Raw genomic sequence first — 202,925 nt, 5'->3', positions numbered from 1 at the left:
GAACAAACATTAATAAATGTTGTAAAGGTTTGTTAATATTTATTAAATACAACCTTATTGTAAAGTGTTACCCAAAAAATAAATGTAACTGAATAATTAATAGGTCCTCTTACAAATTCTTCCCAAAATCTAATGTCTATGTAGTTCAATTAATGATATTTGTGTATATCACACAGCGGGAAGCTCTCTAATGTGACTTTCCCTCAGAGTTTAATACTGAGTAAATATGTAAACACATACACAAAAGTAAAGCAATCTTCTAAAGAGCATAATTATGTGTGAATCTTGTAATTAGGCCCACATTATTTATGTAAACTGAACCAAGCTTGTGTTATGTTTGTTTTCTTTTGTCTGGATTTATTATCTATCTTCTATTTGTAGACAAAATAAAAAATCACCTGCAAAAAAAGGAAAATACAAGGCAATTTCCTTTCAAATGACAACATATTAGAGAAGATTGCAACAACATACAAGTTGTGGATGCTGTGGATGTTTTCCTTAATGATTTTGCTATTTTGCAGACTTTATGGATGTTTTATTACAGCTAAAATTCGTAAAATACTTTTAAGTTAAAAGTACTTATAAAAACTACTTAGTAAAAAAATACTTATTTTGATATTTTGTTTTAACTGCCCAGAATCAATTACTGGATGCCTCCTGTAAACCCCAGAAGGAATAAGTGTAAGAACATTATAATTCAAGCTTTTTAAAGCTAACCTGTTATGTTTAATGTACCTGAAATTTTATTCTTATTTAAATTGACCTTACATTTAGTTGTGTAATGATGCCTAGAATAGAACCAGTGTAGCAATTAAAAATATATATTTGCTTTATACAACTATTAGTTTCTCACAAAGAAAGTTGTCCTCTATCTTGAACAGACAATAGTACACAGTGGCAGCATTAGTTTGTTTATATCAGTCCGCTTGTCTTGTTTTTCTGCTATTCCAAGGTTACAACATGTACAGTAAATGGTATTGTGAATAAGACGGGGTTACCGTAAGATTTTTGTCTGGAGTGAGGAACAGGAAACCTGGAGTGATTACATGGGTTGACAATTGCCCCTTTACTAACATCAGCTGACTTGCTTTCAGTCCGTGCATTCCTTTGTGACAAGACATTTGGTTCTTTACACTGATAAAATGGTTTGATCAATAAGTCATATCAACATATTCTTTAACATAGCAAAATAAGCTATTTCAACTTCTTATATTTTCCAGTTTGTTGTTGCTTATATGTCTATGTGTTGTTTTTAATATGCTTTAAAACAAACCATGCGCAATGTCATTATTCAACACCACTGCTGAGTTTTTTATCCATAAAACTGGAGTTTTCCAAACACAGTCTCATGACCAGTTCCCTACATCACAAACATGCAAGCAATCACAAAGTTGAATGAGTGGATCAGTTCGAGTCATAGATATTATGTATGGATGCCACATAGTCTAGGAACTGAAATGACTGCATTACATCTGCTTCAGTTCTACTTCTGTGATGCTTGCATGAGCAGTGTAAGTGCTCTAACCTGTTAACATCAGTCCTTAAAGATTAGTCCTGCAAATGCACAGTTCACGTATGCATTTTGTGGAACCAGACTTAGCAGTTATGTGTCTGAAAGTGCTGAATGTAGCATCTATTTACACATATGTCTATGGTTTGAGGTGGTGATAAAGCAGACTGATCTCACGGAAAGTCATGTTATAGTCATGAAAAATTTGATTAATTTGTTAGTGTCCATGGCATGAAAATTTGCTTTATTCTTGCCTTGAGCACAAATGTCTTTTTCGTGTAACTCTCACAAATTTCTTTAAATAGTTTTTCATGTACGTTGCACGACTTTCTTTTTTGTGGCATTTTACTGTTTTTTCCTATTGTCGCTTGAGGTTGGTGTTGGAATCACTTTCTGTTAAATTTTTAGACATCCTATAACCCAAACCCAACTCTAATCCCAACCCCAGGTGAGAATAGTTTTAAAAACAGAAGAAAAACATGTAGAAACCAATACATAAAAGTACATCCTAACTCAAACCCCAAATCTAACCCCAACCCCAAGCGACAATGATTTAAAAATAGAAAAAAAAGATAAAACAATACATAAAATGACACCAAAAAGAAAGTTGCGCCACGGACACGAAAAACCATTCATAGAAATTCGCGCTGAGTGGCATGAAACAGACATTCGTGCTTAAAGGTGCAGTGTGTACATTTTAGCGGCATCTAGTGGTGAGGTTGCGAATTGCAACCAAAGGCTCAGTCCACTGCTCACCTCCCGCTTTTAAAACACATAGAAAGCTAAGGTAGCCACCACCGGACAAACATGTCATCGCCGGAGACAACTTAGTAAAAAAGTTTGTCCGTTAAGAGCTTCTGTAAAAACATAGCGGCACAAAATGGCGACTTCCATGTAAGGGGACCCTCGGTGTATGTAGATAAAAACATCTCATTCTAAAGTAATAAACACATAACAGTTCATTATGTATGGTCTTTATACACCCCTGACAATATAGTTTTGTATATTATTTTGCATTTCTGACAAGAGATCCTTCTAAAAATTACACTGCACCTTTAAAGCACGAAAAAAAGCTGAACCTCTTTGCCATGGACACGAAATGAATCAAATTTTTCGTGACTATAACACGACTTTCCGTGAGATCATGTTGCGATAAATAGTGGAGGTGGGGGCTAATTAGTTTATTTATATCAATGGTCCAAGCTGTGTGAATTAGTAAAGGTGGGACTAATTTGCATATTCATAGATCTGCATATCCTTAATGAGGCAAGGGTGTAAAGTTACATTCCAGCTGCATTTAAGCATGAACAATTACTGTCACAGGAAAACTTTTATATACTGTATGTTATAATGAGTATGAAGTGATTTTTTAAATGTTTTAAAGTTGGCAGAGACTATGAACTAATGGACCAATGACACTAAACTTGGTATAAAATGCTACCAATGGAATATACTATCACATAGCTGTGCTTATGTGTAGCGTAAGTTTGACTGAAGCACAACCACCCATACGTTTTGTGTGGTCATGCTATTGTACAATAACAAGGAAAGGTTCAACCAAGTTTGAACTAAGTTTACAAAGCTTTCTAATCAGAAGCGGAAGCCTTTCGGGAAGTAAGAAACATGTTGTCAAACTAGTTTGTATGTATGTGTGTGTGAATAAAGGTAAAACATAATTTGAATTCCACGAATGCTTACAATTTTTTACTATGACATTTGTATGTGCATACATTGTTGGACATGACGGTAAATTTCATATTGTACCATACATTTATTAATGCATTCAACTAAATACACAATTAGGTATCAAAAACACACAATTTGTGGTAGACACGATTTTTCTCTTTAAACGTTTTACTGCACTTTCAAAAAAGGTACAAAAGCTATCACTGCGCATGGGGCGGTACCTGTACAAAGTTTCACATGTGTACTTAAGAAGAGTATTTTAGTACCTCAAATGTACATATTGATACCAAATGTGTAAATATCTGTTTCTAAATAATACATACAGCTAGTGTAGGAAAACAGTCGAATTGGTTTCATTCATAACACTTCTGAGAACACACCTGAGCTCTGTGCTACCAAGTCGTTAAATTCTTAGAATTTAAATCAAGAAAAGCATTGACTGTGTTTATAAGAACAGGCTTTGCAGAGGAAGGAAATCGATAGCAGAAATCAATGCTGCTGCTCTCTCTCTCTCTAATGGCCGAGTTATCTGTCACCAAACACAGCTCGCTCTTAACCCGTGTGCTAGCTGTCCAGTAACAGTACTGCTTCGGTGTTGTTGCACCTTTGGGCCAAGGTTAAGGCAGTGCATCCTTTCGAGTCCAGCATCCACTGCTGTGCATTATTCATTAGTAGTGCTTTGATAATGGGAATGTTGCTGTGCTGGACGGCTAAATGTAACGGTGTCGACTGGCTGTTATTCTGGGCGTTCACGTTAGCTTGATGGGATATCAGCTGCAGCACGGCTGGGAAGCAGCTAGTGTTACAGGCTAAATGAAGAGGTGTCCAGTTGTTATCCTCAGCTAGGTTAGGGTCAGCACCTGCTGCCAGCAACACGTTGACCACCTCCTCCTGCCCATGATGGCATGCCAGATGAAGCGGTGTCCAGCCGTCCTTCCCTTGGGCGTTGACAGAAGCGTGGTACTCCTCCAACACAAGCATCGTCTCGTGGTGGCCCTTCAGGGCTGCCAGGTGCATGGCCGTCCAGTTCTGGTGGGTTCTGATATCGGGGTTGGCTCCTTTATTCAACAGGAGCCTGCAGATTCCCGTGTAACCTTTCAGAGCAGCAAAATGAAGGGGACTGTAGCTTCGCTCATCAACTGTATTGACATCGGCCTCGCTCTTCACCAGCAAATGCACCACCCTGAAGTGACCCTCATCTGCCGCCAGGCGCAGAGGAGTTGATTGCGTGTAATCTGTTTTGTTTATGTCAGCCCCGTTGGCGAGCAGAAGCTTGGCGATATTTACGTAGCCATACAGGCAGGCTATGTGAAGCGCCGTCCGCCCGCACTTACCCTCCTGCTCGTCCACACCATCGAGGCGTCGAAGCAGGAGCCTTACTATGTTCTCGCGGCCGTTCTGAGCAGCTAAGTGCAAAGGCGTCCAGTCGTCCTTCTCTTTGGCATCGGCTTTCGCCTTATTGTTTAACATCAGGCGAGTGACTCTCTCATCTCCTGCCTGGGTGGCATAATGCAGTGCGGTCCACAAGTCAGCGTCGCACAGGTTGACATCAGCCCCGCGGTCGGTCAGCAGGCTGCAGATCTCGTAAAACTTGTGCAGAACAGCAACGATCAGAGGGGTGTAGCCTTTCACGCTCTGGCAGTTCACCGAAGCGCCCAGATCCAGGACCATCTGCACACTTTCTCTGTCACCACTAGCCACAGCATGGTGCAGGAGCGAATTGTTGTCCTTGAAGAGCATCGACACATGCTCTTTTTTCAGAACTTTCTTAAACGTCTCAAAGTCTTTATTAATGAGGAGAGAGTGAACGCACGGGGAAACGTCTGGAAGCGAAAATTAAGAAAAACAAGAAACAGAAGACAACTGTTAGTTCACACTGCCAGAGCAAACTCTGTAACTTAGAAAGCCAAAAATGTCAAGTTCACACAACCCCAACAAAGTGTTGCACCAAAAGTTTTATTTGCGTGTTATGGTTTGCCTATGAATTTAAATGCTTTTGTTACTTAATACTGATTTGGCGTTATCATAATGCAATATGCAGATTGTATGAGCATCACATGATACACTGTCATCTAAACGATTTTGGAATTAGAATTTTGCAAAGATGTGCAGCAAGACGATTCTGGCGGAGAGAAAATGCTCTTAGGTGCGCCTACCATGGCACGCTGAAAGTCTCCAGGTCACACCATGTCTTAATTCGCAATGGCTAGCAAATGTAACAGTCATAATACTTTTTCCATTATACAGCTGACTAGGGAGCCCATTTACCTCAAAAAGGCACAGTGCTTTCTGCAATTGGGTCGGATTGGAGTCGGGCCATATTCACACCTTAAACAAACCATACCAGAGCTCATTTGGAACCAGACTGAGACCACATCTTCCATTAGGTCTTGGTACGGTTGTTTGGTTCACACCCTAGTGCCCAAAAGATTCACACCAATGGGGGAAACTGCAGGGGTCTCCATTTGTACTTGCACATGGACGCAGACGACGATGCAGAAGTATGAATTAAATCCGACAGGTAGTCGAGGCTGAGCCGTAGGTCTTATGCACAACTATAATAAGGGCTTAAGTCAAAAAATTATGGTGCATGTGGGTCGATATATATTTGAAGCAGTGGATTCGTGTGTGCCACTTGAGCTGATCCGCGCATCTCTAATGTACATACATAGATACCTCATTCGACCACTCCATAGATGTGAGCCATTAGGAGGGCATCTTTGTGTGTATATACTGTATAGCTGTCGTTTAAAGCACATTCGTCTGCTTGCTTCAGTTCGGAGACTTTTTGAGCACAAAAAAGTATTCTCTTGTCGCTTCATGAAATGAAGATTGAACCACTGTAGCCACAAGGACTATTTTAATTATGTCTTTGCTGCCTTTCTAAGCCTTGAAAGTTGAGAATTGCGTTTCTATCTATGGAGGTCAATTGCTGACTAAAAATATCTTTTATCATTTATGTTCCGAAGGTGAACAAAAGTCTTACCGTAAAACAACATGAGGGTGAGTATAATTAATGATAAAATATTCATTCTGGGGTGAACTTACGCTTTATGTGTCTATACACAATCATACAGTACATGTACATATACTGTATTTTGCTATCTGCAAAAATGGTCTTCTAAAAATGTTTTCTACACTGTAAAAAAAAATGTCTTGTTCCAACTAAAAAATAAAAAAGTAATTTTTAAACAACTTGACTTAAACAAGTAATTTCAACTTTCTTGACTAGTGAGGAGTTGGTATAAATAAATAAAAAATTAAGTTTAAATAGATGTAAGTTATTAATTTAGTTTTATAATTTATAGCAGCTTTTAACTGGGCTGGGTATCGATTCAGATGTTCCAGATCGATTAAATTTCGATTCACAAGCTATCAAACCGATTCGATTTCGATTCTCAGATAGATTTTTATACTCAATTCAACTCAATGAATATAGATTTAATACAAATAGATTGAATACAAATACTATATTTATAAAAAAGAACATTGAACATAAGTTTACAAGGGTAATCAATAAAAAGAAATGAAGAGCCACAAACCTGTATATTAACCTTATTTTAGGTACACTTGAGTACATTAAAACATAACCCATCTCTAATTTTCAAATTCATACAATTATGTTAAATACAATACAATTTTGATGCAAGATGAAAAATGTATGCGGAAAAAAGTCAGAACAGTCGAGTGGAGAAGACTAGTAGTTAGATTAACGTTAAAGTCGCCATGAAACGGAAGTAGCGATTGCCTTATTTTCCCCGTGGTGACGTATATTCGAATGAAACGGCTTTTGAGATGAAATAATTTTGGATTTGAATTTGTCCATCGAGATCTGATTGGATCGTTTGAAGTTGGGTCGTGTTGCTAATTGCTAATCACTGCGATCCTCTCCCGGACCCCGCCCACCTGCCATACTCTTGACTGGAAGTGAAGAAAGATCGTTTTGAGGAGGGGAGGAGATTTACATTTTTGATTAAAGATTATGAGCACACACAAATTTTTAAAAAATAATGAAGCTCACAGATAAGTCATTTGTTAATAATCCCACAATATTAAAAATATATATATAGTTTTTCATTTCATTGCGACTTTAATCTTACGTTCAATGTTTGCGGAAATACATATGGAAAAAATTGATTCGTGGCCTTTGAGAATCAATTTTGAATCGACTACATAAATAAAAACGATTAATCGAAAAATCTTTTTTTTTTGCCCAGCCCTACTTTTAACTAGTCAAAAGTTGAAATGACTTAGTAATTAAAGTTGTTTAAACTTAAACATATAAGTTGCAACAAAGAATTTTGCAAAAAAAGTATGCAGCAAACAGTTGTGATTAGTCCCTTTCACACATACAGTCTTTACTGGTAATTTACTGGTAAATTGCAGTTAACAGGTCATGTGTGAACAGAACCTTTCTGGTAAATCAGTGCTGCCAATTTACCAGTAAGAGAGGTTGTAAGATTACCAGTCATTTATCAGCAAACGCTATGTGTGAACAAAAAATATAGATTACTGGCATTCAGAACGGAACGATGTCAGACCGCGCTGACAGCTTCGGGCCAATCATACTGTTTTGATACAGATGACGCATTTACCCTGTTTACGGACGTTTCCACACACATGCTGCTTAAAAGTCGAGCACACCTGAAGTTAACATCCACATTTCATTCACCAAAGTTGGTTAAAACAGCTTACCATCTATTTGCGCATGTTTTCAATTGTTTCCAATGGAAGCTCTGCGTTTTTCAAATGGCGTTCAGTGCTGAGCGCCAAAAATATTCAACTTTGAGTAAAAAGCTCCACTCGTCAATGTCAGTTCTGACACGGCCGTCCAATCACAGTGGAGGAGGTGCGGGACAAGTATCACAGCAACCAACCATCTCACAGCTGACGTATCAGAGCTACCAAAGCGCTAAGCTGAAGAAAGCTGGCACTCAACTGAACTGTTGTTTAGGACAGTACAGTACTGTTGTTTAGGACAGTACTGTTGTTTAGGACGCAGGTTCTGTTTGACGTTGCCAAATGCAATGTTGTTTGCTCACGAGCAACTTCGTGACCGTCAGGATACAAAGTCATAACCTGCCATTGTTTGCAAATACAACACTGAGTTTGCCATGCGCCACTGGTAACTGATGTCTAAATGATGTCTTACTGGTAAAAAGACTTCACTGCGTGTGTGTGAACAGCACATTTTTGTATTTACTGGTAAATTCATTCTGTGTGAAAGAGGCTATTGACAGCACAACTACCTGTCTGTTGTCATACGCTAGCATTTGTTTGGGAAGTGTGAACTAATCCACGTACAGAAACCATGTAAAGACATTGACAAAAAAGTTTAAACACTTACCCGACGAGTCATCTTTATTTATTGGAATCTTATGAAAAAAAAACAATGATGAATTAATGTTATTTTTAATCCATCAAACAACTTTCGCATTGATCTCAGAATTGGCTCTAAAAGTTATGTAGTAGCTGTCATGGGTTTCAATTTGTGCATTATTACTCTTGCCAATACTATGTGCTGACTGTGGATTCACCTACATTCAGCTTGACTTGTTGAGAAATGCTGCACCTCCTCTCATTCCTCAGAATATCGTCTGAGATTCGAAGGATTTCACTGAGGTCTTCAGTCACCCGAACCATATCTGCAAAGAGATGAAGATGCCGCTGAATGTCGAGCATTGCTCTTTATTCATGCCACTTTCATGTATCATTTTGGATAAAAAATTTGCAAAAGGCAGGCAACTGACAGCATTTTAGCTTTTATGGTGGAGCATTTTAATACGCAAGTGCATAATGTGAGAGATAAAATTCTTGGCATTAAGTATACGACCACGCTAATCACATCACATTTTCGTAAGTCTAATTGTATTCAGTTCATTATGCAATACTGCAACAAAATTAGCTGAAGTTTAATAAACTGCTTAAATGCATACAATGTTCAGGATGTTGTAATTGAATTAGATCTTTTATTAAAGGTTACCTAATGGATAAAAGATTTAAGAGTTGTTGGTTCATCTCTAATTGTATTTTCAGAAGAGCTTACAAAGCAAAGCATCAGAGGAAACGTCTGCTGAGACTCCTGCAGCATTATTACATTCTTCATTATCCGAAACAAAAATTTGATTTGGTACCAGAGAAAGCAGGTCGCTGGATGCAGTCTTGGTGCCAGCATTGCTGCATGAGTTCAATCATCTCCTCGCATTCAGGTGGCTTGTCTTCTGGGATCTTGTCTACGCTAGGCCTTTTGCCAGATGACACTCTGATTAATATTTCTGTCAAGTTTAACCCTGTGAGAAAGAGAACAGAACAAATTGCTTTTAGTGTTATCACAGTACAAAACAATTTCCAAATCATTTACTTCAGAGCTCCATCATGATGTTTTTCTTAAATCACCCTCGTGTGTAAAATGAGAAACAAGACATACCTTGATATGAGCGCTGCTGTGTGAGAATTTCCCACATGATTATAGAAATGCTGTAAGGTTGGAATAAATAGTTTAAAAGTTTCTCAAGGTTTAACTTTATATGCACACGTGTAACGCAAGTCATGACCTCTCACCTGAATACATCAAACTTGGTTCCAGGCTGTTCTTGATTCTGGGTAAAGGTCTCCGGAGGAACGTAGTTTATGTTCCCTCGAGCTGTCAGGTGTTCAGCGAATTCCATCTTATTGGAGAAGTCCTCCCATTTAACCATGCCAAAATCTGAAATCTTTTAAGGGTAAATAAAACCTATCACTTTATTTTCTCTTTGCCTTTAATGGAAATGAATTTGGAGGCATTGGAAAAGTATAAGACTAAGACTTACTTTTACATGCAGATGATTATCAAAAAGGATGTTGGCTGGTTTTAGGTTCAGGTGAAGAATGGGAGGTTTCATACTATGCAGAAAATTCATTCCCATGGTTACTTCATGGATCATTTGAAACTTCTTGGGCCACATTAACACATGACTGTTAATGAGATTATCCAGAGACCCTTTGCTCATATATTCCATAACTAAAGCAGGTGGATCGATGCTTATTCCATAAATGGAAATTAAATAATGAAATTTCACTCTGCCAATTCTGGACATCTTTCTCATGTTCCTAGGAGAGAATTTAAAGAATAATTCAGACATACAGTATATAACATCTCATATAATGGTAAGATTTGTGACCCTGTCTGTAAAGCTCATAATCTAATTATAATATAAGAAGCATCAAAGTTTGATTTCACTCAATGGGCTTTGATATGACCTTACACAGTCAATACTAAAGATATCAAGGTTATATTGTATTTACATTATATAGGATGGTTTTATTTATAAAAAGTACTGTAAATCACAAATGACTAGTTGTGTTTTCACAGGCAGATATCTGAACCTGACTTGGCTCGGGACAACTTGCAGTGCAAAACATTAATGCTACTTATGCTGACATACAATATGACTACAAACTTTGTGACTCATTTTAGTTAAGTAACAGTATATGTGATATACCTGTAGTCAGCTGTCGTTGTCTTTAATGCGCATGTTTCCCGCCAGAGTTTGAGCTTCACCTTGTAGACTTGACCAAACTTGCTCTCCGCCACTTTTTCCCAGTCATTTTCGAATTCATCTTTTTGAAAATGCGTAAATTTCTCCAGACTGCCTTCTCTCGAAGAATTTATTCCAGTGGAATTTGTTGTCATTTTGTTTTTAGTCTTAGGAAACAGAGAAACCTTCCTTCAACATTTCCTCCTGGTGCATAGAAACCAGGGAACCACAAACTAAACAAAAATCTTGGTTTTGGTGGGAGGAGTCGAAGCGAAGAGATCTTGAATAGAAATGTAGCACAGCCAGTTTTGAATGAGCGATGCAGGTGAGGCCCAAGAGATTTGTGCTAGACACCTGACAACCGGATATACCAGCTTCACGTTTGTTGCATAACATTAAGTATTACTTTATAAGGCATGCGTGGACGCTTTGTTTTAGAATGATTTGATTTTGAATAATTAAAAGGTAATAGCGACTCAATTGCAAAATAATGAAAGGGTCCAAAAAAGTATTTATTTATATATATATATATATATATATATATATATATATATATATATATATATATATATATATATATATATATATATATATATATATATATATATAAATATAATCCAGCACCAAACTGTGTAAACTAGATTTGTTTGGACTCACTGGTAAAGCAGAAAGGACACGCTTCAAACACAACTGAAGTGACCAATACATTGTAAAGTAAAGTGTAAATAAACTCATTATTTATTCCTTTCTCACATGCTATTTAAAGGGATAGTTCGCCCAAAAACAATATCAAACCCATGATCCACTCACCCCCAAGCCGTCCGTGTTGCATATGTCCATCGTTTTTCAGATAAACACAGTTTCGGATATTTTAGAAAATATTTTAGATCTTTCAGTTGATTAAATGTAATGTTAAGGGGTCCAGCCATAGTCCACGACCTTCAAGTCCAAAAAAAGTGCGTCCATCCTTCACAAATTAAATCCAAACGGCTCCAGGATGATAAACAAAGGTCTTCTGAGGGTAATCCGTGCGGTGTTGTTGTAGAAATATCCATATTTAAAATTTTATTAACGAAATTAACTACCTTCCGGTAGCGTCGCCATCTTAGACTCAGGAGAGAGTATTAGCGTAGTGTACGCACTTTTCTTAGTGACGTATGACAAATTCGGAGGGCGGCGGGACAGAGCAGCAGCGGAGAAACCTCCGTACGCTGCGTAAGCTCTTATCCTGAATGCGGATGAGACTAAGATGGCGGCGCTACCGGAGGGTAGTTGATTACGTTAATAAAATTTTAAATATGGATATTTCTACAGCGGCGCCGCGCGGATTGCCCTCAGAGGACCTTTGTTTGTCATCCTGGAGCCGTTTGGATTTGATTTGTCAAGGATGGATGCACTTTTTTTGGACTTGAAGGTCGTGGACTATGGCTGGACCCCGTAACATTACATTTAATAACTGAAAGATCTAAAATATCCGAGGATGTGTTTGTCTGGGGGGCGATGGACATGTGCAACTTGGACGGCTTGGGGGTGAGTGAATCATGGGTTTGGTGTCGTTTTTGGCCGAACTATCCCTTTAATTTCCTAACACATTAGCAAACGTGATGTGCTTAACAGGCACAGCATGGCACCAGTTAACCGAAATTGAAAGGCTGTCAAAAACATACAGTAACACTAATAACTATAATTACCAAATAAAACGCACTGCTTTACATGTGAGAGAGGAGCAACTTGACATGCATCGGCTGTGATTTAGGCTTAGCCGAAAAGCCACTTTACACTTTGAGTTTTGCACAAAGATTCAGACACCATCATAAATTAAGATCTGTTAATTTACTGCTTGGGAATATATTGATGTAAGAGCCATGTTCACAGTCAGGCATATTATAAGGATTTACATTTGATTGATGGTTAACTGTGCACAATAAAACGTGAAAATTTGTCTTTTACCACTTAAGATTAGATTATCAATAAGCTAATTATCTTAATCGGTAAAGGAGTCATTATGCAATAGGCAATATTTATAACACTGTCACTTCTATATTCAGATAGTTTTCTTCTCTGAGATGTTGGTCTCTAGTTTAACGATTTAAGCGTATTGTCTGACTCTGAAGTGCATGGCGCAAGTGCACTTAGGACGTTTCCGAATCCACTCTTGATAGTTTAACGGCGAAAAAACGATCGATGCACCAAGCACTTGGTCTAAAAGGCTTATACCTATTCTCTTAATGAGTCATGGGTGTGTTTTATGTGATGCAATGAGCCAATCAGAGTCTCATCTCTCATTCCCTTTAAAAGCCAGTTGGGCTTACACCATGCCGAATTCGCTATTTACATGGCAGAATTTGCAAGAGCAAAGACTGAAAGCTTCCCAGGCACATGTTATGTGCACTTTACACAAATAAAAAATATATAATGTACTGCGGCATTGACTTTAGATCAGGTTTAAGTGGGACAATGGTGCAATCGTTTTCAGTTGCCTCAAAATAGCAACACTGCAAAAAGAATCTGTAGAAATTACAGTATTTCTGGCAGCTGTAGATGTAAATTTATATTATTTACTGGGAACAGTTTGTTTAAAGATAAATGAATATTAAACATTAACAAGTCTTTATCTTTACAGAATAAAACTATAAAATAACAGCCTCATGCAAAGCATTGTGGGAAGCAAAATCTGAAGGAAAAAAACTGAAAAAGGTTTTCTAAATGACACAGGATTTCTGGTTCCCAGAATGCTTTGCATGAGGCTGTTTTTTATAGTTTTACTCTGTAAAAACAAAGACCTGTCAATGTCCAATGATCATTTAACTTTAAACAAACTGTTGCCAGTAAATAACATACATTTAAATTTACAGTAAGTTACTGGCAAACAGCTGCATAACTATAGCATTTTTTTACAGTGAACAATGCGCCAAAAACAATGTTTTCTGACCGGTACGTCCGTGGGCGAAAAAGATGGGCTCAAGTGCATTTTCTATTTACACAACGTGGCGCCGGATGTAAAATTATGAAAACATGAAAATAAACATGCGTCGGGCTAGAAACACTTTGCCTGACGTCGCATTGCGTAAGATAGGATTGTAAGGGTGTAAGATAGAAGTGGATTTTGTAAGATGGGGCCTTTAATGTTGAAACTTCTTTCAGTGCTCGTTCTTTTCAGTACTCTTATATATTCGCTTCATTTGCTGTTGGGTCCGATTTGTTTACACTTTCAATTACAAAAAACCATTATGAGTTTTATTTGGTGATGTTTAACACAATTCGCCTCTGGTGCGGTGATTTACATACAGATGCATCTAAAAGCTATGGATGCTTGTTATAACTTAATTGCTGTTGTACTTTTCATCTAATAGTAAGTGTTTTAAAGGGAAATCCATAATGTGTAAAAATGTGCAGTAGAACAGAGCCTGATGCACACATCCAATGTCTGTGTGAGTGAATGTCTTGATAGACAAGCATTTATGGATTTTGCTAATTTAGTTAAAACTGTCAGATTATTTTTTTGACGGTTGAGAAATGTTTCACTGGTGTTGATAGTTTTTTCTGTAAAACACACACCTAACCTGTCAAAATGTCATAATATAACCACCAGAGCAATGTTTGTGGTAACCGTGGTATAAGCAGAATAATTGACTCGGTTCTTTTGGATTATTTGAAAATAAGGCACCCCCACGGTGTAACGGCACTCCTCTTCACGTCGTGTACAGTACATTATTTTCGAATAATTCAATGGCATGTCATCAATTATTCCTTAAGTATTGTATTACAGTACACTTTCCATTTCTATACTCATTAATTCTATGTCATTGTGCAGTGGCGGCCGGTGACTTCTTTTTTCGAGGGCGCTGGATGCGAAGTTCGTCACAACATGTACAGTATGTAGCCCGTCATGTGTGTGGTTCTTAATTTCAAAAATATGTGTTTGGCGCGTTGAGTGATCCTGTGTGCATCATGTGTTTTGTCAAAATAAGTGCCTGCTGCAGACGCGTCTAAAGGGTTTATGATAAAAGAGACGCTCGCATTTGCCAGATTCTCACATTATCTCATGCGTAATCAGAGTTTACTGTAATGTCTTGCGTGTATTTTGTAAACATGAGCGTCTCTTTAATCATAAACGGTTTTGACGCGTGTGCAGCAGGCACTTATTTTGACAAGACTCGTGATGCACACAGGATCACTCGACGCGCCAAACACATATTTTGAAATTAAGAACCACACACATGACGGGCTACATACATGTTGTGATGAACTTGACGTGATGCACATGGTTCACATGATGCAACAAACACATATTTTGAAAACACAAGCAACACACATGACACTCCGAACACTTATTTTAAATTTGCATCCCTCTGATGAACAGTAACGAGCCGCACCTGCTATTGTGCTCATTATAAATAATAATGTAATTGTAATTGTATTTTGCACTGTAATGTGTATTTCTTAATATGTTAATGTGACCCTGCCTGTAAAATTGTATTTATTAGGAGCATCAAAGTTTTATTTCAATCACTGATTTCAGTTTAATTTCAATCTTTGGCATTAGTCAATAAATTAATTAATAAATTTAAAAAATAATCAAGGTTATATATTTTCAAACAATGTTATGTAGGACCATTTTATGTAGAAAAAAGTGAATTACCTAAAACTGGTCACATACAGCATTATCTCCTATTTACTGTTAATATATTTTTGTTGCATTTTTAGCATTATGTCCAATGTAACCGTGATAAATAAGAGTACATAAGCTGGTGAAATACAAGCGCTTCAAACAGTTTGAAGTGACTGGCTTTTCATAGTGTTTACCTGGCACTATCATAAAGACTAAAAGTGTATTCAAGAGCATTTTGTTTTACTTTAAACAATGCTAATTGTCTCATTAGTTTTCCAGTGCGACAACTAAACGCAACGATGAGCGACTCAGGATTCAGATTATGATTGAGTGCTCGAAGCCGATTTTATCCGGATGAAGAGTTTGTTGTGATCTCTTTCTCTGTTAGAATTCACAAAGGGCCCCGGATCAGCAGCAGACAAACTATTCCAGGAAACGTCTGTTCATCATCCAGACAAGCAACAGAGCCAAACACGGCAAGTAAACAGCTGGCCACCGAGCTCATAATCACCACAGATGCCTCTGTGCCGGTGGCACCACAAAAATAAACATCAAATCAGGCAGTCAAGAACATTTTGCTAAAATGTGTTTCCGTAAGTTTGTTTTATGACCACACCAGAGATATTTACTCATAAGTTACCTGCTGCTTCACAGAATGATGAATTATCCAAACCCTTCCAAAGTTATGCGCTGGTGTCCGCTTCTTCAACAGAAGGTGAATTTCGACGCTCAACACATTTCTGGAATAAAAATGGATAAATAATAATGTCACCATTTTGAAATCAAGCCATCAGACGCTTTTCATACTTTTCATTTGTTTACAGGCTTTAAAAGTTATTCTGTCAGCAGAGGAAATGCCTTCTTCACTTTCTGTCTGGTACTGACAGAGAAACAAGCTCACGGAAGATCATTTATTTAGGCAAGGCAAGACCTTGTCATCAGAACAGGGAGAGTAATGAAAAGTAGAAAATGTTTCAGGAGAAATATTGAGACTTCTTCCATTGTGATAAATGATGTGTGAGGTGTGTTTGAGTCGCACGGTACAGGCTCACCCTCTCGAGCTCCGAATGGTTCCTCAAGCGCACGCTCGGGTCACTGTGCAGGTAAGCGGTGAAGTAACTGATCATCTGGAAGAGACGGATGGGGAAGGAGGCCCTTTTTGACAGGAAGCTGGGAAGCAATCTGATGCCACGAGGGTCTATGGGTAGCCTGAGGGAGTTCACATCAGAAAAACGCATTAGCCCTCAGTGAGGAAAAGGAACTTCGACAGCATGCACATAACTGAAATAATGAACCTGTCGAGTGGTACAAACAGCGGCATAATGTCTTGCACTGAAAAGCATGAAAGTCTTGTCTTGTAGGGTGCTTCTGAATGCTCTGAGGATTGACTGCTGAAAACCACAAAAAATTGACTGACGACAAAAACTTAAGGCAGTAACTAATAAATGTTTGTTTAAAGAAAAAGTCAGTCCAAAAATAAAATAGAGTCATTATTTAAAGGGCTCATATGATGCGATTTCCTGATTTGTTTTCCTTTGTCTTCAGAGTGTTAAAAGCTGAATATAAAAGATATGTAAAGTTGCAAAACCAAAGAGATATTCTTCCTAAAAGTGAAGGCTCTTATATGCCTTCCTAAACAGTGTTGGGAGTAACGCATTACAAGTAACGCGCATTACGTAATAATATTACTTTTTTTGAAGTAACGAGTAAAGTAACGGATTCCTTTATAAATGTACACATTAATATTTTAGTTACTTTTTTTAAAAAGTAATGCGAGTTAATTTTCAGTTTAATTAATTTGAAAAAAAAAATAATAACGTACTGAATTAAACTAAACGTAGTCACATAAAATGACACACTCTGAGCGGGAACAGTTTGAGTCAGAAATCGAGATGGCAGGCCAGAGCTCGACATTTTTGCGATGGAAATATGCGATTTCTGAATGCAGAACTTCTCAGTCATAAAAACACCTGCAAGGCCTGAAAGAGATCAAGCCTCAGCCAAGTAAGAAAAAGTAACTTAAAAGTAACTTAAAACTAACGTAAGCATTACTTTCCATGAAAAGTAACTAAGTAATGCAATTAGTTACTTTTTTGGGAAGTAACTTAATATTTTAATGCATTACTTTTAAAAGTTACTTTCCCCATGTTCCTAAAACACCTTATTTAAACACAGCCCGCATATCTACATCACTGTGTGAGAACATTTGCAAGTCACTGCCCAAATGTATACGCAAACAAAGATAGCAAAACTTTTATTCTCACTGTAGTATTGCCCCCATCACAGCTGTGTTCACAGTCGTAACATTTGCTTTGCTTCAGTTATTAGGAAAATCACCAGGCACTGGATAGCTGGCCAATTTGAGCACACTGCGCTTTTCAGAACGATGAGCTTTGTAAAATCTATACGTTTTAGAAAGCTGGGGCATAGAGGGACAAAAATAATGTACGGTATGTGGGAAATAATGTTTTTTTTATCTTAAAGGTACAGTATGTTTTAGGGGCATCTAGGGGTGAGATTGCGAATTGCAACCAACCTCAATTTCGAAACGCAATGAAATGCTACGTTAGCTCCCACGAGACGAACATGTTGTCGTCTCAGACTACGTTGGGATGAAACGTGCTCAGTTTGTCCGTTTAGGGCTACTGTAGAAACATGACAGCAACCACAAGTACCACTTTTAGCATAGCTTAGCATAACTCATTGAATCTGATTAGACCATTAGCATCGCGTTCAAAAATGACCAAAGTGTTTCGATATTTTTCCTATTTAAAACATGACTCTTTTGTATTAACATTGTGTACTAAGACCAACAGAAAATTTAAAATTGCGATTTTCTAGGCCGATAAAGGTGCTTTGATATTACGCATCGCCTGAAAACAGTCCCCAGCTAGGTAACTTTCAATGTGACCGGCACTAAGTTTGTGTAGTTGCAGATCTGGGGACTATTTTCGGTCACTGCGTAATATCATTGCGCCTGCTGCACCCATGGTACGGCAGCAAAGTCCTTGATTATTACGCCAGAATGAGAGTATAGTTCCTAGACATATTGGCCTTATCGGTCTTAGTACACGATGTAACTACAGAAGTTTTAAATAGGAAAAATATTGAAATTCTTTGGTCATTTTTGAGCGCGATGCTAATGGTCTAATAAGATTCAATGAATTATGCTAAGCTATGCTAAAAATGGTACCGCCAGACCCGGAGATTAGCTGAATAGATTCCAAAACGGTAAAAATCAAATGTTTAACTGTAGGGGAGCTGAAAAGGTTATTTTTGAAAGCATACACTCCGACAAAGAAGACTGTAGGACAACTTATATATATTTTTTATCCTTTTTCGGAGCATGATCGACGTAGCTTTCTTGTGTGAAACATTAAAAATGTTAAATATTTTATGCATTCTATTCATTTTGAGCTTTAGTACACAAATCTACACAAAAACTACATATTATCCTGTCTCTGGATACTATACAGTGTATTATTGGCTACAAAGCCATGTTCAGCTGTAAGTAAATGCTTCTCATGTCAGCAGTTTGCTGGATTTAACACTACTAACAGCTCCATTTAAGAAACATGCTTCGCTCAGGATCCTGTCTCTGGATACTATACAGTTTGTTTTTGGCTACAAAGCCATGCTCGGCTGAAAGTAAATGCTTCTCACATCAGCAGTTTACTGAATTTAACACGACTTACAGCTCCATATAGAAGCATGCTTCTTCTAGGATATTTATACCTGTATCTTTCTCAGCTTAAACAGTTTGAGGGAATGTTTCACAGCTATCATTACAGTGCTGCTCCCATGTGATAAGGTGACTATCTATCTATAGCACACGTGAGATGTGTTAAATCTGCAAATAAACTACAGTAGATGGGATTTATATAATCCGTCCATGCTTAGACCATGTGGCTTATTTAATAGCATGGCATAAAATGTGACCAGATTCAAGGGCAAAGCCATATTTAAGGATACCCCCAAAGACCCAAGAGGATGTTATTACTTGAAAAAAAGAAGAGAAGCAGAAGGTGGTGTGAAATTCAACAAGTCTGACGATAGGCGAGAAGCAGCAGGATTTTATCTCTCAAGTCCACATGGCTGTTATTTGTTTTTGGGTTGATGATGACACAGGTTTCCTAAGGCAGGAATGAGATATCAAGGCATATCTCACTCCAAGTTCAGACTCATCTCTGCCGTTTAGTTGCCTGTGCAACAGATATCGTCTAAGATTTATGCTAAGCTGGAAAAGGACAATCAGACGGTCAAAATTCAATTGCATGCAGTGAAAATGAATCATGCTGACATTTATCATCTGCTAAGATTGCATCTGTACCTGTTGAGCTGAAGTTTAATCGGTACGGAACGGAAGATTTTTAACAACAACAACTGCTTTACAAACACGTGCAAAGCAGCTGTTTATGCTGTCTATTAAAGCTGCTTGTTTACAGTACATACTGTACAGTACCAACATTCAAAGCTTACTTTTCCTTGCTTTGGTGTTCTGGGGAAATCCAAGCACACTATTCCTATAAAACTCTAAAGACGCATGTGAAAAAACATTTTTTTTTTATTTACTGTCCATTTAACCTCTCAGGAGAAGATACACTCACCTAAAGGATTATTAGGAACACCTGGTCAATTTCTCATTAATGCAATTATCTAATCAACCAATCACATGGCAGCTTCAATGCATTTAGGGGTGTGCTCCTGTCAAGACAATCTCCTGAACTCCAAACCGAATGTCAGAATGGGAAAGAAAGGTGATATAAGCAATTTTGAGCGTGGCATGGTTGTTGGTGCCAGACGGGCTGGTCTGAGTTTTCACAATCTGCTCAGTTACTGGGATTTTTACGCACAACCATTTCTAGGGTTTACAAAGAATGGTGTGAAAAGGGAAAAACATTCAGTATGCGGCAGTCCTGTGTGCGAAAATGTCTTGTTGATGCTAGAGGTCAGAGGAGAATGAGCCGACTGATTCAAGCTGATAGAAGAGCAACTTTGACTGAAATAACCACTCGTTACAACTGAGGTATGCAGCAAAGCATTTGTGAAGCCACAACACGCACAACAGCAGAAGACCCCACCTGGTACCACTAATCTTCACTATAAATAGGAAAGAGCCTACAGTTTGGACAAGCTCAGCAAAATTGGACATTTGAAGACTGAAAAAATGTTGCCTGGTCTGATGAGTCTTGATTTCTGTTGAGACATTCAGATGGTAGAGTGAGAATTTGGCATAAACAGAATGAGAAAATGGATCCATCATGCCTTGTTACCACTGTGCAGGCTGGTGGTGGTGGTGTAATGGTGTCGGGGATGTTTTCTTTTCTTGGCACACTTTAGGCCCCTTAGTGCCAATTGGGCATTGTTTAAATGGTTTCTGACCATGTCCATCCCTTTATGACCACCATGTACCCATCCTCTGATGGCTACTTCCAGCAGGATAATGCACCATGTCACAAAGCATGAATCTTTTCAAATTGGTTTCTTGACAATGCGTTCACTGTACTAAAATGGCCCCCACAGCTATTCTATCAATATGGGACACCTTGTTGAATCAATGCCACGTAGAATTAATGCAGTTCTGAAGGGAAAGGGGGTGAAACACAGTATTAGTAAGGTGTTCCTAATAATCCTTTAGGTGAGTGTAGAAATGAGATAGAAAAGAGATGTCTGTATTCCCTATAGGCCACTACTCTTTTTTCACAACATTGAAGAGATTTAAGAATCGTATTACATTACCCACTGAGAAAATCCATTGAGATAATATTCTTGGTCTTCTTTATCACTGGCATGTCTAAAACAAACTCAGAAGATCCTTTTGAGCCAGTGTCAGCATATGGAGTGACCATATCACACATATTCGTTTCCTCCACTAGACTGTAATTAACTTTTTGTGTAGTTGAGGAATCTGTGGGGTAAATGTGAAAAAACATTCCCCATAACAGCAGACAGTGTAGTCTACCCATCTTCTGTTGTTCCTGAACTAGACATTTCAAGAAGGAATGTTAGCTTGTATCATTTGGAAATGACCATTCACTGTATGCCCTGTTCACACCCGCCAAGGACTTTATCACTATTTATCGCCTGTCTTTCTATTATGTCGTTAAGAGGCGTTCCTCTAGTTGTCATAGTAACAGTTGTAAACTGACAAGAGACACTCACCTTACTCCTGAAAGTCACTTTTCCAAACTTTCTCAAATCGCTGGACACGCCCAATTCTTGTCACCAAATGACACTGGTGCTTGTGCGCCAGTTGTTGCCAAGCTTCCACTGAAATGAAAGTGACATGATTGTATGGTAGCCCATATTCGAAATGAGACCTCTGCTTTTAACATATACACAAACACACACACACATACCTGGAGCAGTGGGGAGCTATTACTGCAGTGCCTGGGGAGGATCTTGGCAAAGGGTGCTTTGCTCAAGGGCACCTCAGTAGCAACCTGCTAGCAATGAGACTCAAACCAGCGACCTTTGGGTTAAAAACTCCACTATCTAACCATTAGCCTACAATTGCCCTGAAACGGCATCACGAGATCAGGTCGCTCTGCCGTAGCTGGTTGAGCAACTCTGTGATGCCAGAAGCAAAGTTTGGCTTGATGCCAATTTATGAGGATGCTCCTGTACATCTGAGAATTTTTTTGAGACCACAGATGTAACTGGTATAGTAATCTGTGGAAGACTTGGTTGCGTCATTACCTGTTCACCAGATGCTGAAGTGTCTGGAAAAGCAGATAAGGTTAAATGTTGTTTAAACTCATGAGTTGAGTACAGCTGGTGGAAACAGATGTAATGTTTATTGGTATTAAACTCTGAAAAAATAAATCACTGCATAACTGACATCAATTCGTTTTTTATTTTGTTGTGTTGCAGAGTTGTTGGTTTACCTGTGCTACATCTCTTCTTTAAGTATGACTCAATTAAACTTTCGACTGTGACTGCAGTGTTGCTGTGAGGGATGTTGCTCAACAAGCTGTCGGACTGATGGGGTGTGTGCTGGTTGACAAAAAGCATTTTGGTCGCTTAGGGGTTTTTAGAATCTTGTTGTTAGTCGCCTACCAGCAAGCCGATATTTTCAGTCAACGAGTGATTTAAAAATGTTTTTGCTATTGCTGTTCTTTGACATACCTGAAAGCTAGAATTGAACTGTGCTATTAGTTTTCACAATATTTGTGACTTACTGAAAGGTGCTGAGATCAGTAAGGGTCTTCATTCGTATAACGGCATGGGAGGAAAGCAATCTGTCAGCAACAGACTCCTGGGGTGCTAAAGACAAAGGTGTAATCAAGGTCTCTGCTGTCCTGGCAAAAGCAGTAGATGTTGTTCTGGAAAAACTGCTGTTGGGGAAAAAAGTGCAACAGTAAAAAGTAAAGTTAAAAAGTGTCGAGTTGAGCTTATACCGTTACGTGTGCTGTGAATATCTTAGCTCTTAATATTTGGCATCTCAGAGACCTTTCGTCAAACACTGTGTGTACAGTAAAATTTGGTAAACGTTTGATGAATCTTTTCACATTAGCAGATGTAAAATCAGATGGAGTCAATGCACGTTAACTGGGTTCACGAGCCGGTCTGCGATCAAGAGTGATGCAAAGGGCCTTAATGTCTCCAAGGGGAAATGAGTGGATTGTTCACTTTGGAGATAAGCAGCGCATGAGGCTTTGTCCGAGGAGAGGCTGCAAGTAATTTTTCAAACTGATCATGAAGTTTTAAAGTATCTAATTGTGATGAAAGAGCTTTGAGTATTCTAGGTTTCTCTTATCGCCTGACATACATGCTCTCTCAGCAGAATTAAATGAGGATGTATTTTAAGCAAATAATTTGCTGGAGAATGATTGTGTTCTATTGTGTTATGTTTCTGTATCGCAGAGACATCAGATGTTCTGGCTTCAAAAATCACTTTGCTACAAAGAGCTAGTGTTTGAAGTAGGTAGCCATCCGAAGATGAAGAGTTCTGAAAATCGCAAGAAAATGTCACTAGCTATGTTTAAATGCACAAACTTTTTAATTTAATCCGATTGCAGGTTATGGCAGTACTGTACCCTAAACATTGCAATCTGATTAAAATGTTTAACATGTACATTCTATATATTCCAAACCAAACATCTGCGCAAGCGCACAGCCATGGTTGCCAGATTGGTGTATCAAACCCAGCTCAATGGACATTCAAAATGACTATTCACAGCTCAAATACCAATAATTTGAATTCCTTTAATCTGTAATCCGCAGAAAAAAATCTACTCATTGGAAACTGTTTATAGGTCAAATCTGAACTCCAAAAAGCAGAGGACATGGCAACGCTACAAAGCATCTCTCGTCGAGTACACGCTTTATCTATGCATGTAAAAAAGTAAATGGGTGATCTCACGAAATCCAGATTTAGAAGGTGTCCAGCATCAGAATTAAAAAAAAGCCCTTGAAGCCAATTTTTTTCGCACACATAAGATTAAGGTCTGAACTTACTATAACCATTATTTTTAGAGGATTTAAAAATATATCAAAATTATAAAAAAAATTTAGATTATCATTATCAAAAATTATCATCAACGCAACATGATAATACATTAAATATATGCATCTCATGTTTCGGTAATGAGAACTAAAAAGAACTAAAGAGTTGTCTAGGTACTATGACAAACAAAATTTTAACTTTTATCTGGAGAGAAAAAATAAAAACTGCTTACCTGGTAGCCATCTTGAGTGTCACAGTCAATTATGTCCCTGCCAACTATTTGTTTTTTAATTTTAGTTTCTTGAGGGCTTAAACAATGATTGAAAATTGTTGCGGAGGATGAGAAAATTGGTCTTGGACACATATATATATTTTCTTATTATTGTCTACATTTACCAATGATCATCAAATATCACATGTTTCTTTACTTTAAATGTTTAAAGTATAACATGCACTGAAGTTTTTTTATTTTTTAGATTTTTTAAATTATAACTTTTTCATGTCAAAGAACCCAAATACAGTCATGGACACGTTGCGGTAATGAAAATTTTCCCCTTAAATGTGGAAAAACAACAAAATTGGTTTGTATGATGTCATTTGAAATCATGTGCAAAATAGTACATGAAGAGATGTTTGTAACTGTATGCTTCTTATTTTGATAGCATTTACTTTTTTTAATGAAAATGTTTCATGACACCTCATAAGTCTAATTTCGCGAGAATCACCCAAATGTAAAAAAGTCAAAGTTGAGTTGGAGAAGTTTTCAGATATAGGCAACAAAAACACGATTTTCGATTTTTTATTCCTTTATGTTACCTAATGTTATGAAAGTACACATAAACCCTGCAGAATGTGCAGCACATGACCCCATTACCTGAATGACGTGTGCTGCCATGACCTTGCTCTTGCATGTTTCTGTGACGAGAATTGTGTAATACATAAATATGAGGTAAACATAAGGCGTGAACTTGAGCACAATTCTTCTGCGCATGTGCACAAGGTATTTTTGCATCCGATTAAGAAAATAACACCCACCACACCATCCCATTCAATATGACCGAAATTTGTATCCGATCGACCGCAATCATATTGATTAAAGTGTTTACATGAAGGCTTTTCAATCCAAATGAGCCATCAATCTGACTACAAATGGATTATTTGGTAAACGTGACTACTGTGACATTGAAAATCATTATAATTCAGACGATGAAGTAAAGTGTTTGTTGAGGTCTGGAAGGGAAGAGTTTGTTTAATGTGATGCGTTTTACTTGATTTGGTATGAAAAATCAATTTACTTTCTATTCCATCTGTTGCAGAGACAATTTTAGGTAAGTAGTCAGATATCAACTCTGAGGCCACAAATTGTTTTGTCACATGCATTTTGCCAGCAGCTGTTATTATGTTCATGTAATAATTCAGAATTGGTGAATCTGCAGTCTTTGTAGGGGTCAGCTTTGAAGTGAAAAATAAAAACATTAAGTCTCACTGCTTCTCATCTGGACCATTTAGTGAAGCTCCCAAAATGGTTTTTTGTCCATTGGTGCTGGGATTTCTGCTACTTTTGATCAGTTTATTAACTACTGAGCCGGTTGATTTCACATGTAATGGCGTATTAAGAATCGCTAAACTTCGAGAAGATTCTTCTGCTCTTTCAGTTCCTGCTCAAATCTCTTCTTTGATCGTGACCATTTTTTAAATCAGATGTACTTGCTGCTCTTAAAAGTGCTTTATCCTGCAAGACTATGAACTGCATAATAGCAATATGGGTTTTATTCCAAAAAATTCCATTTGGTTGAATGCGTTCAAGTCATTTCTGACGGCCGTCTGTTGGAAACTCCAGAATCCGATTTTCATTCCTGCGTTCGCCGAGGCTTTCCGCACTCACATTTGACTCCCCGAGGTTATCAATTACTACAGGATCTAAGGCAGATACCATGGGAACGCCATTCGCGAGTAAAAAAGTAATGGAGTCCAAGACTGTTTGATTCTTGCTTTTCAGTGAAGCGTGAAGAAAAGCAGAGTTCCCTTTCCCTGCTTCTGGACACACGATCGTGGTGTCATTCATCATCGCCTCAAATTCAGCCACAGCCGAGGGCTGAACTCCCCCTCCATCATTACAGATCAATAAGAGATCTCCTCAGATTGAAGCTGCTTCTTTTCAGTGCAGTCCTTTCTCCAGCAGAGTAAATTTGTGCCATAAGCTGAAACAAAGCTTGCACCATTTGGGATAATTGCATCTTTATCAGTATTTGAGCATTTACTCTACTTGGCTGGAGCTTTTCATGTGGTGTATGGAACAAACCTCTCCCTAGAGAACTGATTATGGCTATAGTTAGATGATTTCGGTAGAAGCTTTCCCATCGTTGCGAGTGGAGTTGTTTTGCTCTTCGGTCGGCAAGAGGTCTTTAAAGGCTGTGCTCTCATTTTGCATGGATGAATAGCCTTGCAGGTCCTCCTATTTAGCACTGACTAAAGAAAAGCCAGAGTTGCAAATTTTACTGCAAGCGTACAAGTAAAAAACACATAAATACAGATAATGTAAACGGTTTGAAAAGCAATAACATTTTACGACCGAACACATCAAAAAGCGCACAGTTGCACAATTAGAATTATTGCTTACATAAGGTTTGTTCCAAAACATTGCAAAGACAAGTGAATCAGTGACATCATATATATATATGAATAATGAATAATTAAGGGTTTTATCAGCACAAATATGTAATCTGTTATGAAAAATTTTACAATATGTACATTATTTTGAAAAGCAAATTTAGTACCAAAAGCATTACTCTTTATAACAAATATGTATCATGAGTTATGGGAAATAAATTTCTGGGTAGTGAAGCCATAAATCATGAAATACTTTTACCGTGCTATCTGATGTGGGGTTAAACGTTAATAAACACACCTGAGAGTCCAAAAACACATAAATAAATAAATACATTGTGTCCCCATATTAAAGCTTCGTCCTTGGGCTCTTGTAAAGCTGTAAAACACAGATGTCTGTCCCAACAGGACACCAATTATTTTCAGCAGTCTGTTGGCTTTATCCTTTTCTCTAGCCATTTACAAACAGATTAGATTATTGACATAATAATAAAATGGATTTGTGTGTCAGTAGAATCGATTGTCACTTTCATCATGTTTGACTTGGTGTTATTTTGCATATAGCGGATTGTCTGAGCCGCTATGAAGAGGTTTAAGTCATCCATTATTAAACAGCTTTTTAATGTTTTAATGTTTTTTTTAATATATAAAACAATGCAAAACAAATAAATATTAATATTTACCCCATAAAAGACAGTTACTCCATTCTGCTCCACAAACTAAGTGTTTATATGGTTATATAAAGGTCTCTGATGTGATGGCAACATCTTCAATGTAACTCTACAATATTAAAGGTCGTGTAAGCAATTTTTGCCTAAATATTTGTCATGCATACACTGTCCCTACTACCTGACAGCTATCACTAAAATAGGTGTCTTGGGAAATCACAGCCATCTCTGTTGTAACCTCTAGAGTCTGTAAACAACAATAAAGAGTCAGAGAAACTACCCACACATTTAAAGTCACTCTTTGTCTCTTTGACTTTTGACATCAGCGTGTTTAACTGGACACTTCAGTGCTTAAATGTCATTGATTTAACTTTGTTTGTCGAACCTTTAAAATTGTATGTCAGTATAGTGCATCAAACTATTGATTCCTATATTGCTGTCTATTCTTGAAACTCTGTCCCAAACTCACTGACTCTTTTCGGTTCAGTTGTAATTTGAATTGTAACTTTTTGCATCATCAAACACTTTCAAAAGTCTGCATAGATAAGCAAACTTTAAATATAATTATCTTGAAATGTAGTTTTATTATTCATTTTTATTCATGAATGTGAAAGCTAACGTTAATCCATTTATCAACAAACAGAAATGTTGTAATCAAAGGAGCACACTTCCCAAGTGAGTCATTTGGGATAAAAGGAAATTTAAACGTTTTGAATAGCATCCCAAGGCAACATGTTCTCTACAACGGCGGATAACACAGTCTCATGTCAATGTTAATTTTCTTTAATTGCAGTTAAAACAGGAAACAGCTGCATAGTCTAGATAGGACTTAACACATGATGGTAATTTGTATGCGTGTGTGTGTGTGCGCGCGGGCATGTGTGTGTGTGTGTTTACATGCATGCCCTGAGTTATAAGGTCATTGACCGAAGAACCAAAGGAGGGCTGAGCATCATGTGATTAATCTCGCACAGGCATGAAGGATTTCTAAACCATGAAGCTCCATGAGTTTCACCATGTGCCTGAAAAATCAAAACAAGAGATTTATCAAACCAACAGAATGAGGTTCCTTCTCATTTCAGCCACACAATGAGCACAGACAAGTAAAATATAAATCCACAACTATAAAAATATTTATAGAATATATAAAAAAATTATATAGTAATAAATGCAAACAAGCATGAAGACATCACCCAGCGCTGTGCTCTGCATATAAATATTGCTCATCTGAGATGATTTTGGCAATATTTTTGACTTTTTGAAGTTGAAGGCTCATGAAAGATAAATTGTGTACGATTTTGACTCCTTCAAAAACGGTCTAATTGGCCATGTTGTTTGCTGACTGAGAGAATATAAAGGAATGCTCAGCTAAATTGTGGACCACTACTTTTCTAAGGCTGAATGTTTGGACATGAATAAGAAATTTTCATTAATTAAAAATGAAGATGAAAACTAAATCGTTGGTAAGGTCAATAAAACTTTAAGGGTTGAATTGGTAAATATTTAATCAAAAATCCCTAAAATGTGCTAGTAAGCAGCTATAAAATAAGCAATAACACGACTTTTAAGACTGAAATAAACTCTCTCTGACTCTGCTTTATTGTTATCCACTATTACAAATGGTGTAGATATAGTGTCATATAAAGCAGTGGCGGCTGGTGACTGCTCTTCCGAGGGGTGCAAATTCAAAATATGTGGAGTGTCATGTGTGTTGCTCGTGTTTTGAAAGTGTGTGTTTGTTGCGTCATGTGAACCATGTGCATCACGTGTTTTGTCAAAATAAGTGCCTGCTGCACACGCGTCAAAACCGTTTATGATAAAAGAGATGCTTATGTCACAAGGTGACGATCTTTTTTTTCTTTGGGGCGGAACCAAAATTATGGAAGTTTGGTTCCGCCCGGAAGTGTTTCCGCCCGGACCGGAAAAGACAAACACCGGACTTCCGGTAAGTGCCGCGAGCGGGAAAATCAGCGAATTGAGCGCAGCTGTGCGTAGTTAAGAGGAGCGGCCGATGATTGGAGGATACGCTGAACAGGGCAGTATTTAGAAGCAGCAAAAATCACAGTTAGGAGCGATTGACACGAGAGGGATCGACACGGGGAAAGCTCCTTCTGCCTACGGCAGAAAGATGATCCGCACCTTTTGAAGAGCCCGCAGGCTCTGTTGATCCGGGGATTGCTAGAAGCAGGCGGAAAGAGGACAGAGCCACAGGAGGCGAAAGAAAGGCTAGCTGTGGATCTTTTTAAAGGAGCACCCCGAAGAGAGAGAGCTTTTGGCTGAAATAGTATAATTGTGAAGATATCGCGAACCTTAAAGGTTGAGAAGAGAACGGATTATTTGGCAAATTGAGATAAAGTGAACAAGGGGATTGAAAACGGCATTGCTGTGAGTACCAAGAACAAGTTGAAAGTGTCCTGTGTATTGACCTGGCTTTATGCTAGATTCCTCCAGGAGAAGGAGGGCGACCCTACCCCTATTATAGCGTGGTGGGCGAGCCGAACAGATACTTACCGAAGCAGTCACAACGACGACACCACTAGCTGGGCCGCATATTTCATCGCCAGATCTGAACAAACGAAGTGAAGGAAGACGGGTGTCCTTTTTGTACACTGAGCGTGGTGGGTGAGTCTTTGTGCTGTGAAAACCTTTAATTTTGACGTGGTGCTGTATATTGCTGTGGGTTGCTGTGTATTGCTGTGTGTCCTGTCCGACAAACCCCCGCCTTCACGCACTTCGTCAAGGGAAGACAAAGAGGCTGTTGGCCCTAGCTTAGTCCAATACAGCATATGTTGTGAGCGTGCTTCAGATCTCCGAAAGTGGCACGGTGCCCCGGGACGATCTTTTCCCCGCCTAGACATCGGGCGGGTGTGAAGAGTGGCAGCAAAGAGCTGGAGAAGCAGCAGCGGTGTGAGTACGATTTGGGGCTATTATCATTGACACTTTAAATTGCATGAGTATTGGTGTTGCAGAGAGAGAGGTGAAGCGATTCCATCGTCCCTTGGCCTCTACAAAGGGGGCGCCCCTGTCCAGAGTTCGAATGCCTGACGGCAGCGAGGAAAGGGCAGCGCTCGGCCCGGTGAGACGTTGTGCTATCCCACCCCCCTGCCATCACCCAGCAGTCGAGAGGGTTCGCCTCCGACGCCACGTAGGGACTACTTACCCCAGCGGACGCTTCGCCAATTTGCCACGATACCTGTGGAGAGAAGAGCAGAGAGAGTGAATAACCTGAGAAGAGAGCAAAGAAACCTGTACTTATGGTACGCTGTGTCCAGCCGAGAGGTGAGAGCCATTCAACGCAAAATAACTGTGCTTTTGTGTCCAAGTCGATACCTGTGGAGAGAAGAGCAGAGAGAGTGAATAACCTGAGGAGAGAGCAAAGAGACCTGTACTTACGGTACACTGTGTCCAGCCGAGAGGTGAGAGCCATTCAAAGCAAAATAACTGTGCGTTTGTGTCCAAGTCGATACCTGTGGAGAGAAGAGCAGAGAGAGTGAATGACCTGAGGAGAGAGCAACGAAACCTGTACTTACGGTACGCTGTGTCCAGCCGAGAGGTGAGAGCCATTCAAAGCAATATAACGTCTCGGTTACGTATGTAACCCTCGTTCCCTGAAGGAAGGGAACGGAGACGTCACGTCGTGACTGACGAATTGGGAACCGCTTCGCGGGTGACCTATCTACTTCGAGAACTATCAAAAATGCCAATGAACTTGGCATGCAGGTATTTGCATAATGCCGGCGCCGCCCCGCCAGGTGCGTATATAAGGCGCAGGTGCATAATACCAAATCAGCTATATTATTGCTGAGAAGCCGAGCAACAGTGCCCGGCCTGAAAACAGCAATGGAACAGCAAACTGTGGCGACGGGACGTGACGTCTCCGTTCCCTTCCTTCAGGGAACGAGGGTTACATACGTAACCGAGACGTTCCCTTTCAGTCGGTCACTACGACGTCACGTCGTGACCGACGAATTGGGAATCCCTACCAAAACGCCACTGCAGCTGAACCCTTCCAGTGCCTGCAAAAGCCCTCCGCCCTCCACATAAGGGGCGGAACCTAAGGCGAAATGCAGAAGGCCGGTCACTACCTGATCCTTAACCCACGATAGTGAACAGCGAACTGGGGAAGCGTCTAAACTGAGCGGAGCTAGAACACTGCGGAAGCCATCCCCTAAGAAGGTTAAATGGATGACATAAAATATATGAAACAACTGAGGGCTGCTCAAAGAAGTCTCTGAACAATACATAGTATGTAGAGAGATGCAGAGCAGGCTCTGCTAAAGAAAAACGTGGAGGATTAGAACCCCACGGACTATACACACAAATGAACCCCACGTAGGGGACAAATGTGGACGCCTAGCCTACACAGGTTTACAGAAAATACATCAGTGATAGGTTGACAGCGGATGCTCCGCAACACCAGCTATCAGGGCGGTGGAGGAGAGGCAAAAACAGTTTTTGTGACGTTTTTGCCCCGATGGCCTTCCATATTGGTGCAAATGTACAGCACCAAAATAGAGGCTCCAAGCCGACACACGAGCCGACCCTCGGCATTCTTAACTAGTTAGTAGAAAGAACCCGAGTGGAAACCGTCTCGACACGAACACTATAGAATCTTGTGAACGTATTAGGTGTCGCCCAGCCTGCAGCTCTACAAATATCTGTTAGCGAGGAACCGCGAGCCAGTGCCCAAGATGATGCCACACTGCGTGTAGAGTGAGCACGTAAATTAAATGGACAAGGCACATTCTGCTTTTGATATGCAAGGGCTATAGTATCCACAATCCAATGGGACATCCTCTGCTTGGTGACAGCTTTTCCTTTCTGCTGGCCACCGTAACAAACAAAGAGCTGATCTGAGGTCCTAAAACTTTGCGTCCTGTCTATATACGCACGTAGTGCACGAAAAAGGGCATAACAAAGCCATGGCTGGGTCTGCGTCCTCCAAAGGCAGCGCTTGGAGATTCACCACTTGATCTCTGAAAGGAGTGGTGGGAACTTTGGGCACAAAGCCGGGCCGGGGTCTCAGTGTTACGCTGGATGCAGCCGGCCCGAACTGAAGGCATGAATCATCGACCGAAAATGCATGAATATCCCCTATCCTCTTAACAGAAGCCAAAGCAAGGAGAGTTCATGTTTTCATCGTAAGAAATTTAACACTCACACTATGCAGAGGCTCGAATGGGGCTTCCTGGAGTGATTTCAGCACCAAGGACAGGTCCCAAGGAGGAATAGAGGGAGGACGCGAAGGATTCAGTCTTCGAGCGCCTCTGAGAAATCTAATGACCAGGTCGTGCTGACCCACTGTCCTACCGTTTACGGGTGAATGGTGAGCTGATATCGCAGCGATAATAGTATCGACCTTAATAGTGGATGGTGACAGCCTATTCTCCAAAGACGCTGGAGATATAAAAGCACAACACTAATCGGGCATTCTCGGGGGTTTTCACTTTGGGAAGAACACCAGTCGACAAACAGGTTCCATTTAAGCGCGTAAGCCTGTCTCGTAGACGGCGCTCGCGCAGCAGCAATAGTGTTAGATACCTCTTGCGGTAAATCACTCACATCCTCCGTGCCCCGTCCAGAGACCACACATGGAGGTACCACAGGTCGGGGCGTGGGTGCCATAATGTGCCCTCTTGTTGAGAAAGAAGGTCCTTCCTCAGGGGAATCTTACACGGAGGGGCTGTCGCGAGGAGAGAGAGTTCTGGAAACCAACTCCTGGTTGTCCAATACGGTGCCACCAACAGCACGCTCTCCTCGTCCTCTCGGATTTTGCATAGGGTTTGCGCAATGAGGCTCACCGGAGGGAACGCGTATTTGCGCATGTTTCGCGGCCAGCTGTGTGCCAATGCATCCACGCCGAGCGAGTCGTCGGCTAGTGAATAGAACAGGTGACAATGAGTCGTCTCTGGGGAAGCAAACAGATCTATCTGCGCTTTGCCGAAACGTCTCCAAATCTGCTGAACCGCAATGGGGTGGAGTCGCCATTCGCCGGGACGCGCAGCCCGAGAGAGCGCATCCGCCTCTACATTGAGCGTGCCCGGAATGTAAATGGCACGAAGAGACCTCAAATTCTTCTGACTACAACTGAGGAGGTGACGGGCGAGATGCGACAGGTGACGCGAGCGTAAACCGCCTTGACGATTGATTCACAAAATACACGCAAGACATAGATTACTCCCTTAACAGTAATCTATGATTACGCATAAGATTATACGAGTATCTGGCAAATGCGAGCGTCTCTTTTATCATAAACCCTTTAGACGCGACTGCAGCAGGCACTTATTTTGACAAGACACGTGATGCACATAGGTTCACTCAACACGCCGAACACATATTTTAAAATTATGAACCACACATATGATAGGCTACATATATGCTGTGACGAACTTTGCATTGTGCGCCCCCCCAAAAAAAGTCTCCGGCCGCCACTGACATAAAGTCATTTTTTGATTTACTGTTTTCTTACTAAAAAATCATCCTACATAATGTTAAGAACATTCTGTAAAAATATAACCTTGATATCTATGGCGAGTAAGGCCATTTTAAAGACTGAACTTAAAGTAAAACCGATGACTAATAACAAACTTTGATGCTCTAAATCTCATAATAAGATTATGAGACTTTAGCCTGGATTTCACAGATAGAGCACCATTGGCTGTTTTTGCCGCTGCATTCACACAACAGAACAATCCAGCTTTAGGTTTTATTTTTAGATATTGGTATTTATTTTTTACATTTTCATTAGTTTTAATTATATTTTTTATTTAATATTAAAACGCTTACAAACTTTTATTTTTACATTTTTAGAAAATTAAACAAACTGATAATTTAGTATTTGATGGATGAAGCTGATGAACACTACCGTATGAATAGTACAAATTAAGAGTCACACGTCTTAATACAGTTGTCAATTCCAAACACTGACTGTGTTTATGCAACCTTATGGTGCGTTTACACCAACCGTGTTTCAGGCGTCAAAATTGCGTCTACCGCGCCTAGTTTGCCGCATGAACAGTTTGAATGCATTCGCGCGTGTAGAGCGAAGTAGATGCGCGGAAAAAGCAAGCATTTGATGTGCGTCAAACACAAAATGCACAAAAAGCACCATTCACGCATACCGCCCACAAATCTCAATTTGCACCTTTCACGCGACCTAGACGCGTGAATGAGGCGGAAGCGCGTCTTCCGCACCAAACGCGGTTGGTGTAAACGCAGCATTAGACTTTAATGCAAATGCCTTTTTTATCACTTCAACACCTAAACATGATGTTTATGTTCGTATACTGCAGACCTGAAACCAACAGCAATTTTTGTTCCTCGTGCATTTACAAAGTAGTATAACACATGTTGTGTTGAATTTTGATAAGTCGTTTTTCTTTTAACCTTCACGTTCCCCACAGAACAACTTCAGTGTATACGTACATCAGCATTACTGGTAATCAATATAATACAGATGAACACCTGAAGAAAGGCAAATCTGACTTCATTATACCTGGGCTCTGCTTTGCACAGCTTCCCAAGGGTGATGGCTGCATTCTGCTTGACAGCCACTCTCTTAGCGTCCCCGGCAGCGTGGCGTAGCAGCAGCGATACACAGTCTGTGCCCAGGAGGCCACGGGCAGCTCCTTCTACTTCTAAGCAATGCCCAATACACAGAGCTGCGTTCCCTGCCACCACCTCATCAATACCGCCCAGAAGTTTTCTCAAGGTGTGCAGCCCTGAATGAACAAAAGGTGTGCAGCACGCACAGACGCACACACAAAGCAACAGTAAGGTCACAGAACTTAAGATATCTTATTCAATGCAATCCTTTGCCTCCCCCACACCTCCGAACTCACTCTTGTCAAGCTTAACCAGCTCCTCACAGGCCTGTGGTATAGAAGCAGTGCAGACTGCCAGGGCTTTAATGGAATATCTGGAGCTCATCTCTCCCCCTACCTGGAAGAAAAGACCCACAAGCAAACTTCAGTTAAAATTTCACCTATACTTACAATCCTAAAAGACTGGCATATATTACAGTAGATGAGTTCCTAAAATTTAGTGAAATGCTTTGCTGTCTACTTTTGGATGCTTAGGCAGCCACCCTGAATGTCACACTTGCAAATGATGTTGTATGCTACAATGAAATAGCATAAACACACATAGTGCTGTCTGGAATACTTGATTCTGATTGGTCAATTGAATCATCTATGATCTGATTTTTCTCAATAACCACTGTACATTTGTGCATTCATTTATATCAGAGCCCTTATCCAGGCTACTCTATCAGTACTACCTAGAGTAAATATTTCCGTAATAAAATAACTAAATTAAATATTTAATTTCAAACCAATATTTTGTTTCTCATTACTTATGGGGCAAGAAGTCATATAATAGGCAGGATAATGTACAGTCCCCTATGAAAGCCCCTTTAGGGTGTTATAAACCCTGATCACCCTGTTGATCATACATTATCTCTTACATAAACTTTACCTTTAAAATCTTTAGCAATCTCTTCACTATTCCATTCTGCACAACTTCCTGAGTGGCGGCACGAGATGTCGGGAGGAGGGCACTCAGCAAACCTGCCACTCTCTGAAGCCACAGAAAAAACAAGGTAAGATTTTTTAGGAAAGGATTAGGCTTTGTTTGTATTGTAGCAGTTTGTCCAAACTGCTGAGAAACTTCACCATCAGTTCTACATAAAGTAAAACAATGAAGTCGTTTCACCTTAATTGCACTCTGAGAAACACACATTGACTGGAGCGATATAAGGTGCCAGAGCAGCAAAACCCAAGTAAACAACCTGGGGCCTGATTTACATAGTCTGGGGAAACTGGGCTGAGGCCTGAGACTGCTACAGTAATCATTATGTAAATGTTTCTTTGCATGCATAGTGCTTCTCTTGGGGATGTTAAAACTTCATCTGAGAGCACTTATATATTTACACTGAACATGCATTTTTAATATTATACAATCCATATGTAGGACCCTATCAAATACGTTTTATTATTTACAAAATTCTGTTTAATTTATTCTCAAATTCTGTATTTTCCTTTTCATTTTTCTGGATTTTAGTTTTAATAGTTAAATCAAAAAGTATATCTTATCAACAGACATGTGTGCAAGCAAGGCATACAAGGGTATACTGTGACAAAACCTGTTTGCGATCTGATGAGGCAACACTTGTCATCGTCTATTTCCGAAAACACTAAATTGCTGCCTTCTGAGGCATCAAGGCATGTCCGAATCCAATGTTAGGTTTACTTCCTTACTCCTGAGATACCTTCATCATCTTGTCCCACAACTCTATGCGTATGTGCAGAGGCGTCATGCCCATACAAACTGAGGGGGCACATGACCCCTCGGTTTTTTTAGCCAAATGGATTTTGCATGCAAGCTCAAAATCAAAGAAGCGTCCATTAATCTGTTGGTTGTCTTTAAATCTGATTAATTAAACAATATTATAAATTTTGTGCTGCACCCTTGTCACTTTTCAGAGATTTTTGCCATTTTGATGTTTTGATCGTGGTACATTATTTTATTCCGGTGGCGCTGCAGTCAGCGCAGCCGCAGACGTCATCAGCTTCTGAGCGCGCTCACAAGCTCTTTGCTGTTGCATTTTGCTATCTGAGGAAATAAAACATGTAAGAAACGCTCACAACATTTCCAAACCCCAGTACGGTAATGTGCAGTTAACTTCCTCTGTGTAGAAAATGTATGGTTAAATGTGACCGTCTCCATGTTAAAATAGTAGAGATTTCTAGATTCATCTTCTTGGTACAAGCTAAAGTTCGCCAGAGTTCACAAGGGCGCGTAATCACACATGCTCACATATGAGGTCAAATTTAATGCAAAAATCCGTTCCTCTAATAATTTTATCTAAACATATATATTTTTTTAAATCGAAGATTAAAACACGTGGCTATAGCTTATGTCATTTTCATTGTTTATATTTACATTTAAAATTACATTTTATAGGATGCAATTGTTGTGCAAAATGCATTAATGACACAATTAAAAGACTGATTTCGTTTGATGTCTGTGTATGCACACATTTCTTTGAGCTGTGCACACTGTGTCCCCTTAAAAAAAATTGATGCATGACGCCCCTGCGCATGGGGAATGTGATTGGTCGAGCTCGAAAGAATAAAATGGCGGCCAAGAAAGCATCTGGAGCACAAATTTAGTGTAAATAAATGTATATTTTCACTTTTAACACCTTTTAATTGCATTTCTAGCAAGAAATTAGTATTGAAGTTTTCAAATATGTGATTAGTTATTACAAAGGTGCTCTCTGTTTATATTTCAAACACGCTGCCTATGAAGTGTGTCCGAAAGCGTTTCTCTGAGCTGCCTTCATGCCTCCGAAGTCATTGCCTCATGAGGCAGCTAGGCTGCCTAAGTTTTCGGACAAAGCCATTGTTTGCAATGCATGACGAAAAACAGACAAACCTTTCTTTACATCCAACATTACACAAACGGAAACTGTTTCTCCGCATTTCTGTCATTTTATTTGCTGAATAATGAAACCACGTAAAAAAATAGGATTTGAAAATGAGTTATACTAGGTGTTAAAAATGACTAAATCCAAAATTTGCCAAATTCCCCGACATTCCGCATTGTACAGAAAATACAATTTTTATTCTTGGATTCTGTGATTCCGTCCGCATTTTCCGCATTGCGGAAATCATAGGGCCCTCCATATGTGTGAAGCGTTTTTGTGATTGTAGATGCTCCAGAGATGGAAATAAGCTGGAAATCAAAACAACCTTGCATCCTCTAAGATGAACGTTTAAATAATCCATGAACAGAAATCAACAGTTCAAACGTTAGAGCTCCAGTCATCAGGGGTTGAGGTAAAGCCGCTCTGATCTTTGTAAAATAATTTTAACTTACTGTGATGATGCCTCCATGGGGATCACACAGCAGTTCCAAGCACCTGCTGCTGGTCAGAACAGCAAGTTCCTGTGTGTTGAAAGAAACCCAAAAATGTGATCTCACATATGCCACTGCTGTTTCACACATGACTGGAACATATCCAGTCAACCCTTTACTTTCGGATACTAAAACCGTTAAAGTGCTATCTAAATACAATGTATAAAGCTTCCTGCATTACCTGAGTTATTTGAAAGGGATGTGAGGCTAAGTTGATCATTAAACCCAGAAGTGGATATAGGACACTTTCACATTCACAGCCAATGTGATGCTCCTGCAACAAAAACAGTGCTTTATCTCGACACGCTTAAAATTTAATTTGTGTCCTTTCACAGTTCAGTTTCTGTGGGAAATAGCTGTTTCGCACCAAGATAGCAAAAGGAGCTTAGAAAAAAACCTTTAGAGGCAAATCCACACAGCCAAATGTTATGCATTATTCAGTAACGTTCAAGGACGGGATACTTGTTAGCTTGGTTGTGACATAAAGGGTTATGGTCTGAATCAGGCTTACCATGGCATGGAGAGAACATCTCCAAAATTCTTCACGGTTGGCCATCTTTATACCAATGACATCATCCAGAGCCAAACTTCCTATCACTGAGATTAAGGAAGCCAGCGTCTTGTGGTTAGCCGTCACAATGTTTGACTAAAAATTAAAGATTTCAAATAAAAAAAACAGCATTGGCCAAAAAAAATCTTTTTACATTTTTAAAGCTACTGACACTTTGAGACACAATACATACCAGCAGATGCTCAAAAGGAAGGGCAAAAATTGCAATGAAGTTATCCCTTGACTGAATCTTAAATCTGTAAAAAGACATATGTTGAATAAACATATACTGTAAAGAGCACAGATGCAAAAGTGGGTCTGACATGTCTCCTACTGGATTCTGCCAACAAAGCAGTATTTCTGAATGGCCTGAGGCTGGGATTAAACAGACCTCAGGGGAAAGTATTTGATGACCGTGTAATACGTGACGAGAGCATTTGGTTAATATCATAAACTAATTTTTGATGCAGGTGGCATTTAGAGGCTTTTGCATCTGAGCTTCTCATATGAACAAATAATTATTAATACATTTATTAATGAATAAATGTATTCCTATCCTCACATACCCATCTTGCCTTAGTGCACATCAAGCCTCAGATCTAAAGCGTTTTATAATGAAGTGATCACTTATCCAAGCAGAGCTGTGGTTTCAAATCCCACATTGCTGACTTTGTGCATACAACTTAAGACAAACCAAATTGGCTGCAGCCTTATCTAGAAACTAGGAACCAGTTAAAATCGCTGTACACGTTTTATCGACTATCTATCAAACAGTAACATTCTCATTTTCTGTTGTGCATGAAGTAACTTGATTTTCAATTCCATGTCCTGGTCAGCGCGAGCGCGTCTTTAATGTGGCGAACGACTTAAAACAGTGATGGGCTGATCGCTCTCTCTGAGATAAATAGAGGGACTGTTGAAAGTGATGGATTGTTTGTCTTAAATGTGCTCACTTTGCATCCTCAAGAGGCCCGAGCTGTTGAGCTGAATGAATGGAATGTGCTCTCGATTTAATATGTAAGACTGTGATGTATGGGAATCTAATGGGCTCCTGGGTAGGTTGTGCCCAGGATTTTGTTAAAGGATACTTTTCTCAGTTTTATGCAGATATTCATCAACTGAGGTGGCACGTGAAGGTCAAACGTATTAGTGTACATACTTGTTTTCTGTAGCCAAGCTCTCCAGAACCGCCAATGAAGAAAGTGAGCTGGTATCCCGGCAAATGCTGCCCATCAGGGTCTCTGCCATTCTAAATAAGACAGAATGCATTCATTATGAAGCTTCATTAAATGAACTTGAATAAAACATGCTAACAGTAGGAGATCTTCTACATCATAGCTAATGAGATGGATACCAGATACCAGAAACACATACCCCCACTTGCTTTGTAAACAACAGAGAAAGTTAAGATGAAATTGGCATTTAAATGTTTTTGCAATGTAAATACTGCACAAGAAAGTATTCTGTTAAAGAAAATATATTACCTGGCAGTGAACTTTGAGCTTTATCATTTTGCAGGTATTATGTATGCTATTATAGCAACATTACACACTAACTAAAGTTTGTGAAAAACAGGCGTGTTGATATATCTACAGTCACAGCATCTGACCAGCTGTGACATCCTTTATTTGCCCTTGCAACACACTTCCATACATTCAGTTAGTCATCCAAATACGTACTGATTTACATGAAGGTTGTTGATAAGTAACTCCCTTCCGTACGGGGTCTGGGAGTACATGCTGAGCAAATTCAGGCATTCCCGATATATGTCATCTATGGGTGATGCCAACAGCTGGATAATGTATTGTCGTGCATTGGGACACTCTATTAGCAGCTGCTGGTTCAGCTCTGAAAAGGAGCACAATTATGGAGAAGATTTAATGAAGACAAATGCAGATTTAGTTGTGCAGTTAATGAGAACATACCTGAAGGGCACAATCTACTTGCTAAAGAGACTTGTAATGTTGGTGGCAATAACAATTTCACTGCTAGTGGGCAGGAAGAGGATAAATTAATATCTAAATAAATTTAAAAGGAAAAAAAGTAGTGTGGATACATTTTAAGTTGTCTGAAGTGAAGCTGATTTAAAGAAGGAGTAAACCAGAAGAGATTGCTATTTTTGATGAGCCTCATGTTTATTTCATCTTACCGTTTTCACAACAAACAATCCTCCATAGTTTGAGGACAGACAGGCATAGATCCATCGCATATGGTTCTTTAAAATTCTGGGAAAGACAGCTAAACACAGAGGATGAAAGACTAGTCATGCACTGCATCTCATATGGAGTTACAGTAAATGAACATGTCCATGAATGAGAGACTACATCCATGCAAAATAATTAAACAAACCGCAAATGTCCACAACAACCCAATAAATCATTGTCAGATACAGATAAACTCTTTAAAATTCATTCTGGGATGAAAGGGAAATCCTACAGAAACCATGACCACACAACAGAACCGAGATTACAAATCTGTCCTTCAAATCTATGTAAAAGAGTCGATTTATATTTAATAGCATTTCTGGTTGTAGCAAGACAAATGATAAGTGGAGAGAGACAGCTGTTTGATATGTTTTGAGGATGTAATCAATCATATTTGGACTCAGCATGCACACTTTACAACAATGAATATGCCGGACACACACAAAGAGCTTTTGGCACAGTTTCGAAAGCCTATTACACTACATTACATAAGCCGTTTCCGAATGTTCAAAGAACACACATGAACTGTCAGGTTCGTTTCATTGGCAACCTTACCTCTTTACAATGTTATTGTCATTAATGATGCTGAAGCCATTGTTTAATCTGAATAACGTCTGCCCGGTACCTGTGAGGGACACCAGATAATGTCGGTGTTACTATGTGTAGTGAAAGCCATATTTCATAACAGAACCACTGAAGACTCAGACACACAATACCACTACATTCAAGGGCAAAAGAGCAGGAAGCAAGAATAAACAAAAGCTCACAGGGAAAAAAGTGTTCCCTTATCTACACAAAAGCAGCCATTATTTCTTGGAAATATAAGAAATTAGTTCACAAAGACTTGTACAAAATACTATCTGAAAGCTTTGCATCTTGGAGAGCTTTTAAGATTAAGGGGCAGTTTGCACAGAAAGTTTGTGGTGGATTTACGCCGTACCTGTTAATTACTTTTTACACTTGAAACAACTTTGAATAAATATGTCAGGTTGGCCTTTCTGCTAAATTTGACATATATAAACACAGAGCTATACTGAAATGCTCTATACTATTATGTTTCAGTTAGACTGAAGTTGAAACGAAAAAAATTAAATAAACATTTTGAAAATTAAAACAAAAAAATATAATTGATGGTCTCTTAATTTAAAACTCTTAACTGTAAATGCAAATGAGCTGCTGGTTAATTATGTTCAAACAACATATAAAAGTACATTTCTTACATTAGGTGACTTTAAAGAGAAAAAGTCTTTTCAAAACATTAACTCTTTAATTAAATAATATTTTATAAATATTTATATAGTGGTTCAATCAGAATATTATGAAATGAAGAGAACACTTTTGTGCACAAACAATGGAAACAAAACTAACAACTTAATTCAACAATTTGTTTTCATCCTTGGTGCGTTCACGAGCAGGCTATGAGTTCATGCCAAGCAACTACGTCAGCAAGTCACGCCGTCAACTCGTAGGCTGCTCGTAAATGCGCCAAGAGGGAAAACAAATTGTTGAATAAAGTCGTTAGTTTTGTTTTCTTTGCGGATAAAACTTACTTGTTGCTTTATAATATTCTGATTGAACCACAGATGGCACATGTACATTTTTGGGCTTGAATAGTGGTGGTTGAATAGCAGTCTACGGGACAGTCACAAGCCTCTCTGTTTTCATTAAAAAATATCTAAACTGTATTCTGAAGATGGAATTATGGGTTTGGGACGACAAAGGGTAAGAGATTGGAGATAAAAAATTATTCTGGAGTGAACTATCGATTTAAAGCCAAAAATTCATGTGAAATGCCAGTCCAATGTCATTTGACTTCATACACATAACACATTAAAGTAAGTACACAAACCTTTTTATTTTTTATTACAAAGTGATGGTGATAGAGAAGCAAAAGTTTCGAACTGCAGTGTGTAATATCCAATATTAAATCTGTTCTCAGTTTGTCGCACCACAGAAAAAAATGTGTTATTAATAGGGCTGTCAAAATAAACGTGTTAATAACGCGTTAACGCAAATTCATTTTAACGGCACTAATTTTATGAACGCGCGATTAACGCAACACGCAAAAATGTGCGATTAATTTGTGATTAATTGCGAGTTAACTCATGAAATCATGCGATTAATCGCGATTAAATATTTTAATCTATTGACAGCCCTAGTTATTAACCATCAAGCCTAATTGAAATATGCCAATGAAAAAATGCCAAGATAATAAAAAATGTAAAATCTTGTAAAAATAAGCAGGATTCTTTGCTTTCAAACACTGGGGGCGTGTCCAGGTTCTGGCTAGAGGAAATAAAGCTACGGCCAGATTTGTAGGGTATGGGGCGGTTTCCCGGACAGGGATTAGCTTAAACCAGGACTAGGCCTTAGTTTAATTAGGATATATAACTAGTTTATAGTTCTAGCTAGATATGATACAGCTACAGCCTATATCCCATGAAAAATTGGGTTTAGGGTTAGGTTTGGGGATAGGATTAGGATGAAAGCAACGCTTACCCGACGAGATTTCACAAGATTTTGGCCATAGCTGTATCCCTTCTAGTCACAAGCGCATGTCCTCTGTTGGTACCAAGCGTGCCGCACAAGCCCTGAAAAGTGAAGCCAAAACGTCTCGATCCCCCCCCCAGTGACTGGTCCTAGTATACGTCATAAACCCCGCCTCCCCATGTTATTCAATGGGACTTGATACCAACTAAACAATTTAATTACATTTCAATTATCTTTTTTCCAAAGCTGGTTTCTGTCAATTACTGTATTACAATTTAATGCTAAAATAATAAAAACGGTGGTGTGACGTCATGATTGACAGCCGTAATATGCGCATTCTGCGAGAGCTAGGGTGGGCCCTTGATTTTGCGGCTTTACTTCCTGCTTACTACTGCGCAGGACTGGTCCCCGAATCTCTACTGCGCAGACTAAAGACCCCAAGATGCCGGCGCCGTATCGGGACACTATCGGCTTCACTTTTCACCAATGGAAGAGAGCTAACGGGCGTTATCCATCTTTTTTTAAAGTCTATGGTTGGTGCTGAAACCACGGCCACTCACAGGAAAGCTGCCATCTCAACTTTAAAATACTGCTACAAATATATACCATATTTGGTCATTTTTGTGACATACTTGAAAAAAACATAATGGGGCTGTTTCTCGGACAGGGATTAGACTAGTCCTGGATTAAAAACAATTTAACAGCTGTCCAAACTGAAAACATCTTGCACTGACATATCTTAAAATACATCAGTGCCCTTTGTTTTTAGTAAGGCATGTTTGTTACAACTAGTTATATTTCACAATTAAACTAAGGCCTAGTCTGGTTTAAGCTGATCCCTGTCCATGAAACCACCCCTATACGTTTACACTTTAAGCCCCGACCTGTTCAGTGGTAGTACACGTGATCAGAATAGAACAGAAGATGCACGTAACTAATGGGTAATGCAAACATTCACTAATAGAGTCTAAAAGCTTCGGAGCCAGCGCTCATGTCACGAGCTGTGTCTGTCCTCTGTGGCTGATCATGAGGATTAGTTTCCTTATCATGAACTGCAAATGAACCACAGAGCAGAATCAATGAGCCCTTCGCACAAAATTCCTCAATTCTCTCCCGTCTCTATCGATCCTGAGCGCAAGAAAAATCACTCTAGTCACAAAAACAACACTGAGTTAACAGAAGGAATATTTCACACATAACTGAAGTTCGATGCCATGGCCCGGGCATTTGTTAAATCTACTGTACCGAAAATTGCAGTACGTCAGGGTTCCGTGATAAACAAAGGTACCTGTCCGAAAGTAGATGACTCTGAATTAATAATGTGAACTTACAGTCTTTAATAGCTCGTGAGAGTAGCTCCACTCCACCACAGTAGTAAAGATTGATCTCATTTGGTCGGCTGAGTTTTTTCAGTAGCTCAGGAACTGCAGTGTCCTGCTCGGCCCCCTCTTTAAACTCTTCCCATGCCATCTTTTCCTGCACAGTCACCTTCTCTTCCAAATCCACTTGGGTCAAATAGGCTGTTGAAATGTATGGTGATTATTTCATAACCCTGCTGGAAAAACCAGCAAGACCAGCATATGTTGTGTTTTGGTGCTGGTATGCTGGTGAGTGGTGGCCACCAGGTAAACCAGCATCAAACCAGCATAGCCCAGCATAATTCCCATGCTGGTCTGATGCTGTTTTTTCAGCATGGAAGCGTCTTTCTTTTATGCAAAAATTACTGGAAAATCCAAGAAAATGCATGGGGTATATTGATATAGTTGAAATTGATCCAGCGTTCAAAACCTGCTGATGTAACCATCTGACATTATGTATATTTGTGTAAATCTATGAGAAAGAGAAATGGCTTATTGAAGTGTATTTTTGAAACCACTGAGAGATGCTGGTTAAAACAAATTATATATGCAGAAAGAACACAAACATAAAGCTACTGTATTGCACATAACTCTAATATTACTCCAGTAATGTGTATTTAACAGTGTTTGTTGTAATAAAAACAGTAATATATGAATATTGACCTTGCTTTTTTCCTTAGATCTACATATACTTCTTAGATCTTACCTTTGACCATGGTCTCGCCTTGTGGCTCTATCTCCAAAATCTTTTGATAGCATATCCTGGACTGGGGATGATGCAAAGCAAACACAGTAAAAGCAAAGAGGATGAATGAGGTGAGAAATGTGCATGCAATTCAGATACAGACACTCTTATTATGAACGATACAAACCTCAGAAAAGTTTTTGAGCGCTAGGTGTGATTTTCCCATGTGCACGTATGCTTTGATACACCTCTCATTGCACTGTGAATGAATTAAATATTATTTAGCCAAATGAAAATGGTAAACAGTGAAAAATGCATTACTTATCATAATGGATTTTTCTTCAAACTAAGAAAAACTTTTTTCTAAAGGTCTTTTAAAAGTTTTCCAAAAATCAGATACACTATTTGGCCAGCGCAGGAGAAACTTAAAAAAACAATTGTAATGCAGAACAACTGCACAGTTCAAAGGACGCCGCTTTATTGGAGCCGTATGTTCTCATCAAACAAATAAAGATCGGGATCTCTCTACCTTCCTTGGCTGATACTTTAAAATAAAATGGTATTTCTCTGACCTCTTTCCCACTGTTGTACTCACCCTCAGAGCCCACTCACAGTCACTTATGGCCTCCTTATATCTCTTCAGCTTGATAAATGCCTACATAAAAGGTAAATGTATGAGACATACACAAAGATGTAGCTTATATTTTTGCAAAGGTTGTACTGAAATGAATCTAGTAGTAAGCGTGTGAAGCACCTGAGCTCTGTTCGTGTACAGGGCCTGCATGTCTCGCAACTGGTCCAGCCCTTCAGTGTAAAACCTGACAGCTGTTTCGTAATCACCTCGAGCGAACGCTTTATTCCCATTCTCCCTTAATGCTGCAGGTCATATGGGGATAGAGAAAATCTAGATGTAATGAAAAACGCAACCAGGCAATGCAGAAATTCATTTTCACTGTCAGAAATCATGTCCCCACCATTAGCTTTGTCCTCGTTCATCTTTCTTCTTTGACTTCTTTCCTCTGCATCTTTTTCTAATATTCTTATGAAGTTCTCTGGGAGTGAAAAAAAGTTGTATTCATTTATAACATTTACTATATAGTCATACAGTATATAGTATATTTACTGCAGCCATACAATATTCATAAAGTATTTATAATAAAATAAGTGAGGAAAAAGGTAAGCAAGTTTGTATTTATTTATTATTTAGTTTTATTGGTTTTATATTCAAAACCAAATGTTTAAAAAGTGAAAAAGACCTGTCATCCACTAAAACAAAAAGGATTTATGCAAATCCCACCTGGATTTTGGGCTGATTCACACTGGATATTCTAAACATGAAAAAACAACAATGTGAAATACGTTTAATGGTCTAAACAATGCATGAAAATGTTTGTATATGTGGTTTCCTTGGGATGGTTCAACCAAAAATGTAAAATCTATCATTATTTACTCACCCTCATGTTGTTACAAACCTGTATAAATTACTTTGTTCTGATGAACACAAATTAAGATATATTTTGTGGATTGTTTGTCATCAAACCGATAAAACGCCCCAATGACTTCCATTGTATTCTTTTATTCTACTATGAATGTCAATGGGGCATCAGATCAACTTTGTTAAAAACATTCCTCAAAATGTCTTATTTTGTGTATTGTATTGTATTGCTTAACATAACAAAATATCCACCAAAATGGTGTACACGTAATATTTTACTGTATATATTGTATGTACAGTTAATACTCTACCAGTGGGCTATTTTCAGATGAGGGATTTGTGTTTATAGCTGTCTTATTAATTTTGGTTTTACATGGTTCCATCTCTTCCAGGGAGGCGATGAACTGATCGGCCTTTTTAAACGCAACCTCCTGACAGGACCCATCACTGGAGTTTAACTCCTTCACCAGCTCACCTGTCATCAGAAAATGACTCAAAAGTTACACTCCTGTCTTACTTAAAAGTGCAACAACATTTACATGTTATGGTTTTATGTTATAAATCATTGAAAGCATAGCTTAAGGCGCAAAGCTGACGCAACGGTTTGCAAATATACTCTATTTAAATGCAAGCGTCTCTTGAAGATTTGATGTACAGTACACTAAGTTATAAAAAACAAAGCGAAACTTACTTATCTGGTCAACATTGCTCAGAAATCTTTCGAAGTCGTCACTGTCTTGCAAAGCCATCCTTACAAACGAAAAGATACAGGTATTTACGGAGTTATCCAATGTAATCCGGAAGTCTTGTTTAAGCTTGTGAGTTTGTCACCATAGCAATAGGAGACAAGCGTTTGGAGGAGAAATAGGCGCCCTCTTTCCTCGAAGGCAAGGTACTGCAACTGCACTTACTATCAAATAGTGTATTTTAAAGAAAATTTTGATTTATAAATGTAAAAAGTCTATAAGTTATAGGTAAATGTAGTCTATAAATTAATGTATATAATTCCGAATAATCTTTGAAAAGATGATTAATTGCATCGTTGTTCGGTTAAATATTGATCTTACGTACGTACGTATGACATCAAATTAACGCGAGAACGAGTCGATAACCTAACTGTCGAGTTGCTCTCGCGGTATTTTGATGTTAGACGCTTATTGGTCTGCGCAGGGCCGCGTGAAGTCCATTCAGTGCGTCAAACTTGATTGATTTTGTGCAATAAGATTAAATATTTTGCCACCAATTTAAGTCAGCAATTTGAATATCCAACAACACCATCTGAGATACGTTTAAGCAATGTATGTGAAGTGATGTTTGTTGCAAAAATTAATGCTTAAAAAAAAATTTAAATTATACCAAACTACACAAATCTCTCATGGGTGTATAATACTTCCACCTACCTTAAAGGGATAGTTCACTTTAAAATGAAAATTCTGTCATCATTTACTCATCCTCATGTTGTTCTAAACCTGTATGCATTTCTTTTATCTGATGAACACAAAAGATATTTTGAGAAATGATGGTAAACACAAAGCAGATAGTGACCTTTGACTTCCATAGTATTCTTCATAATTTATCACAATACTTCCAAAATATTTTGTCCTACTGCTGTGTTTACCATCATTTCTCAAAATATCTTCTTTTCATTTTAAAATGAACTATCCCTTTAACATGGGCAAAAACTCTCAATATCTGTGCCTATTTCTCCCTTACTCTGGTACAAAACCACACGTATTCTTTGTTTTCATCATGAAACAAAACTCTGAATAGCCATTTTTTTGGAGAAATGTAAATATCAGTTTATGTTTTAGGGTATAGGAAAGCTGAAGGTACCCTTGTATATTTATGAATGTGCATGAGCAACAACTGAGGAGCAATCTAAAAAGAGACAAAATTAAACATAAAATGTTTTACTGTTCCATAAGTCTTGCATTACAACAGATAAACATACTTTATTTGTCCCAGGGGGGAGATTCACTCACAAATAGCAGCAATATCAAATGTATACTGCACAGAAACACCGCAATGCATCAGCAGTGCAATAAAACAAAACAAACTGTACAGGCAAAACATAAAAGAGGTATATTATAGTGTTTTGGTAAAAAAGTTTCAGAAAATAGCATTGTGAGAGGTGCTGAAGTAGTCTTTTACAATTAAAGCAAAAAGCAGATAATGTTACAATTTCAGCATCATAAATCTGTCCTCTGAATTTTAAGTAATTACCACATTAGACTGAACGGTTACTATAAAAAGGTTGTTGTATCTCTATTAACTTTACATATGTCTTACTTTTTATTGCAGCCATAATAATCCGGATCCAAGGATTATTGTCATCCAAGACTATAAATCAGTAGATAACATGACTTTGCGCATGTCTCACAGTGCATTACTTGACTTTAAAAGGCAAATTCAACACTGACAAGACAGTGTGATATATCGCCTCACGGAGGCGCGGGCTGCGCGGCATCCTGGCTCTCGGTGGTGTCGTTGAGTGACGGGTCAGTGTTGAGGTTGATGATCTCTAGGCTTTTTGAAGACTCCATATCCCTCAGGAGACTCTCAACTTGGCGAAACACTGAAGCCTCCTTGTATTTCTGCAGACGCCCAAGCACCTCCTGACCGGAGAAACCAAGTTTTCGAAGTAATAAGTATTACATCTCCCACATTGACCTGATCTAGTGGCATCTTCTACATTCCTGGAATTACTCTGCAACAACTTCTGAAGAAGTGAGAGGTAAATATGTCAAAATAAATGAAACTTACACCCTCTGAGAAAATCCCTGCGCCTGGCTGTACTCTTTCCAGCAGAAGACCATCAAGAGCTGTGTCAAAGCTCAGACTATCTTCTAGCTTTCCATCTTTCGTACCAGCAGCGTGTCCAAGTCTGGCATGAAACAGTTCACTTAGTGCCACCTGTAGCACCTGAAAGCACACAGTATAACCAAAAGTGAATAATAAATAATAAAGGTATTTATGGGAGAAGTAAACAATACCAATGTAATAAAATTCCGTAGAAATTGCAATGTTACTGCAGCTGGGTTGCCGGTAATTTACCGCAGATTCCAATCCATGCTATCCACTGGCAAGAGTTTGTTCAAAGTTAAATACATTTTAAACATCAACAAGTCTATATCTTTACAGAAAAAAATATACAATAACAGCCTCATGTAAAGCATTCTGGGAACCAGAAATCATCATCAACCTTTTTCTGTTTTTTGCTTCAGATTTTGTTTCCCAGAATGTTTTGCTTTATGCTGTTTTTTTAGTTTTACTCTGTAAAGACAAAGACTTATAAATGTTTAATGTTCATTTAACTTTGAACAAAATGTTGCCAGTAAATAACATAAATTTAAATCTACGGTAAGTTACCGGCAACACAGCTGCAATTTCTACAGAATTTTTTTACAGTGTACGTCAACCCTTTAAATTAATCAATAAATAATTTGTTTATTAATAAAACTCATTAATCCACACACACATTGGGGGAGGTAAAATTTGGCATCTCCACCATGTTTTTGGCCTGTGGGAGGAAACCAGAGTACACAGAGTAAACTCAGCACCAAAAGACCACCTGACCTAGCCGGGGCTCAAACCAAGGACTTTCTTGTTGTGAGGAAACAGTGCTACCCACTGAGCCACTGTGCCCAGCTTATAACATGAACTGCTATTACTATGAATAGGGGACAATGTAACCCTCATATGGCAGCTCTGATGACAAAAGTCCCACCTTCAACACAGTAGCTGAAACCACCTAAAAAAAATGTTTTTAGCCCAATTTGAGCTTGAGAAACAAAAGTTATGGTACAGTTGATGTCAGAAATATGTTGTTTATTTGTGTTTTTAGCAAGTGATTTTAGAGATACCATCTTTCCCCATTCAAGTAGACATGACTTGAGTCTTGCAAGACTCAAATACTGCCCGGAGGTGTTGCAAACGTGGCAGCCTTGTGCCGCGACTTTCCTTAAAAGACTTTGGCTTGGTAAACCTGTGCTGGTGGGCAGTGTTTGCATATCACACCTTGTAGAAGGATCTCTGGAAGGCAGGGGTTGAGTCAGTCCTCATCTCACCAATGGAAATGTGTGCAGCACAATGCATCAGCATCAGAGAAAGGCCGCCCACTGACTGCAACCTCTGTCTACGTACAAAAAGAGTTTTCTCTCCCTCCTGAAGACACAAGGGGTGCTAAGTGAACAGAGCTTTGTATAACGTGTGCTTACCATGAATTAATTACCACTTACATAGCGACTGTCTGACAAATGAGAACACTTAACCTTATCACAACCTTACAAGCTGTGAAGCCAATTAAATCACAGGAAAAGTGGTGCTAAATATTACAAGCACAGTTTATTCCAAAGTTTAGTTTTTAGAATATGTAAGTTATATATTTATATCATGTAGTATATGTATTAGCATATTTTATTAGTGCACCATAATAAACATTTTGAGTCGGAAATCAAAAAAATTATACACTTTTTAATAATACAAAATTGTCTTATTGTATTAATTAGACTATTTAATTGTACTGCTATTTGTAGCAGGAGACTACAATAGGAGATTTAGTTCTGGGGGAAGTAATATATATATATATAAATTTAAAAAAACAATTTTAAATATTGTGTTGATTGAAGCCTTTATAACTAAAAAAAATACAGCTAAGTAGCACAATAATACACAATAAAAACATGATTACATAATAATAAACATGTTCTTGACAAAAATTTTAAAAACGTAATTATCTTGTTTGGGAACCAAACTCTTCATATACAGTGAGAAAAATAAGTATTTGAACACCCTGCTATTATGCAAGTCCCCCCACTTAGAAAATCATTTCTCCCATGACTCCTCTGGATCATCCAAATGGTCATTGGCAAACTTAAGACGGACCTGGACATGTGCTGGTTTAAGCAGGGGAACCTTCCGTGCCATGCATGATTTCAAACCATGATGTCTTAGTGTATTACCAACAGTAACCTTGGAAATGGTGGTCCCAGCTCTTTTCAGGTCATTGACCAGCTCCTCCTGTGTAGTTCTGGGCTGATTTCTCACCTTTCTTAGGATCATTGAGACCCCACGAGGTGATGTCTTGCATGGAACCCCAGTCCGAGGGAGATTGACAGTCATGTTTAGCTTCTTCCATTTTCTATCGATTGCTCCAACAGTGGACCTTCTTTCACCAAGCTGCTTGGTAATTTCTCCGTAGCCCTTTCAGTCTTGTGGAGGTATACAATTTTGTCTCTAGTGCCTTTGGACAGCTCTTTGGTCTTGGCCATGTTAGTAGTTAGATTCTTACTGATTGTATGGGGTGGACAGGTGTCTTTATGTAGCTAACAACCTCAAACAGGTGCATCTAATTTAGGATAATAAATGATGTGGAGGTGGACATTTTTAGGGCAGACTAACAGGTTTTGAGGGTCAGAATTCTAGCTGATAGACTGTCACGGTAGGCAAACACACTGTTTTCTCTGTGTCTTGTGTATGGTGTTTACTCACCTGTGATGTCATGTGCTCGTTATCCCGATTCCCTTCACCTGTGTTGATTGTCTCACTCCAGCTGCTCATCATTACATGCTCTCCATATATACTCACTCTGCTCTCTTCCCTGCCAGATCCTTGCTCATTGTTTGATCTCTGTACCGTTCTGGATTGTTTGTACAGCGTGTGTGGATTGTTATTGTGTCGTCTTCATGTTGGATGTTCCGGTCTTCGCTCTTTGGATTATCTTCACTACAGACCCACTCCACCAACGACCACTACAACCACCATCACCCGCTTACCACCATAGTCCTTCGATCACCATTACCATCATCTGGACATTGTATTGTTTCTGTGTTCCGGTGTTTGTCTGTCTCAAAATAAACCTGTGTAACATTTTTCCTGCATCTGCTTCCAGCGTGTTTCTATCGTCACATAGACAGGTGTTCAAAAATCATAGTTAAATAGTTAATAGTTAAAAAATCATACATTATGATTTCTGAATTTTTTTATAGATTATGTCTCACAGTGGACATGCACCTACGATGACAATTTCAGACCCCTCTATGATTTCGAAGTGGGAGAACTCGCAAAACAGCAGGGTGTTCAAACACCCACCTTCCCCACTGTATATTTAAGGAGGTCTTTAGCAACCCCAATAACAATACCCATAAATGGAAATACTAACTCTATAAATTAATAAATCTATAAATACCTGATAATAGAAGGAATTGCGAAAAGCATTGTTATAGTAATCATTAAAAGGAAGACTGGATGCCAGTTGCAGTTTTATCACTGGTATCTGTAATGCAAAAATCACAGTTGAACAAACTTTAGGTTGTATAAAAACTGCAGTAGTACTGATAATATTCATCCATTAATGACCTATCAGAAGCTAACATAATATGAAGATTCAGACCATTTTATGTGAGTAAAGGTGCTGGAAAAGAAGCTGTCCATGCTGGTAAAGCAGAAGCTCTCGTGGGTTAAGGGTATCAGAGCTCACTTTAGTTAACTCTCCCTCACACCTCCACTGGGCATCCATAAAGTCCATGAATGACCGTCTGGTGCCTGATTAATATACACATACACACATTAACGTACACCAAAAAAAATGTAATACACCGTTTCAGCACATCAACCTGTGATAAGGTGTGATTTAATTATATTTTATATCAAATCAAGCCCCCAAGACTGCCCTTTAAACTCCAAGAAGTCGCCAAAAATAAAGCTGTGCTCATTCCCCACTGACATGTACGTGATAGTTCTCTGGGCTTTAAGTCATCTATCGCTACACTAATGACTTTGCAGTTTTGATGACTTCAGATAGCATGTTTCACTGGTGATAATGAGATCCTGACCCGAGGGCTGGATGTTCGGCAGGCCTCTATCTCCGGCACTATCCCTGAGCTGTTGCTCCACTTCTTTCATCAGCTGGAACAGAGGAGATAACGCTAGCAGTCTGGACCAGTCGTCTTCTAAAAGTAAAACAAATACAGAACCTTAATACAGGACATGCTCATCAAAAGACCTAAACTTTTAACTATTATATTTTTACATTGGCACACACTAATCTAAAGCAAGCTATACATTTTTATTAGTATGTGTGTTCCTGTCATAATTTTGAGTTTTTTAAAAAAAAATGTTTTGGTTGATTTGCTTTGAGTCCAGTAGTTACGAGATGGGGTGTATCAGTGAGAAACAATGCCTGTATTTGACAGTTCTAATGCCCCGTACACATTACAAGCGACTTTGGGTGCATCCCAATTCAAAGGCTGCATCCTCCAAAGGCCGTATTCGAAGGCCAATGACGTCAAATCACCGCGAACAAGGCTGCTCCAATTCGGAGGCTTATTCAAAAGCTTTCAGTTGTGGCCTCCAAATGCGCCCTTTGATTCCTGTGAAATGAAGGATGCATCAGATGGATCCTTCATGGCTATCACAAGATTCAATGGGCGCCTGTGACGTCTGGGTATTTTAAAATAAACATTCACAACTGTAGTTAAATACAAGTGTATATTTAGCAAATTTAAAGTCGTCACTGTTTTATAAATGACGGTTTAATGATATTAATATTGATTTATTGTTTCTTCAATAGATGCATTTCACTTTTGTATATTTTTAAGGTTGTTAAATTTTATATACTGTTCAATGCATCATATTCTCTAAAATATAACGAAAAAATCTGGCTTCATATATATTTTTAAAAGTCTGAAACGTCTCTGCTGTGGTGTCCCGCTGATGTGCGCCGAGGGCGGGAATTCTCTCAGTAGCAACTCTCTCAGTAGACTAGAACGTGTCATTTCAGTTTGCTTTTTGGACTTCAGAGGCTGCAGCCTTCAAAGACAGAAGGTGTTTCTCAATGTCAAGGAAGGATCCTCGGAAGCCAGAATTTCGAGGATGCTGCGTCATCACCTTCAAAATATGCACCTTGAGTCGCTGGCTGTTTCTCAATATCAAGGAAGGATCCTCTAAAGCCAGAATTTCGAGGATGCTACATTATCGACATTCGTCGAAGGACTATTCCAATGTCGAGGATCCTTGGAATTGCAACCAAGGACTGAGTCCTTCGTTCTGAAAATATCCCATATACAGGAAAGGATGCATATGTGTATCCTTTGCGCTCTGAAATCACCCACATTCCTATGCGTGCAAGCACAGAAAGCACACCTTTTTACTGACGTAATGGGACAATGATGTGCACTGCACTTGCTAACCTGTTCCATTTATGTGTTCTCCAAATGCTACAGAGGAACCTCGCCTAGCCTCTGAAGGAAGTGACTTGTAAGGACTAGTCCTGCCAAGGAAGTATCCTTGACATTGATAAACGGCCGCTGTGTGTCGCTTGTCTCTTTCAATAAGGTGGTTAGGAGGCGTTTCTAAATATGGTTGTCATAAACAAATGAGTACCGCCCACTTCAGTAATTGACAAGAGACGATTGACGTGAACTCCACTGCTTTGTTCTCATTGGTAGTTACTCCAGAAAGTCGCTCATCATTTGCACGAAGTTAAACTTTTCTCAACTTTGTTACGATACTGGACACGGCCCATCCGGTCGCCAACTGTTACTGGCACTCGTGCCAAGCTTCCACTACTACTAGTTGCTGGTAGTCTGAATGGCCTATAAGGCTTTATATTCACAGCAAAGTAAGCTGTCTGTTCAAAATATAACAGGATTGTAACATAACAGTTGCATACAGTGGCTTCATAAATTAATTAAAAACATAAAAAAGCTAAACATGCACATGCTTTGCTATTCATGTAAGTAGAGCAATCCTTGCTGTATTTTCACCATCTTGCACCGATGAAAGTGAATTGAATGCACCTGACATCGCAAACACGAACAACCTGGGAGGACTTAAATGCATCAATTGCTTGCAGTGCTAAAAATATTCTTCTCTCGCACTAACTTGACCTTTTAAGGAGAACAAAGTATGATTTTAAACACACACTGGTTCCATTGAAAGCTCTCCAGTTAAAAGCTCTGACCTGACAGTTTCGGGACACTGATGTGCACGGGCAGCCTGGGTTCCTGGAAAGACTGGACATCTGAATGGATGAGAGAGAACATCATGTTGTGATCTCAGATGAGGATGCCAGTAACATCTCAAACTGAAAGCAGCTTTACCTTGGCTGTGGTTCAGTGGAGTTTTCTCCTGCCTTTTCTGTGTATGAGAAGGGTTTGAGGGAGGAAAATAGGTCATTGTGGCATTCTGTTCACTCACAGATGAATTCTTTCCTTGATCTTTGAAAGGCCGAGTCAAGACGTCTGCACAGCAGGAGACAGCAGTGAAATTCTGCAGACTGACACTCTCATCATTTTTTTTATCCCAGCATTTATATACCTTTAACAATAGACACTGATTCAGTCCACTTTCTGGAAACAGTGTCCTGGCTGAATGCTTGCTCTCCTAAGAGATTTATTAAAGATTTGAATCAGAGTTTAAGGTATGATTATCATTTCCATAAGGAAAACATTGAGGACATCGCACCAGAGCTCTGCTGTCGCTGGCTGCTGGTTGATTGAAGAGCAGCTCTATTTTCCTCCAGAAGATGAATGAGTCGTTTCAGTAGAGGAATGATTTTCTGTTGAGTCATGCCTATTACCTTTAGATGATTTTTGACACCTTTGGACCTCAGCATACTAAAATCCCTATACCAGAATGTACCAGACACCAAGGACTAGATGAAAGAAAAGACTCACTGTCAGATAGTAATCAAGATATCCAAGAGTCTATTAATTCCCAAGCTACACAACAATTCTCCTAAATGCAGAAAACACCTCCAAGGCATGACCAATAAAATTATTGGTCAGCAGCTGCTATTCTGTGGGGCAATCCTTTACTGTGTGTTGTATATTGAATGTCTCGCCTGTAGCACATTAATACCTGCGCAGTTTCTGCACGCAGCTGGGAAAGCTGGCGAGCGCAGTGAAGAGACGAAAGAATGACATCCAGCTCGGCTTGTTTCTGCATTAATTGCTCCCACAGTTCCCGTGCTCTCAATTTCATATCCTGAGACAATCATAAGATGCATGTTATTCACTCCCAGCCATCAAATTGAAAAATAATTATTAATGCAAAGCTAGAATACTGCAATCAGTAGCGTGTAAACAGGCACATATTCAAATGTCAATGTATTGATCTATTCATCCAGCTGCTTAACTATTCATTCATGAGCACATTGAATGGTCTCCAGCTCTCTATGTTTCTGTCTGAGGCATGTTTTTTATTAGGAGTCAAGCCCAGAATGGGCGAAGAGCCCTATTGTATCCGTTAGTTTTCTTATTATTCTTCTTCTTCCGATTCTTCTTTTTCTTCTTCTTCCACCATTGCGGTCTATGGCAGCCCATAGCAGCGTACATAGGAAAGTTATGAAATTTGGCACGCTTATAAAGGACTGTCCAAAAAGTGTACACAGGAAATATGGAGTCTCTATCTCTAACCCGCTAGCGCCACCAACAGTCCAAAATGGCACTTATGTTTTTGCTTATAACTTCTGACCCATAAGTCCTAAACACGAATTTTTTTCATCTGATTCCTTGGCTCAAGACGATTCGATTGAACCCTATGACGTCATTTTCCGTCATGAAAAATGTTCCACTATTTTGAATTATTCATAAAACCTACTTTTTTTGAACTCGTCCTAGAGCTTTAGCCCGATTGCCACGAAACCGGTATGTAGCACAGACACTCTAGGCAAAAATGTATTTTACGTATAGTGCTAAAAACGGATTCGAGGCTGTATCTTCGCCAAACTTAAGCCTATTGACAAGACACTTGGAACTTGTGATGCCAGTCAGGAACTGAGGGGGCATGCCCAGTTTCGTTCCAGCGCCACCTAGTGGTAGGACGAATGTTTTACATGCTTAGAACTTAGAGATAGAACTTAGAGCTTAGAGATATGGTTAGGACTATACTCTCATTCTGACGTAAAAATCAGTGACTTTGCTAATGTAACATGGCTGCAGCAGGCGTAGTGATATTACGCACTGCCCAAAAATAGTCCCCTGCCATTGAAAGTAACCAACGGGACTATTTTTGGTCTTTTTTGGCCAACTATTCTGTTGGTCTTAGTACACGATGTAACTACAGAAGAGTGAAGTTTAAAATAGGAAAAATATCCAAACTCTTTGGGTTTTTTTTAGTGCGATGCTAATGGTCTAATCAGATTCAATGGATTATGCTAAGTTATGCTAAAAGTACTATTGCCAGACCCGGAGATCAGCTGAATGGATTTCAAAACGGTAAGAATCAAATGTTTAACTCTAGGGGACTTGGAAAATGAGCATATTTTCAAAAAATGTGGAGTGTCCCTTTAAAACAAAGGATGATCACACTGCAGATAAGACAAAAGGACAGTTTTGATTCATTTTGTATATTATTTTCGTCACATAATGCCCATAGTTATATTTGTGTTATATAATAGTTTTGATGAGTTGACTTTTATTCTAAAATGTGGAAAAATATAAATTAAAAATGAGAAAGTGTGTCTAAACCAGTGTTTCTTAACCGGGGGCCGGGGCCCACATGGGGGCCTTAATAGATTTCCAAGGGGGCCTCAAGATGACTTAATTAAATAAGCTAAAACTATCAAAAATAGATATTTTGTATTGTTTGGTTGTTTTGTAATAAATTTACAATCAGTTCTAGTATATCTAATCTGGTAGAAATTGAAAAAGTTAGGGGCTTAAAATATTGTTGTGGACAATAGGGGATCCCTAAAATGTAAAAGGAAAACTTTAAAAATGAAAACTTTAAAACAGTATACTGTATACTGCCAACTACATTAGAGAATACATTAATACATTTCACAATAGGATCTCATTCAGCTTCACCGCAAAGAAATTCAATTGTAAGCAAACTAAAACCTTTCCCTAGGTCTCACATTTTCTAATGAGAAAAATGAATCTCTGGTTAAAAAAATATTTCAGACAGCTCAGATTTGCCAAGATTCCAAAGTCTGTGATCAAATCTAAAGTCAGAGGCTTTATTTAAACCCCTCTCAAACATTTCTCCCCAAATTCCTCTAACAAATTAACTAAGCCAAGCTTTCCACATTACTCACAGCTCTGTTTTTTTCTGTATGTCAACAATGTCTCATTTGTCCTAAACTGAATAAAAGCTGACCAGACATTGCACTTCCGGTGCTGACAGTCGATCCCGGTCCCTCTGCAATCTCTCCATAGACACACTCACTCGGCTCAGGATGGACTTCAGCTCAGTGTGCCAGAAACACTGCTGTTCCCACTCCTCCTCATCAACTAAATACACACAGACAGACAGTAAATAAGTAATTGTCAATGTTTTAGACATCTTTAAAGCTTTATGCGAGTGGCTAACCTCCGGTTAGAGCGAGTAACACATGGGCTGGTATAAGCAGAGATAACTCAGAGATCTGGAAAGATTTTCTTTGGGCCTCACATTGAGCGGTTTCCTGGATCTCTGCTGCAGTCTCTCCCAGCTGCCTGTCTGTGTCTGTCCAGTCTATCTGTTTCTCAAACACAAACAGAGACTCATTGAGGATGCACAGATGGTGAAAACGCTTCAGCCGTCACGCTGACACTCGGAGAAATAAGAATAGACACTTGGTCAAAAGGCTTGCATGCTAAATAGGACACAGCGTGAGGTGCTACCGCTGCGGAGTCGACTCACACAGTCAGATTCTTGTACGACCGAGGAGATATATCGTTTAACGGCTCTGTCAAAATCCCCCACCATCTCCTCTTCCCTAAGCGACTGCTGACGCCAGTAACTGTCCCGAGCACTGCTTTCCTTCTGGAGCGCTTCCACCTGAGGCAAGCAATCTCACATTTACACACACTGTATAAACACCCTCAAGCCAAGTGAGTTCTTATGCAGCTGTGATTTGGTTTGGCATTTGCTTACCATCAGACTGTCGGGTTTTTCACCTGATGTGAGATACTGAGAAACAGTTACAGGGGTCACGGTCCGTGTCCAAAGATCCAGACTGGCCCCGACAACAGGAGCCAGCACCCCCGTCACGGGGTCCACCGTCTGGGCTCCGAAACGTATTGGAACTAGCCCTGAGAGCAGTAATGTACTCTGGAGTAACAAGCAGAGATTAATCTAATAGGATTTGAACATTCCTGGTCATCTCTATTACCTTTGCCATCTGCATCTTCCATGGTGCCTGCCAGAGGAACCATGCGGCCGGAAATCCAGTCCAGCTGTGCCCCCAGAACCGGGACGTGCAAACCAGAACCCCCAGGGTCAGGGTACTCCAACCCTGGCAGTGCTGGCAAAGACATCTCACTGCCGGCAAGCTTGATTTCTCCTAAGTGCAAACAAACCAACCAGTGAGGTAAAAAAGTGTATTTTGTATAATAAGCAAAAAATCTGTAATAAAAACAAGCCCAAAAATTGTGAATACTTGCATTTGGTTAACAATATTATGACTTTATAAGAGAAAACATTTTAACCCTCAAATGGTCCTTGTTTCCTGTTTACACTACTGGCCCTTGGGGTTTATATATCTATATATTTCAATAATACAAATAATATATAATTTTTTTGTTGTTGTTGTTAACTTCTCATCTATACAATAAAGCTGTGTTTTGAGAGATTTTAAGTACTTTTGTACGCATTTACCACAAACTACGCCATTAGCTTGCATGTGAAATATAGATTTTTTTATTAATCTAAATTTATCTACATTTTATTTAAATTGTTTCTGGATATTGATCTAGCTGTTGTGTATAGAATTCCACCTTTTGCTGGTTAGAAGTCCTAAAGGGATTACCTTTTAAGAAAGAAATTTGACCAGCAGAGAGCCATAGAAAGCCATTCATTTTAATGGATATGGGCAACTGCTCACATCACTACTTTAGTCATACATTTTGTGAATTTATGTATTCATAAACATTAGACAAGACATTCAAAATAAATATTATTTCAAATAGTATAATTTTTGTAGTTTTTGATGCATGTGTATGTTTGTGTGAGCATGTGTTTTCTACATTTTAATTTTTTCAATTGGGGTCATATTGACCTCAAAGACCAGATTAATAAAAACATGTTTTACATATCAGAACAACCGAATCAAGCTCAGTTTTTTGTATATGTATAGATAAACTATTTAGGAAAAGTCACAACATTTTATATCTCTGAGATTAAGGGAACCACTTTTTTTACTAATGAAATGTCGATTGGGGTCATATAGACCCCAAGGACCAATTGAGGGTTAAATGTACATTATCAATAATTTTTCGTCATATCCTGTAGCTAGCAGTACAAAGGTCTTGGGTTCGAGCCCTGGATCACACATACAGATAAAAAGTATAGTTAATGCTTAATAGTTAACGTTAATAGTTCAATGCACTTTAAGTCGTTTTGGATAGAAATGGCAAATGCATGAATGTAAATGTATGTTACTCATTTGGCAGAGCATTGTATTAGCAGTGGGGTTCGATTTTCAGGGGAACACACACACTGATTAAAGGTGCAGTGTGTAAATTTTAACAGCATCTAGTGGTGAGATTGCGAATTGCAACCAACGGCTCAGCCCACTGCTCACCCTTCGCTTTTGAAATGCATAGAGAAGCTACAGTAGCTGCCACTGGAAAAACATGTCATCGTCGGAGATCAAAAATGTTTGTCCATTAAAGGTTCTCTAAGCGAATCTGTGTGTTGATTTTTGAAATGTGTTTTCAAACAAACTGAGCGTAGTTAACTCCTCCCCCTCCCTTACATGCTTTCATGAACGCGCCCAAACCCAACCCCCAAATCCTTCTTGGCGTTTATTGGCTGGAACACTTTGTTATGGTCTCTGGTGTAGGTGTGGCCAGTTTGTTATTATTGCAGTTTGTGGAGGCTGGGCTGTCTACAGAGATCGCGTTTTTTTGATCAGCGGACAGGAAGCAAGCAGATAGTGAGGAGTTGTTGCTGTATGTAACAAAAAATGTTTTATGGTCTAAAATTCGTGAATTCGCTTAGAGAACCTTTAAGGGCTTCTGTAGAAACGTGGTGGCACAAAATGGCAACTTCCACGTAAGGGGACCCTCGTGCATGTAGATAAAAACATCTCATTCTAAGGTAATGAAAACATAACGATTTATTATAAAAAAGTCTTTATACACCCCTGATAATGTAGTTTTGTATATTATATTGCAGCTTTAGATCGGTTTGGTTACAAACATTTCTCAAAATATCTTCCTTCGTGTTCATTAGAACAAAATAATTTATACAAGTGTGTAACAACAAGAGAGAATAATTTAATTTTTGGGTGAACTATTCTTTTAAATGTATATTTAAATAAAAGTGTCTGCTAAATAAAAAAATTATGTGTATGACGGCACCCTGATAGTCAGTGTTTTTTTTTTTTTTATTAAAAGCTTTTAATGCTTCGTTGTTTCACAGAAACTTATTGTAATATGATATTTTGGCAAGAACTATGGTAATCTTTTTGTTGTCAGTATTCTGTAATTGTATCGCAGTACTCACCCACACTACCTCCGTTCTCAGCCACACCCCTTGCCCACTCATGCACTGCTTCCAGACGGCTCAGCAGCTGCAGAGCGCAGCGCTGGCTGCTCTTCCAGGCTTGATCTAGCTCTGATGTTGCCACTGACAGTCTGTCCAAGTCACCTTGCAGATCTGCAGCTGCTGAGCTCCACTCCTCACCACATCCCTGCAGGAGCTCTGCCAGCCGTAGGCAAGCACCCAGAGCCTGGCTGTCCAGAAGAGCCTGAAAACCACCAGCGTGAGGCACCACCTTCCCTCCCCTCATGCTGCCTCCACCAACTCGTACCATCCTTCCGCTTAATGGCTCGATGAAGGACTCACCGAGAAGAAGCCCTCCAACAGGAATTACAGCAGCTGGATAGAGACGGTCATCATGAAAACTTGAGCATGACACTAGCGACGCCACGTAGTGTGTTCAATTCTTGTATGCACTTATTTACATTTATACTAAGTGCATACAGATACAAGATACAGATTGTAAATGTACTAACCTGTCATCGGATCAAGACTGACCCCCGTTATAAGCACCAGGTTGCCTGTACGTGGATCCAGCATGGGAGAGCCAATCTGAACGGGTTCCCGCAAGCGTGAGATGGGGCATGTGTGCACACCACCCAAAGGATAAACCAGTCCTGTTTGAGGGTGGATGGTGACTGCTAGAATAGGGACCAACACTCCTGAATCATAATCGCACATCAGTCCACCAAGTGTCAGTCTTTGGCCCGAACGAAGCCCCCGTAACTTGGAAGCAGCATGGATTTCAGCATGGCGGGATGAAGGAAATGGAATAAAAGGTAAAAGGGCCGTTTCCCATTTCCCCACCTCACCTAAGAGGAGAAAAAGCTTCAAGCACTTCAACTTTTTGGTAAGGCCTTTAACAATAATGACTCACCTACACAAGCATCAGCTGTGCAGACAAGGGTGGAGGTCGCTGGATCGAAGCCCACATTCCCCACCACGGGCAGCAGTCTGCCGGTCTGGGGGTGCAGGAAGAAATCGTGGGGCACGGGCATGCTGTGCCCACTGGCTAGTAGCATATGGGCATTGGAGTTGGGCTGAATGAGGCCTGTGAGGGGGTCGACATGAACAGCATCACAAGCCCTAACAGACCCATCAGGAGCTGTGGAAGGATAAAGTGTAAAATCTCTCTGCATTTCCCCAGACTTTAATCAATCAGTCATGCCACAGAGCTGCAAAGTTGAGCTTTACGAGCTATTTATCAGGATTTTACTAGTATGCAATGTTATTAAATAGCTCCACCTACTGGCTAAGAAGTTATTTTCAAATATTACCACTAAATTCCATTAAAATCCCACAAGGTGGCAAAAGTGCACAGTAAAAGTGGCCAAAGGTGATGTCCAGTGAGGGGGATTTGGACAATATTTGCTTTTAATAAACCCTCAGGTCAGGTGTATGGTACAAAATGAACAAAACAACTTTGAGGTTATTTAATGTACAAAAATTGTTTTTGCAAAAAGGCAAACACATCATATTAGGGAATCTGTGTTTGATTCTTTTTTGTGGTAGTGTGTTGTATTTATTGTCTGGGCTATGTCTTTATAAACTTTGCACATATGTTGCAATTTTTTTGCAAAGCCTCTTAAAATTTGTTCAAAGCTGACCTTCAGTTTATACTCCAAACACACCAATGCAACATGCATACAAAATGCATTAATGTATTTTTTAAAAATATATATTTCATAAAAAAATCAAGATCAGCTGGACATCACTTTTGGCCATTACTTTATATCCTAAGCACTTACTGATCAAAAACAAAATCAATATATGATCAGATGATAAAGTTTTCACTGTTTATATCTTTACACTTTTTAATGGTCTCACCAATTATGTCTTCTCTACTGAGGACTAACCCGGTGGCAGGACACAACAGCTGTGCTCCGGTGCTTTCTTTAAGCACAACCAAGGCTCCCTGCCTCTGGCTCTCTACTGAAACCATTTCAGTCATCTCATCAGCCAGCACCATCACTCGCTCTTGAACACTGCAATGTAAAGCACACAGATTATCTATCATAGTGTGTCACAGACAGTAATTTATTACCAATACTACTATAGTAAACTTGTGACAACTTTGTACTGGCTACAATTGTCATTATGATTTTAATGTAGTCTGTCTGTCTGTCTGTCTGCCTACCTATATCTATTTATCAAACATTTTTTATTATTATTATGTAATGCTAACAAATACATATGTATAAAAAACAAGTTACATTATTTTAATGCCGCCTCTCTCACTCTGGCCGCAGCATACGCCCGTCCCCAGCCCATGTCATAAAGAAGGTGTTAGGTACAGATGGGGCACCGTGCCCAAGGACCAGCCCCCCATCACCCCACAGGATAGTTCCCGCCCCAGGCCACCACTCGTATGCCAAACCTGCCATATTTCCCTTTTGGGTGCTTACGGGCACATGGTGTCAATAGGAAAACAACTAGTTTGTGGTGTATTAAAAAAAAGTGGGACATGCAGTAGAGAACCAGACCAGGGCAAAGACCAGATCAACACACATGCCACACTTACCCTGTGTTATATTTTTTGTTTTTCATGGCAATGATTTTGTTGATGTTGCATAAATATGTCAACTAAAAAATTGACTAGTGTTTAATGCATTAAAAAAAAATGGGACGTGCAGTGCAATGCCAGACCAGGGCAAAGACCATGTCAATACACATGCCACCCATTCTTGTTATTTTCCTGAAGGTGCATCACTAAAGTGTGAAGCATTTTAAAAAATGGTGTCTATCTATCAATCTATTGGTCAATCTATCAGTCTGTCTGTCTATCAATCTTTTAGTCTGTTTGTCTGTCTGTTTTGCTACTGATCTGTCTGTCTTTCTTCCTGCCTCCTATCTGTTTGTCTATTGTTCTATCAGTCTGTCTGTCTATATATTAATATGTCTGTCTGTCTGCCTGTCTGTCTGTTTGCCTTTCAATCTATTGGTCTGACTGTATGTATATTTATTAAAGGTATCTGATTTGATCCAGAAAGATTTTAAGTTATGCTGGTTAAAAGTCTCCTAACATCCTGATAGCAATCACTATGTTACGTTGTTTAAATGTATAAGGCGTAGGACCAAAAAATGTTCAACCAATCATAGATCTCGGTCCGAAAGAAAGTTGCTTTTTTGTCCCTCATACGTAAGCATAATTTGAATGCCACCATGCAGCCTGTTCACGCAGACACCATACGTCATCGGTGCCTTCATGTGCACTCACCTCCTGTCTGTAAACAAAGGGGGAATGGCAAACTTTCCTGAATTGACAACCTGCACAGGAGCCACAAAACGAAAGACATATTTTATAACAACAACAGCAAAAACTGCCTGGATCAGCAAAGAGCAAAAACCCAAATGAACATCGGTAACTTTACTGCTTTACCACAAGATACAAACAGCTGAGGAGGCAAAGGGTCTAAAAGGGTCATTGCACTGTTTATTTTGGTAAGGTAGGTACGCGATATGTTTGTATTGAGATGGATTCAGATATTCTACTTTGATAAAACATTGTGTTGCTTATGAAATTTGTGTTCGTTTACGGATTAGCATAACGATATAGTTACTAGATAGATAACGGTCTACACAACCGAAAGTCTTTAACTTATTCTGATGTAAACCAGTTGTTTATGTTGGATATTTTGGTAATGTTATTCATTTTGTACTGCAAAGTTTTCTCACTGGTGAATAAGAAATGAGATGTGACCGTCTGATCTGTGCGTGTTCATGTGTTTTGAAAGAGACGTGACTTTGGATGGCGATTTGAATGGAGGGTGGGATCATGATTTCATTGCTAGTCGGCTACCGTTAGCATTTTTTAAAATTAGATACCCTACTTTTTATCTGTCTGTCTCTCTACTGATCTGTCTGTCAGTCTGCCTGTATGTATGTATGTATATACACACACAAACACAATGATGTAAAGATTGAACAGGTAGTTTTGAGAATTTCAATTCTGATCTGAGAAATGTACTAAAGCGACTGAGAAAAACTGTAATCTGTCAATCTGTCTAATGATCTGTCTGTCATTCCATCTGTCTGTCCGTCCGCTTTCCTATCTGTCTGCCTTCCTATCTGTCTATATATGAAGAGTTTCATTGCAAAACGAGATAACCACAGTTTTTTTTAATTCTTCAGAAATCTCGTTTTTTGGTTGTGCATTCCAATTAATATCAACTTAAAAAAATACAGCTAAGTAGCACCATAAAACAAAATAATAACATGATAACATAATAATAAACATGTTTTGACAAAAAATGGATTTATCTCGTTTTGCAACGAAACTCTTCATATTGATCTATCTGTCTGTCTGCCTGTCTGTATGTCTTTCAAGCTATTGGTTTGTCTGACTGTATGTATATATATTAATCTGTCTGTCTGTCTACTGATCTGTTTGTCTTTCTGTCAGTTTGTCTGCCTGTCTATCAATCAATCTATCGGTCTGGTAACTGTCTGTTGATCTGTCTGTTTGTTAGTCTGTCCATTGATCTATGGGTCTGTCTGTATGTCTATCTGTCTGTCGGTTTGTCTGTCTGTCTATTGATTTATTGGTATATCTGTCTGTCTCTTTGTCTATCTATCTATCTATGACAAGACAAACAGCAAGGGCAGTGGTCAAGCACTAAACAGACACAGTATCATACTGTTGTTTTATGTGTTCGTCCAAAAGCGATGCCTGGCCTTCAGCGTGTAGTCTCAGAAGTCTTAAGCACTCTCTTAGTCTCGCTCTAAAGGTCTTCTGCATGTCCTGCTGTGCTTTCATCTCCACCCACAAGATCTGAAGCTGGCTGTCTATCAGCTGCACCACCTGATTCCCCAGCGCTCTTCTCCGGACCATCTCCTGCTCCACCTGTCTTTCCAGGCCTTCGCTTTTTCCACCCAACATCCTCCAGCCGGGGTGGAGCTCTCTCAACTTCCCCATCACCCCCTGGTAAAGCAGCTTCACCTACAGACAGCAGCAGTGCATGTTTTTCTCAATGGAGCATTATGACAAAAGAATGCTATCCTTTGTACAAACACACACATCGCCCTAGGGGAGTAACAGTTCTGCTGTACCCTAAAGAGTATCATACTCAACAGGTTAATTAAAACCCGGCTCGCCCGTCTGCATCTCTACAATGCTATTCAATATGTGGAAATATGTTTGTACTTTATGTGTGCGATATTTGAAACTGTGAGAGGCGGTAGCCAGGCTTTTGTTCCAATGGAGTCTCACCTCTCCTCTGAGCTGTCCGAGACGTGCCGTGACTGACACGCTGTGCTTGAGCAGGATGTCATAGAAGGTGCTGGAACTGAAGGCTTCGAGATCCACTTGCTCTTCGTAGTCCCAAAACTCACTTGACACCAGAGCCACTGCTGTGGGCGATGAGAGGACGGCGTTAGGGAATACTAGCTCTGGATAGAGCTAATACAATAGCGGAAAGATGTCATTCCCCATAAATTATCAGACAATCACTGCATTGAAGTGTATGTTCTAAGTGTTTGAGGTCTACCAAAATGTTGGGGATTCCCTAAAATTGTACACCACACGAAGGTTAAATGGTTTAGGTTAGCTGGATTTCGAACAGACAACGTCAGAACGCAACAGCTTCAGGCCACCTGGCACTGTTTACAGTCAATACATGCCATTCTTCACGGGCGCGTCCTGTCCAGGATTTCGGGTGCATCTTCTGGAAGTCGTATTTGTCGACCGCATACATCATAGAGGATTATTATTATTATTACATAAAAACAACCGTTACATTTTAAGGTAAGAATGAAACTACGATTGTATGTCTTATGCTTTTAACTGAATGGGGTATGCGGTCAACAAATACGACTTCCGGAAGACGCACCGAAATCCTGGCCAGGACGCGTCTGGGAAGAATGGCACATATGGACGTTTTCAGACACTTCCACACGCATGCTGCTTAAAGTCAAGCACACCTGGAGTTAATGTCCACATTTCTTCATCAAAGTTGTTTAAAACAACTTAACGTCTATTTACCGAATTGCCGTCCTTAGCACACTCTCTTTGAAGCCTAAAGGGCGATTTATAGTCGTGCGTAGGTCCTACGGCGTAGCAGCGACGGCGTAGGTTCCGCGTCGGTTTTCATTTATACTTGTGCGTCGCCGTCCGCGTCGACGTGCAAACACACGCGAAACCGCTGGTTGGCAGTAATCACGCGTGTAACCACAGTAGCAGCAGAAGTCGTCACAGAAGAAGAAGCTAAGCAAGTAAACCCACAAACGAAGAAGAAATAGCAACTTGTTGTGTATAATTTGAGAAGACCAGCAATGATGGAAGTAAATAAACAGCGACTTATGTTTCAGTTTGAGTTAAATCTTTCCTCAACTTGGCTCATCTTTGTTTTCACCGTCTCAAACGGAAATACCTATGACGCAGTTTTTTTACCTGACGGGAGGGGTTCTGGTGGACCAATCACAGCGCTTACGGTCCGCGTAGAGCCGACGCGCTGTTAGAAAATTTGTGAGGTGCGCGTCAGGCTACGCAGAGCTACGCACAGGCTACGGAATGCCTACGCCGTAGCTACGCCGTAGGACCTACGCACGACTATAAATCGCCCTTAATGTGTTTGAAGTGACCTAATGCAGTGTTGTTTGGTCACGAGCAAACTTCCTTGTGTTTGTATTGTACTGTATGAGGTGTATGTGTTTACCTCTCTCTACACAACCCTCTGTCAAGCCGATTTGTAAGTTTCTATGCATTTTTTTCACAGCCACCACCCGGGACCCCTTAGATGAATAGTCGTCCATGTTGTACCCGAGCTGTAGATGACAGTAGTTGGCCTGAGCTGCCACTTTTTCCGGCCAGCCATATTTTCTGAAAAGGATCTATGTAGACATGGTGTTTAGTTTCAATATTTCAGTAACTGTTGTGCAACCTATAATCTTACTGCAAGTCTTTGTGTCACTTGCCAATATTATAACACACAGGCACAAAACTATCACAGCTCCAACTAGAAGTCCACCAATCATCAGCCAGTCCGGACGAAGCAAAAGTTGGCGCCTCGGGGCGATGCCCATGCGAGTCAAATGATGCGGATCAGAAAGGAAGAAGGGCCCGGAGTCATAGCATTCTCCTCCAGCGGGCACAACCCTTACATACTAAAGAACAAGAATATGTACCATGAACACAATGCTTTTTTTAAAACAGTAAGATTTTTGATACATACAAAGTTAATGATTTCCATGTATTTTCTATGTTTTTCTTGTTCATGTGTGTGAACCAGTCTGTGAAAGTCCAGCTAAAGTCATTTGTAATGATTTACTGTTGGTTTCACACCGCATGCGTGAGCAGCGCGTATGCGTAGCATCAGCAGCGCGTGAGGAGAGCGTTGCTGCGCGTGGCCATTGTGCTTTCATACCGGCTGCGTTTGCAGCGCATACTGTGCAGTTTAATAACAGTATAAAAATCTCAAAATCTCTTCACATTACTTTATTGTACATGCATTAATGAGCAAAACCTCTTCAAGACGTTTTTTGACAGTCATTGTTATTTATAAAACTGTGATTTGTTTAACCCACATTGTTTTCGTGCTGTTCTGGTCCGTGTAATGACAGATATAGACACAATACATAATTATAGACATAAAAAGCCCATGGCACATTATTAAATCTGTTTCTCTGAAGTTTTACAATAAAATAAAAAAATCACTCAGTGATTGACAGCATAAAGCAGTCGATCATGTTTCCCTTCAACAGTTTAAGCATAGATTTATAGATGTATGTCTCTATTTCTCTGAAGATTATAGATGATGAGTCATTTAGTGCTGGGCAGACAGTGAATGACAGCGCAGTCTTCTGGTGTTTTAAAATATTTCATTGCTTTCTTTTAAATTGCTCAAAGTCATGACTGTTTTAAACACACTTGGTGTCACATTTATTATTTTATGGTTAAATTACACTTTTTCGCGTCAATCCACGACCATTTAAAGCATAAACAATGCACTGTCACTTTAATTGAGCGTGAGCAGCGCAGCAAAAATAGACCCGACGCCGAAATGATCACAGCACTGCTGCTTCAGCGACGCTCCTGCCACGCGAGCACGCGCTGCTCACGCGTGCGGTGTACATGCTTTAACTTGTTAATATGGGCACCGAAAAAAAACACGCGCCGCTTACGCGCTGCTCACGCGCTGCTCACGCTTGCGGTGTGAAACGAGATCCTGATGATTGTAATACCATGTGTCTATGGTGGTGACTGCTGAGTTTGAAGACATAAACCCCAGGCTCAGTGAGACTTATGGAAAATAGGGAATGAGCAGATTTTGTCAGTTTCTGGTCATGTGACAGTAATCGTAATGGTCCCCAGTCAAAGGCAGCATTAGTGTTGTATAAGTTGTCTCTGTGAAAAAATAGAAGATTCCTACAGTGACAATCAGGGATAGTAAAGATGAACAGGAATTAAATAAATCTCATAAGAGCAATCACTTACACATCATACTGAGGGTAGTGTTGTTGGGTGACAGTAAAGAGAAGAATGTCTCTTGGATGAAGACATGCTGCTGGGTTCAAGACTCCTCCTGGCTGCCTGTCAGATGAGCTGAATGCTGAAGATTTGATGGACCAGTGAGAGCCCCATTCTTCCTTTTTATCTTTGAGGTTTCCTAAAAAATTAAAAACCCTTGAAGTGTCATACAATCTGTTCACATAGATTTTTGCAGTGGATTTTATTTTGGTGTATGAGTTTAATTTTTAAAAAGACAAAAGGACATGGTATACAATACTATGTACAAATAGTAATCAAATCTTTAAAATGTCACACTGGATTTAATATTTTTTTTATTATTAAAGACATCTATGTTAGATATATACAGTATATGTTAAATATATTTAGAGTGCCTCAGAAATGACATATATGTTTTTAAGCCAACGCAAAAGTCAGAGGGTTGCTGGATCCCTCACAAAAAAGCCCATTTATTTTTTTCATTGACCTTTGGATTATGGCAAAAAATAAGATCTGTGTTTAACAAAACTTTATGACACTTATTAACTCTTTCCCCGCCAGCGTTTTTTAAAAAAAAGTTGCCAGCCAGCGCCAGCATTTTTCATGATTTTCACAAAAGTTTAATGCCTTCCAGAAAATGTTCTTCTTTAAATATATAAACAAACAATATATCAAATGAAAGAACAGACCCTCTGCTTTCAAACAAAAAAACGTTTCATCCTACCTTCATTAGTTCTCTTGTAATCACTTCTCAAACATGGGTAGGTTTCTTCAAAAACACAAAATTTTGAGCAAAAAGCAGAGATAATTCCATTTTTGTGAAGGACTTTTGATAGAGATTAGATGCAGAGCGATCTTTAAAACATACACAGAGTTCTTTCTCTTTCACCTGAGGCGCTACTTCCGGGTTGTATAAGTTGCGGAAGTGCGCCACCTGGTGGATAATAGTGGTATTGCGGAAAGACGGAAAATCTCGTCATTGGCGGGGAAGCATTTTCTCTTAATTGACGAGATATCTCGTCAATTGCGGCGAAAGAGTTATGGTACATTCACAGGGGGCGAAAGCGTTAGCGCTAGACAGAAATTTTTTCTGAAGCGTGGCAACACATGCTCTGGTCTTGCATAAACGTAATTGGCTGGCTTGCACTAGGCTATATGCAAGAGGCGATCTGATTGGCTAAGAAAAGTTGAATAATGTTCAACTTCGGCCGCGAGCAACGGCAGTGACGCGACGTTAATGGATCCACAATTAAATTCGGCAATGCATGACGTCACCTATTAAAAGTAAATGAGAAGCGTTAACTCTTTCGCCTCGTGTGAATGTACCGTTACACGTTTTGTCCAAGTTACGGAACATTCACACGGGGTGAAAGTGTTAACGCTTGATGGAAGGCATGTCTGAAGCGTGGCCAAAAGCAAACCACAGTGGCCGCAACACATGCTCCGGTCTTGCATGAACGTAATTGGCTGGCTTGCAGCAAGTAATTTGCATGAGGCGATCTGATTGGCTGGCGCAAGATGTTCAACTTTTGCCACGAGCAACGGCAGTGATGCGACATTGATGGATCCACAATTCATTTCGGCAACGCATGACGTCACGTCACACATTAAAAGTAAATGAGAAGCATTAACACTTACGCCCCATGTGAATGTACAGTTAAGGGCCGTTCACATTATAACGCTAAAAATAACTATAAAAAATATAGTTTTGAAAATCTTTTATACTTAAGAGAATAGCGGAGTTACAATAAACGATATTGTTGGGATCACTTTCTGAGCTTTTTTTCTCACCTGATGAACAATTAACCATTCACAGCCAATCAAATCTATTTAAACTTCAAGTGCACGCGCATTTGAAATAGCAGTGGAGCTCATTGCTGAGGTCCATAACGTAAAATTACCTCAGGCATCCAGCGCTGATGCAGTTGCTTTGAAATTCACTAAGTAATGCGTTTTTTCTCTCAAACTGAATACGCCAAAAGGTAAGATATTATTACACGAACTACTAGATTCACTGTTTAGAGTTATGCGAAAAGCAGTGTTTTGGACACATCTGGTTACCCACTGTGTAAATGCTATACATATTCACATATTCAGTGACACTTTTGCAACAATTGCGAAAGAAGAATCGCCGAAAACTTTGTCTGGTCCGCAAACTATGTCTCAAAACCAAACGCACATGAGAAGTGATGCGAAAGAAACAACGCAAGGTCACGCAAGCAACACCGCAGTTCTCACGTGAGGCTGGGATTATTATAAAAAATGGTAGTTCACAAGAAGCTTACCATACAAATTGCATGTGCGCTCATTTAGAGCAGAAAGAAGAAGAAATTAAGATTATGAAGGAGGAAACGTTTGGAGAGACTCCTCCCCGAACTTCCAGCTGCCTGTATGTTGCTCTCTCATTGGCTGTAGGTCATTGCCGATGTTATTATCAAAACACATTTCACACAGCATGGTTTTGAATCGCCGACAGGTCCAGATATTTAGCATGCCAATATCTCATGGGTGTCGGCAACCCGTCGACGTTTCTCTCAGAACGCGTCTTTTATAATTCACACTGTGTGATTGTCACTCGTGTGCACGAGCATCGATTTGCCTGTGATTTCGGCCATTTGGGCCATAGGGGCGACAGTGGCTCAGTGGTTCATGTAGGTTGTCTACAAACCGGAAGGTTGGTGGTTCAATCCCCGGCTCCACCGGACCAAGTGTCGAGGTGTCCTTGAGCAAGACACCTAACCCCAGCTGCTCCCGACGAGCTGGATGGCGCCTTGCGTGGCTGACATCGTCGTCGGTGTATGAATGGGTGAATGTGAGGCAAACTTGTAAAGCGCTTTGGATGGCCATAGGTCTGTTAAAAGCGCTATATAAATGCAGTCCATTTACCATTTACCATTTGTCGGCGATTTCTCAAAACCTGTCGGCGAGTCAAAATCAGGGCTAAAATCATGCAGTCTGAACTCGGCATTAGTCTTCACAGATGTAGTCAAAATTTGCCTTTTTATATTTCTAGAAAACACATTTACACTTCAAAATCCTTAACATTTGATAAAGATTAACTTGTTGCACAAAACTTGTGTCATAAAGTTTTGTTAAACACAGAGCTTATTTTTTTGCAATAATCCAAGTCTATGGGGAAAATATATGGGCTTTTTTGTGAGGGAACCAGTGTCCCGCCGCTGACATCTGGGTTGACCTACAAAATATGTCATTCGTGTGGCAAAAGTTACTAATGTGTACTTTTCAGGTACCAATATGCACCTTTTAGGGACAAAAGTGTACTTTTGAAAAGGTACCGCCATAGTGACAACTTGTGTACCATTTTTTCTGAGAGTGTAGTATATAATCAAATTGTGTTATCTTGAACTTGTGAAAGAAAATTACAGCAAGGACATCCACTTCCAAAGATAACATTTGGAAAGCTAATCCGATTCATGGGCAGTGTGAATGAAGCCTTAAACACCACCCCGAGTACAAGTGACAGACTGATGCATTACCTCTGTCCTCTTCAGCAATATTGAGTGCATCTGGGGGCTCAAAGGGGCGGTTGGTCTCTAGACTGGGAGCCAAAATCAACTTTCGGACTTCTGCAGGGACAGCGCTGTGCAGACCAAAGAAGCCCGCCTCTGCACAACGGCAAACAGGGGAAGGCTGTTGATACAGCTCGATTATAAACCTTCCTGTGTTCTGTGTTTCTGACCACTCACCTCCTGTTTGAACTGTGTACACAGGCCTGGAAAAGTTGAGTTGCGTGTTGCATTCCAAGTTCCCATGGGAGTCCCAGCGTTTAAGAACGCTCTCCAGCACGCTTCCTGACATGCTCACCTTTAAAGAAAACACAAGGGTACTTTAGAGACAAATAGGTCAGAGTGATATCTTACCTTTGTTTGTACTCATCTGTCATTTGTGTCTCAATGGGACTGTATTACACTTTTAATATCCTGTGCCCTCACATTGTGTACTTGAAAAGCTGTCTAGCCATACAGTGTGTCCTTTCTTTCACATTATTTAACTGTATTATGATATTTCTTTGATGGATGAGTTAAATAACTAGATCAGTTGCAGGATCATACTGCTAAAGTGAGCAAATGCTATTGATATGATGTGTTATTATGGGTGGTGCTCCCAAAGAATTGGATGGATGGGCAAAGCTGACCTGTTGAGTCGACTCTGTGTACAGCAAGTAAAGGCTTCCAGTGCAAACCATCTGCAGAATTGGACTCTGTATGCACCAGCCCACACAATCAACCCTCTCAGGATCAGGTCCTGACGGCCCTTTGCACACACACAGGCCCAAAGAGCTATCGTAGCCCTCATACAGCTCAGGAGATAGACATACCTGGGGATATACAACAAATGATATGCAATGTATGCGGTCCGTGGCCTGGGATCGATGGTAAGATAAGGTCGAGTGATAAGGTGATAGGAGTTCATAGAAAGAAAGGATTTTATTTTGAAGGTCATCGACTTACAGGGTAAGAAAACATGTATGAGATTGCATCGAACATCCTTTAAAGCAAAACCAGTGAGTTTTGTCACGCACCATTCATAACATTTTGAATGGCTGTGAAACTGTGAATGGTTTCGTCATCACTGTTTTGTGACGCACCATTCATAAAATGTTGTTTTTAAAAAAAATCATAAAAAATGCACGATCTTACTAAATTAAAGTTAAAAAAATCAAGGTTATATTTTTACAGAATGTTATTTATATTATGTAGGATGATTTTATATAGAAAACAGGAAATCACAAAAAAAGACTTGGGTTACATATTTGCTCTTCCGAGTGGCGCAAATTCAAAATAAGTGTTCGGAGTGTCATGTGTGTTGCTTGTGTTTTTAAAATATGTGTTCTGCGCGTCAAGTTCATCACATGTTTTGTCAAACTAAGTGTCTGCTGCAGACGTGTCTAAAGGGTTTATGATAAAAGAGACGCTCACGTTCACAAAATACACGCAAGACACTCCCTTAACAGTAAACTCTGATTACGCAGGAGATTATGCGAGTATCTGGCAAACGCGAGCGTCTCTTTTATCATAAACCCTATTGACGCGTCTGCAGCAGGCACTTATTTTGACTCGAAGACACGAAACCACCCCATTATGTTTTTGGGCTTTGGATGGAGACCCGGAGTAAACCCACGCTGACACATGGAGAACACGCAAACTCCACCTGACCTAGCTGGGGCTCTGGGACGTTCTTGCTGTAAAGCAACAGTGCTACCTGTTGTGCCACTGTGCCACCATGCTACCCAACCCCTATTTACAACACAGGACACTCACCTGTTGGGTACAATACTGCTTCCATTGCTTGTGGTCCAGACACTCCCCATACTGGTTGCGGGCTCTTCCATCTTTGCAAATCTCATACACTTTCGACACACAGGCCTCCCCTCCCTTGGCAGGCTGATATCCCAAAGTGCACGGACACTGCCCATCACTGGCCTACGTTCGGAAAAGATGGCAGACACGAGAGACAAATAAATCCGTGACTCATTTCCCTAGTGAACAGTAACTGATGAAAAGATCTTTCAGCGGTCACAGAGAGCAGAGCAGATCTGGTAACCAGACTTTCACTAGACTGAAACATGAGCGTCTGCTTAGGCAGAGGTCTGCAGATTTAGCTACAGACATACGTAAACAAGTATACAAATGTAAAAAAAAAATGCAACGTTTTCACCTGAAAGACCTGTCCCTCTTGTAGACATATACAGCTGTCCTTTCCAGACAAAGGTTGGTGGGACAACGGACCACAGGGAAGGCAATTGCTCAAACCTTCTTTAGGTCCATAGTGATGTGGTGGACAGCTGATACAGCTGTTTATTGTTGTAGCCCAAAAACTTGGGCCAAATGTTCCTCTGGGACACGGAACTGGACCCTCACCTCCTTCTGGGCAGTAAAAACCTTTTACAGATGACACAAATCCAGATTACTCTTGGTAATAACAAACTTGTATCTGCACTTAATCATGTCTCAAAAATCCAAGTTACCTGGTTTGCAGGAAGATCTTTCACGAGCTCCTTTACCTACATTCGATCCAAAAGCAGCTCCCAATCTTGGGGTGCAAAACCAGTAAAATAGGTACAGCCAGCAGAGGCTAACGCTGAACATGCATGTCATTTTAGTGTGCAGGGCTCAAAGACTGCTATAAGACATTAAGGAAGCTCTTTCACTGCCATGCTAAATGATTCATGAGCATTCTAGATGTGAGGTATCACACGTGCCAATAGGTAGAGAAGTAACCTAAAGCCACCAGTTCAGATTACAGGCTGTTGCAGATCACAAAGAAACCATGAAACTGATTAATGATTTTAGCCCTGGTTTAGACGTCACTCAGCACATCCTCGATTATGACGTACGTTGCAGTTTTATTAGTAAAGTTTGTGGAAATGTTATCACAACTTTGTGGCCTGTGCTTTGGAAGGCAAAGAGAACATGTTAGCCCCTCTTTGTTCAAACAAACATCAGACACTAAAACAACAAGACTTGTTTTTAAATATCAGTTCATTTGGATTCATTCCACGATGGACTCAGCGTGAAGCCCTTGAACAGCCTAGTAAACCTGTGTTGCAAAATCTAGGTGAAAGTTGAATCTAGTGCTCAGTATCACTTTGTATATCACTTAATATAAACAAATGTTATAAATACTTTCATTAGCAAACTTGTTACAATTATTTAACTTATTTTTAAAAAGTATTTAAAAATGCAAAATACATATTTGGAAAAAGTTCAGTTGCATGCAGCTTTTGGTTATAATGGCTATTGAAGTATTTTTGCGCTCCAAAATCAATAAACTTTAAAACTCTGAATTGCTTCCAGCCAAGTGATGTGTGGACCATGACCTTAAAGTAATGTTTTGATTATGTAATAAAATGTTCACAGGAACTCAAATGTGACATGATCTCAAGACATTCAAGTGTCTTCAGAACAACATTAACAGAGGAATTATGTAATAACGCCATTAAATTAATTATGCATGGAGATGTTTTGTAACTGATACCAATGTCTTCAAAAAAAAAAAAAAAAACATGTTGCACAATTTGTTATTTTAAATTTTACCTTAAAACATTGTGCTTCCAAATATGGAGAGTTGTCATGCAAGACCATCACTTTTCTGTGTTTGTTTAGCTTTGTTTGCTTATAAAGCCAAGGACATGAGGGAAACGTATAATTTAAGAATTTCATTCACTAGTAAAACATGTAAAGGTGCAAAACAATTCATTTATGGCAATTGTATTAGTATTATATGTGGCCATGTCTGTGCAATCCAGGCTAAAGTCTCATGATCTGATTATAAGATTTCAAAGTTTGATTTCAATCATTTATTTTACATTGATTTTAATATTGTCAATATGGCCTTACTCTGTTAATATTAACGATATTAAGATTATTTTTCTACAGGATGTTCTTTACATTATGTAATATTTTTAAATTAAATTAAATTAAATTAAATTAAATTAAATTAAATTAAATTAAATTAAATTAAATTAAATTAAATTAAATTAAATTAAATTAAATTAAATTAAATTAAATTAAATTAAAATTCAATTCAATTCAATTATTTATTTTATTCTTTTATTTATTATTTACTATTTTATTTATTATTTACTATTTTATTTTATTTTATTTCGTTTTATTTTATTTTATATGAAAATGCAAAGGCTTTGGGAGTTTCTTGCACTACTATTTTATTTTGTTTTATTTCGTTTTATTTCGTTTTATTTCGTTTTATTTCGTTTTATTTCGTTTTATTTTATTTTATTTTATTTTATTTTATTTTATTTTATTTTATTTTATTTTATTTTATTTTATTTTATTTTATTTTATTTTAGCTGTTTTTAGCTGGAATAATCAAATTCTCAAAGTTAACTGCTATTGGTTTTGTTTATCTCTAGCTAGGACCCTTAAAGGACGCATTAAGGACTGATTACAAACAAACAGCACCTTTGTTCACAGAGCAAAAGATATTGTGGCTCTGGGGTTCAGTACCTGTGTCAATGCGGGAAATGCCAAGTCATTGTGGGAAAGCCAAGTAGGACACAACATAGTTGATAAAACTGAGCCAAATTGCAGGTAATTCACAAAATGGACTTCACACCCAACATTACAGCCAGAATGTATGAAGCTCATGATTCATTGTAGTATTTTTATTGGGATTATTCAGTAGAGTAGCTTTTAATTTGCAATAAACATCGTTCAGTAGCATTGACCTTGCCTGACTTGGAATTGCGTCAATTTCAGCCTTGATGTGACATCACTAGAGATAGTACTCTGAATCTGTATTGTTGGAACGCAAGCCAATCGGCAAAATACCTTCAAGTTCCTGACGCTTATCAAACTGACCCTCCACGTGGTATGTGTTGACACAGGAGACCAGGATAACCTCTGATAAGAAAGGGCTTTAAATAAGGAACTTGGGTGATATTCTTCCATTTTCTCAACAGCGGGTAAGGGTCAATTATTGCCAGATATTCATTGGATGAAAGTCCTCTATAGATTCATTAACTCATAATCTTGGAGTTGTCTTTTTAAACATATTGCATTATATAGATAATATATTTTTTATAAAAAAAGAGTTAAATAATATGTTAGGTCTTTTATTAAATATCTGTTTGTGTTCTTTGTATTTTCAGACAAGAAGGATAACCTATATCCGTAGAAATGATGTATCTTCAGTTTGTAGGACTGGCTTTGACATTTACTACTATAACAGGTTTGTTGCCTTTTGATCATATTGCATTTACTCTCCTTGCATTATCTTTAAATTTCAAACATTGCACTTCAAATCAAGTTAATAAGAAAATAAAAATTCAGTTATCATTTAATCAAGTTGTTACAAATCTGTATGAGTTTATTTTTTCTGCTGAACACAAATGCAGATATTTATAATCAAGCAGAAAACAGAAGTATTATTGACTTATTTACTAGGAAAACCAAATTCTGTAGATATCAGTGGTGTTTAGTTACAAACAATGGCCAAAATTTCAGCATTTGTGCTTTAGCATCATTTTTTCAGTTTTGTAACAACTTTAAGAGTAAATGATAACAGATTTTAAATTTTTGGCTAAACTATCATTTTAATACTTTCCAAACTATTTAGAAAATAGACATTTAATCCAGGTTATATAGAATTAAATTCTAATTTCAGTTAAATTGCAATGTTGAGTTTACTTCAATATACAAGTACACTTAAAATTAACAAGTTAAGTGAACTTTTTTGTTTAAGTACATTAAATAATCTTAAAGTTTGGTGAACTGAACAATTTAAGTCAAGTCTACATAAGCACCAAGTTAAGTAAACTTAAATATGCGCGTTTTGGGAGACCCAATTACTCAATTAAATTGAGGGAACGAGTTTACTCAAATCATTTGAGTTCAATCAACTTATTAAGGTTTTCAGTGTAGGTAGCAGTAAATATCACAAAATTAACCCTTATTGGATAATGCAAACACATCTAATTTGACACATGAGATTTGACTGATCTGTTGCAACCTATACTTGCATTTCAGCATTTCCACTTAACCATGATACAAGCCGAGAAGCATCATGGAGTTTACAAAGCAACAATCAAGCCATTGACAAAAAAGATTTTGCCAAAGATACAAAGTAAGTTCATTGTTATTGACGATTAAAGAATGCTGCAATAACATGAGCAAAAAAGTCACAGAAATTGTTTGAACTTTGATATGGTTGTTTTTCAGTAGTGGAATGTGGAAAAACCATGTGGTAAGCAGTGACCTTTACTCCCAGGACTCCTTCAACCCCATGGCAGCTGAACTCAGGCATAAGCTGAGCATGGAGTCTGAAAGATTAAGAGCCCGTCTAAAGCAAGAGCTCGCTGAGCTGAGAGAGAGGCTTTCTCCATACCCCAGCCACCCGAAACACACATTGGCCAGTGTTAAAGACTTCCTTGCTCCCTTCACCAAGCAGCTCCAGACGTCTCTCCAGTCAAACACCCAGGAACTCTGCGAGAAACTCAGTCTGAACCTTCAGGACCTAAACCCAGATGAAGCTACGCTCTACCAGGAGGCCGTGCAGAAGATCACTCTTGCGCTGGATGAAAGCCACCAAAAAAGGACGGCAGCCTTTGAGAACTTTAAAACGAAAGCCTTTGAAGCTGTGGAGGAGGAAAAAGACAGCAGTGGAAAGGAACTCTGGGAGGAGGTGACCGCCAGACTGGGACAGGAAGTCTGCACCTTCAGTCTGGAGATACAAGGCAAGGTGGCCGCTCTAAAGATAGCTTTGGCTGGTCATCTTGCCTCGACACTTCCACCAAGAAATGTGATGGCTACAAAAGTGGAGCAGTTTTGTCAGAATTCATCAGTTCGGAATGAACAGTTCATTTTAAATTTAGATCAACAAATGATCGCTCTACAAGAAAAGCAGAATAATGGTGAGTCATCAGCTGGTTTTCATCAGATAAACCTAGAATCTATACAGGAGGATTTCTCAACTAGAATTTCAGCCCTATTAGAGGACATCGTACACACCCTAAATTAAAAAAGACTCCTTTCCATTCAGAAATACAATGTAAATAGCATTTTATGCAATGTTTGAATGTTAACTGTAACTTATGTAAAGCACTATCTTTGTTTGCAAGTCTCAAGTGACAATTACGATGCTTTCATTTATTGCAGCAGATTTATTAAAAATGTTTTGTATTATTTTTTTCATGTGTATACTGTATAGAATATAAAGCATTTGAATAAAGATGTATTTCTACATAGCTGAATGAATACATGTTGTCTATTGATCATTGCTTAACAAAGTCAATTCTCTACACAGTTGATGAAGTCACATTACATTACAGAAAAGCAGCAAGTCATTGGCTATACAAGCAGTGTGCATGATAACCTTATAGAAATGATCAAATCACATCATTAAAAGAAGTTATCAAAAATTTACAATAAGATTATTGGTAATTGTGATCATCCACAGTTAGTTCCTCTCATTAATGCAGATTTGTCTACAACATATATAATACATGACTATGCCTTGCATCTTTCTACTGAGCGCACAGCTGCCAAATGTTTACTGGACTACCCAACGCTGTCTGAACAGATTATAATATGCTAAATAGGCATTATGCAAAGCAGCCTTAGTTTGTGATCAGACATCTTTTTTAGTTATATCAAATTAAACTTCATTCAGAAGGTGAGTTCACTTAATGGAAAACCTGCGGCAGACCTCCAGACCAGTAAAACTTCTTCAACACAAACCATCCACCCATAACCAGCAACATGGAACCAGCGGTGGCCAGTATGACCCCAACCACGACTCCAGCCATGTTTACATTGTTTCTGTCCAATGACTCACTGGCACCTGACGCACAAGAGAAAACAAACATTTGCATTTAATGTTACTGTAAATTCTAGCTGAAATGTTTATATTTTAAAGGGGACATTTAACAAGACGTTTTTAAGATGTGAAATAAATCTTCAGTGTCCTCAGAGTACGTATGTGAAATTTTAGCTCAAAATATCATATAAATAATTTATTATAGCATGTTAAAATTGCCGCTTTGTAGGTGTGGGCAAAAATGTGCCGTTTTTAGGTGTCCTTTTAAATGCAAATTAGCTGATATCTGCACTAAATGGCAGTGCCGTGGTTGGATAGTGCAGAATAAGGGGTGGTATTATCCCCTTTTGACATCACAGGGGAGCCAAATTTTAATGAACTAATTTTTCACATGCTTGCAGAGAATGGTTTACCAAAACCGGGTTGATTTTTTCACATCAACTAGGTTGATAGAAGCACTGGGGACCCAATTATAGCACTATAACATGGAAAAAATCAAATTTTAATGATATGTCCCCTTTAATGAATTATTATCAGACAGAATGGTTGCTTGGGATTGTTTTAAATGTTATGATGTTAAAGTGCAATATTATTATTGAAATATAAAGTTCAGAGGATAATCTCATACCATAGGCAGATGGAGAGGGAGAGACACTCTCTGCAGGATCAAAAAATACACAATTATTAGGCATAGCAACATCTTTTTGTCATTACAAATTAAATTAAGCCCCTATTAAGATACCCAAAGCTTATGTGTGCCTAAAATAACTTTACAAAAAATATACCCATTTTGTTCAAGCCCATTTTTGTTTATTTTCTCAAAACAAAACAAAAAGAATTTGCATGTATTTTTCAAGTTGGCTAAATCATATAAATTCATACAAAGTGAATCATACAAAAATGTACAATTAAAAAACTATAACGAAGCTCCAACCCTAACCCCAACGTCACAGAGGCGAAAGCAAATTGTACAAAAATACACAAATGCGACCAAATGAATTAATATGAATTAGAAAACTCTTAAAACATGAATTCCAATAAGATTGATACAACAAAATTAGATGATGAATTTCAAGACCACACCCCAAAAATACCAACAATTCTGCTAAAATATTATCCTTGTCACGTTCAATTTAAATAAAAGTTTGACAACAATGCTGGTGAAAGTCATTGGTTCTCCCAAAAATACTGATCTGACGGAAAGTCGTGTTTTAGTCACGCAAAATTTGATCAATTTACTCGTGTCCATGGCACGAAACTCAGCCCCTTTCCATGCCCTGAGCACAAATGTCTTGTTCGTGACACTCGCAGTTTAGTTTTTCATGTGCACTGCACGACTTTCTTTTTCGTTTAATTTTATGTATTGTTTTCTCATTGTTTTTTTCTTCTTACCATTGTCGCTTGGGGTTGGGGTTTGAATCACCTTCTGTTAAATTTTTAGACATTCTAACCCAAACCCCAACTCCAAGTGGAATAGTTTTAAATGCGGAAGAAAAACATGTAGAAACCAATACATAAAAGTACACCCTAACCCAAACCCAACCGACAAAATAGGGGGTGAAAATTTTGAAAACAAAACATAAAATGACACAAAAAAGAAAGTTGTGCCACGGACACAAAGAAACTATTTATAGAAATTAGTGCGAGTATGTCACAAAAAAAGACATTCGTGCACAAGACACGAAAAAAAGCAGAACTTTGTGCCATGGACACAAATAAACTGATAAAATTTTGTGTGAATAAAAAATGACTTTCCGTGAGATCGTGTTGGGTTCTCATGTATCACGTGACCAATCACAGCACAGTAATATTTGATGGCAGAGAGAAAGATATTCAACAATCTTCATCTTTTGTGTTTTATATAGAAAAGAAAAATATAAGGTTGAAACAGCATAAAGGAAAAATCCGATCAGATAAAATTGCCATTTTGGATGAACTATTGGGTGATAATGCAAGCTTTATCTTCTGTGTATCTTCTGCATACTTACTGAGTGCTTGAGTATACAGAGGACCCAAAGACACTGTAGCAGATTCTTTTGCTTCTGATCCAAAAGGCTCTAGTGCCCTTCGCCTCCTTTTACCCGAGTTGCAAGTCTGCACAAACGTAAGATGTTAATCTTAAGATGGATCATTAGTGTTAATGATTTTTTAAATTTATTTGATATATTTGTAATCAGTTATATTCAACAGTAAAGGCTTATTTACATTAAGTAGCTCTTGACACTTATTTGGCTCACAAAGTCGGAGTATACAGTGCAGGTATATAGTGGACTGTTCTTGATCCCGGTGTTCCACAAAGCGAAAAGCTTCAAAGGAAAATCTGGAATACTTGGAGTGGCCATTATGAATGACTGTTGTCCTGTTCTCTATACCACACCTTAGATTAAATATAAGAGAAAAAGTGTTGCAATCAAATACACAAAATCAACAAGACTTATGGACATCAGAATCCTTAACAGTAAACAAATGAGAGCTAAACTATACTAAGCAGTGGCAGCGTATGACTACTCTTCCAAGGGGTGCAAATTCAAAATAAGTCTTCGGAGTGTCACGTGTGTTGCTCGTGTTTTCAAAATATGTGTTTGTTGCATCATGTGAACCAAGTGCATCACGTGTTTCGTCAAAATAAGTGCCTGCTGCACACGCGTCAAACCCGTTTATGATAAAATAGACGCTCAAGTTCACAAAATACACGCAAGACACTCCCTTAACAGTAAACTCTGATTACGCATGATATTATGCGATTATCTGGCAACGCAAGCGTTTCTTTTATCATAAACCCTTTGCCCTTTGCAGCAGGCACTTATTTTGACAAGACACGTGATGCACACAGGTTCACTCGACGCACCAAACACATATTTTGAAATTACGAACCACACACATGACGGGCTACATACATGTTGTGACGAACTTCGCATTGTACGCCCTAAAAAAAAGAAGTTACCGGCCGCCACTGATACTAGCAATATCATATATAGATTGTAGACAGACTACACATGACATACTGTTGGTGTATAACTTACCCGGTAAAGAAGTTATACTGTCTGTTGTTGGAAAGATTATAAGGTGAAGGGGTGGCAAAGCAGTGGTCCAGCAGAACATTAAAACTAAAGATGGAAAAGCATTGTAAATGGTATTTCAAAAAACTATATGCTAATACTTAAAAAGTAGTGTGATATTCTTACCTTCCAGTGAGATTGATAGCTTTAACTTCAACGTAGACCTTAGTGCGCAATTCTAACCCTGTTGGTGGAACCACTAATGGATACGTAAAATCTGTGCTCTGTCAAAGATATAGACAATGGTATCTATTAAAATAAAAATATTTTGCAGAATGATCGGATGATACCTAAAAAGACAAACTTACATTGTAGACCCTCATTCTGAGAGTATCAATGAAACTTCCATTGTTATCACTTGTGGCCACTGAAACCGATGAGCTGCATGAAGGATTATCAAGAGTCAGACCTTGTGTATTCATGCAAGTATGCAGTGTGAATGGTTGATATCTTGATACTTACGCTACAATTTGAGTGTTGTTGATGAGATATTCCAGCGGGTACCGGCAAGAGAAGTGGTAGTAGAGGTCTGTGGAGTAACTTACAACACCCTCGGCAGAGCTGGGTGTATCTATGAAGCCCGTGATAATGACGGACTGAATGCTGGAGAACATGCTGAACGGACCGGAGGAGCTGGGCACCTCATCTACAATCTATTAACATACAGTACAGAGGTGTAATTTTTTGTAGTTAAAATAACAGAGAACAATACAGCAGTGGTGGCTCGTGACTGCTCATCCGAGGGGCGCTAATTCAAAATATGTGTCTTTTGTGTGGTTCCCTTTTCAAAAGATGTGTTCTGCGCGTCGAGAGATCCTGTGTGCATCACGTGTTTTGTCAAAAAATACGTTTATGATAAAAGAGATGCTCACGTTCACAAAATACACCCAAGACACTCCCTTAACACTAAACTCTGATTACGCATGAGATTATGCGAGGATCTGGCAAACGCGAGCGTCTTTTTTATCATAAACCCTTTAGCATAAGGTGACCAGACGTCCCCGTTTTCCGGGGACAGTCCCGCTTTTTGGTGTTCTGTCCCCGACTGAAGCTGTCCCCGGAAATGTCCCCATTTTACAGCATGTCCAAAACAACCAGCAAATACACTGAAAAACCCGCTCAACATAGCGTTTGTAGTACCAGACCGGAGCAATCATGTAATGATTATTTTCACCAGCAGAGGGGGTCGCGAGCTACTTATTACTTGCGCACGCCACTGATTTAGCGATGAAGAATTTACAACGAGACACATGAGAAAGCATCATTATCATCAATCAAGTTATCATAAGATATGAAAACAGTTAAAGTTATCGGGGCTTAAGGTACTAACTACTCCTGTTAAATGACAAAATGACCTAAGAATATAAGTCTAATTTTTAGACCAACATATCAAATTTGTGCTTAAAACAAGCAAAATATTTTTTGCATGTTTTAAGCACAAATTCACTTAAAAAAATTTTGTCTTAAAGCTACAAAAGCTTTCTTGGGGGATTTGGCTTATCAAGAAGGTGCATCTTGTTTAAAGATTTTTTTGATGTTTGGACTGAAAATAAGACAAAAATACTATTAAGTAAGAAGAAAGTAATTTTTTGCAGGGAACCCACAACAATAAAAAAAGAAAACTTAAAAAAAAAAACATTTTGTCCCCATTTTTTAATTCATGGATAACAAAAAACGAGATTTTAATGATATTTTCACCATTTAACTAGGAAATGTCCCCGGTTTTCATTTTAAAAATCTGGTCACCTTACTTTAGCAGGCACTTATTTTGACAAGACACGTGATGCACACAGGATCTCTCGACGGGCAGAACACATATTTTGAAAAAAGGAACCACACACATGACGGGCTACATACATGTTGTGACGAATTTCGCATCAAGCGCCTTCGAAAAAAGAAGTCAACGGCTGCCACTGCAATGCAGTACAAGGAAATTTACTTGAGAAGCCAAACTGCATAAAAAATAAAGATACTTAATATAAAAAATGCATCACTGATAGAAAATAGTTTTAGTTTTTTAGCATAAATCTAACAAAACGTGTTCCTGTAGCTCAATTGGTATGCATGCATTAGCAGTGCAACAGTTTATAAGTTCGAATCCCAGGGAACACACATAGTGATAAAATGTACACCTTTTGCACACCTGCCAAATGCATAAACGTAAAAGTAGTCAATTCATAAATCATAAATATGTTAGCAAGAAAATCACCCCGTTTAGTTTCACATTTATGTTTTCTCTTGATAGAAAGAAAGAAAAAATGATCTCACACCTGCAGTGATTGTCTACATGGATTCTCCTGAGTGTGATTGATAGGCAGCTGGTAGCGAATGACAGGCGGGTTCACACTGGTGTCAATTGTACCCATGCACTGGGTATTATTGCGTTCCCCATTCAGGGCCAGGCCGCTGGGATCGAAGCCTGCCCACTGAGCTGTGCACAGGTTAACCTCCAGTAAAATTGTACCGGTGCCACACTGTACCTTCAGGTCACTGTTATCTAGATAACAATGCTGGTGTTAGTGCTCGGCAGTTAGCAGAGAATGAAAGGCTGAAGGGCCAGAGACTTACCTGGAACCCGGTTATACTCCACCGAGCAGTTAAAAGACTGAACTGACTGCAGGACAGCGGCCAGCACACAGAGGCAGACACACAGCATCATACTGCAGCACAGAAATACATTCAGAAGATCAGGGTTGCCAAATTAAAAATGAAAATACTGTACTCACTAAAATATATAATTACAATGTTATTATTTCGGATCAGGTTTATTCTAATTTAAAGCAGATGATATTTTTATATTATTATATACCATACCTTACCTGTTTAACTCCTGGAGTGGGACTGCACAAAATATGAGACAGGTGGTTGAATGCTTATTATATATCATTAGACCCCAAAAGAAAGTGAATAGAGCTGGGAGTGTCTCATACTCTGTTTACTCTGTGTAGGATTACTTTAAGTGACAGGTCAACAATGACAGTCGTGCAATAGGTGATAGTATTTTTTACACATACCCAAGGGACACCCGTTGTGTTATTTTCAGCTGATAAGTCATGGTACTGTCATTATAAAGGTAGACTATGAAAAACAGTGATTACTTTGACCAGTCTGGTGATTTCTTGCGTAAACTAGGTGTCCAAAGATCTATATTTAATATAATTAAAATAATATAATTTGTCATTTTCAAAATTATAATTTATTTTATGTGTAATTAAAGCAAAACTTTAATTTTATTAAATTGCAATAATTAAAAAAGAATACCTAAAGTAGCATTTATTTTTCCATAACAATGTTCAATTACAAATCTTTGAAGAGAGAATTATATGTTAATTGCGTATAAATCATTTAAAACATAAAAATGTTGCATGAGAACAGAACAACAATGAAGCACATTATTAATACAAGAAATGTGATAATGTGCCACAAGGTATGAAACACAGGATGCCAAAAATAGTTTTTGTTCACCTGGTTGAATAGTTTTTGAGCAACATCTGCTGAAGGCTTGAGGGTTTTAGTTTTGACTGAGTGATGATGGTATTATCTGACAAAAATCTGTGAATAAAGCACTGTTTGTGCCAAAAGCCCCTTGGTCAGAGAACATATTTCACATAATATACCTAGATGTGCCACACCTTAATGATTTCCTAACATGCTATGCTGAATAAAATAACTGCTTTCAGTTCAGTTCTATAGTAAATGTGGATCCATTATTCCTTAATTTTATTGTTACATTTTATGAATCCATATGACTGAAGGGTCACTCCAAACATTGAAAGGTTTTTATTGTATGATTTTAAAAGACATTTTGAAATGTAAAAATTGTATTTGAAGTATAATAATCTTACATAGTAAAGTTTTACGGGGGCACTTTGTACTTATAAATCATAATTCATAAATTTAGCATCTCTGTAAAATCTGTGTTCCTGGGCCCGTTTTCATAAAGAATCTTAATGCAAAAAGTAGCTCCTAGTGACGCAATTCTAAGAAAATTCTTAGAAATGTGGGCGTTTACTCTTAAAATGAAAGAAAAAATCCTAGTAACGAAAAAAGTAATTCAGAAAGCATCTTAACCCTTAAAAGAGGTCTTAAGGTCAAAATTGTTAGGAGCACGGACGAGAACTTTTAAGAGGCTTAAGAGTTTTTTTTAGCAGTCGGGAAAGTGTACAAAACACAAAGAGGGAGACAAAAAATGTTGCGCACAATGCATGACAGTAAGTTAATAACATGCAACACATTAGATCGTACAGGAATCATGTTTGTGACTGATCTTATTAGAGACATAATAATATAATATAGCTCCAGAAATAAAAGTAATCACTACATTAACTACAGTGACAGATTCGGTTACTAGAAAAAATGCAACTATGCAGCAAAGAGGATTTAGGTCTGTTACAGACGTCTATAAAACAAAGTAATCACGCAAATTTACAGAACCTTGTGTCGCTGTTTATTTCCTAATACGTTAAGTACATTAACAGCATATATATATATATGGTTGGATAGTGCAGATTAAGGGGCGGTATTATCCCCTTCTGACATCACAAGGGGAGCCAAATTGTAATGACCTATTTATTAACATGCTTGAAAAGAATGGTTTACCAAAACTAAAGCCCTATTCGGACGGGATTAGTTTTACAGGGGGACCTCTGAGAAAATCGTGCTTCTCAGAGGTCCTCTGTGTTTTTAATCCCGTCCGAATCGGCCATGTATGTGTTTTTCTCTGACGACCTCCGTAAAAATTCCAGAGCAATTTACCTACTGTTTTTCCGCCGAACTCAGAGGTCCTCTGAGAAATTTAAACCCCGTCCGGATGCAAATGTCTGTGTTTGCCCGCAATATCTTTTAAAAAAGCGGTTCATTTCGTGTTTTGGCCAACGTGATCTGCCGTAAGGTCTTACTAATGCGCGTATTAAAGTAATTAAATCAAGACGAGCTGAATATCATACACTGTTAAGACTAAACACTGTAATATCATTAACATTATAAGAAACTCCGTTCAAAGTTGTTCAACTCCGGAATGGTAATGTTAATTAATAAAGATATAAAATTTTATTAATCATTATTTCTTCATTTCTTTGTGTTTGTTTTAAGCAGACAGTTATATAAAACACGTAGGCTAACGTTACTTTAGTAGGATTTGTATATTTTATTTTGATTTGTTAAAATTAAAATAATACATTACATGTTCTGTCATAATTTTACATTTAAAGCAAAATATTTAACATTACAAACACGCGTATCCAGAGCACGTGCTACTGCAACACCCAAATGCATGAAACAGACACTCCCATCTCTGGAATAGCCTGCATCATTTTAATCCCGTCCGAATCGGTACATAAAATCACAGACGTCCTGAAACTCTGAAACTCAAACGTCGTTTGGAAAACTAATCCCGTCCGAATAGTGCTTAAGTTACTTTGTTTTCACATTTTCTAGGTTGATAGAAGCACTAGGGGCCCAATTATAGCACTTAAAGGGCGTTTTGCAGGTAAAATTTTTCAACGAATTTGTGCAATTTGCTTGTTGATAATAAACATTTAAACTGTTATCCATTGTATTTTATGTTGTTGGGTATCACAAAACCCGAAAAAGTATGAAAAAGTACAGCAATTTGCAATGATTCTCCTTTCCCTCACAACGCACTGTATGACGTCACGCTGGGGAGAGAACTGACCAAAGCCGCCTTGAGAGCATTGAGAATGACTATAGAAAGACGAGTAAAGTACAGTTCTGATAGCGCAGATAATAGATAAATACATACATACATACATACATACATAGATAGATAGATACATAGATAGATAGATAGATAGATAGATAAGATAGATAGACAGATAGATAGACAGACAGACAGATGGATAGGCTAGTATAGAGAGATAGGCAGACAGCCAGATAGCATAAGGTTAGCATATCTTCGTGTAGAAAGTAAACAAACAATTAACATACTCGTGCATGCTGGCTTGAGGGGGTCCATGATCCTGCCTGAAATTGGTGTAACTTTATGCGATCTTCAGCACAAACGGTTTTGGCAGCATGTCTCTAATCCTGGAAGGTGAGTGAAGCACGTCACGTCTGTTCGCGGGGACCAGCGACCCAAACGCACTCACTTTCACAGCCAGTAGCGGAATGGCAATCGAGAGAGTCGGGACTTTCCCGGGCCGATCTGATAATAGTTATACATTTCGAGTTATATTAGCAACACCGTCTGGGGGCGTGATGTGTGCCGGTTCCCGCAGCCCGCTGGTCAAACTGTGCCTCTCTGCTCAATAAAGTATATAAAAGTGCTCAACCTGTTCGGCAGGTCCAAACATGTACAGGATTTATAAAAATACGGTGATCAATGAGCGGTTCCTCCTCAAATGGCTTAGCCTGTCGTGATGTAAAAAGCCGCCGAACGCCTGTTTATTACAGTATGTATGCGGTCGGATCCGAGTGTGCTGCAGCTGCTGACTGCTGCTGCGTATAAAATGATCGTGTGATTCGTTATAATCGCATAAACAATATAACAAAGCATCCTTTTATTTCACAAAACAATATATTTGAGATATTATTTGATAGACTAGTAAGTGTGGATTAAGGATGTTTAAAAATCTCTAGCCTGGTGGTCAGGACATGAATGGATCAAATCAGCAGATTTGCGAAGTTTTATTTATCTCCACATATATCATAAATAATAATTAGCAAGGTAACTTTGCAGTATAACACATTATATATTTCCTACGATGTATATATGATTTCCAAATTATATACGTAAGTATTAAACAGCAATAAATGTCTCATCTATCTCTATGGCTCTGGCTGAGTCTTTCTTCACTTCTACCCAACGTGACGTCATCGCAGAATTGCGTTAAAAAAAACCGTTAATACCAAAAACGTAAAAATAGTGGTCTTTAAGACCATTTTTGAGACATTTTAAAAATTATACACATATCTTGAGTGATTTATGTACCCATTAATCGACAGTGGTGGTTAACCTGCAACATACACTTTAAACATGGAAAAGTCAAATTTTCATGATATGTCCCCTTTAAAATGCTTTCTAATGTGAAATCTATTAGTATTGGTGTCCCTCAAGGTTGCGTTTGCTCTCATATTTTGTTTACTTAATATATAAACGATTGTTCTTGTAGAAGGGTCATTCTATGAAAATGGTGGTTGTTGAACAAACAACTTTTTAAAAATGTAATTCTTTTTTATACCAAAACTTATAGTCAGATAATAGTTAACCTCTTAACATTATAAATCAACTTAAATGACAGCTTAATGTATTTTTATATTTTTACTACATTACATTAAAAAATGCTTGTGCTGCTTTTTCGTCACTGGTGTTACATATATTTTAAAAAAGCTACGTCAGCTGCCACAGGACAAACATGTCATCATCGGAGACAACGTGGTAAAAAAAAATTGTCCATTAAGGGCTTCTGTAGAAAAATGACGGCACGAAATGGCAACTTCCATGTTAGGGGACCCTCTGTGTATGTAGATAAAAAGGTAATAAAAACATAACAGTTCATTATATTAGGTCTTTAAACACCCCTGATAATATATTTTTGTATATTATTTTGCATTTCTGTCAAGAGATCCTTCTAAAAATTACACACTGCACTTTTAACTTCATGAGGCAGAGGCACTGCAAGAACCGACAGTGGATGATATCAAACACAGCGAGAGCGAATCAAGAAATCATATAGAGGAGTCTGCTTATCAGTCGTTCTCTTGATGTCATCCGCCTGCGGTTCCTGCAGCAGAAGCTCCGCATAAAGTCGAACTCACCTTACAACTTTACTTAATGCTGTCAGTAGTGATTGTCCGACTAGCGCACGTGGATTTAGCAGTTAATGGAGGCCCCCCTCCAAGCTTGAGGCCCTAGGCATTTGCCTACTCTGCCTATAGCTAGTGCCGGCCCTGCCAATATTGCAGCAATAATATTAATTTACATCACTAACAACAAAATTTTTTGTAAAATGGTGACAATGACCTTTAATTTGCGAAATATACATTTTTATTTAACTACAGTTCTGAATTTTTATTCAAATACCCAGACGACACAGCCACGCATTGAATCTTTGGATAGCCAAGGCTGTGAAGGATCCATCTATGGATCCTGGGTTTCATTTGGAGGCTGCAGGTTAAGGAGCCTTTGTTGCGGCCAGGTGATGTCATTGGCCTTCAAATACGGCCTTGGACAGTCCCTGAAATGGGATGCACCCATGCAATTAGGTTATTTAACTTTCCCCCCCTAAATAATTCCTAATGTTATTCACTTTAATATATGGGTTGCAATTTCACAATAAAGGTGGAACATGTTTTGACATGATTTATTGTCATGATTCTGCCCTCTTGTCCTTGTTTTAGTCCTAGGCTGTGTTCCACTCCAGTTTTAGACACGCACTTGCGAACTTCCCTAAACACTTCCCCTCGGGGGAATCCCTGTCGCCATTTTGAAGTGCGTTCCACTTTGTTAAGTGGACAAGGAAAGTTTATATGGGGCTGGTTTCCACTCTAGTTTTAGACACGCACTCGCAAACTTCCCTAAACACTTCCCCTCGAGGGAATCCCTGTTGCCATTTTGAAGTGCATTCCACTTCGTCAAGTGGACAAGAGAAGGTTATTTTGACAGACCCTCGCTCCGTCGATTTTGACTAAGGGAGCAAGTCTACCTCATATGTACACTTCAGGTCTGGCTTCAGGCAGTTCCAAATACCACAATGCAACACAATTGTGACGTCACTTCAGCAGCTTGCGCTTGGCACAGTTCAAATGATGAAGGGGAAAGAAGTTCACACCTGTAAGTTAGGGCATTCCATTTGAACTCATTTCAAGTGTTCTGCCAGTAGCAGTAGTGGGCACTCTTAAAATGTAAGCATTGACGTACATCCGAGTGAACAAGACTGAGGGAAGTTAGCGAGGGAAGGTCATAAAAAAACTGGAACGCAGCCCTAGTCTTGAGGCAGAGTCATGACAAGCATATGTTGGCCCTGTCACCAAATGGCACACTCCGGACTTGTGGTCCTCCTCAGAGTCCACACTTTGATGACATCATAGAGTGCATACTTTTGGGATCCTTGATGCGAGTCCACGTGGGTACACCGGAGTCGAATTTTGGGATAGATTTGAGCGTCAAGCCAAAAATAGGAAGAGAAGTTGCCCATCAATGAGTAAATTTACATACACAGAATAGACGGATAACTATCAAAAATCTGCTTATTATAAAAAATGCGTTTTCATGCGTTTACATGCAAATCAATAAATCGGCTATGCAGACAATTGCATTTACATGGGACTTGAAAATTTGTCAGGTTTCTCGCAGGTAGTGACGTCATCACCTATAGTACATAATAGTCGATCAAAAAGCCGACGGCATATCGGTCTTAAGCTATATTGTTTTATCTCTTTTCATGTCTCCAGAACCTGTAAATATAACATCAGTTTTTTATTTTCGCAGTTTCTCTGCCAACTGCTTTAGTAGTGCAGAGACTTTTATGCGTTACTTTGCGCTTACATCTGTCTGACGTTTATCTTTCACACGCGGAAACATGCGCACGTGGACAAAACCGTTAGAAAGACGGTTAAGGTGTTTACATGCCACACGAAATCAGGGTAATGAGCGTAAAACTACCTGTGCCGATCGTTTTATGCTTACGCCGTTTATGGTCTTCCCCGATTAAAGAAAACTGTTTTACGCGTTTACATGACCCCACGTGTTATCAGTTTTTCGAGCATAATCGGCTTAAGACTGTGCATGTAAACGCACTCAGTGTGAACTCCTCCCTTCCGTTGTCTGATTGGTCTGATTGCTCTTTCGCAAGGACCTCTGGGTTGGTAAAGTGGGCGAAGCAAAGGTGGCGCCATTTGGGACAGGGACGTTTTGTGGCAGAAGATGGCTTCATGATTGTCATCTGTTCCCCTCTTGATTTGCTCCTGTATTAAATGCCCTTCTGTTTGCTTGCGGTCTTGTGCTGATTCTATTTTGCCTATTAAAGTACCTGTGCATAGTGTAGCTGTGCCAAGTCTAAGTTTTCCTGTTATCAAGTCTATAGTTTTGTGTTAGTGTAGTCACTTCTTTGTTGTGTTTATCTGTTCCTTGTTATTTGCCCCCTCGTGGGTTGTTATTTTCTGTTTTACTGTTATTAAAAGTCTGTGTTCACTCAAGTCAGCATCTGGGTTCTCTCTCTCTCTCCTTTCTGGAGAAACATGACATCGATCTTGGTTTCATTTTTTTAAATCACAAAAACCTGTATTGTGTGTAGAATATTTATATGCACTGTATTTCATGTCATCGTGGGAGTTTTTAGACCTGACAGAATCTGAAACACTTCCGTTTGAAAGTTAAAACATGACAAGTGACACACTGTATGTCAGAGCATTTTCTGAACATAGTACAATACTGTCATCTGCTGGTAAATTCCAATATTACTATCATACATAGCATTGCAATATATTTGTAAAAAAGAATGTTTACATCATCTTGCATTCACTAGTGCAAATTTGATGGTAGTGCACATTTAAAATTCACAAGCCCTTGGTAATAAGCTTTAATTGTTGTGTTTATTATACTACTATAGTATTATAAATATTCTATTTATCCCTTTTAGTAGTACAAAGACAATATAATAAGGGGCCTTGGGGTGTTTGGTATGAGCTTTACCCTGAAGTTTGATAAGCTCAGCTCTAAATGATACAATCAATTAAAATAATTGTTTAAAAATGATGTACAACATTTAAAACCTTGGCTCAGTGTTGACTATCTCAAATTTATAACAAGTCTTGCCACTAGTCACCTGACTTTGCTCACACATCATGACATCAAGACAAAGTTATTTCATTTCAAACAGCTGACAGCTGAGGTCATTAAAAATAATTGCAGTGGATCTAGTGACTTTTTAAACACATCTTAGTTGGTTGCTCACTATTTTCCAGTTATAATATCTAAATTCGGGTTATAGAAAATGCATTGAATTTAATAAGATAAGCTTTAATTTCCATTCTATATGCATGTGCAATAAATATACATGCTGCAGCACCACCACAAGGTCACACAAGTTTAACATACAAATGACTTGCGCAAAGTTGCAAGTTATGTGAACAGATTATCTGAAATTAGAAAATACAGAAACATTTTATGTGTTTTAAAATGACTTGTACTCTACAAAAAATAAATAAATAAACAAACAGATTAAAAACAGCTATCCAACATTATGGCAAATGGTAAAAAATGTATTTCCACATTGTAGGGTTTTATAGTATAACAGTACTAGCTAACTTATAATGTTATAAATATTTTATACCTTTTAGTTTTAAATTTATCTTAGCACAATTTAAATATTTCAGACTTTATACTCTTTATAAATGCAATGAATAATGACATATGTCTGATTATTCTATTAAACTCAAGGTAACTTTATTGCATTAAATTACTAAAAATATAAAACTCAAAAGTTGTTTATTCCACATGTTATTATAATTAAATCATAAAAGAATTAATGCATCACAACAGAGTTTTCCATAAAAAGGTCAGAAGTTAGGAGTTTCATGACAGACTCTCCATTCAGAAGAGCAATACGTCTGGGCAACCAGCCAGAGATCAGCACAAACAAACTACACATACAACTCCACTGGCCTGAGAGACTCTTTCTTATTTTTTTTAAAACCTCATGACATCTGCAGGAGCTCTTCATAATATCCCACAAAGATTTCATGGCATATACGATTACAAAGCAACGCAGTAGGAGGTTTGCTTCTTCTAGCTTAACCAAAATCCAACCCATGTGGTAATTGGGCTCTGTTATGACAGCAACAGGCACCAGAAAAAAGGTTTTGAAGCTTCCAATTTCTCCGCCTAAAGCCTGTGTAATGAATTTATTTTCTTTGTCAGCTCAAGGGGAAAATGTCTGGAAATGAAAAGGGACAAAAAAACAAACCACAGAAATGAAAAGGAAACGGGCTGTTGAAAAAATGTGTGCTTCCTTTCCCGGCTTCCTATTCCTGGTGATCTGACTGTAAGTTAACAGGGGCAACCGCAGTGACTGAACTCCTTTGACTTACCGAGACCAGTCATCCTCATAAAAACAATCGTGCTTCCTCGGTGGGTAAGCTACAATAGTGTGCCACAGAAAAATGTGTCTCTCTGCCTGAAATGACGTCTTAAATGCATTATATGTATTGTAAAATCATGAATTACATAAATATGATGATGCTTTGTATAAACTTATTTATAAAAATTTAATGTGCAGTTACTGTTTATATTGTGCAGCTCACCAAATTAAAAATACTATAGTATACTTTAATATTTATTATTAAAATTCCTATGCTACACTCTAAAAAATGCTGTTTTTTCATCCCAGTGTTGTTGTGTCAAATAATGCTGGGTTGAAAATAACCAGCATAGAGCGTAGGCCTATAGTTGTAATATTAAATATTAAATTAATACAATTTAGCAATTTACTATCGTTAAAGGGGACATTTCACAATAATATTTTAAGATGTAAAATAAATCTTTTGTGTCTGCAGAGTATGTAAGTTAAGTTTTAGTTCAAAATAAAGATAGATGATTTATTATAACATGTTAAAATTGTCACTTTATGTGTGAGCAAAAATATGCCATTTTGGGTGTGTCCCTTTAAATGCAAATGAGCTCATGAAACGCAAATACTGATCACTACGCTCTCTCTCTCTCTCTCTCTCTCTCTCTCTCTCTCTCTCTCTCTCTCTCTCTCTCTCTCTCTCTCTCTCACACACTCACTCTCTCTCTCTCTCTCTCTCTCTCTCTCTCTCTCTGTGCACTAAATGACAGTGATGTGGTTGGATAGTTGCAGATTAAGGGGCTTTATTATTATAATAAGATCCACTTTCTGACATCACAAAGGGAGTCAATTTTCAATCACCATTTTTTTAAATGCTTGCAGAGAATGGTTTACCAAATCTAAGTTACTGTGTTGTTATTTTTCATATTTTCTAGGCTGATAGAAGCACTCGGGACCCAATCATTGCACTTAAACATGAAAAAGGTCAGATTTTCATGATATGTCCCCTTTAATATAACTGATTACTACAGCATACTTCAGTATACAACTAATTAGTGGTGTAAATACTACAGTATAGTATTTTTCATGGGAGTCATTTTAAAATATGAGTACCAAAGATAGGCTACTGTAATTTCTATGAAGGGAGACTATAATTTGGCAGTAACCAAAATGTTCTCTAAAAAGAGGGGGGGGGGGCTGTGTCATCCTTCTGCGCAGGAGCGCTTTCAGTCGCTCGGCCTGGTCCACTGAATGGAATTTTATGCCAGAGGAGGTTAGACAGCTTAACACTTATATGGCCTTTACAAAACAACTGAAACTCTGGCTTATTAACAATTATGTCTGTCAACATTAAAAGCCGAGCCTACTGAGCTGTATTACATATTTAAAATATTATAGTTTTTTTGAAAATGTGTATGTGTCTTACTACTGTAAAGGAACAGAGTACCTTATGTACTTTATGGTGTTATTGTAATGTATTTCCTTGTTTGTATTTTAATGCTTTTTTACATCTTGGCCAGGGGACTACAGATGAAAAATAGCCTTTTGGCCAATTCTGGCTTTTTTAACAATGTTTGTACATGTGTTTTATGAAATTCCGCTGTCCCCTCTTTAAATAAACCATTAAATCAAATCAAATCAAATCAAAGTACATATAGACTATAGAATTAGTAAGTTAACAACCGTAGCTGATATTTCTGAAATTTGACATATTGTATTTACTTTATCTATTTTTACGATTTTGTACACTGTATGTTCCCACTGTCTTATATTTTGTGGTTTATAAATAAACATATTTTTTTTAAAAATTAAAAATATTGTAGTAGTAGCCTACAGTATTATAGTAAACTCCCTAGTAAAATTCCTAGAACTAAGGTAAAGTATACACTACGCTATTGCTAATATTATGCAATAATATTAACAAAGAGAAGTAAATACTACATATAATACAATATTAAGGTATACAGTATTTTTTCATGTGGTATAAACTGTAAAAATGCCCATGTAAATAAATAAACTGAAAAAGAGAAAAAAATAAACTGGAAAAAACAAAGTATGAGTGGGTAAGAAAATCAAGGCAAATTGCAACAGCGCGAGGCTAAGATGATTTGCTAGCAAGCGCAACTTCACTCGCCTCTTTCTCTCTCTCTCGAGTCGTCTGAAACGTTGCAAACTCTGGCTGTTTGTTTGGTCTGACAGCGGAGGTTTTCTCAGGAACTGGAAACAGTCTAGCAGTCATCTGGACGCGTCCTGTTGTGGCAATCTCACGCCTTTTAAAACTATGTTGTAGAGATGGAGTTCATGAAAGTGATCGGAGCTGTTTTGGCACTTTGTTTCCAGCCGGGCTGCGCGTCGAAGGCGTTCAATGGTGAGTGTCTGCATAACTGTTGTGTAAAATGTCGGATCATGCATAGCGATATTTAGGCGACCACGGTTGTTATGGCTCTTGTATAGTTTGAATAAAATAAACTTGAAACTATAGTATGGAGTCGTTGGACTGCACGCGCATACGCATAGTTTTTGGCTGACAGACAACGGTTTCTTCACAATACCGCGTATTAAAGCTCTTAATGTTTTGAAGAAGATCCTAAAATATTTTCATTTTGGTATGCTTGATCTGACTTTGCAACTTGGTCGAGAAACAAAACGTTTGACTGCAGCTTCGTCAGTTTTTCTTTGTAATCTATAGTAGATTGGTCTTTTTCTCTTTTAAGCTTGCTTGTTTATTCCTTTAAGAGGATTATGTTTGGTCGCAGCACGCTGTTTGTTAGTCAGGGTGGATTTATGACGGCTGTAGCACACATGACTGTACTTGAGACAATTTTCCGCCTGACAGTCCTACTATAGTTTCCTCTTTTCCTTCTTTCATCACAATATTCCCTCGGCCAACTTTCCTCTAACCGTTCCTACAGTATTTCCAGAACTACAGCACCCACTTTTTGCTCAACACTAACATAGTGTTTCTCTGAACTGTCTGTCTGGTTTGCAGATCAGAGGATATGCCGGAGAGGTACAGAAAAGCCCTGCTATAAAATCGCAAGTTTTCAGGACAGCAGGCTCAGGGTGAGCTTTGAGGCCGCCAGACAGAAATGCAGGGATGATGCCGGAGAGCTGCTGAGCATTGAGACTGAAAACGAGCAGCGTCTGGTGGAGAGGTTTGTTCATGAGCTAAAGGCCTCAAATGGAGATTTCTGGATTGGGCTGCGAAGAGAACAGAGACACAAAGACTCTGGTGCAGATTGTTCATCACAATATTACTGGCTGGATAACAGTCGAGCCACATTCAGGTAGGAGATTAGCAGGTATAATACACTGAAAACAGTTTTCTCTAATAGCTTAAACATGTTGTTTGTGTGATAACATCTACAGCAGTGGTTCTCAAACTGGGGCCAGGGGGCCATGAGATTGTGCCAGGGGGAGCCCAGTCTAATGACATTTTATAAAATACATGAATTTATCATAAATTCTGTGTATTTAAACTTCAGAAAAATAAGAATACTAACCAACAGCACTACATTGTATAATTTAAAGTTTTGTTTAAATTCTTTGGGGGAGGGCATGAAGGGAAGCATACTACCAAAGTCCTTTCAAGGAAGTCGAGTCACTCACCCCCTAGTCTCAGCCTCAGACATCACGCCCACAGACTGTTGGCTAAACGTCTGATGTTTTTCGTACACTTTTCTGGAAACCCTGTGAGAATGACAAAGTCGTTTTTGATTGGTTGAAATAAACCGGATTTCCAGAAGACGCGAGTGTCGCGATTAGTTTCGGTCCCTGGAAAACAAAGCTCTGACGTTCCATTGAGGAAGAGAATCAGTCGTGTTCATGTGGATTATAATGAGCAGTTATCATGATCAGCTAAACATTGGATTCTCAAAAATATGCAAAGTTCGCAGCATAAACTCTCTAAAAGACATCCAAGAGTTTTGCTTGAGGCAGTTAGTGGAGTCAAAAAGTTTGGTTCTCCTGAATTGCTTGTATGTGTTAAAAAGTGGAGAAATATGCTTCAAACAGACGTTTAACGGGAGCGTCTCATTGGTGTGGCTGTTGATGAAGTGCACAACGTTGTTCTATGGTGAGTAATGTTGTCTATTTAGATGCTATTCGGTTGCGGCTGGTTATTTCAATAATTGACTTGTTGGCAGCCGGCTCGTTATTGTGGGGAGTCCGAAACGTGACGCTAGACGAAACGAACTGTGATTGGTTGATTGACATGTCGGTCAAACAGCTCGTGGGCGGGCTTTGTCCAGAAAAAGCAGCGAAAAACACCAGACCTTCAGTATTGTACTTCAGTAACTCCAGATCTTGTTAAGAACAAGACAAAACAGACCTGTCGATTCTGCAGTGCATGCGAAAAGTCTATCTCCCAGAGGATTCTGATTGACGATTGGCTATTTTTACTTGGAGGCGGGACTAGAGCGGCCATTCTGACCATTGCGATTTCCTCCATTCATAGCACTCCATATTTATATCATTCATTTGCATCTTCTTAATATTAAATATCTTTGACCATATACGGGGGGCATACAAAAAAGTTTGAGAACCAATGATCTTCAGTAATAAAACCATTTTATACAGGTCAATTATTATTTTAATGACTAAATCACAGTGGTGACTGGTGACTTCTTTTTCGAGGATGCGTGATGCATGGCTTGTCAAAACATGTATTTAGGCCGTCATGTGGCTCATGTCAGTCATGTGTTCGGTGCATCATGTGAACATATGTGCATCACGCATTTAAAAATACACATATTTTGACATGACGAGCCACAAACATGACACTCCAATTCTCCAAACACATATTGTCCGCCACTGCTAAATCAATGTGAAGAGTAAAATCAGATAGATCAGTTATTTAAGATAACTCTGTTATGTACGTATACTTCCTAAAATTTTCTGAAAGAGATTTTCTAGCAACCAGAATGCTTTTCTTGGGTATAAAGTAGTAATACTGTTTATGGCATATCATGGAGGTCACTTTAATAGTGCTTGACCCATCATGGCTGTGAAATAGTATACATGCATGGCCAAGGTATTAACAGAACAGTTCACCCAAAAATAAAAAATAAATTCTCATAATTTAACCCCCGGAGTACAGTCTGTTTTATATGTGTACGTATGTGCCTGACATGTACACAGATGTTTGATACATGCACATTGCGGCACAATGCAACGCATCTCCTGGACTGCATGCATGCACTCTTCTGATGATAAAAATCATCTGCACTGTACGCGGATGCTTGCATACATGTAAAGAGTGGATCATACTTAGGCCTTAACTCACCCCCATGCCATCCCAAATGTATATGACTTCCTTTCTTCAGATTAACGCAAAGGTTTATTTAAAAAAAATTGGTTTTTGAGTGATACAATTTTTGAGCCATATTTGGCGAAAACAAAAGAGACACATCAATATAATTTGGGCTATCGGATCAGATTACATGGAAAATGACATTTTGACTTCATTCGTCTGGTTGTTACATCATGACCGTAAACAGATAAAAGAGGACCCAGCTATAATATTGCATGTGTAGATACTGCGGATTGTGGTAAATTGTTTTGTTGAAGCTTGTTCAGTTGCTTAAAATTGTAAATTTTCATCTAGTTTGCTCCTTCGAATCCGAAGCGTTCTGAATGGCAAACATTGTTGACATCTGGGGAATCACCTGTTGTTAAAACTAAGAAAACCTTGAACAGTAGAGTAAATATCATCAGGGTGTTTTAATTTGGTCAGATATTTTTTTATATGACATTTTTTCTAATATATGATTTTTCTATGTGTTTGATTTTACGCGACACTTCAATTGATGACATTCAACGAGGACAAGTCAAAAGCAAACTCCTTCGTATGATTTCTCAAATCGTTCTCATGCTAATTTGATGTCATCTCCCTGTCGGTTCTTGCTGCGCCGCATGAAGTTGAACACCCCTTCAAACAGAAATGGTGATAGAGAGGCAAACAATACAGATTGCAGCTTTAAAGGTGCAATGTGTAATTTTTAGAAGGATCTCTTGACGGAAATGCTAAATAATATACAAAACTATATTATCAGGGGTGTATAAAGACCTTTTTATAACGAACCGTTATGTTCGTTATTATCTTAGAATGAGACGTTTTATCTACATACACAGAGGGTCCCCTTACGTGGAAGTCGCCATTTTGTGCCACCATGTTTCTACAGAAGCCCTTAACGGACAAACTTTTTTTACTAAGTTGTCAACGTCAATTACATGTTTTTCCGGTGGTGGCTACCGTAGCTTCTCAATGCTTTTCAAAAGCGGGGGTGAGCCGTGGACTGAGCCGTTGGTTGTAATTCACAACCTTACAACTGGATGCCGCTAAAAGTTACACACTGCACCTTTAACATAAAACAATTTGTTTATGTTTAACTGAAGAAAGGATGTCATTTACACAGAGGAAAATCATACAGTCTACACACAGTACATAATGGAATGTGAGTTATGATAATTTTCATATTTTGGCAACTACTCCTTTACCAAAGAAGCAAGGCAGACTTATCTGTGTTGTCTTAAGATAGTGTAGTGTGCAGTTTTTAGTAGGGCGGTTATGTGTGCTTTGTATTTTAGGAACTGGCTGGTGACAGAGCCCTCGTGTGGCCGTGAACAATGTGTGGCGTTATTCTACCGATCCTCCATCTCTGCTGGCCAGAAGGAGCTCAACCTATTCAAGTGGATGGACAATAACTGCAATTTCAAAAATAATTTTATCTGCAAGTACTCAGATGGTAGGCCTTTACTAATGTTAGCTGTCACTTAGACAACAAATCTGAGATATGTTTTAGTTCAAACAAGGATAATGTGATTATGTAAGGACTGAAGTTTTGTTGTCCCTCGTATGTTTAGAGAAACATCTTGTCTCCACTCCGGCAGATAACGTGACAGCACACACAGGTAAACAAATACATTTGGGCTAGTTTTGGCCTTTTTTGATGGTTTATATATTTAAAAAGCACTGCGTGAATATAAGTTTTTAGACGCTATTTAATCTGCAATTAAATAGACTAGTTTATATGGATTCATAAATATAAAAAGTTGGAATATCAAAGTGTACACATGTGCACATTCTATCAATATTTCTCCTACCTTAAATCTATTTATATATTTATAGATTGCACCCATTTTTAATTTTATAATTTAGTTTTATGACCACTTTCACATCTTTTTCTGACCCTTAGAATTAAATTGATCATTTTTTGTTCTTCTCCTATTTAACACTTACTGTATATGTAAATAGCCTCCACATGTGAAATAAGCAAGAGCACTTTGCTACAAACTGGATTTGTTGTTAAAGGAAAACACCACCGTTTTTCAATATTCTGCTGTGTTCTTGCCTCAACTTAGACGAATTAATACATACATGTACTTTTTGTTTTCTACAGCGCATTGTGAAGGTGTTAGCATTTAGCCTAGCCCTATTCATTCCTTAGGATCCAAACAGAGATTAATTTAGAAGCCACCAAACACTTTCATGTTTTCCCTATTTAATGGGACATTCCACTTTTAAAAAAAAATGCTCATTTTCCAGCTCCCCTAGAGTTAAACATTTAATTTTTACCGTTTTGAATCACCATTCAGCTGATCTCTGGGTCTGGCGCTAGCACTTTTAGCAGAGCTTAGCACAATCTATTGAATCTGATTAGACCGCGCTAAAAATAACCAAAGAGTTTGGATATTTTTCCTATTTAAAACTTGACTCTTCTGTAGTTACACCGTGTACTAAGACCGACAGAAAATTAAAAGTTGTGATTTTTTAGGTAGATACGGCTAGGAACTATACTCTCATTCTGGCATAATAATCAAGGACTTTGCTTCCGTAACATGGCTGACCCGGAGATTAGCTGAATGGATTCTAAAATGTTAAACTCTGGAAAATGAGTATATTTTTTGAAAATGTGGAATGTCCCTTTAAAGACTGTTACATGAGTAGTTAGTAGAGTTAGTATGGTGGCACAAAATGTGCTGCAAACTAAGTGCTCTTCCGCCATTCAATAAAGTTCTTTTTTATTATCCGCTTAAAAAATCACCACGTTTCATTTTGTGCCACCATATTTACTTGTGTAACATGGAAGTGTTTGGTGGCTTCTAAATTCATCCCTGTTTGGATCCTAAGGAATGAAAGGGGCTAGGCTAAATGCTAACACATTCATGACGCGCTGTACAAAGATGAGAGCACACATTGAAAAAAGATAGGGATGTATTTATTCGTCTAAGTTGAGGTAAGAACATAGAAAAATATTGAAAATGGTGGTGTTTTCCTTTAAAGGTGCAGTGTGTAGATTTTAGCGGCATCTAGTGGTGAGATTGCGTATTGCACCCCTCCCTTTCGAAGCACACAGAGAAGCTATGGTAGCCGTCACAGGACAAACATGTCATCGTCTGTAACAACGTAGTGACAAACGAGTTTGTCTGTTTAGGGCTATTGTAGAAACATAATGGTGCAAAATGGCGGCTTCCATGTAAGGGGACCCATGGTGTATGGAGATAAAAACTTCTTATTCTGATGTAATAAAATCAATACAGGCCATTTTGCAAGGTCTTTATACACCACTCAAAACAATTATCTATATTATATTGCAAAAGATCCTTTTAAAATGTACACACTGCACCTTTAAGTTTAGTAAAGCTTTTAATGGCTTTTTCTTTCAATAACAGCCTCTTTAAAAATCCAGATTTGCATTGTGATTCTATTGGCCAAAGGTTTTTAAAAATGACACAAATATTCATTTTCACAAAGTCTGCTGCTTCAGTGTTTTTTGATCTTTTTGTCAGATTTGTTATAGTGTACTGAAGAATAATTACAAGCATTTTATGAATGTCAAAGGCTTTTATTGACAACTACATTAAGTTTATGCAAAGAGTCAATATTTGCAGTGTTGACTCTTCTTTATGAAAACCTCTGTAATTCGTCCTGGCATGCTGTCAATCAACTTCTTGACTACATCCTGACTAATGGCAGCCCATTCTTGCATAATCAATGCTTGGAGTTTGTCAGAATTTGTGGGTTTTTGTTTGTCCACCCACCTCTTGAGGATTGAAGTTCTCAATGGGATCAAGCCAAGGTCTAGGAGTTTCATAGCCATGGAGCCAAAAATGTCAATGTTTTGTTCCCAGAGCCACTTAGTTATCAATTTGGTCTTATGGCAAGGTGCTCCATCATGCTGAAAAAGGCATTGTGAAATATGATTGGGAAAAGTTGCTTTCAGAGGAAGTTTTTGCACAATTCTTATTCATGGATGTGCAAAATTGTGAGTTAACCCACTCCCTTGGCTGAGAAGCAACCCCACATGTTAATGGTCTCAGGATGCTTTACTGTTGGCGTAACACTGGACTGATGGGCTCATTCACCTTTTTTTCTCCAGACAAGCTTTTTTCTGGATTATTACACTGACCCTTATGTTTTTTTTTTCTGGAGGGAAGTGGCTTCTTTGCTGCCCTTCTTGAGACCAGGCCATCCTCCAAAAGCCTTCGCCTCGCTGTGCGATGCACTCACACCTACCTGCTGCCATTGCTAAGCAAGATCTGCACTGGTGGTGCCCTGATCCCGCAGCTTAATCAGTTTTAGGGGTCGTCCTGGTGCTTGCTGGACTTTCTTGGGCACCCTGAAGCCTTCTTCACAACAATTGAACCTCTCTCTTTGAAGTTCTTGATGATACGATAAATGGTTGGATAAAAACTGAGGCAGAAGAAAATTAATATTTTTGTCATTCTCAAAACATTTTTGCACGACTGTACAATCCATGCTGAATGAAATTGAATTTGATCAGAACTTTTTTAAGCTGATACATCATTTACTGTGATGCTTAATTTTAGGTCATGATGATTTGACATTAATACCAAAGCATCCACCTATTACTAGGGACAATGACAAGATAAACACAGAACTCTCAGAGTCATCAGGTAATGATGTAATGAACAATGAGTTAAAGGATTAGTCAATTTTCTTAAAAAAAAAAAAAAATTGATAATTCACTCACCACCATGTCATCCAAAATGCCGATGTCCCTCATCGTTCAGTCGAGAAGAAACCATGCTTCTTGAGGAAAACATCCCAGGACTTCTCTCATTTCAATGGACTCTAATGGACACCAACACTCAACAGTTTTAATTTAGTTTAAAATTTCAGTTTCAGCTGAGTTTCAAATGACTCTAAATGATCCCAAATGAGGCATAAGGGTCTTGTCTAGCGAAATTGTCATTTTTGGCAAGAAAAATAAAAAAATGTGCACTTTTGAACCACAACTGTTCGTCTGTCTCTGGTCCTGTGATGCTCCAGCGTGACCTTACGTAGTGTGTAATGCCGTGGAAAGGTCACGTGTTACATATATGAAACGCACATTTGCAGACCATTTTAAACAATAAACTGACACAAAGACTTTAATTGGTATCGTTCCACATACAACAACGTCAGAACGGTCCTCTTTCTCCACAGTAGTTTCAATACGTCATCCGGGACCTCTTGACGTAATGGCATATTGCGTGAGGTCGCGCTGGCGTGTCACAAGACCGGAGATAGACGAGAAGTTGTGGTTTAAAAGTGCATATTTTTTATTTTTATTTTCAAAAATGACAATAATTTTGCTAGATAAGACCCTTGTGCCTCGTTTGGGGTCGTTTGGAGTCCTTTGAAGCTCCGTTGAAACTGCTGTTTTGAGCTGCATTGAAACTGTTACGTGTTGAGGTCCATTGGAGTACATTAAAGTGAGAAAAATGGTAAATCTATCTGGATTTTTTCTTTAAGAAAATTGACTAATCCTTTAAATAACCATGATATCAATATCATTTTTTGATATTGATTTAAAAAAATTCTTAAAGGTGCAATGTGGGATTTTTAGAAGGATCTATTAATAGAAACGCAATGTAATATACATAACTATATTAGCCCTAGACGGACAAACTGTTCTACAGAGCACGTTTCGTCCCAACGTTGTCTCAGACGACGACATGTTTGTCCTGTGGCAGCTACCGTAGCTTCTCATTGTTTCGAAATTGAGATTGGTTGCAATTCGCAATCTCACTGCTAGATGCCGCTAAAAACCCACGTCACACCTGTAATTCAAAATACAGTTTTTTTGTTAACAGCCGTTTAAATATGTCTGTTTTTATTTCTCAGTTTCACTTTCAGATGACACAGTTAATATTTACTACATCCTCCTGGCTACTGTACCTGTAATGCTGCTGTTAATATTAGTGGTGTCAGGGGTGCTCTGTTTTAGAGTAATGACCAAGAGGTGAGTAATGCAGTGCTTACATTCATAACATTTACTTTATTATCTCCATCTGTTATCCAGTGCATACTACTGTACATACTGTAATATTCATAATAACTGTCTTTGCAGGAGAAAAGAGCAAAATATAATATATGCGGTTCCAGGGCAGTGGGTGCGCACGACACCTCCAAAAAGTCAAAACGAATACCAACACACTGACGTGTTGAAGCAGCCCGTAGCTCATCTGGAATACATGAGCTCTGACATTAATAGACCCTTTATCTTTACATCTGCAAGCGGTCAGGACTACGAGAACGTTCAGAGCAGCACCACACAGAGTGGGTTTGTTACCAATGACATTTATGAGAGCTCCTCTGCAACAGAGGCTGGATGGGTGGACAACGACATCTATGGATACTAAATCACTCTATATGTTGACTGTAAGTCTGACCTCTCTCTCTAGCATGGCTGGATCTCCCTCCATTTTTAATCTCATCTCCAGCATGTATGCTTGCTTTGATGTGCACTGTGTCAACTGGTGGGAGGATTGGGAAGCCTGCGAGGGTGTACAATGATTCCCATAACTGTTGGACTTGTACAAAGAAGCGTTAAGGTGTCATCACATTGTGAGAACTTCCTCTGTGGAAGCTGGTATCCTGGAACGTGACCCTCCAGTAAATTCACAAAGCAGTGCGATGACCTCACAGCTCATCACAACAACATCCCTTCTTCTTTAATGCCCACTTTGCTCCTTTGTTTTAAAGTTGAAGTTAAGGTTATCTGCTTGCTTATTCACATGTGCTGGGCAGAAGCAACATATGGGCTTCTTTAGGATGTAGTATAGAAATATATATATTTTTTTTGTTTTAAACAAAAAACGAAATAATGACTTATAGCATAATGATATAAATGTACAGGACGTTGGTTATTGTAACATATTAAATATGAATTTAACTTTTGGGTGTCATATTAAGCAAATGTGAGCAATTTAAGCATGCTTGTAAATTCATTGTAAATGTTATGTTTTTAATAATATCAACAAGTTTGACTTGTACTGTATATAGAAGCTGAAATGGGCCTGTTATAGATTGGTGTGTTTTATGTTTTTTTATATATACATTTTTTATCAATTTTATAATATTTTTACTTACTGTATTTTATAATAAAGAGTTTGAAGCTTATGCTGCTTTTTCATTTACCTCAGGTTTAAATGAGTAACTCAGCCAGCCCGTTTTACATTGTGTTCTTTTATAATGACACGGTTTGTTATATTGTGAGCTGTGAGTGTTAAACTCGAGTTTTCTTTTAAAGTTTTTTCCCTTATTTTTATTTTATTTTTTTATAAAAGGAGTTATAGATAAATATACAACTCACAACAAGTGGAAATCAAATAAACATAACATTAAAAATAATTAAGAAAATAAATAAATAAAAGAAAGAAAAAATGCCAGTGGTAAGTTACAATAATTTAAAGCATTATTTAAATTAGTTACAACAATTTAAAAGCTTCATGGGTCTTTCTTGCCTTTTTGTTCTTGATTTTGTCTAATGTAATACCATATTGTTTAATTTTCTTTTTTTAAATGTTCATAATTTGGCTTAGCTTTCGTCCATCTTTTCACATGAATGTGATATTTTCCAAGTAAAATAAAAAGTTGTATAAGGAAGCACATCTTACTTTTGGAATCAACAAGGTTCTGACGTCAGAGTCTGGCAGTATTGCAACAAGACGAAAGTATTTATGACATCTTGATGACTTCAGCATGTTGCCAGGAGATGTCGCCATTTGACAGGAAACGCATGACACTGTTTACCACACAAGGTATTCGTGAACCATAAATGCATTTATTTATTTATTCAATATAAATATGAAATAAAACTACCGAATTTTGCTCGTGTTGGCATAACTATTAAAATTCACACATTTTACATCAATATTATGAGATTAATGCCTGGAGTTTAAACATCTGTTTTCCAAAAATTATGAAATTTAGTAAAAATGTTGCACACCTGCTTTGAGTTTTGCAATTTCGAAATGAAAACCCTTATAAAGTGAAGTGTTCGTCAAATGCAATGGCCTAAGTTTGAATACACAAGATAGACCTACTTCGTTTACATTTTATTTATTTAGCAGACGCTTATCCAAAGAGACAAATGAAAAAGCATTTAACATTTTGTCCAAGTTTACAGTTTTCAATAAGGTTTCCACTTGTTAACATTAATTAACTACATTAGTTGACAAGAACTAGCAATGCACAACACTTTTAAAGCATTTATTAACCTTAGTACGTTAACATATTTTACTACATGCACAGGCTGCATGCATTTTTTAAGTTAATGCACAATGAACAAAAAAGAATGAACACAAACGAAATAACACAAACAAACATGAATAAATGCTGTACAAAATTAATATGTTGCTTTTTGCATTACTTAATGTTTATGAATGATATAATAATAAACAAACAAACAATAAAATAATTAAAGGAAAATGTCGTAATAAAATTATCAAGCACATAATCGACTGATAACACCGTTTACATAGATAACGCAACGAAAAGCACGTCCCACTCGTTCTCATTCCTCGAGTGAAGCACGCGCAAGACTTTATCAAGTCGCTGTCGACAGGGTTTCACAGGCGGCTATCAACTACAGGCGCTCGAGCAAACAGGCCGACGCTCCTTTAGAATAGCAATTCTGCCGGTTGACGTAAGAGGTGGGTCTCGTCGCCTTGGAAACCAATTGGCACCAGAGTGTGGAACCGCTCCGAAGCCCCGCCCCCTCTACAAATACCCCCATAGGCTCTGACGTCAATGTACGTCAACCAGAGAACATGATGCCTCCTGCGAGTCAACTCGTGTAGTCGAGCAAACAGAACTGAAATATTATAGCACTATTGTATCGAGGGAAGGTGGCGTGACACATCGGCGCGCTCCCGTTCGCTCGCTCTCTGTCTCTCTCTCTTGGTAAGATTGGAGCGGGCCGTCAACAAGCAAACTGGCCGGCAGAGCGGGATTTCTACCGGGTCTATTTTTGATAGACACATTTTAGCCTCGTTATCTCGAGGCTGAAGTGGCAGATCTTTAGCGAGCGTCTCACAAAAAGCATGGTGATGGCTGACTGTCACCAAAAGCCAGTGCTTCGCGCTCCGGTCCGAGTGGGTTTCTACGACATCGAACGGACTCTTGGAAAGGGAAATTTCGCGGTTGTGAAACTGGCGAGACATCGTATAACCAAGACAGAGGTGAGTTGATCTGCGATCCACTTACGCGTGCGTAAAAACACTGCTAGGAAGTTACAGAGTGTAACAAACTTTTACAGTTTTAGCAGAAGTACATTAGTCAGCTGTCACAAACTTGCATGTAGTCTTGAGTGTTTATAGTACCTGCTGTTACTCTTCGATCAACCTGTTGTGTCACAGACTGTAAGCTGAAGCATATGCAACATTGCATGCACTGATAAGCCTAACAGTCTAATCCATCTGACAAGTCAACTTCATTGTAAACACAAAACAAAGAAAGAAAGAAAGAAAGAAAGAGAAATGCACTGGACAATAGCAAGAAGTCATGCTGAGTTAAGTGCCCTTTAATGTGGGCCATCCTGTTGTTGATTTGTGCAATGGTTGCATAGTGTTCTGTACATACACGCACATGTACAGTATACAGTATATACTGTTACTATAAACACTTCTGGTTAGATGCTAACTGCACTTCACTGACCCTGTAACTTACTTGCACACAATGACAAAGTTGAATCTAATCATGTCTAATAAGCAACCGTAGTCATATTTTAATAATAGATTTGCAAAGAAACACTGTTGAGCATTGGCAGGTTGTCACTATAAATATGTTCCTCCTTTTACAGCAAAAAATTTATTTAAGATGGTAAAATGCTGTCGTACGTGCAAGACTCGTTCACGCCTGGTCAGTGGCCTCCTGCGGTCTTTGAGTCTGCAATTGCAGATGTAAAATGTGTTAAGATGGTATTGGATTATGTTGTACACAGCTGATTCATCTTTGCAATGGTTGCTCTGGGGCTGCTTTATTTCTGCAGGGACCACAGTGCATATTTTATCAGCACTTCCCATAAGTCTCTTGTGTTTGGTGATTTCCCTGTACATCCTCTGTGCTTTGTTATACACACTCATTATATTGTGTTTCTTCTGGTACGGCACTACTGTTCGGTAGCCTTATGCATATATGAAGATCGGTTTAACATGCATGTTATAGTTTTAGCATTAAAATTTAGGCAGGTGATGCGTTGGTGCATAATGGCAGATGTATTGTGCTTGTGCCTGTTGCAGTCTGTATTCCTTTACGTATATCAGAAGTTTTTGGTAGTTTTGGTTTTAAATTGACATTTCTTGGTTTGAACAACAAGAAAGCATTATAAAACATAAACATTTGGTGTAATGATAAAGGTCAAAGTCTTTTGAAATCTGTTCTGTTTTTCTGCTACTGTAAATTTGCTTTCCATGAACATTATACTGTTTTACAACCCAAGGAGTGTTATGGCTTGACTTATGAAATTTTAATTGCTTCTGTTCTCCTATTTGTCTGACAAACGATGGAAATCTGTTGCAAGATGATGGGATAATTTGGATCATTAACTTTATTCAGCAGTCAAGACATCAATCAGATGCTCAGGTGTCTTGTTTTTCTTTGCTCATGTGTAATCCACCTTTGATCTAGGCTGGGATTGGCATGGACTGGATAGACTGGCACTGCGTTTCGCAAAAAGACTAATGAATTAAACCGAGAGCGCATTGAAGAGTAGCTCGAGGCTTTAGGCTCAATGCCAATGTACATTTCTCTTTGTGCCTTTGATTCAACAGGTGGCTATAAAGATCATTGACAAGACACAGCTGGATGCCGTAAACCTGGAGAAGATCTATCGTGAAGTACAGATTATGAAAATGCTGGACCATCCGCACATCATTAAACTGTACCAGGTCATGCATTTGCCCAGTTTAGCTAATAAAGTACACTTTTTCAACCCCAAAAGGTTTTGATACACCCAACAAACATCTACCGGATTTCGCATTTAAATTCACACACTGAAATGACCGAGCTGGAAACCGGCCTGGTTTTTAGCTGGAGATCTTTCACACTCTAGAGTTGAAGATGAGATAACTTCCCCCCTGGTGTGACTTCACTCCAGCATTATGTAAGGCTTTAGGTCACATTGGTTTTTGGGAATGCGAATAGCACTTCATTATTATACAACACAGGGGCAGAAGTCCAAGCCTTGCCGTGTAATCATAGTGTATCATTATTTCCAACAGTTACTCCATTCAAACGGCATGGGTCAATTAGTCATTTCCTGTCAGGGCCCATAAACAGAGGGCCGCTCCGCAGGCCCCTGCTGTCTCATCTCTAACCCCCGGTTTCCCTCTGCCCCATCTGCCACGGTTCGGGTCCCTAACACCAGTCAGCCGCTCCACGCATTCACACATACACGTGACGTAACGCAGTAGCAAATGGTCGATTTTTGCTGTGGTGTTCTGCATCCATTCACACATTTGCTGCATTACGAAATCATTTTCTTCTCATACAGACTTCTCTCATTTGCTCTGTTGGAATTCCTAGGCGTTCCTAGTTTTAAGGCGTTGTACTGTATGTGTGTGCTCCCAGCATTTGATATGAACGATCCACTAAGTTAGAAAACTTATTAATTTATATAGTTTTTCCTTGAAATAGCTCAGATGAAAAACCCTCTAAATGCGTTTGTTTTCTTATAAATTAGCAGTTTTTTATCCAGCTATTATGTTTAGTAATTTCACATTAAAGGCGGGGTGCATGATTTTTGAAGAAAAAAAAACGCTTTGGAAAAGGGAGTCGGGCCGACTACCAAAACAAACGTGTAACCAATCAGCAGTAAGGGGAGTGTCTACTAACCGACATAGTTGCCTGGGTTGCATATGTGTGAGGCGGGTCTATCAAAAGATGGTCAAGTTTCTATTGGGGTAGGTGCGTGTTTGTTTAGGTGATTTCAAATGTCAATATGGCTTTCAGAGATCATGCACCCGGCTTTTAATTATTCAATCAAAATGCCTTAATTTCACAAATGTCACTCTCATTTGGTATTTAACAAATTTGGCTGTCTTTTGCTGCAAAACCCTCTAAATACATGCAAAAATCTTCACTTCTCCAGTCACCCTTCACTGTCGTTTTTAAGGTAAAAGGCTCAAAAATACATTTAATACCTCCTTTAACCGGGTATAAAAATTTTACACCTTGATGTACACATGCCGTTCAATTCTTCTTATGTGCACTTAGAGGATTTTGCAGAAAAATTGTTGTGGCGTTTAACGGATTCTGCCACAGGTATTTCTGAATGACCTGAGGCCAGGATTAAGCGGATTTGAAGCGAACGCATTTGTAAACATATAATGCATGCCAAGAGCATTCGGTTAATATCATTATCTCATTTTTGGCGTTGGTGGCATTCAGCGGCTTTTGCATCTAAGCTTTTCATATTGTGATAAACAGTTATACTGTGATACAGTAAGTTTTTTAAGAAAGCGTTATCCCGAAAATCCTTAATGTGGGTCTCCAGGCAGAATATTTTTGCTGGCAGAGACTTTATCCACATTTTTCTCTAGCAAAAGCGTGACCCATCCTTCAGCTTAATGTGACACACCACCAACAGTTTGTCATAAAAACCGACAGCCGGCTAGTGTAGCATCAACTACCCGCTTGAGATCATCTGAGTTATTTCCAGACATTTGCATATTTGGCATCTAATTCGAATAAGAAATCTTTGTGGTCATAGTATTCGGAAAACAGCTCTGAGATCACAGGTCCTGTTTCTGGAAAGAAAAGTACCTAGGAGTTAAAAAAGATGATTCATATTCTGGCCTAGTTGGTGATTTTATTAGTCACCCCTGTAATGCCTTAAAATGGCAAAAACATCAAATTCTCAACGAAAAGCTGAGCTCAGATAAGGCTGATTCATAACAGAATATTAGAAATTGGGCTGATCAGTTAACCTCGGGTATGAAACTAATTGACTATATAAATTAGGGATGTTCATTTCAGTTCATTTTCCTGACCAACAACCGCAGCTTGTTAACCGAACATTAATTGTTAAATGGTAAGATTTTAATATTGAATTGTCATTGAGGAAAAAAGTTGTCTGTGACCCGATAAAAAACAATACAAACATTTTATTTAATTTGAACGTGCAAACAGGGATCAACAGAACCAGAATGTGTAAGGAGGAAAAAAGTTCATAGATTTTATATGTGGAAATAAATCGGATATGAATCGGATACATGTATTCGCATCCGCAATGTAAGCGGACAGACACGGATATTTCCATGTCAAGACATGATGTCATGCGCCATAGAAACTGCGACACTGGCAAATGACGTCAACTCAGGTGGACACCACCCGAGATCACATGACTCTTCTTAGTAGCGCAATGGAGGACAACGGGTCCACTTAGTGGTGTAATGTTAAAATTTTATGTCTTGTTTCAGAAATAAACCTCTATTATCTTGTATAATCATTTTGTATATCTCTAAATTTTACTTCCTCTGTGGTTTAAGCTGTTCTGGGTCAGTATGTCTACCTTGCATTGTTTTTGCCAAGTTTTACCACACTGTCAGGGCAGCAATAGTTCGCATTATTTACCGGCCATTCACAAATAAAGGATAGAAAAGTGGCAAAATTGTTTAAAGGCACGCCTCGTGATTGCACCAAGGAAGGTGTGATCCTGGATCACATACACACTAATCCTAATCCTGCAATCTGATTGGTTAATGAAAATGTTGATCCTGGACCAACAATGGTGTTGATCCAGGATCACATCCTACTTGGTGAAATCACGTTCACCTGTGTGGTCACGCATTTTAATCAATCATAAATTCTTCCTACCCTTGATCAATATGAACATCCTTATTATAAATGTACAGCTGTAGTGTTTATGTTAGAATCAGTGAATGAATCTGAATTACAATATTCTGCATGTCCTCACTACATTTAGGTCTATTCATTTTTTTTTTTTTTTGCTAATTCTGGAATCCTCCTACACATTGTTGGCTCTGACATTGCACTGTGAATAGAGCCTACGATTAAACCAGCATCTCGCTCTGATTCATATGAGTTTCATTATACTATCAAATGAACTGGGATACTTCAGTTGTTGGGTGCCAAGTGTAGCAGTGATTTAATCATAGACTCAACCTACTTTTCAAAAAAGGATTTTGCAGGGGACATAAGGAAAGATTCAATCTATAATATATAGATATGGTCAAAATATTCTTTGTCTTTTTTACCATGCAGGTCATGGAGACCAAGAACATGCTGTACTTAGTGACGGAGTATGCCAAGAATGGGGAAATATTTGGTAAGTAATTATTTTATTATATTGTGACATTTATTGTTATTACTTATTATAGAATAATAATAATTGTAATGTTTGTGTAATAACCTCCGTGCTGAGTTCTTCATACCCTGTTGTTTGATTTCTCTGAAAATTGTAAATGAAGAGACTCTTTGTTTGTTTTTAAAACATTGCGATGTTTAAGCATTGTGATTACTTCAACAAAGAAGCATTAGCTCAACCAGTGGGCGGAGCTAAACTGTTTTTGTTGCCAATGGCAGACAGGGATGGTGTTAGGGACCCTGCTTGAAAACTAATGGCTGAAATGTTTGCGTTTAAATCAGGGTTTTCACGGGTCCTTGAAATCCTTGAAAGTTTGTGAATCTGGGGAAAAAATTCAAGGCCCTGGGAAGTTTTTGAAAATGTACATACATAGATAGGTCATTGAAAGTGCTTGAATCTATTTGTGCAAGAAGTTGTCTGGGAAAAAAATCCAATATTCACTATGTAGTGTAGGATAACAAAATAAATATTCTAAACTTTTTAAGCACACATGCTAAACTGTTAGTTTTAAATGCTTATATCATCTGTATGTGAATGTTGATACATACCAAAATGCTTTTTTGCATAGTTGTGTTTGACACATGAGAACGGGTTACGTATGTAACTGTTGTTCCCTGAGAAGGGAACGAGACGCTGCGTCTCCTTTGCCATACTTCCTGCGTCCCTGTAACGCCTTCTTTGGCAATATTTCAGATAGCTATATACTTCTTGACTCCCGCGTCACCCTGTCTTTGTTGTTAAGCCTCACCATTGGTTGAATTTGATATACACATTCAGACGCACTTACCCCTGGAGGTGTCCTCAAAGTGTTACCGCAGTGACGCAACACAAGTTCCCTCAAAAGGGAACTGTAACAATGTATCTTTAAAGGTAACACGATGTAACCTTGCTCTCACTTGAAATGTGTCCCCACATTTAGTCCTTGAATTTGAGGGAATTGGACCTGGAAAGTCCTTGAAAGGTCATTGAATTTGAAGTTAACTAAGGTGTGGGATCCCTGTTAATGATCAATACCAGAAATTGGTTGCAATACCCAGCCCGACTAATTATGTGAATTGTTTTGTTAAATGAATGTTAAATTAATCAATCTTCAATTAATGGTCGATAAGAATTAAATTGCTAAAACTTAACGATTGTCGAATAAGCAAGAGCGCCGCATATGCAAAACATATACAGCCGGAGAAAAAAATGTTGCGAGCGCACAGAAGTTAAACTAGCCATGATCACAACGATCGTCGATGCCAAGCACACACGTTCTTGAGCCGTGATCCATATGGAAGGTACACATGTGACCCGTGGATTAAATTGATTATCATAAAATGAAAGGCAGTTTAAGCTGCCCTCTTTATTTCTGTTCCTCTTTTGATATGTATAGCGTGAAAGCTAATTCAAAAGAAATGTCATTTACTTTTCACCTGTATCAGAATGTGCATAGTATCATGGCCTTGGTATCGGGATACGTACCGTATTTTGAAGTTGTTGGCCATACTTTCCCATAATTACAATTTATGATATCATATGCCGATGTGCGAGCTTTATTCGTGCCAATTTTGCAGGCTTCATGGAATAAAAACACTGAAAGATATGGGTCAAGGTTTTTGTATAAATGAGATTGTCCTCATGAGACATACTTTTAGTCGGGTTGTTTGTCGTCCCTCTTTTTTGTTGATTCAATATGACGTGCAGCTTTGCTCATCTTATCAGATCGAAATGGTCACCCTCTTATCAATTGCACTGTACTTTTATCCTGATTCCAAATATCACAGAGACGGTAAACGTATGCGTTCAGACTAACCAGCTCGGTTTCGGATGGTAGTGACAAAGGTCAAGCCGAAATTAGCTCGAGCGAGACAAACACAGTCTGTGTGAATAACCATCATAGTCACAAGCAAGAAATGTGTCAGCGATGATCATAGAGGAGCTCAGCTGTCTGTGGAGTTCTGTCCGAAAGGCTGAGATTATTCAGGCCAAACCTTGAGAGTCATGCAGTAAAAATCACATGTTAGATGGGCTTAAAGGTGAATGTGGTGTCAATGTAGACTTTGAGCGTTCCACTGACTGATCCCTTTGACTTTCACATAACAGCTGTTATTCTGCACCTGTGAAAACTCACATAATCATCAGACATTATTCTTACATAATACTATGTCTGTTTCACAGTACACGGCGATGTGGTATGTTACCAAGAAACTGTTCCTACCCTTAGGGGTCGGGTTTTTGTGTGTGTGTGTTTGTTTTTTATGTTTTATGTAAGTACACGTGTCCGTTTCTGTATAGAAAGTGAGAACAATGCCATTTTGAACCATCATGTGTTGCGCAACAATGCAAGTTTATTTTGCTTTACCAGTCGGCAATAAGCATATAGTTATTACAGTTAAAACATAATGCTTTTACCAATTTGTAATTGTGGTGTACAGTATGAATGCCATGACCTTGATGTTCAACATGTTTTGAAAAAGATTTAAAGAGGGGTTCTGTGTGGCTGCAACCGGGTGAGATAACTGATGTCCACAGAGACACTTTGAAATTAGGTTGCCAGGTCAAGCAAATAAGGCCTGTTACTTAAAGTCAGCCAACATAACATGAAACATGCTTTACTGTACATGACAGTCTTTTATCTATATCCCAGTGCTTTATTGTCTGGTAATACATGACGTGTCCACGATGTGCAGTTGCACAAGATGATTATGCAACTTTTGTGTTCCATCACTGCAAGGTCAAAAGTTTGCAGATGATCCCTAACTATGAAAGAAAAAACTACTTGGATCCTTAAAAGGAATATTCTCCTTTCATTAAAAAAATCCTTATAATTTACTTACCCCCATGTCATCCAAGATGTTTATGTCTTGCTTTGTTCAGTCGAGAAGAAATATTTTTTTTTTATGAAAACATTCCAGGATTTGATGATCATCATTTTCGCCAAAAAATAAAAAATATGTACTTTTAAAACACAGCTTCTCATCTTGCACCAGCCGTGTAACGTGCCAGCACAACATTACATATGTGAAACGCACACTTGTGAACCATTTTAAACAATAAACTGACACAAAGACATTAGTATCATTCCACATACAACAATGTTGAGCGGTAGTTTTGCATACATCATGCATGCTGGCGCGCTGCACGGCTGGTGCAAGACAAGAAGTTGTGGTTTAAAAGTACCGTATTTTTCGGACTATAAGCCGCGCTTTTTTTCATAACTTATAGTCAGGTGCGCCTTGTAAGTCAGTATGAATTAATTTTGACATTTATGAGGCAAGAGACATCATTGCCGTCTACAGCTGCAAGAGTCCGCTATATGCTGCTTCTGTATTTATGTAACTCAATGGATTCAGTAATGTCGAGTCTGCGAACTTCACGCTAGTTGGCTTGTTCGGTTAATTTAGCCTATTTTGCTCTGGTTTATCGTTTAAATAACTGATAATATTACTTTAACGTACAGACATCTATTCAGCCTGCTGTTCTGTCTGTTATTGTTTAGTTGAATAACTTACCTTTCCAGATTAAATGTCTGTTCTTCGGCTTGGATTTTGTGAAATAATTTTCTAAGTAAACGCGATGTATAGTCCACTGCGACTTATGTATATGTTATTTCGTCTTAATGCACATTTTTGAATGTTGCAGCTTATACTTCGATGCGGCATATAGTCCGGAAAATACGGTAGCTACTTTTTTGGTGAAAATGACTTTTGCTAAATCAGACCTCATGATCTCACGAGAATTCGTACATTATTTTACAAGTTGGCTAATTTGTATAAATTTATACAAAGTTAATTGTGCAAAAACATACAATTCTCAGGAAAAAAGAACAATGAAATCTAACCCCAATGTCACAGGGGTCAAGGCAAATTGTACAAAAATACGAATTTGGTCGTATGAATTCATACGAATTAGCCATTTTGTAAAAAATGTACAAATTCTCATGAGATGGCGTTGGATAAGACACTTGGCCTCGGTTGGGATTGTTTAGAGCCCTTTGAAGCTGCACTAAAACTGCTGGAATGTTTTCCTCAAAAAAACGTTATTTCTTCTCGACTGAACAAAGACATCAACGTCTTGGATGAGATAGGGGTGAGTAAATTATCAGAAGGTTTTTATGAAAGTGGAATATTCCTTTAAGATCAAGTGATGGGTGGTGCTGACTACCCATAATTCTTCGCATTTTGCCCGCATTGAACTCAAGCACTTGCTTCCATCAGATAATTGTCACAGGGAAAAGGGAGAGACACAGAGCAGCATTTAGTGTCATGATGTGTGCTGAGTTTAGTCCCCAGTGGTGGATCTTAGTGACACATCAACCTGATAACGCCAGCTAAGCAAAGCTTCAGCAGCAACATTAGAGGAACCTGAAAATTGGGTCAACCTCGAATAAGCAGAAGCTGGAGAAGGTACAGGCAAAGCAGGAAAGAGAGGGAAAACTACATGAAAGCCAAGGGACATCGATTTGAATTTTGGAAGTGGTGGGGAGAAATGTAGGCCACGCATATTTTAGAAAATCCAGTACTGGGGGAAAGCTTCTGTTTAGAGTTGGAGGATATGTCAGTCGACACGCATGTCTGCACTCAGATTCTCCATGCCTTTTCTTTTGCCCCGCAGCTGTTTCTTTAGTATGTCAATATTAGATGGAGGTTTTAGCATTAGAGTTTGAACTGTATAAAGATTAAGAAAGGATGACTCGGGTCTGTCTAACGGGAAGAGCATGTAAATGTATGAAGTCCAGACAGTAGAAATTAAGAGCTCAGATGTAAAAGCAAGCGGACAATCTTTCTGTTCTTGACAGGACACATACAAACTAAATGATCTCGAAATACCACAGTATTCGTTTTCTAATAAAAACATTTGTTTAAGTTGTTTGCCAATAAACGACACGGCAGAAATTGTTCATGTCTTAATTCATGTATAATGCTAAAACAAATGTAGGCATGTCAGAATTACAGTAATGTCGCTTACATAATGTACTTTAATTATGGAGACTAATAATTTAAGTTTAATGTCCTAATGATCAGCCTACTTATTTGTATGTCCCACAGCTGACGTATGAACGTTATTAATCGGTTCAGGAACTTTATTTTTTTGTTTTAACCAGTTCAGGAACGTCAATTTTAGGGTTGAACCGAAAACCGGAAACGTTAAAATACTGTTTCTGTTCGGAACGAACCAATTGGGGAAAAAATCTGGTTCAAAGCCCTGGTTTTCAGTAAAAATATCTAAAAATTCTTACATTTTTCTCCTCCTAGGAGTTTTCCCCCTGGACTAGCCAGGTGGGTTTTTCTCCTGTAGTTTTTTTCATCCCCTGGAGAGTCCGCCACCATTGGCTTAACTTAATACTTTACTGTATACGTTACATTATTACTACGCTTGCTTTTCTATGCTTTTTTCTACATCTATTAATGTAAAGCTGCTTTGAAACAATTAACAATTGTGAAAAGCGCTATATAAATAAAATGGATCATCAAGAAAATATTAATTTAATTAATATTAATCTTAATTTAAGAATGTTAAGATATTTTTACCAAAAACAAGTAAAAGTAAAAAAAGTCATTTTTGCAGTGATATTGATTGAATTTTTGAGCCTTTCAATTTTATTCAGCTATTTTAGCATGTACTTAGAGGGTTTTGCAATAAAAGACAGTAACATTTGGAAAATACCAATGAAATGACTAAAGTGACATTTTAATTACCGACTAATAATCTTTTCATTACCATTAAAGTGAAATTACTGAACCCAAACATAAGAGCCTGATAAAAAATATCTCATTTACAAGAAAACATGTCAGGCGCACTAATATGTCCTGTCACGACCGGCTCATAAGACGTAACGATAAGAGAAATCACACTTTGCTATTAAACTCAATTAAAATATTTATTTAATAGAGAAATAGTTAGCCACTCAAAAATCAACAAAAACTATATTACAAAAGAAAACAATGTGTTCTGATTAAGAAGCAGAAAGTAAAGGCTGGGTGAGAAAATATTAAATGCTGTCCTCATTGCTCCACAACAGGTGCACATAACCAACCACCCTTCACACCACCATCACTGATCATCACCTAAAAATAAACACAAAGAAAACATACAACCTACACTGAAAAAAATGACTCATTCAATTTACTAAATTTTTTTAAGGTAAGTGATTGCAATCAATTTATTTAAGCTACATTTAAACAAAAAAAGAATAGTAAAAAACGTTTGTTTAAATGTAGCTTAAATAAATTGATTGCAACCACTTACCTTAAAAAATTGATTAAATTGAATTAATAATTTTTTTTCAGTGTAAGTCTCGTAACCGTACCAGTTAGGTACACAGTTGTACCTTTGAGCTGCATGAATCTTTAAAGTACCAGTATGTACCTCAGAGGTACAAAGGTGCTCACCTTTATTTCTAAGAGTGCAATTTGTTTCTGTATGTTTATGTTTTTGATACCATCTCTGTTTGATACTTCCACAGCACATTTCTTGTAAGTCACACAATGCTTTCAGAAAAAGGTTGAACGGTCCATCATGCTAACAACCTGCAGTACATAAAAACTGATCCTTGCCAGAAACTTTAAGGTTTTCATCTCAAATTATACACCTTTATTTCTTCTTATTCAGGTAGTTATTCAGTCTTGCACAGCTGCTACTTTGATTTGTCAGTGTCAGTGAACAGAAACTCCACTTGCGTGGCTTTTAAAGCAGAAGTGACTTTTATTAGGTCAGCTGGTTCTTCCAGGTCAGTCCCGTTCACACTCACATGGCAATGCAGAAAACCAATGCATGTCGCACGTACACAATGAGCCTATTTCACAGGAGACCCCAATAACCTGCTAGGCTGGCACCAAACCGATATTTTGTTTTGTTGGCCAAAGTCCGCTGTGTTTGCCAGAAGCGAGGGTGAATACAGCTGGATGAGTTGTATAATGTGGAGAGTGTAGCTTATTTCCCAGCGGCCAATTGAGAGGAATACGAGACATTTCATTGTCAGGTGTTTTTTGATTAGCATAACGGTTCTAGAAATGTTCTGTTGAAACGGGGCACAATTTCAAAATCTTCCACTGACCTGGTGTCTAATAAAAACCCTTTAATTTTGCTCAATTACATTTTACATTTATGCATCTGGCAGACGCTTTTATCCAAAGTGACTTACAGTGCTATCAATATGTGTGTTCCCTGGCAATTGAACCTGTGACACCAACACACCTATTAGTATGGTAGGTTCACGTAAAGTGTAAACAGTGTGGCTTTCTCGCATTTTCCTGATTGGGCGTACACACCAGACTCGAATTCAATGATTTATGCGAGTAGATTACATACAAAGTCAGTGCAAAGACGCAAATAGACGTAAACTCGGATGGGGTTTTGAGAATTGGTAAAACGCTCGCTATTTGGCTCAAATACGTCTTCCCGCAAGATAAAAATTCGCATGACACAAAGTTAAATCCTGCTAGTAACGAGGAACGCAATGCATAACGAAACAACTGTTGTACCTATGAATTCCATGATAAAGTCTTATAATCTAATTATTAAAGCATCATAGTTTGTTTTTAATCATTGTTTTTACTGTTATCTTTCACATAGTCTTAGTCAAAATGTAAGATATCAAGGTAATATGAAGAGTTTGGTTCCGAAATGCTATAAATGTAGCCTAGAAATCTAGACGCACCCTAGCGGCCGCAAAATATATTTGCTGCCAGGGTTTAGTCTAGGCACTCACAATACACTTAACAGCTCCAAAAACCAAAATTTGGTCAGGCCAATCACATCGTGTGTAGCGTCTGTGGGGCGGGCTTAACATGATGACGACAGAGCTGCCTGCGACGGTTCCTACTTGAAAACAAAGAATGGCTGCTGCTGCTGGCGAACAGCTTTCTTTTGAAGCGGCTTTGGCCGCGACTCTGGAGGACTTAGACTTATGTTTTTCTTTGAGAGAAGAGCAAATAACCCTACTGAAGTCCATTTTAAGTAAGAAAGATTTGTTTGGAGTTTTGCCGACTGGTTACGGTAAAAGTTTGATATACCAATTAGCTCCACTGGTGGGGAAACGCAGGGGACTCATACGTCACCTTCTTCGTTGCTCTGATTGGTCATAGCGCTATCCTATTGCGTGCAGAGGCATTTTGAGGGACAACCTTATATCCCGCCCCTTGCATTGAGCCGTTTGTGTGAAGAGTTGCCAGACCTTACATCTTGATGTAGGTCTGGCTAACCAGGCTACTATAAATGCCATTTTTAATAAAAATTTGTTAATGCCAAAATCAGTATTGTATCAGGTCAGTATTAAAAAGTAAATTCTTAATTTTACACAAAATCAATACCCGCCCTGTTATTTTGTAATCTTTTTTACCAAAACGTGATAAACAGCAGTCCTCCTTCTCTGCAGAATGCAATAAATCCGCTCCACAAATCACAGCGCACCATTCCACGCATTGTAAACAAAAATGGCGGCGCGTTGAACACACACGAAATCCTAGTTTACCTCATCTACTCTGTACTTTGTGATCAACAAACAAACAAAAACAAAATAATACTTTTGTTGTCATTTGATGTCATTTTCTGTGATGGGGAAGAAATGTAAGCCATCAAAATCGAATAAATTATGCGAGAGGCCCTTCGAGCTTCTGTCATGCTAACACATTGACCCGTGGGGATCTTATTAAAAACTTTCCATTATTTTACGCGAAGTCAATGTAAATTGAGCAGGACCAAAACATTTCACAGCTGATGATCGCTGTCAAAAAAGTTCAGCGACGAGTGACGACGTCCTAAGTTTAACAGCAGCAATGGCAGTGTTCTTGATATGACAAAGTACGTGTTTTGATTAATGCCATTTAATGTTTAATTTTTTTTATAAGTGTATACCACTAGTCAACTAAATGAATATAACATAAGATGAATGCACATTTATATATTGATTCAATAGATTTATAGCAATTTTTCATGGATTTGTTGCATTTTGTGGAAAAAATAATCTTTTTTTAATAGATCTTTGAAAATCAAATTATGGATTTGAATTTTTTATGTTTTTATAACCTTAAGATGCTATGTGAAAGTTTGTTACAGAAAATAGTGGTTTTCATCTCGTCACTTTCTTGGTATGGAAAACACATTTTTACAGAAATTAAATTGCATTTTAAAACCAAACTCTTCATATTTTTACAGAACGAAAATAGGAACTAAAAAGATGAAATACATTCAGTTTGTGTGGTTCAGTATTAGACAGTCTCATTGTAGGTCAATCTTTACACGTGGCACACGCGCAAGCAATGAGATTAGCAGCTAATATGCGTTCAGTTCATGGCGCATTACACATTAACGCATTCTCAGAAAGCACGGCAAGTGTAAACAGTAAACAGACTTAACCTACTTTCTCAGACAATCTGCCATTTTTATAATAACCCGAGTCTCCCAACCCTGAACTAACACAAACACACCTTTCACAACGTTAGGTAAGCCTAGGTTATGCAAGGTAATTCTGCAATCACAAAATGTTTTCTGGTTTGAAAATTGATTTGTTTTTTAGACTGCAAAAAACAACTTATTCAGGAAAGCTTCTTGCATGTACGCACACACACATACAACAACCGTTTGCCAGCTCACCTCAGTGAAATCTCAGGGCGAGTATGAATGTGTGAGGATTTTAGGTTTGGCCAGGGGCCGAGGGCCAGGGGCTGACCCAGCACTCTGGGGTGTGGTGACCACATGATTACACCATCCGGGGGGGATGTTTACCCTTCTCACACACCACAGAGCCTCTTTATTGTGGCACATCAATCTCTGCCACTGGCCACACCACACTGACGGAGTCTTTCCCGGTACAAAGCGTGGTCGTGGTTTTTAAATTATTGCTTTTTTGTCCAGCCACGTTTTATTGTAACCCATATTGGACTTCGGTACCCGACAGTGAATCTTTAAGTTGATTGATTTCAGGTTAAATGTAAACGGATTGAGCTTTTTTATTAGAGAACTTTCATGCTAATAAAATGAATTGCACTGAATAAGAGCCAAATGCGTTCATGTAAAATTTTGGAAAGGTGAATGTCTGTGCTTTGTTTAGTTTGGCTGACTACATCTTCTCTCTTTATATAGATTATCTAGCCAAGCACGGACGGTTGAGCGAACCGGAGGCCCGGCGTAAATTCTGGCAAATCCTGTCCGCTGTTGAGTACTGCCACAACCGAAACATCGTCCACCGGGACCTGAAGGCCGAGAACCTGCTGCTAGATGGACACATGAACATCAAGATTGCTGGTACTTAAGACAGTCACTATTACACTGTCCTTTTCTAAAACACATGTGGCCTACAAAGGAATTATAAGCAAATTTATTATATTTATTAAAGGTCTTTGGAACATACTCGATCGTCTGCACACTTGCAATTAAAGCGAGCAAGAAGAGCAAGTTTTCTGTTGTATTTCAGAAATGTTTCTGCAGCAAGTGTCCTTGTCCATTGCACAGCCTGTTTTATTGCCTTATGAGCTGTAAAAGCCAAAATGAAATAAACCATCAAGGCAAGGATAAACCCACTGGACATATAAACTGCCTATGGCACGGAGCCATGTAGTTTGGTCTGCTTTGCTTTTAGAATAATACTTTGTATAAAATGTTACAGCAAGCATGGTTTTAAAATGAGGACATTGAAGGACTTCTCAGTAAACACATACTGTAACAATGAATCAAGATATATACATGTTAGGTCCACACAATCACATCATTAAAGGCAGAGTAGGCAGGTTTAAAGGAACAGTATGTAGGATTGTGGCCAAAACTGGTACTGCAATCACACAACTGGTGGCCAATACACAACATGACAACATAAACATGCGTTGAGGGCTGCAACTCCACTTTTTAAATGACAATATCCTGACTGGACCACTGTTGTTAGTGATATAAGAATTTGAAATGAAAATGATTTCTTAACGTCTAGTGACATATCTGGGCCATTTAATGATTCATTGATATAAATTTCTTACATAGTGTTCCTTTAAGTCTTAAAAAAGTCTAAAACACGTTTTTCCAAATTTGTTTAAACTGTCTTTATATACCAATACATAAGTAAAATGTAAGTACTCTAAAAAAGAGAGTATAAAAATCGAGTGTCTGTAGACCTCTCACCACTGTTTTAAACACAGCTCATTTTTCCATTCACTCCACCCCCTCCCTTCTGGGTTTCTTCTAAAGCCACGCCCCCAAAACACATGAACACGCGACGCCGACCGGACCTGCATGGAGAAGCATTTACCAGATGAGCAGAAAGGAAGGAGTGCGGTGCATGTAGTAACATCATGTCAGAATCACATGTAATAATACACCTAACTTTATCACTATGAATATAAACAAATAGGATAGCTTTAAGTACTCACTATTAAGCTAGCATATCGATACTGGTAAAGTTTAAAATATATTTTGTTTGATTCAGTAACAAACGAGCTAGTTATATTTATAAGATAAAGCTAAAAACAGGTTGCATTGATACAAGTTTTTTTTATTACCATCAGTTACACTGTGATGAAGGTGAATTTCGTGGAAGATTCATAACGTATACGGTGTTTTGCATGTAAGAGTTTCCATGATGAAAGCATTGTTGACTCTGATGAGGACTATACTCTGGAGACAATACCGCTACCGCATCGTCGACTCGAGGAAAAGCCACGTGATATTTACTCTCGTTTGATTTCTTCATTTATTCCTTTTTTTGCCTTGTTTGCCTTCGCTGACTGCATATGCAGGTACTGTGAGTTCTGAATGCTTTTTTCTCTTCCGTACTTTTGCTCTTCCTAGAGTGCCTCGTACACATCAAATCAATTGGGTGTGCGCATGTATGGTCAGATCCCGTAGCAACAGGGGTGGTGCCATGGTCGCGCGAGAGAGTGATAGTCGCGCAAGCCAATCATTTGTTTCTTCCCGAATGGAAATGATGAGGTGTGTTTAAAACAGTCGTGAAAGGTCTACCGACACTCGAGTTTTATACTCTCTTTTTACATTTTACTTATGTATTGGTATATAAAGACAGTTTAAACAAATTAGTAAAAATGTTTTTTTTAGATAATTCCTGCCTATCCTGCCTTTAAGGTACAGATGCACAACACAATAAGAACCAACTCGCAACGTGTAATGCAACTTTGTATGTGCAGGTTGCACATGCATGTATGGGAGTATATAGTATAAAGGTCAGAAGAGGTATTGCAAATCGTCACAATTTGCGTTCGACTGGGTATGCCTGTGTACATGTGTAAAAAACAAAGTATACTTGGGCCTTAAAGGGATAGTTCACCCAAAAATGAAAATTATTTCATCATTTACTCAGCCTCATGTTTGTACAAATCTTTATAAATTTCGTTGTTTTGATAATCATAAAGTAAGATATTTTGAGAACCGTTTGTGGACCCCAAAACGGTAGGAAAAAAGAATACAATGGAAGTGAATGGGGTCCATGAACAGTTTGCTTGCATACATTTCTTACCATATCTTCTTTTGTGTTCATCAAAAAACAAAATTTGAGAGTGAGATTCAGTAAATGATGACAGAATTTTCATTTGTGGGTGAACTATCCCTTTAAGGAAGTGATTTGCATGATTTATTCAAATCAACTTCTGTTTTGGTTTCATGATCCGAATAAGAAATTTGTAAAAATGCCACATTGTGTCAGAGTCGTTGAGCCTTAAATTTAGTGATGCAATGGTAGGTTATAAAATATAAACCTAAAGTGGTAGTCAGAATGGTTGGGTATTTTCAGGATGGAGTTTCCCTTGCCAAGTTTTTCTGAAACTTCTGAACTCACCATTATAATTATGGGACACTGTGATTCAGTTACTTAATGAAAGCTAAGCTTGAGTTTTGATGACTGTTAATTCAAGTACACAGGTGTATTCTGTAATGACCCGTAGATGAAAACGAAAGTTCATTTCTGTACAAAAGGTTTACTCAAAACACTCTTCAGTATCGCAGCCGTGTTTCCCTGACACCTCAACCTGCTCCCTACCCAAACTCACAGTGCTTGATATTGAGATCTCACACAGTTTTTATTTTAGCTCTTGCACTGATGTGCCGGGAACTGTCCAGAGATGCCGTCCCTCAAGCAAAGGTTATCTGCCTTTTATGTTTCACTTCAAACGATTGTGACCGTGTGAAGATCGAGGGTTGACATTTTGATGAAGCGGCAAACACTGTGAAGTTGTAATCTAATAACCAGGAAATTCTGTAACTTATTGTGATAACAGATCGGTTAAAATTGTTACATCACAAGATAAAGCAAGAGTGTATCTGTTTCTCATAATCATGTTAAATTGTGTCACTCGAATGAGCAAATATAAGTGGGAGACCTCTTGAGGGTGGCTAGGGGTTAGGAAATCATACCAAATTGTCACGAGTTGGATCTCAAGTTTTGCACAACTGACCTCAAGCACAAACCCAATAAATATTCATGGTTTAACAAAATTATGAGAGTCACAGCTATTGACCTCAATCATGGCTTTTATTTAAGGTAATAATACATCAAGCAGATATGGCTGTCTGTAAATCTGGCTCTGTGCTGTAGAAGTTAAACTCCTGTATTGAGTGATTCCTGTATTGAATGGCGAGTCTCACCCCTGCAATGTAGCTGCTGGACTGCCTGAAGCATTGACGTCAATTGCTTGCACTCAGTATTCAGCTGATGAAATGGGTCAGTTAAACTGACACGGACTCATCATACCGGCTCCTTACATCAGAGAGACAGCGTAACCCCCGCTCGGTTTTACATCTGTCTCACAAGCTTTCCATATTCATTTTGTGACATCTCTGAATGTCCTTGTCACAGACTTCTCTTATTGGAAAATAAATAAATAGTTTTTTTACTTTGACCAAATTAATCATTAAATGTATGACTAATATATAAATTAATCTACGAAACTTAAGGGGAATTTTTTACTTCTGTGTAGAATCAGATCTTCTGCAATCAGCCTGTGTAATTGCATGTCGACGCAGACAATGAGACAAAAGTATACATGAAAATTGATGCGCAGCCTACTGCATAGGTCTTCGCAAAACTATACATCACGCTTTAAGGTTTGAATATTCGCATTGTGTTACTCACTCTGACTACTTGAGGGATAACTTGTTTTTCGCGTCACCCACACAAATGTAAACAATGCTCCCCTCGATTTTCTGACACAACCGGATATGTCAATAAGCTCTGATTGGCTTGTGCAACACCTTGCAATTTCCTGCAGACTTGCACAGAATACATGACTAAAGGGCCATTCCGACGAAGTGCGGCAGTCGGGAGTGTCTAGTAGAGGTCTCCTATGGTCCAAAGAAATGTACCCGACCCGAAATGACCCGAAACACTTTTTACCCGAACCCGACTTGATTTTCACAATAAGTGAATGCCTTCTAGAAAATGTTCTTCTTTAAATATATGAACATACAATATATCAAATGAAAGAACAGACCTTCTGCTTTCAAACAAAAAATGTTTCATCCTACGTTCATTAGTTCTCTTTTTATTCCATTTATTCCATTTTTGCGAAGGACTTTTGATAGAGATCAGATGCAGAGCGATCTTTAAAACATACACAGAGTTCTTTCTCTTTCACATGAGGCGTTACTTCTGGGTTGTAAAAGTTGCACACACCTAGTGGATAATAGCGGTATTGTGGAAAGCCGGAAATTCTCATCATTGACAGGGAAGCGTTTTTTCTTAATTGACGAGATAACTCGTCAATGGCGGGGAAAGAGTTAAGAAAGACTTGACCCTAGACAAACAGGACAAACAGAAACCCCGGTGGCCTCGCAACCAATTTGGCTCTCTGCTCCATTTATTTTACTTTCGTATCTAATGATGACACAAAGGTAAATGCTAAAATGTGCATTCAAAATTGATTAACAGGTCTGACTTGACCTACCCCCAGCCACATGAAGTCGCAAGCGCTCTTGGCTAACAGAGGAGGGTTGGAAAAGGACTCGATGCACACACGCAAGATGTTTGGGTCTTCTCAGGTCCGCTAGGTAAAAACACATTCATTTTTAAATTACACGAGACCTACGGCCGCTAATTTTGTACCCGACCCATGTCCAAGGCACACGTGAAACATTTAGACCCGAACCTGCTCGGGTCGGACCTCAGGTTTTTGTGAAGTATAGACCTCTAGTGTCTAGTTAAATTTCAATAGGAGACCTGCAGGCAGTGGTAGTCCAAACGCGGTGCTCGTGCACCCAAAATCTTGCCACTTAGATCCCAGAGCCATATGGCGCATTAAAAATCTCATACAGAAATCTAAGAAATCAAGAGTATTTTAGGCAAATCTTTACAATAACAATGCTAGCCGACTACCGCTAAGCCAAATATCGCACGTTCATAACAATCTGTCTAATTGGCACCTCCACGAATTTGCGTCTATTCACATCTTTGCATTGACTTTGTATGTTATCGACTAATGTATATTTACTCATGCAATATTAAATTCGCTTTTGGTGTGCACACACCATTAGAGATGGCCTGTATAGTTAGGCAAGGTTTGAATGTGTCTGATTCATTCTGGTGTTTTTTCAAGGGACATTTACATAAAATCCACTTTTGCATTAAAGGAATAGTCTACTCATTTTCAATATTAAAATATGTTATTACTTTAACTAAGAACAGTTGATACATCCCTCTATCATCTGTGTGCGTGCATGTAAGCGCTGGAGCGCGCTGCGTCGCTTCGATAGCATTTAGCTTAGCCCCATTCATTCAATAATACCATTTAGAGATAAAGTTAGAAGTGACCAAACACATCAACGTTTTTCCTATTTAAGACGAGTAGTTATACGAGCAAGTTTGGTGGTACAAAATAAAACGTAGCGCTTTTCTAAGCGGATTTAAAAGAGGAACTATATTTTATGCCGTAATAGCACTTTTGGGAGTACTTCGACTCGGCGCAGTAACACCCTCCCTCTCCCATTATGAGAGGGTGAAGGGGAGCGGACTTTTCAGGCGAGTCGAAGTACTCCCAAAAGTGCTATTACGCCATAAAATATAGTTCCTCTTTTAAGTCCGCTTAGAAAAGCGCTACGTTTTATTTTGTAGACATCAGATCTGTAGACATCATTTTAAAAACTATTAATTTAGTAGACACTACAAATGTAGAACATCAGAATTTCATTAAGTTTAATACACTGCTTTTTTATCACGCAAACTAACAATTAAGTATCTCACAATGCATTGTTAGCAAGCAAACAAAGCACTCAAGAGCCTCGCTTATCAGTTAGTTGGTTGTTGAATGAGCCTTATATATCACAGGTGCATCAGTCATGTAGAAGTGTCAGTAATGTCCTCCCACACTAAGAAGAAAACCTGGCTATCACCCCGCAAGGAGTATCATATTTTTCATTTTCTGAAAGCCATATTTGGCCATTTCACTCCACTGTCTTAGAGATTAGATATAAGAGCCACTGCTGCCAGAAGTCTGAGTACTTTGCAAAGCTCGTCCAACGCATTAAAGCCATTGTGAGGTGGTTATGATGATTTCCATCTGCAAGTTTGATCCTCTTACATATGCCTCAGATGTGTCCTTTACTGGCTGTCTTTTACACATATGTCAGCAAGTAATGGAAGGTAGTGTGAATTGCGTAGCACATGCAGTTTGTGGTGTGATCTTTTTCTTGTCATTCACACGTTACAGTTAGTCATGGCATAAATTGCAATAGCATAAAAAAAGTTGCTAAATTGTTGGTAAAAGGTGTCTCGTATGGTGTTAAAAAACGTTCTGCTATACCAGCTTAATGTGTAGAGTCTATGGGGTGGATTCCCGGACAGGGATTATCTTAAAACAGGACTAGGCCTTAGTTTAATTAGGAAATATAACTAGTTTTAACAAACATGCCTTACTAAAAACATTACTTGTGTGCATTTTAAGGCAAAACAGAGAGCACTGATGTATTTTAAGATATGTCAGCACAAGTTGTTTTCAGTTTGGACAGCTCTTACATTTATTTTAGTCTAGGACTAGTCTAATCCCTGTCCGGGAAACCGCCCCTATAAGTAATCCATATGTGCAAAGGTTTATTTCAGCATATTCAACACCAGCAATTTGTTTGTTAGCACCCCGGTCGGCTAACATTGCAACATTGGTTAATCCAGTTGCATCAGTTTAGGGCGGGACTGTTTGTCTGACCAATGGAAGACAGGGAGTGTTATCAAAAGTGTTAGTTTTATTTTTTATTTGATGATGCTAATAGCTAGTCTTTTTTATAGTTTACACTTTAGGGTTAGAGTTATTTTTTTAATAACACAATAAAATGCTTTATATTACTGGTGTGCAACGATTAATTGAGATTAATTGCGATTAATCGCATACAAATAAAAGGGAGTTTTTGCATAATATATGTGTGTGTGCTGTGTAATTATTATGTATATATAAACACACACATTCATGTATGTATTTAAGAAACATTTACGTGTGTGTGTGTGTGTGTGTGTGTATATATATGTACACATTATATATATAATTTGTTTTTTTATATAATTTGTTTTTTTAAGCAATGCTCTACACTGAGCTATACACCATACATGTGTGTGTTTCTGTTTAAATATACATAATAATTACACACAAAACACACACAAATATTATGCAAAATCTCACTTTTATTTTGTATGCGATTAATCCTTACTCTCCACCACTACTTCATATGTATATACTGTATTAAAGTCATCATACTTTACTGCAAGTGAATTACACAATAGCCTCAAATTCCATGTGGTAATAATATTTTTTGGTAGTGACCTCTTAGCGAGAAATGGGCCTTTTGTGAGCTTTTAGGAATGTGTTAGGAAATATGCTTTGTTATTGAAGAAGGATGTTTTAGCAGGGTGTGGACTCGAGTCATTGGTAATGTACAGCACACATCACACCTCTGGTTCAACAGTAAAAGGATCTCACACAGGAATTATTACGGCAAGTGGAAGCATATTTCCCACTTCCTGTCAATTTGATGATTCACACACACCAGGTCCGTTCACTTTTTGCCATAAATTCTAAAAGTGGGCGAAAAGAAAATGTCAAAGACATAAACATTTTATAAAACTGAATTTTATGTTTGTTTAATGAAAAAGTGAAAATATCTATATTATAGGAACTAAGTTATAGTACAGTATAGCTATAGACACTAAAGTCCCCTAAAGCTGAAATACTCAAATCCCCTTAAACACAAACATCCCCCTGAGCCAAGCCTGTCAGTTTCATATCAAAACTGCTCGTCTTTCTTTTGCAGATTTTGGCTTTGGAAACTTCTTCCAGCCAGGAAAGCCCCTGGCCACGTGGTGCGGGAGTCCTCCATATGCAGCTCCGGAGGTGTTCGAGGGCCAGCAGTATGAAGGACCCCAGCTGGACATCTGGGTAAAAACATTTACCCGCACTGGCATTATAAGTGAATCTGTTCATGCTGCAGTGTGTCTGACAGTAAATGGATATTGAGTCAGCTGACGGTTGTTTGTATTACAACCTATTCAACCTTTGAGAACTTGTCTGACGTCAAAGCGTAAACCAAACACCCTGTGAGGGAGATAGAGATCAGATCACGTGAAAGCCCTCAACTTGTATTTGCTGCCGTTAAGTGCATCCACCTGTACATTTACCCAGCGTGACTCTGCAGATCACGGGTTTGAACTGACTTAAACTGTGTTTGTTTCTGCAGAGCATGGGGGTGGTCTTGTATGTGCTGGTGTGCGGCGCCCTGCCCTTCGACGGCCCCTCTCTTCCTGTTCTGCGGCAGCGTGTTCTGGAGGGCCGCTTTCGTATCCCTTACTTCATGACGGAAGACTGTGAGATGTGCTTCCTGCCCACAGTGCCACCAGGAGATGTTTCTTGCGGCGGTCACTGTTTTTGCATGAAACTCAAGCTCGGTCATTTAAAATATTCCTTAAGTGCTTGGCTGCAGTTCACGTGTCTGGACTGTATAAAGCAGAACGGCTCTAGCTGTTTAAAGACCTTGAGCTGGGACATAGGAATGGGTCACTGCAGTATTTTGGGGGGGGGTGTATTTTTATATCTATATTAGTGACAAGACTGTAAAGATTGACAGGAAGGATGGAGAAATGGGAGCTGGTAGGTAGGGATGATTCACTGCCATCAACTGGTTGACTGGTCATTTAGCAACCAACTTGTTGACTAGTTTATCTGACTTTTTTTTTTGGGGGGGGGGAGTTGTTCCTTTTAATATTGACAAGTGAGTAAAGATTAACAGGAATTACAGGATGGAGAAATGGGAACAAGAGCAGCACAGGACGTCAAGCTGAGAAGTAGGGATGATTCACTCCTGTCAACTGGACGACTGGTCAACAACTTGTTGACTAGTTTATCAGATTTTGGGGGGAGGGGCTTTTTGTGCCTTTGTTATTGACAAGTGAGTAACGATTAACAGGAAGTATGAAATGGGAACAGTAGTAGCACAAGACTTTAAAGGGGCCATAGCACAAGACTTTTTTAAGATGTCAAATAAATCTTTGGTGTCCCCAGAGTACATATGTGAAATTTTAGCTCAAAATACCATATAGATAATTAATTATAACATGTTAAAATTCACACTTTGTAGGTGTGTGCAAAAATGATGCGTTTTGGGTGTGTCCTTTAAGATGCAAATGAGCGGATGAAGTGTAAACACTGATCACAATGATGGTGGTTTGTTGCAATTGAAACTCAATTGTGATGTGAATTATTTTCTCTCTTTCTTTCTCTCTCTGCACTAAATGGCAGTGCTGTGATTGGATAGTGCAGATTAAGGGATGGTATTATTATAATAAGAGCTCCTTATGACATCATAAGGAGAGCCACATTTCAATGACCTATTTTTTTCATGTACTTGTAGAGAATGGTTTACCAAAACTAAGTTGCTGGGTGTGATGATGGGTTGTATGTTGTCATCACTATCATTCTACCCATGGTGTAGAATCTCACATTATGTGTATTGATACCTGTCTTTTTAAATAATCATTAATCATTAACATTGGGTTCTGTGGGTTGTGTTTTATGTGCTTGTCTTAAATTCTATCTGAGCACATGCAGTGCACATATGCTATGTGTTGTTCATTAATAGGTGCACATATTATTGAGTAATGCTAAGCTGAGTACCTGCAATAGTTTCCAATAATGTATAATGAAACACACTGAAGCTATTTTGAGTTTAAACACAATTTATTACAAACAGAGTATATTAACAATGGCTATTGTATAGCATGTGGCATACTCACTTCTTCCTGGTTTTGTGACTCCGCCTTAGGGAGGGCGGGACAACTGTCTTGCATATTTATTCATTTGGGTCAAACCATTTTGTTGTGTAGGGGGAAATGAATTTTGCCTTTTGTCTGGGTTTATGGTCAGTGCTTGTTTAATGCTGTTTATAGCAGTACATTTTAATGTTGGGTAGTTAAAGATTGAACTTTAATTTGCTGTCTATTGTGCACTTTATGTTTATGTAGGTAAAATGTTGCAACAGTGATCCCTGAATTTGGTAGGGCTCATCAATTAGTAAGATTGGCCTAGGTTATTTAAGTCAGTCTGGGCAGTACACCTGAGGACAGAGGGTCGTGTGTTAAACGTAAGCTTTTTTGCTGCATAAAGCATTTTTCTTTGTCGAGGTACTGACAAAGTTGGCACTGATTTGAATGCCTTTGTATGAAATGTTTTGCTGTAGATAATTTTCGTGCCTTTTTTTGCACTTTTTTGAATTTGACACTCACGCCATGCTGCGTCTTATCGTTGTAATAAACAACTCTGGGAAATGAATTTTGTGTGATCCAAGCCTTCCTACCACCTCCCCTTGGTCTCACTCGGGGCACACTACGACAAATGGTGGCAGCGTTTTTTTCAGTGCAGTAGGAGGCTTCAGGTATACACAAGGATGCCACCCAAAAAGCAAACGACGCAAAGAACAGTGGGTGAGGTTGAGGAGTGTATCGAACTGGTTCCAGACCAAGGAGGTGCTGTGACTGAGGCAACCTCTTCTTCGATAACCGAGCCAACTGGAGCAAAGATGGAACATCTGAGCAGGATGCTGGAAAGCTTCATGCAGTCTCAAAAGGATAGAGAGACGCGGCTGGAAATGGAAGCACAGCGACAGGAACACAGATGGCGTGCTCTTCAGCATCAGTTCGGGCAATTACAGGCAGAGGTACAGCGAGAACGGCTGGAGCGTCAAGCATTGGGAGGTATGCCAGCGCAAGTCATCTCTTCGTCCTCCTGGCCACAGAACACAGACTTTCCCAATCTCAGAGACCATAGAAGGCAGAGCAGCCTCCAAGGAGATGATGTAGTACAATCACCAGTGCCATCTCAAGCAGCAGAGCCACCACATTGGATGGGCTGGCAAGGCCCAAAGATGTTACCGTTGCAAGAAGATGATGATATAGAGCACTACTTAACTACCTTTGAACGAATTGCTCAAACCTGTAGATGGCCGGTTCAGGACTGGACACTGCACTTGGTGCCACTGTTATCAGGCAAAGCAAGAGCAGCCTACGTGGCGATGGAGCTCACAGATACTTTTATGTATGACAAGGTCAAAAAAGCAATTCTGGACAAGTTTGAAATTAATGCAGAGACCTACAGACGTCGCTTTAGAGCTAACACACTTCAACAAGGCGAGTCCCCCAAAGAGCTGCAGGCAAGACTGAAAGACCTTTATGACAAATGGATTACACCAAAGGACAAGACCAAGGAGGAAATAGGAGAGATGATTGTCTTGGAACAGTTTCTTAGAGTGTTTAACCCTGAAATCAGAACCTGGATTTGTGAACACAACCCTACCTCCTCAAGACAAGCAGCCGAGCTGGCTGAAACTTTCATCGCGGCTAGGCGATCCACTTATCAACTGGGATACAGTCAAGGCAGTACCTATAATATGGCAGGTAAGTCTGGGAAAGTGGTCGGAGGTGGTTTACATTATAACTTCAGCAAAGGCCCAAGCTCCCAAACCCTACAACATAAGTCTTTCAATAACCCCAAAAGTTATCAGGCGGATAGTCAACGCAAAGATAAACAAGTGTTAATTTGTCATGCATGTGGCCAAGCAGGACATAAGAAATCAGAGTGTACAGTACAAAGAGTCAGTGATACACACCTTTGTTATGTTCCTAGACCTTCTCAGGCAGGTAAGGAAGCTTATCAAAATTCTGATACAGTGGTTGATGTGGTAATAGGGGGCAAACAGTTCAAGGCTTTGGTAGATACGGGTGCTAGCCAAACATTAGTAAGAGAGGAGTGTGTGAGACATCTCAACATGGACAGCCATAGCAAGCTAAGGGTACGTTGCATACATGGTGATGAAAGGGAGTATGCTACTGTGGACTTGAACTTGGAAATAGGAGGCCAACCTTACCTTTTGACAGTGGGCGTGGTTAACCAAGCTCCTTATGCAGTTATTTTGGGCAGGGACCTACCAGTACTTGTTGACTTATTGCAAAGTCAGACAAATGTTGCTGAAGTCAGAGCAGTAACCAGGGCGAAGACAAGACAGGCAGAAAGGAATAAACAAGCTCTTAACGTGTTACCTTTTGCTAACCAGCCCAAAACAAAAAAGTCCAGACATGAGAAGAGGCAGGAGAAAGTTAAAGGAACAGTTGTGGTAGAACAACTTCCTCAACCTGACAGTAATGACTTCTTTGATATACCTCACAATATTGCTGAGTTGCAGAAACAGGATGTCACACTCAAGAGTCTATTTGAGAGAGCTACTACCTCTGACATAGGGAAATTTCAGGACAGAGATCACTTTATAGTCAAAAGGGATATGTTGTATCGTAAAACCGATGATGGTGACCAGCTAGTGATCCCCCTGTCATTGAGAGCTAAAGTGTTGCAAATAGGGCACTCCATTCCGTGGGCAGGGCACTTAGGCCAACAAAAAACCTTAGCAAGAATTGCAAGTAGATTTTATTGGCCTCGTTTGTACATGGATGTGATTGATTTTTGTAAGTCCTGTTCAGAATGCCAGTTAACAGCCCCAGTCAAGAAAGGGGATAGAGCACCCCTGGTTAGTTTACCCATAATTGATGTACCATTCACTAGAGTTGCTATGGATATTGTGGGACCTTTAGAGAGGAGTAAATCAGGGAACCGTTATATCTTGGTGGTGTGTGATTATGCTACTAGGTATCCCGAGGCATTCCCCCTCAAAAAGGTAAAGACCAGGCAAATTGTCAATGCTCTAGTGCAGTTGTTTTCTCGGGTGGGGATAACCACTGAGGTTCTTACAGATCAAGGTACAAATTTTACCTCCAGGCAGATCAGGGAAGTCTATTCAATGCTAGGGATTCAAGCCATAAAAACCACCCCGTACCACCCCCAGACTGATGGGATGGTTGAGAGATTCAACCAGACCTTAAAAGCAATGCTTCGGAAGTTTGTCTCAAAGACCGGCTCAGACTGGGATCAATGGTTGCCGTATCTGCTTTTTGCCTATCGAGAGGTTCCACAAGCCTCAACAGGCTATTCCCCCTTTGAATTACTCTATGGCCGCCAGGTACGAGGACCACTGGACATTTTGAAGGAGGCCTGGGAGGGAGACATACCTAAAGAACGGACTAACATGGTCTCTTATGTCCTAAAGATGAGAGAAAAGATGGACACTATGGCAGAGCTTGTTCACACTAACATGGCCAATGCCCAGAAGCGTCAAAAAGCATGGTATGACCAGTCTTCACGGAAGAGAACTCTGAGTGTGGGCCAAAAAGTGCTACTGCTTCTCCCAACTTTGGACATTGGTCTACTTGCCAAGTGGCAGGGCCCCTACGAGATACTGAGGAAAATAAGTCCTACAAATTATGAGATCCATTTGCCAGATCGACGAAAGAAGAAGCAAGTCTTTCATATCAACCTTCTAAGACCCTGGCAGGACAGACCAGAGCCGTTGTCAGACCAGCTGCTTGCACGTAAGGTGGAGGAAGAGGAAGAGTCTATTGAGCAATACTTCCCAACAGTCAAGGATTCCATGGTCCTTCCAGAGCTGGGACATCTAACATCAGAGCAGCAGAAGAACCTACGGTCTTTGATTCCAGAGGGCCTTTTCAACGAGAGGCCAGGCAGAACTGAGGTAATGAAACATGATATCCGGCTCCTATCACCAGGTCCAGTACGACAGACATGTTGCAGGATTCCTGCAAGGCTTATCTCAAACTTGAAGAAGGAAGTTGAGACAATGTTGGAAATGGGTATAATTGAGCCTTCCAGGAGTGAATGGTGCAGTCCTGTGGTCCTGGTGCCGAAAAAGGATGGTACTCTTAGATTCTGCATAGACTTTTCTAAGTTAAATTCCATCTCTGCCTTTGACCCGTATCCCATGCCTAGGGTTGATGAACTAGTGGAACGCCTTGGGAATGCCAAATATCTGAGCACACTAGACTTATGTAAGGGATATTGGCAGATTCCCTTAGCTGACAGTGTTAAGGAGCTAACTGCTTTCAGGGTCCCAAATGGTCTCTTTCATTTTAGGGTCATGCCCTTTGGCCTTCATGGAGCTGCAGCAACTTTTCAGAGGACTATGGACCATGTACTAAGAGGTACAGAGGATTTTGCAGCAGCATATATTGATGATGTTGTTGTTTACAGCTCGTCATGGGAGGACCATTTGAAACACCTGGCTGCTGTGTTCTCCAAAATCCGTGATGCAGGATTGGTGGCTAATGCCACTAAATGCCATCTGGCAAAGCCGGAAGTGACTTACCTGGGGTATGTACTAGGGGGTGGAGTAATAAAACCCCAACTAGACAAAGTTGAGGCAGTGCGGTCATGTCCGCCTCCAACAACCAAGAAGCGAGTGAGGTCCTTTTTGGGTCTAGTAGGTTGGTACAGGCGCTTCATTCCCAATTTCTCTAGCAGAGCCGCTGTACTAACAGACCTCACCCGCAAGAACAGCCCTCAGAAGGTTGTCTGGTCTTCTGAATGTGAAGCAGCTTTTCAGGATCTCAAAGACTGTTTGTGTCAGGACCCAGTGTTACAAAGCCCCAACTTTGAACTTCCCTTTTGTGTGCAAACAGATGCCTCTGGGGTCGGGCTAGGAGCTGTACTGTTACAAGGCGACCGTGGAAACCGTAGGCCTGTGCAGTATATCAGTCGGAAGCTGTTTCCCCGTGAGGTAAACTATTCTACAATAGAGAAAGAAGCTCTAGCTATTAAGTGGGCCTTGGACACCTTGAAGTATTACCTCATTGGCAAAGACTTTATCCTAGAGACTGATCATCGGGCATTACAATGGCTTCATAGAATGAAAGACAGCAATGCCCGCATTACACGCTGGTATCTTTTGCTACAACCTTTTAAATTTCAAGTGAGGTATAATGTTGGAACCCAAAATGTGATTGCGGACTTTCTGTCCCGTCACTGTGATTAGTGACGGGCTTAAGGGGGGGGGGGGTATGTGATGATGGGTTGTATGTTGTCATCACTATCATTCTACCCATGGTGTAGAATCTCACATTATGTGTATTGATACCTGTCTTTTTAAATAATCATTAATCATTAACAATGGGTTCTGTGGGTTGTGTTTTATGTGCTTGTCTTAAATTCTATCTGAGCACATGCAGTGCACATATGCTATGTGTTGTTCATTAACAGGTGCACATATTATTGAGTAATGCTAAGCTGAGTACCTGCAATAGTTTCCAATAATGTATAATGAAACACACTGAAGCTATTTTGAGTTTAAACACAATTTATTACAAACAGAGTATATTAACAATGGCTATTGTATAGCATGTGGCATACTCACTTCTTCCTGGTTTTGTGACTCCGCCTTAGGGAGGGCGGGACAACTGTCTTGCATATTTATTCATTTGGGTCAAACCATTTTGTTGTGTAGGGGGAAATGAATATTGCCTTTTGTCTGGGTTTATGGTCAGTGCTTGTTTGATGCTGTTTATAGCAGTACATTTTAATGTTGGGTAGTTAAAGATTGTACTTTAATTTGCTGTCTATTGTGCATTTTATGTTTATGTAGGTAAAATGTTGCAACAGTGATCCCTGAATTTGGTAGGGCTCATCAATTAGTAAGATTGGCCTAGGTTATTTAAGTCAGTCTGAGCAGTACACCGGAGGACAGAGGGTCGTGTGTTAAACTTAAGCTTTTTTGCTGCATAAAGCATTTTTCTTTGTCAAGGTACTGACAAAGTTGGCACTGATTTGAATGCCTTTGTTTGAAATGTTTTGCTGTACATAATTTTCGTTCCTTTTTTTTTTGCACTTTTTTTGAATTTGTCACTCACGCCATGCTGCATCTTATCGTTGTAATAAACAACTCTTGGAAATGAATTTTGTGTGATCCAAGCCTTCCTACCACCTCCCCTTGGCCTCACTCGGGGCACACTACGACACTGGGTTGATCTTATTTACATTTTTTAGATTGATAGAAGCACTGGGGACCCAATCATAGCACTTAAACATGGAAAAAGACAGATTTTCATGCCATGGCCCCTTTAAGCTGAGAAGTAGGGATGATTTCCTACGGTCAACTGGACGACTGGTCATCTTGCAACCAACTTATTGACTAGTTTATCAGATTATTTTGGTGGGTGGGGTTGTGCCTTTATTATTCACAAGTGAGTAAAAATTGACAGGAAGTACAGGATGGAGAAATGGGTGCTGGTAGGTAGGGATGATTCACTGCGGTCAACTAGACGACTGGTCATCCAATTTGTTGACTAGTTTATCCGATTTTTGGGTGGAAGGGCTTTTTGTGCCTTTATTATTCACAAGTGAATGAAGATTGACAGGAAGTACCTGATGGAGAAATGGGTGCTGGTAGGTATGGATGATTTACTGTGGTCAACTAGACGACTGGTCATCTAGCAACCAACTTGTTGACTAGTTTATCCGATTTTTTGGGGGAAGGGCTTTTTGTGCCTTTATTATTGACAAGTGAGTAAAGATTGACAGGAAGTACAGAATGTAGAAATGGGTGCTGGTAGGTAGGGATGATTCACTGCGGTCAACTAGACGACTGGTCATCCAATTTGTTGACTAGTTTATCCGATTTTTGGGTGGAAGGGCTTTTTGTGCCTTTATTATTGACAAGTGAGTAAAGATTGACAGGAAGTACAGGATGTAGAAATGGGTGCTGGTAGGTATGGATGATTCACTGCGGTCAACTAGACGACTGGTCATCTAGCAACCAACTTGTTGACTAGTTTATCAGATTATTATTTTTGGGGGGGTTGCCTTTATTATTGACAAGTGAGTGAAGATTGACAGGAATTACAGGATGGAGAAATGGGAGCTGGACCAGCACAGGACCTCAAGCTGGTAGGTAGGGATAAGTCACTGCGGTCAAATGGACGACTGGTCATCTAGCAACCAACTTGCTGACTAGTTTATCAAATTTTTTTGGTGGGAGGCTTTTTCTATCTTTACCATTGACAAGTGAGTAAAGATTGACAGGAAGTAAAGAATGCAGAAATGGGAATGGGAGCAGCACAGGACCTCTAGCTGGGAATCCAAACCGGCATGCCGGAAGTTGGAAGTATGAGTGCTGCCCGTGAGGCCATCGGTTTTTGATGGTTATCTAACTTGTGAAATGCCGTAAAAGCCTTTGCGAAAATGTGTGTTGTCAAATTAATCCCATTCAAAGCATCTCCAGTTTAGACATGCAAATTCAATCCCCGGGCGTTGTGTTATGTTTTTTGATGATTTTTAATTTTCACGTGTCAGTGAGTTAAAACGAAATGCAAGAATACACCTTATGTAAACTCCACCTTAAAACATGTCTGATCAGCGACAAGTGAACCTGAAACCAGCATAATTATACAGGGCTTCCTTAAAACCACCAAGTCAACCAGTCATATAGGCAACCCCACAATAATAATTATTTTGTACATCCCTGCTTAGAATTTTTTTTTCCGTGCCAAGTAAAAACACAGCAGTGCACATTTACTTCCCGCTCGATTTGTAAGTCATTAATAGCAGGGTTGTGTTTCAGGGAGACAGAGGAGAAAGAACGCTGAGGTGAGACGGGGCAGAGGGTAAGAAGGAGGGCAGGTTAGACTATCAGGAGGACAGAGAGTCAGTTCGTGAAAGGATCTGAGAGGCAGTGCCGCAGGGCTCTTGACGTAAGACTCTGTCACATTCGTTCATTCCGTGTGAGCTTTGCTCGCTGTGATTTAAGCACGGATCAGGTAACCTACTGCTGCTGCCAGGGTCGCCCCCTGATTGGAAAGGAGGGGCCGGTAGTAAGGGTCACTTGGTTTTTTGAAGACATTTAAACAATTAAGTCATGTTGAAAATGTTAGAGTCTAACTCGAACCCTCACCGGCGGCCTCCGAATAAGGCTGTGCGCCCTTCCACATATGCTTTTCTTTTACATTTCCTCAAAATGCTGTCTCTAATCATTCTGGAGTTTGGCCCTGCAGAGTATGCACCCCACCTTAATGTACACTCAGCCAAGACTCACTACATGCAGCACAGGCTACATGATTCACACTATACAATGTGCAGTTAAGAGTGATTTGCGTAGTGTCGAGGGAGATGTTTTGGAGTAGTGCATTTGGTGTGTTTGATTTATTTTGCTGGAATATAAATAAAGAAGGGAGAAATTTAGATGGACTAAGGAATTTAGGAGGGATTTGCTACAGATTGTGTTATTGTGATTACTGTATTTTTGGTACAGATTGCTAACCGATGACCGTTTGACCGATGGTTGACCGTATCAACGTTAACTGGTCAAAGTTGTCGGTAAAAAAAAGTGATCTCTAAATTAGGCTTTTATAGACAGTGGACTAAACGCTACTTCAGTTAGTCATCTCTTTCAAAGATCTTTTTGTGTGAACACAAATCCCTTACACTCAGTTTTAACTCGCCTGTTTGTACTTAATAAACCAATAAAAAACATTCGGCACAAGTTCACAGCGTTTTGGGTTTGCATGCTCACAAGGTTTGCGAAAAGTAAATGCTACAGGTTATTTTTTGGTAAATTCCTTCATTCGAATAGTAAATAAAATACAGCAATAAAATTATTACAATTAAAGTCTCTCATTATTGTGTTCCAAATAATTCACATTTACGTCTTTTGGGCTAACAGTAAAGTGCAGATTAAGTTTTGTTTTTGTAAATCCCCCATGATTTTTACTACTTAATTAAGTTTTGCTTTGTAGAAAGCATTTCTTTAAAGTGAATTTCGTTTTGTATAAATTGTATCTTCATTTTAATAAGTGTTTCATCAACCAATTACATGTATTTAATAAATAAAAAACAAATATAGCAGAGAATATAATAACAGGTCCGTGCATGAAGGTGGCAGCACTGCGCGTTCAATTGCATTGTATTGTTAACTAGAACGCACCTCATCATAAATGAATAAAACTCAGCGTAGGCCTATATGCCTCATACATCAGCATTAAATATTTTTGATGTATTTGTTCTAGAACAGACAAGGGCTTTCTCGCACACAGTGAGGTGCCTATTTTATCCATTGGTTTTATCGTGTTGCAGTCTATTACTGTGGGTTTACACTGTTAGACACAAAATAAACTTCAGTATTTATAACGTTTTGTCTTTATTTATCCTCCAATAACATCTGCTCCAACACGAGCTCAAAAACAACAACCGGCTTTTCCGCCCGGGCTTCATAATAAAAGTCCCCTTTTAGCTTCGGTAAAAGGTTATGTGAAATAATAAACAATATTTATCATGGAGCTATAATATGCATAAACACATTTTAATGTCTTAAACTTAACATACACCAGATGTGAGTTCGACGATTTGTGCGAGTAGATTACATACATAATCAATGTAAAGACACGGTCAGACGCGTCCTCGCCTGGGGCGATGCGAATGACTCGTTATGGACGGCGCGTTTGCCGCGAAAACACGCGCTATTTGCCTCAAACGTGTCTTCACCCAACTCGAGCGAAAAATTTGCATGACACGAAGTTAAATCCCGCGAGTAATCTAGAGCGAGCAACGTGATGCGATTGCACGCTTTGCGTTTGGTGTAAACCCACAGTTAGGCAGCATTCCGCATAAGATGGGCTTAGATTTGGAAATACATTAGATCTAAATTTCAGTGGTAACAGATATGTTGATGATGATCATCCTCTTTTTTTTAATTATTGTTAGCAATACCTCAAAGTACAGCGTATCTTCGGAGCTGTCCTTTTCTGAAATGAGCCGCGGCAATTTTCAAATGAGCTTCTAACGCTAGACAAACGCCTTTATTTTCAACGTGATCACCTTGTACCTAAAACATTTCGAAACTAAGCAGCCATTTGTCCTCAGATTCGCCGCCGCGTTTGCGGGACTTATGTTCTGCACGGTAGGGGATTTAAAAAAAGTGATGAGTGGAAGGGCAGCGCCGCTCTATATGTGTGTGTGTGAGGCAGAGCGGCAATTTCGAAACTGCAGGTGCGGCTCAAAATGGCTGTTATTTCAAATAGCGTAGCATATTTTAAACTAATAGACCCATCGGTTAACTGGTTTCAACCGGCTAATGAGGCTCGGTGGTCGGTCAAGAAAATTTTTAGTTTTCCCCATCCCTAGTACAGACTTATGTAAACCAATCTGTCATTTACTCTTTTCTACATAAATAGACCATTTCAAATGATGTAAACAACACCGGTCCAGAAACACCTCCTGTTACAGTTTGTGACAGTATTTTTTTATTATTTCACATATCATTATCTTTAAAATGTTTGTTGGTTTATTTTATCCCAACGTTTATCTAGTGTTAAAAAACTGGACCAGTGTTGTTTACATCTTTTGAAATGGTCTATACATAATGTAAAGAACATTCTGTAAAAATATAACTTTGATATATTTAACATTGACTGAGGTACGTTCCACGAAAGCCGTTTGTTTATGTTGTTACTGCTGAAACCGTCTATACCAAGTTTTCACTATTCAGAAACAATACCTTTTGAGAGAGAGAGATAGTCATTTTTATTTCTTTTATAGAAGAGGTACAAGGACGGATTATCTATTGACGGGATTGGGCGAGTGCCCTGGGGCACCAGGCAATTGGGGGCTCCAAGGGCTCATGAATGCAACCAAATACATTTTTTGACAAAAATATGGAATGCGCAATCGTTTTTAATCCTCATTTGCATGATGCGTCAAACGTTTTTTGTCCCCATGCACTCAGTTGAATGTACTGATGGGTCTACGCAGCCCGGGTAAAGTCAACACATCTCACTCAGAACCACAAGAAGACTTTTACTAGACTTTTGACTAGACAATATTAATCACTTGTGAGAAAACTTCTGGATATCAACTTAAATGCTTTGTCAAATGTGATCTGAAGTCATAAATGAGGAGCTCAGATGCCAAAGCTAAACGCCACCTCTGTCAAAAATGAGATAATAATATTAACCGAATGCTCTTGGACCGTATTATACCTTCATCAATACTTTAGCCTCAAATTCGCTTCATCCCGGCCTCAGGCCATTCAGAAATACCGCTTGGTTTGCAGAATCCTTAAACAGTAATTTACAAGAAAACATGTCAGACAAGAATAAGATCCTATAAGATGTTGTTCTCTTAGTCAGTTCAAGTTTAGTTATATCTTCTATAAATTTCCACTAAGGAGGGTTTTATTTTTTTATATAGCACATTTTATATTATTACATCCTTGAGAACAGTTGCTCCATTGCTTTCCTTGTTTCTTATAAGTAGCTTTGCATACGTGTCCGCTAAATGTGACCATAAAATTCAGACCAAAGTCTTATGATATGATTATGAGTTTAGGAGCATCAAAGTTGAATTTTAATCATTTCAACTTTTTACCTGACCTGACTCTTTATGTAGGATGGTTTTATGTAGAAAACAGTAAATCAATAAAAAATGACTAGAGCAGACCGGTTCACAAATGCATAAATGCCTCAATGACTGGGTCAATGTTCTATAGGCAAAAGTTGAACTTTTTGTTAAGTATATATAAAGATATATGTTCAAAGAAAACCAAACAGTACCAAAGCAACACCGTCAAACATGAATGAAAGAATAAAATGGTGTGAAGCTTCTTTGAACAGCGAGGATCAAAAGATTTTACAGCCTGATTCCAGTCAGTGTAGAAGTTGGGTCATGTTTCAGAGATCAAAACACAGGAATCAGCAAGTTACATGAATGCATGAAACAGATGAAAGTAATCATGGTGCTGGCCTAAAACACAATAAAGTGTAAAGTTATGATCTCCCACTGAAGCAAAATATTAATATTTTTTGAACTGAAACATTTATAGAGAAAAGTACACCCTTACCAAACATTAAGGTTCTTATCTTTAAAGTACAGTAGATCACCTCATAAGAGGTTTCTATGAAATCACATCACTGTTGTACTGTAACTAGTGGGTTAATAATCTCTGTTGCCAATGACAGAGTATTGTGTTAACAACGCAAAGGTTGTGAGTTTGATTCCCTTTCCGCGCTTTGAAAAAAAGTGTCTGTCAAATGCATAGATATAAGTTTGCTGTTCTAGTTGAAGAAGTGTATCTGTGGGATTCCCTCCAGTTCCTCTGGTCTCTCCAATGACCGTAAATACGACATATAAACAGGATGAGTGAGTCTCTGTCAGCACTGAGCTTTCTAACACACAGCCCTGTTGTGACCTCAGTTTCATTCAGCCCAGCTGAGTCACACACCATCATTTGTCAAGGACACAGGCGGCAGACAAAAGACCTTGTGCGTTCTGGGATGAGATCATGTGTTTTAAGTTTGTCTTTGTCCAGTCCCTGGTGTTCTCTCTCCTTGGCAGGGAACTATGTATTGGGCTGCTTTTCGCGGGGGTTGTAGACATTGAGTTTCACGAATCTTGTCTCAAACGGTGGACGGCACATGCTGTCACCACTTCGGTGCAGCAGCCCAAACTATATGTCTCAGATGTGGCAAACACATAGTGACCTTTACAGCTTGAGATTTCACAGAACTGTTGTTCTTACTGCTGAGACAAGCACAGATCCCACAATTATGTGTACATTTAACAAAAGCACATGCAAGAGATGTAATTGTGCATTCTGTAGCTAATGCAGTAAAATGTGATGCTAGCAATGCTAAGATTATGGGTTTGAATGAAAGCACCTGAAAAATAACTATATGAAGAGCTTAGATGCAAAAGCCGCTAAACGCCACATCTGTCCCAAAATGCGATAGTGATATTGACCGAATGCAATCGACACATATTATACATCCAGTAAATACTTTGCTTCAAATACACATTATTTTGACCTCAGGCCATTAAGAAATACCAGTTTGTTGGCAAAATCCATTAAACAGCACAACAATTTTTAGCAAAGTTCTCTAAGTGCACGGCTAGAAAATCATCACAATGAGATTTTTTTCCAAAAAAAAGGCTTGCATACGTTTAAAGGGTTTTGCAGCGAAAGAGTCAAATTTGTTAAATACCTAAAAAATTAATAAAGTGACATTTGTAAAAAAAAAAGGTTTTCCCTAAAGGTGCCAAATAATGCATTGATACAATGGTGATACATATGGGGCCCTATTTTAACGATCTAAACGCATTGTCTAAAGCGCACAGTGCAACGTCTAAATGGGCGTGTCCGAATCCACTTTTGCTAATTTAACGACGGGAAAAATGGTTTGTGCACCGAGCGCATGGTCGAAAAGGGTTGGTCCTATTTTTTTAATGATTAATGAGAGTATTTTGGGCGTAACGTGCAATAAGCCAATGAGAGTCTCAGCTCTCATCCCCTTTAAAAGCAAGTTGCGCTGGCGCTATGTCTAATACCTACTTAGAGGACGAACTTTGTTAACTGAAAAACTAAGCAGAGGAAGAAGATCCCCAGTTTAAGATTAATGTTAAATAATTGTGTTGTTTTTTTTACTTGTATTGAAATTGTTATTTTTTTATTAAAACCTTTAAAAACCGTTTTCTTTTACTCATGGAAGTAAAAAAGCAGGCTTTTAATTGCTTTAAATGATATCCAAATATCATCAAAAATTATTTACAAGTATGTAAGAAAAGGTTTGTACTGTAAAAATACTTTATTTGTAACAAACAGGAGATAAAGAATTTACAAACGGCTCTCCGCACATTTCAGCACTTGGACAGCGTCACAAGATTTTTTTAAGCATTACTTAAAAATGTTTCTCATTTCACCATATACAATAAATTCTTTAGGTAGCATTTAAAAAAAAACATTCAAAAACAGATGCATTTGTTCAAAGCAAAGCATTTATTTAGGCTACTTATCAGGCTACAGGTGAAGCAGCTCTTTGTGCCTTCTAACGTCTCATAATTAGTCCTCATTTATGTCCAAGGGACTCAAAAAAAATCTTTTACATTCAATCCTTTAATCTTTCATAATTAAAAGCGTTTTCGTGCTGCTGCGCATTCATGTATGTGATAAGCAAACCCACGTTGTCGTCCCGTTTATAGGCGCATATTACTAATGCGCTCAATAAATAACAAAAAACATATTGCGCCATTTACTTTAGACTTTAGAACAGGTTTTAGTTGGTCAATGACGTAGTCTATTTTAGTTGCCTCAAAATGGCAACGTGACACACCTCGTTTTCAGACCAGAACGCCCATGGGCGCAAATGCATTTGCTATTTAAACAACGTGGCGCTAAACATGAAAATTATAATTGCGCAGGGTGGAAACTAGCAAAAGACACTTGCGTCGCGCATTGCACTGCATTGCTAATCACTAATCAGATTCAATGGATTGTGTTAAGCTATGCTAAAAGTGTTTCCGCCAGACCCGGAGATCGGCTGAAGGGATTCTAAAATGATAAAAATCAAATGTTTAACTTTAGAGGAACTGGAAAATGAGAATATTTTAAAAAAGTGGAATTTCCCTTTAAGAATATATTATTGTTTAAATGAACTCCTCTTCATTTAATACCAAGTGTAAAAAGATGCAAGTAGCTCACTCTTTATTTTTTTGTTTGTTTGTTTTTCATATGTAGACTGTGAGCATCTGATCAGGAGGATGCTGGTATTGGACCCCTGCAAGCGTCTGTCTATAGGACAAATAAAGGAGCACAAGTGGATGGTTTTGGACGTGCCTGTGCAGAGACCGATGTTATATCAACAGACAGCAGATGGAGAGGGCGGGGTGGGAGAATACAGTGAACAGGTGCTCCGGTTAATGCACAGCCTGGGCATCGACCAGCACAAAACTATAGAGGTGAGACCACACCCACAAATGACTACTTAAGCTAGTTATGTGTAATTGACCTGTGACAGCAAATTCTATCAAAATCTACTTTTAAAAAAACAAAACATTTTACTTTTTAAATAATTTGTTGGACCCTGTATGACCATATAAAATGCACTTTTAGAGTGGAAAAATGTATTCAAAATAATAAAAAATAAAGTTTCCCTTATTCACTAAACTATAACTATATTTTTTACTTGTGTTGACATTTATTAACAAAGTAGAATAGACATTTTATGCCTCAACAATCCTCATACTATTGCCTTTTTTGCACTAAATTAAACAGCTCCAAAAGGCCAAAGCTCCCTTCCTAATTCACTCAGACAGTTTATGGAAACTATGCTGTGAAAACAGGTCATCCAGAAATCATCAGTCTTGACGTCACAATCATGAGATCGTTAACATGTTTTTACATATCAATGCCTCTCATCTCATGAGACTAACCAGTCATAACAGGCCATTTATGCATATATTATCAGTCTTAAAGGTACAGTAGCAAAACCAGCCTGTTCTATTCTGCTGAAGTTAAAGATTTGATGGACTGCATGGAAAAACTAAATGCTAGAAATACTAAATATTTTTGTCTATTACTTTTGCAGTCTCTTCAGAATAAGAGTTACAATCATTTTGCTGCTATCTACTACTTGCTGGTCGAGAGGTTAAAGGCACACCGTTGCAGTTTCCCTGTGGAGCCCAGACTCGACGCCCGCCAGAGACGACCCAGTACGATTGCCGAGCAGACCGTCGTCAAGGTAACCGTTTTCGGTTTGCTTCTGAAGATGAAAATATTAACAGCAGTCCAAGCCATTCGTTTCTCATCTTTTCCTCTGTGCTGCAGGCGAGCAGCGCTGCTCCTCAGGTGAGCTGCCTGCCACAGAACGTACGTCTGCTGCGATCCCCGGCGGTGCCGCAAGCCTCCGCGGACTCCTTTACATTCCCACAATCCTCCTGTGCTGCTGATCACGGCCTCATGGAGGAAGAGGTCGGAACTCCAAAAGTAAGTGGCTGACACCTCGCATTAAACATTATACAAAACTTACCCGAACCCAGTTCAACTAGCCAGTTGTTCAGGACTGGTAGCATTATTGTTTCTACATTAAAAGACACGGCAGATGTTATTGCAGACCATCGAATCTGAGTTCAACTCACTTCTTCCCTACATTGCTATTAAGCAATTTCAGTCCATCCAAGGTCAGGCGATAGGTCTGACTGTTTGCTCAAGCCCCTTATCACGCCCGCTCCCCGAGGAGCCTTTTGTTCAGCGTCGTTCCTGACAGGCGGCCAGATCCGATGCCAGCTTGGCATACAGCACCGGAGCCGGCCAGCTCTATCTCTCATAAAAGTCCCAGTTACCCCATCCTGTTTTTTATTTATCTGTCTCTCGGACCGTCACAGCGAAATGAATCTAAGAGACTCCGCTTTGATGTCGCCATCTCTTAATAAAGTCTCCTCTCTCATTCAAACTTGGGATGTGGTTGTTTGCTTTAAAGGTGCTTAGTTTCTTTTAGTCTCTGTCTCTTTCTGATTGTGAGGTGACCACGTGTCCCCTCGAGGCTGTTCACAGCTGCTTGGCTTACATAAGCAAGTGTGACTGCGGTCGTGACACATTGGACGTGACAGCTGTCCATTCGCTCCGGTTAATCCTTCTACTTTCCCTCTCGGAAAATTCCTTTAAAATCTTTCATTTGTACAATCATAATTTTGGTATGTATGTCCCTCCACCTCTCCGCCTGGTTGTTATTGAGAACAGAAAGGGAAATTGTGGCAGTCTTTTTAGTAAAAGATCATCAGATCTGATGCTCGATCTTGGATTGTACAACACGACCCCTGGAGGGGAGGGGGCCGCTGGGATTACATAATTTGTTTGGAGTCAACAGGATCACACTGTTTGTGCGTGACTACGGAAAGGCCAGGCGCAACGATTGGCCTAGGGCAGAACGAAGAAATACGGATCTGTGGCTGTTCTTCTCAGCGTGTTGGGATCACAGCATTCCTGGCACAGCGTGCCACAGGAAACTCGGCCCAGGAATGGTACAACTTCGACGCAGACCACTTCATGACTGTAGTTTCTCCAGGCGCTCATCCAGATGATCCATGTCGGTTAAGTGTGTGTGTGTAAGCATATGCATGTGTGTGTAGTCTGTCTGCGAAAGGCTTTCACTGCCCTTTCAGCCAATACATACTTCCTGTCCCCACATTCCAGACTTCCACACCCCTCCTCTCTGCCTCGCTCATTCGTCGGGGCGAAAAGCAGGAGAGAAGGAGAGACGGGAGAATGAGGCTTCTGTTTAAATGTTCTCAATCCTCGACACATCAGAGGATGTGTTGATGAAGCCCAGACCGTCAGCGTGTACAGCACGTTAAAGTTAGCGTGCGCTGCTGACTGGATTGCGGGTGACTTATGAGGGCAGATAGCAGATTAGAGCTTGTTCTGTGGAAATATAATGCTTAAAGGCATGTGGGTGAAACGTCTTATCTACATTAAGAGCGACAGGCCGTCCAAAACGAATGAGATGCACAATAGTGGCCAGAAGTGATGAAAATTTGCTTTAAATGCCCTCTTTGGTTAGATTAAATTATCAAAATATGAGGTTTATGGTACAAATGGAAACTACAGGTACATTCACATTATAAGCGACTTTGTCGCTGTGTGTCGCTCATCTCTTTCAAAAGAGGCGTTTCTATATCTGGTTGTCATAAACAAATGAGTAACATTCACTCCAGTAACTGACGAGAGATGGATTACTTGAACTCCCCTGCTTCGTTCTCATTGCTAGGCGCTCCCAAACATCGCTCATATTTACTTAAAGTTCAACATTTCTCAACTTTGTCGTGCGACTTGACACGACCATCCACCCACCAACGGTCACTGTCGCCGGATGCCGCCGAGCTTCCATTGAAATCAATGAGATCGCGTCGCTCTGCTACTGCTAGTCGCTTATAATGTGAATGCACCTTAAGGGCCAGATTTACTAAACAGGGGGAAATTAGCGCAAGAGCGCAATTCCAAAAAAGCGCAGATGGTAGTGGTAATATCTGCAGGTTATTAACTAAAAAGGCACAAATTAATTAAAAAAGGCGCAACAGCTGATTTCTCATAATGACCAACGCAATCTACTAAGAGCAGCGCAAATTAGTAATAAGCAGAGCTGCAGACTCACTGATCATGAGTTCAGGACTAAGGACATCGCAGCGGAAAATTTGGGGGTGTAATCTCAGCTAACAAAGCCATAGGACACTGAAAAGAACTGGAGGACAAAAATGAAGGTTTACAAGAAGTTTTGAAACACCTGCTATTGTGTTACATCTCCTAGTCACGTCTATATTATTTACTTTGGAGAAAAAAAACTTGTCTTGGCAAACAAGATTTTTGAATAATATGCATTCCAAATAAATGTTAAAACTATCCTCTCAGTGTATCACGCGTTCTCTGATCTCTCCATTTCAAGCGCAAATTAATTTAAGACATGCTTTTTTCAGCGTTAACTCTTTCCCCGCCAGCGTTTTTTTTTACGTTTCCAGCCAGCGCTAGCATTTTTCATGATTTTCACAAAAGTGTAATGCCTTTCAGAAATTGTTCTTCTTTAAATATATAAACATACAATATATCAAATGAAAGAACAGACCCTGCTTTAAAAAAAAATCATCCTTCCTTCCTTAAGGTAGGTTTCTTCAAAAAACTTCAAAAACACAAAATTTTGAGCAAAAAGCTGAGATAAGCTCATTTTTGTGTAGGGCTTTTGAAAGAGTAAGATTTTTTTTCTTTTTTTTGAGGATCGCTCTGAATCTTATCTTTTTCATGTGAGGCATTTCTTCCGGGTTGTATAACTTGCTAAAGAACCCCACCTGGTGCATAATAGCAGTATTGTGGATTGCTGTAAATACTCGTCATTGGCAGGGAAGCGTTTTCTGTTAATTGACAAGTTAACTAATGGCGAGGAAAGAGTTAAATAATGGCACAAATTCCATAACACGCGCAAACATTAGTAAATTGCATTGCGTGAATCATTTAAATAATCTCCTCCTCAACAATTTTGCGTCTAAAAGGGAAAATCCTAGAAATGCATATGCAATAAGGTCAGTCGCAAAACAAAAAATAACTAGACCACACCTTTTCAGAACTAATGATCCAATGCACGTCTTTAGTAAATCCCCACAGTCGTTATTTAACGACAAAATTATGGTTTGTGCAAGCTATTAGTAAATCTGGCCCTAAATCTTTATTTAAATTATTTTTTTAAAATGCATAGATAAGGTATACACTTATTACAATTTTATCTGTTATAAATGTTGATCCTCTATTATGGAAATATTTTCTAGTCATTGTCCTGGGCTGTCTTTATAAACTTTGTCTTAGTGTTGTAATTTTTTGGCAAGCCTCCTTAAATTCTTCTCAAAGTTGAACTTCAGTTTATTCCCCAGACACACCAATGCAACATACATAAAAAATCAATGCATCTTTAATCAAATTTGGAATAAAGATCACGGATATCAGTTGTTGTAAAGTTGGACATCACGTTTGTCATCATTATGTCATCTTTATATTGATGAACACAGTGGGCAAATTTATTTATGATAAGTAGGTATTATATTGGTTATGTTAGTATTGCATATTATCCAAAACATTTGATATTATTGCATTATATGCAGCATTGTATCCAAAGTGACTTACAGTGTATGCATTTTATCAATATGTGTTTTCTCTTGAGAGCGAAACCATGACCTTTGCGTTGCTTCCACATTACCACCAACTGACCTTTTACATGTATTTTATGTTGGATATCAATGAGAGCCATCAAAGATGTTAAATAGGATTGTTGTTTATGTTTTATTAGGTAGCTGAAATGTACTGTCTAAAGAAACAGAAATCAATTTTGCTCAGAAATAAATTTAGTATGTGTCTTGGCTTTCAGACACACAAAATGTGGTGCTCATTCAAAAAAAAATGCATTTTTAAATTTGTCAACAAAAATAATGATCTGCTCACTGCTTACAGTTAACGGCTGCATGCTGGACCCCCTTCCCCCAGTAGCCGTTCGGAAATCCAGCACCTCATCCCCCAGCAACATGATGGAGACGTCTATTGATGAGGGCATCGAGACGGAGGAGTTGGACACAGAGGATGACCCCGCCCATCTCTTCAATGCCTATCAGATGACCCGCTTTGGTCAGCGTAGACACACGCTGTCAGAGGTCACCAACCAGCCAGCAGTCTTGACCAGTGCAGGTCAGTTCATATAAGAAGTTCACTACATATTATGACAAAGCTGTCCGTGGTTCAATGAGTAAGAAACACTTAAGTGTGTGGTGTTGGGACTATTCATGATGTTCATTTCTTTTTTCAATGCAGGTAAATTGTTCAGCATGGGTCAGAACCCCTCTCTAGGTAGCGTCGATTCGGAGTATGACATGGGCTCCATGCACAGTGACCTCAGTCTGCTGGAGGACACACCCTCTCTTAATGAGGTGGTCTTAGGCAACGCACCCATCAACAGCATTCCTCCGTCCTTCATCAGCGCTCGGCCCGCTAACCCCGCCATGCAGGCGCTGAGCGCCCAGAGGAGAGAGATGCACAACCGCTCTCCCATCAGCTTCCGTGAGGGCCGCAGGGCGTCAGACACCTCACTCACACAAGGTGAGCAGCACCCTGAATTCATCTGATTTATTACACTGTAGCGTTTTTGTAAGCTATGTTGTAAAGACTACTTAAAGTGACACTCCACTTTTTTAAAAATATGCTCATTTTCCAGCTCCCCTAGAGTTAAACATTTGATTTTTACCGTTTTGGAATCCATTCAGTCGATCTCCAGGTCTGGCGCTAGCACTATTAGCATAGCTTAGCATAATCCATTGAATCTGATTAGACTATTAGCATCACTAAAAAGTAACCAAAGAGTTTTGATATTTTTCCTATTTAAAACTTGTCTCTTCTGTAGTTACATTGTGTACTAAGATCGGCAGAAATTAAAAGTTGTGATTTTCTTGGCAGATATGGCTAGGAACTATACTCTTATTTTGGCGTAATAATCAAGGACTTTGCTGTCGTAACATGGCTGCAGCAGGCGTAGGGATATTAAGCACTGCCCGAAAATAGTCTCATTGGTTACTTTCCATAGCAGGGGACTATTTATAGGTGCTGCATAATATCATTGCGCCTCCTGCAGCCATGTTACAGCAATGACCTTGATTATTACGCCAGAATGAGAGTACAGTTCATAGTCATATCTGCCTAAAAAAACGCAACTTTTAATTTTCCGTTGGTCTTTGTACACGATGTAACTACAGAAGAGTCAAGTTTTAAATAGGAAAGATATCGAAAATCTTTGGTTATATTTAAGCGCGAACAATCGCCAACAATTTCCCGGTACGATACGTATCCCGATACAAGGGTCCCGATACGATGCGCATCACGGTACAAGACTATTTTTTATTAATTTTTGTTCAGAATTTAGTAACATTATTATTATTATTATTATTATTATTATTATTATTATTATAATTATCTGTTTATTGTAGATTGAATAAGCAGTGTTGTAACAGTTGTGTTTTTGCAATTCATTTATTAGCTTTTGGGGTAACGTTAACTCATAGAAATACTTAAAGTAAATCTCAGAGTTAGTACTTAACTTATGTTTTTTACAAGCAGTTTTACACAGATAGTGCCTTTCTCCACTCTAGGCATTATATTTGTCTCTCATTTAATTATTTTATATCTATGAATATATGTGTTAACATGCAGTCAGGCTTAATACTATTTAATAGAAATCAGATTATTATTGTGGCAGCTATAGTTTGAAGTAGCTCTGTATCTGTTCTCTAGATGTACACTTTTCACATGCAAATCTTTGTCATGTTTCTTCTCTAATGCGTTAGTACTGCTTTATAAGAAAGTGGCTAATAAAGCCCTTTGCAGTAGTATAGGCTAAGATATCTGCGCTTTCAAACTGAACTCATTGATTTTAAATACGCACGCGCGCGCGAGAGAGAGAGAGAAAGAGATTACGTGGCAATTATGCAGATACGTGCGCCAGCGAGACAGACACGCAAAGTGAAAGTATACCCCACTACCTTTAACTCTATGTACTCCGCGGGACACATACGTCCTTTCCATATGGATCACGGATCAACAGCGATTCGTCACGTTACTTTCAAAAGTGCATCCGAATCGATTGGAAGGTGTTGTATCAATGCGCGCATCGTCAGGGTCCAGGGCGATGTATCGTCGTATCGATATTTTGAACACAGCACTAGAAGCTAAGGGTCTAATCAGATTCAATGGATTATGCTAAGCTATGCTTAAAGTGGTAGCGCCAGACCCGGAGATCGACTGAATGGATTCCAAAACTGTAAAAATCGAATTTTTAACTGTAGGGGAGCTGGAAAATGAGCATATTTTCAAAAATAAAAAGTGACGTGTCCCTTTAAATGTCCTAATTTAACCAAGGCCTCGTTCTTGCTTAATCTAAACCCTGTCTGGGAAACCGCCCCATGATGTCTTCACAAAGCCATTTCAGATCTCTAAGCTAAAACTGAAACCTGTTTTAGACACTTTTGGATTCATTTTTCAGTGAGAATTATGGGTGCGGCAAATTATGAGATTGTCTGATCCACAGACGTTACCCAAAAAGCTACCATGAAGTTTGGCAAAAATAAATATTGTAAGCGTCAGCATTTTAAGGCATTAAAAATATTACACTAATAATAATGCCCTAAAATGTTTGACTATATGATTTGTCTGCCATTCTGGGATTCTGTCTCTCTCGCACTTGTTATTATTTTTGCACTCTCTCTCTCTCTCTCTCTCTCTCTCTCTCTCTCTCTCTCTCTCTCTCTCTCTCTCTCTCTCTCTCTCTCTCTCTCTCTCTCTCTCTCTCTCTGTTTGTCTCCTGTTTTGCTCTAAATGTCCCACCCCACTGTCAGATGATTCACTGGGTGAATCAGAAAATGCTTTGAAGATTGAGCCAGCACGGTCCATTTGAGTTCTCTCGTCCTGTGTCCAGAATAATGACCCTTAATCACTTGAAGCCCTAAAATAACCCAAGGTTCTTTTTTCAACCCTTGACAGAGGAGTTAAAAGCCACCGAAGACCATTTTAACATGCATTCAAGTGATTTATAATGCTTTTGCAGTGCGTTTTACTGGAATAGATTGATTGGGCACATTAAGTGAGGTCACATGGCTAAACTGCATTTGAGCAGTCAGAGGTGACTTGGGTTCAGTCGCTTCTTGTGTCTCGACACCCCCCTGGTGAAAATTCCCACCCGGACACGGATAATCGAGCAGAACGGCATACATAAATGATTTATAAATAACAGTTATGATTCATAAGCCGACATTTCTCCCTGTATAGGTTTGGTGGCGTTCAGGCAGCACTTGCAAAACCTGGCACGGACCAAAGGGATCCTGGAGCTAAATAAGGTGTACGAGCAGATGGGCTCTGGAGAAAGCCCTTCGCTGGGACTTCTGAACCCTCAGGCCCATCCACATCACTTACTGGACCCTGCACTACAGGTGAGTCCTACATGAGCTGACCTGAGATCAGATCTTTTGATGATGCATGAATGTTGAGAAGTATGACCAAAATCCCCTATTGAGAGTTTTAAAATGTCATATGAGATGGGCTCATGAAAAAAGAGCTTTCACATGACTTTAATGTTTCTCCAAACACAAGCATCATGCAGTACTTTGACCTCCACATACAAAGCATTACAGATTGTGTCACTGAAGTCTCCCCTCCCTAATATTACATCCTGCAGATTTTCTAGTTTTGTCCAAGGTGACAACTAAACAGCTCCTCCATGAGCAGTGCATAAAGCCAAATTATTGGATTATTGTGAGGTACTCTGCTTGAAAGCATCGAAATGCCCTTATTTGAACTCCTGTACCCTTCTAACCTCTCCACTGACACACAGACAGCCTCGCTTATGTAATGACTGGAGAAGAAGCAGCCAATTGTCAGTTGTTTACGGTCCATCCGGGAAGCCCTGTGAATGCGGTCATTGTTGAAAAACAGGCTGGTGACTGGTGCCCATTGCTTCAATGCAAGATCACCAAAGACTGAGATTTCCTAGAAGTAAACTGTCAGGATATCTCACAGGACAGGCGCCAGTGTCTAGATGCATCATGGAGAAGATTTTATTACTCAGGAGATTTAAAACAAATAAAACAGATTTATTTGTTTTATTAAAGCATCAGCCTTGTCTCAGATGTATTCCTCCTATATTTCTTAAAGGGATATAAAAACAGATATGAATGAGACTGTTGGCATATGTAGTAGGCCTACTGTAAGAGTATAGTGCTATTACATACATGTAGATTTTGATATAGGAAGAATTATATATAAAAAAAAAGAGTTCTAATTTTTAAATGCAGACTTTTATCTGGTCTTATTACATGGCTCATTGAAATGTTTGATTCTGATTGGCCAGTCTTTAAAGGTGCCATAGTTTAAAAAACTGTATTTACCTAGGCATAGATGAATAATAAGAGTTCTGTACATGGTAATAACATATTGTGAGCCTTAAACGCGTTTGTTTCCTCGTTTTTTTGTAAATCTCGGCACGCAAAAGACAGCTGGAAAACAGGCCAATCTCAACATGACACCAACTGTGATGTAACAGTCGAGATGTGTGCCCCAAACATTAAATTACACATTAATTACAAAGGTCTTAAAATGCTAAAAACAAAGGTGTGACTGCTGAGTTAGCGCTACATGCTAATTAATGCTATATGCTAGCATTAAGGCTGAAGTTCTACTATTGACTCTACAGTTACGTTTTGCAGTCTATACAAAAAAAACACAAACCTGCCACTCAGAAATGTCCATTAACAATTTATTTTCGTCTGATACAGGCTCAAACATATAAGGTCTGTTTACTAATGTGAGCTACTGACATGAGCCTCAGAGCAGATCCAATCAGAGCAAAGCTCAATTTTATTCATGACCAGTGTTGGGGAAAGTTACTTTTAAAAGTAATGCATTTCAGTATTAAGTTACTCCCAAAAAAGTAACTATTTGCGTTACTTAGTTACTTTTCACTTACGTTACTTTTTAGTTACTTTTGCTTTACTTTTTCTTGGCTGAGGCTTAATCTCTTTCAGGCCTTGCAGGTGTTTTTTATGACTGAAAAGTTGTGAAATTGCATATTTCATCACAAAACTGTCGAGCTCTGGCTTGCCATCTCAGTTTCTTTCTCAAACTGTTCCCACACAGGCGTGTACGCATGGAGTGCATAATGTGAGTAGTTTAATTCAGATTTTTTTTATCGGATTAAACTAAAATCCGATAAAAACAGTAAGTAACTTGCATTACTTTTTTGAAAAAGTAACTCTTAATATTAATGTGTACATTTAAAGTGTAAAAGGTTACTTTACTCGTTACTTCAGAAAAGTAATATACGTAATGCACGTTACTTGTAATGCATTACCCCCAACACTGTTCATGACCCTTCCAAATAGGGCAAAAATGGACGATTTTATTTAAAGGACAAATCCTAGGGTTGTAAATGGACATGTAAAAATGTTTCTGTATTATGTTTGCACTTAATAAAGTTACATACCTTCTATATAATTATCAAAGAACAATTTAACAAATTATTTCAATGCATTCTTTGGCACCTTTAAACAACATATATGACATTATATTTACAAATGATTAAAACAAATAGTGTGTTCGTGACATTACTTGCCTTATCTTAAAACCGAAAGTAAACATGTTTTCCCCGCGGAAGGTCTGCATTTGTCAAAAATTAGCAAATAAAATATTTCAAATCAATATTTGATGTTCTTATAAGGTAAATAGCCATGTAATAAGCAGGATAATGTACAGGCAGCCGGGTTGTTATCGCAGAAACAGGTGACTGATCACACTATCAGGGCTTATTTCTCCGATAACAATTTGCTGTCTATACGTTATCCCTTACAAATCTGACTACAGATTGTTAATGTCAAAATCGATTCATTTCTGAAGACAGATGTGCAATTACTTTCAAATAAAATATCTGAGAAAGGATCGTTAAACAAAAATGTCACCACTACAACTCACTGGAGTCAAAACTGACAAGAAACAACCATAAATAAGCTTGACGTTTTTCTTTTCTATGTTTTTTTTTATGAGCGCAAATAAATTCTTCCTAGAAAAATCTCATTCAGTCATCCAGTTCCAGCTAATGTTGTAGAAATAAAAGGCAGTGAATGTGATCTTCCATTGATGGCATGCGGCATTGTGCAGATTAGCGACTGGAGCAGACCGGCATGTTTTTTCCCAGAATCCCTCAGGGTCTGTGGACGGCTATTCAACTCGACTCTTTTTATAACCGAGTAATGAATCCAAGCATTTGAGAGCACGGCCGCTGATGTGGTCACCTAGCGAGGCGCTGACATCTTTTCTGTGTATATGTGGTTTTGCTCAGGAGGAAAGAGGTCACCAGCATGACACGGCTCTGTGCTCAGGAGGAACACATCCCGCTTTGTTGTCAAGGAGACAGAGTCTAGAACCACAGTACCTCTCTCACAGAATACAGGTATGGCACGCTCATTTCTTATTGAGCAACTTGTATATATCTACACAGATGTGACCCTGTCTGTAAAATCCAGGATAAAGTCCCAAAATCTAATAATGAGATTTACAGTTTAATTTCAATTATTGATTTTTACCTTACTCTGTCAATATTAAAGATATCAAGGTTGTATTATCACAGAATGTTTTTTACATTACTGTATGTAGGATGATTTTATGTAGAAAACAATAAATTACTTTAGCTGGGTTTTTTTACAGGCAAGGTCATATATTTGCATTGATCTAACCATATCGAGATCATCTAACCAACCTTTTTGTCTTTATCCTTTACATTTATGCATTTGACAGACATTTTTATCCAAAGCAACTAGGGGTGCAAAACGATTAATCACAATTAATCTATAGCAGAATAAAAGTTTTTGTTTACATCTTATACAGTACAGGCCAAAAGTCTGGACACACTCACTCGTTCTTTATTTATATATTTTTCCACATAACAGAATGATAATACACTCATCCAAACTATGGCATAACACGAATGCAACTGTTGGAATTATGTTGGTGACTGAAAGCATCCAAAATAAATCAAAATTCGGTTATATTTTATCATCTGAAGTGCAGTCACCCTTTGCCTAGAAATTGCAAAACCATACTCGTGTCATTTTATCAAGAAGCTTCTTGAAGTTTTACTTAAAACTGAATTTTAAAGAACTTGAAGGACTTCACATATAATCTGCGCTCTTATTGACAGATTTTTCTTTAATATTTAGTGCAAGTCATCTATTTAAAAAATAATATTTTAAAATACAATTTTAGTTTTCTAATAACAGAAATTAATCTGTTTGACACAGGTTCAGTTTTTTCTACCAACGTAATTTCATGCATTTAACCATACACTTTCAGATTAAAAGATTTTTTAAAATCATAGTTAACATTTTAGTCAAGTGTGTCCAAACTTTTGGCCTGTACTGTGTGTGTGTGAACTGAGTATAATAACTTTGTATAGATAAATGCACACACATGCATGTATATATTTAAGAATTGTTTACATTTGTATATTTATGTATAATTTATATTATATATAAGTATTAATTCTTAATAAATACATATTTTTTTTCTTAAAAATTATACATGCATGTGTGCATATTTATATATACTTAATTATTATACACAGTTCACACACATGTATGATGTAAACAAAAACTTTTATTCCCCTATAGAGTAATCGCGATTAATCGTTATGCATCCCTAAAATATATACATTTCTTTATCGTTTTGTATGTTTCCTGTATTTGAACCCAATTTGTTGTGTTGCTAATGTAATGCTCTAACAATTGAGCTACAGGAACACTCCTACCTTTCTGCTACCTATGTCCTCACAAAAAGTTTCAACATAAAAGACCACTAGTTGTTTTTTAATCATATCATGAAAATCTGACTTTTTCCATGTTTAAGTGCTATAATTGGGTCCTCAGTGCTTCTATCAACCTCGAAAATGTGAAAAAGATCAACCCAGTAACTAAGTTTTGGTAACCATTCTCTGCAAGCATGTGAAAAAATAGGTAATTGAAATTTGGCTCCCCCTGTGATGTCAGAAGGGGATAACACCACCCTTAATCTGCACTATCCAACCACAGCACTGCCATTTAGTGCAGAAATCAGCTCATTTGCATTTAAAAGGACACACCCACAAACATTTTTGTTCACATCTACAAGTGTCAATTTTAACATGCTATAATAAATTACCTATATGGTATTTTGAGCTAGAACTTCACATATGTACTCTGGGGACACCAAAGATTTATTTGACATCTTAAAAAAGTCTTGTGAAATGTTTATCGAGCGTCACTAAGATTGCTGCAGCTCTTCGCAATTCTCAACTGCGTGTGCCTGTGTGTGTACAGACAGCTACTCTGATGGCCAACAGCCCCAGCAATTGCCAGATGTTCTGCAAAGAAACTCCTCGCAGTCTGGAGCAGCAGCTGCAGGAACACAGGTGCGTTTTACCTCCTTTAGTCCTTCGAGTGGTGTCAAACCCGAGATCCGTCTGTCATACTCCATCTGCTTCTCCCTCATCCGCAGGCTGCAGCAGAAACGCCTGTATCTCCAGAAGCAATCCCAGATGCAGGCCTACTTCAATCAGATGCACATTGTGGAGGACCCCTATGCAACTATGGGGCACCAGGACTCCTCTCCTCCTGCCCAGGGTTCGATAGCACCAGCACATCAACACCAAGGTCCCCAGGCATCCCCTTCGTACGTGCCCCTCGGACATCTAATGGAGCCGAACCCAGAAACCCTGGCGTACGATGCCTACCTAAGTCACTACACACAGATGCAGCAGCAGCAGCAAGCACCTTTACCACAAGGCTTCTCCGCTCAACTACAAGGCCAACAACAAGAAGCTCTCAACTATAACTACCCAACATGCGAGCCTTCAGGAGAACCCGTCTACCAGGAGCAATACGACTATCCTCTTGATCCCGGACAACCACCTCCGCCTGGCCCGACTGAGGGCGCTGGGTACGAAGGGTTGGGCGACGCATTTCTGGACGGTGAAATGATGGAGACTGTGGACTCCCAGCATGGTTTTGTGCTAGTAAACTAAAGCCAAGACGAGGAAAACAACCAGTATTACCTTGATACGCGACTCACTACGGAAAAACTGACGGATGATTGGTGGGAGAGGGATATTAGGTAAAAGGGATGGATCCAGTTTTGTATCGTGGCATACGTGAGCTGTAATCTATTTTTTATTTTTTACGAAACTCCTCCCTACCTCCCTCCTCATTCCCCAGCGGTCACACCTGCTGCTCTCTTTCACAATAGAGGGCCGGATGGCATCGGTGCCAGCACCGGGTCGGCTGTACTGCAGGACTGCCGCGTGTGGGAGCTCACCTCCTCTCTCTCGCTTTCGAGCTGACCGCAGGATAGGAGCTGCTCGCTACGCACTGTATGTAGCACAAAGACAGCCTAGATCTGCAATACGGAGCCTGCTAAAGAGCACAATTCAATCTGAACCAGTTTGTACTGGTTCTGAACAAAACTCAAAGAGTGCTTACTTTTAGTTGTACATACTTGACAAGTGCAATGTTAGTTCAAACGTATGGCAATATTAAAGCAATATATACTAATTTATCTGGAATTGAAAAAGAAGCCATAAATAGGAATCACACCACCCAAAAAAAAAGATTTTTCACTGGATTGCTCATCTGAAAGGCCCTTAAAATGGCAATCTGTTCTGCTAAAACCGCAACAGTGTTAATTCGCTCACTAATATATAAGTTAGTCTCAACATCGGCACACCAGCTTTTGGCGCACATAGCAGGATGAGTCACGACTCGTGTTTAGATGTGATGGTTAATGGGGGGTGGTTTGACCTCATCATCTCCATAGGTGCTAATTTGGGTATGCATTTATATAATTCAGAGCATTATTATTATTATTATTTCATTAATATTTCTTTGGGCTTGGAAAGATAACATCTGTTTTTAGACATTGTAGTGAATGAGAATTCCACACCTTTAGTCATGAGACACTGGACTGCGACCAATCCATTACAAAATGAATACAGCAGCACTACTAGCGAGTTAAAAAATTTCAACCGGACTACACCACAACTTACTTCAGATCCAGAATTTCTCACAGAACATGTAGATAATATACTGGAGCACTTTGTGAAGGAAGTGAATGAAGATGTAGCTAAGGAGGAGATGGCGGATGGGTGAGGTCAGCCTGCTCTGCTAGTTTCGTCAACTAAGAGACAAAAAAAGCTCATCTCTTTACAATAACGTACAAGCCTCTTAAAGAAGGACGCAAGAGAGCTTGACTTGATTGTTTCACGTGCTTTGTGTAAAGTAGGGGTTAGAAAGCGCTTTCAAAACGCAACTAATATTGTATTTAATGTGATAGTGTTCGGTGTGCCTTTTCTTCTTTTTAAATTAAGTTTGATTCGCTGTCTGTTGGTATTGTTACAGGACATACAGTACGTAGATCAGGTTTTACAAAGGTACGAAACCAAAGTCCCCTCAGAAGTGTTCCTGTGTAACCCCACCATGTGGAGTTTGGAGCTTTTCAAAACTCTTGTCAGTAATTTAGTTTTTTTTTTTTTTTGCTGTATACCGTTGAAAAGTATTAATAGCAATATTTCTAACGAATAGTCCTGAAAGTACAGATTAGTGAATGTGTTGCCATACCATAATCGCACCTTTTGCTGGTGAACACCATTCCTTAGAAATCCAATTCTGCATTTACCTTCATGGTTGTTGACCACACATAAGCTACCGTGCTGTTGAAATAAAAAGTTTATTGAAGTATTGTGCGTCTGTGTATTATTATCACTGTGAAATTGTAGTTTGACAACTCGCAAATATTGTGTTCCATAGTTACGCAAGCAGGTTTTAAATGGCTTGTGTTTACTTTCAGCAGTACAATAGGAATTTCAGACTCTTTCAGGCGATAGATGAATGCGCTTTTGTGTCTGAAAGGGAGGAGGGGGGTGAGTTTTATTATGTGCAAACTTTCAGAACCTATTAAAAAATGTCAATTAACATTTGGGAGAGTTCAGCCGAGTGTCAGAAAGAGAAAGAGAAGTTCCTCCTGACCCTTATTCACACTCGCATGCATGCATTCGCTCTTTCTCTTTCTTTCTGTCTCGATCGATGAGGTAAGATCCTGGTTGCCAGACAGCTCACCGCACAGGAATGCTCACAAATTACACAAGCGGGGAAACAGTTGTTTTTTCCACTTTGTTCTCAAAATCAACAACCACTAAATGCTGCTTTTGCCAAATTCAAATCAGATCTTATGGGGTAGAGAAAGGTTTTTTATTACATATGCTGTCAATACTTTGTTCTGTCTGCCTACTGCAATTCTGTCCGATTTAATCTTGTTTAGTTAAGTGAGTAATTCTTCCCAAAAATGAACGAAGATTCTGTCATTAAAGTTTAGTTAACAAATGTTGATTTCGTATTAATTCAAACGATGTGAATCATCAGCAGTTCATCATACAATATACAAATGAGGTCATACAACTTATGAGTCACACATTACCACAAGATTGTGTGGGAATATAGTGTATGGTGCAGGTTTAACTTGTCATTAACTTCAAAAGTAATGGATTCTCATTTTGGGGTTACCTGTCCACTTAAAACCAGCTGTCCAAAAGTCATCCCTGTTGAAAAAACAATAAAACCATTACAGAATATTCTAATGGTTTTATTGGGAATTTTATTGGTTCTAATGGAAGTGTAGTGGTTTTAATGGTAAAGCTAATGGTTCCTATTGGTATTTTAATGGAAACCATTCGAATTTTCTGTAATGGTTTTATTGTTGTTTTCAGCAGGGATAATACACCACAATCTTAATGGTAGTCTTGAGTAATTGAAAAAGGGATTTTTAAAGGGAAAAAACACAGTTCTTCAATATTTTATTATGTTTTTACTGCAACTTAGACAATGTGTGGACTTAATCGTTGTACAGCGTGTCGTGAATGTGTTAGCATTTAGCCTAGCTAAAACTCAGTGAGATGGGGAGTGATGATGTTACTGCGTGCCGAAGTCGAAGTGCTGCAAACTCTCCCAGCATACAATATAGTTCTCATTTTTTGTCTGCTTAAAAAAATCACCACATTTTGTTTTGTGCCACCATACTAATGGTGCATTCACACCAGCCACGTTAGAGGCGGCAAAAAACGCGCTATTCGCGCATAATTGGATGCTTGAACATCTGAGTTTACCCGCTTCATTCGCGCATGAAATTCTAGTCCTTCGAGCCATTTACGCGGAAATTCGCTTCATGGGAGGGGCTTCTGCGACTCTACTGAGACTACACTTGCTTCCTGTAATCACGTCACTACTACAGCAAGGTCCTGATTGGTTAACGCGGCGCGGAAATCTGCTGAAGTTCAGATATTTCAACTCTGCAGGATGCTTAATCACGTCTTTGCATTGACTTAACATGTAAATCACTTTACCGCATCTGGGGCCTCATTTATAAAGTTTGCTTACGCAAAAATCCACTGCAAAGTCCATATTTATAAAAACTGTCTTAGACGTGGAAAAGTGCTTAGCGCCACGTCTGGGTCTGAGCAGATGTACGCACTTTTGCTTGTCTGATTGCTGCAGGTTTTTGGAAATATAAGACATTCTTGCTGCTCGAAATTGGGTTTAAACATTGACAAGCGCTCTTTTATATGTCTATGACATTAATTAGGCATCGTTTAAAGGCGGAGATCTGAAACTGCTCAGCTGTGCACAAGTTCAAGATCATTTGCGATTTATACATTTCACATCCGGAAGAAAGGGGTACGCGCGTTTTCTCCGCGTATGTTTGGTTTATGAATAACACGTACGCATTTTTGATATTTGATCATAAGATCAAATGTAGGACAGTTTCTACGCAGCATTTTATAAATGAGGCCCCTGGTGTGAACCCTGCGTTACTTGTGTAACTACTCGTATAACAGTCTTTAAATGGGGAAAACATGGAAGTGTTTGGTGACTTCTAAATTCATCCCTGTTTGGATTCTAAGGAATGAATGGGGCTAGGCTAAATGCTAACACGTTCACGAAGTGCTGTACAAAGATTAAAAGAAAAAAGGTATGTATTAATTCCTTTAAGTTGAGGTAAGAACATAGTAAAATATTGAAAAACGGTGGTGTTTTCCTTTAAGATACGAGTTCAGTATTATGAAAAACGTACTGCAAGTTCCAAATCCAAAAATGTCCTCTCCAGTACAAAAGAGTATTTATTGAAACTAAACTGCATAAAACCCAAATGATTTACAAAATATCTTATGATTACTTAATATGCTAATGACTTTTGGCATAATTTATTATTTTAACCCATACAATTTATTGTTGGCTTTGCTACGAATACACCTGTGCCTTATAACTGGTTTTGTGGTAACATATGACAATCACCTACCACTCACTTTGTAAGGTTATTTCATTGTTTATTTACCTCTGATTAGTCAAATTTAATGGTATCCAGGACCTACACTGCAACCAGAAAAACATTGCACACTTACAACCCTGAATTTATCTCTTCTCCATACCAAATTGTGTGTGTATTTGCTGCCAATTAGAAAAAAAGAGGTGCATTTTTTAAGTTCACTGTCCCTTTAAGAAAATTAGAGTTCATCCAGTGCTTTGTCACAATGAGCTGGTGGTGACATCTGAATGTCATCAGCATAGCAGTGAAAGATGAGACAGCAATTGACGGATGATATAATCCAAGCATATGATATAAGCCAAGAGAAGCGGGCCAAGAACCGAACCTTGTGTAATCGCTGACACTTGTACATTTTTGGTTTATGAAAACCATCAAAGAATGACATCACCAAAAACTGAATACTGGAAGCAGTATCTTGTGACTGGACCACCCCATACAACTTTGCATTGAAGCTTGACATGTCTGTTAGCGAAGTAAAGTGGTCCTTTATTGTGGTTCATAAACCGTTTAACATTATTAAAACACAAGTAGGAACATTTAAAACACGATTTGCTACAATGAACAATACACAGGATGTACAGAAGACATCAATGACAAGCGAAAAATTGCTTTTTAGAAACTTTTAATACATCAACATTTTTTATAAAGCTGTATAATTTTTAACCCATTCAATTCAATTTTTGTGAATAAACACAATGGGGTAGTTTCCCAGACAGGACTAGGCCTTAGTTATACACTGATTTAAGCAGTTTTTACCAACATACCTTACAAAAAAAATCATTACATAATGTATGTTAAGATACATCAGTGCAAGATGTTTTTAAATTAAGGCAGCTCGAATATGGGTGATTCTCACGAAATTAGACTTATGAGGTGTCAAAAAACATTTTGATAAAAAAGTAAATGCAAAGTAAGAGTATCAAAATAAGAAGCATACAGTTACAAACATCTCTTCATGTACTATTTTGCACATGATTTCAAATGACATCATACAAACCAATTTTGTTGTTTTTTTCCACGTTTAAGGGGGAAATTTTTATTACCGCAACGTAATCCATGACTGGATTTGGGTTCTTTGACATGGAAATATTTATAATTAAAAAATCTAAACAAAAAAAAGCTTCAGTGCACGTTATACTATAAACATTTAAAGTAAAGAAACATGTGGTATTTGGTGATAATTTGTAAATGTATATACAATAATAAAGAATATAAATTTTCTCATCCTCCGCAACAATTTTCAATAATTGTTTAAGCCCTCAAGAAACTAACATCTTAAAAAAAAAAATAGTTGGAAGGGACATAATTGACTGTGACACTCAAGATGGCTACCAGCTAAGCAGTTCTTATTTTTTCTCTCCAGTTAAAATTTTGAAATTTTGTTTGTCATAGTACCAAAACAACTTTTTAGTTCTCATTACCGAAACATGAGTTTGTAAATGCATCTATATAATGTAATATCATGTTGCGGTAATGATCATTTTTTGTATTAATTCATGTAAATAATTTTATAGGAAATATGTAAATCCTCTAAAAAGAATGGTTATAGTAAGTTCAAACCATAATCTTATTTGTGCAAAAAAAATTGGCTTCCAGGGCAGTGGACACTGAATTTCGTGAGAATCGCCCATATGCATTTTAGTCTGGGACAGGAATAAGCCCTAATTAGGAAACCACCCCATGGAAGTTTAAAACCCTTTTCCAATAATTGAATAAATCTACATAAGATGGTAATTTTTTTCCAAATACATCCATTCATAAATCCAGCCCAAGTTTTCATGACCTTTATCTTGAAACTGGTTAAATGAAACACCTGAGACTACATAAGCGCCACATTGCATCACCTCCAATTCCTGCCAAATTCAGTGACGAAACCAGCGTTGGATTGCATGTCGATAAGATCATTAGCCGTGTAACTGTAGAAAACGGTTGATCGGGAGACCAATGACCCGATTCCACATTAATCTTTAAAATTCATTCAGGTGATATATAGCAGGTGTGACGCACGCACCGTCCTAGTTAAGAGTTATGCAACGGTTAGCCAGTGAAAGCCTCAAGAGATGACGACGACAAGATACGTTGTTCAAAAGACTTTATTTTAATTCCCATATACACTAATGTCCAAATAAAGTAAAAAATCATACTGAGCATGAACAAAGGGTTTCCTCAGAATTCAGTAGGGGCATGTTGATCGTAGTAATGAATACAGTGGAATTCAGTACAATCAGGAGATAACGTTCTTCCATGCCATCCAGATGGCGTTATGCCATATCCATGCTTTTAACGGAAGAGTAAAACATGCCCTCCGTTCTTAAAAGAGAAACCAACTCACAAAAACAAACTGATGAAAACGTAGCAACGGAAAAACAACTAGACATTGGCACGAAAGATTTTTTGAGTTGGCCTCAAATAGTGTGAATTGAGAGAAGTACTTCTAGACACGTGACCTGTGTTATAGCACATCTGATTCAATTATACGCTCCCTTATTGAAAATCTCATGACAAAGTGTGACTTCCTTATATCAAGCGAATTTTAAGAGACCGCAGTTGAACCACCATGCGCTCATCCCAAGTACATTACTCACCCCACGTACACAGAGGACTCTGCAGTTAAACCGTTCAAGCAAGGGGGGAGAGATTTTCCCGGGAGAGAGGGAACACATGTAAACAATGTGCTGTGCGCTTGCAAATTTACTAAAGCAAATAAACAGGCATTTGCACCATCTGTTGCTCGGAGGACGAGCGTCGGTCTAAGAAAAGCTATGGCATGCAGAAGCAGTGTACCGAGTGCGATACGAAAGCGTAGAAATGGTTCACAAGGGGGTGATCGGTGAGAGTCTGAAGGGCGATGTGTTAACTGTACAAGCATGCGGTGAAAAGCGTCGGCAATAGCGTGTTTGAGGCAGATTTACAAACAGAATGAGAGGTACTATTAGATAACAAGTTTGTCATTTGATCCGTTCAATAGCTTTGAGAGTAACACAAGAATACACTGATGATACATAACCATTCAAAATGAACAATAAATAGTACGCAACAAGTCTTGTGTTGTCAGTTTCCCATGTGGAGAAGCAACCTATCAGGCCAGGGCAAGAACTGTAAAAAAAACACAAATCAAACAGTAAGACTTTATTATTTATTTATTTTTAACTTGCTTTAGTAAGATGTGAGATGCATACCACTTATAGCCTCCTGAGCAAAGTATTTCACATCCATATCTTGGTCTGTGGCTAGTTTCTCCAGTACTGGTTTGACCTCTGCCTGCAAAGCACTGTGGGATACATCATCATTATTGTTAATGTTGGTGTATCTGCTTAAATTAAACTTCGAATGAACAAAACGTTGCATACCTGCTGTCCAAAACCGGTCCGATTTTCTGCAGGCACTTGGCCACGTTGAAGCGCACGTTGGCCACCTGGTCGTTGGACATCTTGAGGACTACAGGTAACATGTGCTTGGTGGTGATCTCCTCTCCACATGCTTCTGACAAAGCCTGACATACAGAAATGAACATAATGAATGGAAAAACAAAACCAGTTACATGTACAATACAGTACTTATTCCAATACTAACTATTAAGAAATTCCAGGTTTCCAGACTTACATTAATGCAGAAGAGAGTGGTCATCCTGTGCAGGTAGTTAGGATCATTGGCCATGCCAAGCACTTTGGGTACGATGGTGTTTTGTGCCCACTCTGCTCCAAACTTCTCCACCAGCTTCATGAGGTTACAGGTTGCCGCCTCTCGAATGGCATACACATGAAAAACAGGATTGAAGATGTTAACTTGTGCGTATATCAATGTAACAGGCTGGCTGCACATTACACCTGCTGGTAGATATGATCTCACAAAAATTGTTTGAGAGGTAAATTATGAAAACTAAACACGACAGACATTTTTTTTAAAGTTGACGCCAGCATTTTTGTTTGTTTCACAAAATGCCTTCCAGAAAAATAATCTTCTAAAAATATATAAACGTACAAATATATAAAATGAAAGAACAGACCTCTGCTTTCACACAAACAATAAACAAACAAACAAAACAGGAAAAAAATATTTTTTCTCTGCTTATAAACATTAAATATGGGTATTTTTCCTTAAAAAATATTTTTTTAGCAAAAAGCTGAAAGCAAAAAGGAATTTTGTTAGAGATCAGATTCAGAACGATTGTCAAAACATACAGAGTGTCTAAAAACATACACAGTTATTAGTAAATAATGTTTGGCTTCAGTTTTTTCATAAATTGAAATAAACGCAGTTTCATAATCTAGTGGATAATCGCGGTATTGCAGATTATCAAAAAAAATTTTAATGCAAATGTTTTTTTCTTAATTGACGAGATAAGTCGTCAATGGCAGGGAAAGAGTTAATATTGGGCATCTGCATAAGAATAATAAAAAGAGTTCATTTCCATTTTCCATTTTAATTTTGGTCATTGTGCCCCTAAATAGTAATTAGGTTGTCATTTGAGGGACTTTTAAAGTACAGTCTTCAACATACCAGGGCCACAAGGTATATAATGAGGTTTTCAAAAAAAAAAAAAAACTTTCGGCATTTCAATTGTTCATTACACACCCAAAAATGTTTTTAAGGGGTCCTGAAAACGCAATATTTTTTAATCGGTTTCAAAGTGCAAGGTTTTGTTTTGTCATTTCCGCATAACTGCCAGCAACCTAATTGCTTTGTGTTGCTACTCTCCATCATAAACAAACGAGTAAGGGACGCGTCCTCTTAGGAAATGACAAATGACGTTAACACTGCTTCACTCTTATTGGGTGTCGCTAAAAAGAGTCGCTTGTAGTCTCGTAGCCAAAGATACTTAATATTAACAAGATGCGTCACTGGTATTGATATGAATGGGGGTGATCGCAATGGTCAATATGGCCGCTCTAGCCAATTGTCAACTATGAAAGAATGAAATTCTCGGACGAACTTTGCGCATGCACAGAATCAATAGGTCTAATTTTCACAAGACCTGAAGGCATTGCAAATATGGCAGTGGATGGATGCGACTTCCTTAAAAGGACTTTGGCGTTGCTGAACACACCCACTTCCTGTCACCAACGGTCGCTCGTGTGCCCAGAAATAGCATCTACTGAAATTAAACGAGATCGGGTCACTCCGCCTTTACTAGTCACTGGTGGTGTGCATGCAGTTTAAACCACAAAAACACAAAAACACAAAATAGTGTCTATTACCCGTTGACTCCATATGCCTGTACAAGTATTTGACAACCAAAAATCAACAGCAGCAGCAAGCAGGACTGTTTGTGCTACTTACGGCACAGGGTTCATCAATGCGGTATTATTAACAGTTTATATAATTGTGCCAATTATATAATGCACAAATGAGTGTAGTGTTTCTTTACAAGGTAACATCTGCAACTACTGGCCTGGAAGCGATTATTTGTCATTTTTGCGGATTTTTTTTACAAAGTTGTGGTGTGTTCACAAAATTTCTAAAAAAACAAGTACAATCGATGTCTTAAAAATGTACAGCACCTGTGTCTAGCAGACGTTAACCCTTTAACCTGACTTTATTTGTTCACCTGAAAGGTGATTGCACAGTAATTACGAACATGTTCACTAATATTTATTTTGCATGGCTGATTTGATTAAACAGATCGCTGGCATGTGTGCAGGACCTGCTGTTGCACATGTTGGCGGCACCGTGCGCTCTTAATCAACATTGCTTTGGTGTTCTGCGTAACCACTTCAGATTAAATTCCACCTGACTGCACAATAACTGCAACACAGATCACAATCTAAACCATTTCACTTCCATTCCAGGAAGAGCAGATATCTACAAACATTGTGTGAAATTGTGCATCACAAAGCTGCCAAACATTAGACTCTTCAAATGATTTTGACGATGACATAACCCCTTCATTTTACTGGCTGACAAACCGGTCCTGTAGTCCAATCGGTAAAAATAATAAACGACGTCAGATCGTGTTCAGCACCTACATTAAGTAGGTCAAGCTTTAAATGGAGATAAAACCAAAACCACACAATCCATTCTGACACGATGCATGTTTTGCAGATGTGCCTGAATTGTATTTGTCAAAAAGAGAAATTTGCCGCTTTGGCTCTGAGCTCTTATGTAAGCGGGGAGCGCAGGATATACAAGAACATTCCAGTGATGTAACCCATCTGGCTCTTTGTCTGTAACTGTGTCAGAGTTTGTGCGTCCTCGCCTGAAAATCGCCACGCGAAACAATTCAACAGCTGGATCTATTCAGCACGAGTTCAGAAACGTTCTGACAACCATTAAATCGAAGATTTATTTGCTTCAAGCTTTACATTAAGTTGAAGAGGCCCACCAATCTGAAACATTCATTACCATTGACACGCAAATCAAAGCAGACGATTCAAAAGCTTGATCTATTCTGTAAAAGAGGCAGCTGAACGAGACTGGAAATATGTTGATATGACAATGACTGACAACCTGGAGAGAAATGTGTGCTTTATCCAGGACGGCGTGAAAGGCTATGGCACACATTGTGAATGTTAGAAACGATCTCTGTTAGTAGTGTTAATGGCCCTGATGTGTCACTAGACATTAAGAAATCATTTTCATTTCAAAACTTATATCACTGACAACAGTGGTCTAGCCAGGATATTGTCATTTAAAAAGTGGAGTTGGAGCCCTCAACTGATGTTTATGTTGTCATGTTGTGTATTGGCCACCAGTTGTGTGATTGCAATACCAGTTTTGGCCACAATCCTACATACTGTTCCTTTAACAAGTTCCTCCCCTTTAAAAAACACAATTTAAGATTCACCATCTTCAGCAATACATTTCTGTCAGACTTGAATAATACTGCCATTACCATGCCTAACGCAACCTCTCCGTACAGTCGATTCTGAAAAATACATGGCTTTGCACATCCTTAGAGACTTAAAGCACTGGGGTGACCTAAATTTTGTGTCAATACTGATCCTATAGTGAAAACTGAAGCACAGGAAAGTTTGAGAAGTAGAGAACTGGGAGGAGAGCGAGAGAAAATCTTATCAGACTCTGATAATTGGCAGAGAGAGCAAAACAGGAAGTGCCGAGATGCACGTCTCTCCATTTCACTTTCTCCTTATGGGGAAAAAGTAGGACGGGTGTAAGAGGAGGTGACTGCTGAACAATTTGGCTTTGCTATCTTTACTGTAAACAGTTCGTCTGCTAGCATTAACAGCGCTTTCATTACTTGAAGAATATATCTATCTTGGTAACACTTTACGATAATATTGTATTAATTAAAGGAGAGACATATCATGAAAATCTGACTTTTTCTGTAAGTGGGTCCCATGTGCTTGTTTTCAAGTGAAACTGTGGTATTTTAGCCAAAGGTTATCATACCACCAGAATATTATACTGGCCCATGCCCATTCCTTATTGAAAGTGTTAACCACTGAATCTCTACAAATGGAAAAGGACCTACCATGATCAACGAGCCATGCCATGCAAAGGGTATTCAACTTCTCATCGAAAAACTCCACACCCTTTGGAACAAAGAGTTAAGAGTTAAATTCGCCTAATAATGAAAGTAACAAACATGCACATATGTACTTTTTGTCTTTTGTGGTGACGTAACTGTTAACTTTCACAGTATGGAAAAGTACAGTTTCTCCTTTTGCGTTTCACACAAACAGTAAGCTCTGATCAGTCACGACACAGATGTGAATACAAAGTAAACACTTACCAGTTGGCCTGCCAACAGGGGCATGTATTCGATGATGGCCAGCCGAACCCTCCACTTGGCATCCTCAGCCAGTTCAACTATAGCTGGCAGCAGAGACTGAGAGAGCTGTCGGATCCCGATCACTTCATTCACACAGTCCAGATTAGAGATGATGTTCAACCTCACTTCAGGACACTGTGGAAAAATAAGAAAAGTCTCTATGCTTTCTTTTTACATTTGAATTTTAATCTAAAACCTGCAAAAAAACAAAAAAAATGCACGACAGATTTTAAAATCATGAACAATTATTTACTATAATTTGATTAAAAAATCCAAAAATTAAAACAAAAACCTAAGCTTTTATTTTGGGATAAACATACCCTAAACTTTGGGTAACAAGTGAGAAAAAACCTTGGTTATATTCAAATAAATAAGCACTAAGGCTTTATTGCGACTGGCTGCAAGAAAATGTATAACAGTAAATACAGTCAATTTTCTTTCCATATCAACCTACTCATAACTTCTCGCAAACAAGAGTAAAAACACCATGTAGCCTTTATTGAAAAACAAGACCTAAATCTTTTCTATTTTCCATAAAAGGCCCATGTGACAATGTTACAGCTCACACAAACCTTGCCAAATATTTGATGACTTGCTTGTGCAAGTGCATGTTGGTGACGACTGACTTAAATCCAAATAACAAGTAAGTAAGTCAAACAAGAGTCGGGCGAATGAGCAGCCAATGGCAATACACTTCACTACAGAATTCACAGAAGCCAGCTCCTAACATTCTCGAATCGTGTGTTTGACATTCAAGTGGAGACCAATAAAACAGAAGGAAACACAAACACAGGAGGCAGGCGCTTGGACAAGTTTCAGGTTTGGCACACGCTCTCGCTGAAAGCTGAGGGCAAAGTTCACTATCATTTAAAAACACATTAAGAGTTTATTACTGCGATATAAAAGCTGATATATATAAAAAAACTATTCAAAATCATTTTGTGCTGCCTACATAGGTAGTTTAGATATCTCCATACACCATGCCTGCAAAAAAAGATACCTGCTGCCCCGTAAGATTCCTTCGTTAAGCCAAACTTTATTGGCAGCATTATGTGCATTCATTATGAAGACAGCAATCCCAGAATGCAATGAACCAAGTTTAAAAACATCAATCCAATACGTAATGTCAATTAAAAACATTTGATTCTATTGAAATTGGTTAAAATGAAAAACGTACGACTTTACTCAACGCATGTGCAATGTATTATTAAGCTTACAATATGATGCTAGCTTAGCAACATGGTAACACGAAACTATTGAAACCAATTGCCTGTTAAAGGTACAATGTGTTTTTTAGCCGTATCTAGAGGTGAGATTTCGATTTGCAACCAACCTCCATTTCAAAACGCAATTAGAAGCTACAGTAGCTGCCAAAGGACAAACATGTCGTCGTCTCCCTAATCGAAATGCACTCTGTAGAGCAGTTTGTCCGTTTAGGGCTACTGTAGAAACATGACAACGACTGCCACGTAAGGAGACCTGCGATGTATTTAGACAAAAATGGTTAATACTAAGGTATTAAAAACAATACAGTTCAATATGTAAGGTCTTAATACACCACTGATAATATAGTTATGTATATTATATTGAAGAAATTCTTCTAAAAGTTCCACATTGCACATTTAAAGGGCTCTTATGTGTGTATCAGGTGGAGTTGCCTTCTATGTAGCATTTCTATTCGATCACTTATGAAATATCAAGATGTTAGAAATGCATGCCTACTTAGTACCTACACCTGGCACAAGGTGACCCATCAAAACCCTGTAACATGAGCATCTGCACAAGTATGTAATCCTACAGATGTACTACCAGAAGAAGCTTTGACCACAGGGGGAGAGAGAGAGACATGCATACATACACAGACAGACAGAGAGACAGACAGACACATGAGACAGGTTACCTCATCCTTCAGCTGAGCCAGGAAAAGAGGCAGCAGATGTTCAACAGTGCTGTCCTTGCCCAAGATGGTGGACAGACCCATTATGACAGAAGCCAGGGCAGATTTCACATGCTGGTTTGTGTCAGACACCAGTTCCTGTTGCGAAAAGAGGAGGACTTTGAAATCAAGCTATTCTATAACAAGTAGCTCTAATCAGAGCCAAGGTGATTACTGAAGAAAACATTGTGGGTGTGTGGGATTCATTTTAATCCTGGACATTTGCATGTAATAGTTTCAAAAGGGTCCTTAAACCTCAATGATTTCAAGTAGCAGCTAACAGCTTGTATGTATAGGCGAACTGCCGATTGCATGTGCTGACAAAGCAAGCAGAAAACTGTTTGTATTTGGGTCTGCTTACAGGAGGTTTACAGATACAGATATCAAACATCAGGTCATGGCCACACAAGAGCAAAGGACATCTTGTAAATCTCAAACAGACAAACCAAAACATCTTCCACTGTATTTTTCTTGTTTTCTGGTAGGTAAAAACAAGGAGTTTTATAAAGAGCTGTCTTGTGGAAGTTAAATGTGTTTAATCTTGTGAATACACCCTACAAAATTGACTATGGTTAGCATAGTTACTGCCTAAATACTGTCACTATTGTAAAATCATATTGTAAAATCTGGTATATATGAAAGATATACTAAAGTATCACAGTTGTACTAAAAGGATGTACGTTTGGATCTTGTACGTATGGAATTTTGGCTGTTGAAAATATATGACCCTGTGTGTGAAATCCAGTCTCAATCTTATATGATATTAGGAGCAATAAAGTTTGATTTCAGTCTGATACGACCTTACTCAGTCAATATTAAAGATATCAGGGTTATTTTTCAAAGAATGCTCTTTATATTACGTACAGGGTTCCCAAACCTTAGTTAACTTCAAATTCAAGGACCTTTCAAGGACTTTCCAGGTCCAATTCCCTCAAATACAAGGACTAAATGTGGGGACACATTTCAAGTGAGAGCAGGGTTACCTTTTCAGATACATTGTTACAGTTCCCTTTCGAGGGGAACTCGTGCTGCGTCACTGCGGTGACACTATGGGGACGCCTCCAGGGGTAAGTGCGTCCGAATGTGTATATCAAATTCAACCAATGGTGAGGCTTAACAACAAAGACAGGTTGACGCGGGAACCAGGAAGTATCTCGCTATCTGAAATATTGCCAAAGACAGCGTTACAGGGACGCAGGAAGTATGGCAAGGAAGATGGCAGCGCCTCGTTCCCTTCTGAGGGAACAACAGATACATACGTAACCCGAGACGTTTTGCATACAGAAGATATAAACATTTAAAGCGAACAGTTTAGCACGTGTTCTTAAAAAGTCTAGAATTTTTATATTATCCTACACTACACAGGGAATAAAATGGATTCATTTTTTCCAGAAAACGTTCAGCACTTTCAATGACCTGTATCTATGTATGCATGTTTTCAAAAACTTCCCAGGGCCTTGAATTTTTCCCCCAGATTCACAAACTTTCAAGGATTTTAAGGACCCGTGGGAACCCTGTATGTTACATGATTTAAATCATAAATCACAAACATTATTTTAGCTGTGTTTTCACAGGCAGGCGATACATTGTTCTTTAAGGGAACACCTTGGGGATCAAAACCATGAAATGGTTAACGTTTTGAAAGCATGATTTAAAAAAAGTAAACAATATAGAAATATTATTTTGCATCTTATCACACAAGGGCTTCTGAGAAAACTTAAATGTTTATTCAAATGAATCACGCTATCCTTTCAAACTATTTCAACCAATTAGAAATGAATCAGACTTTCCATTGCTAATGTGAAAGTAATCTCAAATTATACTGTATACGGTACAGCGCAGTTGTCTATCTAAAAGAGTTACGGAATAGGTCACAATTTCTTCTCAGTACCATAAGGTTTGTCTTAAGTTTACCAAGTCAAGAAAAGATATTTCAAATACCTAATATCAACTGAATTGACTAAATCTAAACAAGAAGATATGTGATCTAATAGGTGTAACAAATAGCAACAGTGACCCCTGCTGACCACGACCTCAAGAGAGAACCAAAACTCAGGGTTCCTAATAGTTAAAGGGGGCATATGATGAAAATCTGACTTTTTTCATGTTTAAGTGCTATAATTGGGTCCCCAGTGCTTCTATCAACCAAGATGATGTGAAAAAAGATCAACCCAGTAACTTAGTTTTGGTAAACCATTCTCTGAAAGCATGTGAAAAATAGGTCATTGATATCTGGCTCCCCTTGTGATGTCAGAAGGGGATAATACTGTCCCTTAATCTGCACTATCCAACCATACCACTGTCATTTGCATTTAAAAGGACATGCCCAAAAACCGCACATTTTTGCTTACACCTACAAAGTTTTTACTGATTTTAACATGTTATAATAAATTACATATATGGTATTTTAAGCTAAAGCTTCACATACGTACTCTGGGGACACCAAAGATTTATTTGACATTTTTGTTAAATGTGAAATGTCCCATTTAAGTTACTTTATATGTGGATGTGGTCTCTAGTAACAGACCTGCAAACTCCTCAGAGAAAAAAAGGTGACAGTGTCACGTTGGGGGGGGGGGGGTGTACTTTTGGGGCGGTTACCCCAGCACTATTTTTTGTGTGATTTTAATATGATTCTGGACGTGACTTAACAAAAATCACCATACAGTACTTTAATCAAAAATCAATGTTAAAACATCCTTGAAGCTTAAGGAGAATGACACATTTAATATTTTACAAATGTTTTTATTTACAACTCACGGAAACGCCTGGAAGTGTTGTGAAGCATGACACTGAAATAAAAAATAACAAGAGACAGACAGAAATAAAAAAAATATATATATTTTGCCGATGTTTGTGCGACAGAGCCACTTTGTCCTCAGCCGGCATCTGTGCAAGGATGACGATGACGGGCCATTGTGAATGGCAGTGAGTGCTCCACCAAAGTGCCCAGAACCATTGCCTGAAAGTAAATTAAAATCATTAAAATATAACCTTGCAAACTATCATACATAGGACTAATATGATAAAACAACGTGTCTCCATACTGTATGGCTGATATGCAGTGAATATCAACATACATTTCTGTTCAATAATTATTATAATAATGCATTTAATATGTAGTGCTCCTTACATTGAATAAACAATCTCAAAGTGCTAGTGTTCATAATGTAAATTCAACTTACAACACAATGTAAAGATTTCATTGACAGACTTTGATGCAAAATGTACCCCTTTATTATACAGAAATTTGCTGTTGGTGTATTAGCCTAGGACAACACGCTCGACAGATTGTTTTGTCTAAACAGCCCTGTTGTTAAAAAATACTGTTTACCAGGTATACAGCCACCAGGAATAAACGGGGCTAGGCTAAATCACATTCACAACGCGATGTACAAAGATTAAGTGCATTAAATGCATTTAAAAAAGATAGGTATGTATTAATTAGTTTAAGTTGAGGTAAGAACATAGTAAAATATTGAAAAACGGTGGGTTTTCCTTTAACATTACTCTCGCATCAGCTATTGTGTAAACATTTACCCACATCACGAAGGACTGCCTGGCCTGCGCAAGCGCGCACCACAGCCACCGTAATGAAGTTATTCAGGGTAACATTAGCTCAGAATTCGAGTAGTAGCCGTATATCTCGGAACTCAGGGCAGATCACCCGGGTAACGATAAGCCTAGCTAACAATCGTCCTGCTAAGTTAGCTAACATTAGTCATTTTGCTCAAAGCATAGGCAAACTTTATGCAAGGTCTACGTTTGTGCATTACTCGGCGTAGACTCGTTCCTAAAATACAATATAAGCGGTAGCTAACGCTAATTTAAATCAAGCAAACAAGTAGTTGTTGTTTTTGGTCCAAAAAAGTTGACTTACCTTGAATAAGATGGTTCCTTCACGTTAAAAGTGTCCATTAGACTCGCGTGGTAGCCAGGTGTGTCTCTCATCCAAAGGACCGCGCTCGCGCGCTGTCTTCAAGATTCTAAAGGAAGTGCTAAGATTCCGATTGGCCCAGAGAAAAGCAAATGCCAAGATTCCGATTGGCACAGAGAAGTGTCAATTATAAGAATTATCCAATAATGTTTGGCAATTCTAGCCCGCATGGCATTCAGATAAAGGGCAGCCTCCCGACCACCCCCACCACCTCAAAAAAAAAAAAAACTCTCCGGTTCTACACGATTCACGTGAATGACCCAATTGACCAAGAAAACGGTGATTATCGCCGAAAAGCGACAAGTTTGCAGGTCTCTAGTAAACAAAAATAAACACTGATCATATTTAAAAGTCATAACCATTAACCTGTGTGTGAAGGTAGCTAGCTGTGTTTCACTATCATTTACAAGTATGAACATCCTTGCATATGCATGAAACGTATGCAACAATTATTTCATTATACCAATTAGCTTGCCACTTGTTTACAGCAAACATGCAAACACCCTTAAAATAACAAAAACAACATCCAAGAAGACCTCTTACAGAGAAACCCTGGACACCTGCCTAGATATGAAACATTTTTTTCAAAAACAAGCCTGGGTTTTTAAAGAAACCCCTTCTGACTGCCACTCTGTAAGCATAGCTGTTTAGACACATGCCAGTTTAAAAACAAGTGAGCGAGATTAAAACCTGTGTACCTTGACGCATGGCAGAATGTGACTCATAATTATGGTCTCCCTGCTGTCCTCTGGCAAATTTTCGCAGAATACTGGAGATAAATAGGACAGAAGATAAATGTTATTGTTGTTGCATAACTGGCACCTTCCCGTAACTCAGTGTCTCAATGTCAACAAAAGCAAACCTCACCTTTCACCTTGTTGGCGGCAGCAGCACGAACCTCTGCCTCGCAATCTTTCAGCAAGTTCTGGAACGCTGGCACCAGATCGTTCTTGGTGATCTCCGGTCCAACAGCCTTTTGCAACTTCGTACAAACAGATAAACAACTAACGTTACGCCACAGACTCTCACAGAGACAACATGGGCAAGTACTTGTATAATATTTCGTAAGTACCCACCTCTGAGAACTTGTCGGCCACCATGTAGCGCACCCTCCAAGACTTGTCCTCCGCAGCCTGCCGCAGAGTTGGCATGACCAGACTCTCCAGATCTTCTTGGGGCAGCAGGGTTGCAATGCTCACCCCGGCCTCTACCGCCAGGAGTCGAACCGAGTCCTGCGGCACAAAGTAAACACAACTATAGTTGCCAAATAACAGCACTGACGTATGGTGATGTCTGGTAATGCATGCAACAGCATACCTGCTCATCAGATGCCAATGCTGTGAAGAGTGGAATGATGTCACTCTTGGCATAGTCCAGCTCCAGAACCTTGGCGAACTCGCCCAATTTAGAGGCAGCGGCACGGCGTACCATAGGGGTGTCATCGGAGCAGAGCGTGCGGAAGTGTTGGGGTGTGCAACCACAACATGTTAAAACATATACTGCTATATTAAAAAATGCACAAGTGTCTGAGTCTGGACATCATCAGTAATGATTATTTTAATTAGGGTTGGGCATTGTGACACGTTTTCAATTCGATTCAATCCAATTTCAATTAGTTATCAGTTTTCATTAAAAAAAAAAAATCGGTAACACTTTACTTTGTGGTGTCTTTGTTACACATGTTACATGTAATTATTATAGTAATGATGGTTAATTATGCATAATTACATGCAACTAACCCTAAACCAAACCCTAATCCTAACCCCAACCCTATAGTAAGTACATGTTGTTAATGATTATTACTTAGTACTTTACACTATTACTTAGTAACAGTGATACCCTAAAATAAAGTGTGACCAAAATTTGCATATTCCTAAAATTATGGCAGCATTTTGAAATCAATGCGTGTAAATATTTCCGATCAAGCGCAAGAAAACGTGAACCCAATATTTGCGCAACGTCTAAAGCCAGGTTATGCCTCCCCTCATTCCCAACTATGGTTGGTAAGGATTAAGATTAGAAAATTAGACAGCAATTCAGGTAACGACCATAGACATATAATATAAAACATGGACATAGTGCCCGTTACGTCACCCGTAGGTTTCTGAAGAGCATTTCTAAAGCCCAGAGTGGGCAAAGATGGCTGTCACCATTGCCATCTTGGCGTCACTCGTGGAAAACCAAAAATTGGCAAAGAGGCAGAACATGGGTGGAGCTGAAGTGCCTGGTTGCTGAAACTACGCCAACCTAGCTTGATTGTAATGACAGCAGCGACAATCCACGTGTAACTCAAGTGGCCACGCCCCTAATTATGCAGACTTTTAAGGCTTAACAATTCAAACGGATGAGTTACAAAAAAAGTCAATTCCGTGTTGGATTCACGAGAAAAAAAATGAAGTTTGCCCCTTGGTGACGACTAGCAAATCAGACAACACTTTCAGCAAGGGAGCATAATCTTGCAGGTGTGTTTCTCTTGGCACAGCACTGGGTGTGCACTTTAGATGTGCAAACAATCTAAACTTCCCAAACAGCGCACGAGTAGAAAATGTCAGACTCATTGTGGTCTCCTTTGCTTGAATATTTAAATTAGCATGGCCTAATACACGTGCAAATGATAAACATTTGTGACAATGGAGCTTCTGTCAACTATGCTAAATCAACATTGTTTTGTCAAATTAAAGATCGATTCAAATCTGAGAATCAAAACTTTTTACCCAGCCCTGATCTTAATGATGCAATAAAGTAAACACATGAATGATAGGTTAGCATCAGTTTTATGCAATGTGTTAAAAGGTCTCTGGTAGGGCTGGACAACAATTCAATATCGAGATATGTCGCGGTATACAGTGGGGCAAAAAAGTATTTAGTCAGCTACCAATTGTTCAAGTTCTCACACTTAAAAAGATGAGAGAGGCTTGTAATTTTTGTCAAAGGTACACGTCAACTATGAGAGACAAAATGAGAAAAAAAAATCCAGAAAATCACACTGTCCGATCCTCCAAGAATCTATCTGCAAACCATGGTGAAAAATAAGTATTTGGTCAATAACAAAAGTTTATGTCAATACTTTGTTATATACCCTTTGTTGGCAATGACAGAGATCAAACGTTTTCTGTAAGTCTCCACAAGGTTTTTACATATTGTTGCTGGTAGTTTGGCCCATTCCTCCATGCAGATCTCCTCTAGAGCAGTGATGTTTTGGGGCTGTCGCTGGGCAACACGGAATTTCAACTCCCTCCAAAGATTTTCTATGGGGTTGAGATCTGGAGACTGGCTAGGCCACTCCAGGACCTTGAAATTATTCTTACGAAACCACTCCTTCTTTGCCCGGGCGGTATGTTTGGGATCACTGCCATACTGAAAGATCCAGCCACGTTTCATCTTCAATGCCCTTGCTGACGAAAGGAGGTTTTGAGTCAAAATCTCACGATACATGGCCCCACTCCTTCTTTCCTTAACTCGGATCAGTCGTCCTGGTCCCTTTGCAGAAAAACAGACCCAAAGCATGAGGTTTCCACCCCCATGCTTCACAGTAGGTATGGTGTTCTTTGGATGCAACTCAGCATCTTTCTCCTCCAAACACAAGAAGTTGAGTTTCTACCTAAAAGTTATGTTTTGGTTTCATCTGACCATATGACATTCTCCCACTCTTCTTCTGGATCATCCAAATGCTCTCTAGCAAACTTCAGACGGGTCCGAACATGTACTGGCTTAAGCAGGTGGACACATCTGGCACTGCAGGAATTGAGTCCCTGGCTGCATAGTGTGTTACTGATGGTAGCCTTTGTTACTTTGGTCCCAGCTCTCTGCAGGTCATTCACTAGGTTCCCCCATGTGGTTCTGGGATTTTTGCTCACCATTCTGGTGATAATTTTTACCCTACGGGATGAGATCTTGCGTGGAGCCCCAGATCAAGGGACATTATCAGTGTTCTTGTATGTCTTTCATTTTCTAACAATTGCTCTCACAATTGATTTCTTCACACCAAGCTGCTTACCTATTGCAGATTCAGTCTTCCCAGCCTGGTGCAGGTCTACAATTTTGTTTCTGGTGTCTTTTTACAGCTCTTTGGTCTTGGCCATAGTTGAGTTTGCATTCTGACTGTTTTAGGTTGTGGACAGGTGTCTTTTATACTGCTAACAAGTTCAAACAGGTGCCATTAATACAGGTAACAAGTAGAGGACAGAGGATCCTCTTAAAGAAGAAGTTACAGGTCTGTGAGAGAAAGAAATCTTGCTTTTTTGTTATTGACCAAATACTTATTTTCCACCATAAATTGCAAATAAATTCTTAAAAAATCAGACAATGTGATTTTCTGGATTTTTTCCCTCATTTTGTCTCTCATAGTTGAAGTGTACCTATGATGAAAATTACAGGCCTCTCTCATCTTTTTAAGTGGGAGAACTTGCACAATTGGTGGTTGACTAAATACTTTTTTGCCCCACTGTATATTTGTTCAATAACGTTGATATGGCTTCTAAAAGCATTTCCGATATTTCGATACATTACAGCGTCCCGTGGCCGTTCGCACGTCACGTCTAAAAACATGTGTAAAACCCCGGTAAATGCGCTTCGAGCGTGTGGCGTCTTTCGCAGCTGAGCAACCATGAGCTGCGCATTCGGGAAAACGTAATGCCTGATCGGATTTAAATTGCTCATCTGTGGCTCGCGTCAAATCATATCATTGTTATTATGTGATCAATGAATCTGCTGTTCGCCCAGAGAAGAGCCGTCACTCAGAATTCGAGAAGGAGGTGCGGGGTTAGTTCACGTCAAGTCACAGCTTTCAATGGTGACACCATATAGTGAGGGAGAACAGGAGATGTAAATCAACACAAACTGAACTACGGATGAGAAAAATCAGGTTCACGTGTTAAAAAAAGGGAGAAAGAAACGTGCAATAAATGAAAGTATGTAGGCAGCTATTTATACTCGAAATATTATGAGTATATGTATATGATGTATATGCTAGTATCTCATATATTTAGTATGATTATGTAGCTTGCTATGCAATTACAAATAGATCTTTGATATAAATGTTTCTGTCCAACTATCTTATGTATCATTAAATAGCCTACTACCATTCAAAACTTTTAGGGTCACTTTCACTTAGGCTATTTAATAATATTTTTCCACATATTACTATAATAGTAAATTGATCAAAACTATGTAACTATGAAAGTTAATACTATGACTGAAGAATTTGTTATTAAAATGATCCATTAGTTTGAGACCCCATTACAGCATTTATCAATGACTGACATTCAGATAAATCTTATTAATATTAAAGGTGAGCCCTTAAGTCTGATTATTTGACAGTGAGTTTACATTTAACTTTGTATGAAAGCTAAATACAAATAAAAAATGAAAATGTATTTATGCCATTTTTATTTTTTGTAAATATTATATAGTTTTATAGGAGGAGGCTTCATAGACTTGGTAAATTCATTTGTTTAGAAGTTTGTATGTACAGACATTCATTTTAGACATTCTTTGCAGTTTATCCCAATGCTTTTTTAAATATTCATACCGCATCGACCGAAATTTAGAAGTATACCGGCGATTTTTTTTTGCCATATCGTCCAGCCCTAGTCTCTGGTATAAAAGTCGATCTAATCATTTATGAAAGCGTAAGTCATAAAAACGTAACTTACTGGCGTATTTCTGCTTTAACAGAGCTGGATACACGTGGGTAGCAGACACTAAACAGACCGCAGGCAGATGTTCGGGAGGTGAACCAATCACCGCTGGCCAGACGCTTCACCAGTGGAACAAAGTGCACCTCCAGGTCTACAGGTGAATGCTCCTGTGAGATCTTCCGCAGAGACTCCACCGCCTTGTCCCGCACAACCGTTTCCTCCACTGTGGCCAAGCTCTCCAAGGGAGGCTTAGGGAAAAATGGAAGAAAATAAAAACATGACATGACTAAATATATCCAAGGCTTATACCTTGTGTCATTTTTTAACTACCGTCTAATTTTCCATCTTCTTTTAGCACTTACCAAAAGACAGTGTACAAACTCTGGGCCTCCAACCAACAGGGTGAAGCTGCCGAGCTGCTCAGCCAATGCAAGAAGAACTTCGTCCTCATCATAGATCGTATCTACAGATGCAGAGATGCCATTTATTATTCCAAATTAAATAATATATTGAAGAGTTTTGTTGCAAAACGAGATAACCACCGTTTTTTTAATTGTTCAGAAATCTCGTTTTTTAGTTGTGCATTCCAATTAATATCAATTCATCTGCAGTTGGTTTGTTTTGATTTAAACCTTCATAACTTAAAGAATACAGCTAAGTAGCACCATAAAACAAAATAATAACATGATAGCATAATAATAAACATGCAAGCCTATTTAATTCATACTATTCAAGTTTTTATCTCATTTATTACATTTAATACATTTATCTAGAATTATGCATCATAAACAAAAGAAAAACTAGTAAAAAAATTAATGGTTAACCCATTTTAAAACAGCCTGTCAGTCCTCAAGTTTGAATCAAAACAAATACAGATGGATGCACTGTATGCGATCAAATTTAGGTTTGTCACAATTTAAAAAATTGATAAAAAACTGAAACAATCTATCATGTTGAGTATTTGGCAAAGTGCACTAAGCACATTAAATACAAAAAGAACACACTATAGTCTTTTGTCATTGCTAAAATGAACCCACTATAACAGCACATCACCAAGCGACATCCAGGTGTCACAGATGCACCATCAGACACAGTTGACTACTAGAGATTTACTTAAACCAGCTTTATACCTCTGCATTAATTGTATGGCGTAGCCTACGCAGAGATGCGAACCCTATGTTGTATAGCCTACGGCATAGCCTGACATGCACCTCTCCCAAAATGTAACCACGCGTCAACGCAAATGAATTGCAAGCCCGCAAGTGGTTGGTCTGTTTCACTTGTCCTGGCAAAATTTTCTGGCCCCAATAAAAAAAATTTGATTCAACATGTTGATGAATATTTATGATCAGAAATCCTGATGTGTGTGGGGAATCCCGAGGACAAACACGAGCTCGCTATTGAGATTATCACGTAAAACGAAACCATATCCAATCAGAAAGTGAGATGAGGGAAGACGGAAGCAGTCATGGTGCAGCACAAAGGCCGCTTCTCAATCCGTAGGTCGCATTTACATCATGAAGAAGACTGTCTTATTTCAGAATATTAACAGTTATAAAATTGACTATTATTCCTAGTTTACCGTATATTGTTGTAATATACTTATGACTTGCGAATGTAATGCTCAGTTAACTTGAATAAACCAGGTTTCATGATGTATGCAGCCTGCATATGCGACCTCCGCTGGCTCCAGCCTTTGGATTGAGAAACGGCCAAAGTGAAGCTGATGTGGACAGCAGAGATGGAGGATCAGCTTGTTTTGTGGCAACAGCACGAATGTTTATACAATGTATAATTACTGTTTTAATTAATGTTTTTACAATGTCTTGTAAAAATTATTCCAAGCACTATCATTGAAATGTCTTCCTGCATATCATCCGCCATGCTTATTCTGAAGTCTCGCAAGATTTTGTGGGATTTCCTGTGTTCACAGTCGAGACTCTGGTTAAAAATCTGTTTGTGTGTGGTGTGCCGTCTTTGACACATAATGGCACACCACACACTACAGGAGCAAAACGGTTAAATCTAGGATTTTTTATGCTCATGTTTGTGGTCTATCACATTTTTAAAATCTTATAAAATGTAAAAAAAATCTTTTGGTGTGTACCCAGCATTAGTTAATTTTCCAAAAACAGAATTTTTAGTATTTTAAGTGTGGTATGTTACTTTAAAGACGTTTTAATTGTGAGTACTCGATTATTCGACTAAATAATCGTCAGATTACTCAATAACCTATGTCATGGATAGTGACAGCACAAACAGATGAAGACTGTTGATGTCTTACCAGTGAGGAAAGGCAGTAGTTCAGTTCGTGTTCTCTCCACACCAAGAGCCAGAGCAATAGTGGACAGCTTTTTAATACTATTCAACCGCAACTGAGGAAGAAATAACAAACATTTAATTTACCCTTGCTCTTTAATGTTTCATTTCTAGTGCGTGTACATCTGACAAATTAACCATTTGAGTGCCTATGGCGCACAAACTGCTGTCTAGTTCGCAGCTCAAAAGGGTTTGGAAACAACCACAGACCTCGCAGTAAATCATTTCAGCATTAATTGTTACTAGTGTAAAATAATTATATTATAGACTTTTATTGTTATTACTACGGATATTAAAGTAACCTTTGCAATTAGATTTGGAAACATATACAGGCCTCAATCGATTTCTTGCGCATTTAAGTCTCTTTCGTGGAAACGCTGTTAAGGTTAACGTTAGCTCCTAGCTAAATTATGTTAGCTACGGTTAATTGTTTCTACACGCGCTTTATTTGTATAGAACACGAGCTCTCTTTACCTGAACATCTTCATTCCTCAGTTCATCGATGAGAACTGCGATGGGATAAAGCGAATCGTCTCCTTCTGCTCCTGCCATTTTACACCTGAATAATAATGATTACAGTAGAGAAGCTGCTCTGGTGCTGCGCCCTATTTCCGCTGTGTGCCCGGGTGTCACAGCTCGCACTGTCTGATGGGAGAACACCTGACAAATTAAAAGTCCTTGCAGTACGCACGCAGGTTTGCATTAGAGTAGGCCATTATTCTTAATTTCTAATATGACACTCAAACGTCTACCGTTTGTTTGTTTTTTAATGAATGTAATTTTTATGTTTTATTTTTGTTGCTCTGTTTGTTGTTGATTTGTTGTTTACTGTTGCAACACTTTGTATTTTGTATTTAACATGTGGCACTTTTAGTCTAATTTATATTATGAAATAAACATGTATATATTTATGTAATTAAAATGTGGTCATCTGTAAACGTTAGAAACGTCATGAAGAACAATTTTACAACTTTATATTGTTAAATGAGTATTAATATATTTTAAAACGAAAACTGTTTTTTATTTTAAGGGGACATATTATGAGATTTATTTTATGATGTAAACTAAATCTAAATCTAGGTCTAAGCAAAAGTGTGCCGTTTTGGGTGTGTCATTTGGGGTGCAGATGAGCGGATGAAGTGCAAACACTGATCACAATGATGGTGGTTTGTTGCAATTGAAACTCAATTTTGCTGTGAATTATTTTCTTTCTCTTTCTTTCTCTCTGAACTAAATGGCTGTGCTGTGGTTGGATAGTGCAGATAAAGGGGGCGGAGCCAAATTGAAATTACCTATTTTTTCACGTGCTTGCAGAGAATGGTTTACCAAAACTAAGTTGCTGGGTTGATCTTTTTCGCGTTTTCTATGTTGGTGGAGGCACTGGGGACACAATTATAGCACTTAAACATGGAAAAAGTCAGATTTTCATAATATGTCCCCTTAAATGTTTTTTATATATATACACATGTTGACTTGTTGATATATTTACTTTTGTTAGTGTCTTGTTTTTTTTTCTAATTATTATTATTATTATTATTATTATTATTATTTTGCCCTTAATAATATTTTTTATATTATAAATTATTTCATTTTATATATTAAGAACAAAGAAACAAGATTTAAATTAAGAATTTCATTGTACCAAATTACAGAAGACAATACCCAAAACATTCATTCATTCATTCAGGCTGTGGGCTGTTTTAGAAAAACCTTTATTATATGTAAATATAGTTTATTTTTTTCATTAAAGTAATGCTTAAATAATAATAAGCATCCATATTATAGATAGTCTACATTCTGTTTATGTTTGGTATATGACCTTAAAGACTTTGCAGGGGGGCTGACAGCTGTTATTAATCAAGTAGCTGGAGGTCCTGCTGAATGACGTCAAGCATTCCTCTCTCACATCCAGCCCTGTTTCACATTCATTGTATGCTCTTTCCTCAGATGTCTCACTCACTCTTTCCACTCTGAGCTTATTAATGTTTAATAATGTGGAGCTTGATTCCTCCTTAAATGTCCAGGACCTAGGTGTGCAGCTGTGTGCAGACCACCCTTATTCTTTGTTGTTTATATAACATCAAGCTGGTCTTTCATCTACTCCACACTTTTTGGAAACCACAGGGTCAGCACACCTTATTATTTTAATTATCCCTGAACTCTCATCTAAACATTAAGAAGTAAATTCATGCTGAAGAATATATGTCTTGACTGCTGCTTTTGCAAATGACTTTATAATGACTATGTTGTACTTACCTTTGCTGAAAATTATAAAATTATATTCATTGCCTTGAAAAGAACATTTGTTCTTCAGATCAATCTTCTTTGCTATATTCTTCACTATTATGTCTTGCTCCAAAAATATGGCAATTTAACGCAATTTCACAGTTCAATCTTTTCAGTTGATTTCTTTGTATATAAAATGACTAAAAATATGAAAAATGATCGGATCAACTTAAAAAAATTATTTTAATTGGTAACACCTAAAACTGAATTTTTTCCCTTAAATATAAACACATAAAACTTACACATAAAAGTTAATCCAACTTTATACTTTTTACAGTGTAAGATACGGATGAGCTCATCTTGAAAAAATTCTAAGACAAGAAATAAGATTGTTGAAAATATAAATAGCCTACTTTGTTTTTTGTTTTGTTTTTTGTGAATTTTGACAAACTGAAATAAACATTGTTAAGTGTAGACAGATGAATCCATTCTCATGGGTATTACTGTCAGCAGTAGATTGGATGAGGTTTAATTTACTGGTACATGTGAGAAGATGTTTAAATTGTAACATGGTTGAGTTGAGTTGTTCTGGTGGGAAACCCTCAAAAAATTATGTTTTGTTGTTGTTTTAAGACAAAGGGCAACTCTACAATTGTTCAAAATGGTTCAGCATTTGAATTAATCTTGTTGTTTTAAGAATATATTTAAATTTATATAAAAATAATGAAGAAATCTATTTTGCTGTATAGGACCTATTAGCAAGTTGGAGGCCCCAATATATGTATGAAATGATTTTATACTGCATTGAGCAAATAAACGTTGAACACACAAATCTTTAATAATAGCCCATCAAATGATGCTCAGACCATCCTCCCCCTCACTTTCACCTGCATGGCTTATGAAAGCACGTCTTTCTGTTTGCATGACCTGAACCGGGTGAAGATGCGAAGAAAGGCCTGACAGGGAGCAGCTGCTGCCACAGACCGATCTCCCGGAGGTTCGTTCTGCTCTTCTGAATCAATTACCACAGCCATTTAGCAGCAGAGACAGAGTATAGGCTGAGCTAAAACTCAATGACGTCAAACCAGTGTCCCATAAGGCTCTGCAGGCGGAGGTGTGATAGCAGCAGGCATGTGAAAGTGAGGCAGGGTAGGGGGTTGACTGCTCAAATCAAAGCCTCTTGAAAGCCCTGAAAGCTGTTTTCCCCCTAAAATCTGTTTATCCTACCATTTCAAAGTATGACAGATACACGCATTGTCGTCATAAGCCCTATGAGTGTTTATAGAGGTCACATGGAAGCTGCTGATGGGTGTTGTTTTGCAAAGACTCTGCCCCGAATTTCTTCGAGTTGAATACACACAAGGGAATGCTTCCTTAAACAACTTTTATGGTTTGAAATAAGCGAAGCAGAGCAGAGCGTGATCTCTGGGTGCAATTTAAAAGCCTCTTTTGGTTTTAAGTTTTTCACAGTTTCTTTATGCGTAGTAAAGCATCTTTTACTTGCTCAGTTAGAGTTACACAATGATAGCTAAATTAAACTAATTCAAAATGTCTGTACTCTCTACACTATACTATACACTGCACGCTCTGCCATCTCATATATTAGTCTATGAATTGTGCAAGGGTATTGCCATCACACATCTAGCAATAATTTTTTATATTTACAAACATTGAAAAAAAAAATTTAAGCTAAAATTTTTACATATGCTCTGCAGTATAATTCACATTTCTTAAAAATTGGGCAGGCCTAAATTTAAAGGAGTCACCTACCTATATCCTTTGAAGTAAACCAAGTTTTAGAAATTTTATAGAAAATTTCTGATAATGAAAAGTTGCTTTAAATTATAAAAATAAAGTTATATTAGCTTCTGTTAATTCAACTTAATTTTTAATGCATTTGTTATTAACACATTTACCCCTTTTACTACAATACAAGCAATGACCATTGAGTGCATATTTACTACATTATTTATAATAAAAAATACATACAGCTATAATCAAAGCTATAACTGATGTGATCCCCTTACTTTTCAAATTAATACATTTTGAAACAATTTGTATTGATGAAAACAAACTACTTTATTTCACAGTGATTTCCATCTTTGATATGACCTTACTCAAGGTTATATTTTCACAGAATGTTGTTTACATTATGTTGGATGATTTACCAAACAGTAAATCACAAAAAATACGACTTTAGTTGTGACTGGGTCCCATATGTAAGAATTAAAGCACCTTGATGATTGTCATGGAGTATGTGTTTGGTACTCAAGATGTATTTCTCCATGTTTTTTATAGATTAACTTTTTCCCTTTCTTCTAGTTAGTGTGGTTTTTGAAAACTGTTTAAATGAAAATCAACCTTGTTTTTTTTAAATACAGCACAGCTTTTGATGTCGTCAAGAACCCAAATCTTTTACGTCAGGTTGCCATAGCAACAGCAGCATATTGACCCATGATTCACTTGGTGGCTAATTGAAATGAAAGGTAGGAAGGTCAGTCTGGATGCTGATTTTAAGAGCAATCTGGGGAAACAGTGCCTGTTCGGAGATGTCTGTTAACCTTGAAAGATGGATTAGTGATCTCTTAACAAAATCTAGCATTAAACCAAACCAAAGTGTTTTTGGTTTCACCTTGAAAAATGTTATACTGTTTGTGCTGTGCACTATTCTTTAATTCTGCAGCACTACTAATATTAAGATGCATAAATGACAATTGCTAAATCAAACTCTGATCCTTCTAATCTCATAATCGGATTATGAGACTTTAACCTGGATTTCACAGTTAGGGTTATATGTAAAAGTAACAAATGCCTGCAATTGTTTTCTGTTGGAGTGAGAAAGTGTAAGTAAAACAAAATGCAGGACTGACCACATAACAGATACAGTACCTGACTCATAATGAAACATCCTAAAGGGAAACACCATAGCAGTAGCAGCATTAGATTTAACACACTTCCTCTATTACGCCTATTGTGGTATTCTTCAGGATGATTTTTTTTATGTTAATGATGTTTACCAACCGTCTCCAAAAACAAACCTAGCAGGGTTTTTTATGAAAACAGAATTATATACCTTTCTCAAATTAAAAATTCAATGAATTCAAATTTAAATGGCTGATTTTAAGTATAAGATCCCCAGTACATCAATGAGCTATGGCATAAAAACAATCCTACCTGAATAGTTCATAAGACCAAAAAAGTGTACATTTCTGTTAAACCCTGTAATGCATATGTATAGCATAGCTCTGAACACAGTTACAACATGACGTAAATCTGATGTCCCCTGTGAGCAGAACTCAATAAAGAAGGATTATTGAATTGACCTGCATGACTAAGGCAGATCTGACATCACTCATGCACTTAAAGAAGGAAAATGCCCGGTGTGGGCAGGTTGGCCAGATTCAAAATTTTTTGAAGCCTTTGCCTGAAAAACAAACTCAAAATTGTACTATTTTACTATTTACAAATCTGCCCCTTCAGTTATTACAAGTTGCATGACAATATCTACAACTGAAAATGTAAGGACTCTCAGTTTGTTTTTTGAGAATAATTCAGACCAGGTTTCCGAGGAAGGTATCACCTTGCTTCATAAGGCCTGGAATATAGCAAAACACACCATAGACTGGGATATACCCTTTAATGTCTTAATATGTACCATTTAGGCACAAATATATATATGTTTGCTTACAATATGTACCTTTGAGTGACTAAAATGCACTGTTTATGTGCAAATGTGTACTTTTTTTTAAAGAATACCACCCCAGATACAGATTTGTATGCCACACTGTTAGACTTAACTGTAATTTTTACAGTTACTTACCACAAAATGCCCAGTAAAATACCATTATTTTCTTCTCCAGTTAATTAATATGCATTGCATTATGGGTATTAACATTTATTTACAGTGATTTACTGTATTTTTTTAATTTGCGGTAGACTACTGTTAAACAACAGCAGTACTACTGTAGTTGAATAAAACAGTGTTATAGAAGCATATAAAATGGAAAAATAAAATATCTCTATGAAATGAAATACATTTGATTTGTTATGCATTTAACTAAGAACAAGAAACCCAAGGTTTTGTCGGAGGAGACCAGTTATAGAAAACGGGAGTGACAGAATAAAAGGAAGGATGAGGATCAATAATGAGCCAGCGTTCGCTCACTGGCGTGAACTAGAGGAGGAGGGTGTAATCTGTGCCACTGTGGTAGTGTTACGGATCTACGACATGGGTGACCTGAGTTTGATTCCCCTTTAAGGCAATACATTTTTAAAAACTAGGTTACAGTTAGGGTATTATCCTGTAAAATGGAACTGCGGTAAAGGCATCATACTGTAAAAAACATGTACAGTTATGGTACTGTAATGGGGCAGTACGTTGCCAGTGAGTTACCGCATATATGCAATAAAACGTTTAACAGTGCATGTGTGCTACGGTATATAAGCTTGAAAGCTCCAGTTCATTCAACTGTCTATTTTTACAAGTATTTACAAAGCACTTTATCTTTAAATATCAAATATACAAAAAAAACCTTAAGAGGTGGATGTTCTTCCTTCAGGGCAAAAGTCATCGACTATAAAGCTCTTCCTCTTTATGAGCAAACAGCAAGTTCAAACAGTTGGATTTGTGACATTATACCAGTGAAAGCTACAAAGATCACAGAATTTGACAGATGAGCTTCAGCAAAACAAGATCTGTACGGTCTGTTCTTCTCGAGCCACGTGTTAATGACTTTTATTGAAGGCACAGAACAGTTCAATCAGAGCTGATGAAAACTGGCCACATTTAATTTGACTCAATTATGAAGCTTGACAGCTTGAAAGCGTTTGATAATTTTCAGAGTTGTTTGGAGTCCCTGTGCCAGGCTGGTTAGAAAGGCCAGCATTCATTACCAAAGTGACACAATGTTCTTTACGCTGAGTGCTCGTGTTTACATGATGGACAATGAGCAGGCATCACACAGCTTACAACAAAAAAAATTTAAATTTATATGTGAAAATTAAAGTTATTGATAACATTCTACGATAAGGTTTGGAATTTGTTTGTTTGGAAATTGTTGTTAACAATTAGTTAATGCATCATGAACTAACAATAAAAAATACTTCTACAGCATTTCTTATCTTAGTTTATTTCAGCATTTATTGTTATATTGACCATTATCTAAGGATGCCAGGAAAAGAAGATTACGTTTACTGTAGGTGTTTACCTGCAAACGTACAAAACATGTGATTTAAAAACAATAGAAAGACCTTACTGAGGGTTGTCATCTAATAGTGCAATAGTGCCACCTCCTGGACAATCGCCATATGATATATCACAATGCACCTAAAAATATGTAAGAAATTTCTTATTTTCAAAGCTGAATGTTCAAGCTGCTTTTCTCCACACAATTTAAGTGAATTAAATAGTGACCTGTCAATGAATAACCAAAGCCTTTTTTGTTATTTTTAGACAGTCCATCTCCAACAACGTTCACTGGAAAAGAACAGCTTGTAAATTCTGCAAAATGTTTCTTTTTTCAAGGTTAAAATCAAGTCAATTGGGTACGAAATGATCACAGCAACGGATGCACTATTTCTCAACACTTACAAGCTATTTGGCAAATATACAACAAATACTTATCTAGAAAGTTCAAGTATGAAAGTATAATCAAATATGACTGATGTTTTTGATATACCTGAGCCTTAAAGTCATATAAAAATAAGAAATGTTCAATCTTACAAAATATTTCCAAAGATATTTAAAAGATTTAAAAAACGCATATAACCTCTTAAAAATCAAACAAACAGTTCTTCAGTTTTTGCTGGGTAAAGTAATTGAACTGATGTCAATAAAGCAATAGAAAATCTGTCTACAGTATCTCGTGTCAGTGTAACAGCTCATCCATCCGAGCTCTCCTCTGATCTCTCATCTTTTCCTGCTCTCCAGTTCTTTCGTTTTTTCCTTTGAGGCTCAGTAAAAGTGTCCGATTCAAGACTGTCTCTTTTCCTGTGTGTTTTTGTTCTCGTTTTTGAACGGCTGTCCTCTGAGCTGCTGTCCTCTTCTGTTGTTCCTTTGCTTTTGTGCTCCTTTTTCTTACGTTTGTTTTTTCCTGCTTTCCTCCTCTGCTTCCTTCTCCCGCTGTCCTCTGCATCGCTGCAGGACTCGGAGGCCGACCCCGCAGTCCTCCTCCTCTTCTTCTCTTTTTTCCTTTTCTTCTTCTTGGATGACTTCTTGGAGTTTTTCTCTATGTCAGCTTCTGACATCTTGTGTTTTTTCCGTTTGCGTTTACCATCACTGCAGTCTTTTTCACTGGGATAAAAAGGATTAAAGCAAAATTAATTTTTTAAGAATAATTTAAATGAAAAAATGCACACATACCGTAGGGTTAGAAAATGCCTGGTAAACTTACTGTTGACATAAATATCATTGCTCTATGGCACTGTTAAAAAATTAGACAACAAACCTGTTCGGTTGTTTGTAGTCGTCAAATTTGATTTGTGAAATTGGTTTTCATCCTGAACAGTCAGATTTAAGAGTATATTTTCAATGTTATTGGACATAAAAGAAGGGTAAAGTTCCTCCTTTCACATTATATATTTGCATTGGGAAGCCGCTTTAATCCAAAGCGACTTACAGTGCATGCAGGATATGCATTTGTCATCAGTATGCGTGTGGGAATCAAAACCGACAACAACCCTTGCATTGCTTACACAATGCTCTTCAGTTGTTTATGTCTTTTATATAGTTAACAATACAAATAAACCAGATACTGGCAAAACAAACACATCAGATATTCAAACAAATGCAAAACAACATTTCAGACAGACAACCCCCAAGGATCGGATTTGAAAAACAAATCGGTGCAATATGCACAAAGCCTTTAAAAACCCACAACAACATGCTGAATATCTATTAGAAATCACAAGAACAACCGCATCTTACCCATCAGACTGAAACTCTTCTGGATAAAGCTCCTTAAAACCACTGTGACCCCACCTGAAAAACCAAAATATTATTTAAGGTTTCATGAGAAACAAAGATACGAAATGATTATACAATGAATATGTCAGATAATACCTGTCAGGATCATTCGCTTCAAACTCGTACAGTTTTCTTGTCCAGTATTTGGCCTCCTTCTCGTCTCTCTCAGACAACCTGTCCCCAATCCTGCCCTGCATGGACCCCTTTGAATTATCCAAATAGCGGTCACAGTGCATTTGGCCACTATGTGAGAATTTTGCATGTTATTAAAGAGATAAAGATATTAAGTAACAACAGACTAATGCTTTCTTATTTCAGCTGTATCAGTCACCTTTGCTTTGATAAATGAGTCGATGAGGTTTGTCGTTCAAGATCCCTCAATTTCCACATCTCTGACTCCTCTTGAATCTGCAGTAAGAACAGAATATTAGTTTTGTATTTTTGAAAACAATACACATACATAATTCATAAATAAGTAATAAATATAAACATGCCTTGTTGTGGGCATCTGTATGTCTGATGACATTTCGGAGCAGAACTTTACCCATAGGGACCCGCGCCATGATGTCAAACCTTTAAACGCTACACAGTGTTAAATGTCACAAATTAATAATGCGTTGGCTTAAATAAAGTTACCTAAACACTCACTTAGATATAACATTATTATGGTAGCACTGAAACTATTGAAACTATTTCCCTTTTTCTACTACTAACGTTACCTTGCACAAATGTTCGGTTCAAATAAACGTCTGCCAATTTAAACCACAGTCCCATAAATGAAAATAAAAGCCAACCATATCCCGACCTTTTATTTGTTTTAAATCAATTTAAAGTGTAGAAAACGACTTGAACGTGGCATCAACAGAACGTTTGGTGTCTCCATTCAACTTCCTGTAGTACTCACATTTCAAAATAAAAGTCATGAACTAGCGCTTTTTTCCAATAAATAGAAAGCGCATAATCATTTGTCCCCGTATATATGAAACAAAAGAGGTGTCAAGGTTCAAAAAAGAAAAAACAGCTAAACCCCAGAACTACAGGCTATTATGACAGACTTAAAATGTAATTTCCGGCGCTTGAATACACTGTGCTAGTATTTTTGAATATTATGTAATGCAAATATCTTACATACTGTGCCCTAGAACACAAGAATATAGCAACTCAAAAAAAGCTATTCTTCCCCAACAGAGAATATAAATTAGCCTACTTGAGCACTGTGACAACATACAATTTTTTATATATTGGCCTGACGTCAATCTGTAACGTTGGGGTTAACCTCAAAACCCAATGTTGGCCTTATGTCAAGCTGTTACATTGGTTATGCATCATAAACCAAAGCTGTGAATTTCCGTGGGATAGTCACAGAATTTTTTGCTCATTTTCCCGTATCATTCTCACGGATCTCCGCATTTTTCTGTGGCCGCCACGGACTGTCTTTTTACGTGGCATTCTCACGGATTGGTTACTCAACTGCTTTTACCTGTTTTCAAACCATTGTCGCTTTGGTTTAGGGTTAGATTTACAATAAAATAGCATCCTTACCCAAACCCAACTATAAAATATAAAAGAATAAAGCAAAAAAAATAGTATAAACCAATACTTAAAGTGACATACTAACACAAATCTAACCCTTAACCGAAGCGACAATGGTTTGAAAATAGGAAAAAGCAGTTGAGTAACCAATCCATGAGAATGCCATGGAAAATGAGCAAGTTCTTTCTTTCTTTAATTTATATAGCACATTTTCACATGGAGTTGACTAAAGTGCTGGCAGAATAAATAACAAAATATAAAACAGGGAAACTACAGTAAAAGTGTTACACCCCAATAAAAATAACCATATATAAAACAGGTAAAGAATGAGTAGCCTACAGAGATATACAAAGAAAAAACTCTATATTAAGCTTGGCATTTGCTCTAGGTCTAGGAGGTAAAATTTCGTCAAAACCAACGTCGGCCTGACACCAAACGTCTGTCATGCGTTCCGTTTTGGTTGGAAATAAAAA

The 202,925-nt window shown here is 38.6% G+C and overlaps 9 protein-coding genes across 21 annotated transcripts; 3 read left to right on the top strand and 6 right to left on the bottom strand.

Annotated features, from left to right (window-relative positions):
- Positions 1-2,756: 2,756 nt before the first annotated feature.
- Positions 2,757-27,486, bottom strand: ankk1 (ankyrin repeat and kinase domain containing 1). Of its 5 annotated transcripts, XM_055196420.2 has the most exons (14): positions 26,683-27,486; positions 26,077-26,243; positions 22,507-22,662; positions 21,488-21,595; positions 16,378-16,534; positions 15,999-16,065; positions 10,678-10,880; positions 10,006-10,285; positions 9,758-9,909; positions 9,624-9,673; positions 9,331-9,486; positions 8,738-8,841; positions 8,544-8,571; positions 2,757-5,019 (listed from the first exon to the last, which is right to left on the bottom strand). In XM_055196420.2, exons 7-14 carry the CDS (start codon positions 10,866-10,868, stop codon positions 3,761-3,763), a joined length of 2,220 nt encoding a protein of 739 aa, XP_055052395.2. In that variant the 5' UTR covers positions 10,869-10,880; positions 15,999-16,065; positions 16,378-16,534; positions 21,488-21,595; positions 22,507-22,662; positions 26,077-26,243; positions 26,683-27,486; the 3' UTR covers positions 2,757-3,760. The 5 variants fall into 5 exon arrangements, with proteins under 5 accessions (XP_055052395.2, XP_055052390.2, XP_055052393.2 ...); XM_055196415.2 differs by lacking the exons at positions 22,507-22,662; positions 26,077-26,243; positions 26,683-27,486 and adding an exon at positions 21,685-21,967; XM_055196418.2 differs by lacking the exons at positions 22,507-22,662; positions 26,077-26,243; positions 26,683-27,486 and having other exon boundaries at positions 21,488-21,967.
- A 143-nt stretch (positions 27,487-27,629) lies between these two features.
- ttc12 (tetratricopeptide repeat domain 12) lies at positions 27,630-47,694 on the bottom strand. 3 transcript variants are annotated; one of them, XM_055196422.2, is made up of 21 exons: positions 47,383-47,692; positions 47,003-47,166; positions 46,554-46,584; positions 46,231-46,308; positions 46,011-46,132; positions 45,852-45,911; positions 45,444-45,515; positions 45,278-45,338; positions 44,545-44,733; positions 41,279-41,348; positions 40,669-40,757; positions 40,199-40,367; positions 39,679-39,768; positions 38,713-38,776; positions 38,481-38,615; positions 38,151-38,243; positions 37,931-37,999; positions 35,525-35,626; positions 34,891-34,990; positions 34,545-34,770; positions 27,630-28,071 (listed from the first exon to the last, which is right to left on the bottom strand). In XM_055196422.2, the coding sequence occupies exons 1-21, from the start codon at positions 47,438-47,440 to the stop codon at positions 28,002-28,004; spliced, it is 2,112 nt and encodes a 703-aa protein (XP_055052397.2). In that variant the 5' UTR covers positions 47,441-47,692; the 3' UTR covers positions 27,630-28,001. The 3 variants fall into 3 exon arrangements, with proteins under 3 accessions (XP_055052397.2, XP_055052398.2, XP_055052399.2); XM_055196423.2 differs by lacking the exon at positions 44,545-44,733 and having other exon boundaries at positions 47,383-47,694; XM_055196424.2 differs by lacking the exons at positions 40,669-40,757; positions 41,279-41,348; positions 44,545-44,733 and having other exon boundaries at positions 47,383-47,694.
- An 891-nt stretch (positions 47,695-48,585) lies between these two features.
- Positions 48,586-77,437, bottom strand: LOC129437975 (uncharacterized). Its single transcript, XM_055196411.2, has 32 exons — positions 76,595-77,437; positions 76,285-76,508; positions 75,888-76,049; positions 74,762-74,944; positions 74,313-74,430; positions 74,103-74,231; positions 70,594-70,765; positions 70,341-70,503; positions 69,075-69,263; positions 68,816-68,990; positions 67,372-67,511; positions 66,800-67,101; positions 63,990-64,147; positions 63,040-63,267; positions 62,639-62,974; positions 62,127-62,501; positions 59,791-59,961; positions 59,553-59,710; positions 59,319-59,456; positions 59,007-59,154; positions 58,794-58,927; positions 56,553-56,678; positions 56,157-56,346; positions 56,010-56,075; positions 55,793-55,933; positions 55,654-55,713; positions 53,525-53,641; positions 53,083-53,234; positions 52,879-52,965; positions 50,709-50,855; positions 49,455-49,613; positions 48,586-49,306 (listed from the first exon to the last, which is right to left on the bottom strand). Exons 1-32 carry the CDS (start codon positions 76,722-76,724, stop codon positions 49,133-49,135), a joined length of 5,352 nt encoding a protein of 1,783 aa, XP_055052386.2. The 5' UTR covers positions 76,725-77,437; the 3' UTR covers positions 48,586-49,132.
- Positions 77,438-78,988: 1,551 nt separating this feature from the next.
- On the top strand, positions 78,989-81,341 carry LOC129437977 (uncharacterized). Its single transcript, XM_055196414.2, has 4 exons — positions 78,989-79,051; positions 79,238-79,317; positions 80,115-80,211; positions 80,307-81,341. The coding sequence occupies exons 2-4, from the start codon at positions 79,266-79,268 to the stop codon at positions 81,103-81,105; spliced, it is 948 nt and encodes a 315-aa protein (XP_055052389.2). The 5' UTR covers positions 78,989-79,051; positions 79,238-79,265; the 3' UTR covers positions 81,106-81,341.
- Positions 81,194-87,681, bottom strand: LOC129437976 (zona pellucida-like domain-containing protein 1). The gene is made up of 10 exons (XM_055196413.2): positions 87,531-87,681; positions 87,233-87,459; positions 85,425-85,615; positions 85,271-85,343; positions 85,089-85,186; positions 84,927-85,010; positions 84,109-84,280; positions 83,892-83,997; positions 82,532-82,561; positions 81,194-81,927 (listed from the first exon to the last, which is right to left on the bottom strand). Exons 1-10 carry the CDS (start codon positions 87,619-87,621, stop codon positions 81,770-81,772), a joined length of 1,230 nt encoding a protein of 409 aa, XP_055052388.2. The 5' UTR covers positions 87,622-87,681; the 3' UTR covers positions 81,194-81,769.
- Positions 87,682-99,084: 11,403 nt separating this feature from the next.
- On the top strand, positions 99,085-109,397 carry laynb (layilin b). 4 transcript variants are annotated; one of them, XM_055196407.2, is made up of 7 exons: positions 99,085-99,356; positions 99,978-100,275; positions 103,577-103,734; positions 103,853-103,900; positions 106,820-106,906; positions 108,132-108,237; positions 108,346-109,397. In XM_055196407.2, exons 1-7 carry the CDS (start codon positions 99,281-99,283, stop codon positions 108,635-108,637), a joined length of 1,065 nt encoding a protein of 354 aa, XP_055052382.2. In that variant the 5' UTR covers positions 99,085-99,280; the 3' UTR covers positions 108,638-109,397. The 4 variants fall into 4 exon arrangements, with proteins under 4 accessions (XP_055052382.2, XP_055052385.2, XP_055052381.2 ...); XM_055196406.2 differs by having other exon boundaries at positions 99,086-99,356; positions 108,120-108,237; XM_055196410.2 differs by lacking the exon at positions 106,820-106,906.
- A 1,588-nt stretch (positions 109,398-110,985) lies between these two features.
- sik2b (salt-inducible kinase 2b) lies at positions 110,986-167,525 on the top strand. The gene is made up of 15 exons (XM_073863200.1): positions 110,986-111,460; positions 113,051-113,167; positions 116,505-116,568; positions 126,673-126,834; positions 134,815-134,939; positions 135,238-135,369; positions 151,452-151,664; positions 152,294-152,446; positions 152,533-152,695; positions 156,691-156,921; positions 157,045-157,329; positions 160,045-160,205; positions 163,106-163,216; positions 165,117-165,208; positions 165,295-167,525. Exons 1-15 carry the CDS (start codon positions 111,323-111,325, stop codon positions 165,818-165,820), a joined length of 2,673 nt encoding a protein of 890 aa, XP_073719301.1. The 5' UTR covers positions 110,986-111,322; the 3' UTR covers positions 165,821-167,525.
- A 4,716-nt stretch (positions 167,526-172,241) lies between these two features.
- Positions 172,242-192,379, bottom strand: ppp2r1bb (protein phosphatase 2, regulatory subunit A, beta b). Its single transcript, XM_073863456.1, has 15 exons — positions 192,204-192,379; positions 191,695-191,785; positions 189,773-189,873; positions 189,429-189,658; positions 185,089-185,239; positions 184,848-185,003; positions 184,639-184,753; positions 184,470-184,540; positions 179,799-179,933; positions 177,860-178,033; positions 177,604-177,659; positions 173,770-173,929; positions 173,517-173,659; positions 173,346-173,437; positions 172,242-173,262 (listed from the first exon to the last, which is right to left on the bottom strand). The coding sequence occupies exons 1-15, from the start codon at positions 192,279-192,281 to the stop codon at positions 173,246-173,248; spliced, it is 1,770 nt and encodes a 589-aa protein (XP_073719557.1). The 5' UTR covers positions 192,282-192,379; the 3' UTR covers positions 172,242-173,245.
- A 6,281-nt stretch (positions 192,380-198,660) lies between these two features.
- Positions 198,661-201,849, bottom strand: nkapd1 (NKAP domain containing 1). Of its 4 annotated transcripts, none has more exons than XM_055196402.2 (6): positions 201,725-201,849; positions 201,414-201,492; positions 201,251-201,327; positions 201,016-201,162; positions 200,881-200,934; positions 198,661-200,247 (listed from the first exon to the last, which is right to left on the bottom strand). In XM_055196402.2, exons 2-6 carry the CDS (start codon positions 201,480-201,482, stop codon positions 199,836-199,838), a joined length of 759 nt encoding a protein of 252 aa, XP_055052377.2. In that variant the 5' UTR covers positions 201,483-201,492; positions 201,725-201,849; the 3' UTR covers positions 198,661-199,835. The 4 variants fall into 4 exon arrangements, with proteins under 4 accessions (XP_055052377.2, XP_073718816.1, XP_055052376.2 ...); XM_073862715.1 differs by having other exon boundaries at positions 201,414-201,501; positions 201,639-201,818; XM_055196401.2 differs by having other exon boundaries at positions 201,639-201,817.
- Positions 201,850-202,925: the final 1,076 nt, after the last annotated feature.

The sequence above is a fragment of the Misgurnus anguillicaudatus genome, chromosome 24, assembly GCF_027580225.2.
Source record: "Misgurnus anguillicaudatus chromosome 24, ASM2758022v2, whole genome shotgun sequence".
Classification (NCBI taxonomy): domain Eukaryota; kingdom Metazoa; phylum Chordata; class Actinopteri; order Cypriniformes; family Cobitidae; genus Misgurnus; species Misgurnus anguillicaudatus.
This window is presented reverse-complemented; position numbering and strand designations above follow the sequence as displayed.

What these genes read in the sequence shown, in the direction of transcription:
- sik2b (XM_073863200.1), top strand. Translation starts at nt 111,323, where the DNA reads ATGGTGATGGCTGACTGTCACCAAAAGCCAGTGCTTCGCGCTCCGGTC. An exon ending in CATGAACATCAAGATTGCTG is followed by an intron (nt 126,835 to 134,814) that starts GTACTTAAGACA and finishes TTTCTTTTGCAG; the next exon opens with ATTTTGGCTTTGGAAACTTC. An exon ending in CCGAGCAGACCGTCGTCAAG is followed by an intron (nt 152,447 to 152,532) that starts GTAACCGTTTTC and finishes TCTGTGCTGCAG; the next exon opens with GCGAGCAGCGCTGCTCCTCA.
- LOC129437975 (XM_055196411.2), bottom strand. Translation starts at nt 76,724, where the DNA reads ATGACATGCATGTTCAGCGTTAGCCTCTGCTGGCTGTACCTATTTTAC. An exon ending in GGAAGATGCAGATGGCAAAG is followed by an intron (nt 59,711 to 59,790) that starts GTAATAGAGATG and finishes TACTGCTCTCAG; the next exon opens with GGCTAGTTCCAATACGTTTC. An exon ending in TGCGTGCAGAAACTGCGCAG is followed by an intron (nt 56,347 to 56,552) that starts GTATTAATGTGC and finishes TCTTTCATCTAG; the next exon opens with TCCTTGGTGTCTGGTACATT.
- ankk1 (XM_055196420.2), bottom strand. Translation starts at nt 10,868, where the DNA reads ATGACAACAAATTCCACTGGAATAAATTCTTCGAGAGAAGGCAGTCTG. An exon ending in ATAATCATCTGCATGTAAAA is followed by an intron (nt 9,910 to 10,005) that starts GTAAGTCTTAGT and finishes TACCCTTAAAAG; the next exon opens with ATTTCAGATTTTGGCATGGT. An exon ending in CCAGCGACCTGCTTTCTCTG is followed by an intron (nt 8,842 to 9,330) that starts GTACCAAATCAA and finishes ATCTCTTTGCAG; the next exon opens with ATATGGTTCGGGTGACTGAA.
- LOC129437977 (XM_055196414.2), top strand. Translation starts at nt 79,266, where the DNA reads ATGATGTATCTTCAGTTTGTAGGACTGGCTTTGACATTTACTACTATA. An exon ending in GACATTTACTACTATAACAG is followed by an intron (nt 79,318 to 80,114) that starts GTTTGTTGCCTT and finishes CTTGCATTTCAG; the next exon opens with CATTTCCACTTAACCATGAT. An exon ending in GATTTTGCCAAAGATACAAA is followed by an intron (nt 80,212 to 80,306) that starts GTAAGTTCATTG and finishes GTTGTTTTTCAG; the next exon opens with TAGTGGAATGTGGAAAAACC.
- ppp2r1bb (XM_073863456.1), bottom strand. Translation starts at nt 192,281, where the DNA reads ATGGCAGGAGCAGAAGGAGACGATTCGCTTTATCCCATCGCAGTTCTC. An exon ending in CATTGGCATCTGATGAGCAG is followed by an intron (nt 185,004 to 185,088) that starts GTATGCTGTTGC and finishes TTTGTGCCGCAG; the next exon opens with GACTCGGTTCGACTCCTGGC. An exon ending in TGCCGCCAACAAGGTGAAAG is followed by an intron (nt 184,541 to 184,638) that starts GTGAGGTTTGCT and finishes ATTTATCTCCAG; the next exon opens with TATTCTGCGAAAATTTGCCA.
- laynb (XM_055196406.2), top strand. Translation starts at nt 99,281, where the DNA reads ATGGAGTTCATGAAAGTGATCGGAGCTGTTTTGGCACTTTGTTTCCAG. An exon ending in AACAGTCGAGCCACATTCAG is followed by an intron (nt 100,276 to 103,576) that starts GTAGGAGATTAG and finishes TTTGTATTTTAG; the next exon opens with GAACTGGCTGGTGACAGAGC. An exon ending in TATCTGCAAGTACTCAGATG is followed by an intron (nt 103,735 to 103,852) that starts GTAGGCCTTTAC and finishes TCGTATGTTTAG; the next exon opens with AGAAACATCTTGTCTCCACT.
- ttc12 (XM_055196422.2), bottom strand. Translation starts at nt 47,440, where the DNA reads ATGGCTTTGCAAGACAGTGACGACTTCGAAAGATTTCTGAGCAATGTT. An exon ending in GATTGTTTGTTGTGAAAACG is followed by an intron (nt 40,368 to 40,668) that starts GTAAGATGAAAT and finishes GCTCCTTTTCAG; the next exon opens with AGCTGAACCAGCAGCTGCTA. An exon ending in GATTGCTAAAGATTTTAAAG is followed by an intron (nt 34,991 to 35,524) that starts GTAAAGTTTATG and finishes CTTTTCTTCCAG; the next exon opens with GTAGGGGGAGAGATGAGCTC.
- LOC129437976 (XM_055196413.2), bottom strand. Translation starts at nt 87,621, where the DNA reads ATGATGCTGTGTGTCTGCCTCTGTGTGCTGGCCGCTGTCCTGCAGTCA. An exon ending in GGAGTATAACCGGGTTCCAG is followed by an intron (nt 87,460 to 87,530) that starts GTAAGTCTCTGG and finishes ATTGTTATCTAG; the next exon opens with ATAACAGTGACCTGAAGGTA. An exon ending in TCTGTATACTCAAGCACTCA is followed by an intron (nt 82,562 to 83,891) that starts GTAAGTATGCAG and finishes TTGATCCTGCAG; the next exon opens with AGAGTGTCTCTCCCTCTCCA.
- nkapd1 (XM_055196402.2), bottom strand. Translation starts at nt 201,482, where the DNA reads ATGGCGCGGGTCCCTATGGGTAAAGTTCTGCTCCGAAATGTCATCAGA. An exon ending in ATACAGATGCCCACAACAAG is followed by an intron (nt 201,328 to 201,413) that starts GCATGTTTATAT and finishes TTCTTACTGCAG; the next exon opens with ATTCAAGAGGAGTCAGAGAT. An exon ending in ACTCATTTATCAAAGCAAAG is followed by an intron (nt 201,163 to 201,250) that starts GTGACTGATACA and finishes ATTCTCACATAG; the next exon opens with TGGCCAAATGCACTGTGACC.